Source organism: Medicago truncatula, chromosome 8 (genome assembly GCF_003473485.1).
Source record: "Medicago truncatula cultivar Jemalong A17 chromosome 8, MtrunA17r5.0-ANR, whole genome shotgun sequence".
Classification (NCBI taxonomy): Eukaryota; Viridiplantae; Streptophyta; class Magnoliopsida; order Fabales; family Fabaceae; genus Medicago; species Medicago truncatula.
Genome location: NC_053049.1, coordinates 2525500 through 2748134, shown reverse-complemented (window position 1 = coordinate 2748134; position 222635 = coordinate 2525500). Strand labels below are relative to the sequence as shown.

The window sequence follows — 222635 nt, the reverse complement described above, 5'->3', positions numbered from 1 at the left end:
TTTCACTGGGGAGGAGAAGATGATGATGAGAACCCACACCCTTTAAACCTAGTAAAAACCTTGCGAGAAAGACGAGAAGGTAGAAAAAGAGGAAACATTGTCTAGGAGAAAGGAAAATAGCAAAATATGGAACGAATATATAGGCGATGAGGGTGATTGGCGGCGGCGAAGTTGCGAGTCTTGTTCAGATTGGGCGGAGGTTTCAGATTCGACAGTTGTCGGATTCAATGACAGAAGTGGCCATGGGCAAGGGCAGATGAAATTGCAGTTGTGAAGCCCCGATACTTCAAAATGGATGACGTACCGTATCCCCTGCGTATCCTGCACCGATACCTGCCCGATACTTCCCGATACGTATCCGGAGAGTATCCAAATATGAAATTTTATTTTTTAAAAAATGATTATCCGATACGTCTCGATACGCACGGATACTTGTGTTCTTTATATTATTTTGATTTTTGTTTTTTTTTTTTTTTTGTAAAAAATAAGAATAAAAATATTATATTACTATAATATATATACATTTCCTTTATCTTATTTTGGTGCTAGTACGACCCACACCACACCACACTTTGGCCACCGTCGAGAAATTATGGTGTAAAGCTTCTTGTGCAACCTTGTTCTTCCTCATGTTGTGAGAGAAATTGGGGTACTTTCTCTTTTATCCATTCTTTGAAAAGAAACAAAATGGATCGAAAAAGGGTAGAAGATTTGGTTTATGTGCATACTAATCTTCGAATCTTGTCAAGGAAAGAAGATGGATATAAGAAAGGACAATCGAGAATGTGGGACATTGGTGGAGATCCGCATGAACCGCTTGATGGTGTTGGAATTGAGTTAGCAGAGTTGTCTTTAGATGAGTGTAGGGCTTTACTTCTTGATGTTTCCTTGAATCCTAATGTTTCAGATAGCTGGGTGTGGCTTCCGGACCCCTCTGGTGGATACACAGTTCGAGGTGCATATAGTTTGTTAATCTCTCAGGTTCCTCCGGTCGCCGACTATGATTTGGATTTGGTGTGGCACAAACAGGTTCCCTTAAAGGTTTCCGTTTTTGCGTGGAGGCTCATCCGTGATCGTTTACCAACAAGGACAAATTTGATTGCTAGACGGGTGTTGTCGCCTGATATGTCTTCGTGTGTTGCTGATTGTGGTCATCCTGAATCGGCTCGACATCTATTTTTATTGTGTGATACTTTTGGTTCTCTGTGGCATTTGGTGCGTGACTGGATCGGTTGCTTTGGGGTGGACACAGATAATATTTCAGATCATTTTTTACAGTTCACTCATTTGATAGGTGGTGGTGTTGCTGGACGTTCTTTTATGCAACTTATATGGCTTCTTTGTGCCTGGGTTGTTTGGAATGAACGTAATAATCAGATGTTTAATCATGTTGTTACCCCATACCTTGTTTACTAGATAAGATTAAGCTGCTATCTCTAGGTTGGTTGAAAGCTAAAAAAGCTACCTTTGTTTTTGGGACTCAGCAGTGGTGGTCAAACCCTCTTGTTTGTTTGGGTATTGGCTAATGTTTTTCTATTGTTTTGGTTTGTAACCGTTGTAACTCTTGATTTTTGTGGTAGTCTCTAAGGCACATCTTGTGCGTTGGGAACTACCCTTATTCGTATATAATTCCATTTTGGCTTGTTAAAAAAAATATATATTTGCATATTAAAAAAATGGTTATAATTATATTGTACATTTAATTATATAATTTTTTTATTAATGTATCCCAGCCGTATCGTATCTTGATTTTTGAAATTTTTCCGTATCGACGTATCGGTGCAGTATCGTATCCGTATCTGGGCTTCACAGAATTGCAGTGAGGGGAGTGAAGGCGTTTGCGTTTCTGTTTATCTTTTTTTCAGCTCTTTTGGATTTACATGTTTTTTGTGTTAAAAAAAAGAAGCCTTACTTGCAGTTTTAATTCCCTTATTTTCACCATTTTGCAGAATTGATTCCTCTATACTTTCCACTTCTTTTATTGGACTAACGTTTGAAAACTATGAACAATACTTTTTTTTAATGATTTTGATTAAAATTAAAAATATAAATGTTCGTTGTTTTCAAATTATAACAAACCAATTATTTTCAAATTAGAAGATCGAGTGCGACGGACTCATAAAAGATATGGTGTGATTTTGTTATCCAGCACATAAAAATGTTTTGTGCACAATCTATTTGGGTTGTGCACCATAGACATCGTGATGCAACAAATCACAATATAAGAAGACAAAAATACGCTATTGGAATTGATGATAGTTTACTGTGTCAACAAGTAAGTTATCATTTTGTTAGATTTATTTAAGATTTAATTTGAATATTTTTTCTTTTGTATTTTTTTTTTTTGCAGGGATAGATTTTGAAGCATTTGCCAAGTCAGTACCCAAAGAAACATAACAGGAGTTGGAAGCCGGAGAGATCATGCGCGGGGAGATGGCTTACTACCAGAGGGCATATAGTTGTGCACCATTACCGCTCACGGCTGGATCGCTTAGAGGTGTATGACATGAAGTGGTCTACATATGATGATCACCGAGCGGTGCACCCTTTTCAGCTTATTAACACTTACTCGGGATGGCTGATACGCGGGAAGGGATGGTGTGCCGTCATTTACCTTGGCTTAAAGAGACAGTTTGGGTTTGTACAGGACATCCCCATACATCCGTTAGATGTCCCTGAGATTCCTAAGGAGATGCTGGCTACTGTGTTGAAAGACCCCCGTCTGTGGTTCTATAGCGATTAAGGAGAAAGGTGTGAGAGAGCATGGGACCATACGCATGGCTTCAAATTTTCCCACATGATGAAGGATCTCCTCCCAGGTCGGCAACGGGAGCATCCTATAGAGGAGGAGCATGTCAGAGAGATGTCGGACACATTGACGATCATCAGTGAGATGTTCAGATGTCGGATGGAGCGTTGGCCATGAGCGACCAACTGAGTAGAGAGGAGTTACTGCAGGTCTTAACCCAGATTAATAATACTAGTCGCCTTGCCCTTATGTATCAGATTGCCATGCAGCGCAGGGGGCATGAGCATCGTAGACATCAGGGTTGATCATTAGGCTTTTTAATGTACATTTTGACTTTGACGGTGGTGATGTATTATTATGACATGATTTGTACCTTGTGATATTTCTACGACATTTTCGTACCTTATATTATTTCTTGCGTTTTATTTTTATCATGTTAAAATTAATTTTACTTTTTATATGTTTTTAGAATTGATGAATTTGAAATTGGATGAAAATGAGTGAAAAACATGTGTTCAAAATATTATGTATAAACATGATCAAATGTGGGGGAAACGGGAAGGAAAAAGCTGTTGTGGAGTGCAGCAACAGATAACTACCGCCGGCTGCAGTGGTAGTTAACTACCGCTCGCTTCAGCAGTAGTTAACTGTTGCCTTTCAACATGCAATTCAATAGTAGGACCAGTGACAACTTTTTTAATCTGACCATAGTATTTCGGCATTCCATCCTCATCACTGTAAAATGCCCATATTTGGCCAACCTGGAACTTATCAAGGGACCTCCCAGTTTCAAAGTTGAAGAATTGAGCATCTGGAATTTCAAAAGCTTCTGGGGTTGAAGCTGACGCATGGCAGTCATCCATATCATCAAGAGAATCCTTTACCTCAGTCAAATTGCTTGTTTCAACTTTGACCTTGAGAATGGATACAATATCTTCAGCTGACATCGAGGGTTTTGATCTTTTTGAAGTCCTTGCATTCTTGCTGCCACATGAACTATGCCCAGTCTTCACATCCAAATTTTGAGTAACAGCAATCTCTTCAAGATTCATTGGTAAAGATGCAGGATCAAATTCTGAATATCCTAAATGAACACCTACTCCTTCCTGACCAGTCATTTTGAAAGATGGAATTTGAAATGGCTGGTTATCTTCTTTCATAATTTGAATGAAGATGCTTACAATACCTTTCAACTTACCTAAGTATGCAACATATACACCCTCACCTTCAACATAATCTGACAAGATTTCAACAAACTCGTATTCATACTGCCTATGAGATTCCACATCCTTGTACCATGTGATATCCCAGTTTTTGAAAAGAGCCCAAGTTTCTCCTTTTCTAGGATACACTTGAAAAGTATCGCGGCCATTCCTTTTGAACATAACCGGATGAGAAAACGTCAGATGATCTTCGATGGTTTCAGTGTTACAAAGTTTAAATTTGCCACAAGCAACAGGCAATTCCTCATCTACCCATTTGATTTCATCATTGTCATCTGGATGTGGTTCAAGCCATGTTGCCTGCAACTGAAATCCAGGAGAAAGCCCTTTTCTAATTAACGCATAGTATCTAGGCATGCCATCTATTGAATCATAGATAGCCCAAATCTGCCCAGGTGCAAAACATTCTTTTTTTCTGTCCTTGTCAAATCACTGAACTCTGCATCAGGATAAACATAAGCATTCGGACAATTTGATGTCTTGGAGGTTGAACCTGGAGAAGAATGCTCTATAGTTTTATCCATCTGCTTTGACCCTTTCGCAGCTTCTTTTCCGCCTCCCCTTGTCTTTTCCGCCTGTTTCTGTTTTAACTTTTCAAGTTCATCTTTTGGATCAGCTGCTAAACCATTCTAATCATTTGTTTTAGCAGTCTCCCCGTGACTTTGACAATCACCATAATGTGATCCATTCTCCTGACCTGTTTTTGAAGGTTGTAATAAGTCATTGTCAGTGCCATTCATGTTAACACTGTAGGAAACATTATGCTTCTGTCGCACAGATCTACGTGGCTGCTCAGTTGAATGGTCTCCTACACCTAGAAAACCATTCTTACCAGCAACTATTTCATCTTCAGAATCACTGCTGCTTGTAGAATCAGAGCTTTGACTAAATTCTTCCACTTGATTCCTCTTTCTCTTCACATCTGACTTTCTAGAGACACCAACAGGGACTTTTTTCTTGAAAGGCTTTGTATTGGACTTCTCAGCGTGCGAGTTACCTTGAGATCCAACATTCACCTTGGAAGCTTGCTGACTTGGGTTAGTTGTTGGTGATGTACCATGCATATCCAGAATACATGCAACGAAGAGCCCATGGCATTGTTGACAGCGAAGAGATTTATTCAAAATTTCTCTGTAGTACTCATACTTCACGGAACAAAATGGGCAGGCAGTCCAGAAAGTACGGTGCACACCGTTCTGCTGCTGCTGGGTATTCGAGTTTGTAAAACTGGGCCTGACATTGTTTTTCATTGCAGAATTGAAATTTGTAGGAACCTTCGGTTGATTAGAACGCGGCGGCATAGCAGTTTTGTTCACATTAAGCTTCATGTCATACCTAGTTCGTTTTTCTCTGTCTGAAAGCAGTCTTTGAGCTTCTCCAATCAGCTTAAATGCAGCTTCTGTACCAGCAAACTTCTTTTTATCGGGATGAAGTTGAAGAGCAAACTTTCGGAACTGCTTCTTAATCATTGCATCACCAGCTGTGCATTATAGATGAAGAACTCCATACCAATTGATCTCATCACCAAATATTTTCTGCTCAGCAGAGCAGTGCAAGTCACAAACAACAAGCATTTGAGCTATATTTTCCAAAACAGGATACAGAGACTGAGCCTTAAGAGCAAACTTACGTGCCCCCACAAAATCCCTGTTTTCTATCTTCTTTTCCGCGATTTCCTTGGCCCTTAAGGCCTCTTCTTTGTTGCAGTCCATCAATGATCCAAATCTTAAAACCGTAAAGTGAGGGATGTAGCCAAGTGCACTGCCAAAAAAATATAAATTTAATTTGACTGCTCCGAGAACAACTTAACCAAATTAAAAAGCAGAGTGAACATACCTTGCGATACCCCACCTCCACCAGTCTCCCAAAAGATATACAGCCTTCAAATTTACATCCGCCCTGCATTGGTCAATTCAAATCTTGAAATAATGTGTGCACCGTTGAAAAACTTTTGATATTAAACATAATTCCAATCATAAAACATTGTATCAGCATAGATGGATTGGACACTTGAATCCATCCAAAAAAGAATAGTACAATCAATAATAGAAGCCTCTGACACAAATTGTAAGCGACCCCATCTGTCGTGTGTGTGTTAACTTGTTAGACTCAAACCAAGCAAAATGAGTACAAAAAGTGAAAATAAGGATCCCTTTTCTTTTTGAAAACCTTGCACACATGAATGAAACCAGAAAGCATATCTGCCAAACAGTCTCCTTAGACAAAATCCAGTTCCAAAATTTGTCACGGAAATTTAAAAAAATTACAAAACTGAATCTGGGTAATCATTTCCCAATACAATCCCAACCCTTATACACAATAACCTTAAACAAGAAACTCAAAGGAACGTTCACTCTTTTCAGTCTTCAAACTTCAGCATACAACTTTGGAACAAAAAAAAAACACTTAAAACCACAGCTACGAATCACAGGCAAAGGACAACTAGGAAGCCAATGCCAAATCCTTCTAGAAACAGAATAATACAATATGTATTATTCCTTCATGCCAAAAACAATAAACATGCTCATAGTTATGGTAACAAACAAACACAAATTTCCAACACATAAGTTCAGGCAAACTCTGAATTTCAACCCTATTCCCTTCTTCACTCATTTCCTACAATTAAATAGCCCTTGAAATTCCATCGTTCCCAACTCCTAACTAGCATTTCATCTTTTCTCTATCATTTAATGCACCATCCCTAACTAGAGTTTCATCAAAGACATATTTTCGCAGAGTAAACAGACCCTAAATAAAAAAACATATTCTAGAAAATAAAAAAAAAAAGTTTTCTCAAAGTAATCAAACCCTAAATTTTCCAGCTCCCCTCCTCCGCAATTCATTCCTTTACTTTCAAGCAGCACATAAACCACCAAATTCAATTATTCGAAACAGCCCAACACCCAACGCATGTTAGAAAAAATGCTTTAATCGAACAACAAAAACCGCCACTAAAAAACCCTAATCCAACTACTACATCAAAAGCAGTCAAACAAACCAAGACCATTTTAAAAAACAATCAAACAAATAAAAACCATTTTACAATCCAAATCACATCATCATTCCCTGCTTTTGATAGTATTTAGTCAATGGAAACATTTGAACCTTAAGCCATATGTTGTAACTGGAACAACACGATGGAAAGTATGACTTTCATTGACTAACTTAAAGCTTTGTACTGACTTTTGGGATTAATCGATCTTCATCTTATTTTTGCACATGAACTGACATAAAAATATTTATCTGATTTTTATATATTTAAATGATTTCTAACTGACGATTTTGATTTAAAATGTATCTGACTAGTTGGAAATTTATGATCAGAAATAAAGAATATAAGAAAACTTCAAGAACCATGTATGCACTATAATTTCTCCTTAATAATTAATGATGACGAGTTACTCACTTGTTAATGTAGGCTTGTAATTCTCAGCTATCTCCTTTTCCCATGGTATTCTAGATGCTGTTTCATTGATCTCTGTAAAAAAGTAGACATTAAACGGAGTTTATTAAATGAACCATATAAATGGAAATGGAAATCTAAACAGTTTTGATACTTGTTAATGTAGTGGTTTCAGAATGCCTTGGCTTATCGATTGTTGTCTCTGAGCTGCTTCCACATACGGCACATTTTTAAATTTTTCAGCAGGGCATTTTTAACTAAAAGAATACTTTCATGATGGTATTTCATAACCCCATTAGTTGCTTTCTCAGCATTATGGACATGTACAAAAGAAATATTTATTAAACATAGTGTATATAATTGTGTAAATAATTCATCAGTTGTTTTTCGTGAAAAAGATGCATCCGGTGTAATTTGTAACATTTCTACACTGTGGACCAACTCATCAATTTTTAAATGTTGCTCTTCCACGGAAACGGTCCAGTAAAGGGACCGTGTGATGGAAACCGACGGGCAAGGCTCTATACTTGTCAAACCTTGACATAATCAGCACTGAAAAAATTTTGTATAGCTATGAAATTTTTTGGGTTCAGCAGAGCAATTATTGCGTATAAACTAAAACAAAGGGGTATGAACTTTGATATTAATAAAAGGAAAAAGGTGAAAAAGTCCAGTTTAGGACAGTGTCGTGAAGCCTTGCTAGATAAACTAAAGATCAGGGTTAGAATGGTTGAAGAAAGATCAGTGCTGATTATGTCAAGGTTTGGCAAGTATAGAGCCTTGCCCGTCGGTTTCCATCGCACGGTCCCTTTTCTGGACCGTGTTGTCAAGACCATTTCTGTGGAAGAGCAACATTTAAAAACTAATGAGTTGGTGCACAGTGTAGAAATGTTACAAATTACACTGGATACATCTTTTTTCACTAAAGGGAACTTATGAGTTATTTACACAATTATTTTTGTATATACACTATATGTTTAATAAATATTTCCTTTATACAGATCCATCCTTAATGCTGAGAAAGCAACTAATGGGTTAGGGACTACCATCATGAAAGTGTTCTTTTGGTTAAAAATACACTGGCCGAAAAATTTAAAAATTTATAAATGGTCTCAACTTGGTGCAGACGATTTATGATCAAGATATTCTCCTCCTCAAACAGTAAAGCCTATTTACAAACAGAAAACAACAAAATAAACATACCAAATCAAGGAAGCTTAACTTGGAACAAAAATTTCGTGTAAGTTTTATATAGATGGGATTGGTCCATAACTTACTTCATCGGGTGAGTTATCTACGGCACTCTCAAATGGCTTATTAAACCCTTGAGAGAAGTTCTCCAATGAATTGAATATGCAAGGCAACAAGAAGTTAAGCTCTCCATCATATTCATAGCAAGATGCTCTAAATTTTCTGAAACAAAGCTTCACCCTACATCTAAAGCATACAAGCTTAAAGACAAAAAAAAAATATTAAAACATATTAAAAGGGGACTTGCAGATGAACAGGATAAACCACAAGCCAGTTCAATTTTAATTATATGTTTGATAAATCACTATCGTGGTAACCAAGACTTGGTTTGGTTGGGAGCCTCTGGTGGGTTTGGAAAACGAACCTTAAGTTTGATTTTCTTTTTGTGTGAAATTTGAAGTTAATTACTTGAGTTTAAAGATAAAAAGGAAGAGAAATTTATCTACATGAACACACTGCCACCGCAAAACTGCCTGTATCCATTCCCTAAAGAATTTAGATTAAATGTTGTTAAAATTAAATGGCTGTACAGGCTTAATTGGTAATTCTTAGTATCGCTATTTTGATAAGTTTTTTCTCAACTTAACAGATGGTTAACAGGGTTAAGTTGAGGGGAGGTTATGTATTTTTTGAAACTAGAGGGGAGATATGTGACATTTAACAAAACCTCAGGGGAGGTCAATGTAATTCTCCCTAGTTTTTATAATAAGAGATACTAATACTAATAGTTGTTTGGTAATTTGCTTCTTTACTTATCTGCACTGCCCTATTTGGGCATACCACTGTTGTAATGAATCCCAATTTTTGCACGTGCTCAATCACATTCTTATACTTTTTATCCTCGCCAATGAAAACAAGATGATGATCATTTTGAACCACAAGTTTATCTATGACTTTTGATGTTGCCCAATACTTCAAGATTTTCCATGGTGCACCAACTTTTCTCTCTCCCCACAGTACCTTGTATTGCCAGAGAATAATTGCTTTCATTATGTCGTAATCAGTTTCATCCTTACCATGCGGTGTAGGAACATAATTGATGCCATGAGCCATTTCATGTGTCATTCTATCTGTATTTGAGTATAACGTAATTGAGAGATCCTCCTCTTCTATTGACTCTATGATCTTATTATTTGTCTGAACTTTTTCCAATCTCTTCTTAAACTGATCTAGACCAAACCCCATACCAAGGGATAAATTTTCAAAATCCCAGATTACATTAATTTGTGGGATTTTCTGATTTTTGTATTTCGAATGGGAGTTTAGTAAAAGAAATGTGAACAAGTAGCTCATTTGTTTTTGTTATATCCCTCTTTTTGCTATCAATCAGCTGGACCACAACAGATCTCAGTATTATATCAACAATATCTTCCATAAGTTCCAAATATTTGTACAACGAATCTGATGTAATCCTGAAAACAATAAATTGTATTCAACTACGTTACTAAAATTTAATATATGGACGGTGTAATAGTGTTGTTAAATAGTGGCTTTAGCGGCGCTATGCCGCTATTCCGTAAATTCTGCTACGGAATAGCGGCATAGCGCCGCTAAAGCCACTATTTAACAACACTATTACACCGTCCATATATTAAATTTTAGTAACGTAGTTGAATACAATTTATTGTTTTCAGGATTACATCAGATTCGTTGTACAAATATTTGGAACTTATGGAAGATATTGTTGATATAATACTGAGATCTGTTGTGGTCCAGCTGGTTGATAGCAAAAAGAGGGATATAACAAAAACAAATGAGCTACTTGTTCACATTTCTTTTACTAAACTCCCATTCGAAATACAAAAATCAGAAAATCCCACAAATTAATGTATTCTGGGATTTTGAAAATTTATCCCTTGGTATGGGGTTTGGTCTAGATCAGTTTAAGAAGAGATTGGAAAAAGTTCAGACAAATAATAAGATCATAGAGTCAATAGAAGAGGAGGATCTCTCAATTACGTTATACTCAAATACAGATAGAATGACACATGAAATGGCTCATGGCATCAATTATGTTCCTACACCGCATGGTAAGGATGAAACTGATTACGACATAATGAAAGCAATTATTCTCTGGCAATACAAGGTACTGTGGGGAGAGAGAAAAGTTGGTGCACCATGGAAAATCTTGAAGTATTGGGCAACATCAAAAGTCATAGATAAACTTGTGGTTCAAAATGATCATCATCTTGTTTTCATTGGCGAGGATAAAAAGTATAAGAATGTGATTGAGCACGTGCAAAAATTGGGATTCATTACAACAGTGGTATGCCCAAATAGGGCAGTGCAGATAAGTAAAGAAGCAAATTACCAAATTAATTGGAAATTGATGTCCGCAAAAGAAACGAATGAAGATGATATCATTGCAGTTAAAAATGTCTTTCCTGAGGTTAGTCCAAATTATAAACAAAAATATGTTTCCAGAATTTTATTGTTATTTATATTATTAATTATTATTGAATTTTAGGAGACTCCTAGAAGATCATCAGCAGCTTTAAAGAAAAAAGCTTCCAACTCCAAGGATGAAGAAAAGGAGACAAAGGATGATAAGGATTTAGAGTCGGATAAGTAAAGAAGCAAATTACCAAATTAATTGGAAATTGATGTCCGCAAAAGAAACGAATGAAGATGATATCATTGCAGTTAAAAATGTCTTTCCTGAGGTTAGTCCAAATTATAAACAAAAATATGTTTCCAGAATTTTATTGTTATTTATATTATTAATTATTATTGAATTTTAGGAGACTCCTAGAAGATCATCAGCAGCTTTAAAGAAAAAAGCTTCCAACTCCAAGGATGAAGAAAAGGAGACAAAGGATGATAAGGATTTAGAGTCGGATAAGTAAAGAAGCAAATTACCAAATTAATTGGAAATTGATGTCCGCAAAAGAAACGAATGAAGATGATATCATTGCAGTTAAAAATGTCTTTCCTGAGGTTAGTCCAAATTATAAACAAAAATATGTTTCCAGAATTTTATTGTTATTTATATTATTAATTATTATTGAATTTTAGGAGACTCCTCGAAGATCATCAGCAGCTTCAAAGAAAAAAGCTTCCAACTCCAAGGATGAAGAAAAGGAGACAAAGGATGATAAGGATTTAGAGTCGGATAAGTAAAGAAGCAAATTACCAAATTAATTGGAAATTGATGTCCGCAAAAGAAACGAATGAAGATGATATCATTGCAGTTAAAAATGTCTTTCCTGAGGTTAGTCCAAATTATAAACAAAAATATGTTTCCAGAATTTTATTGTTATTTATATTATTAATTATTATTGAATTTTAGGAGACTCCTCGAAGATCATCAGCAGCTTCAAAGAAAAAAGCTTCCAACTCCAAGGATGAAGAAAAGGAGACAAAGGATGATAAGGATTTAGAGCCGGATAAGTAGGTTCAACCAGCAGAGGAGACTATGGACAGAATTTTTATTTTTCTTTAGCAGGTACAAAGTCTACAAAAAAAAATTGTAATATTTTAGAGGATGGTGTTCTAAAATTTTATCAGTTTCATCACTGGCTCATTGCATCAGTAATTTGGTGTATCTTAACAATCTGAATTGGTTGCTCGTGCAATAAAGAACATGTGTCCTGAATTTATTAGGTTCAGAAGGGATACATATCCTAGTATCTGAGAACTATCCATTTGTCTGTAGAAGATTCTTGCTCAATATTTGTGTACTTTTACTAGTAAAAAATACAAAAATATTCCTGTACTTTTTCTGTTTTGATGAATTTTATACTTTTAAACAAAAAAAAAAAAAACAACCCAATCCTGGGGTCCCAAATTACTTACTGTACTTGAAGTTTTGGTCCCTTTAATCATGATTGCAGCATCGTCAGCTATACACTCCTCAACAACCTCATCTGCAGTTCCAAGAAATGACGGTTCAAAAGTTTCCTCCCCTTCCATATCAGCAAATGTTGAGACCTACATCAAGCAATCACAAATTAAAATGAACACAAATCCCTTAGCCAAATCGGCCTGGTAAGACAGAGAACGAGTTCTCATGAGTTTTTTACATCTCCCTTGATAGACATCAAATATCTATGTTTTTCATTACTCATTTTAGACTTGAAAGTAAAAGCTACAGTGATCCGAATTCAGGCTTAAAAAAAGAATTCAAGAAGTGTCGATCTTTTCAAAAGACTACCATTTTATGTAGGAAGAATTCAGCATCAATATCTACTTAATGCATGGAAACAAAGACATGGTTTGCAGTTCTAGTCCACAACATAGCCAATATTTTATTCAACTGCAGAAGAAAAGGGGAGGAACGGAAAACAGTGCATTTTCAAAAGTGCATGGTGATAGACATTCTGATTTACTGCCAAACTTACTAGATTATCTCACAGTTTCAATAAATAGATTTAAATTAAACAAAGGCATACCAATGTTTCACCGGTTGCTTTGGCAACATGACGCATATCTTCTTTTCGCACACGTCTCACAGCAATTGCACCAGCCTCAACAAATTACTGAAACCAGGATTAAATAGTGAGGCATAAACACTTAGTTAAATGAGTTGTCCTTTATATAAGTCGTCAGAAACAGAACAGGTAATATAAAAAAGGACATAACCCCCATCAATATGACCCATGACATCTTATTAATGCAGGAAGAAGAAAATCATAAGTACATGCTTACAGATCCATAGATCTCAGAGTATAGTGTGAATTGAATATTGAGGTTCTTATCATCAGAATTGGTTAGTAATTTTATAGGAAGTGATAAGGTTGGTTAGTAATTTTCAGATATCAAGATGAGTGGGGCCTATATAGCACAAGAACAAAAAAAAAGGCTAAGCAGCCAAGATACTATACAAAAATACTGCCTGAAATATTGCAATTAAATCCCCATGTTTAAAGAGAAAAATCGTTAGAAAAAGTACTAGTGGAAAATAGCAACAAACCTTAAGTGCCATGTCATCAATTCCTTTAGTAGTCAGAACAACATTGGCTCCAGCTTTCAGTAATTTCTCAATGCGTTCCTTAGTCATATCAGCCTCTCTGAAAGAGGAAAAAAGTGATGATTTGTTAAAAACATATTACATACATGTTGCTTAATCCTGCAAAACGACAATGGTGAAGAACTGCCCCAAATCGAGCACGATCAAATTTCCACAATGATTAATCATAATATTTCCAGCTTATAGATTAATACTTTGAATAATCTACGTGCTTTATCATCAGACTGATACTGTTGAATACTTTTACATGCTATATAATAAATTTATTCTTGCTATATCAAAGGAAAGATAGTGGAACTAGGAAGGTAATACATAGAACGGTAGAAGCTAGACAGACTACCTTTGGCGAATTTTCTCGAGTTCCCTGGGATCAGAAACTAATACTTGAACACCCAATTGCATTTTTGTCTTCTGAAGATTGAAATCAAGACAAGCAATTTTAGCAGGGGATACCCTAAGAGGCATTCCTTGGGCAGCACGTCCAGTATTAAGAGCATAACCATTCATCAAAAAGCTGTCTAGCACTTTCACAATGTGCCTTGAATATATTGATTCCCTGGAACCCGAATCAAAATGAAACAGAATTAAATTCATTCAAAGTATGTTAAACCACATAAGCAAAATAGCTGCACATTACAGATGTTCAACATATCAAAATTGACATCTTTCATCCAGAAGCAGAGCAGAGCCTCGTGAGAATGTATCAGACAAATTCTACTACCAACCTTGATTGGGTATCTGACTTCACCCTGTGCATTGGTCATCTTTACAGCTTGCACTGCTTCTACAACCTGCATGAATTTCATACCCACAAGTAAATTTAACAACTGAAACGAATATCAAGTGCCTAAACCTACAGCCAGAAAACTCAATCAAAAACAGAAGTTAGCATCTTGTTCATAATCAATTAATAATCAATCAATACATTCAGAACAACTTATGAGAATCAGAACTGCTTTTAATAATTACATTTCCCGTGATTACAAAAGTTACACTGTCCAGTCAGTGAAATCAATAGATCAAAGGTTTTATTATCCAATGACCCTCTCCACAACAAATGTTTCAGGGTCATCCTAACATCGACATCATTGGGATTGATTTTTAAAACTTTAAGGAAAAAGGATAAAGCTTTTATTGCAGTTTCATGTGAAAGCAATCGTACTATTAGGACAGGAGGATGCCTAAGGGGGGTAAGGAAATGATGGCAGTAGGTTAGATCAAATGGATACAAGGTGTCGGTTAAATAAATAAAGGGACCATTCTGTAAATTTGTAAAATTTGGTGAATGAAGAAATCATTTTTTAGGGGAGACTTTAGGAGGAGAGACCTCTCTACTAATCTCAATGAATCATTCCATAAAACTATTCCATCAATTTCTTTGGGTTACCTAACGTACCACAAAGCCAATTATCAGCGATGTGCAACAGTATATATTCAAATCAATCATAGAACGTTGATACGTTCATGCCATTAAATGCAAAATTTGAACTACAATAGCAAAGAGTTGATAACTTCATGCCATTTAGTATGATTTAAAAAATATCTAGAATAGTATGAAACCCAATTAATAGTTGGTATAATCATTTCTATATCTCTCAGAACATTGCTGACTGATACAATCAACCAATTGAATGCACAACTAGAGTAGAAACCGTGAGTAGACCAGCGATATACTTGAATTTCTTTCCTCTCAAGCAGAAAGTGGAAAACCTACGAAAGCTATTCGATAATTATGATAATTATAACTGTGATGGGGAAAAGTAAATGCTATATAAGCATGGTCAATATCAAGTTTTCAACTTATAGTCCAAGTAAAATTTGAGAGACGAAACATAATGATGTATATAAGCTTAAACAATTGGATGTGAACAAACTAGTATTTACAAAATATGGTTGCTTTGCAACAATTTAAAGTGATGTAAACGCCCAACATACAATATAAATAAATAAATAATGTCAAGGTACCAAATTGGCAAAGAAGTCACTGTCACCGGCTATCACCTTTGAGGACATGCTGGTCTTGGCACAGTTAATTAATGAATCTTTTTTCCAAGCTTCACAACCTACAAGTGAAGAGAACAATCTGACTAAGCAACACAAAATACAACAGCTTCTAAATGCATTAACTTTCAGACAAAAGTCACAAAACAATGAAACCATTGAATGCTTTCCAGGAAATAAGACAGGGAACAGTGGCCAAGTTATGCAAGCTTTCATTAATCTTATTTATTATTTACTTAATCAATTAATTAATCAATTGAATACATATACAGTCCCCAAGGTGTAGCTCAAGTAGTTAATTTGGGACATCTGAAGGATTTGGGAAGTAAGTCCAGGGTTCAAACCTTCGATACTAACATAACATGCTACAAAATTCAATTGGTGTATAAAAAAAATTGAAGTGAATACATATGCTATGAATATTACATTAAAAACTTCCGTTTTGTTTACGATTGTGATTTAAACATGAAAACAGGAATATTAAGCATATCAAAACAAAATCAGGATGTTCCTAGTAATAGGAAAAATTAATCAAAAAATTATACTCAAAATGTGTAGAGCTACAACATAAAGTTGCTCTGGACATAAATGACTCCATAAAACGCGAGAAAAGTGAGAAAAGAACACGCCTAACAAATGTATAGGAAAATGGTATACTTGAGAAATCTTACCTTGACGGCAAGCTTTTCGTCTCCGTATTTACAGGCTTCTCGCATAGCAAGCTATTCAGAACAATCAACACAGATTAGTTAAAAAAAAAAATTAAAAAAAAACAAGGTTCGATGAATCTTGGAAAAGATGACAAATAAAATTGAAAAGGTAAATAAAAACTTACTCTGTATCCGCTGATAATCGAGGTTGGATGAATCTTATTCCTAACAAGATCATTTGCTCTCTACTCAAACACAATAAAAAAACACATGTTACATAAGAGAAAAATAAAATAAATAAATGCATGAAATGGATAGAAGAAAAAAAAAACATAAAAAAGTGGAAATTTACTTTGAGAAGCTCTGCAGCTACAACAACTCCAACTTCTCTATCCTGAAGTTCAGCAAGTTCAACCAAAACCTAAAATAGAAAAAACCAAAATCTGAATAATTAAACCCTCATTTGAATGATTGAAATGGCGACGAAGGATCGGGATTAGGTTAACCTTAGCAGCGGGATGCTGACATCACCGATATCATCAACAAGCATCTGAGAAACAAAAACGGAAATGAAGTGAAAAAATGAATGAAAATGAGAAAGAAGTTGAGAATCGATGGATCTTGTACCTTGTCGAGACCAACGGGACCGAGTGAGGTTTTCACGATGTTTGCGGCTTGACATGCTACAACTGCATTTGTTCATTCACAAAGAAAGCGTATGTTAGAAAAACGGTTACGTATACCGTTTTGAGTGCGGACGTCTTGGCCGGATTGGCGTTCGCCGGATATGTCAGGAGAAACCGCATCTACACTTGAATTGTGGCCTCTTCCAGCTTGATGCAGATGAAGAACTAGATTTGGAACCAAAGGAGAACGACGAACTGGGTTTTCTATATTCCATGATTTTGCGATGCCAACCAAAAACGATGAAATCAAACGGTTTAAATTCAGGAGAAACCGGTTCAAAAGGAAGAAGAAAGCAGATAAGAGGAATAAGGAAGAAGGAAGCGGAAAAGAGGAAGAAGGAAGAAGATTGATGGAAGAAGATCGAAGGAATGAGTAATGAAGATTGATGCAAGTTAGGGATTTCAGATTTTTATCCCTTTTTGCAACGGTCACATAGGCCTCACTCACGTGCCTCCTTTTCTAAAAATGTGAAAATTCCTTTTTTTTATTTTTTTAAATTGACTTACACGTGGCGCATAAAAACAGACACATCACCGGATGTCAAGGGCGACCAATAAATCAGAAAGGGGGAAAACTATAGGGGATAAAATCGAACGTTTTAAACTATGGGGTGCAAAATCGCACAATTGGCAAACTATAGGGAGGAAAATTACAATTAAGCCTAAAAAAAATGTTAAATATATTTTTTATTCATATAAATATTTTCATTTTTCATTTTAATCCTTTTAAAAAACATTCAACTTTGAGTTCTCCAAAAATTTCAATTTTCCCTTTTGATCTCTCCTTTTGAATAAATTCATACCTTAAAATAAAATTTTAATATTGTAAGAATTTATCCTAAAAAAATTATATTATTTTAGCAAAACATAAATTAAATACGACCATCGATCAAATTAAATATTAAGATAAGGCAATCAAATTAATTATCACATTAATCTTGATTGATTTATTATTTACAACCCTTAAATTTGTCATTTTGAGATCAATTTAAGACACTTAAATCTAATAAAGCAATTGGAGAAGGCTATAAAAGGAGTTAATAAAGCAAGGGCTGAGGTGATAGGCGATGAGAGATGCAATTGACGATGCTTGGAAGGTTAATCATATAAGTTGTGTAGCAGCGTATGAGATGACTGAATGGCCTTGAAGACACACTACACGCGTGTGATTTTTGTGGGCATGTTATTTGCGAGGCATTCTTTATTGTTTGTGTTGGGATACATAGCATTATTCAAAAAGTATGATTATTAAATAGCGGATAGTTGATAAGTTACTTGATAGCTTATAGCTGATGATTGATATCTGATAGCTTATAGCTCTTAGCTGATGATTGATGATTTATAGCTGTTAAACTAATTGAAGTGTTTGGTAAAATTAGCGATTCAATTAGTTGATATGTGTGAAATGACATAAAAAGACATTATTAATTTATAACAAAATTAGCATCCATTAAAATTTAAGTATTTAAAATTTGCTAATTTGAATTATTAATTTAATATATATTTATTTTATATTTTAGTATTTATTTTCATTTTAGTATACTTTGTAAAATAATAAATATAATGATAAAATATAACAAAAAAAGTAAATTATATAGACGTAAAAAATAACAATAAAACTATTTGTAAAAAAATAACAATTAAACTAGACGTGAGTCTTTCTGAAAAGAAAAAAAAACTAGATGCAAGTAAGTTTAATATAATGGGCATAGTTTATGTGCAAAGAATTTAACCAGAAAAAAAAAATTTACATCCTTTGAAAAAAATTAACGTATTTATATACAATTAAATGTCATTAGAAAAATGTAAAATGAAATGTAACAGTAAAAACAATTTTTTTTTTTAAATGAAAGAAAGATCTTTCATTTGTGAGCATTTAAAATATATATTTTATTTAAAACTATAGGGGTAGAATTGGTTTTTAGAGAAAATAGCAAGGGTAAAGATGGAGGAAAAAATAATAAGCTATAAGCTCAAACGCTACTTGAAATAACTTTTGAAAAATAGCTTATAAGCTCGTGAAATAAGCTATAAGCTCGTGGTAAGAGATCATTGCCAAACAGAACTTTTTTGTCAAACGAACTTATAAGTTATAAGCTCATTTAGTGTGCTTACCAAACAGACCCTAATAGAGGCTAAAAATGTGTAACCAATTTTTTATTTTTTTTTACAAACCAAAATAAAATTGTTGTTGTCAACTTGTCATAATCATAATTTCATAACCATCACTTTTATAAAAAAGAGAAAACATATTTTAGTGACTCACAATTTTCTCAATTTAGTTTATGATGATGAAAAATAGGGTTACACCAACAAGTGTTTTAATGTCTTGAATGTACAATTTCTAAGATAAAATTAAAAATTGTTGTTCTTATTAAGGATTCAAAAATAGAAATAAATTGATAAATTTTATACAAAAAAGTTACTTTTTATTGTTTCAATGTGCACAATTTTGAAAATAAAATTTTCACTTTAAACTTCTAAACAAATATCTTAAGGTCATTCGTTAACATTTCTGTAAAAAATAATACTAAAACTAATGATTGACATTCCATACTAAAAATAAATTAGTCTTTGTATTATAATGAATGACTAATTTATCTTTAGATTAAAAATGTCAGGTGTACTTTTTTTTTTCAGAGATGAAATTGAATTGTAAGAAAATAATGAAGGAGGAATTTTCCTTTGCATGTACATATTCCTACCAGATTCTGAATCTTTACCATGGTATCTCTTTGCAGGCATGTCATTGGTTGCAATTCCATGGCTATCTTGGTTTCTCATCTTGATATATAGATGCATTAGACCTATTAATGTTCAATTTGATGAACATCATACAAACAATTATGGTAATACTGGTGCAATTTGGACACCAAAATCTCCACAAACAGCTGCTACTGCTGTTAGAAGCCCTCGTGGTACAAAATCCCCTTCTCATTCCCCTGTTGGTGGTGGCGGTGAGGAGTGTCGGGTTCAATTTGGCACAGTTGTGGAGATGGGAGATGAATTTGGTGGCGGCAGCGAGGAATAACACCACCATAATGAAGATTTTGTTGAGCATATGAGTCCAAAAAAGAACAAGACATACCACAAACATTGATAACGGTTGAACACTAGTCTAGATAAAGTGAAATTCCGTTGTAAATGTCTTAATGGATTGAATGCACATGGTGATATGTATATGATATTGGAGTCTAATACACACAAGTGATGATGATGTACATTAGTTGAATTGATGCATAGATGCTACATATTCAGGGCAAGTAGTAATTTTCACCATGGTCATATTGTAAGAGTTAGTTTTTATTTTTCTTTTATAGGCAAATGTTGGTAGTAAATTTTGTTAGGAGGAGGAAAAAAAATTAACCATAGAGATCGAACTTTGAACCTTTTTCATACCATTCGGCTACACGTTTGGAGACTATTGTAGGAGTTAGTCGGGCTTGTGTACACGAGACAACATAATTAGATAATAGTGTTGAGATAAATTAGATGAGTGATTAAATGAGGCATCATATTGTAGAAAAAGAGCAAAGTTGAAAAGGGAAGAATCCACACCAACACAATGATATTTATGTCCTTGAGTAGTGAGTGATTCTAAATAAAATTGAAAAGGAAAATTAAGGATTTAGATTCTCCATGATATTGAGTTATATGTACTGATTGAATGATATGTGGTGTAAATGATAACTACGTGAGAAATGTAATAGAAAAAAGTTTTAAATATGATTTTAGTCTCCACATATATTATTTTATGTTATTAGTCTCTGTTAACATTTGTTTGCATACTAATTAAGGTGTGACTCTCTCAACAACCCAAATGCCAAATGATGGCAATAATGATGCGTTGTTGAATAAAAAGAGCATATAGTTTGAATCAATTTTCAGGGATGAAATTAGCAAGACCAAGCTCACTCGCAAATATCAATACTTATCCTCAAATGTTTTTATTAGAGTTTCTGGGAAGTAAAAATTACAATAAACAGTGATTCTTTCGTTCATTTTAAGCTTTTTTACTGATTTTTTGCAATTATCTATTATCCTCAACTAAATGTGAAAAAATTATCTTTAAATTTGTTTATGCAAAAAAAAAACAGATTCATTGGTTAAATTATGATCCTTTGGTACCGTGTAGAAATATGAATCGTGATCCTATATGAAAGGTGAGTTTAGCACTCAAATCCTTAGCACTTGTGAGTTCTGTCATTCCTGCTTAGTGGAATAGAGACCATTCATGCGAAATAAAGAATTCAAAAATTCATTGTACATGATTACTTTTGGAGGAGTTGTACATTGATTACTTAAAAAACAAAACTAACACAGAAATTTATTTCTCTAACCATTTGCCAACAAGTATTGCTAACAGTTCAGTGTAACAATAGTTGAGACATTCTCAATGTGCAGTGACTATGTAATTCAAGTTCTAGCTGAGCAAAACCTGTAAATTTAGTACAAACAAAATTACAGTGTGTGATAATTCTAGCACATTGTTACCAAAAACAGCCGCCGAATCCAACGCCCCACTGAAAATTAATCTGATATAGACTGTCCCAGCTCCACAAGGATCCAGCCGTAATCAAACATCTTCACCACTACATTACAGATATATACAAAACCAGTTAGTCGCTAATTAGATGAATCAATCTCCAAAACAATCATCCCAACCATGCTAAAATATTAGAAATTGAAAATGTTATTTTATGCGCAACAAGAATCCAAATGTATACAAAAAATAGATACATACATACATACCTACTATCCATGTGAGGAGTGTAAGTAACACAATGGACAACCTATATCCAGATTTGTTAACCAAAATAAAGGAATCTCTACACAGATACTGCACAATTCTAAACCATTGAAACCAGTCTGAATAAATCTGAACCATGGGTGAAAGGCTTCTTCTAAGTTATAACAAAGGCTGAAACCATGGACTTGTAAAAAAAAAAAAAACAGAAAAGGCAGTCCTAACTTCTAGCTAGACCGATTCATTCAATAAATCACCAACAACAAAAATTAAACAAGCTTGACATATTCAACAACAAAGGCATATTTAGCTGAATAAATTACTGGCTGTAATAATTATTATCATGGAGTATGATCATGGAAACAAAATGTTCCTTGGAGACACTGGAGAGGAAGGTAACTGTCACATGTTTCACATGCCACTACCTTCATCTTCGTCAACAATATCAAACAAAATACCCTATGTTTCTATGTTTCACATGCCACTAACTATTCCATACCATTATTTTAGATTGGTAGACTATGAATATATATAGTTTCCATACAAATATAATTTACTTGGTGACAATGAAGTTCTCCGTGTTAATCTAACTATTTGCCATAACTAACTATTGCCCATAACTATCATCATATACTTAAGCAGTTGATGCATTGACTATGAAAGAACTTGAGTAATTATAACTTGGTTATTATCCTTTTTCAAAAACAAAAAAAAAAACTTAGCTATTATCCTAGCATTTAGTCAGATATCAAATTCAATTATAACTGATATTCATGCAGAATTTGTTACATATAATCAAATCTCAGCAATAAAGGAAACAATACTAATGCATAAGCATACATTTCTTCCAAGTTTCCCTTTACTGTTGAGTCTAACTTTTGCAACATTGGGTTCTAAACCAATGGGCAGAAGCAACTGATAATTTGGGAGGACGATTTTATCATCCCACCCAACCTGCCATTAGTTGTCAAGAAGCACAACTTTATCACTGCCTAGCTTTGACCAGACAATATAGCTCCATATGCTTATATCTTGTCACAACTAATAAACAAGGAAACTATATACTACAAATAAGGACTACTACATTCAGTAAGTCATGGACACAAAAACAAGTGAGAAATTGAAAACCCACAAGAGATAAAGATTTTGACTTGTGCCGATAATTGAATATCAAATTTAAAATTGTTGAAAATGAGTTATGGGGACTGAGGTTCAAACTCTCAAAACATGTACATGAGTGGAGTCAATAACCCAAGATAGAATTCATTTAAGTGGATCTATAAAACAAACAAAAGGAAGAAACTATGTATAGGTTTTAACAAGAAAACTGGAAAAATAGTAATTTGCAACCCCCTATCAATTTGGTGTTTGGATAAGAACCGCTAGATAAACCAGATAAACTTTGATTTACATATATGTGAATAAAACTTACTAAAAAAGAGTCTAAAAAAACATATAGCTAGTTAACATATATCAAGGTATTCTATTCCAGCAAGCATACGAAGACTTTGCAAGCAAGTTTAACAGGTTTTAAGGCTAGAAATACAATGTTTTGATTCAAAAAGTACTCCTTGTAAGTGTTTTTTCTAACTTGTTCTACAGCTGAAACTTCACACACAGGCACTTGAAGAGAAAATGAAAATTATACCTTCCATTGGATTTCTTATTTACTTAGTAGAGCTATGTTTGACTGAGTTTATCAATCAATCTTCGAAACTGAATATAAGCAGTGGCAATTTCACCTACTAAATATCAGAGCACAAAACCAATACACAAAAATACCAGTAATTGAGAAATTAGAGGTAACCTCATCAATGACCTTCACTAAGTAGTTAATAAAGCTTCAAGGCTTTGATCTCAGCACAAACAGAATCAACCAACAAAAATTCAAAAAGAAATTATAGAACATGTTGAAATTTCCAGAACAGTGTTCAATATAGCAATGCTACAACATACAACTTGATAGTGTTTGAAGAAATAGTGCTACAACTAAGACAAATCATTTTAAATCCCTCAAAAGTATTTTACCTTTTTACAATCTCCAACTCAAACACACTCTAAGAGAATGTATCCTCTCAATCTCCCTCGGCGATTGTCTCCCCTTCCTCCATATTGCTGAACTCTAAGAAATGGGTTGGCCTATGATCTTCATGGTAATATTCCCTAGGGGTCCCAAGCTTCACTCCATACTTCATGCCTGATGCGTGCCTCACTCCCATAAAGTTGTAATTCCATGGACCATTATCAGGAATCTAGGAAATTGTGACAAAAAAAAAAAAAAAACATTTGAAACATTCAGTAAAATAATAATGACAATAATAACAAGACTGTAATTGCATTAAGAAATATAACCATTATTTGATAATACGATAAATTTAATATAATTATATTTCTGTCATTCAATCATATGCGAAGAAATAAAACATAAAATAAAAAATATGCGAAGAAATAATAGTAGGAAAACTTCAGGAAGCAGTAAAGCTTACCATGTAGAAACCAATGAAGCGATCACTGAGGAGCATCTGAACCTTCTCATAATGAGTGGGAAGATAACCATGTGGGTTGCTTCCTGTATCCTTGTTAATACGTCCCCATTCATAACCAGATGGAGTTAGTTTATATGCAGTTAAAGAACAAGAACCCGGAGTAAAACTGCAAGTCAAGATAATACACTTCTCCCCATCCCATTGTTTATTGTTCTCTAGGACCTTAGCATGTGAAGTGAGATCCTGCAATGATAATTTCTCAGGTTAGACAATGTTACCACTATTCATTAATATATTTCCTTGAAAAAAGGCAACAAAAAAAAAAGTTGCAATTGAAACTAAAGTAATCCAACCTGAGGCGACAACTGCGGAACTTCATTTGGTTGAGTATGCATCCATCCCAAAGGCTCCAAATCATTCAAGAAATCATGTTCTGGCAGATCTGATGGGAGATGGACTTGTTGATGAGTCCCCCACTGTGGTGGCATCACAATGCACCGGATTTCCTTAACCTGAGGATTGTCAGGAGGACTTATACCATACAAATACCCAGAAATCTGTGTTCGAAGATCTGCTATGCATATAAACTTTTTCAAAATGTTCTTTGGCATGATATAAGTATAGCCCGTTTCCTGCACCGCAAAATTCAAAGTTAAAACATGATAGGAGTTGTGACTTAATGAGTATAAAAACAATTAACAAGATTTAAAGAAATGAAGAAACCTTTATGTCCTCCGAATTCACATATATATGGTTTACTCGAAGGTATAAATTTGTGGCTGATATTGCTCTGACACGCCAATCAGTCTTCGAACCAAAAGCAGCTTGCTCATAGGGACTAGTGGTGGTTACAATCAGTCCTTCACCGTGAACATTTGTAGTCTGTATTGTTACAGCTGTCACCTGATTTGCTTCGCGTGCCTGTTTTTCAAACGACAACCTATATCCAGATTTGTTAACCAAAATAAAGGAATCTCTTCACAGATACTGCACAACTAAACCATTGAAACCAGTCTGAATAAATCTGAACCATGGGCGAAAGGCTTCTTCTAACGGATCCAGTACCTGACAAAGATCCATGACAACACTCTCATGGATCTTCTGCCACAAGTGAGCTCTGAATAGCTGAATAAGAGATATCTTCAAAGTTGGAATTTTCCCATGCATGAAAATACCGGTCAGATCTAGCTGCACCTGGAAACCAACATAAACATTGGCTCGGTTAATGGTTGGTGACCACCAAAGCGTAAATCTACAGTTGAGTATCTGGTTGAGACCAGATCTTTGTGCATTGGTGAGCTTCTTATACTTCATAGATTCCTCAAAACCTGATGCTTTTTCCCAGAAGAGACCTTCCCAAGTTGGAAAATATGTTCCTTTGAATAAAGTGTGTTCAAGAATTCCTTCAATTCCTCCAAGAGCTTGAATAACATCAGTTCGGTAATTATTCAAGTTCCACAACTTCCCATCGTGCCTCTGGTGTGTCCACCAGAAGGGATTTTGTTTTAAAACTTGATACTGCTTGAAGTCTAAACGTACCCTCCATCCTTTATCATAAGCCAAAGTGTGTCTATCCTTCTGAAACAAAGTGTTAATACGTGGAATCCCTTGGTCCCATGAGTCTTCCAAATCCTCAAGGGTCAAGCGCCTATTCTTGTGACATCAACACAAAATCTTTCCACGCCATCTCATAGGTCATTTTTGTCCTGCATTGTCAATCGCTGTTAGGATCATGAAGATCGGAGAAAAAGTCATTTTAACTGTTAAGCCACAATGTAAGTAGTCTAGAAATTAACTAAACAAGTTTTGCAAAAGAAGCATCACTACTCTTTGAGAACGGAACATAACTAGAAATCCTCGTATTCTGTTATCGATGGATTTGGTGACAAGGGCAGGCCAGCTCACCATGATGAAGCTTCAGTTCCACCTAACGCAACATTGCAGATCACTCTCGGGTTAGTTTCTTGGAACAAAGCAACTTTTCATAAGCAGCTCCTCAAGGAAGGAGAAGGAGCTGACCGTCCAAATGAGGGAGCTCTTGTGAAATGTAAATCATCATTCATCATTGATTGATTGCTAATATATTATGAAATGATGGCTCTTTTTTTTAATGGATTTAGTGCATCGTTTCTGATGTGTTGTCTCCTCATTTTGCATTTTTGTAGTAAAACTAATTGGTAAGCTGCAAGATGGCACTGTACTTTTGAACAAGGGCTATAGTGATGGTGATGATGATGAACTGGATCTGTTTGAATTTAAAACAGACGAGGGTAATTTTAATTTTCCCATTGTTTCACCTTCTCACCATAATTTGTTTTTACATCAACTAAAGTGACTGTTTGTTGTATTGAACAGAGCAAGTGATTGATGTGCTTAATATAGCTGTAATGACCATGAAGAAGGGTGAGGTAGCTTTGTTGACTATTGCGCCACAATATGTTTTTGGTTCATCAGAGTCTCGGCTGGAATTGGCAGTGGTTCCTCCGAATTCAACCTTGTATTATCAGGTTGAGCTAGTATCATTTGTAAAGGTAACTAAATAACTTGGTGATAATTTGCCATTTTGCATTGAGATATATTCCGATGTTGCTTCTTAAAATTCCATTATTGAAAAGGAACACTAGCGGTTGTTGTTTAACAAAGCAGGGAACTGCCTTTTATGTTTTATACTACTTCTTCCTGCTATTTCCATGTTTCGTGCTTTTGTTTCATTCTTCTACCATTTTAAATTTCTATGTTCATAATTTATTATCAGTATCGATTGTCATACCTAAATTGAATTTCTTGACATAAATATGATTGTTGTTGGTTGCCATCTTCCTGGTTTAGCAAGGAAGTGTTGTTATAGTTAATTTGCAAAGCTGTTTTTCTTGGCACAATAAAGAAGCAAATGCTTAACTGTGTTTTCAGGGCTCTTGTGGTTAAGGGGTTCCTTAGAAATAATGTAGTATTGGTTAGCAGTGTTAAACTTTACACTTTTCAATAAATAAATAAAAGTGTTTTTAGGACAACGGTTAGCACTATTTAAGTAAGAACGATGTATTTTTTTTCCTTGACTTCTGTCTCTCAAATAATTATTGGTTGGATACCATTGCAACTTTCTTTATGCATTTATACCTTGGTTCATTGTTTGCTTTAGGCTAAGGAGGTATCGGACATGAACACTGAAGAGAAGATAGAAGCTGCTCTTGAGAAGCGACAAGAAGGCCTAGCATTAGTTTATGCTGCTGAATATGCAAGAGCTTCTAAGAGATTTCAGAAGGTAACCAGGTTACATTAATATATTTCACCATCATCCACTACAATGTGATAGGGCACTTAAGCCTATGGTCCACGTGGTGAGCTAAGCATTAGGACAAATCTGCATAAGCCCAACATCTAGGAGTGCATGAGGGGAAGGAAGGTGGGGCTAGTGAGATGATAAGTTAGTTAGCAACTCCGACACTAACATCTGACACAACACCGACACTAACACGTCAACACCACTAATGTAAAAAACATAGGACACCGACACTCCTACCTGTATACTAATTTATCTATGAAAGATCTAAATTGAGAATCACATATGTATCTAACTTTTATTTCATTAAAAAAAAGGTCTATAACAAGTTACAATAGTATTTGGCCTTTATTTATCCATCTACTATCGGAAAATTTAAACACGTTGTAATCAACTTTATAGCCCTTCGTTGATCAAGATTTTCCGCACGTCTTTAACTCTTGAATATACTATGTGTGTAAGCATAGAAAAAAATCAGACATTTGTTTGAGTTGTCTGACATGCCTCATGGAGTATAAGTTTTATATAGGTGTTGGGCACCTGTCCAAGGAGTGTCAAAATAAAGGAGAAAAACATTTATTTAGTACACTTGTCAGACACTGCGACACGCGTAATCCTGTAGGTGACTTGTGCACCAATCTCATGTGAGTACGGAGATAAAAGAGAGGGGATGGGTAGTGGAGAAGGCATTCTGAAGTATTATTAGAGTTGGTTACTAGAGTTTCTCTTTAGTTATGAGCATAGTGCTCTCTTTAGGAGTCTTTGACTCTGGTTTATCTATTTCATTCTGTTATTCCACCCTTGTAGAGCCTCTACACTCATATTTATCATTTGATAGTAATATACAAAATTACCTTGTTCATTCTGCGGGTTCTATCCGGTATCTTTTCTGAAACTGAAACCGTAATGCAGGCTCTGAACTTTATAAAGTATGATACTTCCTTTCCCGATGAGGATAGGGAAATTGTTGGCTTGAGGCATTCTTGTAATCTGGGCAATGCATGCTGCTTGATGAAATTGAAAGATTATGAACGGGTGATGACACTAGGTCATATATCACTTTTGTTATAGTTTTTATGTAATTTTGGTTGAGTTCGGGTGATTTTGCATGAGATAGAAGCTTCAAATGACACATTTGATGTTGGCAAACAAATAAGAAATCGTGCTCCGATTTTACAGCAAATTTGAGACATTTTGTCTCGTAAAAAATCGTGCTCCGATGGAACCAAATCGGGCTACGATTTGGCAGACGCTCCAGCCAGGATATGACTTTAATGAAGCCATCGTGCTCCGATTTACAGCATCGGAGTACGATTTTGGCGTATCTGAGAATATTCCTATAAAAGGGAATTTGTTTTCTGAGCCAAGGGTTCGGAATTTTGGAGAAAGAAACAGACTTTTGGAGCAGGAGATCTGGAGAGAAGGTGGGAGACCATCAAAACTCATATCCGGTTACCAATTTCATATAATGAATCCTTCTTCTACATTAGTTATTTGTGCTTTAGCCATGAGTAGCTAGATCTTTTGTGATTAGGTCAAGAGATAATTTTGTTCTAGCTCATGTTTATGTAACCTGTAACTCTAAATCTTTATGAATGCCATTCTAGTTTATTCAGTATAAATTGTTCTTAATGCTTTTATGATTCTGACCCAATATAATTGATTCAAGAGTTATTATGCCTGCTGACACCAACGTGTAACTCTGACATATCTATACTGTTCAATCTAACGGACAATCTAGGGATGGAGCGTTGTTAGGTTGTGATACTTAAATTAACGGACTTAAAACCTTTTATGATTATAGGTTCACCTAAGGGATTAGGGAATTATAATCAGAAAAGAGGGCTTAGGATCAAGGGATTGACCTAAACTATTTTGTTAATTTGTCGTTAACTTTATAGCATTCGTAAACTTAAGAAACAGGTTGCTAATGAGTGATGAACATATTAATTGATTGACCTAGTCATCTCTCCATACTATTTCTTAAACCAATTTTTCCTTAACCATTTTATTTACATTTGTAACTCAAACCAAATTGCCTCAGTGCAACCCCCATTTTACATACATCCTTAATAATAATGACATTACCGAGTAGAAGTTGAAACAGTCCCTGTGGATACGAATCTTATAAATGTTATTACTTCGATATAAGTTAGTACACTTGCTAATTTTCTATCAACGGGCAAATAAATATTTTAAGGCATGGCTGCTGTCTCCCATCTTATAGAAAATCACATCTTTTGTTTAATAATAATAATAATCAGTAACTTTGTTTTACACGACGAACAAGCAGGATCTCAACTTAAAGCGCATAGACACTAAAACGTTGGCTGCGAACCGGAAACTTGCATGCAGAAGGAAACTCTCCAAGAATTGTCCTGGCATTTGCATATGATGTCAAGTTGAAGTCAAAAAATGGATGGTTTATTTAGATTGTCTCCATATCTAATCTTGTACATTTATTGAGCATGCAGAAATTCGGGCCAAAGATGGTACATATGCTGTGAATTGTGTGTTGATGTTTCTAGAGTAACTTAGACGTGTGAGTTTATAGTATTTTCTAATTGACATGTAATATTCAAGTGTTCAATTTAATTTCTAGATATTACTCTTGAAAACTTATGTATTGACAATGTAAAAAACTTATTTAAATAAATTTATGCACGTTTAATTACATATTACTCTCTTCTTCCCTAATCGTGATAAACTTACGTGGAGGGTAGTGGGATCAAATATAATGTATGTATGTGCACAAGTTGGCAGGGAGTGTTGATAGTCTTTGATTTCCCTTACAATTAGCAATATGAATATTGATCCTTAAAACTGAGGTATTTGGGTTCTAAAATGTAAATAAGTTAGCATTATAAATTTGCTGAGAGGGTTTCTCTCAATCGATAATTCTTTGATTTAGTTAGACTACGCAATGTATCTAGGACATTATTTATTTACATGATATTGATCTCAACACAACATACTGCATTCAAATGTTTGGAAACAAATATAAGAAAATGCGACATGTGTTAGAGCCATGGGTGCAAGCACAGAACATAAAAGGTGTTTCTCGAGATCCCTAATTATCAAGCGTGACTTGATATTCCGCTGTTTGGATTGAGCATAAACACTCGTGAGACTGTTTTCGAAAATTTAGGAAAATAACTTATAGCATGTTCATAAAATGTTTTCAGCTTATTTTTATAAGCCATTGAAGATAATATATATTTATAAGCTAAATTAAAACTTAGCTCTAGAATCCAATAATGAATGGATTAACATTCTGGTTCTCAATAATGAAGGATTGAACAATTTAATTATTTAATTTATTAATAATAGACTCATCACTTAAATTCAAAATCGTCAATCAAATTTTGTCACATTCGTAATTTTTGTCTCTATTTTTAAATCCACGATCTTGGTCTCTCAAGTTTTCAAAATAACATTTTTTTTCGACCTATATATATATTTAGAGGTGATTTTTTATGATGTGACAAATGAATTACTACTTATATCACAAGTGTGTTGATGAGATGAGAATGAGTACTAAAGTGACAATCAACCTATATAATATCTTGTATCAAATTTAATTGCCTTTGTAATATAGATTAACGTCCATTTTAATGAAGTGAAAATTAGTTTTATTTCCTATAAGCAAAAATTTAGAGACAAACTTGGTTTTAGAAAATATTTTTAAAAGCTAGATTAAATATTAGTTCATGCTAGCTAGTAGCTAATACTATACTCTTATTTCGCTGACAAATAATTCTATTAATCACTTTTAGGAGTCTTGGGAAGCTGACATACATAGATAAATTTCATGAATACGGGTTAACATTCAAGAAGCATTATGAAGAAGGGAAATTACCAAACTACGTGGTGATAGAACAAAGATTTTTCGACTTGTTATCAAAGACAAAGAAACACAAATTATTACCAATTTACCATACATTCTCTTGGTTGGATGAAATGATGAATCAAAATAAAAACAATACTAATGAAACAAGTATGGATTATATATTTGTAAGGTACATTGAAGAGTTTACCTCAAACATATATAGATGGATCCAAATCATCATGCTTCCTTGTGTCTCCTTTGCATCCCTGTCATATTCAAGAGCTCTTTAACTAGAAAGTATATTGAGAATGAATGACATAAAAATGAGCCACAAAGATTTTTCTTCCTTGGTGTTACCACAAAAGCAATTAAGGGCCTTTTTGTTTTAATATCAATATATTCTCTGTTCTTACTTGGAATCACAAAAATGTTATCTTATTTTTGTATTTATAGATGGGAGAAAAAAAAAATGAAACAAACAGAATTTTTTTCCTTAAACCGAACAACTCCGAGATTTTCACTTTGTCTGCTAACTAAAGAGTAGATGTCATGATATACCTGCAGTTTCTCTTCATCTTGTTCATCAAACAGTGCCTTGGCTTTCTCGAGATCCCTAAGTATCAAATGCGACTTAATATTGCACTGAAGCAGTGATGCTACAACTAGCTGCCCTGAATATTATTAAGTCAAGTCAATTAATTTACAAACTCCCCAAATCAAAACTATTGGCATGGATTATGTATGCACTTCTACATTTTACAGTTGTTTTCTGAATGCATAAAATAACTTTACAAAGGAATTCCTTATTCCACAATGACAATTTGACATATTACCAACAAGGTTGTTAATACTATTCATCAACAATATTAGGTTGACTCTATGTCACATAATAGCTAGTATAATTCACATGTCCTTGTGCTGAGGAAATAGCTTATTCATAAGCACTTATCATGATAAGCACTTATGCTATAAGCTGCAAAATAAGTTGTTTATACAAACATGGTTGTTGTTGTAGTATCCTAACATGGCTTAAATTTCTGATACCTATATCAATCCTCAAATATTTTATGAGATTTCTCTAAAATCTTGACCAGGATTCCTAGAGTTAAAAATCCCATGGGTCACTGCAGTAAGCTAATCCAAGCCATTGGATACAAATCAGACGGCTCGTAAATCGGTCTCAACCATTCGATTTTAATCAACAGATGAGATCATAAATGTATCTGATGTGAAACATTAACGTCAGCCAGTTTAGATTGACTTATTTAAGATATTTTTGTATTGGATCTGAATTACTTACTTCCAAATTTCTCACATATTAGTTGTGAACTGTTTATATAAATAGAGAGTTGCATACAAGTATTCTGAAATTTCGAATCCATTTAGAAATTTAAGAGTCTTCTTAAGAGTCTCAAACCCTAGACCCTCAAACCCTAAAATGCAAACAGCAGAAAACGAAAGACGAGCATTTCTCAGGGGCAACTTTTCTCTTGGAAAACTTGAACAGTTTCATCTCCGAAAAGCACTAGTCAATTATTTTGTTGGACCTGATTTAAAGAGAATAACATGTACAATTTATTGTGTTTGTTATTTATTATTATTTATAGCTAGTTTTACATAACACAATCACAACTTAAATTATTTACGCACACACAAATAAATTAGTGACATCATTCAATATTATAAAATCAATTTCTCTTAAAAGAAGCATTGGAGTGAGTTTGCTCAATTTTTACCTGATATTGCATTTGTGAGAGAGAAACCCTTTTTAATTTGGGTTTGTATGGTACCGCACAAGCAACAATAAAAATGAAAAAGTGTTTATAAGAACATCTCGGTTTTAAGGAAGAAAATATAACACTAAGGACGGATTTAAGCCCATTTAAGTTTGTCAACAACACAACAACTTTTCACTTGGAAAATTTGAACAGTTTCATCTCCGAAAGAAATAAAGGAGATCATTTGTTAATTCACCTGGTTGGCCATGGAAATTATAATTTTGTTGAAGAAAATAACGAAATGGTCAATTATTTTGTTGGACCTAATTTAAATAGAATAACATGTAGCACTTATTGTGTTTCTTTTAGCTAGTTTTTACATAACACAATCAAAACTTAAATTATTTAGGCGCACATAAATAAATTAGTGACATCATTCAATATTATAAAACTATTTTCTCTTAAAAGAACCATTTGAGTGAGTTTGCCCAAATTTTACATGATATTACATTTGTGAGAGAAACCTTTTTCAATGTCTTTCTCTCTTTTTTATGTGTTATATTTAACTATGTTTGGGTTTATAAGATTTGTTTGTGATTGATCATATAATTATTTAGTGATTTGTTTGTGTTAAAGTTTTTGTATGTTGTCTGTTGGCCATTGTTCTTATGTTTGGAATCGTAGGATTTGTTGTGTATAGATATGAGTTAAGATCCTCTCTATTTAAACTCTTTTTCATTTTTTCCATTTGTAGAGATAAATACATGTCAATCTTAAAAATAATAAATGAAAGTGGTACTCATGTTGAGGTCATTTTTTGTTGTTTGTGTGTAGCTTATGTTTTAAAGTTACTTCGATAAATTGAAAAACAAAAGGTGATTGTTTTTGCTATAAAACAAATGTTGAATTCAACAATTTTATTGACATACTATCCGAAGGAGTTTTCTTGACAATAATTGCTGATTTTTGTTATTCTTGAGGAATTGTAAGAGGCTTGAATTGCTGGTTCAATGAGAACTTTACCGAAGAGAAGTATAAAGACTGTCCTTCCGCTTGAATATTATAAAGCATTGCGACATTGCAATGCAGCGAAAACAGAAAAAAGAACTACAGTAAAAACCAGTCATCTTCATGCATAGTGCACTACCTTTTGAAGTTGGTTATACTGGTTTGCTATAAATAATAAGAGGAGCAGAGTCTATGTGTATGTTTACTAATGCCATTATAGACGTTGTTGAAGAGTTCGGTGATAATGTCTTGGATTACGATCTGGTTAATAGATGTTGTAATCTCTACAATTCATTGTTTTTGGGCGAAGTAAGCAGACATTGAAAAAACCTCTCTCCCCCTCTCTCAAACCATAGACCCTCAAACCCTAATACGCAAACAACAGAAAGCGAAAAACAAGCATTTCTGGAGGTTATTCGTACACTTTAAATGGTATTGAATAATTATATGGAACAACATAACCAGCAGTAAACATGAAAAAATGTTTATTAAAATATTTTTGTTTTAAGGAAGAAAATATAACATTCAGGTTGAATTTAAGCCCATTTGAGTTCGTCAACAACAAAACAACTTTTCTCTTGGAAAACTTGAACGAAAATTATGATTTTGATAAAGAAAAGAACGAAACAATTAATTATTTTGTTGGACCTGATTTAAATAGAATAACATATACAATTTATTGTGTTTTTTTATTTTATTTTATTTATAGGTAGCTTTACATAACACAATCACAACTTATATTATTTAGGCGCGCTCAAATAAATTAGTGACATCACTAACTATTATAAAACCAATTTCTCTTAAAAGAAGCATGAATGAGTTTGCTCAAATTTTACCTTATACTGCATTTGTGAGGAAAAACCTTCTTTAATTTGGGTATGTCTTTCTCTATTTTTTTTATGTGTTATAGTTGGCTATGTTTAGTTTTTTAAGATTTGTTTGTGGTTGATTATATAATTATTTAGTGATTTGTTTTTGTTATAGGTTCTGTATGTTGTTGGTTGGCTATTGTTCTATATATATATATATATATATATATATATATATATCAAACTCTAAACCCTCAAACCCTAATATGCAAACAGCTTAAAGCGAAAATAAGCATTTCTCGGGGGTTATTCTTACCCTATAGATGGTGTTGAACAATTGTACGGTACCGCATAAGCAACAATAAACATGAAAAAGTGTTTATAAGAACATCTCGGTTTTAAGGAAGAAAATATAACACTAAGGATGGATTTAAGCCCATTTAAGTTTGTCAACAACACAACAACTTTTCTCTTGGAAAATTTGAACAGTTTCATCTCCGAAAGAAATAAAGGAGATCATTTGTTAATTCACCTGGTTGGCCATGGAAATTATGATCTTGTTGAAGAAAAGAACGAAATGGTCAATTATTTTGTTGGACCAAATTAAATAGAATAACATGTACCACTTATTGTGTTTCTTTTTTATAATTTATAGCTAATTTTTACATAGGAAAAAGCTAAAGTTCACGACAAAAAATTCGTCACTATTGCACGAATGAGTTATATGTTGTTGTTTCAGTTCTCTTTCAATTATGATTTTAGTCCAAATGATTTGTACAATCTAGCATATGTTTATTTATGAGAAAACACATTTTACTCCACATCACTGTAGCTTTGTAAGATATTGATCTTCATTGATTGTCAAACGGTGAAACATGTGTTGTAGCTCACAGGCATAGATATATATTACCGTTTGTCTCATTTAGATGTTTTATAATAACTAGGATTATGTTTTATTATAAAATATTAGAATGTAGCAACCATTAAAAGAGAAATCCAGTTGTAGTTGAACGTATCGTGCAAATTCGTGTGTCGAGAGCTGTCGTACCGTATAGCAAGTCTCTTTTACATAATACAATCACAACTTAAATTATTTAGGCACACACAAATAAATTAGTGACATCATTCAATATTATAAAACTATTTTCTCTTAAAAGAAGCATTTGAGTGAGTTTGCCCAAATTTTACATGATATTACATTTGTGAGAGAAACCTTTTTCAATGTCTTTCTCTCTTTTTTATGTGTTATATTTAACCATGTTTGAGTTTATAAGATTTGTTTGTGGTTGATCATATAATTATTTAGTGATTTGTTTGTGTTATAGTTTGTGTATGTTGTTGGTTGGCTATTATTCTTATGTTTGGAATCATAGGATTGGTTGTGTATAGATATGAGTTAAGATCTTCTCCATTTAAACTCTTTTTCATTTTTTCCTTTTGTAGAGATAAATACATAAAAATCTTAAAAATAATTAATGATAGTAAGACTCAGTTTTTTCATTTAAACTATTTAGTGATTGACTTGGTAGCAAGTAAGTGTTGAGGTCATTGTTTATTGTTTATGTGTGGCTTATGTTTTAAAGTTACTTCGATAAGTTGAAAAACTAAAGCTGGTTGTTTTTGCTATGAAACAGATGTTGAATTCAACCATTTTATTGACATACTACTCGAAGGAGTTTCCTTGACAATAATTGTTGATTTTATTCATTCTGGAGGAATTGTAAAAGGCTTGAATAAGTGGTTCAATGAGGACTTTACCTAGGAGAAGTACGAAGACTGCCCATCACACTTGAATATTATAAGGCAATGCAACATTGCCATGCAACAGAATTGAAAACGGGAACCACAGTTAAAACCAGTTATATTCATGCATAGTGCACAACCTTTTGAAGTTGGTTGTACTAGTTTGCTGCAAACAAAAAGAGGAGCAGAGTCTATGTATGTGTTTACTAATGTTATCATAGACATTGTCGAAGAGTCTAGTGACAATGTCACGTATTACAATCTGGTTAATTGATAAAGACATCGCGTCTATATTTCATCTTTATAGTGAGTTAAGTGGTGTAGCTTAACTTTTAGACTTCTAAGAGTAAGCATATAATTTCCTTTTTTTTTGCAATTTGGTTCATCATCATCTGTTGCATCCTCAAATGGTGCAAATATCTATTTTGTGATGTAACTTTGATCCAAAAAATTTATAGTTTTCAATTTGGATGTATAGTTTAGGCTTAAATATGAAAATAGTCCCCGCAAATATCTGACATTTTGGTTTTAGTCGCTGTAAAAATATTTTTTTGATTTTAGTCCCTGCAAATATAAAAAATTGGTTTTGGTTCTTGGTATTTTGTTTTAGTCCTTGTAATATGCATAATATTTGATTTTAGTCCCTCAAAATGAGGATTAAAATGAATATTATAGGGACCAATTTCAGTACGAAATGATTTTACAATGATTAAAACAAAATACCGAGGACCAAAACCAAATATTTTATATTTACAGAGACTAAAACCAAAAAAATATTTTTATAGAAACTAAAACCAAAACATCAGATATTTGCAGAGACCATTTCCATATTTAAGCCTATAGTTTATTTGGGTTGTATTTTGGATGCATTATGGATGATGCAATGCAACAATATCATCTTATCCATTATCTTTCATACTCAGTTATTTCTTGTTCTCTCTTGGCATTTTAACGAATGATTGTTTTTCGAACATGGGCTATCTAGCCATCTATAATACCTTGCAAATAATGTTTATCATCTATTCGAAAAAGTCATTGTGATATTTAATATGTGTTGTGTTTATAAATAATTTAATTTATAAATTTATCCATTACGTTTCACCAAGATCGAAAACTTATTGTCAGTAGATGATTTAATATCTCATACCAGAGCAAGTCTTACTTAGACATAAATACAAATGAAAAATATTTGAGCAAGTCTTACTTAAAAAACAACTAAATATATGTTCAATGTAGAAATGTAAATGACTAGTTTAGGTATTTTTTTTATCAAACACAAAATTGGATCATCTTCACTCTTTTTTGTAATAAGGATGAACAAATTGGTATTAAACCATCTATTAACAAATTGAGATCTTTGTATAGAGTTTGGATTGTATAGATTAATATGAACGGATAAATACTTACTTGGTCACAAACATAAATAAAATATGGTTAGACACACATATAAATTGAAAAAATTAAAGAAGAAAGTAATTGAATGATGTGACTAAATTCTTTCTCATATATTTTTCTTCATTCATGTGAATCTATTCAAATATTTAAATATTATTCATTTGTATCTGTGTCTAAGTAAGTCCGAACCTTTTTAACGAATCATATCCTTAGAATGAAAATGTCAATGACTAAGGTCAAATTCAGTTTTTACTCTTATAAATAAAAACGACATGTGAGTTTCTTTTTACGATGTCAACATTTTATAATAATAATGAAAATAAAAAAGACAAGAAAAAAACATGTGGTGCTTAATTAAGGTTGGAGTTGAAGTACTGTGTAGTGTGTACTATGTAAAGTAAGTTAGTAACTGACTAACTGTGTCGTGAATCTGTGTGTGTTGAATAATGGCTTCTTCTACTTTCCTTCAATTTCACTCTCTTACTTCTTCTTCTTCTTCTAATCCTCAACTTTTCAGTTTCATCAAACTACCTAATAACTACCCAATCACCCTTTCTTCTAAACGGAGTTCCACTTATAAACGCGTTTACGCAAAAGCTGTTTCTACTGACTCACAGAAACCTCTCGTTGACAATAACCAAAACACTCCCTCATCATCATCCTCCAAACTGGTACTTGTTCTTGGTGGTTCAGGCGGTGTTGGTAACCATTCATTCATTCTTCTTCCTTCTCTTTCATTTGGAATTAGTTTCATTTTGAACTTGCTTTAGGCCCGTCCTGTTTGGATAAACAACTTAATTAGTGTTTCTATAACAGAAGATAAACTAAAGTTATATTGTTTTCGTATGAGTAATAATTTGTTTTCATAAGTTATCTTCAAGAGTTTATAAAAATAAGCTTGAACCATCTTATTTGTATCCAATGGCTTGAATTGGCATACTGCAGTGACCGTTGGGATTTTATACTCTAGGAAATCCTGGTCAAGATTTTAGTGAAATCTCGATAAATATTTGAGGATTGAAATAGGTATCAAAGATTTAAGCCATGTTTGGATAAACTGCTTATTTTGCAGCTTATAGCATAAGTGCTTATCATGATAAGTGCTTATGAATAAGCTATTTCAATAACTGTTTTTGTATAAATCTATAAGTTGTTTTCATAAGTTACCCTAAAGAGCTTACGGAATAAGGTGAAAGAGCTCATAAACATGTGATAAGTTGTTTTCATAAGTTATGCCAAACAGTATCACAAGTATCTGTGTCAGTGGATAAGCTCTAATAAGCGAATTTATGGAGGCCTTTAATGGTTGCTGACATTTTTACTATTATAAATATACTTTGGTGTGCTGTTTATTATGTTGACTCTATGTTAGATCAGTTAGTAGTTAGTTGCTAGCAATCTGTTACAGTTGGTTAGAATTCTGTTTCAGTTTGTTTATTTTAGTTCTCCTTTTGATCTTGTAAATAAGACGTGTTTCACTCAATATTCAATAACTCCGTCGATAAGGACATGTGAGTTATACTAGCTTATGCGACATAGAGTCAACCTAATATTGTTGATAAATAGTATTAACAACCTTCTTGTTGGTAATATGTCATATTGTCATTGTGGAATGAGGAATTCCTTTGTGATGTTATTTTATGTATTCAGAAAACAACTGTAAAAATTTGGAAGTCCATACATAATCCATCCCAATAGTTTTGATTCGGGGAGTTTGTAAATCAGTTGACTTAACTTGATATTCAGGGCAGCTAGTTGTAGCATCACTGCTTCAGCGGAATATTAAGTCGCGCTTGATACTTAGGGATCTTGAGAAAGCCAAGGCACTGTTTGGTGAACAAGATGAAGAAAAACTGCAGGTATATCACGACATCTACACTTTAGTTAGCAGACAAAGTGAAAAATCTAGGACTTGATCGGTTTAGGGAAAAAATTTATGTTTCTGTTTCGTTTTTTTTCACCTATAAATACAAAAATCAGATGACAGTTTTGTGATTCCAAGTATGAACATTAACAAAAATGCCCTTAATTGCCTTTGTGGTACCACCAAGGAAGAAAAATCTTCGTGGCTCATTTTTATGTCATTCATTCTCAATATATTTTCTAGTTAAAGAGCTCTTGAATATGACAGGTATTCAAAGGAGACACAAGGAAGCATGATGATTTGGATCCATCTATGTTTGAGGTAAACTCTTCAATTCAATGTGCCTTACAAATACATGATCGATACTTTTTTTTTTGGTAGATATACATAATCGATACTTGTTTCATTAATATTGTTTTTATTTTGATTCATCGTTTTCTCCAGCCAAGAGAATGTATGGTAAATTGGTAATAATTTGTGTTTCTTTCTCTTTGGTTTTCGTTGTAGGGAGTCACTCATGTGATTTGCTGCACAGGAACAACAGCTTTTCCTTCAAGGCGGTGGGATGATGAAAATACACCAGAAAGAGTTGGTAAGAATCACATTCTGTATATATATATATTGCAGCATTCAGTTTCATATCTAAATTGAAATGTAAAGTTAGTTAGGTGAAGATTCATGCGTGGTAAATTCCTTAACTGTCAACTTTTCAAGCACGTCTCAATATTTTGATTTCAACTATTTTTATTTATTTGAAGATTGGGTGGGAGTGAAGAATCTAGTATCTGTGTTGCCTTCCTCAGTGAAAAGAGTTATTCTTGTATCATCAATAGGTGTGACTAAGTGTAACGAATTGCCATGGAGGTAAGCAAAGTGAAAAAAACTATGTAAAATATGTTGATAGATGGACTTCTCTCAGAAACTTGTTAATGTTCATTTTTCACGTAGCATTATGAACCTATTTGGTGTCTTGAAGTATAAGAAGATGGGGGAGGAATTTCTTCAGAATTCTGGCTTTCCATATACTATAATTAGGTAAGATGAAAATGTTGTAGATATTATAACATTGATAACCAAAATGTTGAATGTTCCCGAAATCTCCTCATATCGTGTATTTAAATGCATTTTAGACCTGGAAGATTGACAGATGGACCATACACATCTTATGATCTCAATACATTACTCAAAGCAACAGCTGGGCAACGACGAGCAGTCCTTATAGGTCAAGGTATGTCAATAATGTTCATCACATAATTTTATATGATACTTTATACCTTTTCCAAAAGTGTTTTTGCTTAAAGCGTTAGAAATTTTGTGATGGCTTTCAGGAGATAAACTAGTGGGCGAAGCCAGTAGAATTGTGGTTGCTGAAGCTTGCGTACAGGCACTAGACCTAGAAGCCACTGAAAACCAAATATACGAAGTTAACTCTGTTGAGGTAAACTTTTGTTGGTAATTTTGTTTTTAGGTATATATAATGATAAATGGATGATGGACGTGTTATGTATCTGTGATCCAAAGCCCCATTGTAGAATCAAAACCGTAAATTTCTTAACTATTTGTTACTGTTAAATTATGATTCCTATTTAGTGTAATAATCAAATGCTGGAAAATATTTTAAGATTTCTTTATTATTGATGCTGAAATGCATATGTTTCAGGGTGAAGGTCCTGGAAATGATGCTCAGAAGTGGCAAGAATTATTCGAGGCCGGGCGCTCTAGCTGACTAGACTTGTAATCAAAACTTGTATACAAATAAAAGCAATTTATATGCATCATATAGGGACTTCAGCTTTACAATTACTGTATATATACTTCTTCATTCATTATTGGAAGGTGAATATAAACTTTCTTATTCAGGATAGCCTCATCGACAATATTGGCAATTATACACACAGAAGCACTTGTTTCATAAATAAATTATGTGCAAAGTTAACTATTCACCGATCACGTGTTATACAAGACAACATCTTGTGAAAGAAATTTTTGGAATTGGGTAGTTTACTGCATGTATTAGCACAATCAACAATATCACATCCATCAGCTCCATTTTGCTTGGCTTTCTCACACTCATTCAAAAATGTATTGAATGCATCCTCGGCATATTTAACTGCGTCCGAAACACACATGTTCTCGATCAACTTGTCAGGATATATACTCTTTTTATGATCCCCATTAAGAGTAGCTGCCATTAGTACCAATTCTTCCTGAAATTCACTCAACTTGGCTTCTTCTTTAGCAGCAGCCTCTCGCAGCTTAATCGGTTCGGGCAGTTTTTCTGCACAATGAACACTTAAATAGTCAAGAAACACGATTGATGGTCGAATTTGTTATTCACGTACATGTAATATCAATAATTGATTAATGATAGACATTATAATCACTGAAAACTGAATTGATCGACATTATTCAACACTCTAAAGTAAGTTGTTAACTTTAGAGGAGTCTGATTCAACATGAATTTAGGCAACATTCTTTATTCTAAGCTCATCAAAACAACACACATATTTTAGATAATTTCTTATGCATTAGAAGAAAGAAAGGTAAAGAGCATAAAGAACAAATATTGATATTTTACCTGGACAATCAGTTCGTGGACTGCTTAAAGTTAGAAGTCCCTCAAATGTTCCAGCCCATGCATCCCTCTTTGTCAGAAATTCAGGGAGATTGAATATCTTCTTCACAGTTGCTGGTATAGATGAATGCTCATACTGTGATGTTGGAAATGGTCCAGAAGGTTCATGCAACACTGTATAATGTAACCATGTTATGATTAATTTGTGTAATAATAATGAGTGTAAGAACTATTTTTGTTTGCATGCATATGCATCTTATTCTTACCTTTTCCTGGCTCAATCCATGGAGAAATAAAGATGGTTGGAACCCTAACACCAAGCCTATCAAACTTAAACTTGAATGGTTCAGGACCAACAATGTCATCTGGACTAGGAACTCCGTCCACCGGTGTTGGCACGTGATCGTAAAATCCTCCATGTTCGTCGTATGTAATCACAAACAACATTTCATTCCATTGTGGACTGCCTCTTAATGCTTCATACACTTCTTTTATTAATTTTTGTCCTTCTCCTACATCGTGAGATGGATGATCGTCATTCCCAGGTATTGATAACATGTCGAAAAATCTTTGTTCTATCACCACGTAGTTTGGTAATTTCAGCTTCCTAAGACTCCTGAAAGTGATAAATAAAATTGTGAGCGAAATAAGAGTAAATAACAATACATGTTTGATCCCAAAATTAAATGTTTAGAATTTAGGCACATAAGCAAAAAGATACAAAGAGCACTTATCTTCAAAATGTCAAACCAAATTTATTTTTATTATTAGAAAAAATGTATCTTTGCATGTGCACGTAACCCTATATGTCTCTTCTAGTATATGTTTAACTAGCTCTTGCACTCATATTAGTATAAACTTTTCTTATAAAATAAAAAATAAAAAATTTCATTTTCGTTGATGTATATCATCACAGGGACACCTAAATTTGATATACAAAATATTTGAGAACCGATTCTCATCTCATCAACTCACTTGTGACATAGGTACTTCACTTGCCACTTCATCAAAAATCACCTCCAAATATATAGTTGGGAAAAATGTAAGAAAATTTTAAAAGTTAGAGACCAAAATCGTGAATTTAAAAATAGAGGGATAGAAATCATGAATTAGACTAAATTGATCGACCTTTTTCAATTTAGTGGATGAGTTCATTATTCATAAATTTAAAGGTTAAATATGTTTTTGGTCTCTATAAATATACCTTCTTTTTGTTTTAATCTCTCCAAAATTTTCCTTCAACTTTTAGTTCCCAATAAAATTTTCAATCACTACTTTTGGTCTCTATTTTTAATTAAATTATTCAGAATTGTGTAAAATATTCTAAAAAAAATAAAATTAGAACTTAAAAAAATCACAAATTAAATATGAATTTTTAACCTCAAAAAATATAAAAATTCATGTTTTGTTAAAAAATTCTAATTTTTTTTGGAGACATTCTTATAATATTATGAATTTTTCTGCAAAATTTTATTCAAAAATATGAATTCTACATATGAGTTTACTTTAAAGGAGGGACCATAACTGAAGATGGAAAATTTTTGAGGGACTAAAAGTTGAAGAAATTTTTTAAAGGGACTAAAACGAAAACTTGATATATTTATAGGGACCAAAAACATATTTAACCCTAAATTTAAATTTAAATAATTAAATTGTTCAATCATTCATTATTGAAAACCAGAATGGTCATTCATTCACTCAATATTGAATTATTGAGTAAAATTTTAAGAGTTTTTCTAATTACACCCTGTATAATCCTAGTTACACTTTAGAATGACAAAATTACTTTGGCATAGAATTTAATTTTCAAAAAGCCTCTTCTTCTTTCTTGGTTACACCCCAAAACTCATCTTCTGTCTTTCCTTCTTCAAGCAGATTTATCTCTTCTATGCAAGATTTCAAAGAAAATTCGAAGCAAATAAGGTTAACAAGTTGTGTTCTTCGATCGATTGTGTTTTTCTTGTCATGGGTTCCCTAATTCTAAGCTTTTTCTGGGTTTAATTCGTGTTTTTCTTATTTTCTGGATTCTACTGTAATTTAATCTTAAACTCAGTTTAAGTAGGTCATGTAAACTGAGTTTAAGTGTACATACTTAAACTCAGTTTAAGTAGGTTTGTTTAAACTTAATTTAAGTAGGTCATGTAAACTGAGTTTAAGTGTACATATTTAAACTAAATTTAACTAGGTCATGTAAACTTAGTTTAAGTAGGTCATGTAAACCGAGATTAAGTGTACATATTAAACGTTTAAGTAGGTCATGTAAACTCAGTTTAAGTAGGTTATGAAAACTAAGTTTACATGAACCTGCTTAAACTTAATTTAAGTTAACCACAACATGTAAATTGAAACTGTCGTACAAGGCAGTTGAACAAAAGAAGAAAAAATTGAAACTAGCATTATTAAAAAAGAAGTAGAAATTCACTTTCTTATGCAATCGAGTATGGATGAAAAATATTTTGATTGTTTGTGGGTGAAAGAGAATGAAAATGAATGAAATCAAGATTTTAAGAGAATTTATATAAAAGGACAATTTTGGTATCATAAAAAACTTTTAAAAATATTTGAGTGTAACCAAAAATATATGGGGTGTAAATAGAAAAATTCAAATTTTAATTGAGCCTATAAATATACTCCCTCCATTTTTAAATATAAGCAATTTTTTTTTTAGGTTCATTCATTTAATGATGTATGTGGTTTATATTATGAACCACATACATCATTAAATGAATGAACTTAAAAAGTCAATTTTACTTATATTTAAAAACGGAGAGAGTATGCTTCAAGGAATTGAAAACATTTCTTTACAAGTTCAATGAAGTGAAAACATAAATATTACGAAGACAATATATATACCAATTGCGTCTTCGGGAAAACCAAGAAGGAAACCTAATAAATATAGGGTTAAATATGTTTTTGGTCCCTATAAAATTTGAAGCTTTTAAGTTTAGTCCTTACTTAATTTTAATAGTCTTTTTAGTCCCTACAAAAAAAAGTTACTTATAATTTTAGTCTCTGCTAAGACAATGTTTGTTTAATTATCCTCAAACTCTTAATTTTTTGAAGATTTTTTTGACACAAGTTTAGAACACTATGAAATGTTAAAGATAAAAGTAACAAAATCTGAATATAGAAATCAAATTTTGCGATGATTTTTTGTGGATGAACTTTTAGTAATGTTTTTAACACGTCTGCAAAAAATTGTTCAAAACTTAAAAGAGGTATCAAAATGACCAACGTTTTGATGGGATAGCTATGAATTAGTGCTAGAATTTGAAGTCATTTTCTTGAAAATTTCCTTTTGTTTTTGTGTGGATTTTGTTGATAATTCTCAAATGGGAATACCAATCCAAGAAAGTGAGACATATATATATATACTACACTCAAATCATGTGGTGAAGTTATATTCTTGGTGCAGTAACTTAGGAAGGCATAAAGAATATACTATAATGCACTATTTGACATATTAACTTCTTTATTAGATTAGATATTATTTATATATAATAATTTTATGTAAATTACAAAAAAATTAAGTGAAAAATAGACTCAACTCAAGTATCTAAATAAAATTAAAATCCTCCGCATCATGGCCGGTTCTACCGCCTGTCGACCCCGGGCACTCGCTCGGGCTCAATCAATACCTGCTTTATATATGGTGGTACCCAGTAGCTCATTAACTCGCTTAAAAAAAATAAAATTGGGCGAATTCATAAATTTCTCATTTGATAATGTTGATATTATTCGAACATTCACCGCAAAGAGGTATCGGCATGGGCATTTATCTAATTTTATTTAGCACACTATGGATATGTTATATGTCATGTCTCTTATTTCAAATTGTACTTTTATTGATAAAATGACAAACCTATTTTATTTTGATTTATGACTATTTATATATTATGTTCTATGTAAATTTGTGGTTAAAATTTTGCCCGAGTTCTATAAGATTTATGGCTCAGGCCACCGCTCCGCATACAATTAATATAGATAAGCATGTGTTCCTTTAACTTGTCGTCGTGATGGAAAATGGATAAGAAATGTAACAGAAAAGGAAGAAAAATATATATTGAAATGTAACAAAGGTGCATGTTAGCTGGCAATTTTATCATACGACAACGATCATGTTTACGCTATTGAATTTTCTTTCAACAATTAATGGACCATATCATCACTAACCAACAATAATATAATAACCCAACGAATATAGGTGAGTTTTGTCAACAGTCAATACTATGATACTAAAAAAATTAATGCATTCTTAGTTCCTCTTTGAGCATAAACTAGTAAAAAGCCTTTATCATGGTTCAGAAAATCTTTACCCAAAATCATCTAAGTCAGCACAACCTATACTGCCTCTACATCAATGACCAGAGCAGTCTCTCTCGGTAGACCCGAATTTGTGTAAATAAGAGTAGTCTTTCTGCATACTCTTTCAATTTTCTCATTTTGGTATTTTGCTTGAATTTTTTATTTAGTAATCTTCTTTCTAAATTATTATATTTTGTTTTTGAGAGATTAATAATATATTATTATTTTTATTTTACATAAATTACTATTTTATTATTTACAAAGAAAAAATATTAATTAAGAAAAACAGAATCCGATAAGTTCCTTAAAAAAACACAACATAACATAGGGTCTGTTTTTTATCTTATAGTTTATAGCTTATGTGTATAAGCTCATTTTAGTTTTAATTTTTTTTATAAAGGTAAAAGAAAGCAATAAAGGCAGGAGAGGGCCTGAACCCTATAAAGAAAGAGGTTAGGTTACATAAAAAAAGCAAGCCAAGTCTATTCCTAAGAAGCAAAGAAACTACAATCATCTAACTAAAACTTTGCTACCTGAAACAGTGAATAAGAAAACATGATGAAAACTTATGCTCATTTGAATAGTTATAGTTAACCTTACAAGAAATTTGGCAAATTCATGATGAAAACTTAACCTCAATAAACACTACAGCTATTTTTGAAAGGTATAAAAAAAATAAAAAATAAAAACTGTTTGGTTATACCAGTTCTGTTTAGGACCTACACATAAATAAAAATTATGTACACACAGAATCAAATAAATCATATAAGCAAAATTAAATTTCTCTATTTTTGGAAATTCCAGTCAATAAAAAACAATGTTCATTAAGAGGTTACATTAACTTGGACATCACAATTTCAAAGACATTTTTCATGCACTGCTTACCAGCGGAAAAAGAAGCGGAGGTGACTGAAGTTATTAAAGTTCCATATTCAATAGTCCATATATTAGGCAGGTAGCTGGTTAGATGGTATATTGATTTCTGCAACGTTAGTGTACACTTTTGAATACATTTTTTCAGATTTTAGGCTAGTCTTCACTTGTAATATATAGTCTGTTTTAGGCTTTTAGGAGGATAGAAAGTGGGAACTTCTTGTTTTTGTATTAGCAGTAGCCACTGAATTTAATGAAATATATTGCATTTTTCAAATTTAATTTCAGTGTGTTTTATTTGCAATAGTACGTAATAATTGCTACTAAAGCTAATATTATTAAAATAATCTATAGATTACATAAAAATCAAATGATTTTTACATGCAATAGGTTAATCTATAGAAAGTTTCCTCAAGCAATTTGCATAGTTTAATGAATACCCTATAGATTTGCTACCAAATTTCTTCAACGTCAACCTAACTTTGTTGTAAGGAAAGGTGCAATTCTTACTATGGACTAACTACAAAGTAACTAGGACTTTATTGTAGTGAAACATGCGTTTTTTGCGGCAATTTAATGGCATATACATGCAATGACGGAGCTAGGATTATTACAAAGTCTAGGCAATAAAAACTTGCAACACATTTAAAGGTGTTTACATAAGAAATTGCAAGCAAATTTGCAAATAATAAAAAAATTTGCCCAATTTATAAGGGGTTATATAAGAAATTTAGAGGAATTTACATAAAAAATTGCAAAAAATTCAGGTCGGAGCCCGGGCGGTGAAACCGCCACGATATACATGAATGTTTTTTTTTAAACAAGTAATGAGTTTAAGTGTTTAATGAGCTCCACCAATGAACGAATCGTTCAGAAAAACCGTGTTCAAGTTCAAGGTGAACAATTTTTGACACTTTACTTACCACCTCCTAGGCCGAACTTTGGACGATAACATTTTTAAAGCAAGTTTCATATATGCCATGTGACACAACATAATTTGAACATAAACTATATATATATATATATATATATATATATATATATATATATATATATATATATATATATATATTTATGGGGTTTGCTAGGATACACCCACTAATTTTTATTAAAGTGTGTTTTAGCAAAGATATAACTAAAAAGTTGTTAAATACATCTTAAGGTGAATGTTGCTAAAACACACATTCTAAAAAATAATTGGGTGTATGTTAGCAACTCCTATAGACATTTGCTAGGATACATCCACTTATTTTTTAGAAAGTGTGTTTTAGCAAGTTATAACTAAAAAGTAGTTAAATACACCTTAAGGTATAGCTTGCTAAAACACTTCCACATTAAAACTAGTGGGTGTGTTCTAGCAAATCCATATATATATATATATATATATTCATTCACAATAATTACAAATAGTCATTACTATCATAATGAAATGATGGAAACTTTCACTTTTGGTATATACGGGAGCATGATTCGTTTGCATTGCTACTTGCACGTTAGGATGTCACACGAGTATTATTTTGAGTATTGACAAAACTCAGCTATACATGCATTCGTTGCATTGTTGGTAAGTGATGATATGATCTATTAATTGCGGAAAGAAAATTCAATAGCGTGAAGATGGTCGTTGTCGTGTATGATAATATCATTGTAAACATGCTAAGGAAAGAATACGTTGCATGTGCATGTAAACTAAAACTAAGTTATTGTGTGCATGAATTAAAATTTATATTAATGATGCCTTTAATTTAATATTTTCTTAATTTAGTTTTTTGATTGACGGTAATTAATGAACACTCTTTTAGGTATGAAGTTGGCTCATTTTAAGGGAAACAGTTTATTTAAAAGAAAAATGAAGAGTGAAAAAACCAGTTTATGTAATTTGTCTTCGTTTATGTGTTACTCTCTAACACTTTGTTTGTAGAGTAGAAATAGAGAAGAGAGAGTTAAGGAAGAGAGAGAGAGAGTGAAGTTCTCCTGGTTGGTAGTGAAGAGAAATAGGAGAGAGACTAAAAATATGTGGACCCCACACAAAACCCTTTCTCTCCAAAGTTAAGAAGAAAGTGAAGGAGATTAGTGATATTTTTGTGTATTCCTTTTATGCCTTAGTCCAATTTAGTTAATTTTGTGTCTCTTATGATGTTAGTTTTTTTTTTCTTTTCCCCACCGTCAACTTTATATAATTTGAAAGTGAATTTAGGAGAAGCTATTATTTTTTTGTATCAAGGACAAGCTATTTTTTGTATACGTAATTTTTTTTTTGTTGTACTTTTTATAACACGGTATTTTGCGATTTGCCAAATGTATGTTCCTGCTGATTTTTAAAAAATTTATCAATTATGTTGAATTAAAATAAGTAATTGAAATAATTAATTAATTAATTAAATGAATTTAAATAAAAGAATTAAATTAATTTGGTTGAAAATGTTATATGATGTAGGGGTATTGTAGTACTTTTCAAAATAAACAATATTTCTCTCTTCCCTAATTCTTTTCCCTTTCTCTTGTAACAAAGAACCCCTCAAATCTACTCTATTTCTTACACACTTCTCTCTTCTCTCAATCTCTCTCTCACCTATTTCTCTCTTCAGAACTTCTCTCTAAAACCAAACACACCATAAAGGTTCGTGATATGAGGACCTATATAAATGGTAATAAAAAATGATTTTTATTTTATTTTTAAGTGAACATATAATACTTGTAAAAATATGGCTTAGTGATTATTTATTACGAGTTTAATAACTATGAACCAACAATAAAGTCAATCATAAGGCTAGTGAAGTCTTTGTTTTAAGCCTCCATAGCTAACTTATTTTATAGCCTCTAAGACTAATATATTTGTGGTCTCACGAATTCGATTTCCTACACAAATGTTCCACAATCGGTTCCCATACTAGCACATATTTAGTGCACTCATTATAATTAATTTATACCAAAAAAACACAAATGTTTCACAAATTAATCATATGACATGGTTGTATACACAGTGTTGCACGAACTTATGCATGAGAATATTTTTAATTATATGTTTGTTATTTTGTTGAACTTAATTCCTATTACTTTAAAAATCAGTTCATGCTAGCTAATACTATCTATGTTATTTTTAATATATGTTTCTAAAAGCTGCTAGACTAATTTGTTAATGCTAGCTAATACTATTATTAGTTTGATGTACTCTTATTTCGCTAACATAATTTTAAATTACTAAATTCTATAAACTTAAAAAATAATTGATAAACTTTTTATCATGAATTAAGAATGTATTTTATGTCATTTTACAAAACACTTTAATTAATTTATCTACCGTAAATCATCCATCAATCATAAACTATCAACTTATAATAAATTATGTTATCAACAATAAATAATAAGCTATTATCCAGTTTGTTAGTTATCTCGTTAGTTTTATATCTAATTTGATTTTAAGATGATTCTCTTTTAATTTTGATTTTTAGTAAAGATCTCAACAAATACTTTTGGAGTATTTTGGTTCTAAAACTTCTTTTCTTTTCTTTTTTGTACAAAAATTATTTTTTGGGATGCATATGTTTTTTGTCACTATAAAATGGAACCTTTTAAGTTTAGTTCATACTTAATTTTAATAGTTTTTTAGTCCCTATAAAAAAATTTCATACTCAGTTTTAGTCCTTTCTAAATCCAAATTTGTTTATTTATGTTTAAACTTTTAATTTTTTTTTTTGTAGAAGTGTTAAGAAAATTACTAAAAATTCCTCCACAAAAAATTAGTTCAAAATTTGATTTCTACATTTAAATTTTTATTACTTTAATCTTGAAGTTAATTTTATCTCATGTTAAAAAAAGTATAAATTTTAGTAAATAAACCTTTTATAATTTTCTAATAGTTGAGGGATAATTAAACGAATTTAGTTTTAACAAGATAAAATTACATGTAATTTCTTTTTGTAAGAATTAAAAAGTCTAGACTAAAATTAGAATCCCCAATTTTATAGGGATAAGAAAATATATAACCATTTGTTTTCCTAATTCTTTGGACGTGACAACAAGTCCGAGAAAATCAACATTTTGCCCTAACCTACTGACAGTACTAGAACTACTGCTACTTTACTTCCTCAAAACAAAAACCTTGATTGGAGCTATGAAGAGCATTTCCGAGCTCTTTGTTAGCTAGGCTTTCTATTTGGTAGGAGAAATCAACATTTAGAGCAACACTACCAACACCCATTTTCACCCTTCACGGTAAATCATCATCATCTTCCTCTTTTTCTTTTTTCCTTTGATTGATTTTGGACTGATTAGTATATTTTATTTCCATACTTTTCATTTTCAAAAACAGCAAATTCTCACTCAAATCCACCGTGCAAGAAAATTCCCTTTTGCTGATGACTCTTCATCTTCAAGGGTGAGTTTTCTTCCTTCCATAATTTCTTAGTTTAAATTATTTCTAGTACAAAATCCTTCACCCACATTTTACAAAAGACTCTAACTTATTTCTGAAAATCACTCATTATTGACATCATAAATTAAGTTTTATTGTTTAAAATTCAGTTTGGACTCACTTCTAACCTCTTTGTGTATTCTGTTATGTGTTGTTGTTGCTGGAAATCCCCTGTCCTACTTGTGCCGGCTGTAACAATGATTTGGACTATGTCAGTTTGTTTGCGCATTGGAGCTTTCAACCTTCTGTAGTTTCTGCGTGTATCGGTAAATATTAAGGTGGGGGATGATGTTGCATTTGGTGTAGATTTGGCATTCATTTATTGATTGTAATTGTGCTTTTTTATTTATATGTCTCTCAACTGTGAATTTTGAATCTCTAGATTTTCGTATTGCTTGTAATTGTACAGTAGGAACTAGGAAGTTGCTTTGAGGATAGCCTTTTTTTTTTTTTAGCTCTTATCATTTGAATCTTCCTTGAGAAACTGTTTTTCAAATATTGTTGTGATTGTTGGAGTTTCCTTTGTTTGAGAATATTGGCTAGATATCAATGAAGACATCAAATTATGCAAACATAGTTATGTCGTATAAAATTATGGCTATGTAGTAAATTTTGGTTATGGATATTAGTGGGTAGAAACACAGATTATTTTCTTTATTAAATTAAAATATATATTTTAAAGTCTGTTAAATTCATAGCCGATTTTAAAATAAGTTTTTAGCGCCAACATATTCCAAACGCTAAGTAGTGTCTACTTTTAGATGATGCACTTTAAATAGGCCTTTAGCTTCAATTTTAGTGTCCACTTTTGTAAATGCTATTTTGGGGTTTTGCTAGAGGGACTCCGACTGTCAAGTTGATTGTGGATGGGGTGAAGTTTTCCTCTTGGAAATGGTTCCACGATAAGAGTTCTGCTAGCCTCTGCTCCTTGTACAAGTGGGAGGCGCGGTCAACATGTCATGTGCTAGTATCGGTAGGGTGTGGTGTTGTGGGTGTGGAGCGGTGGTTGACTGGTTGCCCCCTGCTCAGCTTTGCCTGGCAGCTTGCTTTCTATTCTCGCATTCTTTTGAAGGATAGGGTGGTTTTTGTTTTTTGGGGGCCTTCCTTATGGTGACCTTTTGGTGTTACTTGTGTATGTTTTGTTTTTGCGCTTTGTGTGTTGTCCTATTTCTTGGATCCCTTGCACTTCTGATGTTGGGTAGTTGTTGTGTTTTTGTGATGCACTTATACTTTTGGGGTTAAATTCCCAGGTTTTCATATTTATATACTATATATTTTGCCATTCAAGAAAAGGGCCAGTAGGAAGCTAGTTTTTAGCTTCAAGGATGCTATGTTGACGCTAAAAGCTGTTGGCATCTTGATTTTTTTGCCTTAAAGCATCATATTTTCTGCTGACGCGCTAAAACTCATTTTTCTTGTAGTGTAAACAGCAGAAACACTATCATGGCCGTTGAATATTTAAAATCTTATGATTATACGAAGGAGGAAAAGGTTAGTGCCGCATCCAACAACATCTATCCAATCGCTAAAGATTGCATTGGAGTTCGAATTGTTGTGGCTGGAGACAAGGATACGGGAAAATCCTCCCTCATCTATGCCCTAGGCATGACCGAGGTCGATGTCGGGGATGAGGACTACGATGAGGTCTACGATACAAATTTCTTGAGCGTCCCATCCTTATTACAACCCTCGAAGTTACTGATCAACTTTTTTCCTGATCTGGTGCAAGCCACCATTGTCGACACCTCTTCGAGGTATAAAATTTGAAGTTCTTATAATGGAAAACGAAATGCGTTTTGAATTTATTCTTTATAACATTTTTACTCTATATTGACTTTAGTCAGAAAGAATCTACCGTTGATTCCGAACTAAAGAATGCTGATGCTATAATACTCACTTTTGATTGTGCTCGACCTCAAACTCTTCAAAATCTGAAACAATATTGGTTGAATCGTGTCAGCAACTTGGAATTGAAGGTTCTAATATCAATTTTTGTCTTTTTTTTCCGCAACTCCAGTTCCTTTTTCCGTTTGTTTTTTTAAAACACTCTCAATTGTGTAAAATCATCTATTTACAGACAATTGCTGTTCCATTGATACTCGTTGGATGTAAAAGTGATCTGGCGTGTAATCTTTCTACGGTCAAATCAGATGTAGAAAAAGTAATGAAAGATTTCCCCAGGTTCGAAAAGTACCAACTGTGTTCAGCATTTCTGCGGGACAATGTAACGACTCCTTTCGAAATCTAATTCTAATTAGTTCAAAGTGACACAATTATATCTGGATAATATAATTTCCCTTTTTTGCAGATCGATGCAGGTTTTTATGATGCTCATAGAGCTGTTCTCTTTCCAGAATTTCCTTTATTTCTTCGGAAGTCAAACTATGTAGCTCCAACGCCTCAATTGACCGAAGCTTTGAGGGCCATTTTTAAAAAGTGTGACGGTAATGAGGAGGGATACCTTAGCTCAGATGAATTGAATGATTTACAGGTTTTAGTTTTTTAACATTGGCCACTTGTTTATTATCCAAGTATTATAGCATGGTGCATTTTAGCTTTATTATATAAGCTTATTAAAAAAAAAAATTATGACAGGTTAATTGTTTCATGGCTCCTTTGCTCGAAGAGGAAAGGAAGGAACTTGGAACTATAACTGAAAACGAATTTATAACTCTTATTTGCAATCAATTTGGTCGTCCTGAGATAATATGGACTTTACTTCGAAAGTATGGATATGATGATGGTCTTGCATTGCCTCCTGAAAACTTGCACTTTATAGATTCAAAGATTTCCAATGTCGGTCATGGCAGCGCCATGGCGAATTTTCGAGGCAGAATTTTGGCTTTCCGCCGTGGCCAATTTATTGAAGGATGGCGGCACGATGACGCCATACTCGGATATGGCGGCACGATTTGTTGGCCGGTATGGCAGGTTTTTGGCTCTCCACCATGGTCCACCATCTACCATCGACAATGCTTGGAGCATGCTCCGGATCAGGTACGGTTTATGTTCACTTGATCTTGTTAGTAGTTACATTCTTAAGTTATCTTGCTAGGTTCCTATCACTGTAACTTTGAAGGTTTTATTGTTTTCATAATCATTGTTTACTACTGTGTATTGGACTACAACTGGTTGTAATCCTTATACTTTTGCAAATTATCAATATATCATTATCTATACAGATTTCTAAAAGATCTATAACCTTGTACTTATTAGAGTTTCCCTAATTAATATATGAATATAAATCTAAATAGCTTTACATTTTCATCAAACATACACTTTTTTGAATGTAACCTTAACTGATTGGTTTGCCCCTTGCCTGAGTATATGTTCGTTTCTAATTTAAGCTGAGTGAGAAACCATTATGCTAGTAGTTTTTCTTAATACATAATCAGTAATCAAATCAAAGTCATAGAAAATACGCATTTCAGCATTATTTTACATGTAAACAGTAAACTAGCTATCCAATGTTCTGCATCCACTTCATGCCTCCTGAAACATGGTCACTGTGACTTGCGGTTTTTGTGAGTGAATGCTAAGTGCATCTTGAGACTTAGGTGCCCCTTGTGGTAGGGTGTGATCTATGATTCAACTTTTAATTATTTAAATTTTATGTTTAAGAAACGACATAATACTGATTGTTACAAACTGAAATGTTATAGCATTCCATTTGGTTGGAAACTGCACTGTTTTTATATTTCTTATACAATATTTTTTTTGTATTTTTTAGGATCATGACTGGGCGCCGACAGCCTTCAGAAGGCTGTTGTCAGCAAAACTGATCAAGGTATTTTGCAATATGTTTCATTATGTCATAACTCATCCATCTGATTTAAACATGCAATAAATTTGTCACAGATGCTTTTGTTTGTATTTTTGTTCAACCGTGGTGCACTACTCTTAACAACTGTATGCGTTATTGTAGGAACATGAGGATTGAATGAGATTGAAACATTTATAGTATAGGCTTACCTGTCTTTACTTCTCTTATCTTTTGGAAGGGGGTTATCCTCTACAGTACTGTTTCACAGTGGATAGCTGCAACTGCAATTTTGTTTTGATAATAAAATTTGAAGTTTTTTTTCTCTAGCAAATCAGATTTTAACTATATGATCTTACTGATTTGTTTTTTCTGATCTCAACTCTAGTGCATTTGAGTTTATTTCTATGTTCAAAACCTGACTTGAACTTGTTGCTAGACATGTGACTGATGATTGTCTGAACTCTGCTGCAGTTTAAAGATATTACATCTCCGGTTGTCGAGACACATGTATCCCCAGCACCAACTGCAAATCCTGGGATCAAAAGAGAAATTCCGGAAGATCAACGGCGTGGACTCTTCAAGTGGATCTTGGAAGAGAAGAGGAAGATCAAACCGAAAGATGCAAAGGAGAAACAGAAAATTGATGAAGAGAAAGCTCTACTTAAAAATCTTATTCGGTCTAAGTCAATCCCGCATATCTAACGATGATGGTTATCTTATCTTTGTCCAAATAAGAAAAAATCAAGAAAGTTTTTGAATTGGAATATACTTGAGTTGATTCCAAATAGTTCTCTTTTTTTTGGTTCCATGATTTGATTGATGAAGTTTAGATTGTACATTTGTTTAGATTTGAGTTGAGGATTCTCTAATGTGATAATTTTTCAGATGCAAAATTTGGGATTGGCTCCTTGGTTCTTTCTTACTAGATAGGCTATTTTGTTTTATGAATAAAGCTAGATTTGAGTTTAGAGCCATGATCACGTGAGAAGTGAATAGGTCGGTTTAAATATTTTACTTTGTAATTAAAAATTCTACAACCACAATGAACTTTGATGCTGTGGTGTTTGGAAGAACTTATTTGGACCTATCTTGAAATAGTTTATGAAAATATAATACCGCATGACCATGAGTAGTTTACAGATAATTTTCTAAAGTTTTTCCAAATAACCTGTTGTAACAAACTGCTTTCAATTATGCAATGTTTACTTTCATATTCTATTCGATTGTAGATATAGTTTATACATAAGGCAGTCACATGAAACAGGTAGGCAGTTTTTATCTTGTATTCCAGCAACTTTGGTAGAAGGATCTTTGTCAATATATATGGAAGATGTGCTACAAATTAGGAGGGTCTTTGTCAATATATAAATATGTGCTACAAATTATAAATGTAGTCCCAAAAATACATGTAAAATACTGGACTATATTATCCATCAAGAGGTCAAAAAATCGACTCTTTGCAACGACAACCTTTTTCAAGTTGCTCAATTAAAGCGGCGTACTTTCGTTGTTGAATTCAATCTCAATATCTTTATATATCTGATTGATTTTGTTTGTAGCCGATGTCAATTCTCATATTTTTCTATCCCTTTCTCATATGTAACAGAATTATTTAATTCTTCAAACATTGTTGATCGAGACTTTGGGGTTGAGCTTGAGACGTTTTGTGGTTTTGAATGATCTTGTCTACAGTCAATTTGATGTCCTAATTGAGAAGATAAACTGAAGATTATGTTTCAGTGCTGGATGTCTTGAACTCCATAACTTTGACGACCTACGAGACGGTGGTACTATACCTTTGATCAATGTTCAACCAACTTGATTCGTCATCCAAGTGAAGGATCGTTATAGTGAGTAGATTGTATATCCAAAACATTCTCCTCCGTTGTTTAAAAAGTTGAACCGAGTTATGTTCCCGGAGCATATGAGATCAGACTTTGTAATGGGGAGTCTTGATGTTCCTTATGCACGTGATCTCTTGAACTTTAGATACGGTTCAGTCAAGTGGTTAAGTTAGGATGATGTACATTAAGGTTTTCCGGTATTCGTTATTTTGAAAATCATCATCTATATCAGACAAATATTATTGTGCATCTATGGTGTTCTAACCATTTGATATTTTTGTATTTCCTCCATCGCACGCAGACACTAACTTATGTTGACATGTATATATACCTACTATATTCGAGACCGGAGGAAGTACATATGCACACATGTGTACCATCATCCCATTGCTCCATGAGAAATTCTTGTGTAGGAACGAACCTAACATATCATTCTTACAAACAACAAATTAAAACATGACACGTCATTGTTTTTTTTAAAAATAATTAGGAAATAATTTAAGAAATGAAAAATAATTGCTCCTCCTCTCTCTCAACCATTATTTGCGGTTAGTATTCACCACCACCAATCATGGTTAAAAGAAAAAAAAAACGACGTGTCATGATTTAATTTGTTGTTTGTAAGAATGATAGTTAGGTTCGTTCCTACACAAGAATTTCTCTTGCTCCATAATCAGTTGCGTATAAATAGAACTTGAAGGGATACACCACTCACCTTTCATATGGCTTTTACGCCAATGTTTTCCTAGAATCAACATTTATTCCATCTAATTTGTAAATAAGTTATATTGTTCATTGTAAAAGCTATCAATTGGTTATTGGATTTGTTGGTGTCGTGGTATGCTAATTTGATTTGAATCTTAAACTATGAAGCCTGGATACTTTAAAATGGTGTCGTACCCGTGTCGGATACTCTGGATACCGTATCCCAGAAGTATTGGAATTAATTATTTTAATTTAAAATATATATTTTATAGGATACTTATAAGATACTCGACGGATACACACAAATACTTACTTCACAAAGACGTATTTGAAAAAAATGAAGTGTATAAAAATGAGATTGTGTTGTGAAAATTTAAGATACGAATCACTATAATTATTTTTCGATTAACAAATTAAATATTATAATTTTGGTGGATGAAAGTAACGAGAGAGGGGAGATTTAATCAATCAACATTAAACAAACTTTGTTTTGAGTTCTTTTATTGATATATTTGTTGATATCCTAACATATGAATGAAAATAGAATATGATTTATACAAAAACTTTACATTTTTTATTTTGATCATATGTATTTTATTTTATTTTGTAAATTGTGATTTTTATGATTATATAGTATGAGTAATCAATGTTTTTTTTTTTTTAAGTATTTTACACACATATAAATTTTAATATAAATATTTTGTTAACACATCTTAGCCGTATCGTATCCTAAATTTTAAAAATTTCGCGTATCCGCGTATCCGTATCATTTCGTACCCGTATCGCACTAAGTATCCGGGCTTCATAGATCTTGAAAGTCCCTTAGCAATCAAATATGGTCATAGATTGATCGTTTTTTTAAATGAGAATTATGTCTTATGTTTTAGCAACGTTCAATGCTGTTTTTTTATTCATTTATGAATGCGAAAAAAAAATCATATTAAAAGACACATGAAGGATAGTTGAAGCTTTGGTGCCAAGCAAGAATGTGTATTCTGTGGTTCTAATTCCAAACTAAACAAACTATCATTAACCTTGAAAATAGTATCCAGCCATTCCAAGCTATTTATTTGTGCCTAGAAAACCTCCTTTCAGTTCTAATTCTTTCAACAGATCCGCATAATAATTGTGATTTGAACAAGTGACTTAAGCCATATAAGAAAAGGTACTAATTGTGTAAATTACTCATTTTATTTTAAAATGAATGTCGTTTTAGCCAATTGCATACAAATTAAGTAATTGAATGAAATAATCATTAGACATAACACTTTTACTAAACTGCCCAAGAAAAAGAAAAACTTAAATTGCATTGAAAATTGTGCGAGAGAAAAGTTAGGAGAAAAAAATTAAAGTTGTATTGGAAATGTAAAGCAACATTCATTGGCTAAAGTGACACACATTATGAAACGGAGGGAGTAAATGATTCTAGCCTTGAAAAACGGCGAAGCTAGCAACATTTTCATGAGATGGCCACATATAAAGAATTTTTTTTTAAACTAATCTAACCCAGTAGGCAAAAAAAATCACAATAACTATGACTTATATAAAATGTTCTTCATAAAATATAAACTTGACTAAACATGAACGGATTATACCAAAAAAATGCGGCAACAACAAATTGTACCAAAAAAACCACAGTAGAATAGCGGATTATACCAAAAAAACTACAACAAAAGAAATAAAAATTAATAGTAGCTATTTATGAAAATTGAACTCGGTGGCTCTTCAAAGACTCAAATTCATCCATAATTGCATCTGAGTTAAACTGACTTGCAATGTCTTTTTCAATGTAAATAACCAAGCTATTTGAAAGAAAATCATCACTCATTTTGTTTCTTTGTTTTGTCTTGAGATTTTTCATTGATGAGAAAGCTCTCTCTGTTGTCGGTGTGAAGACTCGGTTCTAAGAATATGTTGGCATGGCTCGTGTTTAAGATGGGCACGACGAATTTCATCTCTTTGATTTACAAGAAAGTCCCAATCAACAATCGCAATCCTGGATCTGCTTAAATTTGAGAACGACTAATTTCTTCATGATGAAGTCTTTGTCGTTTTGGCTCAGATTGTTCTTTTTTTTGAGGTGATATATTGAGATCGAATGCTTCAATTGGAGAGGAACTGCTTGCAGCATTTGTATCGATTCTTTAAAGAAGTTGTCAATAGTTTCTAACGCAAAACATAAAAAAATTAGTTTCAAATTAAATGAGATTATTATGAATTGAAATCAAACCTATGTAAATTAAGATCAATTGAATCTAATTATGTTGCTTGTTGCTAGCTGTTACCGTTAGGTCACCATGTTGTCACCGACTTTTTGTTTGTTTGTGGCTCTTCTCTTGTTATTATTCACAGTTGTAATTGTGTTGTGTTGTGTTTGTGAAAAGTAAAAAAAAAAAAAAAATATCTTGTTTTATTAAGGTTAAAATATGGTTTTGATCCCTGCAAATATGTCTCGTTTTGGTTTTAGTCTCTTTAATTTTTATTTTATTTTTGTAGTTTTTGGTCCTTGAAGGACTATTTCCAAAAACAAAATATTTTGCAGGGACCTTTTTAAAAATCAAAATATTTTGCAGGGACTATTTATCTATAAAATGGGTTTAGTCATCATGTGCCACGTATACAAATCATCACAAAAGTGGGGTCATGGATCAAAACCAAAATGAGGTATATTTGCAGGGATCAAAAAATACAAAAGAAAAAAAAAGTTACAAGAACTAATTCCAAAACGAAGCATATTTACAGAGACCAAAACCATATTTTAGTCTTTTATTAATTGTGTGGTGGGCGTGAGTGTAGGCCTACCTACGATTGAATTATTTTATTTGTTAAATAAAGCAAAAGATTGTTATTATTTATTATTTATCTCTTTTGGGTGTTATTCTTGTTGGAACAAAATGTGTTTAACAATAAACTTTAAAGAGTTTTGATGATAACAAGGTATTAAAAATTGACAATTGGAATTGCTAATATTTGTTCAAGTGTACATGACCATAGACAAAAATTTACATCTTAAATAGGTTATGAATGAATAAAAAAGAGCAAAGAAATCAACAAAAGGAAGCTTAAAGCATCTGAAGAGAAGTGTTCATGAAGACATAGCGCTCCTGAAGTGATGACGTCATCAGAAGCTGAAGCTCATCAGAAGCAGCCTCATCAGAAGCTACATTTCACTAGAAGCTGGAGTTCGTCAGAAGTCACATAACTTAAAGCTTAAGAGTTGTCTTTTAGACCAAATTTCATCTAAGATTGACATAAGACTGTGGAATTATGCAACGGTCATTTTAAAGTGATTTGAAGGCATTTGGTTGCTAAGATACAAAGAGCGTTGACATAGTACTTTGTACGAACTGTACAACCACCTCTCCACTACTCTGTTTTTATCTCTGCTACAAGACAAGATATACAACTCTGAAATACAACCTTGCTTGCATATAATGTTCCCTCTCAATAGGAATGGATTTGAAATTGATCCTTCATAGGACAATACCTTAATCAGGCAATGGATCATTGGTGAAAGATCAAGCTTCAACAATGACTCTTTTTGGATGTGCTGGCATTTACAACGTTCATTTCACACCTCTATATAAAGGAGTGAATACTTGAAGAACAACAAGGCTCTACAACATTTTGAAAGCGCTAAAACTCTGTCAAAATTGTTCCACATCCAAAGTTCACTTAGAATTTCTGTTTTCAAGTTCATATCTTAGAAATTCCTAAGTCTTAAAGAGTCTGTATCGGATTTGTATTGTGAACACCACTAATTGTATATCAAGTGTTCAACCTCAAACATATTTCTTTGTAATTCTGTTTGATTATAACTCTCTTGCAGTTGTGCTTGAGCAGTTTGAAGTCTCTTGCTAGTTTTAGCAGTGAGCAATTGTAATCAAATATTACTTTTAGTGAACTCTCCTTGGGACTTATTGGCTCATAAAAATATTTTTTTTTTGGGAGCAATGGCTATCTCCCCCTTATACCAGCAACCGCCTTGAAAATAGTTGCCAGTTTTTCTATTGTTATGATTGTAACCTAATACATTCTCCGGTCACTAATATAAACAAAAATCTACTTTGTACATACATTTAATAAATGATATATATGACATATAATAAAATCTACATACATCATGTATTTAAAAAATGGATTTTTGCTTATATTAGTAATCGGAGGGTGTAGTTTTTTGTTGTCAAGCTGTAAACAAATATCATCAATGGGGGCTCTTCATTTTTTTTCAGAATGAAGAGTTTAAATGAGATGTTAAACTTAGGTCATTGAAACCGTTAATGCATGCACAAGTTTTAGCCATTGCTCTGCGCCATTGATGATTTATTGAGCATTAATTGTGACTGTTTGTTTTCTACGTGCAGGTAAACTAGATTGTGAACATCAGAACATGTTTCGATTTACCATTAATTCTGCCAGTTTCCATGCATTAACAGTTGAGAGGTTAATCTTAGGGTATTGACATAAGCTAATAAGTGGTAGAAATATATTGTTATATCAAGAGTTACATCAAAAAATGGTATGATAATTTTCTTAATTGATGAAGATGGTGATTGCATCAATACGACTTTAAATGTAGTGTACAATTTTTTTTTTCTTTCCAAAATGTGTAAATATGAAATATGAAATCAAATAATATTTGTTTGTTACTATGTCATCCAAGTTTTTAGAATAGCATGTAATATATAATATTGCATTTAAGTAATTATTTCAATGTATATGATCCGTGCAGAAGCAGGGACGAATCCAGAAATTTTAATGAGCGGGGTCAATGTCATTCACCATTCACCGTCACAAAATGTCAACCCCTAACTTCATTAAAAGCCAAATAACATTGAATGTTGCGGTCAATTGAATATGATATTCTCTCTTGATCAAGTTAGATTGCTTGTTATATAACAACTTGAAAATTGTTTTTTTGACATTGAATACTTCTTATTGACACAAGTAAATGACCAAATTACCCCAGCGGTAGTTAACTGCCTCTGGGATATGCGCCGACAGTTAACTGCCGTTGGCTTCGTTGCTTTTTATTATGATTTTAAGCGTTTCGGTAGAAAAATCAAAATAAATCGAAAGTTATTCAGAATTCTACAAAACTTTATAGACACCTCTATAAAAATACATATAGATGATGTGAAAAGTTTCGTAACAAAAAAAATAACATCTCCCACAAAAAATTTAAATTTTTCGACAAGGGACGGATTAAATATGAATTTTTAACGCGCCTAAAATTTAAGACACGAAAACATCAACCTAAAAATTGTATTTTGAGATTTATCCCTTGCATGTCATAAAAAAAAAAAAATCCCTTGCAATTTGCAAAATGCCTAACAAAATTATGAGATAGATCGAAAAGGGTGTGACACTTTGAATAGAGTTGGAACGTTTATTTTTTGTTTGATACGATAATGAGGTGTATTATGTAAGAAGTTTAGATTTTAGTGTGTAGCTTTTTCAACTCCCTACCTGAAAAGATTTACATGTTACCATTTCCGCTCATCATAATTTTTAAACAATTAATTTGTTCAACATATACGTGTCTGTTTGCAGTAAGTTTTATAGTTTCTCCTTATTGTGATGAATAAACTAATGTGGGGTCAATAAGATTATAATAGTGGGTTTATATGCATAAATATACATAATTGTGGGTTAAAAAAATAACAATGATGTGGGGTCAACAGCCCCCAGTTGCACCTATGTGCATCCGTGCGTGTGCAGAAGCACGGGTAGACGCTCAAGTTTGGATTTACATCTTCCATAAGGAAAATATTGGAGCCTAATCTTGATTCCTAAGCATAGATTTACCTTCATTCAATATTGCTGTTGAGAAAGACCAAATTTGGACATACTTAGTTGTTTATAATTAAACTTGGACTTAAATCTTACGTAAGACCAAAATTGGAGATATTTAGCTTTTACGAATTTAGACTGAATCTTCATAAAGAACAACCATGGAGCCTAAGTTTAAGCATAGTTCTAGCTAGTTTCAATATATTTGTGTATTTGCAGTGAGTACAATATTAATAATTAGGGTTTAGTCTGTTTAGATCATGCCTTGATACAGGGCGGGCCCTAGACATAGGTCGGGAGTGCGATGGCCTAGGGCCCATGTAGGTAGGGGCCCCAAAATAAATATATTTGTGGGGCGTGTATATAGCAAGAAATGGATTTTCAGAGGTTTATATAGTAAAATTTACCAACAGGCCCGCAACATTGCCATTAAAGACTGGGCTGAAGTCTGTTATTGTTTTGGCCCTTTTGATGCAATTTTCTATATATACCCCATATAAAACAAAGCTTTCTATTTACACCCACCCAAATAAAAAATTGGACCCCTTGTTCCTAATAATGTGCCAAGAAATTTTTTATATTTTTTTAGGCCCTTTGTTCATAATAATGTGTCTTACTAATATTAAAAATATTTGTGATAATTATTATCCAGAAAATTGTGAGAATCTTCACAACGAAACAAATTATATTTTAGTTGAAAATGGACCTACTAGAGAAATTTCAGTATACTTTGCAAGAGCAATTGTTGTCTAATTCTATGGTATTTTGTTTAGTTTTGGTTTCTATGGAGCATTTGATTTATTTGAAGATGTTACCCAAAAAAACTTTTATCTTGTAGTGAAAAGCGAAAAAAAAAAAAAAACGAAATGAAGCGCTAATAAAATCATAACAAAAAACTAAAAAAGTTTTCGATGTAATTTGTAAGGGACGCTTTTCTCAAACTATGCCTAAGACCCCTAAAATGTTAGGAGCGGCCCTGCCTTGAGATTGATTTTAAGATGGGTATTTATAGCTTTCTTGGAATTATGATTTTATGACTTGAATTCTGCTCTTTACTCAACAGAAGTACTGTTTTTGTACAAAACCCGGCAGTCCATATTCACCGCACCATTTTTCTTTCCCTCCACCTCTAAAACCCAAAAAGTACAATTTTTTGGGTCAAAATCTTCATTTGAAATCATTGCAAATCGTTAGGAAGCAAGTTCTTACGCTCGTCAAACATCAAAGAACAGGTAATGTATCATCAAAACTCATCCGTTTTTGCTAGTTTTTCTGCCTGGTTCGTCATTTTTTTGAGGTAGATGATAGGGCTTAGCGTGAGTTAACTCACGCAGTTGTGTAGGCTGCGTGACTTAACTCACGTAGGAAATTAACACTGGCGTGGCTTAAGTCACGCAGAAGTGATGCCCAGTTTTTGAATATTTGCGCCATTTTTCTTCCTTTCTTAGCTTGCTGCACAATTTATTTATTTATTTTTTTCCTTGTTATTTTTTTTATTCAATATAGACATAGGGTGATATGGTTGAAAATGTGGCGGATGATGACGTTGAACCGAAACCGGCCAAAATTGAAGCTTCCAACGTAGACGTAGATTCTGGCGTAGCATCCGACAATGTCAAAACAACCCTAGATGTGAAGTTTAAAGTCAAAATTCCCTTTCAAACTCACGTTGGCCACATTGAAGAAAAACCTAAACTTGTACCTACCGGTCACTTTGAAGAAAAACCTAAACCTAAATCGGTACCCACCGATGTTCGTGGTATTATTCTAAACCGTTTTCTTTTGACCAAGTTATTTAGCTACACACTAATTAAAATTAATCGTGGCCTATTTACTTGGTAGAGTTTGTTGGTCACACCTAATTAATATGCTATACAGGACGAAAAGGACGAAAAACAAAATTATATGGGAGATGAGTTTTCCTGAAAAAGGACGAAAAACAAAATTATCTTCTACAATTTGTTATGTTTCTTACAAAAATAGTGATATAGTACTATAATAAAAGGGGTGAAACAAGTTATTAAATTAAGTTCCCATGGGTATTCAAAAGTTGTTTATGAAACCTTGTTAATTTCCGTGTGATGCTAGCAAGAAGTGACTGTTGTATCATGAATAATATTACTGCATGAGTAATCTATTTGGGGTAACGAAATACTCTTTAAGTCCAATGTATTTTGCAAAATCAATAAGTTCTTCTATTCTTCATTTTTATCTTATTATGAGTCAATTAATTTGTGATAATTTCTCTTTGATTTATTTATTAATGATAATTTTATGTCATATTTTTCCAAACAATGTGAGGAAAGATTTGAACTTAATTTATTTATATATTTGAACTAATCTTTTATTTATATTCATTCATAATTGGAAGTCATCCCTAAAAAAAAAACTACGAAGAATGTGGTAAAATAAAAATGATTGAAATACATATAAGCTTACAATCTACAGACTGCACTCCAGTTACTATTATAAATAAAATTTTACATTTTAAATTCATTCAATTAATAATGTATATGATCTTTATTATAGACCACATATATCATTTAATAAATGAATCCAAAATGTAAAATTTTGCTTATAATAATGACTGAAGGATGTATAATGTTATCTTTGATCAAAGTTGATCCGTCCATATCAAATGAATAATATGTATGCAAACCACATAATAATACTCCCTCCGTCCCTAAATAAATGACCCAGTTGACTCTGACATACATACCAATGCATATGTTTTATCTTTGATATCTTCAATTCTCTACTAAAAAAAATTATAAAAATTTAATATTTTAAAAATACTCATCGAGACGAATCCAACAACATCTTACATGATATTATTTTTCTTTGTGAATTAGTAGAAAAGTATGGTCAAAGTATATCAAGTCAATGATGCATATTGTCAACTAGGTCATTTATTAAGGGACGGAGGGAGTATGTATTTTTTTTAAAAGATATATATATATGGGAAATGTTAACCAGTGCCCCCGGGACACTGGTTAAGGATATGAAAAAGGAAATTATATAATAGTTAATGCATTGAAATTGTGTAATTAACCTATAATAAAGTCAAAAGCAGTTTCCTTTTATGGTAATAATTCCCTTTTATGGTATGCTTAACCAGTGCCCCGGAGGCACCGGTTAGCCGGACCCTATATATATATATATATATATATATATATATACACACACACGTGAGGTTGCGTGCTGGAGTGAATCCTTCCTACAGAAAATAGGTGTGTCTGTTTGGATGTGGACTTGTGGTTCCTTGCAGTCTCTTTAATTTTTGAAGCACACTAATGAAAAAAGGGTAAGGGTAAAAGTAAATGAGAAAAAATATTAAATTAGATGAAGCTAAATATGGAAATATTAATTGCTATGAATTTTGAATTAAAGATTCTTTAGCATGTATGGTCGTGTCTTGCGCGCAGAGAGACAGTAATGACTGAAAACTAGTGAGTAGTTGTGTTGTGGCAGATTATGATATATGCATGCTTTATATTTTTTTAATGGAAAAGGAAAACACACATATGCAAAGCAAGAAAGGCAAGTTAAAGACCAGCTGTCACGTCTCGGTAAAAATAATTGAAAGGGTGGTACAAAATTCTCTCCCCTTTTTTTAGTTGATTCTCTATTTTTTACATTAATAATTTTTTTAATTTCTTTTTATCAATTTTAAAATATATCATTAAGACATGTATTCCTTTAACTTGCCGTGATAAAATGGATAAGAAATGCACCAGAAAAGAAAGAAAATCATATTGAAATGTAACAAGGCAACATGTTAGCTGGAACCATAATATTTTGTTTCTGAACAAATAAATTTGGAACCTTAACATGTTTTTATAATTGAGTCGAGTCCTTTCTATTTATGTTTGTTTTACTTCTTTCGTTTACAGAGAAAAAGATACACTATTTTACAAATAAAAATAAATAAAGATATACAATTTTAAAAAACATAAAAAAAAATTAATGATAATGAAACTCACTTAAAAAATATCCTTTTTTTTTGTATCCATTTCTAAATGACATCTTCTTTCATTTATTTTCATACGAAAATGATCATACTCACGCTATTGTATTCTATTTCTACAATTAATGGATCATATCACTAACCAACACTAATATAACAACAATGTTCTTTAAAAAATGAGTAATTAATATAACAATGCAATGAATACATTTATTTTCCTTTTGAAGTGGTGAGATACAACGAATATGCATACCTATATATATATATATATATATATATATATATATTATTTAGAAATGTTAAATTAAATAATTAAGAAAGTATTTTCTGAATCTACAAGTTTTGCTAAAATATTCTAGAAAGTATTTTGGTGCATAATATAAAATATTTTTGTATATCTTAGTACTCAATTTGAGATATTTTTGCATTCCATGCAAGTATTATGAAATTTCAAATCCATTTGTTCTCTTCCTTTAGAATTAAGAGTCTTCTTAAGACCATAATCCTTTTGAAATTAAAAATAATCTCAAGGGCATAGTCTCATCAATGATTTATGTCCCTTCTAAATAAAAACTAAAATGATTGAAGGAGACCCAAAACATGGATAAGTTCATAGTTTTAAAAATCGGACCAGTGGTCGACTCGATGAGAGTACTGGGTCATTGAGTCATTGGTCGAACCGCATGATTAAACCAAGTTAAATCGGATGACTCGATCATATGACCAAATATCTGTAATACATTTGTCTTTATGATAAACTTAATTGAATCAGAAGACTCGATCTTGTTCATACACAATTTTATGACGATTCAAAATACCCAATCAGTCAATATTATTTAAGCGAAATAATTTTAACATACTTTTATAATTCAAATTAAAGATAAATATATAATTGCCTTAAGTGCAGATACTTGCCTTATTTATAATTGTTTAAAATTCATTATACAATATTAATTCTTTAAACTCATTAGCATTTTCCAAAACATATTCATTAACCTCATACTCCATCCGTTTCATAATGAGTGTCATTTTAGCTAAAAAATTTGTTTCAAAATAAATGTCACTTTACATTTTCAATACAATTTTAATTTTTTCTCCCTCCCAACTTTACCCTCCAACTTTTCTCTTGCACAATTTTCAATTCAACTTTAAGTTTGTCTTTTTCTTAGACAGTTTAATAAAAGTGTTATGTATAATGATTATTTCATTTCATTCCAAAATTTGTGTGCAATTAGTTAAAGCGACACTTATTTTGAAACGGATAGAGTATAAAATATCTTTGGAACGACACAATATCTTTAGTAGCTACCGATTGAGCTACAATTATGGGACACTACAATGTGTATCTTTAATTTATGTTTATAGTAAAAATAGGCTTAATAGCAGTTTTGATCCCCTATGTTTACAGAAGTTGCAATTTTGGCCCCCTAACTAAAATAATTCGATTTTGGCCCCCTATGTTTTGACTCCTTTGCACCTTTGACCAAGTCAATGCTGATATGGCGCCACATGTGTAATTTTATTTATTTTTTATTTATATTTTTTTAATTAATTTTTTTTTAAAAAAAGTATTTTTTTTAATTTTTAATTAAAAAATAAAAAAACGTATTTTTTTAATAATTAAAAAAATAACACACGTGCACGTCAGCATTGACTTGGTCAAAATTGATCTAGGGGGCGAAAAGTGCAAAGAGGACAAAACATATGGGGTCAAAATTGAATTATTTTAGTTATGGGTCCAAAATCGCAACTTCTTAATACATAGGGGGTCAAAACTGCTATTAAACCTAAAAAAAAAAAAAAAAAAAGAGTCATCGGTTGAATTTAAATATTTTTTTTCATGTGACTTTGTATGGTAATGAATGAGTAACTTATAAAGCACTAAATTTTTTGGTGAGTTTTACAATTATACATGGACGTTAAGAAATATCTTACAAAGAAATATATATATATATATATATATATATTTTACTAAATACTATGTTTGGCATCTGTTTAAAATATGTGCAGATTATAATTGCATAGTTGTAAAACTCTTTATTGGACCAATTTGAGTAAAATAAACTACACATGCATGTGATCCATTCAATTTTCTCATGATAGTTGGGGAACGTATTATTAATTTGAATGTTGGAATTTAGCTTTAGGCCAATCAAACAGTTAGAATTTTCTTTGATTGATCTAATGAAATCAGATAGAACATACGCTATATACACTAGAAGATAAAGGAAAATAAACGTGGGGTGCAATACATTAATTAAAAGAAGATGAAATGTTTACTTTGTAATTCAGAATTGTCTGTCTAATTTGCAGTCTAATTTGCATATAAAGACGCACGATGGTCCATCATAGAACTCCCATTATCTTTTTTTTTTTTTTTTTTAAGGAAATAGAACTCCCATTATCAATCCTCACCCTTTACTAACATGTCATCATCATATTTCATGTGATTGCCCATTTTAAAAACGTTACTATAATCTAGAATGGATGAAAAGAAAGAAAGAAAAATTTAAGCATGACACATTAAGTTGGTTTAGACATATTAAAAATTTAAGAAAAACGTTACCAAATTAAATTGACGTGCATTTAATATTTTATTTTTTTATTTTTATAGTATGGGATAAGTGGAGTATTTTGTCCCCGTGAGTATATTTTAGTTGGGAGAGACATTCATTATTATATGCAGGGATCGAGGTTGGTTTAGACATATCATTTAAAGGTGAATTATAAGTTATAACCACTAGGCTATTTGGAACAAAAAAATTGGAGTATTTTGAAGAGTTTTTTTTAGGAAGAGTCTATGAAGTGCGCTAATTATGTTTTCATGAGGTAGATCATTAATAAACAATTCTGATAAATTCCTTATAAAAAATCTTGTGGAAAGTAGTTGAATGAATTTTTATGAATAAAATAAGTTGTCTAACAAGAAAATATATGAATTTTCTTTAGCCAATGAAATATTTAAGACATCTTTTTTTCTTTTTCACATTCTCTTTGTAATTGAATGCGATTAGATCAGTTTTTTTTATGAAAGAAGTTAATATTCTACCAACTCGAAGGACGTTTTAGGTATTATTAATTAGTACTTCTTTTAATACACAAGGCTGGCACACCAATATTATAAAGCCTAAACTATAGAACTACCCTACACACTCCTTCAGCTCCAACTTCATCTTCTTTCTCTCTAACCCAAACCAAGACTATACCTCCTCTTCAAATTTATTTGCTTTCAGCACTTGTAATCACACACTGCCATTGAATTAAAACACTATTTTCATACCATCAAGCCCTAGATCCTCAAACCCTAAAATGGAAACAACAGAAGAAGGCGGACCCTCAAATCCTATGCAAACAACAGAAGGCGAAATACGGAGGCGCAAATACAGAAGGCGAAATCCTATGCATTCCTTGGTGGTTTTTCTTACCCTAAAGATCGTCATAGACAGTTGTACGGAGGCGCAAATGTAGCAATAAACATGAAAAAATGTTTATTAGAACATCTCGGTTTTAAGGAAGAAAATATAACACTAAGGACAAATTTAAGCCTATTTAACTTGGTTGACAACAAAACAAGTGTTCTCTTAAATAATTTGTGCAGTTTCATCACCCAAAGCAAGAAAAGAGATTGTTTGTTAATTCTTTTGGCTGGCCACGGAGGTTATCATCTTGATGAACAAAAAAAGGAAATGGTCCATTATTTTCTTGGACCTGATAAACAAGTAATAAGAGGTACAGTACAATTTACTGTATTTTTATTTTATTTTATTATTTATAGCTAGTTTTACATAACAGTCACAACACACATGATTAAATTAGTCACATTAAGTTGTACCAAAAAAAAAAAAAAATTAGTCACATTATTCAATATTATAAAACCATTTTCTCTTAAAAAAGCATTTGAGTGAGTTTGCCTAAATTTTTATTTGATGTTTCATTTGTGAGAGAGAAACCTTTTTAAAAATCTGGGTTTGTCTTTCTCTTTTTTTATGTGTTATAGTTGGCTATGTTTGGGTTTATAAGATTTGTTTGTGGTTGATCGTATAATTATTTGGGTGGCTATTGTTTTTATGTTTGGAACAGTAGGATTTGTTGTGTAAAGATACAAGTTAAAATCTTATACATTTAAACTCTTTTTCATTTGTTGAGATAATTACATAAAAATCTTAAAAATTATTAATGATAGTGAGGCTTATTTTTCAATTTAAACTATTAAGTAATTGACTTGGTAGCATTAGCAAGTAAGTGTTGTTCATTGTCGGTGTGTGTGGCTTATGTTTTAGAGTTAATTTTTTTTTTGGTCAGGTAGCCTAGTGGCTAGAAATTCACTTTTAAAGTGAATAAGTGGGGTGTCCGGGGTTCGAACCCCGGCCCCTGCATATAATAATGCATTGTCCCTGCCAACTGAGCTATGCTCACGGGGACTGTTTTAGAGTTAATTCTATAAGTTGAAAAACTAAAGCTGATTGTTTTTGCTTGTTTTTGCTTTGAAGTAGAAGATGATTTCAACCATTTTATTGAGTTATTACCCGAAGAAGTTTCCTTGACAATAATTGCTGATTTTTGTTATTATGGAGGAATTGTAAGAGGTTATAAAAGGTGGTTTATGGAGGACTTAACCGAAGAGAAGTATAAAGACTGTCCTTCCCGCTTGAATATTTTAAATCACTGCGACACTGTTATGCAATTGAAACAGGCACAATGGTTAAAACGAGTCATCTTCATGCGACACTGCTATGCATGAAGATGACTCGTTTTAACCGTTGTGCTCGTTTCGGTTGCATAACAGTGTTGCAGTGATTTAAAATATTCAAGCGGGAAGGACAGTCTTTATACTTCTATTCGATTAAGTCCTCCATAAACCACCTTTTATAGCCTCTTACAATTCCTCCAGAATAACAAAAATCAGCAATTATTGTCGAGGAAACTTCTTCGGGTAATAACTCAATAAAATGGTTGAAGTTATCTTCTACTTCAAAGCAAAAAAACAAAAAGAGGAAGAGAGACTATGTGTGTGTTTACTGATGCCATCATAAAAGTTGTTGAAGGGTCCGATGGCAATGTCTCTGATTACGATATGATTAAACGATGCCGTGTAATGTGCTCCTCTCGCGACAAGTTCCTGGACTTAGCTCCAGTCTTAGTCCCCACACTTCATTGTTTTTGGGCGGAGTAGGGATGCTTTGAAAAAAAACCTCTCTCTCTTTCACTCTCTCTCTATATATTATCCTCCTTGGCCATGTAGGGCAAGTTTTCACACGAAGGGCAAGAGGGATTTATTTATCATGAAAGTTGAAGGTTCGTCCTATGTTGCATCCCCAAATGGTGCAAATCTATTTTGTGATGTGTTCTGGATACAAAAAAATTTATGGTTTTCAATTTGGATGTATAGTTTATTTGGGGAGTATTTTGGATGTATTATGGATGATGCAATAATATCATCTTAATTAATGATTGTTTTTCAAACATGGGCTATTTAGCCATCTATAATACCTTGCAACTAATGTTTATCATCTACTCCTTTGTTCTCTTTGGTTCCATTGAAAGGGTGAAATTAACATTTATCATTTTTCCTATTTATTCGATTTGGTTTGTTTCAATTTCTCCACCGAATGCTAATGAAGAGTGCATTTGTTTTGTTTAAATGTGTTTTCTTTCTAATTATACAAACACCTTTTATGTTGTGTTTGCACTCATGGCTCTTACATTTGTTTCCAAACATTTGCCGGTTTTTATTCTCAATGGAATCTTAAAAATTGAATAATATCATGTATTGCAAATAATGTCCTAGATACATTGCGTAGTCTAACCAAATCAAATTTATAATGCTAACTTATTTACATTTTAGAACCCAAATACCTGAGTTTTAAGGATGAATATTCATAATTATAATATGATTCTATTGAGAATTGTAAGGGATATCAAAGACTATCAACATTATATACGTGAAGATTATCCGACAATTAACTGACTTGAAGTAGTGGATAGTAATTTACTAAGCCAACCTACTAAGTTATCTTCATATCTATATATAGAGTTTTGAAAACCTGTCCTGTTTTCATAATATCTGGCACTTCTCTTTACATATACTTTTACGATTGAAATCCCTCTTAATTTGAGTACTTTAGAAAAATTTCTGATGAATTTGCCGTTACTTCTGTTATCCCAAAATCCGTAAAAAAAATTAACAGGACAGGATTTTGATCCCACTGGAAGAAGAGAGTAATATCTAATTAAACGTGGCATAAATTTGTGTAAATAAGTTTTACATTGTCAATACATATAAATTAAATTGAACACTGAATATTACATGTCCATTAGAAAATACTATAAACTCACAAGTCCAAGTTACTCTAGAAACATCAACACATTTGCGTCAAGAAAAAAAGAAACATCAACACACAATTCACAGCATATGTACCATCTTTGGCCCGAATTTCTGCATGCTCAATAAATGTACAAGGTTAGATATGGAGACAATCTAAATAAACCATCCATTTTTTGACTTCAACTTCACATCACATTCAAATAATAATTATTGGCGTCTTTCCGCCTGCATCGAAGTCTATGGTTCGCAGACAACGTTTCAGTGTCTATGCGCTTTAAGTTGAAATCATGCAAGCGATCCTGCAAGTACGTCGTGTAAAACAAAGTTACTTATTATTATTATTATTATTATTATTATTAAACAAGAGGTGTGATTTTCTATAAGATGGGAGACAGCAGACATACCTTAAAATATTTATTTGCCCGTTCATAATCTTTCAATTTCATCAAGCAGCATGCATTGCCCAGATTACAAGAATGCCTCAAGCCAACAATTTCCCTATCCTCATCGGGAAAGGAAGTATCATACTTTATAAACTTCAGAGCCTGCATTACAGTTTCAGTTTCAGAAAAGATAGCTGATAGAACCCGCAGAATGAACAAGGTAATTTTGTATATTACCATCAAATGATAAATATGAATGTAGAGGCTCTAAAGGGTGGAATAACAGAATGAAAGAGATAAACCAGAGTCACTATGCTCCTAACTAGAGAGAAACTCTAGTAACCAAATCTAATAATACATCAGAATGCCTTCTCCACTACCCATCCCCTCTCGTGTCGTGGTGTCCGACACGTGTCAGACAAGTGTACTAAATAAATGGTTTTCTCCTTTATTTTGACACTCCTTGGACTGGTGTCCAAAACCTATTAAAACTTATACTCCCTCCGTCCAATTATAAATGAGCTTTTTGTTCATTTCACAACTATTAAGAAAAAGTGAATAAGTGAAAGAAAGAGAAAAATGGTTTTGAGTGTTTTGTCATTTACTGATGCATTCTTACTTATCATAAATGCAAAGTAGAATATATTGAATTGGGAGTAATGAAAGTAATATTAATTAGAGTTATAATTGGTAAAAAAATAATTAATATTGTATTGAAAAGTGAAATGAGTCAAGTTTTTTTGAACAATATTTTTTTGCAAATGGCTCACTTATTATGGGACGGAGGGAGTATAGGCATGTCAGACAACTCAAACAAATGTATGATTTTTTTCTATGCTTCCACACATAGTATATTCAAGAGTTGAAGACGTGAGGAAAATGTTGATCAACAACAACCAAGCCATCCTTATCCCACTAAGTGGGGTCGTCTACATGAATCAAATTACGCCATACTGTTCTATCAAAAACCAAATTTGAGTTCAACTAATTGACCTCTAAATCCTTTCTAATGGTTTCTCTAATAGTTTTCTTAGGTCTTCCTCTACCTCTTTTAACATGACTCTCCTCCATTTGATTTACTCTTCTTACAATGGCATCTACAGTCTCTCTACATGCCCAAACCATCTAAGCCTATTTTCTACCAACTTTTCTACTATAGGCGCTACCCCCACTCTCTCTCTAATGGTGTCATTCCTAATCCTATCATGTCTATAGTCTTACCACTCATCCAGCGCAACATCCTCATCTTTGCTACACTTACTTGATTCTCGTGTTGACTCTTAACCACCCAAGACTCGGTACCATATAACAACGTCGGTCTAACTGTTGTCCAATATAACTTTCCTTTCAACTTAAGTGGTACTTTCTTATCGCACAGAACACCGAAGGCTCTTCTCCATAAAGTTGATTACAACGTATTTAAATTTTTCGATAGTAGATGGATAAATAAAGGCCAAATACTATTGTAACTTGTTATAGACCTTTTTTTTTTAATGAAATAAATTGCTCAAGTTAGATGCATATGTGATTCTCAATTAAGATCTTTCATAAATAAATTAGTATAGAAGTAGCAGTGTGGGTGTCCTATGTTTTTTTTATTACATTAGCGGCGTCGGCGTATCAGTGTCGGTGTTTTATCAGATATCCGTGTCGGAGTCGCTAACTAACTTACTATCTCACTAGCCCCACCTTCCTTCCCCTCATGCAGTTCTAGATGTTGGGCTTATGCAGATTTGTCCTAATGCTTAGCTCACCACGTGGACCATAGGCTTAAGTGCCCTATCACATTGTAGTGGATGATGGTGAAATATATTAATGTAACATGGTTACCTTCTGATATCTTTTAGAAGCTCTTGCATATTCAGCAGCATAAACGAATGCTTCGGCTTCTTGTCGCTTCTTAAGAGCAGCTTCTATCTTCTCTTCAGTGTTCATGTCTGATACCTCCTTAGCCTATAGCAAACAATGAACCAAGGTATAAATGCATAAAGAAAGTTGCAATCGTATCCAACCAATAATTATATGAGAGACAGAAGTCAAGGAAAAAAATACATCGTTCTTACTTAAATAGTGCTAACCGTTGTCCTAAAAACACTTTTATTTATTTATTGAAAAGTGTAAAGTTTAACACTGCAAACCAATGCTACATTATTTCTAAGGAAACTTAACCATAAGAGCCTTGTAAACACAGTTAAGCATTTGGGTTTTTCTTTTTTTTTGGGACCGGAGTTCAAACCCCGGTCACGGCATCCGGCCTAGCAATTTGGGCATTCTTGCTAAACCAGGAAGATGGCAACCAAATAACAATCATATTTATGTCAAGAAATTCAATTTAGGTTTGACAATAGATACTGATTACAAATAATGAACACAGAAATGAAAAACGGTACAAAAATGAAAAGAAAAAATACCAGACTTGGCAAATGAAGTAAGTAGAATAAAAATAAAAGGCAGATCCCTGATTTGTTAAACACCAGCTGCTAGTGTTCCTTTTCAATAATAGAATTTTAAAAAACAACAATGAAGTATGTCACAATGCACAATTGCTAATTATCATCAAGTTATTTATTTACCTTTACGAACGATACTAGCTCAACCTCATAATACACGGTTGAATTAGGAGGAACCACTGCCAATTCCTGCTGAGACTCTGATGAACCAAAAGCATATTCAGGTGTAATAGTCAACAAAGCTACCTCACCCTTCTTCATGGTCAGTACAGCTTTATCAAGCCCATCAATCACTTGCTCTGCTCAATACAAAAAGCATTCACTTTAGTTGATATAAAAACAAATTATGGTGAGAGGGTGAAACATGGAAAAATTAAAATTACCCTCATCTGTTTTAAATTCAAACAGCTCCACTTCATCACCATCACTATAGCCCTTCTTAAAAAATACAGTGCCATCTTGCAGCTTACCAATTAGTTTCACTACAAAAATGCAAAATGAGGATATATCACATCAGAACCGATGCACTAAATCCATTTAAAAAGAACAGCCATCATATCATAATATATTAGCATGAATCAATGATTTACATTTCACAAGAGCTCCCTCATTTGGACAGTCGTCCCCTTCTCCTTCCTTGAGGACCATCTTACGAAAAGGTCCTTCCTTAGGTCCTTCCTTCCAAGAAACAAACTCGAGAATAATCTGCAATGTTGCGTTAGGTGGAACTGAACCTTCATCATGGTGAGCTGGCTTGCCCTTGTCACCAAATCCATCTATAACAGAATATGAAGATTACTAGTTATATTCCATTCTCAAAGAGTAGTGATGTTTGCTTTGCAAAACTTGTTTAGTTATTTTCTAGACTACTTACATTGTGGCTTAACAGTTAAAATGACTTTTTCTCCGATCTTCATAGTCTTAACAGCGATTGATAATGCAGGACAAAAATGACCTATGAGATGGCGTAAAAGAAAGTAAGATCGAACCGGAAAAGGAATGTATAATAAAAGTTGTAGGACTAACTGACCATCGTTGAGTGTGAACTCCACTCCATAATCATCAGATTTTTTAACAAGAGTTCCATCATCAAGACGTGCTTCGTACTTAACTGCAAAGCAATAACAACAATTAAGATCCAGAAAATAAAAAATGAAATATGATCATGAATGTATATATTTATACCTAAAACATAATCATAATCATCAAAATGTTGACATTTGTCATCCCCGGGCTTGAGTGTCTTCTTCACCAAACCTCCATCCTTACAAATATCCTCCGGCTCCGTCAACACAAGAAAAGAAATATCATAAGAAGTCCTTCCGATCATCTCATTGTATTTGCGAATTGGATTAGTGTATTCAACATTCTTACTGAATCTGTTGAGTGGAATGATATATCTAGCTGGCCAAATGAATGGTAACAATATCAATCTCAACAATTCAATAAAAACCTTAATCTAATTAATTGTATTTGAGAATAGAATAGTATTACCATCAAATTCATTGTTAGCGCCGACGCCATACATTTCCAAATCAATCTTCTTTTACAACGACGAGAGAGAACTAGGGTTTCCTTCGGGGATTATTCGAGAACAGGAAAGAAGAATATGAACAAACTAACTAACAAATATTGCTCTTTAGCCCCCCCCCCCAACCCCCCCCCCCCCCCCCCCCGACCCACTAAATGTCCGTCCTTCTCATCAATATCTTAACAATATCCTATCTGAGAATACCAGGACAATCCTTCAAATCAATTGAAGGACAAGTTTATTTTATTTTTTTGTTTTTGCAAAAGTGATGCAAGAGCATCACAAATATTTATTGAAAGAAAAATAAAAAAATAGTACATTGAAGAAAAGGGGACTAGGCCAAAACCTTTTCAAAAAGTGACAAAACGGAAAATAGACAATCCCAACCTATTTCTAATGTACTCCGGTCTAACTAAATTTTGAAGACATCATTCCAAACTTTAGTAGCAAAAAGAGACAAAGAAAGACCTATGTTAGCCAAACTATCTGCACAAGAATTTCCTTCTCTAAAAATATAAGTAACTAGGAAATTCATAGAATGAGTTAAAGCGAAGCGGTTAAGCCACCTATTCCTTAAGGACCACGGTACTAGAGATGTATTGGAGAAAGCAAGTTCAACCAGTTTAGAATTAGTTTCCAACCAAAAGCAGCTCCAACCTTTGGAGTTAGCCATTTCTAAAGCAAACATGGCAGCTGAAAGCTCAGCCATAAGCGCAGATGACAAGTACATCCTAACATCTCAAAGCTAAATATATAAAATAACATAATATGAGTTTAATGGTGGTGGGTCTACAATTTAATTTTTCTTTGCATATACTTACACCTTGGGAGTATTCTTGGCGTTTTTTTTTTTTTTTTTTTTTCAAGTAGTCTAGTGGTTGGAGCTCACACAATTAAATTGTGGAGAAGTGGAGTGTCCGGGGTTCGAACCCCGGCCCCTGCATATAATATGCAATATCCCTATCAACTGAGCTAAGCTCACGGGGATTCTTGGCGGTTCTTTCTATTACGACATAACAATTTCTTTTAAATTGGCACCGGAGAGAACCGAACCTGAGATCTAGAGGAGGAACATACTCTCAGATCTCAAGTCAAAACCATTAGGCCAACTCAAGTGGATTAGCAAGCTTTTATTATAACTAGACTCTAACCCGTGTTATGCGCTGGTTTTGTAGAGTTTCATATATAAGTATTAAAGTGGCATATTATTACTTTTAGAGTTACAATTAAGCTCGTAGAAACAATCAAACTAAATGATGATTGAGAGTGATCGACATACACAATATCAAAAAAGCAAATTAAAAACATTTAGCTTGCATCAATAAAAATGAATATGGAATCAAAGTTGTAAATTAAATTTAGTGGAAGTAATCAAAGGTGGAATCAACAAAATAAAAATGATAAACCATAGAGAACACTATTCCCTCCCTAGTCATAAGTTTAACCACCAATGACCTTTTTACCCCTTTAGGTTCAAATGAAAAAAGAGTTTGATTCAGGAGAAAAAGCACAAAACTATACTTCGAAACTGCACTAAATTTCCCATACACTTCTTATGACTCGTTAGTATTTGTTTACCAAAGATGCAAATCAGCAGAAAAAGCACAAAACTCTAGTAGTATGTAGCATACCGATGAAGGGACAAAATGTGTTGCAAGACCACAAGCAAGCATTTCTGCACCATCCAACCTAGCACCTGTAAGACCAACATATTCTCCTGCAATTTGTTTTCCAAAAGGAAAGAAAAAAGAGGAGACGGGGATGTTATTGTGCTTATCTTATTAGACGTTTGCAAATGCTGAAAATTTGTATCATAATCAAAAGTATTCCAAGGAGGTATTTGATTTTGATATAGATAATCCAACCATGCAAGAGAAAGTAAACATTCATATAAAAAAATCAAGAATCTCAGCCTCTCCCCTTTCACCCCTAGGTATATTCTGTGTGTGTGTGTAAATTGGAAGATGCTAATTGACTGACAAAATCAGCAACCACCAAAAGTATGTAGGAGACACCAGTCGCCTAAAACGATGGAAAGATTGGAAAATTGAGTAATCTTCTTATCAAGTAACCCAGTTATAATCAATCAAACTCATAGAGATCTAAGATACAACATTCATACCAAAGAATCTCTTAGTTTATCTCCTAGGATCGGTTTTTAATCCTAGAGTATCTTAAATTATCTCTTAGAATTAGTTTATATATTATTTAGTTATTATTGTGACTTGTTTCTAGATTTTCCTATTTATAAAGGATTAGGAATGTATCTCTATAGATAGGGATTATCATTAAATCCTTTCTATCAAGTTACTATTAAACCATTATTGATCATGTTTTAACTCCAAGAATTTGGTTTAGTGGCAAAAAGACAGGCTTTGGTCCCGGGTTTGAGCTTCGCTAGTCCCCTTGGAGGGAGGTAAATGTAAATCCCTTTCTAAACACTCTTTGAGCCTTTGCTGCATATAATGTATGTGTACCAGCTTGGGTGGGGGTGGGGGGAAGTGTTGATAGTCTTTGATATTGTTTGATATCACTTGCAATTAGCAATAGAATCTTATTATATTTGGGATGAATATATATACACAAAGGAATTGGGTTCTGAAATGTGAACAAGTCAGCATTATAAATTTGCGGAGAGGGTATCTATGTGGGTAGATAAGCTCTAATAAGCTAATTCATAGAAGCCTTTAGTGGTTGCTAGCTTTTTTACTATTATAAAAATACTTTGGTGGGTGTTTATTATGTTGTCTTTATGTTAGGTCAGTTATATCAGTTAGTAGTTAGTTGCTGGCAATCTGTTACAGTTGGTTAGATTTCTGTTTCAGTTTTTTGTTTTAGTTCAACTTTTTGATCTTGTAAATAAGACGTGTTTCACTCATTATTCAATAATTCCATTGAGATCAATGACAAATGTTTCTCTCATTTTCTCTCATCTTTTACTCTCATATGGTATCAAAGTCTAGTTACCATCCAAGGACATGTGAGTTATGTGACATAGAGTCAACCTAATATTGTTGATGAATAGTATTAACAACCTTGTTGGTAATATGTCATATTGTCAGTATGGAATAAGGAATTCCTCTGCAATGTTATTTTACGCATTCAGAAAACAATCGTAAAAATGTGGAAGTGCATACATAATCCATCCCAATAGTTTTGATTCGTGGAGTTTGTAAATCAATTGACTTGACTTGATATTCAGGGCAGCTAGTTGTAGCATCACAGCTAGTTGATAAATGGACTTCTCTCATAGACTTGTTAATCTTCATTTTTCACGCAGCATTATGAACCTATTCGGTGTCTTGAAGTATAAGAAGATGGGGGAGGAATTTCTTCAGAATTCTGGCTTTCCATATACTATAATTAAGTGAGCTAAAAATGTTGGAGATATTAACCAAAATGTTGAATGTTCTCGAAATCTCCTCATATGGTGTATTTAAATGGATTTTAGACCTGGAAGGTTGACAGATGGACCATACACATCTTATGATCTCAATACATTACTCAAAGCAACAGCTGGCCAACGACGAGCTGTCCTTATAGGTCAAGGTATGTCAATAATGTTCATTACATAATTTTATATGATAGTTTATTACCTTTTCCAAAAGTATTTTTGCTTAAAGTGTTAGAAATTTTGTGACGGCTTTCAGGAGATAAACTAGTGGGTGAAGCCAGTAGAATTGTGGTTGCTGAAGCTTGCGTACAGGCATTAGACCTAGAAGTCACTGAAAACCAAATATATGAAGTTAACTCTGTTGAGGTAAACCTTCAGTGGTAATTATATTTGTAGGTATATATAATGATGCGTGGATGTGTTATGTATATGCGATCCAAAGCCCCATTATAGAATCAAAACCGTAAATTTCCTAACTATTTGTTACTGTTAAAACTTTGATTCATATTTAGTGTAAGAATCAAATGCAGGAAAATATTTGTAAGATTTGTTTATTGTTGATGCTGAAATATGCATGTTTCAGGGTGAAGGTCCTGGAAATGATGCTCAGAAGTGGCAAGAATTATTCGAGGCCGCGCGCTCTAGCTGACTAGACTTGTAATTAAAACTTGTATACAAATAAAAGTAATTTATATGCATCATACAGGGAGTTCAGCTTTACAATTATTGTATATATACTTCTTCATTCATTATTGGAAGGTGAATATAAACTTCATATTCAGGATAGCTTCATTGGCAGTATTGCCAATTATACACACAGAAGCACTTGCTTCATAAATAAATTATATGCAAAGTTAATTATTCACCGATCACAGGTTATACAAGACAACATCTTGTGAAAGAAATTTTCGGAATTGCGACGTGTACTGCATGTATTGGCACAATCAACAATATCACATCCATCAGCTCCATTTTGCTTTGCTTTCTCACACTCATTCAAGAATGTATTGAATGCAACCTCGACATATTTAACTGCGTCCAAAACACACATGTTCTCGATCAACTTGTTGGGATATATACTCTTTCTATGATCCCCATTAAGAGTAGCTGCCATTAGTACCAATTCTTCCTGAAATTCACTCAACTTGGCTTCTTCTTTAGCAGCGGCCTCTCGCAGCTTAATCGGTTCGGGCAGTTTTTCTGCACAATGAATACTTAAATAGTCAAGAAACACGATTGATGGTCGAATTTGTTATTCATGTACATGTAATATCAATAATTGATTAATGATAGATATTATAATGATTGAAAACAGAATTGATCGACATTATTCAACACTCTAAAGTAAGTTGTTTACTTTAGAGGAGTCTGATCCAACATTAATTTAGGGAACATTCTTTATCCTAAGCTCATCAAAACAACACACATATTTAATATAACTTCTTATGCATTAGAAGAAAGAAAGGTGAAGAGCATAAAGAACAAATATTGATATTTTACCTGGACAATCAGTTCGTGGACTGCTTAAAGTTAGAAGTCCCTCAAATGTTCCAGCCCATGCATCCCTCTTTGTCAGAAATTCAGGGAGATTGAATATCTTCTTCACAGTTGCAGGTATAGATGAATGCTCATATTGTGAAGTTGGAAATGGTCCAGAAGGTTCATGCAACACTGTATAATGTAACCATGTTATGATTAATTTTTGTAATGTTTAATGAGTGTAAGAACTATTTTTGTTTGCATGCATATGCATCTTATTCTTACCTTTTCCTGGCTCAATCCATGGAGAAATAAAGATGGTTGGAACCCTAACACCAAGCCTATCAAACTTAAACTTGAATGGCTCAGGACCAACAATGTCATCTGGACTAGGAATTCCGTCCACCGGCGTTGGCACGTGATCGTAAAATCCTCCGTGTTCGTCGTAAGTAATCACAAACAACATTTCATTCCATTGTGGACTGCCTCTTAATGCTTCATACACTTCTTTTACAAATTTTTGTCCTTCTCCTACATCGTGAGATGGATGATCATCATTTCCAGGTATTGATAACAAGTCGAAAAATCTTTGTTCTATCACCACGTAGTTTGGTAATTTCCCTTCTTCACAATGCTTCTTGAATGTTAACCCGTATTCATGAAATTTTTCTATGTATTTCAGCTTTCTAAGACTCCTGAAAGTGATTAATAGAATTATTAGGGAAAGTAATCAATGATTATTCATGACTAGTACAGCTCAACAAACCATGAAATTGTAACAATAAGCAAGGAAATAAATGAAGCAAAACAGAAAAATGGGGAAATGTGCGTTAGTCGTTAGATATTAAGGTACAAAAACGGAAATGAACAAACCTGTAGAAAAGGGTGGATGGTGGTTGTTGATAATAGATCCCAAAATTGAAACCATTTTCGTCCAAAGAATCAAATATGGTCTTTTGAGGTAACCCTCCAATGAGCTTATTTGTGTCATTGCTAGTTAAGCCATGCGACGTGGCAGAATGCACGTAGAGCCGGTTCGGTTGGGTTGATGCTGGAACCGAAGCGAACCAACGATCACAAACCGCAAACTCTTTAACTAACTCCTTGTAAATCGGTACCAAATCCGGTTTAAACCCATTCATAACCGCCTCTGTCATTGTCACTGTCGCGTTTTTTGGTATCTCTTGCCTCACTGCATTTTGAACGAAGCCATCCATCATTGGAGGCAACTTTTTTGCTGCTGAGGCTTCGCTCCATGGTTCTCCAAAAATTTGCTCGTAAATATCTTGGATGGAATGACCCGGGTCTGGGTCAACATAGATTGACTGGTCACTGAATAGAACTCGGTTCGAGTTGGAATCAGATGTGGAGATTGAGTTTGACTCTGTACCGATAACACCGTTGATTTTCGGGTTGAGGGACTTCATCCAACCCAACATGTGGTCAAAAGAACGGTTCTCTTGAACCAAAATGACCACTGTTTTGATGGGGTAGCTATGAATAGTAGTGCTAGAATTTGTAGTCATTTTTTCTGAAAGTTTCCTTTTTTGTGTGGATTTTGTTGATAATTCTCAAATGGAAATACCGATCCGAGAAAGTGAGACATATATATACTACACTCAAATCATGTGGTGAAGTTATATTCTTGGTTAAGCAACTTAGGAAGGCATAAAGAATATACTATAATGCACTATTTGACATATTAACTTTTTATTAGATTAGATATTATCTATATAATCTCCGTGAGCTTAGCTCAGTTGGTAGGGATATTGCATATTATATGCAGGAGCCGGGGTTCGAACCCCGGACACTCCACTTCTCCACAATTAAATTGTGTGAGCTCTAGCCACTAGGCTACTTGACCAAAAAAAAAAAAAAGATATTATCTATATATACTAATTTTAGATAAATTACAAAAAAAAAAAAAAAAGTAAAAAATAGACTCAGCATACAATTTGTTAAATAATGAAAATATATCATAAATAAGCATGTGTTCCTTTAACTTGTCGTGATGGCAAATGGATAAGAAATGTAACAGAAAAGGAAGAAAAATATATTGAAATGTGACAGGTGCATGTTAGCTAGCATATGGGGAACCTTAACATGTTCACAATGATATTATTGTACGACAACGATCATTTGAATTCTCTTTCTACAATGAATGGATCATATCACTAACCAATGATGATATAATAATGCAATGAATACATATACAGTTCAATTTTTTCAATACTCAATTCTTTGATGCTAAGTTATACTTTTATGAATTATGACATCCAAACATGCAAGTAACAATATGCAAACGAATCATGCTCCCGTAGATACCAAACGTGAAAGTTTCCATCATTTCGTTATGGAGCAATTCTTGTGTGGTCACAACCACAAATATTATTGGTACAAACAGAAATATGTATAAAAAAAAATTCAATTTATTGTTACTATTATTGCAAACATTGGTTAATATGTATTGTTGTGTGTCTTAATGATTTGGATTTGTGTTTTTGTCTATCTTAGAATTTCTCTTTGATTATGATGATAGTAGGAACTATTCGATAGGGTCCACTTTGGTCTATTTTACAAATTTGTCTTTTAAGAAAGAGGGTTACTGTATTTTTCAATATAGTATTTAATGCTGATTGAAGAAAAAGATAGAAAATAAATAGAGATATGTTGGTAAAAAATTAATTAATGTACTTGGAAATAACAAATAGGTCTTGTAATAAGAGACAAATTTTTTTCTCAAAAGGATCTTATAATTGAGGACGGAGGTAGTATTATTATTTTTTTATTAAAGAAATTATTACTTTTCTTTTATTATCAACTCATTTATTCTGACTATTTATTGTTGATATCAATTCTACGGTGAGCGGTCACAATTCACAAAGCTATATTCGACCTTCAAGAATCCATTTGCATATAGACTTTCAAGCTTAAAATTTATGTTTTTATTTTCTTATGGCCTCTCAATCTTCATAAATCTATAGTCTTTCATCTTTGTTTGCACATAATTATTAGATTTGAAACTTGAAATCCAAATCCATATGCAAATGGACTAAAAGGACAAAAATAAAATGAAAAAAGATAAATGATCAAATTTTTACCTGAAATTAAGTTAACGGATTAAAAGTGTAATTTTACCTGTATTTTTTATATTTGCTACAACAACGTTTCTTGGCTTTAAATCCTACGTTTTGTATACATAAACTTTATTATACCCTATGTTACAACTTACATTAAATTTCTTGTCAAAAAAAAACTTACGTTAAATTTAAAAATAAATTAGTCGTGTCTTTCACAAGGCAAACCAAGATGCTTCCTAGTCCAAATACAAACTTGCACATCCAAAATATTTGCAATTGAATTTTGAATTTTACTCTCCTCCACTTTTCGCTCGCACCCTACAACCATACTAAAAATGCTCCTGTGTTAGCTAACTCACGCAAGTTTTAAATAATCAAGCTGGGATTGCTGTGGCGATCATAGGTGCATAAAGCAAAAGAACAAACTAACATATTATAATTCATACTATAATGTTGTTGTGGTGCTCTGTTATGATTAAGTTTCAACTTTTACTAGTCTTGCTCTCACGTTTTCTATGCAAGAAGATGGATTCTTCCATACATGTGGCTTTCAATTATAGCTTTGCATGCCAGCTCTTTTGATTCATTGGCTTTGCATTTAATATTCATTGGCATGGTATTTAATATTCATTAAATGGTTTCTCCACTGCAAAGCCATGAATGCAAGAAACATGTGCCTAAGATGACAACAACAATTCCAACTTGATTGTTTTAAACCGGCGTGAGTTAACTCACGCGGGTTATAACACCTGCATGTGTTAACTCATACAGTGTGACTTAAGTCAGTCACGTAGGAACTTTTTCGTCATGGCTGCAGGGCACGAGCGAAAAGTGCAGGGAGAAGAGCAGAATTCTTGAATTTTTTTGTTTGATTATTCAAATTTCTAATGATATAAATTTCATATTTCTGCAACTTAATCGCCTTAGACATTGACATAATTATTGAAAATAATTTTCAAAGCTGTAACGTTTTCTTTACGAAAGGAAAACACGAATGGATGTAATTTCACCAACATATCTCACTGAGACCACATCAGTGGATGTTAATTTTACCAAACGAAAACACGAATGGAACATATTCAATACAGTTTTACTTCAATCTATATCAACATATAATTTTCTCATTATTCTCTTATTAGTTATTATCAACTAATTTTTGTTGACAGGATTATTATCAACTAATTTAATCTGACTATTGTTGATATCGATTATATAAGATCAACTTGTATAGTGGCAATTCACAAAGCTACACTCAACCTTCAATAATCAATTTAATGTTGTGATTCCTTAGGTTCTACACTTTTGGTTCAACTGATGAGATTGTTGATGCCTTAAAGCTTTGAAATAGCATGTGGAGGCAAGTTGTTGAACCTCTTGGGGAACTCCAAATCTTTCCATCCTTCAGCATCAAGCTTAGAGAAGTAACGATCAACATCACTATCCTTAACAAGCTCCAATTTGGAAGGTTCCCACTAATAAAGACATAATCAATATGAGAACCAAAATAAATACAATTCCAATAATACAAATAACTAAATTACTAACTAATTGATGTCTTTAGTTATGGCTTCTCACCTTTGGTTTCCTGTCTTTATCTATTAGTATAGCTCTACAACCCTGCAGTAGGACATAACCATTGAATATGGCATTAAATCAAAATAATCTAAAATAGAAACATGGGTATGAATCGTCAGAAAACCTCAAAGAAATCCTTGCTATGGTGTCCTTGTAGGATATGACAAACAATTCTATACTCGTAAACAAGGCATTGACCAACACCTAAGAGCCTGCCTTCTCTAATCTGAAAAGGTAAATAAAAAAGATGAAGCGAACATTATAATAATAGTAAGAAAAATTGAAAATAGGAAAATGATTGGAGATTTTAATATAAACACATATTAAAGATGTTAAAAGAAAATGAAAGTAAGAAAAAAAATTAATGGCTTAAGAGGCAAATGGATACAATATTACAATTACAAAATATCTAAATTTGGCATTGAAATAAGCCAACAAACCTACGTGGTTGTTAAAACTGACAATAAAAAGGAGTATACTAGTTTCTTGTAATCAAATTGTAACATTTAATACTTTATGGACACATACCAATCTAAGAAAAACTTTAAGGCTTGTCGGAGATGCTTTCTTCAAGGTTTCAACAGTTGCAGATATCCAACTATCTGCCTTACTCATAGCTTCAGTCTCCTAATATTGCGTGATAAAATTATGGTTGTTAAATGTCAAAAATGCATCACTGATAATGCTTTAGAATATATTAAGTAAGATATTTTTAATAGCATAAATAACTCGACATAACTTACAAGAGAATATAATATATCTTCCACTGTTTTCCTAGAGAAACACTTATTGATTATATCCATCCTGCAATGAGCAATCACAATAAGCAAATAGAAAGAAGAAAGATACCTGACTAAGCCAATGTGATATGTTTCAATTGTTTAAAAATAATTAAAAAAAACAAACACCAGACATGCTCCAAGTTCTCAGAAACGTACAGAGCTCACACTGTCCCAGGACAGATATATGTTTATAACATGTAATTTGACAGACGGTTATCCTAGGACCCAAGGGAATTTAACAGACAGTATATGTTTATGACAGATATATATAGAAATACACACCAACCTGTGATAAACACTATCCTTTTTTAGGGAAGGCTGCTCTGAGTACTTGTCAATAATTGCAGATACTATGGCTGGATCACTAGTTTCCACCTTGCATAATGATTCTTCCAATGACGATAATTTCTGTGCATACATTGCAAAAGGCAATAAAACAGGGACACATATTATAAACCCCAAACCAAAGAGTTTTAACATCATATAAATACCATAGTCCTTAAGAAAAAAAAATTGTGCAGCATAAACTCCCGACGTAATAAAGTTCCACAGGAAGATCCATTGAAACTGTTGAAAGTAAGGCAATTAAATTTGGACAAAGCCATCTTGTTTAAAATGAATCACTATGTACCTAGCTTGAAAAAGTTTTAAGGTTGGATAGAGCTTGAATCTCCATGGCTTAAAATGCATACAGTTACACCACTTAAGCATTCAAAACAGGTTTCTCAAACTACTTTCTTTTATTGCTTACAATGAAACTAATTAAACAACATCATCTCTAATTATTGAATATTTATCCCTAGATATTTCATGATAAACTTTTAAATTCCACGCCTGAAAACCATTGGTTAACAATGGTACTTCGAAACTGCACTAAATTTCCCATGAATGTACACTTCTTATGACTCGACTGGAGTTAGTATTTGTTTACCAAAGATGCAAATCAGCAGAAAAAGCACAAAACTATAGTAGTATGTAGCATACCGATGAAGGGACAAAATGTGTTGCAAGACCACAAGCAAGCATTTCTGCACCATCCAACCTAGCACCTGTAAGACCAACATATTCTCCTGCAATTTGTTTTCCAAAAGGAAAGAAAAAAGAGGAGACGGGGATGTTATTGTGCTTATCTTATTAGACGTTTGCAAATGCTGAAAATTTGTATCATAATCAAAAGTATTCCATGGAAGTATTTGATTTTGATATACATAATCCAACCATGCAAGAGAAAGTAAACAATCATGAAAAAATCAAGAATCTCAGCCAATCCCCTTCCACCCCCAGGTATATTCTGTGTGTGCACATGGGTGTGTGTGTGTGTGTTTGTAAATTGGAAGATGCTAATTGACTGACATAATCAGCAACCACCAAAAGTATGCAGGAGACATCAGTCGCCAAAAACGATGAAAAGATTGGAAAATTGAGTAATCTTCTTATCAAGTAACCCAATTATAATTAATCAAATTCATAGAGATCTAAGATACAACATTCATACCAAAAAATCCAGCTAGTCTAGACAAATAATATGAGGCGCCTACATCAGGAAATAACCCCAAAGCTGTTTCGGGCATAGCAAATACCTGCAAATGGTCCACAAGTACAACAATAAAAGTTAAGTAAATGAAAATTTGGATGCTAAATAGATAGGGAAGGTATATCTGTATCATTTCAAACCAACATTTCTTTCCTATCACTGTTTTTTTTTTTTTTTTTGGATAGAAAACAAATTTCCTACAACAGTGGAGAAGAAAAATCTTAAGAAATAATACTGTTGGAATCTCTATGAAATATCTAATAGCTTTGACATTATGTTATGGCATCTTAGTTTATCTCCTAGGATCGGTTTTTAATCCTAGAGTATCATAAATTATCTCTTAGAATTAGTTTATATATTATTTAGTTATTATAAAGGATTAGGAATATATCTAGACAATCTTTACATAATATTGATCTCAACAAAACTTACTGTTTTCTCGGTAACGACACGAAATCTTCCATGCATAGAAGCACCAGCGCCACCTCCCATGACGATTCCATTAAGAATTGAAACCTGCAAATGTTCGGAAACAAATGTAAGAAAATGCAACATGTGTTAGAGACATGTGCAAACACAAAAGAGAAAAAGTGTTTGTACAATTAGAAAGAGTTACCTGAGGCTTACTGTATGTTGCCATCAAATAATTCATTTTATATTCAGTATCAAAAAATATTGCACCAAACCTCCAATCACCTATACCATATGAAAACAAATAATTAATTTTACATTTCAGTAAAATACTACATCTGAAAACTCATACATTTAATTTTATATTCTCCTCCCATAAGGAGTTTAGAAGCAGCGTGACATTTCATACTGAAATAGCTACCCTCTTAAATTAAGATTGCAATAATTGTCCCAATTACTTGGAGCCTGGAGGGTACTGCTCAATTTATCCCAAAATACATTGTAAGGGGAGTTAACCTCAAGTTGCAGGCTTGGGAAACTGACCACCAAAACAGAAATAAAAGTAACCAGGGTAGACAGATGGGATCGCTAGCAAGGTGAATAGAGGCAAGGTGTGCCTTCACATGCTACCACAAGGCACATTACTCTGATATGCAAGCAAAACTCAATAGAGATGGACCTATGGTGGTCGGTTGGATGAAGGGTGGCAATTTGTCGAGTGAGGTTATCGGATGAAGTCATGGCGGCATCAGAGGGTGACAAATGGTTTGGTGTTCAGATACTAACATGAATGTAATGAAGGCATCAAGCCATCAACATAGTATTGAGGTTCTCCACAACAGAGGTAGTTGAGCCGCAGCTGGTGTGGGTTGCCTAAGGTTTTTGTAAAAGCATGGTTTTCGGTCTTCCATATCAAGAGCACACATACCAACTTGAAATAAAAAGACTTGGAGAAAAAACTAAAAATTATAGATGATAGTTCCAAACATGGTCGTTTTTCATTATAAATCTAACTACTTTTACCTTGCCTAAAACATAACCCCTTATGTATGGTTACTGATGATCCTAATAACTGAATCATTTAATAAAATAACAATGAGTGATGGTTACAATAGCTCGGGAATAGCAATGTAAAATCAATAAAAGAAAATAACATGAAATCATATTATAAAAGTCTAGTACAAAATACAATACTCACAAGAATGCAATTAATATTATGGTTATATTATACTTGTTTTGATGAATTGAAAATAAAGGACAAACAAACCTCCTCTTGCGTCATTAGCAACAGCTGCAACATCACCACCAGCACAAAATGCCCTTCCATTTCCCTGATAAATGTAACCTAAAGTAAGAAAATACATATTCTCTTCAAAGATGAGAAGGCATGTTGCAAAGGATGTGAAAATGTGCACTTTGGTTTGAGTCTATAATTTATTCAGAATTTCTAATGAGAAACATACATGCATATGACATATCTATTTTATTTTGCTCAGAATTACCCTTTTCTTAACATAGAATGTACATCGGTCTAATTTTACGGTATGAACGCTTTATAATGATACAAACTTTGCAATTGCCTTCCATCTGAAAGTTTAGATAGAGAGAAAAAAGTACATATACATATATCATATACAGATACATAATGTAGCCAGAATTCATACTGAGATGAAATGATTTTTTGCAAAAAGAGAACAAATGAGTCCCTCAATATTTGTTAGGTTACTACTAATTGGTTTTAATGGCAGGTGTAAATCAGTCCCTCAGGGATGTCACATTTTAATCTAATAGCGCGCGCACACACATGTGTGTGTTTTATCTATAAAAGAGGGTCAAAGAACATTTGATTACTTTCAGACACCAATTACATTTTTTTCAACTAATACAACAGTTTATTCATTCTTATTCCAATTGTTATTCTCTCTCTTCCATAGAACAATAGCAAAATGCAAAAAATTAAATGGAAAGTGCTCGGTAAATGGAAATTACCTTTAGGACAATCAATTTAACATCAGGATTTCCCTCATCATCGTGAAATATTTCTAGTAGCTTAGATACCTATAACAGGAAGACAGGAGAAGAATACCAAGATAAGTAAGAGAATAGAAAATGGAATCAGAACTTCACAAATAGAAGAATAATTTTTTGAAAGAGCTCAAACAGGTATATGGAAGAGGTTAGGGTCAGTTTGCTTTGCGGAAAATCTCTTTCATTTCCAGTACAAATATTTAAAAATAAGAAAACAACGAAAACAAGATGACATTTTTGTCATTATTGGTGAAAACCAAAAGGAAATAAAAATACTTATACAAACCAAATGCACTCTTCAGTGGCATTTGGCAGTGAAATGAGAAGAGGCCATTCTCTTGAACTCTGTCGAACAACACTACCTCAGAATTTGAAAAATTCATTTCAGATCACAAACATTATTTGTTTATGATGTTGATCCAAAATAATATAGATGGCTAGACAGCACATGTTACAAGACAATAATTAAAGGCTAAGAGGGTACAGGAAAAACAATTCCAAAAATAAGCCCCAACACATCTTCATGTGGTTTTGTATATGCAATTACTATAGAAATAAGTGGGAAGATATCCATCATATTACAATGAAATTCAGAATCAATTCCAAGCCATTTTGGAAGCTACACATGGGAGCTTCAACTTAGCATCGATTTTGACGCTAGAATCAATTTCTGATGTAGGAAGCCAAACATCTTTACATCCTGTCAAACTACGATTGGCCATGGCAAACTCAAGTTTGAGCCCTCCAACCATGGAACCAAACACGAAAGCTAAATGTTCCCGTACGTGTGTTTGGTTATGCAGCGACAAAAATTGATTTTATGTGAACTGATTCTAGCTAAAAGTGAGTTGAAGATAAAGTGATTTATTTTTGGATAAATTTATGCAAAAGTGAGTTGAACAATAGATTTGAGCCTATGTTTGGAGGAGTAAAAATTGATTCTGAAGATGTAAAATTGATGTTGACATGTTTGGCTACTCACTCTCGAGTAGAACTAATTTTGTCACCAGAATTAATTTGAAGATGAAGCTAGGATTCATAGCTTTTGAGTCTAAACATAATTTATAAGTGGATGTATCCAAACATGCATAATTTTACATTCAACTCACTTTTAAGTAAAATCAATTTATTCAAAATCAATTCTAGTCACCAGAGACAACCAAGTATACACCGTGTGAAAAAATCAATTCTAGAATAAAAAATTTGAAATTCTAGCTTCAAGTTAGAATCAGTTCTACAGGATACAAACTAAATATGTCAATTTTAACTAACGGAATCAAAGGTACAGTTTTGTATCATATGTTACTACTCAAAAGTAGAAAAATTGAAGAAATAAAGCAATGCATGAAATGAATTATGAAATAGTACCATATAAAAAGAGAGAGCATTCAATTGTTTGGGCCTGTTCAATGTCAAAACTCTCGCAGATGATTTACGTTCCACAAGAACCTGTGCACAATACGAAAAAAGTAGTTAGAATCAGTTTGAAGGTAAGAAAACGATTTGAATTGAAAAATACTCGGAGGAGGAGTGAAAGTGATATCGATTGAGATTAAGAAGATAAAAGAGAATTGAAGTGTAATTAATAACGCAAAATTGAGAATAGAGAAAACCTGATCTTTATCCAGTTTGGCGGGGGATGCCATGGTCGTTGGTGAAGAAGACTGAGGGAGAGGAAGGACCCAAAATGGGGATGGGTGATGTATTAAAATATTAATGGATTTTGATAAAAATAAAAAAAAGTTAATAATGATTAATAAATTGTTATAAAGTTCGTCAGGATAATGTATATTATATATAAGGTCGGGTTCAAACCTCGACCACCACAAAAAAAATAAAAATCATAAATTAATTTTTTTTTAAGAAAAAATCACACATTAACATTTTTTTATTTACAATATTCGTAAATTAACCACACACTTTATATTATCTCATGATTCTAGAATAGACTAATGATGATTTATGATATGACACTAGATAAATGATTTATTATATGAGTAAAGTAATGATAGTTGTATAAGTAATAATTTTAAAATAATCTTTTTCTTTCCTTTTCAAAAATTGTATGAAATTTGTAGGAAGAAATAAACTTTTAGTGGTAAAATATCTTACATAATCCTATCATATGAAATTCCCTATAATTCTATGAATGTGTAATATAAAAGTCATTTTTGTTTATTGTTTAATATACTATGACATGATGTGCTATATTAGAATAACATCGTGTATTTAACTGAGCTTTGACCCTTTTTTTTTAATAAAAACAACAATGTGTATCTACTAATTTTACGTTGATTTAAATAAAACTAGACCTATATATGTTCTTTCTATATTGTCAAGTCTTTTCACATTTCTGTCTCTCAAAAAAAAAAATCTTTTCACATTTCCTGGATTCACTTATAAGACTTTTTTATGTGGGGGTGTAGTTAGTATTGTGTGGTAACAAACAGCAACTAAAAGAGTGTTAATTAATTGGGCTGGACTCAAAGCCCGGTCAAGTTTTTGCCACGTAACACATTGTGCGCTTGTGTGTGCTACCTCTCTTTTCTTCATCTCAGAGTTTCGTTTCGTGCTCCTCTCTGTGGATTCTCCTCAGATCAACCTTCTTCAGGTATCTATCTGAAGAAACTCAAATCGATTTGAAAAATAATACCAAGCATTTAAAAAATTAGGGTTCCATGTAATAATATTCTCGAATCCTTTCTTCAAATTATCGATTCAATTCAAACTGAATCAAACAAACTTCTTTCTTCATTTTTGCAGAAATGGCCGCATTCTTAGCTCGGAAATCTCTTCTTGCTCTTCGTACCCGCCAGCTTGTAAGATTCATCTTATTATTTTTTACTCTATTTTATTTATGTAGCAGAGATGATGATATTGCATTGGATGTGTCGCAAGACTCAGCATAATAGGATTAGAAATTGCAACATCAGAGAGAGAGAGAGAGAGAGAGAGAGAGAGAGAGAGCTGGGGGTAGCACCTATCGTAGAAATGATGGTAGAAACTCGGCTTAGGTGGTTTGGGCATGTTGAGAGAAGACCCGTAGATTCTCTAGTAAGGGGAGGCAGATGTAGACCTAGGAAAACTATAAGAAAAACGATTAAGAACGATCTAGATATTAATGATTTGGATAGAGATATGATATTTGAGACAGCATTCGATAGTGGGATAAGGCTTCATTGTTGTTGCTGCTGCTGTTGTAACTGGAAATGAAAGAAGCACTGAAAAACTCTTATCTTAATTAATGAGTTGTGATTTACTATATTGTATTTACTCTTTCGTGTATTTCGATATATGAATTTTCTATCTTTTTACTATACACTATTGATTGTTATTTGTGATATTCTTAATAATTTTATTGGTATAAGATTAAGAGGTTCTTGTAAATATATAGAGGTTTTGTGTATAGGATGAAAAGAAATGTTTAGTTTAATACTGTTCCTTATTGTTGTTATGCTTGTTTAGGCTGTCGCAGGTCAAGGGCTGCACAACACTCAAAATTATGGCATGCGATTGAGTTCACACCTCTACTCTACCAAATTAGGTCTGTCGTTTCTCTTACAGTTTTTTGTCTGCATAATAATTATAGAATAGTTAGCAAACAAAATGATTGTTTTCTAGTTTCTGCACCAAATCATTCACAACATTTACAATGAGGATGATGTTTCTTTTTTGGTTCTGTCATGTTGTACAATCATTGAGCTACCAAGAATATGATAATGGAGTGGGTTTGGAAGCAAGGTTTGAAGAAAACAAAAATTTCCTAGACATTTCAGTTAGTTTAGCTGTAGAAAATGAGAGGAAAGCGCACAGGTTCTAACACCACAATGTGCTCCACTCACTTTCCCCATTACTATGTGAATGGTCAGCCGAACTTGTGTGTATCCCGCTGGGTTCACCACAGCTCCCCAAAATACCATCAGTAAAAAACATCTAATTAATTGAGTCGATGGAATAACTTGTCAAACATTTGTATAGCTTTATCATTTGTGACTGTCAATTGACATATCACCGGATCTCCATATACTTTTCTCGTGCTTGCAATTTATCATGTATGCCCCCGTGATAAATATCTTTTTTTTTTTTTTTTATATATTCAAACCGCAGAGGACGAAGAAAGGGAGAAACTTGCAAAGGAAATTTCAAAGGATTGGAGTACAGGTATTTATTTAGGAGCCTTTCATTTTCAATCTGATTTTTCCTCTTTTATATAACGTAATTAAATCACTGTGGATGCTTTGGATGCCAGTTTTTGAACGTAGCATCAACACACTTTTTCTCACTGAGCTTGTTCGAGGTCTAATGCTGACGCTGAAATACTTCTTCGATAAAAATGTTACCGTAAGTGTCTTTTATAACTGTTTGCTGGTCAAGAGCTATGCAACCTATACTTAAGTGCATGACTTCGTTAATGCAGATCAATTATCCATTTGAGAAAGGCCCATTGAGTCCTCGTTTCCGTGGTGAACATGCACTCAGAAGATATCCAACAGGAGAGGAACGCTGCATTGCTTGCAAACTTTGTGAAGCTGTAAGGATTTAGCTGTTTATCCAATATTTTAAGTTTAACAATTGTATTAGAGAGCATGCATGCTACCAAATGGCACAGCATTTTCCTGCTGCTTCAATGTTTTTTAGATACTGATTGCATGTAGATGTTCATGTTAACAAATGTAGCCTGTAGTTGGTTAATGTAGAATCAAATGCACAGGTGTTTTTTATAGAACAAGACATAAAGCTTTGGTAGGTTTATGAATCTGTGAATTAGAAATCTGTCTAATTAAGATATTCCAAATAAGGTTGTCAAAAACTCTCATTCTCAAAGGTTGTAATTGGTATATTTTTTCCTGTACAGTTATAATCGTGGTAACCAAAATCAAGATTTTACACATAATTGGTAAAGGGAAAGTAAAATCGTAAATCGTATAATCATAACATTAATTAAAAGATTATGCAAGATTCATAAATCTAAAAAATATGCATACAAAATAGCATAAGTAGGAGAAAGAAGATGGAAAAACAGATGAAAATGGAAGTACGAATGTCACAGGAAAATATGGGAGCAGGAGAAAGGATCACAGGAAATTACGGAAGTAGGGGAAAGAAAAACAGTCAAGACAGGTGTAGTGGAGAAGTTACTTGTCTCTGCCACTCTTAGAGCGAAATGGAAGTGGAGGGGAAAGAAAATATGGGAGCAGGAGAAAGGATCACAGGAAATTACGGAAGTAGGGGAAAGAAAAACAGTCAAGACAGGTGTAGTGGAGAAGTTACTTGTCTCTGCCACTCTTAGAGCGAAATGGAAGTGGAGGGGAAAGAAACGGTGAGTTGAGAGTTCTTTGGAAATAGGTGTGTCACTGTTACCTACTGCATAGTTAATGAACGCTGCACGTGGCCACTTAAAAAATCCAATTCCCAGTGAAACGGGCCATCTTCTAACCCGAGTCCCCAAAACTCATCTTTTAACCTGCGCCTATGAAACGGGTCTTCTTTGACCCACGATTGAAACAAATCCCCAACCCTAGAGGGCAACGTCGCAAGTTCCACTGTTGCAACCAGAATCGATTGGACAAACATAGATGTTACGATTTTACGATTAACATGTGTGATTATACACGATTGCAAAGAAATAAGATTCTGGGTGCGCTCATAATCGTTGAGTGGTTTCTTAATCGTAAAATCATACGTTTTTACGACTCAACATGATTCTGACTACCATGGTTATAATAGCAGTCTGTTTTGATATGGACTTTGAAATCTTTTCTTTATAACTGGCACCATTGCATTGTTATCCCTCTGGTGTAGCAAAGTAGGACAAACAAGCAGATCTAGTAAAGATAATGATATTAGGTGTCTCGATAAAAATTCAGTCTCAAAATATAGGCTGTGAGTGAGCCTATGTATCTGTCCTGAAATATTGAAATCTAGTTAGGCTGTGTTTGGTAACACAAAAAAGCTAGCTTATAGCTTGTTGGACTAGCTTATAAGCTTGTTGGATGAAAACGTGACGTGCTTGGTAACAAGCTTTTCTCACGAGCTTATAACTTTTTTTGAGAAGCTATTTCAAGTAGCTTTTTAGCTTATAGCTGATAGCTTTTTACATTTTCTTCCAATAATAACCTTATTATTTTATTTTTATTACTTTTTTACCCTTATGTAAACAAAGCAACCGTCCCACTCACTCACCACTCACTCACGTTTTACCAACCCTTAGGTCACAATTAATTTAATGAAACATCTCATACCACTCACTCACGGTACAGCTTGAATTGTATATATACATATATAGCTGGTAAATGAGAGGGTGAGTGTTGAATAATTGAGGTTACATGCCATAACAAAAGTGTGTATACCACTCACACTCACTCACGTTTTACCAACCCTTAGGTCACAATTAATTTAATGAAACATCTCATACCACTCACTCACGGTACAGCTTGAATTGTATATATACATATATAGCTGGTAAATGAGAGGGTGAGTGTTGAATAATTGAGGTTACATGCCATAACAAAAGTGTGTATACCAATGTTTTAAGGATATTTAAATGATATTTTATGTGTTATGCTGAACATGAACTAATTGTCACTTTAATCCTTGTATAGAGTTGCAGGTTGAAATGAATAAATCTTAATCTTAAGTATATAATAAAACAGTAGACTAGTGTGTTTTCACATTAGTTCTTTAAATCTTTGTCATTAACATAGTTTTTCAAACATTGAAGTGCTCCATGTTAGTGGTGTAGCTTTTGGTCTGCGGTTCCTGCAGTACTGCTGGTTGCTATAGCAGGTGCAGCTGCTGTGCTGCATACCGGCGGCTCATGGTGTTATTTAGGAGTTTTTGGCTGCCTTTTAGTGCTTGTAATTTCTGCTGTGTTTTTGTTTTTGTTTCTTTTTAGACAAAAAAATGTGTTTTTGTCTAGAAGTTTACATCCAATGGGCATAAAAAATCCAGGTGTTTTTAAGGAAGTAAATTTCTGAAATGAATGTGGGTTACAAAAAACAAACCATCAATTTTTTCCTTTTAAATCAATCTCTTGAAGATACACAAACTCTAGTATAGTTCTTTAGATTTGTGAAATGATAATTTAGTCACTTAAATTAACTTATATGATCGAATTTATTCCTTTTCAAATTTAGCATTATAGTATGTTCATTTTGATGTATGAAGAAGGGAGTAAAGACGATACGTGACTTTCATAGGTTTTGATCAATATTTATTTTCCAAGGTTATATTTTTTTTTTACATAATTTTTATTTTTTTTAAAATTAAATTGTCATGTACTTTTAGGTCATTTTATATTTATAACAGCTAGTTTTACCAAACACATTATTTTTAATAAGCGAGCTTTTCAGCTATCAGCTAGCTTATAGCTGCTTTTTACCAAACAGAGCCTTAATGCAAGTGAATGCCAATTTTATATTGAAACTCTATTTAGCAGCATTTTCATGTTGCTATATTGTTTTGTATATAGTAAATGTATGTAGATGTTAACAAATGTAGCTTATATTTCCTTCAAAAAAAAAAAAATGTAGCTTGTATTATGTTAATGTAGAAACAAACATACAGGTGTTTTTAAAATACAATCTGTCCTGAAATATTGAAATCTAGTTAATGCAAGTGAATACCAATTTTATATTCAAACTCTCTATTTAGATTGCTTCATTGTTTTGTATATAGTGAATGTATGTAGATGTTAACAAATGTAGCTTGTATTATGTTAATGTAGAAACAAGCATACAGGTGTTTTGAAAATACAAGATAAATCTTTAGTAGATTTATGAAACTGTGACATATCTTTAGTTGACCCAGATGTTGGAAAATGTGCTTGCAATCCCTAAAAATTAGAAACTGTCTAATTTATATATCCCTAATAAGGTTGTAAAACTCTCAATTTTGGAGGTTGTAATTGGTATACTTTCCTGTACAACTATAATAGCAGTTTGTTTTAATATGAACTTTGATTCTTTATAACTGGAACTGCCGCAGCATTATACCTCTAGTGTAGCCACGTAGGAAAAACAATCGGATCTAGTAAAGAGTAGGGTTAAACAAAGCTATTAGGTATGCGTCTTTGTATAACTATCCAGTCTCAAAATATAGGTTGTGCGCCCAGGTATCTGTCCTGAAATATCGAAATCTAGTTGATACAAGTGATAGCCTATTTATATTCAAACTCACAATATACCAGCATTTTCCTGTTGCTTCAATGTTTTGTATATACTGATTGTATGTAGATGTTAACATATGTAGCTTGTAGTTGATTAATGTAGATTCAAATGTACATGTGTTTTTAAAGTACAAGATATAAAGCTTTGGTAGGTTTATGAATCTGTGACATATCTTTAGTTGAACCAGACGCAGGAAATTGTGCTTGCAATCCTTAAGAATTAAAAACTTGTCTAATTTAGATATCCCAAATAAGGTTGTCAAACTCTCTCATCTTTGAAGGTTGTAATTGGTGTATTTGTATACAACTATAATGAGTTGGTTTTGATATGGACTTTGAAATCTTTTCTTTATAACTGGTACTACTGATCTTTTCTTTAAAATTATAACTGGTACTACTGCAACACTATCCATTTGGTGTAGCCACATAGGACAAACAAGCAGATAGTAAAGAGTAGTGATAAACAAAGGTATTAGGTGTGTGTCTCTAGATAACAATTCAGTCTCAAAACATAGGCTGTGGTGTAGCCGCACAGGACAAACAAGCTGAACTTGTAAAGAAGAGTAAGGATGAACATAGATATTAGGCATGTGTCACTGGATAACAATTCTGTCTCAAAATATAGGCTGTGAGCTCATGTATCTTTCCTGAAATATTGAAATGTAGTTGCTGTGAGCTCATGTATCTTTCCTGAAATATTGAAATGTAGTTAATACAGGTGATGCCAATTTTATATCCGAACTCTCAATTTACCAGAAATTAAACCATTAATAAATACCCTTACCAATAACTATGACAAATGACCAAATATATTATACATATCCATTATTCCAATATTTCCTTTCCATGTTTTATTTTCACTTCTCCATAATTGTGTTATTTCTCACCCTCCTTGCAGTAGAACCACCTGCGGTATCATTATTGATTAGTCCAAATAATTTTTTCGTGTTCAGATATGTCCTGCTCAAGCAATAACAATCGAGGCTGAGGAGCGTGAAGATGGCAGCCGTAGGACAACTCGGTCAGTTACCTACCTTTTGTGTCTTCCCTTCTTCCCTGCATTACTCAATTCTGCTCTAATTTGTCAAATCTTGCAGGTATGATATTGACATGACCAAGTGCATCTATTGTGGATTTTGTCAAGAGGCATGCCCAGTTGATGCCATTGTTGAAGGGCCAAACTTTGAATTTTCTACAGAGACTCATGAGGTTCCTTTTCATTTCCATTATATTGAACTCTATTAGTGTCTTTAATGCTATAGCCATAATTGTTTATATCTTTTTTTGGTAATTGATTTTAAGTAACTAGGACTTTCTACCCGCGCTATCGCGCGGGTCTATTGTAAATCATTGATCAATGTGCAATTATTCTAATCAACTCAATCAATTTGAGAAATATATCATTATAGATCTATAATGTACCATTAAAATGTTGGTATGAATATTTATATAAGAAGGTTAGAAAGTTTATAAATAAACTAAAGTGCATTATGAAAAATCTCTTTATAAAAGGGGAGAAGGAAGGAGAGGTGGTGGCGGCGCTACCGCTGTTAACAGGGACAGTGGTGGTAGGGGTAGAACAGGGGTTATGAGAAAAGAAAGAAATAAAAAGTTATGTTTTGAGAGATATGATCATGTGGAGCAAGATATCTTATTGGTTTATTTTGCTGATGTTGCTTGCAAACCCTCTAAACCTGATTGGCTACTTGTATGGAGTATCACATGGCCTTGCATTTTGGCTCCAAAGAAGGGGCAATTTCAGTAAATAAACCAAAGTAGTTCTAGGGTTTTGCTAGGGTTTGCTGGCAAAATTTCCTTACATTTGTATATAAGATTGTTTCTTTGATTCTTTGTTTATTACTGATTATATGTTTTAAACGTTATAGGAGCTTTTATACGACAAAGAGAAGCTGCTTGAAAATGGTGATAGATGGGAAACTGAAATTGCAGAGAACCTGAGATCTGAAAGCCTTTATCGCTGATAATCTCGTTGGAACCCTGCTTATTCTGTCTTATTATGCACTGATAAATAAAATGATCAGTGAATGATCTTGAAAATTTGTATGGATTGTTCCTCACTTTTTATTTTTTGGTGGGCCATTGTTGTAATTCTCGCATGTATGCAATTGTGATTTCTTTTTTGCTCTTGAAATCTTTGAACAAATGAGTAAATAATTGTAAGAATTCAACAAATAAATGTCGTTACCTTGTAGCAAACTTGTGGCCTTGAACTATATAGCTTGTATAATGGAAATACACTCGCTTTGATGGTGACCCTGATACATGCCTTTATAATTTCTAGTAATCTTGTATGATATCAGAAAGCTTTTTAATTTATGTCGTGTCAAAGCCTTTCAATTTATTTGCCACACATTTGCTTGTATATAAAACACTTGAGGGTGTTATGAATTATTATCATTACTTAATGAAAAATAACGGCAAAGGTGAAATCCTAGGAAAGGTATCATGTTCATGAACACCGAAAAGAAAAGCAAAGGAACGGTTGGTGGTGCTTGAATTTGGTTAAGATTATGTGGGTGGTTGTTACGGTGGATGGGAATGAAAATGGTTCCGTATAATGGCAGGAAATATTTTTATGGATGATGAACATGCCTTCTAAGATTCATGAGAAGTTTGAAAATTCCTATGGAATTATAGCAGTAGCAACGAAGTTGTGGAACACAAGGATGATGGTGGTTTTCATTTTTTATTTATTTATTAAAAATGCTTTTAAAATAAGTAGAATGTTAACGAGTGCCCAAAGGTATTGGTTAAGTATCTAAAACAAGCAAGTTTTCATGGAAAAAAAAATTGTGCAATCATTATTTAATTAAAACTAACATTTTATATTTCCAAGACAAAATTTTTATTTGTAGAATCCTTAACCAATATCCTGAGAATACTGATTAGCAAGACCCTTAAAATAATAATAAAGTTAATGACCTATATCAAATTTATTGGTTATTTTTAAAGAGGATGTGATATGCATGACCCTATGCAAGAATTTCTCCGCGTAGACAAGCAAACAACTCACACCGACGACTTCAGGTCTTTCAAGTTTCAAGTCCTAATTGAGGTTAAAACGTCATTATTATTTTTAGAGTAGTGATATTTGTAGAACCATTTGCGACAACTATTGTGACAACTTTCTCTTTGTTTCTTCTTATTGGTCAAAAACAATAGAGAGAGAGAGAGAGAGAGAGAGAGAGAAAAGGAAGAGATGATAAAAACATAATGTGAGTATGAGAGAGAATTGTCAAAAAGTTATCATAAAACGGTTGTACAAATATCATTTCTCTTATTTTTATGACTTTTTTACTATTGGTCGAGGATAATAGTCTATGCGTCCTATTTTAATCGACCTACTTCGAAAATGTGCACTATTTACATAACATGTTTTGACCATATTTTTCTATTAACATACAAAGACAAATGGTTTTCATAAAAAAAACAAGTATTTATTGCGAAAAATTAAATTTCAATCTTTTGTAAATTAAATTGAAACAATTTTTAATATATACTACCTGTCCCAAAATATAAGAACATTTTGACAAAATTCCGGGAGTAAAGAAAATTGATATTTGTATTAAAGATCTTTGTAATCACTATTGTTTTTACAATATTATTATTTAAGAGATAATTATTTTATGTTTTCAACATGTTATTTATTTTTGATTGAAGAAAAAAACATAATAAATATGGGTATGTAGCTCAAGAAATGATTAATTTAGTTGAAAATAACAATAAGGTCTTATTAGGAAAAGAAGGATCGTGGAAATAAATTGACGCCTCTACTTTTCTAAAGTTATAAAGAAAGGTCACCGAAAGGTCACCCAATTAGGGTTTTTTCCAACTTGTGCAAGATTCCACAGCTTAAGCTCCAATAAATGCACTATTTGTTTTGTTTTTCTAAATCCTACTCCATCTGTCTCACAATAATTGTCTTTTTACCCATATTTCTTTTTCTCGAAATAATTGTCACTTTAGAATACTAATACAACATTTATTACTTTTTTCCAATATAATACCCTTATTTATTGAACTTAATCCAACTTAACTACTCATCCTCCACTAACTACAAATAATAAGGATGTTTTAATAAATGATACTAATTTTACCATCAAAATCAACACAATTAATTATTTCCTTAATAACCGTGCATCAACCTCAAACAACTACTATTTAGAGACGGGGGGAGTATTAATTAGCCTTTTTCTTGAAAATTGGTTTTTTTTCATCTCTCTTCTATTAACTGCTATAATTTCGGTGCACTAAGAAATACAGAGAAAGTCAACATTCAAATTCCACAGACACACTAAACTGAACATTTTATTCTTCTGTCACGCCACTTTCTTCTTCAACTTTGAAAAAGTCTGATAAGATATGGCAAAACGAAAGGAACCAAACCATTTGAAATCGTATGATTGTATATGAATTCTGCTCTTCCCCCCAGCACAAAACACTCGCGCCCAACATGATTTCCAAATATACCCATGCGTGAGTTTAGTCACAAACCACTGAACCTCTGCACGAGTTAACGCACGCAAGTTGGCCAGTGGTCAAAACTGAAGAACAAACGTTTTTTGGACGGTGGTCAATGCTTTTTATTGGTTTTTACACTTTTTTTTTTTTTTTTTTTTTTAAGTTTTTCTCACGTTTTTGCATCCCATTAAGTGCTATGCTACCTTAAACCACCTATAAATACCCTCACAAACTTCCTCTTTCCTCATATTATCTCCTCCCACTCGCTCCCCCTCTTTCTCTTCTTCGTTTTTGCTTCTATAGTCTCTAGGCTCTTTACACCCCTTTAGGTAAATAGCAGTAGTTTTTGGGGGAAGTAGTGGTCCGTCGGGTTGGGAAAAGGGCATCATTCCTTGAGGGAAAATTAGGTTTGCTTCCTTTTACTTCCAAAATATTTTTACCGTGGGTAAATAGAATCATCATGGGGGTATAAAAAGGAACCAAACTTAAATTTACCTCAAGGGATCTTGATGTCTTTTTCTCCAACAGGACATATCACAAGTTAGAAAAATCCTTAATAATTAAAAAGTAGCGCATTTATTGGATCACAAGTTTAAAAAACCCAATTATTAAAATAACTACTTTTATGACATTTGGTTTTTTGTGTGTTTATTAATCGCTCCGTTTCAAAATACATATCCAATTTTTGCAATGTGCACTATTTACTTGACTTACTTTGACCATACTTTTTAACTAATGTATAAATATAAATATTAGCATGTAAGATGTTGTTTGATTTGTCTCGAAAAATATTTTCAAAATATTAAATTTTTATAATTTTTTACTTTAGATAATTAAATATATTAACGGTTAAAATTGTGCATTGACATGTGTGAAATGGCTGATTTGGACATGTATTTTGAAACGGAGGAAGTATTAAATGAAGGAAATCTTAATAATTTAAAGTTTTGGTTAGAAAGTAAAAAAAATCAACAAAAAATTATTTTAACAATGAAGGTCACTTGAACAATTTTTTTTTTTTTAAACAAATGTCATTTTATTTTTAAATATATATTTTCTCAATTAAGATTTTTTTTACAAACTCAAACAAGATCTATAAATAATTTTAATTTTTTTTTTTTTTTTAGAGAAAACTAATAAGTGCCCCTATATTAGTTAATGGCGCTCGAACCACTATATAAAAAAAAACACATTTTGAAAGACATTGGATAAAATATTATTTAAAGAATTTTCTTAGGAAAATTTTAAAAAAAATATAGGAAAAAAAAATGATCCAACCCTTTATTCATTTGTCTCAACTATATAGTAAGTAGTGGTGGTGAATGGTGAAAGCTGACGCAAACATATCGACGAAAACATACATAGATAGATCCTCATCCAAATTCCAAAACCCCAATTTTGCAATTGAAGAGAATCGATTATTAGTGTGTGTGAAGAAAATGGAAGTGGGTGTAGGTTTTGATGAGAACGATTACTTGTCATGTTGTGGAAGCACCAAATTCGCCAAGGAAATGGCTGCTGCCTCTCCTTTCCCTTCCTACCACCGTGCTCTCACCGTTGCTAAACACATTTGGTTCAACATAGTTGATGTCAATGGTTGGCTTCAAGCTTTCTCTGCCCATCCTTCCATTGGTCAACCTCGTCCTCCTTCTCATGCTTCTGCAACAAGTGCTGAGTTCAGTTTTCATTCTCTAACTCAAACTCTCCTTTTTCATCTGGGTCTCTTTCTTTTTTGCTTATTAATGTGAAAAATTGTTACTTTAGTGTGAAGGTCGTGTTTTTCTTATGTGGGTCTCTCTCATTTATGTTTATTGATGTGAAAAATTGTGACTTTAATGCTAAGGTTGTGTTTTTCTTATCTGGGTCTCTTTCCTTTTTGTATATTGATATGAAAAATTGTGTCTTTCGTGTAAAGGTTGTGTTTTTCTCATGTTGGTGTTTGTCATTTTGGATATTCGTTTGGGATTGTATGACAAATTATGACTTTAGTGTAAATGTTGTGTTTTTCGCATGTGGGTATTTGTTAATTTGTGTCTTCTTTTGGAATTTTAGGGTAGTGATAGTAATTGAAGTGAAAATTTTGAATGTGGATTATTGTTGTTTGTGGCTTCTTCACTTTTGTGGTGTTTGATAGTGTCTCATTTGGAATTTCTTTTATAGTGTTGCTAATGGAATTTGTATGTTTAGTCATTCTTCTAAGTGTATGTTTGATATCAAAAATGATTCTAGAGACATAATTGATTTTGACATGTTTGATTCAATTGGAATTGGTTTTGCATCTAGAGTTGAGTGTATGTTAGCTTGGGCGTACCCAACTAATTAAACGTACATTTACTTTGAAGCTCTTGTTAGTAGCTTTGTTACATTCCTGCGATTAGAGCATCCTATATGCGGTTCAAGACATACAACGGTTTTAATTTGAAGTTAAGATTTGTAGCTTTTGGCTCCAAATGTGATTTTTACTTTCGAATTTATGGTTCAACTCACTTTTACGTGAATGTATCCAAATATAAATCACTTTATATTCAACTTACTTTTAACTAATATCAAGTTTAGGAAATCAACTTTTGTCACTGCAGAACCAAACATGCACGGACTCTATTATTGTTTTTAGCCATATGGGTTACTTTCTTCTCTTTGCATTAATAGAAAAACTTGGCATCATTAACATGTAGAAGAAACTCATTTTGGCAGGTGGAGTATAGGAGAACAATCAACTGCTTTAGCAACTTCTACTGCTTCTAGTTTACAGGTTTGCTTGCTTTCAGCTGCTATTGAAAATGCTACCAATAATCTAGTGCTGTTTCGTGTACTAAAGAACGTATGAAAACTGATTGTTCTCTTGCTCTGCTATCAGCATACTTAAGACTATTTGTGTATGAGTACTGATTTTAAAAAAACACCTTCTTTCAGAGAGTTATAGTTTCTTACAAAGTATCTTATGGTTTCAACTTTTGCATCCTTTATTGGCTTGACCTGCATCATGGTTCGTTATTGATTTTATTATTACGGTGGAAAAGTCATTTGTTCATCAGCAAAATTGGATTTGGGACCGGGAAACAAACATTCAGTTTTTGTAGGTTTAATATAACCGGTATGTTAATAGTTCATATATTATGATGATAATTAGTATTCTAATTGTGGTCTGTTTGACTTTTGTAGGAACTAGCTGAATGGAATGCTCGGTATATGCAAAAGTTTGGGTTTGTATTTCTTGTATGTGCATCTGGGAGAAGTACTGAATCGCTACTTGCTGAACTAAAGGTAAAATATGAATTTAAGGTCTAGTGTTGAGTGTTATATTAAATTTAAATTCATTTGTTCACTGTGCAGAGACGCTATGCAAACAAACCGATTGTTGAATTTGAGATTGCAGCTCAGGAGCAAATGAAAATTACAGAACTTCGCCTTGGAAAGCTCTTTACAAGTAAAAAAAACATATCTTCTACAACTGATACTAATTCCATTGCTGTTGCTCAAAGTCAAAGGGCAGAAGGTACTTCCATATACTTTATTGTGTTTTATGTTTGGTTATTTTATAAGCATATTTCCAAATTTGGATTTGATTCCAATTGATAGCTTCATGTTCTAATTGTTTCAATGACTGCGACAACCCGTGCACTATTGAATTCGGTTAAGGAAATGATTCCATCCACTCATAATATACCATGATGACTTTATATATTAATTATTAAACCTATGATATATCATTTTCCGTTTATAATCAACCATCACTGAGTCACAACTTTTTGTCTAGAAGTAGCAGGATCATAGTTTGGAGTTTTATGTCCATTTATTCTGTATATTAAAAGTTGTGAGTTCTAAGATAGTCAAGTCTAAGATTCAAGTAATTTAATGTTAACAAACACGTCAGAAAGAATTGTATGATCTTCACATGCCACTATCTGTATAAATAAAATAGATTATAGAAAAGGCAAACTGAGTAAATCCAATTGCATGATGTTTAATTAAATCAACTAGAACATGAGAATATCCATTTGTAAATGTATCAACTAATGATGTTGTAAATTTAGCATTTCTATTTCTTACATAATATTTATCTTGAAAAAGCATAAGGTGTTTGGTTTGGTTGATATAGTTAAAGTTACTGGCATCATTTTGAGATTTTACCATTTTGAGTAGTCAGGCTTTTTCTTTTTTCTTTGGTTACATTTACTTTTATTTGATATTCTATTATTTGGAACTACTTTTCCTTGTGATCGTGTCTTTTTTCCCCATAACTTGCTAATTGTGCATATATGAGAAAACATAACTATGGTATATGAAATTTTCTGTCTGATGATAACATTTGTATGTAAAACAATTCATGAATCTTCACCAAATAACTTAAGCATTTGGATTCCTTATTTAAAATTGTATTAGAGCCTCTGCATGTTGTCATGTCTTGGATCTTGCTTGAGTAGTCATGTTGGATAAAAATCCATTCCGAAGGCTTTACCGAAGAACTTATCTTCTGACAAAACTGGTAACTGACGAGAATAAAGACGCACGTTAACTTGTGGGATAACAGATAGTACTTTTGATAAACTTAATTAAAGTTGCCACAATGTTATTTCTGAAATTCAGGTTTCTAGAAACTCTGAAGTGAGCATTGTGTTCTTCTCAGGGAGAGGTTCAAACGAACTTCTAAACACATGCTAAACTTGTTAAAGGAAGGTAGAATAGAAACCAAAGTAAATAGATCTTTTAAGTTTTAAGAAAACATTTTGATCTCTTAAATTTGGATCATTTGGACCTCCATAAAATGTAAGCATTGGTTTATGTTATTCCAATGCAGCACTTCTGATTTCTGAAGCCTTCCGTGGATCTGCATTCTGCAATGGTGGCATTGTATATACTTATTGCTTACTATCCCAAGATTGTGATATTTGTCCTATTTCTGACTGATTATAGAAGTACATATTATTGAAAACCCTTCAACTTTTTGGCTGGACACAAATGCTAGGTCTAGGATGATCAACGAAGTAACTTAGAATGATTTCGTACTTTTCATTTTATCATCTACCTCTTTTCTTAAGAAAATCTCTTTCATGTATGTCCCAGGACTCAAATATAAGCAAAAATAATTAAATGCACATTGATTAACGATAGTAGTTAACTCCAATTAATTTTCTTGATTCAAAGGGTATTTCAGGAATTAGAATAATTAAGATGTTAAGATTGGTTAGAATTTGCTTATATTTTGTACCATTCGACATGTCTATCTTTTGTTTGTATTTAAGTTTGAATGTGCAGCTCATGAACTCCTACTTTTGCATCATTATTGTTTTTGGTGATATCATGATAATTTCTTAATACTTGTTTTATTAATTTTTCGAATGCTAGAAGTTCGTGTAAGCATTATTGGTGGTCATGTGACTGCTGCTGCTTCAAACACTTTAACAGGAAAATCAATCCAAAATACATCTAGAACCCGCCCAGCTATTACCACTCACGTGTTGGATGTTTCGCGGGGATATCCAGCTCCTGGAATTGAGGTACTTTTGGAGGTGTGGAGGGGAAGTCAAGCTGGACCGACATTTGGGATTACAGATGGTGGCGGTTGGGTGGTTCTAGGGTCTTCGACAACTGACTCCGACGGTCGTAGCGGTCAACTGATGGACATAGTTGATGATGTGGATCCAGGGATATACAGGTTAACCTTCAACACTGGGAAGTACAATCCAACTGGTTTCTTTCCATATGCAACTATTGTGTTTGAAATCCTAGAGTCGCAGAAAAGGGAACATTTTCATGTTCCTCTGTTGCTTTCACCATTTTCATTCAGCACTTACCGTGGAAGCTAGAAGAAATATGGGAATTGTTGCCCTATCAATGCATTCATTACATGCATTGAATATCTAGAAGTTTTCATGAAAGTGGATTAGTATTTGTGGTGTTTTGCTTAATGTAATGCCCATACTGTATAGGATAATAATTGAGTCTTGAAATGTTTTTAATATAAGCAAGGGTCTATGATTTATAATTTTATATATTACTTGAATCAATTTAAATTTGTTTTAAAAAATATATATAATTTTAATTTGAAAGTTGAAACCAATGAAACGTGCAACATCCTTATTAGGTAACAAATTCCCAATTGGGTAAAACGTACAAGATTCCTCATTATGTTTTAAGCACACAAGTTTCATATAATTGGTGAGCTACCATTAGCTGAACCAACAAAGATATTTAATTTGTTAAGAAACTTCTACCTAGTGCTAACTAAAATTCCTATACAACATGTGTTTATCAACCATTCAAAATAATGGTAATTCTTTCCCAAACCAAATATTTTTGCAATAAGAAATGACAGGAGGGAAAGAAGAAAAGAAAGATGAGAAGGGAAAAGATAGTAAAAATGAAGAAAAGAAGAAAGATGATATTGAATTGATCACTGCTATTTACAAATTAAATTTGCATTGTCAAGAATGTGGGAACAAGATCAAGAAACATCTCTTAACTACTCAAGGTATGAACTTATTTAATCATTTCCATATGCTTTTATGGATTTCTTTAAAATCATGATTTACTCACAAATGATAGAATTTTTTTGTTTTAATTTTTATGTGTCATTGTATTTTTTTTTCTTTCTTTATAGGGGTACAGGCTGTAGAAATGAATATTGAGAAAGGAGAAATTAAGGCAAAAGGGAAATTGGACCCTTTGAAAATCTTGAAGCTTATAGAGAAGAAGAGCAATAATAAAGTTGAATTAATATCACCAAAAGTGAAGCCTAAGGAGATTATTATTACGGATAAAAAGCCAAAGGAAACTAAGGATGTAAGTATATATATTTTGTTTATGATTTGAGTGTGATTTTGGGGTGAAGGTCACTTTTAAACATGCATTTTTAGATGATATATTTTGTAATGTAAGATTTTTAACACGCCTCTTAACACTTAAAACTTAAAATTTAATGTGATTCGAGCGACTTAATATGGGTGATCCAACTCATTATATTATAATTTGAGTTGGTCATAATTCATTCTAACAAAATCGAGTTGTAAGTTTGGAAATGTCACCCTTATTTTATTATTATTTTGTGATTTTTCATAAGTTATTTTTTTTTTTTTTTTATCAAAAGTAATCATATTCGAGTGTTTTGGACACTACAAATGAATATCTCTTTTTTATTTTATTTTAAATTTGATAAGATATAAGATATAGTAGTAATAATTTATGGACATAAAATAAGTTGAGTAAAAAAATAGTTTTAATTAATTTTGGTATTTATGTATTCATGACAACAATTTTTATGTCTGATTTGAAGCCAATTGTCCGAACTATCACGGTGAAGGTTCACATGCATTGTGACAAATGTGAGGCTGACCTAAAACGTAGATTAATCAAGCACAAAGGTAACTCAAATCAAAGTAATATGATTTATATAATATTGAAATCTTATATTCCATGTTAATTAAGTTTGCTGTGATTAAATTTGACCAAATATATACAGGGATTTTCAATGTTAAAACCGACAAGAAAGCTCAAAGTCTAATAGTTGAAGGGACCATTGAAGTGGAGAAATTGACATCATTTTTGAAAAAAAGAGTGCATAAAAATGCAGAGGTAATTTCCATAAAAGAACATAAAAGGGAAGAAAAGAAAGAGAAGGGCAAAGAAGAAGAAGAAAAGAAAGAGAAAGGCAAAGAAGAAGAAAAGAAAGACAAGGGCAAAGTAATAGAAATTCATCATGGAGGAGGAGATACACGAGATGAGATTAAAATAAAGGACAATAATAATGTTCCTTATATTATTCACTATGTTTATGCACCACAACTTTTCAGTGATGAGAATCCTAATTCCTGTTCTATTTCCTAGTTTTGGAGTTTAAGTAAACAATAAATAAATTAGTCAGACATTTAAGTATTCTAGATGCTTGCATTGCATATAATTTCAAATATATGATAACTATAACAATTTTTATGTTCATGTTAATGCCAAAAATTTGATGTTGAAAATCTGTAAGTATATTAATTTTATCTACGTTTTCATTATTGTACTTACGAGTGATGTTTGATATATTGAAGCTAACTCCAATGAAAGCAACTCTTTTCACTTTTATTTTTGCTCTTCACACACGACAAAAATATCAAAATACACTCAACCGTAGTTAACTGTTAGTCGCTTCTAAATATCATTTGTCGAGCGATAGTAAACTACCGTGAAGATATTTTGGTATTTTTGCAGTGTATATGATCAAAAATGAAAGTGAGAAAAGCAATTTTCAACTCCAGTTTGTCAAATCCAATTCCTGAAGGCCTATACTTACTTTGTTCCCAAGTGGAAAAAGAAAGGGTAAGAAAATTTCTTTTTCCACCGTCCTTCCATCTCATATGTCTTCCGAAATTTTAAAGATAGTCATCGGATTTTGTAATTCAAAATGAGGTTTTTCCTATTTTTAGAGTGCAAAAAAATTAGCTACAGTCGTTTTAGTGACAATTCAACGTGACAAACTTTTCCCCCTACCAATTGGGATTATAAAATTCAAAAGATAAGTACTTCATATAGATCAAACTCTGAACTTAACATTCCTTATGTCAAAATCAATTAATTTTCACCTGATTTTTTAACACAAGAGGGGGTTCGAACCATGTATAGAGGGTGTTGAGATTATAAAATCCGACTTCATATTTTACAATACCAACGCCTATACATGTTTCGAACCCCTCCCACTTATTAAAAAAAATCATTAAAAGAATGTGAAATTTAATTATTTGTTGGTCTCGTGTGCTTCTAACTTTGCTAGTGACCTATTTTTACCCCTTTATTACTATTTTTTAAAACTGCACTTTTTCGAATTTGTCAATCTAAACACAAAAAAGATACCGTTCTTTCTAGCGTTTGGATTGAAGAATCCATAAAATAAAAATTGTACTTTTCCCTCTCAAATTAACAAATTTGGAGAAGAAGCTCTCACTTTAATTGATATGGTATTTTCAGCCTTCCCCCATTATTTAGACAATTTGGATTTTCCTAAAATGAGTTAGTGCCTAGTTGGATATGCCGAACACTATCAACTTCATTAGTGAAAGTGACTTAGTAAAAAATGTCATATACTTGGAATGAAGGGAATATTATTTAGCCTAAGATGATTCATACTAGAAACACACTCCAATAATAGTAGTGTAGAGTATGAACAATTAATTAAGTTAACAAAACTATTTGTAAGTTTACGACTTTGGGGTATTTGGATTAAATAGGCCATCTATACTTTTCAAATTTCAACTCATAAATAAATGTTTTACTATAAGAGTAGACTAAGGAATTCATCTAGTCTAAATTATTCATACTTGCCCGGGTTACGCGGTTTCATATAAAAAAAAAAGTGATTTTGTTATACAATAGTTTAAATTATTATTTAAAAAACTAGAAGTTATTTTGTGTATGTCTATCATAACGAAAATGTTTTTTTATTTTTTTTTATTTTTTTTATGAAAAAAATTAATTATAAAAAATGATTTTGTTTCCATAAGCTACTCAAAAAGCTTTTCATATAAAGCAATTTTAATATTAGTTTTTCCTCAAAAGTTTCTATCCTCATTTTTTTTAAACCGGTAAGAAACTGAGGAAAACTTCTGACAGTGACTGTTTTTTAAATAAATATGTTTTTTCACAAAAAAAAAATGTAACAAAAAGGCTCTACTGATCTTAAATGAAAGTATGGAAACTTTTTATTTTTTTTATTTTTATAAAATCTTAGCGCGTAAGATTTTGAACTTATAGTAAAAATTTGTCTTTGTATAAAAAATAAATTAATGGATTTTGTCTTTATTTGAGTTGTATCAATTAATGTAAGTAAGTACTATATCAAGAAATTTTTTCCTCAAAAAAACTTTTTTGACTACAAAATGGACCAATCACTTGTATTATATAAAGTTAGATTAATTGGACGAACAATACAACATTAGAACAAGAAATAGTGCAGTAGTTGTTGTTTTTTATGTCCCATGTTGCAGTTGTAACATAAAACACAACAAAGAGTAACACAACTGCAACATGGGTCATGGTGGAGGAGAAGCTGAAGAAGGAAGAGATTTGCAATTTACACCTACATGGGTTGTTGCTCTTGTTTGCACTGTCATCGTCGCTGTTTCATTCGCGGTGGAACGTTCTCTTCATTATCTTGGCAAGGTTCTTAAGAAGAAAAATCAGAAACCACTCTTTGAAGCCTTACAAAAAATCAAAGAAGGTTTTTCCTTGTTTTCTTTGTTACTGTTATAATTATGATATAATGATTTTGAAAATTTGGATATGTTTGGTTTTATGAGTTTGATGATTTTTATTTATTTTTGTTATGCAGAGTTGATGATTTTGGGTTTTATTTCACTGTTTCTAACGGTAACACAAAATGGGATGATAAAAATTTGTGTTCCGGTAGAATGGACTATTCATATGCTTCCTTGTAGTATTAATGGGGACGATGAAGTCAAAGAAACAAAATTACCATCCAAGTCACATTTTCAGACTTTTTTCTCTTCCAAGGATGTTTTTGGCACTGCTAAGCGCCTTCTAGGTGACGATCACGATCATTCGTCCAAAGATGAAGAAATTGGATACTGTACTGCCAAGGTATTGAAATTACATGTTATGGTCCTTTACATTTTGTTCAAGGTTTTAAATTACGATTGCAGTCTTATCATGTTTATTCTCTTGATGTTATTTAGAGAATTTTGATTTGGTGAATTAATCATCTTTTCCACTTTAATCATATTTTGTATTATTATGATGTTATTTTCAGGGAAAGGTGCCTCTATTATCTGTGGAAGCATTGCATAAACTGCATATCTTTATTTTTGTTCTAGCTGTTGTTCATGTGACTTCATGTGTTTTGACTATTGTTTTTGGAGGATTAAATGTGAGTATCTAATTCATATGCTTTTTACTAAACAAATTGTGTTTGTTAAAAGATCTTCGTTTTTAATTAGTATTGTCGTTGTTAATAGATTCGTCGGTGGAAGCGCTGGGAAGACTCAATTGTTGCAGATGAAAACAATCAATCACAAAGTAAATTAACAAATTTGATCAGTTATGGTGTAATCTTAATATTTTTCTGTTTTCATTGAACTTTATAACATGCATACTGGTCTAATGCAGCCCCCGAACGGACGGATACGGTGACTCATGTTCATCAACACGCTTTTATCAAGGATCATTTTACTGGTTTTGGCAAAGATTCTGCCATAATGGGGTGGTTGGTAGGTTAATTATATGTAGATACTTGTATTTTACTGGTTTTAGTACAATGTTTTCATTGACATCATTGTTATTCCTTCTAACTTTTTCGTTTTTTTTCATCAGAAATCATTTTTCAAGCAATTTTATGGATCTGTGACAAAGTTGGACTATGTGACATTAAGGCTTGGTTTCATTAAGGTAAGATTTTAGTGTGCATATCTTGCCATTATTATATATGATTGAATCATATTATTAATTCTGTTTATTGTTTTAGACTCATTGTAGGGGAAATCCGAAGTTTAATTTTCACAAGTACATGAACCGTGCGCTTGAAGATGATTTCAAGAAAGTTGTCGGTATTAGGTATGCGCTTCTATCAAGTTTCTATATTTACTACAATCTTCATCAGTAATTTATTGGCCAAATTTTCTTTGTTCAGCCTATAGTGTAAAGTTATGTATTCTTTGTTGTCATTAATTCACCATTTTATTTTAATGGTTGCAGTTGGTATCTTTGGATCTTTGTGGTCATATTTTTGTTGCTTAATGTCAATGGTATGCTTCCAGACTTGGTACTTTTGTTCTTTGTCTCAACTCAATTACCTATATTTTCTACCTTAAGACATATGATTATTATTGTAGATAACATTGTTTTACAAACCAAAGCGACCGGTTCAACCGGTTGAATTGGCTTAATCCTGGTTATAGTAGAGTCTCGTTGAACTGGTCCGAGTCGTAGTTTGTTTGATCTCCGTTCTGATTGATTTTTTAAACATTGAGAGATAATATATCTTGTAATTAAGCACTAGTGTGATGAGTTATTTACAAACCTATATGAACAATAGAAGTCACAATTATGCAATTTTCCAATCAAAATTAAGATTTCTGTTCATGGTTTCAGGTTGGCACACATATTTTTGGATTGCTTTCATTCCTGTCATTGTAAGTGTCTTCATAACTTTCTTCTGACTATTTTCTATTAAAATATATGCATAGACACATTTATTTTACTTTACTTGATAACAACTTTCCAAACCATTTATCTTATAATTTTTTCTATCTCTTATTTGCATTCTTAAGCTTCTTCTTGCTGTGGGAACAAAGCTTGAACATGTAATAATTCAATTAGCACATGAAGTAGCTGAAAAGCATTCAGCCATACAAGGTGAATTAATTGTTCAACCATCCGATGATCACTTCTGGTTTCATCGTCCTCGCATTGTCCTCTTCTTGATTCATTTGATCCTTTTCCAAAATTCTTTTGAGATAGCATTCTTTTTTTGGATATGGGTAAGCATATTAATCAGTCTCAAGTTATGACATTCTTTACTATACTTTTATTTTCTTCATTTTTCTCTCTTCATTAACCTTACCTGCTTGTGCATCTCAGATACAATATGGCTTTAACTCATGTATAATGGGACAAGTCAAGTTCATTTATCCAAGGCTTGTTATGGGGTAACTGCAATACTAAATTAATATATATTGTGCATTTTAAGTCTCAATATTTTTTACCTCTTTCTTACACTTTTTTCTTTAATATTGTAGGGTATTTATTCAAGTGCTATGTAGTTATAGTACCCTACCATTGTATGCAATTGTTACACAGGTGAGTTTGAGTCGTTTTCCACAAACAAAATAAATTTTAATATTATGAACTTTAAGTTGAGAACTTTTGACATTGATAATTTTTTACACAATGTAGATGGGAACTCACTTTAAGAGATCCATATTCGACGATCAAGTACAAACACGACTTATTGGTTGGGCACAAAAGGCAAAGAAGAAAGGATTAAGAGGTGATAGCAACCATTCTGTCCAGGGAAGTTCTCATAATGGTGGAAGTACTAACATTCAGCTAGGGTCGATGTTCAGAAGAGGACCTGCCCCAGAAAACAATGCCTTTGTCCCTAAAAATGATGAGTCTGTTTGAACATGTAGTCATGTAACAAAAATGTTTATAGGGAAAAGATTAAATGATGGGGACATATCAAGAAAACAAATTTTGTTTGAATCAATAGAGTTATATGCAATTGTCAGCTCTCAATTATAAGTAAAATATATGAGGGTGCTCACATCTCACTAACTTTGATAAAGAAATTTAATTCATTTTCATGCTAACATCTCTGAGTTTATCATCACTTAAGGTGTACATATGTAAGACAAGGTGGACCATAAAAGCACTTTCTCACAAAAGAAAAACATGCCAAAACAAATAAAAACGAAATATACACGTCGAGCATATATCACTGATATATCATATATCATCTTCAAATACGTAGTGTTTAAAAAGTGAAGGGTCGCAATCGCATAACAAAACAGAAAGCCAAAAAAGCTACAAATGATTGATAAAGCCTCGACTTCTCAAAGAAAGAAAGTTGTATACCAAGGAAGGACTTCTCAACATCAACACCACCCTTGTTGAGGAGGTATTTCAATTCAGTAAACCGGGCATCCTTGAAACTATCCATTGTAGATGGAAACTACCATATTGTCATTATGCAATGGAAAAGCCGAATTTAACAAAAGACTAAACTTTTTCGCATGGAAACAAGCCTTTTGGGAAAATTCCATGGTTTGAAGAGTCAAAATGATAGTTTTTAATTCATATCAGAATTTCTTAGTGTTCATAGAATCAACGAGGTTTGAGATATTACACTGGATGACCAACCTCCCATCCTTCTTCATAGTCGATGCTAGTTGTTGCTATCACCTTTTCATAGTTGGTGCGAACACTAGTTGATGCCAAATAAATAACCACCTTAAGTCTATGTAATTAAACTATGTGTGTAAACCTTATTAAAGTACCAAAGATTATGAACAAAGAGAGTATTAGTTATATCATGAAATGCTTAATAAAAACATGTTATCAAATGGAAAATGCTTAATTTCGCGAAGGGACACTTCACAATTATTTAATGAATGATACGACCCTCTCTTGGACACTTTAACTCATTCATCTCTCGCTTCAAACCATGAGTTTAGTGTCTCAGATGTTATTTCTCGCCCTCTATAAGTCTATACGTCCATGAGACCGCAACTGCAACTCATCGTCAATGATTCCATCACATGCTTATGGCCTGCAAAACTGGTCTCACCTCTAGTGGAATCTGAAGCTTCTACTGATGCTTATAAATACCAAGTTGCATATAACTATGTTAAACCGATGATATAACATCACATGCTTGCTAATGAAGCAAGTTATGACAGTGGTGTACCTTTATAGCGTTGATGTAATTTATTTATTTTTTGGATAAGGTTGGAGTTCGCTCCAGAAATCAAACTCGGGTTCTCCATAAAACGATTGGGTTCTCCATAAAACGATTCGTACTAGGAGAGCTCGTTAAACACCCGAGTCCAATCACTTAGTTATGTTAGTTATCCCTCTTTGCTAAGACTTGAACTTTAAACGTCTCATTCTTTAACCCTTAGTTCAAACTAGTTGAGCTACCAAACTCTACTAAAGACGATGTAATTTGATTCCTCATCTTATTTTGGGACCAACTTATTCATTAAATTACCTCACAAATTTCATAAATAGTGTTACCAAAATAAAAGTGAATGAAATCCGTACATGCTCAATGAGATTTTTTTCTCCCAAAAATTACGAATAAAACATCCGCTGCGTGTAAAGTTATATGAATATTTGTTACCAAGTTATAATTTAAAGTTTAAAAAATATTCCTTAAAAAAAGTAAAGAACTAAAAAATATATACACACACGCAGTCGGATCGAGAAATTTAATAAGTGGGGTCAAGTTATATCATAAAAATTTATATAAAATTTTATACATGCGTAAGCGTGCGAAAATTATACAAGTTATATTTATATTTACCCTAAAATGTTGATATGTTTAAAATATTTGTCCATTTTTAACATAGTATAAAAAATATAACCATAATTTTTTCACCACCAACGTAGCGTCAGTCACAACCTTTTTCAACAAATATAAGAATAATTTATATTATAATAATAGTTTTATGGTCTTGCCAACGATATGCTCTAAGATAATTGGTTAAAGAATTCATAAAAGAAAATTTTATCTAAAAAATAAGCGTTATTTGTATCGATATAATAATTATAACAACTTTTTATAAAAAAAAAATAAAATTACTTCTTTTGATTTATTAACTAGTGCTCTTAGAACACTCAATGAAATCCTTCTTAGTTTTGTAATTTTTTGTAGTGTAATAAATTATAAAAGAGGGGCCAAACTAGATATATATCTAATTTTGGGTTAAATAAAATACAATACACAGGTGGAGGCAAGTGGGGTCGCTTGACCCCATTGCCCCCACATTGTATCCATGCCTGCACTCATGCATAAAAAGTAGATTTTTTTGGACACATTCATGATTAGGGGTCATGATTTCGACAAGTATCGAAAATGCAGCAAAGTTAAATCTTTTTGAATAGAATTTTGCCACTTATTTGTCAAAAAAAAAAAAAAAAAAAAAGAAATTTGCCACTTATTGTGGCTATTCACCTAGCAAAAATAGGGAGCGGTTATGGTGCATAAGAAAATCCTTATGCACCGTGCATGAATCCCAACATAATTGCTTCCTACACCCCCAAACGAAATCAAACAAAACGAACCAAACGCGGAAACAAACTGAATCATCACCGTCGTTCATCATCATCACCACTGGAATCTTCAATCTCATCATCAACACAGTCGTTCATCATCATCACTGTCATCATCACCGTACCGGAATGCCATAACCATTTTGCTGTGGTAATGGTTTCTGTGAGTTGTACTCCAAACCCATTTTGCTGTGGAAATGGTTTCCAGAATCTTCAATCTCATCATCAACACCGTTGTTCATCATCATCACCGTACCGGAATGCTAAAACCATTTTGCTGTGGAAATGGTTTCCAGAATCTTCAATCTCATCATCAACACCGTCGTTCATCATCATCACTGTACCGGAATGTCAAAACCATTTTGATGTGGAAAACCATTAGATGTACTTAATGGTTTGCAGCAGTTGTACTCCAAAACCATTAGATGTACTTAATGGTTTCCAGCAGTTTTCCAGCCATAAATCCCTCTAACATCACAAAGATTTCGAATCTAGTAAGAACTTCAGATCTGAAACCGTGGACATCATAAACACTAAACCACATAAAATCACATAAACATCATCTATCACTCTCGAATTCATCAATAAATCCAGAATCGGTTTAGAAGAGGTAGAGGGAGAGTTCATACAACCTACCACAACAAGATTCGAACCGGATCGGAACAACACTTCAACACAACAACAAATCCGAACCGGATCGGAGAAGAAGACCAAAATGTGAAACGGATCTGTGAAGAACAGGAGGTAGTTTCATTTTCTCTTTTTGTTTCGTTTTTTTACTCGTAGCTACGCACGTGTGAGTTGTTTTTGAGAAATCTAAGGCGATATTTGGAATCAACACAAAAAAGGATGTCTAAAACCATGAAAACTTTTTGATTTGGACGGAGTTTTGAACTCCGGCGCGGTGGTTCCACCACCGGCCACCGCGCTGGAATCAACGTGTGGCCGGAAGAGATGAAGACTCATCTGAATTGTAGAGAGAGTGAGGGAGAGCATTATGTTTTAGTGAGAGAAATGTTTAAAGTAAATGAAGTTTGATTTGGTGTAGTTTGAGAAGTCTATGATTATTACACGAGAGGAAATTGTCAGAATCAAATTGGATTTTGACTCTAATTTCAAAATTTGTAATGAAGAAATCGAATTTAATGCCTAATAAAAAAAATGATAAAGAGTGTTTACGATTAGGTGCTTGTTAGTAAAAATTTATAAGGAGTGATGTGTTAGTATAAAATTATAAATCATGTTTAGGCGTCGGGATGGAGGAGTTAGATATTTGTCTATCACAAATTATAAAGGGTGACGTGCACACGTGAGATCCATTTAATCGTCCAGAGCCTCATTGTAGACATTAAAACTATAATTAAATCAAATTAAAATTAATAATACTTTATAATCTTGTGATTACAATATGTAATTATACATTATACTGAGTCTATTGTGCAGAGTTGTGCTATATAAAAAGGCAAATTCTATGGTACACCCAATATATTTGAGTGTACCTGTACATCCACTCTTTAAATTAATGGTTAAATGAGTTGTTTTTGAAGAAAAATATTATTTTCTATCATTTATATTTATAATAACTAAATCTTATTCATCAAAAGTGTTAACGAAATAAATTTTTTTTTTTTTTTGAATTTTTAGCACTCAATATTGATTATATTTTACGATAATATGTAAAAAAATTACTATAATTCTTATAAACAATGAAATGATGTTTTTTCTTATGAAATGATGTTCTATAAAATATAAATATTGATAAATAGTTATTTATTTTGTAAAAAATGATCGTTAATTTATAAAATTATGCAAAAAGAGTACCGGTACACCTCATTTTGTGAGTTTACCGTAGAAGTTCCCATATAAGAAACGTAAATTGCGTAGCTGAAATGATTAACATAATTTGTGATGGTCTCAATAAAAGCATTGATGATCAAAAGTAATTAAAATTAATAATGAATAAAAAAAATGGAAATATTATAATTAGTGCATTATTCGTCAAAAAAATAAAAAAAATAGTGCATGATTGATTTTCTTTGAGGATTATTAGTGCATGATTGATGATTATAGTTCTAAATCTAAACTTTCTATTCTTCTGAAAACAGAAACACAAGAATATTGGTGTATGATTGATACGCTATCTGTAACATTATTATCCTACGCGTAACAAATTAAAGTCACAGGTTATAGTTGCAACATTATATATAACACATAACAAAAGAGTAGCCAAGTAAGTTAATATTGTTCAAATCAAACACTGTTTAACACAGTTACAACATGGGTCATGGTGGAGGACAAGTTGAAGAAGGACCCGATTTGCAATATGCTCCTACATGGATTGTTGCCCTTGTTTGCAGCGTCATCGGTCGCAGTTTCATTCGCCGCTGAATGTTCTCTTCATTGTCTTGGCAACTTTCTTAAGAAGAAAAACCAAAAACCACTTTATCAAGCCCTACAGAAAATTAAAGAAGGTTATTTATAATAATGACCTAATTATTTTGAAAATTTGGTTATGTTTAGTTTTATGATTTTTAATTATTTTTTGGTTTTTATGATTTTTATTTTATTATGCAGAGTTGATGCTGTTGGGATTCATTTCTCTATTTCTGACTATAACACAAAATGGGATAACAAAAATTTGTGTTCCTGATGAGTGGACTTATCATATGCTTCCTTGTAGTCTTGAGGAGATAGAAGAAGAAGAGATGAAAAAAAATTCACATTTTCAGACTTTTTTCTCTTCGGATCTTGTTTCTGGCACTGCTCGGCGCCTTCTTGGTGGCGGTGGCGGTGGTGATGATCCATTCGGATTCACGGATGAAAAAGTTGGATACTGCACTGCCAAGGTATTGAAATTATGTCTATTAGCCCTGACCTTGTAATTTCAAGGGACAAAGTCATATACCATTCTTAATTTGTTTAGACAATTTTGATTTGATGATTTAATCATTTTATTCACTTTAATCATATTTTGTATGATTATGTTATTTTCAGGGAAAAGTACCTCTATTATCTGTGGAAGCATTGCATAAACTGCATATCTTTATTTTTGTCCTAGCTATTGTTCATGTGACTTCTTGTGTTTTGACTATTATTTTTGGAGGACTAAATGTGAGTATCTAATCTAATCATATACTTTTTATTATAACAAATTGTGTTCGTGAAAAACTCTTCTTTATTAATAAGTATCATTGTCGTTAATAGATTCGTCGATGGAAGCCCTGGGAAAATTCTATTGTTGCAGATGAAAACCATGAATCACAACATGGTAAACAAATTTGATCGGTTATGGTGTAATATCTTGATATTTTCTGTCTTCATTAAACTTTATATTATCCATACCGGTCTAATGCAGCACCCGAATGGACGGATACGGTGACTCATGTTCATCAGCATTCTTTTATAAAGAATCGTTTTACTGGTTTTGGCAAAAATTATGCTATAATGGGATGGGTGGTAGGTTGATTATATGTAGTTGATTATACTTTTCTGGTTTTACCATATTGTCTTTGACTATTAATATTGTAGTTGATTATGCCTTGTAATTTTTCATTTATATTTCAGAAATCATTTTTCAAGCAATTTTATGGATCAGTGACAAAGTTGGATTATGTGACATTAAGGCGTGGTTTCATTATGGTAAGATATGTATGTTATGTATTTGCAATTATATATATGATTGAACCATATTATTAATTTTGTTTTTCTATTTTAGACTCATTGTAGGGGAAATCCAAAGTTTAATTTTCACAAGTACATGATCCGTGCACTTGAAGATGACTTCCAAAACGTTGTTGGTATTAGGTATGTGGATATGCAAAGTTTCTATAACTATCAAAATCTTCATCAATCATAAGCAATAATAAGTAGGCCAAATTTTCTTTGTGCAACTTATATTGTAATGTTGTTGATTCTCTCTTGTCACTAACTCACCATTTTATTTTAATGGTTGCAGTTGGTATCTTTGGATCTTTGTGGTCATATTTATGTTGCTTAATATCAATGGTATGATACAAAGACTTGGAACAATAGAAGTCACAATTATGTCATTGTCCAACAATCAAAATTAAGATTTATGTTTATTGTTTCAGGTTGGCACACATACTTTTGGGTTGCTTTCATTCCTGTCATTGTAAGTGTCTTCATACTTTTGGGTTGCTTTAAATAGAATAGGTCATAGATCTTTGTCGAACCACCTGAACTATTATAATCTATGTGCATGCATATAAATGTAAATTTTTGTTAATTTGCATTTTTCAGCTACTACTTGCTGTGGGAACAAAGCTTGAACATGTAATAATTCAATTAGCACATGAAGTGGCTGAGAAGCATTCAGCCATACAAGGCAAATTAGTTGTTCAACCATCAGATGATCACTTCTGGTTTCATCGTCCTCGCATCGTCCTCTTCTTGATTCATTTGATCCTTTTCCAAAATTCTTTTGAGATAGCATTCTTTTTCTGGATACTGGTAAAACATATTTGTCTCAAACTCAATTTATGGCATTCTTTGATATGCTTTATTTTCCTCATTTTTTTTCTTTCTCTTCATTATTTTAATGATTATAACCTTACAAGATCGTGTATCTCAGGTAACATTTGGCTTTAATTCATGTATGATGGGAAAACTTCATTACACTATTCCAAGGCTCGTTATTGGGTAACAACAATATACTCTCTTTTTTTTATTATTCAAAAAAAAAAACAATATACTTTTTTTTTTTAATATATATTGTGACTTCTCAATATTTTGTGCATTTTGAATCTCAATTTTTCTACTCTTTATCCTTTTTTTTCTTTCTTTTTCTTACACCTTTTATTTTTTTATTAATGCTGTAGGTTATTGATTCAGGTCATATGTAGTTATAGTACCCTACCACTCTATGCAATTGTCACACAGGTGAGTTTCGGTTATTTTTTCTTAAACCTTTCTCTTCATTTTATTTACATTTGTATTTTGTTTTCAAGGATTTGTTTGAGAGTGAGAAAAAACAATTCCGAAAATTTTATGATTTTCCATTTCTTAATATGAAAATATAGTATCTCAATTTTATAATTTTAGAAAATTTTCCCACTACTACTTTTAGCTTATTTTTTATGTGTTGAATAATGCACTATCTTACAACTTTATTTTTATTTGTTAACTCATTATTCAACTTGACATATCAATGAAAATAAGTTCCAAATTCAATGGTGATTAAAACTTTGAAATTTCAAAACTTGGAGTGTAATTGTGATTTAGAAATGGAATAACTAAATTAAGTAATACCAGCGACACTTATTTTAACATATTTTTTCTAACGCACTCTTATTTGGTGAAATTCATGTGGATCTCACCACTCTATGTGAAACCCATTCCATTTGTTTCAAAAAAATATGTGGAACTCATTCCTAAAGTGGTGAGACCAACGTCCATTTTATCGGATAAAAGAGTAAATATTAAAAAAAGTGTGTTAAAATGAGCCTTGCTAACATTACTCTAAACTAAAATAATGAATCGGCAAGAATAGATGTATCAAAAGTGTATTTGAGTACAAAATTAATACAAAAAAAATCGTCATTGACATTGATAATTTTTTACACAATGTAGATGGGAACTTACTATAAGAAAGCCATATTTGATGAGCAAATACAAACATGTCTTCTTGGTTGGGCACAAAAGGCAAAGAAGAAAGGATTAAGAGGTAATAATAACCAATCTGGTGAAGGAAGTACTCACAGTGGTGCAAGCAGTAACATTCAGTTAGGATCTGTGTTTAGAAGGGCACCTGCTCCAGAAGACAACACCATTGTCCCTAAAGATCAACAGTCTGTATGAACATGTAACATTTTATTTATAATTAACATATATTATAAATGGATTATTTTACTTTGGTATCAAATGAGCAATGGCACATTATATATATATATATATATATATATATATATATATATATATATATATATATATATATATATATATGCAATTTAGATGGTAGAAGACCCACGTGATATTTGATACGTTGGAACACGAGTTCAAACCCTTTTTTTTTAAACAACACGAGTTCAAACTTCACATGTTTATTTTCTCTACATTTAATATGTGTAAGTTCCACCCATTAATTCTATACTAAAAATCCCGTAGATCACCAAAAATCCCCAACTTAGGATTTAAAGGATTTTTTTGCGAAACTAGAGCATTGCTGAAGACAATAAGTTGGGGATTTTTTTTCTGGGTTCGGTAAATTTAGGGTCTTGAAATTTGGAGATTTTGATTTTTTTTGTTTAGAAGATGGAAGTGAAGACATCCAAGCAACTTAGATGTGTATTTGGGTGCACAAATTTTTTTCATGTGTTCACGATTTCCTTTATCTATTTTCATGTTTTTAATAAAAAAAATGAACAAAATGATTAATTATACACATTTTAATATATAAAGGACCTGAGCAAGAAAAAAAAGATCAATGATGTATGTGTTACAACTAATAACAAAAAACAAATTAAGATTTTTGCCTAGTTTTAAATACTATCTTGAGGTCTAAAACAACCGATGATTGCGCCAGGGAGGCCTTTATCACCCTATATGTTATTATTTGTGCTGAAGGTTTGTAAGTAGTTTATTCACAAAGATAAAATTTGTAGGAATGATATTTTTTGCAGGAAAACTTTTATAATTTTCTAAATATATATATGCATAAACACATTTAAAAATACATGTTGACTTTTTTTTGGGAAACATGTTGACTTAATAGTATGATTAAAACCGCATGTATGAAAATTTTATAAGGACGCAAACGTGTCCTTTTATGTGGAAGAAAAGCGAAGGTTGGTAATTTTGCAGAGACGAAAATTATATTTAACCATTATTTTTATCTATTGGGTGACACATTTTATAAAATTTTCCAATCATTTTATAAGTTCAACTAGGCACATATTGCAATTTCTAATTAAGAATTTATAAACTTTAAAAGAAAATATTCACACGGTTCTTACAATAGTTATGGAAAAGTTGTAGTGTTTCTAGCCTTTTTGTGTCACGTGGCTCGTTACGAACTCAAGTTTCGATTGCCTCAGAGAATATAGAGTGATTTTTTTTTTGGTGTAAACCGGGTATCCTCCGCGCGCAACTGCGGAGACTAATCCCTCGAGCATTGTGGGACCCAAATGGACGACATGCTCTCCCTAAGAGTTTTAACACTGCTGCATGCCCAAGGCTGGATTCGAACCCAGGACCTTGGTTAAGCTAGAAGAGACCCGTTCCATCTCATCTAAATGCTCTTGGGTAAATACAGAGTGATTATGAGAGTGTGGGGGCTATACTCTTAAGAATAAATGGATTAACAAAAGGAATTAAGATTAATAGTAGAATCAAGCATTTTTTTTTTTTTTGAGAGAAGCATAAAATTATTATTAGTGCATGATTGATTATATATAACATAATTTATCCTACACGTAACAAAGTTGCAAGTTGGAATTAAAATAAACTCGATTAATCACGGGGATTAGTAGTGTTTTGACTATTGTTGCAAATGAAAAAAAAAAAAAAAAACATGATAAGCTCCACACGCCTGATACAGGTGAGGCATATGGACCTCATAGTGTTAATGAGTCTGTCCAAAGAAAGGTCCATTAGGAGACATCTAGATAGCAAAGAAAGGCTCATGAACTAAACATGATTTTGGAGTAATGCATTTCAATCACAAAATACATGCACAAACCACTAATATATATTTTGCAAATAATACAAAGACTTATTCTTCATGTATTAAATATGACTTTTTAAGTTATATATTTCTCTTTCAAAAAAAAAAAAAAAAGTCATGTATTTCAATCACAAACAACAATACCAACTATAAACAACGACACCAACTATATACATGAACCATCAATATATCTTTCAAAAAAATACATATTTTCCTCATTCTTTATTTATTAAATAAGTCTATTTGAATCATGAATGTCGTGTGAGAATAAATATTATATACGATAGAAATACAATGAAATTTTCAACTTTAACCCTTATTAAATTTATGTATTATGTTTTTCTATCGAATGACTAAATTAATTTTCTAAAATGACCACATAATATTTAGTAATGTTCTACTCCCTCCGTTTTTTTTTAAGTGTTTTTTTAGGGTGAATTTTTCGTTCCTATTTAACTGTTGTTTTTGTATTTTAAGGGTATGATTTGTCAATTATTTTTATATTTTTCAATAAAACTAATTAATGCTATATATTTGAAAAATTAAAGTTTGTTTTTTTAAACAAAGTATGATTGTTTTGTTTAAAAAAAAATATTTCTAGTTATCTTTAAATTTAAACAAAATTCATAGTAGTTCCATGAAGAGTTTATATTCTATAAATAACATGAGTATAGTACTTGTTAAAAATTTCAAGAGATATGCATAATATTTATAAAATTGAAAATTGTTTGTTATGAGAGAAAGATAAAACACGCCAAAAAATAGAAATTTATTAGAGAAAGAGACTACTAACTAACAATTGTTTGTTACATATTAAATTTATTGGAAAGATAAAATGTGTGCAAAAAAAAAAAAAAGAAATTATTAGTGGATTAAAATGAGGGTATAATAGAAAAAAAGTGTACAGAATTTTGTGTTAAAATTCTAAAACGACTCTTCAAAAAGAACGGAGGGAGTATTATTTTATAAAAAAAAAAATTACAAATTATATCATTTACCATTTTAAAATTAGACAGGAAATGCCAATAAAGTTAATTATTTATTTGTTCTGTCATTTTTTTCATCTATTCTTTTATATTTTTTCTTCTTTTTCACAAATGTGTAAAATAAAAGACATTTTTGCAAATTCACAAGTACAAAAAATTGTATATTGATAATTATTTGACATATAATATTAAAAAAAAAAATACATCTAAATATTTATACTATAGCTATGTATTATTAAACAAAAATTTGTGCCCTTTATAAATGAGGCCATGGACGGTCGCTTATTCAAACTGTCCCTATTTATATGGTTCATTTTTACTTATCATCGGTCGACTCTGGTCTACTCCTTGCAAAATTCCACCTACATTAATAAACTTTTTTTATATATATAAAAATGTATCATTGATAAATCTAAAGGTTATGTTTGAATTGATGGAATGAAATAAAGTGATAAGGAGTGGTGTGAAGTTAGGTTCCAATGTCTGAATTTTTAAAAAATGGATAAAATAACATTGAACATGATGGAATCCATTACATCACATATCACCATCTTTCTTTATTTTCCATTCCCCAGCTTGGGAGGTATGCAATAAAATGGAACAAAGTATGTATATTAGTCCCATAGGTAACTATTAAAACTTGTTTTGGTGAAATAAGATCTAATCATTCATTGACACTACTATTTTAACCACAAAAACAAATGAATTATGATCCATACTAGAAACTGGTTAACGAAGTTATAGAAACAAAAAGTTTATTAGTTTTCTATATAGGAGGTGAAGATCCCATTGTGAGTGGGGTTGTATATGTTAACACAATACTTTAGTTATGTATTTTAATTGTGTTGAAGTTTTTAGTACGGCGAAATTTTTGTAAAGTATACTGGTATTTTATAACAAAAATCATAGTTCATTGGTAAAGTTTGAAATTCTGTTACTAAATCGTCTCTCACTTTTATATAACAAAATGATCACTATTGATCAGCTATCCAAACTCCATTAACCCAAATTTCACTCAAACCTCTGGAATGAACATGTAACTTCAGGTACAAACAGACTCTGTTTCAGCTCATGATCTCCGCTATTTTTCAACTGCTTATTTTATTCGATGAAATCTTAGATATGAGATTCAAACATTTGTTTTACCCACAAGCTTAAAGAAAATCATATACTAATTCATCTCATTCCAAGAAAGAACTAACACTTTCCCTGTTTGTTCGGTTGAAATTATTTTCCCTTGTTGTTAAAAATAATAAAATAATAATGTGTTGTTTTATATTTTTGTTTTTATTTATTATTACGCGCTTTTTTTTTAGTGTGTTGTTCTACAATTTCGTTGATCTCTTCCAATAGCGTGGTTCAATTCGCCCTCTACGATCTCACTGTGCTTTAAAATAAGACAACAAAGTTGATTGTGACAACGAAGTTTATTCTGTCTGTCTATGACCTCGTTGTCGAGAATTGGTTGGAGCAGTTCATGCAGGGTCGTTTTAGACAATCCTTAGGTCTTACTGCAATTTTAAAAATTGGTTTCTCTAATAAAAAAATATTCAAAAAAAATCATTTTTTAATATAAATTTTAATTTATGTTTTTTAGAGGTTGAATTGAGGAGAATTGGACCTTAAATCCATAACAATTAAGACCCGAAATCCAAAATCCCTCTCACGTCGGAAAAAGAAAGAAAAAGAAAATTACACAGTAAAACGTAATTCTTTAGTGTTAGAGTAACACTAAAGAAGTCACAAGTGTAACAATTCTAAAAAATAACTACGCTAAAAGTATATACTCTATCTTTTAAGGCCTCATATATATATATATATATTAAATTGGACCCCAACATTTGAAGGTCCCGAGCCACGGGCTTGGATGCTCTTACTTTAGGTTGGCCCTGTGCTCACGGAGGCAAGGAGTTTGGGTATGCTTCACTTAACATTTAGTCCATTTAGTATTTGAATGCAAGAAATGGGGCAAAAAAGAATAATTAAGGGTTGAGATTAAAAAATGGAAACTAATGGTTTTTTAATTAAAAAAGGAATTTCTCTTCTCTCATTCACCTTTTCTCTGCATTATTGACGATCTCAATCTTCTTCTCCCCCTCTGCTTTCATCGCCGCCCACCACCACCCCCACCCCCACCCCCACCGTCTCCGTTGCCGCCCTCTCCCAAATCTCTTCTCTCAAATTGGCGTTTCTCATATCTTGTTGAAGCTTCTGCATTTTTATTCTGCTTTTGATTTAATTGAATGTTGACAAACCCTGACCCTTTTGTTTAATTGAAATGAATCTTATTTCATTCATGTTATTGACAATCCATGAGATTGGCAAATTAATCAGGTTGCAGAGAAAGAGAGGAACGGGAACCAACATCTTTCCTCTATTTCCTTTTTTTTTTAATTAAAAAACCATTAGTTTCCATTTTTTTATCTCAAACCCTTACTTATTTTTTTATCACATGTCTTGCATCCAAATACTAAATGGAGTAAGTGTTAAATGGAGCATACCCGGACTCGGAGGCAAGAGGAGCAAAGATTTTAGGGGGAGATGAAATGATTAAAAAAAGTTTAATGTTAGTTAATTGTTGAGGGTTAGGAATAAAGATGGAGAAAGGTTTGTTAATGTTATTAATAAGTTGGATTAAGAAAATTGGTTGGAGCCTGGAGGTGTGTTTTATTGTGGTCCACTAATTTTACAATTTTGCTGGAATATGTGAAATTTGGCGAGGCAATAACACCCGCTAATGTTTATAGTTTGAGTGTGGTGATGGTGTATGAATTTATAGTGGACATATATGGCTATAGACTTTAGGCCAGAAGTAGTTTTAGTAAAAAAAGTTCATGGAATTTGAGATAGATATAGGACTAAATGGAGAGTACATTTACAAAGTATTGACGAGATTTATTTGCATGCTCTATTTCAGGCCAAAATTAATACCAAACTAATAAGACTAATCGACAAACTAATCATGGGGGAGAAAGTGGAGAGCTTGAAAGAGTGAAGACAATGAAAAATTCATAAATGAAGAATTCATGACCCCACTAGCGTTAAGACCAACATTGCTCTCCGCTCTTTATAACATATTTTTTTTGGTTTAAAAGTATAAATTATGAACAATATTTTTTATAACATTTTAATTTTAATTTTTTTTTTAGATATAGTTGTTTGTGATTTTCAAATTTTAACAAATCATATTTATATTTTTTATGACCATATATCAAATACCATTTAAATTCTTATCCCTCCATCCCTATAACTCTTTTTTACTTTTCATTGGTCGATTCTTTACAAAATTTCATATACATTAATAAACTTTTTATAAAAATGTATAAAAGATAACCTAAAGTTTAGTTTGAATTGTAATGGAATGAAGGGATATGGAATGGTGTGAAGTTAGGTTTCATAGTTTAAATTTCGAAAAATTAGATGGATCAATGTGAAATATAATGGAATCCATTCTCATACCACCATCATTATATGTTTTGTATTCCCCTCAATTTGGAAAGATTGCAATTAACTGAAACTACTTTATTCAATCACTACTACTCATCACATTTAACGTTGTCAAAAGAAACACCGTCAAAAAAGAAAACAGATACTAATAGAGAGATCTAACTGAAAAAACGTTTGATAAATGCGGAAACTATTTCGAGTTATTAATAGAATTAGGGAGGATTGATACTACCAAGTTCAAATTAAATAGATGGGAATAAATAAGTAAACAAACATTTGATAGAAATTTACTGTTCCAACAAATTTGGTAAAAAAAAGTTGATGTAAATAAATTGAGAGGGTGAGTTTACTTCCACTTCCTCCACTACTTAGTTATACAGTTTAGTTTAGTTTCACAGCAACTGAGTTTGAGAGAAAATCTAAAGAGAATGCCTTCAATTGTTATCAGCAATGAGACGCCATCGGTTATCACCAACGACGTTGAAGAGATAGAGCCACAGCCAACCAATTACATCAATCTCCACGTCAAAGACACAGTTCGTTTTCGTTTCATTCCTTCTTTTCTCTAGGGTTTTATTTTATTTAATAATTCACATTCTTATAATCTTTTTGTAGGATGATATTAAGCTTTATTTTAGGCTTAAGAAAACTACTCAAATGAGAAAGCTCATGGATTCGATTGTTATCAGCAATGAGACGCCATCGGTTATCACCAACGACGTTGAAGAGATAGAGCCACAGCCAACCAATTACATCAATCTCCACGTCAAAGACACAGTTCGTTTTCGTTTCATTCCTTCTTTTCTCTAGGGTTTTATTTTATTTAATAATTCACATTCTTATAATCTTTTTGTAGGATGATATTAAGCTTTATTTTAGGCTTAAGAAAACTACTCAAATGAGAAAGCTCATGGATTCTTACTGTGATCGAAACGCTCTTGATTTCTACTTGATGGTTTTTCTCTTTAATGGCCGTCGCATATATCCACACCAGACACCATACGAGGTACGTACATGGTCAATTTAGTCATTTTATTAAATCTAGCGAAGGGACTGGACTGGGTTGATTGATGTTTTTATTAGGGACTCATTTGCTATTTTGGAAATTTGAGAAGTTAAAAACACTCTTGTTTATGTAAATTTTGGAGACTAAAATAGACAAAATTTATAGGAATTAAGCTGATATTTATGAAGACTAATAATATATCATGTTTAACTTGTATTATTAATCTACATAGTTGAGATTTGTCTTGAAAATATATATTTTGATGCAGCTGGACTTGGAAGATGATGATGCAATAGATGCTGTCTTGCATCAGCAGTGGAGAAGAGAACCCATCAACATCAAGGTCAAAGGCCAGGTTTGCCCATTCCTTCCACTTTTTAGGGTTTGGGGTCCAATGTTGATTTTTTTTTTTTTTTTGAGGGGGCTATTATTTTTTTTATTGCCAACCGTTTTTATAAGTGCAAAGTATCTACTGACATTGTCGATATATATCTAATTTTCATCAAATAATGTGAATTTGGTTAGCGACCTTTAATGGTGCTCTTTTTGTCTATCCACGTTATTTCATCCACAACACTCAAATTTATTTTGGTCTTTAATCCTCGAGTTCCCAGAGGAAGAAGGCACCCTAGTAATCTGAAATTTAATAAGAGATAGGTTAAGTTTGACTATGATTGTTCTAGCTTGGACTCAAACAATTCATCCTTTACTGAAACTCATTAACCACTTGAACTCAACCACATGGTTCATAACTCTCAAATTGGAGTACTTACCTGAGACGAAATCCACTTGGACTTGGTTAATGTTGGTTGAAGAGGTTTCCTATATGGTTTCTTTTGAATTTGTATTCATGGGTTTGGATAAAATTTAGAATGTATCCCTTTAAAAAAAAATGATATTTTTCATGAATTTATTTTTTGAACTTAATTTTGCTTCACAAAAACATCATTTTATTCTAGGGCTTGACCCTTTCTTTATATTTTGTAATGATATAGCTGCTGCTATGGATTTTGTTTTCATCATCATGAAAAGTGGAAATGGATGATTTCATCTTCTAGAATGATCTACAAGTTGTTTGTCATTGGCATTTTTCTATTTCCATGTCTTTCTTTTTTTATTGAAATTTAAACTTGTGCGATAGGCTGTGTTTATACAAACATCAAATTATTTGATGTTTTAGGATTGATGGACTAATTTAGGTATGAATGAGTTTCAAAATGCTGTTTCCTTCGTTCATGCTATTTTTATTTTCTGTCAAAAAGAGAATTAAGTTGTTTAAAGAGACAATTTTAGTTCCTTCTCGGAATGTTGGTTTTATGAAAGGGGAAAACAATTTTATCTGAATTTGAATTTTCCATCCAGATTTTACTTTGTTATTAAGAAGCCAATGAAAATGTTATTGATAGAATTTATCATTAGAGGAAGTTAAATAGTTTAAATTTAAATTCTTGACATGGTTATAGTTTATAGCCTTATTAGTATTACAAGTCACTATCATAGCTTTTGAAACCTGAATTTTAACATGAGAGGTATTTCACTAATTTGGAAATTTTGGATATGTAGGATGGGTTTCAAGCTAGCTTCAGGATCCGAAAAAGCGCTGCATTGAAAAAGCTTATGGATCAATATTGTTATCAATATTGTTTGGATGTTAACGGAGTTGGTTTGTTGTTCAACGGTTATCTCGTCCAACCAGAGCAGACTCCTTTTGAGGTTTGTGTTTACTAACATCTCTTCATTATTATCTCATTTAAATATTAGCTATATTCTTATAATAATTAATGATCGTCTCATTGTCACAATTCTTGGTTTTCTTCTCCAAATTATATTTGCTGCAGTTGGGAATTGAGGATGGCGATGAAATGCTTGCCATGCTGCATTTGAGAACAGGACATGCTAGGTGTTTATGATGAAATGCTTCCCATGCTTTTGAAGGAATTAGTTTTATTTTGGGCTAGGCTAATTAATGCATAAAATTAAGGACTATCAGATTTCTATATGCATTATTTATGGATTATTATCAGATTGCTAGTAGAATTTATCCTTAGTTAATAGTAGGTATAGATTAGGGTGGATTAACAGAAGTAAGATTCTAAAATTTTCAAAAGATGTTGAATGGAGAGTCTAAAAGATCAAGAAGCGCAAGGATTAATGGTGACAGCCCTTCCATATTCCTTCCTGTTTTCATGAGCATGTCCCTATGTGTTTGTGTTTCTATATCGGTGTGAGAGTTCTAACACATTCACTTCTCTCACGCAACAGTTTGCTTTGTTCCTTACAATCGAGCTTCCAACTTGATGGTGAGTGAACTGAACTCATGGCTTCTTCCACGCAAGCATGGAGGAGTTAGCTCAATGTTTCCTCTTCGTCTTCCTCCCTTACCAATAGGTTAATGTCTCACACTTCCTCTACCACTTTGTTTTTTGTGCTTTTCACTCCAATGAAACATTGATAGGTTAACGCCTCACACTTCCTCTCTTAAAATGATAGACTCGAGTCATTGGAGGACGATCTCAATGAGATGGCGGAATGGGCGTCCTTCTTAGCCATAAAATTAGCACATAAATTCTACTCTTTTAGAATGTGAACTAAATTGATAGTATTATGGTGCAAGGCATATGAGATTTGTAGTAACACAAAGTCATACACATGCAAACTTGTATTATTGAAATACGGTATACCGCTTTCAAACAATCACTCTCGTAAATGAAGTTTATATAGTCGAGATCATAACAAACTGCAATCTCAAATTGAATAGCACGAAGTTCCGCTAAAATTGCATCACCATCATTTTAACTAAGTGGGTAAACCCCCTATCCCGTTCCCATCATAGCTGCAAACACTATGGGGGTGTTTGTTTCAAGGTTAAGAATGACATTCCCAGGAATACATGGCTAGGGAATGATTATACCCATGTTTGTTATGAGGTTGAGAAAAAAATATTCCTGGGTATAAAGGTTCCTGGGAATTGAGTAACTTCCCATAACTTCCATTATTCGCATGTAAAGAGATGGGAATGTGCATTCCCATGATATTATGCATAGATTTTAAAAAAAAAAATTGTAACTTCCAATTTTTCCAGGAATGTCAAGTTATTTGCCAAACACTTTTTTTAACAAATACCCAAGAATCAAATTTTCATATTTTCATTCCCGGGTATGTTATTCCTGGGAATAGTTTGTGTTTCCCAAAAACAAACGCCCCCTATATATTTGGTTGCATAACACTATTTAATTATAAAAATCTATAATTAAAAAAATCAAATATTTATTTGGCCTAATATTCATGTTTTATTAATGCGTTTTCTTTAATGTTGGACAACTTTAATTTTTAAAATACCTATAACCACAAACTTGCTTTTGGGTTCTCCCGAAAACAACATAGTGGAGTACTTGTTAAAGAAAGTAACCCATCTTTCATCGAAGTCATTGAAATTTTTTATAGAAAAATGATAACTACTATGAGACATTAATTAAGAAAATAAATACATAGTATGAATATCTAGGAACTTGTGTGTATCTAAAGTCTTAAAAACGTAAAAAAAAAAAAAAAAAATGTTTTCAATATAAATATGTTTATTTTTTTTTCTTAAATGAACGTGTAAAATTTTATTATGATCAATGTAACAAAGTAGTTACATAATGATCCTTTATGTAGTTCCTCCTATTCATTCTAATCATAGTCAAGCAACTAACAATTCTGTTTGACAATAACCACTTATAGTTTTGCCACACTATTAACTTGTTTTTCGAAGAAAATTGAATCTAATTGTCTCAATGTGTTTGCTTATTTTACATGAGACTGGATTTTTGGCTAGGTTTATTGGGCTTAATTGTGATGATAAGAAGGAGAAGTGCCTTTGTTAGGGGTTTTGGGAGGTATAATGGTTTTTCAGAGGGATTTAATGTGAGTGGCAGTCTTTAGGTGTTTGGATTTTGTTTCTAAGGTCATTTGCGATGGTGTTCGAGGTTGTCTCATGTTTTGGTATTTGGTGGTTTAACTAGGTTTTGGGGTTTGTTTTGGGTTTGAATGTTTGTTTTTTGAGAAATGATTATGACAACTCTATCTCTCATAGTCACATAATGTCTTTATTATCCTTTCATTTTTTTTTTCTCTCTATTGTTTTTTATCAATAAAAAAAGAGAAAAAAAATTGTCACAAATGATTGTACAAATATCACTAATCTTGTTTTTTTATTAGTGTTGGTGGTAGCCTTCGATTGACTCGTGTCTTTTTTTTATGTTTATGATGTATGATGTTTGAATTTTAGTTTGTGTTTTCTTCCCATATGGCCCTTTTTTTTTTTTTGGTAGATAGACGAAATGGCAAAGCTATTATAAACTCACACACACAAGTGGGGTACCGGGGTTCGAACCCCGGTCATGGCATCCGGCCTAACAATTTCGGCATTTTGCCAGTTGAGCTAGGACTTCTGGATCCTATATGGCCCTTTTTACTATGTAGTTTTTTTTTTTTATCTTGGCGGTCTCTAATCTTCTTGGATAGAGATTTGATTTTTAATAAATTTTATATTTAAAAAAATGTAATAAATTTCACTGGCTTGCTAACTTCAATTTTTATTTCCATCAGCATTGAACCAAGGAATCTTGTGTATTCACATCACATGATGACAAATGCAACAATCGGTTTCTTTGAACACAAAGACATTGGTGCTCCTAGAAACCTGACAAAATATCTAGTGGTACCCACTTTCAATACATCTTATCTGTACACTAGAACCTCGTAATATTCTTGAATCATATTGTTGTCCTTTGTTTTGCTTGATTTGGAAACAAAATTTCATACATCAGAGTTCCCTTCAAGAATCTCATATAGTATCGTAGATTCGTATACTTGTTACTCCATACGTTTTAAAATGATGAGGAGTGTTATTTGAACAACCAATTCGGTTAACAATTTTTGTGACAATCATAATTTATAAAGAAAAAGTAGGTATTTGCACGGAAACCAAAATAATAGAGAGATAAAGTAAAAATAATGTGAGTATGAGAGAAAAAGTTGTCACAAAAGTTATCGTTAAATAGATGTTCAAATATCATTTCTCAAATTATATACTATTCCCAAATATTTGCTTTTACTTAAGTAGAAAACAAATAAACAGATAATAAATATAATTTTGCAAAATGATTATTGTCTTTTTAATATGTGAGTAAAAACTTTAAACAAGATTTATTTAAAATGGAGAAAATACTTTCACTATCCCAAATTAAGTGACTTTGTTGATTGTTCTATATATGTCAATACATATTTTTAATCTATAATATCTTTAATTATGTTATAACAAAATTTATAATATTTGATATTTTAAAAATATTTGTCGAAACAAATTCAACATCTTATACGATATATTTTATCTTTATACAATACAATAATAGGAAAATATAATAAAAATTTATAGTTGCCTCTAAAATTTTCACATAAATGGTTATTCGATAACACTATGATAAAAAATAAACAAAATAAGTCTTTGGACATGGCATAAGGTTGGATACGAGTTGGCGCCTCCATGTAAGCAGTTAACGGCTCTTTTTGGTAAGCTTTTAGCGTATAGTTTATAAGTTTGTTTGACAAAAATAATCCTGTTTGATAACGGTCTTTTCACCACGAACTTATAACTTATTAATTTTACAAGTTTATTACTTATTTTTCAGACGTTATTTCAAGTGGTGTTTGAACTTATATCTTATCATCTTTTATTCCATTTTTACCCTTATTATTTAACCAAAATCCCATTTTATCCTTTACAATAATTATTTCTGAAACGAATGTATATATATATATATATGAACGGAGGCATGCAGCCACTCTACCTACCTATACATGAACAATTCCATTTTATTTAGGGAATTTCTTCGGTACATCCGCAAATTAAGGTGTACCTGTACTCCTACTTCAAAAATATTTAAATTAACTATTATTTTTAAGAGGTATTTGTTGATATTTATATTTTAGAAAATATCATTTCACAAGAAAAAATATCATTTTATTGTTTATAAAAATTATACTAATTTTTTTTTACTTTTTATTGTAAAAAATAATCAAAATTCTCTATTATGAGTACTAAAAATTCAGAAAAATAAAATTTTATTTCGTCGACATTTTTGGTAAATAAGATTTAATTATTGTAATTATAGATGATAGAAAATAATTTTTCTCTTCAAAAAATAACACTTTTAACTATTAAATTTAAGGGTTTGGTGTACTGGTACACTTAAATATGTTGGGTGTACCATAAAATTTGTCTTTTACTTATCCTTCTAACCGTAGATGAACCATTGTGTTTTATTTATCCCTACGATATGTTCCAATTGATTTTATAATAGCACCGATTTTTTCCCCTTTAAAAGATAATAATTATACTAATATAACCATTTATTAATAAATTTTGAATTATTTTTCTATTAAAAAAAGTTCACTATTATTTATTTTTTAAAACTACATATCAAAGATTATTATTATGTGTTGAGTATATTTTATTGCTACGTTTAATTATTTATAAATTATGGACACTGGAAATTGAAAATGAAAATAAAATAACTTTCTAGGTTATAAAATTAATTTAATAATAATAATAATAATATATACAAGATGTATCAAATTAATAAAATTAAATTTCTAAATTTTAAATATTTAAATATTAATTGATAAATTTTTTAGTGTGTATTAAGAATGTCCTTTTATATCATTTTACATTTATTAGTTAGTTGAAACGCTAATTTTATAAAACAGTTCAATTAACTTATCAGCTATTAGTCATCAATTATAAACTAGCTTATCAATTATCCGTTATAAGTTATAAACTAGCTTATCAGTTATCCGCTATTTTTACGTAACATGGCGAATGTCTAACTTCATACAAACTGAATGAGAAATTTTGCTTTTTGCAAGCTTCGGCAAGTAAATATCACGCCTCTATTAATTAGATATTTTCTCTAATGATAATAATAAAAGAGAAATGTTCTTTAAGATGCAAATTAGCATGGCCCATAAAAGAAAGAGAAATGATATTTGAACAACCACTTTTTGACAACTTTTGTAACAACTTTCTCTCTCATATTCACATTATCTTTTTACTTTCTCTCTCAACTGCTTTGATTTTTGTGCCACTATCTAAATTTATTTGTATAATTTAGTTATTCAAAAGGTTGTCACAAGAAATTGTTGTTCAAATATCATTGCTACGTCTGCATGCATTCTTAGTTTTTCTTTGAGTATAAACAAAATCTTTGAACAAAATCTCATCTGGGGTCTAAACCAGGCGGTACCACCTACTACCTATACACCAATGACCAGCAAAGGTTGTGGGTAATGAAAATTACTCTCTATAATTGTGGCAGTTACTTTTATTTTTAGAGATGAAAATGATTATTATCGATATTAAATTAAATTCTTTATTTATATGCCTTTGAAAATAGTAGATTTAACAATTCCTTGATAATTGATAATTATTTCATTTGTTTGAAAAACGTGTGAATACATAAATTTTGAATAGTTTCTTTGATAAGTAATGTCAAATGTCATGTCTTAGGTTAAAAATAGCTTTTCATACAACTTATAACGTGTGAATACATCAAGCTACTTATTTCTCACTTCCAAGTTCCACTACAACTTTCAATTTCACAGCGTTAGTGTTTTGTGAATTCATCGGAGAATTGAAGACACCGTCAACTAATCATGGAACCAACTAATCACATCAAACTCATCGTTCATTCCATCTCTCTATATAAATAATAAATGTTGTTATGAACTCTTCTACAAGAGTAGAGATATTTGCTAATCTTTTGATTTGGTTTTTGCATTGTAGGACGGGATTAAAGTTTATGTTAATATTAGAAGAAATTCTCGAATGCAAAAGCTCATGAATGCTTACTGTGGTCAAAACTCTCTTGATTTCAACTCAATGGCTTTTCTCTCTAATGGCCATCGTATATTGCCACACCAGACACCAGAGGAGGTTTGTCTTTCCCTAAGTTATTGTTATTGTTAGGGTTAAATATGTTTGTAATGAGTATTAATCAAAACTGATACACTATTTTATAAAGAATAATAATATATTTACACTCTACAATACTGTTGAGTTTTGGCTTCAAAATATATATTTTGATGCAGCTGGACTTGGAAGATGAGGATGAAATAGATGCTGTCCTGTATCAGCAGTGGACTGAACGCATCAACATCAATGTCAAAGGCCAGGTTCGTCCATTTTTTAGGGTTTTGGGTCCAATGTTGATTTTTTTTTCTTTTTTAATAAGCATTCAATTTAGTTTGTTAACCATGGCTCTCTCAACAATTTGATCTCTAAATTATTAAAATAAATTAAAAGGTTCTTAAATTTAACTTATACAATTCTACCCGTCAATTTAGTCCTTTAATATAGACCAAATCGATAGATGAAAATATGATTTAAAAACCTTTTAGTTGGTTATATAATAGTTTATGCATCAAATAGAAAGGAAAGAAATAATTTATGGACTAAATTGACTGTTTATTTTCTTTATTTTTTCCGAGGTTGACATGATTTTTTTATTGATTATCATTGTTTATAAGTGTGAAGTATCTCTGGACATTATCAATAACTAATTTTCATTAAATAATGTGAATGTGGTTGGCGACCTGTAATGTAGTCTTTGGTCTATCCATGTGACAAGGGGCGGTTTCACCGCCCGGCGACCCCGGGCGGACGCCCGGGCTCGATCGATAATTTTTACACATTAAATCCAATCCAAAAGCCCATTAACACACTTATAAAAAGAAATTTTTTGGCAATTTGAAAACTCTCATACGCAAATAGGTCTCAAAATTTTATTTAGCACACTATTGATGGATTCATCTCTCTTATTTTAACGAGTTAATTGCTCATATTGACCCTGTAATATACATTATGTCTGAAAAATGACCCTGTAAAATACAAAACATATATTCTAGCATTGTAACTTGAATTTCTTCTTATTTTTGACCACCCTATAATATACGTCTGGTCTAAAAATGAGACCTACAGGTTGAATTTTTTCACTATTTTTTTCATACATGTTTAGCATGTTAAAATATAGCTTTACACAAAAAAAAATTAAATTTCTTCGACCAGGGATAAATTAATTATGATTTTTTGTTCCATCATAATTATGAATTTCTTAAACAATTTATAATTAATTTGTATCTCGTTTAAAAACTATAAAATTTCACTGTGAAGGTTCTTATCATGTTCTAGTCATGCCTATAAAATTAGGGAACTAAATTTAACTTGTGAGTATACACTTACGCAGAACAAAATTTCAATTTTGAACGTTTTGGTTGAAAAATCAAAATAAATTTAAACGACTTCGAAATGCTATGAAACTTTAGAGATCCTTTTTATGTATTTTTATAGATGTCTTGCAAATAATGAGCTCAAAATTCGATTTATAGGTCGAGATTTCTGTTGATTTGTTTTTGGCTAAAATATGGTTTTGGTCCCTGCAAATATGCCTCGTTTTGGTTTTAGTCCCTGCAAAAAAAATTTGTTGTTTTTGGTCCCTGCAAATATGTCTCATTTTGGTTTTGGTCCCTGACTCCACTTTTGTGATAATTTGCACACGTGTCACATGATGACTTAACCATTTATTAGAGAAATAGTCCCTGCAAAATCTTTTGATTTTGAAAAAGGTCCCTGCAAAATATTTTGTTTTTTGGAAATAGTCCCTGCAGGGACTATTTCCAAAAACAAAATATTTTGCAGGGACCAAAAACAACAAAAAAAATTTGCAGGGACTAAAACCAAAACGAGACATATTTGCAGGGACCAAAATCATATTTTAGCCTTTGTTTTTTGAGCTTTTGACACTTTAAAAATTCATAATTAATTGTCGTTTGTCGAAAATTTATAATTTTTTGTGTGTAAAGCCAGATTTTAACGTTCTCAACTCGCCTCTAAGAAATCATGAAAAAATTCAATCTCTCGGTTGCTTTTTTGGATTTCGCGTATATTACAGGATTATAAATAATAAAAATCTCGAATTACGTGATCATAATACATGTTATTTAATTACAGGGTCAATTTCAATTAATAACCGTATTTTAAATTGTACTTTTGTCGCTCAATGTTTTTTGTTAGTTACTATGATAATTTTGGAAACTTTAACACAGACCGACGTATTATAATTTGGGTGTTTTGGATATTTATGATGGGTTTAAAGCTTCCTACAGCATCCAAAAAAGCTCTCCATTGAAAAAGATTATGGATCGATATTGTTATAATATTGTTTTGATGTTAGTGGAGTTGGTTTTTTTGTTTAATGGCGTTCACATGAGAATGATGAGAATAAATTCTAACCATTAGATTAAAATTAAGGATGAGATTAAAGCACAATTAACTAAGTGTCAATCATGTGAAAACTCTCTCACTCTTTTCATGCTTATGCATTTCGTCTCCTTCAAATCTTCCTTACCCTTCACCATCTCTTCAACGCTTTGATTTTTGATTTTTCTGATTCAATTTTCTTCAACATCTTAACCCTTCTTCATCATAATCTTCCTTACCCTTCAACAATTTCTTTATTCTGAGTTTCATGAAAAAAATTGGTTATCAAATTGGGGAAAATTAGGGGAGTCAACAACTTCTTTTCTTTCTCCTTCTAAAGATTTGAGTTTATCAAATTTGTTCTCCGTCATAGGCAATTAACGATCACCAACATTAGAAAAATCTATCAAATAAAAAAGACCAAGTTTCACGTTTTTTATTTTATTGTTTTAATGCTAAAAACCAAATACAGAGAAAGAAGAAGTATATGTGCACTTGAAAAAATTATAACAAAAATCTTGAAAAACCCATTTTCCATCTGCGATTAATTAATTTTCCATCATTGATTGGTTCTATGTCATTATTTTTTTGGTTAATTTTACATATTGGATTCAAAATTTGCAAAAATACAAAGAAAACCCAATTTCATGTAATCGATTTGAACCAACACAGTGAAAGAAAATTCAATTCGACATAGAGAGAATGGAGGGAGTAGTTGGAATCTGGAAGGAAGAAACAACAGAGAGAGCAAAGGGATTTGGAATTGGGGAGGAAGAAAAGATATTAAAGCATACGCGACCTTTTTAATTTGGTGTTCTAATCTAAGCCATACATTTCAATCTAATGGTTGATATTAATTCTTATCATTCTCATATAAGATATCCATTCTCACATGATATGTTCCCTATATATATATATACAGTGTTATATGTTATGAACTTAACCAAAACTATAACAAGGTATTTTGTAAAATATAGAATAATATAGATAATGAATAAAGAGAGAAGAGAGAACACGATAATATTGCATTATGTTCAAAAGATGTTATATTGACAAGGCTACATACATGACTCATTTGTAACTCACAAATATTGAAACTTACAAGAATATCAACACCCTAATATAGAGTCAATTTAACAAAGAACAAACGCATGAATAAAATTGTCACTGAGGCTAAAAAAAATTGGCTAAGTAAATTATACTAAAAATAACAAATGAACCATCCTCAATAATTTGTCAATATCAAAACAAAACTAGCATTAAGCTTCTTCAATTGTAAAAGTTATGTATTTTTTTAAAAATTATGAACTAAACTGGTATGACTATAGCCGTACCATGCATTTATGACACAATAGATGTACAATTTAATGATTTTAGTAAAACAATAATTTTTCCGGTGAAAAATAATTCCTTTGTTTAAAGTCAAATACGATTTGAGTTAGACGAGTCATACTTTTTTAAGTAAAGTTTAAGATCGATAATGTGTGTGGTCATTATTTCAATTGTTAAGAAACTATGCATATATGAAGAGTTTCTTTGGTGAGTGACGTTTATGGTAGGCAAAGTGTCTAAATTTTCTATGCTGGGCAAATGATCATTATAACCATTTACATAAAGTTAAAAATTGAATGGTTCAGATTTTTCACAGACAAATAGTTCTATTATAGGTTTTGTACCACTTGTATACTAGTTATTTTTCTAAAATCAGATCATCTTCAAAATAATTAATAAGTTTTTTATAGAATGTTTAGGATATTCAAAACTGTATTTGAACATTAATTTTTTGTTAATTAACACCAAATTGACATCGAGAAGAATCGAATCAGAGATCTTGAAGAAGAACAAACTATAATATCTCAAGCCAACATCACCGGACCAACCCAAGTATGGATTAATTAACCCCAAATTAAAAGACATAAAAACTCAAACATGCATCTTCTCTAGTGACCCCTCTACTTCCTGCCCGGTATGACGCTGCAAAGGGCCACAAAATTTTTCAGTTTGCTCCATGACTAAGAGCATCTCTGATGAAAAATTAACTAAATAGGTCTCACCAATATTTAAACATCATTGCATTCAACAATAATTTTTACTTTATTTCAAATAGAGTAACTACGTATTAAGTATGATTTGTTACATGCATGCACAACTAATACAGATGTTGCACCATACACCATATTTATGAGCCCTTGGAATGAAAGATTCCATAAACGTGGGTCCTAGCACAAACATTACTTAGTTCCCAAGTTTTATGCATGCTAGTGTTGCAGTTTCTCACAGTACATATTGCAAAATGCAAAGTTTAGGCGGTTTGATAAAAGTGAAGCATAAAAATGAACGTATCTCGAGGCACACTTGAAAAGGAAAGTGTTTTCAGTTTCAAAACTAAAAGACATATATAACCTTATAAGCTTTTCATTTTACTATATATAATAAGATTAACAACAGTTTCTTTCACATACTGATAACAATTAAGAAGACATGAAACCAATCAAAGAGGGTACATGTATCAGACTCAAGCTTAATGGCCAGGTTCATTACTTCTTTCCTTTGGTTACTGGTTTTGGCTTTGATAAAGGTTTATTTAATGTTTTATTTTTTTAAAATTAAATTATTAAATGTTTATACAAATGAGTTATGAATATGTTCGAACTGTTGAAAAATCATCTGTAGTGTTATTCTTTTAATTTTTAAAATAAAATATAAATTTAACTCTTTAAAAATCCTCCCAACAAACATACCTTCTGGTTTTCCTTCATGGGATAAGGATTGGTTAAAATTTAAACCTTAATTTGTTGTCTTACCTGGTGTAAGGTCCGCTCAATTTTGTTTCTTTGTCCAAAGTAGGTTGGTTTTTATTTTATTTTATTTTATTGAATTTGTATTTACTTTTTATCCAAAATCAGGTAACTTATGTAGGAAGCTTCAAAGCTCTTTATTAGTATCTATCTTTGGGAGGCTTTGTTACTTTCATCTAGTGATAAAAATATAGATTTTAGATCTGAAGGTTCTGGGTTTGAGTCTCGTTAATGTCCTTGAAGGGAAGTAAATATAAATATTTTGTAAGTGTTCTCTAAATCATAAGTGGTCAATCGTTGACCCGTAGTTAAATTCATCAGAAATTCTAACAACGGTTGACGATACTATTCCATTGATGTTAGTTCAATATTTACTACTAAGACAATGACTTAGTTGACTAGTACTTAAAAACCCATGATCCTTCTCATATTTACGACTAAGATGACGACTTAATTGATGTTTGTTCAATACGAGTTACATATTTATTTTCCACATTTTTGATCAAACCAATATCATTTAAGTGACTATTTGAATTGTAAAAATGAGGAGGACCAGACCACTAATATCTACTACAAAGGGACGATGTATGTCGTCATTGGAGTCTTAAACATTTTTAAGTACTAGTCCACGATAGATCATTTATGAAGATGGTCCATATTAGAATTTATCTAACAACTAAATTATTATGAAGAGATAGTATATTTCTAATGTGTGGTCTTTGGACGGTGTAGGATGGGAATGTGACTTTGGTTTGTATAGACAGGAGTACTCAATTGAAAAAGCTAGTGAAGGATTATTGTGATCAGCACTCTGTGGAAGATCCTACTTCTATTACTTTCTGGTTTGATGGGAATGGTCTCCAGGGAGACCATTGTCCAGATGAGGTTTGTGTTTTTATCGACATCTTCTGTTCATTGTTTGGCTTCAATTGATCCAAATAGTTATTGGTTTTTATGACTTTCTAATAATATATTTGGCTTCAGATGCACATGGATGATGAAATGGATACCATCTCTTATGATCAGAGTGCACACATTAAGCTCAACCTGGACCTCAATATCAAGGACAAGGTTTGTTCTTTCCTTAATTTTTTAGCTGCAAAAGCACTTTCACATACATCGGACACAACACAAACTCTGACACCTTTAATAACTTGAGAAAATAACATAATTGAATGTAAGCACATGTGTGTTTCAGACACTCCCTTCAACTTCAATCAAAAGTGTAAGTGCTACGTAGGTTTTTAGCGTTTTGCTCTGCTACATTGCTTACCGTTGAACAATAAGTGTTTTTGAATTTGTGTTTGACCCCTGAATTTACAGAGTAACATTGGTTGGATTTGCCTTAGATTAATAATCATTCTATTATTATTTAAACAGAAATTACTGCTATTCATAGTGAATCGAATGAATTTCCTAACCAGGATTTTACCTTGTTATCAAATATCAAGAGGCCATTGAAAGTGTCATTGATGGTTTTGTCACAAGTTGAAGCTAAATACTTTACATTATTGGTTATAACTCATTATGTTAAATAGTGGCTATAGTGGTACTTGCATAATAAAATTTGAACAAATCGCTATTGATCTATGTTCCATAATTTACAACATTGTTATAGCTTACAATCTACTAGGCTTTGTTACAAAACCTGAAGTTAACATGAGAGGTATATGATAGTTTGGTGATTTTGGTTGACGTAGGATGGGATTGAGGTTTACTTTAACATCAGTAGAAGCACTCCATTGAAAAAACTTATGGATTTTTATGGTTATCGACATTGTTTGGATATTAATGGAGTTGCCTTTCTATTTAATGGTCGTCTCGTCACAGCTGAGCAGACTCCTGATGAGGTTTGTGTTTTTGAATATTTGTTCATTGTTTCACTTTAATATTAACTGCTAGTAATAGTCATATTCTTTTTTGTAGTTGTTTACATTCTTGGTTTATGACTTGAAAATATTTTTTTGTAGTTGCAAATGATGGATGGAGATGAAATAGATGTTGTTTTCTTTGATCAAATTGCACGCATGAAATTGAAGGTCAAGTGTCAGGTTCGGTCACAATATTAATTTCTTTAGTTTTTCTCTTATATCGGTTCATGTTCGACATGTAGTCGATTATTAATATTAAGACTATGTGTTTCATCTTTCGGTTTTGGTGGGAAACTAAACCGGACTGAACTAGTTCACAGTTCGGTTCTTTTCGTCGTGGTTTGATTTAGCAGTTGAGTTTAGTTTTTAGTTTTTGTTTTTTGAATAGTTCTATTTGAGAGATATGATAAACTCGATGAACTCTAGAAATAGGAGGCAAGTTAAACTCACAAACCTGTGGACTAATAAATTCTATCAGCTAAGGATTGATTTTCCAGATTGTACTTTTATGTCTTCATAGCTTTGATTTAGTAAAATGAAATCAAAATAGGACAGAGATATATGCTGATTTGTGGTTTTTGGATGTTGTAGGATGGGAATGAAATTTTCTTTTCAATTAACAAAAGCACTCATCTGAAAAAGCTCATGAATGCTTACTGTAATCATCACTCAGTGGATTTCAATTCGATTGGTTTTATGTTTAATGAGCATCACGTACAGGCAGAGCAGTCTCCAAATGAGGTCCGTGCTAGACTACATGTTCATTGTTTACTTCTGTGCTGTTAAATGTCGGCTAGAGGCATTATAATGTAGCAAAATTTAAACAAATGAATATTGTTATGTGATACACTCTATTTAGTACAAAATATTGTCGAATAGTGGCTATTGCGATGCTATAGCACTTTTGCGTTGCAGAATTTGATCAAATCGCTATTTTCAGCAATCCGTGGTGGACAACATTTGGTTTACTTCAAGACTAGTTATAATCTTGTTTATATTATTGGGTTATGACTTGAAAATACATTTTGCTGCAGATGCAAATGGTGGATGGAGATGAAATAGATGCTATCTTCTATGATCAGAGCAGGCGCATCAATCTCAAGGTCAAGGGTCAGGTTAGTCCTTTCCTTCAATTTTTTTAGTTTTGTTCTTAAGTTGGTTCATGTTATTTGCATGCCTGGTTCATGATGTGGTTGCGAACACTACACAACTGTAATATTTCGGCCACCTCGTGTGATGTGGTCAGCAATTTGAAACCCTGATGAGTGGTATATGCTAATTTGGGTATGGTGGGATTTTGATAATGTAGGTTGGGTTCGAAGCTTCATTCGGCATCAATAGAAGCACTCGATTGAAAAAGCTTATGGATGTGTATTGTTGTCGATATTGCTTTGATTTCGACGGAGTTGCTTTTCTGTTCAATGGGTGTCTAGTCGAGTCAGAACAAACTCCAGATGAGGTATGTGTTTAGTGTTTACCAATATATGTTGATTATTGCATGAGTTAATTTTATGTTAAAATTCTTTGTTAGTTGACTGCTTGAATTGAAATTATATTTGATGCAGCTGGGAATGGAAAATGGGGATGAAATGCTTGCAATGCTTCAGTTGATATGTGTTTAGACTTTAGTGTCATTGTAAGTGGAATTGGTTTTTTTATTGGGATATAGATTAATCAATGTCTCTAATATTATCTACTTATATATTATACAGCGTTATGACTGGACTTTGATAACAATGTAAATCATGGATCAACTGTTATCGTATTTCTTTATGCCATAATGTATTATTTATGTATTTATTTGATCACATGAACGTATTTATACATGCACTATAAACCACGAACACCGGTCACGAAACTGACATAGATACAACACATACACATATGTAGTCAAAGTAATCGATACTAATTTAGGTAAATATAAGTGATCGAAAGTAATTACACATGTTAGTATCCTACAATCATATGATTTGTAGGTAACTAAACATTAGTGTTTAATATTTACAATATTACTTTATTCAATTTAAATAAATAATAATTTCAAAAAAATTTGTAGGGGATAAATGTCTAATATTATTTATACTAATATACATTTTTTAATCCGTAACTATATTTTATCACTTAAAACATAGAGTAAGAACTTTCTATTTTTTCTTTCAAAAACAAAACTTTATTTTGATCTTATGTAATATTTCGCAATTTCGCTTCCTTAAAACAACATAGATTTAATTGCAATTCATATCCTGCTAATTTTTTCTATAAAGAATTTTGGTCTTGTTAACTTTACGATTTTTGTTCCTTTATTTATTTATTTTAATATTTGTCTAGAGGTGAAATGACAATCTACCAAAAACATCCACACAACTGTGATGTCTTAGTTTTGAATTTGAGTGAGTGTTCTATCTAACAAATTTTATCCATCCAAAAAGTTATCCTTCAATCAGATATGATTCATCTTAGATGGTGTGGCCTGAGGTTAGATCTCAAGTCATTCCTTTTAGCAAAGGAATACTGGAGATAGACGGAACATACATTGGCAGGAATATTTTAAGCTTTCATGAAATACATTGGGATGTCTACGTGGATGTCATGTCCCAAATTTCATATTTTTAGAAACTTCGAATCAGTTAAATTCCTTTTATTAATTTATGTAATTGCTGAAAATGATAACTACTTATTTCATTAAATGTGCCTATCACCTGCTCATTGAAGATTGGTTCGAGGAACCATTACATCTTCAGGAATCATGGTTTGATTTGGAACAAAGTTGTTCTTTTAAAGGTATCTGTAGAACGCGCCCTCGTTTCATGGGATTAATTCAAAATAAGCTTCCTACAAAGTCCAATTTGATTTGTCGTGGCACCATCAATTCAGAGCCAAATCTTTGTTTCCAAGGTTGTAGGTTAGACCAATAATGGTATGGTCCGATTGTAACAATAGGTTGTTCAATCACAAAGAAATGTGAAAGATAGGGATGAAATGCAAGCTACAACTAATAAGTGTTCAGATTTTAATAACACGTAAGTGGAATTAGTTTTTTGTTGGGATATATTGTAATCAATGTCTCTAGTATTATCTACTTATATAAAGGTTGAACTTTGATAGGAATGTAATTATTAGATCAATTGTTATCATATTTCTTTAAGAATGAAGTGTTTGCAATGCTTCAACTGATATGTTTTTAGACTTTAGTACCGTTGTAAGTGGAATTAATTTTTTGTTGGGATATAGGCTAATCAATGTCTCTAGTATTATCTACTTATAGTACTGATATATTATACAGACTGTTTTGATAAAAATGTAATTATTGGATCAATTGTTATCATATTTCTTTATGCCATAATATATTAGTTATGTATTTATTTGGTACAATGAACGTATGGTATACATGCACTAGAACACCGATCACAAAACTGACATGGATACAACACATACAAATATTTAGTAATCGTAATTGATACTAATTTAAATTAATACAAATGATTAAATATAATTATACATGTTAGTATCCTATGATGAATATGACTTATAGATAACTCTAAACATTAGTATTTAATATTTAAAACATGACTTGATCAATTTATAAAATAACAATGTCTAATTTTGTTTTCGATGAATAATGTCAAATATTAAACCATTACACATTTTTGAATTCATAACCATATTTTTTATTATAAAACATAGAGTGTGAATTTTTTATTTTGATCTCGTGTAATGTTTTCACAATTTTGCTTTAGTCATTTCCTTAAAACAATTTTGCTTCATTTGGCATCAATAAAAGCACTCGATTGAAAAAATTTATGGATGTGTATTGTTGTCGATATGGTTTTGATTTCGACTCAGTTACTTTTCTGTTCAATGGGCGTCTAGTCAAGTTAGAGAAGACTCCAAATGACATGTGTTTGGTGTTTACCAACATATGTTGATTATTTCATGAGTTGATTTTATGTTAAAATTCTTTGTTTGTTAGTTTACTGCTTGAATTGAAATTATATTTGACGCAGCTGAAAATGGAAAATCACCAAGTTATGATAATTTTTACCGCCAATTCGGATGCAACCGCAAACTGGTTGGGCCGAATTCTTCTAGATCACGAAGAGAAGATCACAGGGTTCACAATCTTAAGATTGCAATATCTTAAGCAGGCTTCTATAATTGTTTTGTCCTACTGCAACAATGTTTTAATCTATAAAATAAAGGAGGTTGTGCAAAGAAACTCAGTACTGCATCAATTCCATGACTTGCTCAACAATGCTAAAGTTAAGTTGGTTGGTACATATATAGTGCGTAACAGAGCCGCGCTCACTCAACTCGGTTTCCAAGTTGGCAGATGTGAGTTTCTAAACATAGCTCACAATTTAACATTTGTGAGACAAGCATTCAATCATGTTAGTTTAACACCCCGATTTCCCAACTCGTTATTTTTTTGCATAAAATCAGAGTAATCAACTTAAACAGGATGTCACACTATTTTAAAAGATAAATAGAGTAGAATTACTATTTATTTAAATATTTTTCATCAATAATTCAAATTACATCGTAGCAGAAAAACATTTTATTATTCAACAAAATGGCACTACGGCCTGAACATAAACAATTTAAAATCCCGTTTCAAATGGTTCATCAACATAGTTCATAATAATTAGTAACATAAAGGAAACAATGCAAAGATCCTCATCCCATTACGTATCAGAGCGACCCTAAGACGACGATGAGAGAGTCAACTCACATCAACAACTAATCATGGTTATCTGCACGTTACCCATGTAAAGGCAACATTCAAACAGAAGGGTGAGATTTCATATTCAATAATAATAAGCATATAATTCTTAAATGAATTCAACAACACATAACAACATCTATTCATCATTGGTAAAACTAATAAACAACAATTTAAGTAAGAGAATTTATCAACATAAACAACAACAATTAAACAATGTTAATGCTTCACATAATTCCAACTATAAATCATCAATTAACTTCAAATCATCATTAACAATGCTTCACATAAACAACATAAACAACAACAATAAATAATATTGATACTTCACATAGTTTCTCATTAACAAGTCATTAGTAATTGACAACTTAACAACAACGACAATGCGACAACAACGACATCAACTCGACAATGCAACAACAACGACATCATCTCGACAATGCAACTACAACAACTTAATCATGCATGTGGTACCAACCAGGGCATCAAGCCCCCAACATTTATATTTCTACACCAAATAACATAATATTTCTACACCAAATAATGTAATATAATATGCTACTAAAAACACCAACATATAAAACAAAAATAACACACATCACAATAAATTAAACAAATTACTCTAACGGACTCTAAATTTAATAAAATAATTAAATAAATAAAATAGGGTGTTACAGTTAGCATGTTTGAAATCCTTGCAGAACGTCTCGACGTCATGTGTGATGAAGCTGTGCTCCCCAGACATCCTAATCGACTTCAGGTGGAGGCCCTAGACGATCATGAACGGATTTTTCTGTCTCTTTATTCTTTTGTATTAGAGGATATTTACCTTAGACTTACTAAGAGAAGTGCTCAAATCTATGTTTTAACCGACTCACAGAACCATTTTCTCATCAAAATGGGTATGATGCATCTGCATCACTGTGTGATTGCTAGAGTCGTCAACGACGATAATGTGTGGGAGACAGAAAATTGGGTACGTATTGTTCTCTACTACAATCGTTGAAGTTCTGATTGGATTCTTCATGGGTCGTATGAGTATTGCTGTTGTTGGAAGACATCATCATCATCCTGATGTGTTGTTATTCTATTCTCATCACAGTTGTCTAATCGTGAAGATTGGTGCTCTCCGAGATAAAAAAACTTTTAGATGTGATATCTCCTTTACTATAGGAACACCGAGTTGTATTGATCGGCGACAAAGTACCAAGCCATAGGTCGGTTTTAAGTTATGTATCATGTCTAATACCGATGGGTTATGGAACTAAAAATACAGCAGATCAGCTTATTGGTGAATGACGTAAAGGTCTAGGTTATGAAGGAAATATAATCTCTAGATTGAGTTTGGAAAATTGCAATGCTTCAGCTGATATGTGTTTAGACTTTAATACCACTGTAAGTGGAATTAATTTTTTGTTGGGATATATGCTAATCATTGTCTCTAGTATTATTTACTTATATAAAGGTTGGACTTTGATAGGAATGTAATTATTGGATCAATTGTTATCATTTTCTTTACGAAGAAAATATTTGCAATGCTTCAACTGGTATGTGTTTAGACTTTAGTACCGTTGTAAGTGGAATTAATTTTTTGTTGGGATATAGGCTAATCAATGTCTCTAGTATTATCTACTTATAGTACTGATATATTATACATGTTGTTTTGATAGAAATGTAATTATTGGATCAATTGTTATCATATTTCTTTATGCCATAATATATTAGTTATGTATTTATTTGGTACCATGAACGTATGGTATACATGCACTAGAACACCGGTCACAAAACTGACATGGATAAAACACATACAAATATTTAGTAATCGTAATTGATACTAATTTAAATTAATACAAATGATTAAATATAATTATACATGTTAGTATCCTATGATGAATATGACTTGTAGATAACTCTAAACATTAGTATATAATATTTAAAACATGACTTGATCAATTTATAAAATAACAATGTCTAATGTTGTTTTAGGAAAATAATGTCTAATATTATCCTAATACACATTTTTGGATGAATATATTGTGAGATTAATAAGACTCATTTTAGAGTTTGTGATGGATGATATTGATATTTAAATAATATAGCTGAGTTGTTTAAATGATCAAAAAAATAAGAAATAATAAAAATATTAGACGGAGTCTAATACTATCATCAAATAAAGTGTCAAGGACAAATATGTTCTTAGTCTCTTGAGGTTCTTCGATTTGATTGTTCCATTTATTTTAATGTGACTCTTATATCTATTCTTTGCACATCTTGTGCTAAAATAGTTTTTTTAATATTTCTTTGGCTTTTGAAGAAAACAAATTATGAAAGTAAAAGATACATTACCTTTTATCTTCTTTGTAAATTTGAGTTTGTTTTACCTTAACTCCTACAAAACTAGCTATAGAAATAAGTTAATAATCACTAAAGTATTGCACAGTCATTACACTATGGGAAGAGAACTTGATTTCTATTTCAACTCTGATTCACTCTACTAACCTTAGCATTTGTACTTTTATATTAAGGAGTGGTGATAAAATATAAATTTTCTTGTTAATAAATTGGCTTTTTTTTAAAAGGAATGTATCCTTTATCGGAAGTCAACAACTAGTCACCCAAAGTAAAGATATTTGTATAAGGTACTTACATCTCTAAACACGTACTATTTCATAGACATTACAATATTTGTCATCAAACATTTAACCATATATAAGGGTCCTATATTTAATTAAAGGACTCAATTCTTCAACATTATGTAAACTTTTTACATCATAAAAAACATTATGTAAACTCGCACTTGCACACTAGATTTTGTTTATCGTATTTACAACAACAATACGAATGTGAGGCCCTAAGTTTTATAATAGATTATACAAAAGAATAAAGAGCAAAACTAAGAGCAATGTTCCCAAGCCAAATCCAGATTCATCATAATCATGGCTGGAGACATTGACATAACGTTTTGTACCATAAGATGACTTGCTAAACAAGGGAAATGAATAAGGGAAGTAAATAAGCACAAATACTAATAGAACAAGAAGCACAAGGATTAATGTTGTGAAACTTTTCTCTTCAGCTTCAGAAGCCATTTGATAGAAAGATAATGACATGTCAAAAAGGGATAGCATACTGGACCCATATATTAGAATTCCCAAAACTAGCAAGATTAGAGAAGGCACCAATGGTGATGGCCCTTCCATGTTACTATGATTACAATGTTGAAAGAAGCAATGCAATTTATAAGGGACTTGAATTAAATTATGATGTGTTTGATTGTTGTATATATAGTGGAATGATTTATATTAAATTTATTTATTTGGTGGCACATATCTAATTGGTTGAACTATCTCAACGCCCCTTGCAGTAACCACCCTTTTCTTAGAGAAAAAACTCATAATTTTCTCTTGACTCATAATAGAATATTGTTAACATAAATATGAAATCATCTAAAGTTGTCGAAAGTTACCAACATTAAGTTGATCCAAATAGGACTTGACTCAGATCTCTTAAACAAAGTCTCAAGTTCGAGTCTTGTGGATGAAAAAAACATGATTGAAAAGAAAGACTCAACTAAAAGTGGTCAGTCAAATTTTTTAACATAAATTGATCGTTAACTAAAAATTGGTTGATACTTGGTGACAACTAAAGTACCATGGAAGAATGGTGGATAATTTACCCCAACCAATACACATTAGCCACATAAGCACATTTTTAAGTGGTATCCATGAACTATCTTGACCCTACCAACAAATTGCTCATTTTCATTGGTTGGTGGGTAAATTACCCACCATTCTTCAAAGGTAATCTAGAAAAAAACCTTGATACTTTACACCAATAACATAGTTATAAAAAAATAAAAATATTATTGTTCATGTTGAATGCCGACTAATTATGTTTCATTCGACACATCTAATTTTTTTCATGTAAAATTAGTCGGTATCCCCACCTAAGAGTAACAAACGACTAATCATTTGAAGAATTGTGAACTTACCTCTATAAATAGTAGTGATACTCTTTCATATACCTTGGTCAAAGATCGAATCTCTAATCTCATGCTTAAAAGAATGTTTTACTAAAATCTTTAGAGTATTCTAAGCAGTTCAGTGTAAATTTTTCTTTTGTCCACACCCAAAAGAAAAAGTTGGCTAGGCAAAAAAATTGTTGGAAAGGGCTAACTAACATAGGAACGTCAACTGATAATTGTGGTAGATAGTTGAGACTTGAGAGAATGAGTTAGATAAGCTAGTCAACTAATGAGAGTGAATGATTCCTATCAACTAATGAACTTAGATATTAAATGTATTTAAATATATACTTGATCTAGTCGTACAAGAATCCTAGCACTCAAACGAAAAGACAAGCACTCAAATGAATCAATTGATGCATAAGTTGAATACTTGAATCAATACATTAATTTAATCTATTTTGGCCTAAAGTTTTAATTGCTATGTTTTTTTTTTTACTTTCTGGATTCCTGAATGTAGGTAGAGACTAAATTGATCACACAGTATGTTGTAGTTATAACAACATTCCTTTCTTGACAAAAGTAACTTAGGGAACTAAAAAACACTTTTAAATACCAAAGGTCTAAAACTAAACATCAAGAAGAAGAAAAATCTTTCTTTTCCAAACAAACACTTGTTTTTGATGCCAAGAGAAAGAGTACCCGGTGATAAATCGCATTTCATCGAGGTATATCGTTCATCGAGATAAATCTTTCTTTTCCTGTAACATGGAAGTATCATGGCACCCTGAAAGGTAATGAAAATTATCCGTTTTTAAGTTCAACATCAATCTATTTCATTGCAATTTTTGAAATATATTTACTTAGTTACAAACACAAATAAAAAAGTGATTAGACACAACCACATAAATTGAAAAAATTAAAAAAAAAAATAATTAAATGATGTGACTAAATCTTTCCTCATTTATGTTAGCGTGTTCAAGCAATTTTCATTTGTCTTTATGCCTGTGTAAAACTTGCTCTGCAACCGTATTTCCCTTCCATATTTATACTATTTTATTCCCCGAAAGGCGAAGAAAATTACTCCATGCTATAACTCCCTCAGACAAGATATTTATAGTTCATTATTTATATCTACCAAACAAGAGTAGTTTTCATTATTATCGTTTCCTACTTTTCCTTTACTCATGCTGTAACTTTTTAATGCAATGTGTAGATAGAGAGTTGTTGTTCCCACATTTCATTTGGCTATGGCACACGAGTAAGTTACATTTTTGCCCCCTCGACAGTTAACTGCCGAAGAAATCTCAAACCTGTTTTTTTTTTTTTGACAAAAACCATAAATTGTAATTAATAATATTTATTGATTTTGAATGTTTCCATCATTATTTTGTACGTTTCAAACAATTGCAGTATTATATATATATATATATATATATATATATATATATATATATATATAAGAATATCATTTAAATCTTGACAAAAAAATAAAGAGCATTTAAGTCCTCAAAAAATATTTCAATAAATGTAAAAATTAAGCATTTAATATTGTTTTGCAAATTACTTAAATAAAAAAAAAATCTTTGTGCACAATTATTTTAATGTAGAAAATATAACAACATATTATACCTTAAAAAAATCGTTGCGCACAATTATTTTAACGATTTTTTATTATTATTTTTATTTAAGTAATGTGCAAAACAATATTCAAATGCTTAATTTTTACACTGATTTAAATGCTATTCTTATTAAGATATATACGCATAAGTATAATACTGCAATTGTTTGAAACGTACCAAAATAATGATTGAAACATTCAAAATCAATAAATATTATTAATGACAATTTATAATTTTTGTCAAAAAAAAAAAAAAACAGGCTTGAGGTTTCCTCGGCAGTTAACTGCCGAAATTTCCAGTTTTCCTCGGCAGTTAACTGCCGAAATTTTCCTCGGTAGTTAACTGCAGCCGGTTCCATAATTCAGCAATTAACTGCCGAGGAGCATTTGGATAAATTACTAGTGTCTCTCATCCAATGATAATGTGTCAACAACAATTCTCGTGTAGATATGCAACAACTCACAGCGACGACTTGAGATCTTTCAAGTCAAGGTTAAAACATCATTACTATTTATATGATTGTTTACTCTTGGTTGAGGTTGAGGATAATATTGGTTTTTTCTTATGTACACAAGACAAGATATAATATCTTGACTACATGCTGCTGAGGATAAAACTAGATTTTCACTAGATATTTTCCAAGAGTTAATTACATTTGTGTCCCTTCCCTTGGTCCTTATTTTCTTGTATTGATAGTGATACTACTTTTCCTACCTTCATTCACAGCCACTCTCAAACTCTGCAAACTTCTCAATCTTCTAACTGCGTTGTGTGAAGCATGGCTGAACAAATTCCATACGGTGTTGCTACAAGTCTCTTTAACAGGTGATTTCATTTTTAATACTTTGTTTTTTCAGTTAAATTAGTTAAACAAACGAATATATATCAGACAAGCTTGTTTGCTAAATATTTTCTGTTCGCAGGTTGGCTTCTGCGGCCTTTCGTGAACTTGGACGGATTTATGGTGTTATGGATGAATTGGAAATACTCAAGAACACAGTTGAATCCATCAAAGCTGTCCTCCTTGATGCTGAAGACAAACAAGAGCAAAGTCATGCTGTACAAAACTGGGTTAGAAGGCTCAAAGATGTGCTTCTTCCTGCTGATGATTTGATAGATGAGTTTCTTATTGAAGATATGATACATAAAAGGGATAAAGCTCATAACAACAAAGTGACTCAGGTATTTCATTCCTTATCCATAAGCAGAGCTGCTTTTCGCCGTAAAATGGCTCATGAGATTGAAAAAATACAAAAAAGTGTTAATGATGTTGTGAAAGATATGTCTGTGTTGAATCTTAACTCCAATGTTGTGGTGGTTAAGAAAACTAATGATGTAAGGAGGGAAAGTAGTTCTTTTGTGTTAGAATCAGAGATTATTGGAAGAGAAGATGATAAAAAGAAGATTATAAGCTTGTTGAGGCAATCACATGAAAATCAGAATGTCTCCTTGGTTGCTATTGTTGGTATTGGTGGTTTGGGAAAGACAGCTCTTGCTCAATTGGTATACAATGATGATCAAGTGCAAAATTTGTTTGAAAAGAGTATGTGGGTATGTGTCTCGGATAACTTTGATGTCAAAACTATTCTGAAGAACATGGTTGCGTTGTTAACCAAAGACAATATTGCAGATAAGAATTTAGAAGAGTTGCAGAATATGCTTCGAGCCAATTTGACTGGTACGAGATACTTGTTAGTCTTGGATGACATTTGGAACGAGAGTTATGAAAAGTGGGATGAATTGAGGACTTATTTGATGTGTGGTGCTCAAGGCAGTAAGGTTGTAGTGACAACTCGTAGTAAAATTGTGGCACAAACAATGGGTGTAAGTGACCCCTATGTTTTGAGTGGTTTAACTCCAGAAGAATCTTGGGGTTTGTTAAAGAATATTACCTTTCCGGATGATGCCATTGGAGTGAACCAAACTCTTGAACCAATTGGAAAGAAGATAGCAGAAAAGTGCAAAGGAGTTCCATTAGCAATTAGATCACTGGGAGGCATATTACGAAGTAAAAGGGAAGAAAGGGAGTGGATCGATGTCTTACAAGGTGACTTTTGGAAATTGTGCGAGGATAAAGATAGCATCATGCCGGTCCTAAAATTGAGTTACAATAACTTGTCGCCTCAACAAAGACAATGTTTTGCTTATTGCTCTATATTTCCTCAAGATTGGAAATTGAAGAAGGATGAGTTAATTCAAATGTGGATAGCACAAGGATATCTTGGATGTTCAGTTGAAGAGCAATGCATGGAAGATGTTGGTAATCAATTTGTAAATATTTTCTTGATGAATTCATTCTTCCAAGATGCAGAATTGAATGACGATGGTGATGTATCTGGTTTTAAAATGCATGATTTAATGCACGATCTTGCAACACAAGTAGCTGGCAATGATTGTTGTTACTTGGATAGTAGGGCAAAAAGATGTCTAGGAAGACCTGTGCATATATTAGTGGAATCTGATGCCTTTTGTATGTTGGAATCGTTGGATTCAAGTAGGCTGCGAACTTTGATTGTGTTGGAATCCAATCGGAATGAATTGGATGAAGAGGAATTTTCAGTCATTTCCAATTTCAAATACTTACGCGTCTTGAAGCTGAGGTTGCTGGGTAGTCATAAAATGCTAGTTGGTTCCATTGAAAAATTGAAGCATTTAAGGCATCTTGACTTGACACATTGTGATGGACTAAAAATTCATCCCAAATCTACGAGCAATCTTGTTTGTTTACAAACAATAAAATTGTTAATGTGTGTTGGACTTTCTCGAAAAGTTCTTTCAAAATTAATCAATTTGAGACACCTTGTGATAAAAGGATCTATGACCTTCAAAGATGAGACACCGTCTAGATTTAAAAAATTGAGCATACAACAATATAAGGGTCTGACTTTGTCCAATTGGACTTCTCCACTCACAAATATAAATGAAATATATCTTGATGGTTGCTTAAATTTACGATATCTCTCACCCTTGGAACACCTTCCATTCCTTAAGTCACTAGAGTTACGTTATCTTCTTCAATTGGAGTACATATATTACGAAGATCCTATTCTTCATGAATCATTCTTCCCATCTTTGGAGATCCTACAACTTATTGCTTGTTCCAAGCTAAAGGGATGGAGGAGGATGAGAGATGATTTGAATGATATTAACTCTTCACATCATCTCTTGTTGCCTCACTTTCCTTCTCTTTCTAAATTGACAATTTGGTCTTGCGAGAGGTTGACTTTCATGCCTACTTTTCCAAACATTAAGAAGAGATTAGAATTGGGACTTGTCAATGCGGAGATAATGGAAGCAACACTAAATATAGCAGAGTCACAATATTCGATTGGCTTCCCTCCTCTTTCCATGCTCAAATCCTTGAAAATTAATGCTACCATTATGGGTATCGAAAAAGCTCCGAAGGATTGGTTTAAAAATCTTACTTCTCTTGAGAATCTTCACTTTTACTTTCTTATGAGTAAAAACTTACAAGTAATTGAAATGTGGTTTAAAGATAACCTCAATTGTCTTCCTTCTCTCCGAACAATCAACTTTGAGGGTATTGTTGGTGACGTTGTAAAGGCATTACCAGATTGGATATGCAACATCTCATCACTTCAGCATCTTAAGGTGAAGGAATGCAGAGATTTGGTAGATCTGCCTGACGGAATGCCACGCCTTACAAAATTACATACCTTAGAAATCATTGGATGTCCACTCTTAATTGACGAATGTCAGAGAGAAGCAAGTGTAACTTGCTCTAAAATTGCTCACATCCCAAACATCATCACAAGGGGTGATTAGAAAGGTACCGACTATTATGTTTGGTCTTTGTTGTTTAGTTTTAGGATTTAGGGAAGATTTGTGAAGATGGCTGCTCTAGATATTCAAGTTTTTTATTTTTATGAATGATTATTAGTGAATTTCTTTAGCTTATTTTGTTAATGTTATTTTGTATTTGCTCTAGATATTCAAGATTTTTATTTTCTGAATGATTATTAGTTAATTTTCTTTTCTTGTTATTGTGTTATTTTATACTTGCTCATAAACAAGAGACTGATTGATCAAGGGTCCTCTTTGTTAAGAGTTCTCTTTTCTTTGTTGTTTTTACCGTTGTTTGTTATGTACTCTTTTTTTTATGAAAAAGTTTTTAACGAGGCAGATTATAAATGTTCGTTTGGTTATTTTAATTTGTGTTTTGGTCTAGTCCCCAGGTACTTTTGTATCTTTATTTAATAATACTTACAGAGTACTAAAAATTATATATGATAGCCAAAAAGTGTCACCATAGTTACTGATATGTTCGGTGACAATTGAGGAATGTGAATGGTTGTTTACGGTGCGAAATGTGGTAAAAGTGAAATGTATCTTGAGGGTGACTTTGAATCACCCTTATATAAGCGCAAAGAATGCCAACGGATCCCGTAAAATACGGCGCCATCTTAAGAGGCCATTGGTGATTGATATGCCACAAGTATACACCTATATCAATTTAGTATAAAAGGTTTGTCGAATTCACAAATACCAAATGCAATTACCGCTATATGTCGTTCCTATGTTTAGCTAAGGCTACTCAAATGAAAATAATGGGATTAATTCAATGTTAATAACGAGAAACGAAAACGTTGATTTCCATCTACCTATGTTACTCATGCAAATTATTCATAACAGTGTTTATTCATAACGAAAAAATTATTTGGTGGAATACTAAATTAGAGATACCGTCCACTTTCCCGTGTAGGTTAGCGGGAAGTAATTGAAATGTGGTTTAAAAATGAGCTCAACTGTCTTCCTTCCATCCACAAAATGACGTTTACATGGTGTTCTCACCTAAAGGCATTACCAGATTGGATATGCAACATCTCATCACTTCAACGTATCGAGATGAAGTCTTGCTATAATTTGGCATTGCTGCCTGATGGAATGACACGTCTTACAAACTTACATACCTTAGAAATCAATAGTTGTCCACTCTTAATTGAGGAATGTCAGACAAAAACAAGTGCAACTTGGTCTAAAATTGATCACATCCCAAACATAGGCTCAAGCTACGGTACATGACCTCAATGGGTCTCCTACCGTAGGTGACTTGATTTTTTATTTTTTTTACAAAATTGATGTCAACCATTGGATGTGCTTGAAAACTTTTGAAGACCATAGTATTATCATACTCTTTAAACATTAGATTATTTTCACACCATGTTCCATCATCTTTCTCTTTCCCTCTCCATATCTCTTTACTCGCCCAACAACGCGATGCACCGCCGCCGGAAAATCACAACGACAATGCGGCGGAAAATCACAACAACAACGACGAATTTTGGAAATCTTAATCCAATCCATCCAACCCAAAGTTACAGAAAACAACATTCATTAAACTCAAATTTCATTTAATCTAATTCACCTGAAAACAAAATTGCAGAAAATATTGATTTCTCAATTATTCAATTCATTCAACCGAAAGTTCACATATTCATCACTAAACTCAAATGAAAGTGATTAAATCTGTCGCCAGAACAAATGTTACACAACAAAACAATCAAAATCGGAATGGAAAATCTCACAGAACTCAGATCTGGAGATGGATGGTGTTTAAGTTCAGATGTGAACACAAGCTGGTCAATGGAAAATTACGAATGAAAATAGAATAAAAAGAACAAAAAAAGACGTGTTGGTGTTGAAAAAAAAACGACGATTTGCTGTTGAAGATCGATGAAGGAGAATTTATTGTGTTGGAGGTATAGTAATCAACAGAAAATGCAGCAACAACAATGGAGTTGCTAAAGTACACGTCTCTCTCTTAGATCAACCAAATGAAAAAAAAAATCTAGTGTAGAGGGATTATGGTAAGATCAGTGTTCTTCGTCAATCTAACCGCAACACATGTCATTTTTGTTACAAAAAAAAAAAAAAATCAATCTTTTTTAATGTCTCCTACCGTGGGAGACCTATTCAAGTCTCCTGCCATAAACGGCACCCAAACATAATCATAATAAGTGATTGATATGATTAGAAAGGTACTGACTCTTATTTTTGGACTCTTTGTTTAGGAAAGTAAAATGCATTCCATTATTTTTTATTGAAACGCTTTTTAATTTTTTGTTGCTGTACTAATTTATATTAGGATTTTTTTTTTTTTACTTTTGGCCAAAGAAAAGGGAAAGAATCATATTCATGCATCGCGACTAATTCTGATACCAAAGACTTTTTAATATTTCTGAATTTCCATAGTTTTACCACTTATTTAAGAACTTTGGTTGTTCATTCTTTGATAAAATTGTAAAAATTTACTATAAATACTCTGATTAATATACTCCGTAGATTTAAAAAGTGCAATATTGTTACTCTGATATGCAATATCATACTCATTTAATGTGTGCTTTTGTTAATCTAGCTTGCTCAATAAAAGAAATGGAGGACTGGAAAAGATTTGTGAAGATGGCTGCTCTAGATATTCAAGTTTTTTATTTTCTGCATGATTATTAGTTAATTTTCTTTTCTTGTTTTTGTGTTATTTTGTACTTGCTCATAAACAAGCGACCTATTGATCAAGGGTTCTCTTTGTTAAGAGTTCTCTTTTCTTTGTTGTTTTTATTGTTGTTTGTTCTGCTGAAATGGTTTTTAACGAGGCAGATTATAAGTATTCGTTTGGTTATTTTGTTTTGTGTTTTGGTCTAGTCCCCAAGTACTTTTGTATCTTTACTTTCTTTTTATTTAATAATATTTATAAAGTACTACAAATTATATATGATAGCTAAAAAGTGTCTCGCCATAGTTACTGATATGTTCGGTGACGATTGAATCACCTTTATATAAGCGCAGAGAACAATAACGGATCCCGTGAAATGCAGCGCCGTCTTAGGAGGCCGTCGGTGATTGATAGGCCGCAAGTATATAGCTATATCAATATAGTATAAAAGGTTTGTCGAAGTCCTTGTGTGCATGATATGGAGAATATGAGGGTTATGGATTTAATGGATTCAGTGGCAGCAAGATGGAATTGGGAGGTCATCAACACAGTTTTCAATGAAAGAGACCGGGGTGAAATTCGTAAAATATTACCATCATGACAGGAGGAGGCGGAGGATAAGCTTATATGGAAATTTAATAGCAAGGGATATGTTATACGGTAAAGTCAGTCTATCGTTATACTATGGAAACTCTTGTTATTTTATGCTATTTATTTTAGTGTGTTCAATTAAAATATTTTTTAATATTTTAAAATCTAATTAAGTAATTAATAAAAGGTTTAAATGTGTCATTGATCCCTGCACTTTCATCAGATTTTGGCATTGGTCCCTGCACTTTTTTTTGTTTGACATTGGTCCATACACTTTGTAAAAATATTGGTATTGGTCCCTCTGGTAAAAAAAAACACAAAACCAACGGAGTGTCACGTGGCTCAATCATTTCACGCCACGTGACACCAATATCAATATTTTTACAAAGTGATGGATATTTTTACAAAGTGCAGGGACCAATACCAATAGTTTTGTGTTTTTTTTTAATAGAAAGTTAACAGAGGGACCAATACCAATATTTTTACAAAGTGCATGGACCAATTCCAAACAAAAAAAGTATAGGGACCAATACCAAAATCTGATGAAAGTGCAAGGACTAAAGACATATTTAAACCTTAATAAAAATAGATAACTATTAGGGGGGGTGTATTGGATCATGATTGTAAAGGATTTTAAAAGATTTTTTTATCATGAAAAAGTCTTGTGGTATTCAATCAAGACTCTTTCCAAATTAAAAAAAGTCTTGTGTTATTCAATCAAGATTCTTTGTCATTTAAAAAAAGTCTTGTGGTATTCAATCAAGACTCTTAATCACTTAAAAAAAGTCTAGTGGTATTCAAAATCATTCAAATTTCGAATGATTGTTTAATAAATCAAATTTTGATGGATTTTGTGGGATTTTCTAGTGATATTTTAGCATGAAAAAGTCTTTCATGAAAACATGAGATTTCTTAGGATTGTTTTTTTCTTTTAAGATTTTACTATCTCTCCCTTTCTCTCCTCCCTTCTCTCTGACTCTCTCTTTTCCTCTCCTCTCTCTCTCTCTCTCTCTCTCTCTCTCTCCCCTTCCTTCCCTCTCTCTCTCCCGTAAAAAACCTCTCTCTAGCTCTCCCGTAAAAAAATCTCTCTCTAGCTCTCTCCCGTAAAAAATCTCTATCTCTCTCTCTCTGATTCCTTCACTCTCTCTCTCTCTAGCTCTAGCTCTAGCTCTCCCGTAAAAAATAAAATAAAATAAATAAAAGAGTCTTTATTGAGATTTTGTGAAAGAGAGTGTGTTATGATATTTTTTTTCAATTATTTCTTAAAATTCATAAAATCTGTTGAAATATCTTAAAATCCATAAAATTATTTCAAATCCTTTAAAATCTTATGAATTAAATCCATTGAAAGAGAGTGTAATATAGACGCTGCTTTGTTTAGTGATCAACAATGTTTTAGAGTTGGAATGTGTATCCGGAATGCACAAGGCCATTTCTTTAAAGCTTTAACAAAATGGTTTGACTACTATCCTACTCCATTAGAAGCAGAGGCTTTGGGTTTAAAGGATACTATAGTTTGGCTTGGTGAATTAGGTTTGTCAATGGTGCAAATTGAGCTAGATTGTAAGCTAGTGGTGGACAGCATCATGGAAAATTCTAACAACCAATCTGACTTTGGCAATATAATATCCTCTTGTAGATCACTTTTAAATCAATTTAGAAACTTTAAGATAAGTTTTGTTAGGAGACAAGCAAATTATGTCGCTCATACTTTAACAAGAGCGTTAAAGTTGGACGCTTGTCACCATATCTATGATTTGATTCCATCTTATATTTCCTCTATTTTGATAAATGAAATGATATGAGTTACTTTCTGTCAAAAAAAATAAAAATCTCAACACTACGACCTTGACAATGAGTCCCTAAAAATACAACATAATAGTAAAAATCCTTTAACTAACCTTAGCATTTGTACTTATATTAAGGAGTGGTATTAAAATATAAACTTTACTTTTTTAAACTGAAGCCTGAAGGTATCCTTTATCGGAAGTCGACAATTAGTCTTTCAAAGTACATATATTTGTATAAGGTACTAACATCTCTTAACACATATTATTTCATACACATTACAATATCTGTCACCAAAACCTTTAACCATACACTTAATTAAGGATCGTATATTTATTAATGGATTCAATTATTCAGCATTATGTAAAAAAAATTACATTATAAAAAATATTATGTAAACTCACACTTCCACGTTATATTTTGTATATTTTATTTACAACAATATGAGAGGTACTATGTTTGAACCTTAAGTATGGTCTCTCATTTTATAACAGATTATACAAAAGAATGAAGAGTAAAACTAAGAGCAATGTTCCCAAGCCAAATCCAGATTCATCATAATCATGGCTGGAGATATTGGCATAACGTTTGGTACCATAAGATGACTTGCTAAACAAGGGAAATGAATAAGGGAAGTAAATTATCACAAATACTAATAAAACAAGAAGCACAAGGATTAATGTTGTGAAACTTTTTTCTTCAGCTTCAGAAGCCATTTGATAGAAAGATAATGACATATCAAAAAGGGAAAACATACTAGACCCATAGATTAGAATACCCAAAACTACCAAGATTAGAGAAGGCACCAATGGTGATGGCCCTTCCATCTTACTATGATGACAATGTTGAATTAAATTATGATGTGTTTGATTGTTGTAGATATAGTGGAATGATTTATATTAAATTTATTTATTTGGTGGCACCCATCTAATTGGTTGAACTATCCCAACGCCTCTTGCAGTAACTACCCTTTTCTTAGGGAAAAGAAACTCATACATAATTTTCTCTTGACACATAATAGAATATTGTTAACATAAATATAAAGTCATCTAAAGTTGTCTGAAGTTACCAACATTAAGTTGATCCGGATAGAACTTGACTTAGACCTCTTAAACAAAATCTCATGTTTGAGTCTTGTGAATGGAAAAAACACGATTGGAAAGAAAAATTCAACTAAAAGTAGTCAGTCATATATTTCGATGGGAATTGATAGTTAACTAAAAGTTAGTAGATACTTTACATCAATAACATAGTTATAAAAAATATTACCGCTTATGTCGTCGGATGCCAACTAATTATATTTCATTCGACACTTTAATTTTTTTCATGTAAAATTAGTCAGTATCCCCAACTAAGAGTAACAAACGACTAATCTTTTGAAGAATTGTGAACTTACCTCAACATATAGTAGTGATACTCTATTATACATGTTGGTCAAAAATTGAATCTCTAATCACATGCTTAAAAGAAGCTTTACTAAAACCTAGAGTATTCTAAGCAGTTCAGTGTAAATTTTCCTTTTGTCCACCCCAAAAGAAAAAGTTGGCTAGGAAAATTTTTGTTGAAAAGGGCTAACTAACATTGGAACATCAACTGATAATTGTGGTAGATAGTTGAGAGAATGAGTTAGGTGTGCTAGTCAACTAATGAGTGAAAAATTCCTATCAACTAATGAACTTAGATATTAAATGAATTAAAATATACTTGATCTAGTCGTACAAGAATCCTAGCACTCAAACGAAAAGATAAGCACTCAAATGAATCAATTGATGGATAAGTTGAATCAATACATTAATTTAGTCTATTTTGGCCTAAAGTTTTAATTGGTATGGGTTTTTTTCTTCTGGATTCCGGAATGTAGGTAGAGACTAAGTTGCTCACAAAGTATGTTGTAGTTATAACAACATTCCTTTCTTGACAAAAATAACTTAGGGAACTAAAATACACTTTTAAATACCAAAGTTCTAAAACTAAACATCAAGAAGAAGAAAAATCTCTCTTTTCCAACCAAACACTTGTTTTTCATGCCAAGAGAAAGAGTACCTGGTGATAAATCGCATTTCATAGAGATATATCATTCATCTTAATTCCTAACAACTTAAAGACTTTTTTTCCTTCATATTGTTAGTATAAAGGAGTGTTGTCAATCACAGATCGCAAAAAATAGCAGTTTGATCAAATTCCATTACGGAATAATGCTATAGCGCCGCTATAACGGCTATCGACAATAATTTGTACAAAATAGCATATTGCGGAACATTAGCGATTTGTTCATATTCCGCTACGCTATAGCAACACAGATATCAGGTCAATCAACCAATCAATACTGAAAAATATGGCAAGCAAGTACAAAATGCTCACAAATAATTAGGAAGTTCCAGAAAATTTTAAATTAAACCAAAAGAGAGTTTTGTCTTCAGCAAACTCTATAGAAACCACCTCCAAATTCAAATGTGGAGGCACTCATCGGCATGCAGCAAAGTATCTAGCCACAAACTTTTCCGCAGTTTAAATAGTCATCATATTCATACCTATGTATTACTAACAAACAAAGGTTCCATTTCCCTTTACTATCTCCAGCATAAATAGGAACACATCAAAATCTAGCCAGAAGCTCCCTCTTGTAATCTCTTCAATCACATTGCTTTCGGATTGTAGCGCAGATGCTGCTCATAGTAATCAATCAACTGAAATTTAAGGGAAAAAAACATCAGCTTCATGTAAAAAAAGAAAAAGAGCACAGAAACATCTTGATATAAGCCTATGAAGCCATGCAAAGTTAGAGATGGAGACTTACTAGGATCGGATGATATGTTTTGAGATGATTGTTATCGACCACAACTTCAGATCCATCAGACCTATAAAGTTTAAACCAGATTTATGTCAAGAAGCATCTTGTAAGATGATCAAATAATACAACTCATTTCGTGAAAGAGGTGCAATCAATACAAGTTTAGGTACAGAAGTGTGTAATAAAAATGAAATCTTACGCTTCCATAGAATTGAGTAAATTACTTGTATAACAAGTAAATAACGTTGCAATGTGAATTGATTGGTTTCATATATTAACAGAAGCATGATAAACTTTGACTTAAAGGATAATGATATCAAGGCATAAACATTAAAACTCATTTCGTGAGAGGTGCAATCAAAACAAGTCTAGGTACAAAACTATATGATAAAAATGAAATCTTACGCTTCCATAGAATCAAGGAAATTACTTGTATTACAAGTGAATAATGTTGCAATGTGAATTGATTGGTTTTATATATTAACAGAAGCATGGTAAACTTTGACTTAAATGATAATGATATCAAGGAATAATCATTAAAACTGAGGTCATAAACCAAATGTTCTCATTGTTGATGAAACCAAATCTCAGAGAAAATATTACCTTTTACAAGATGTGTAAAACGCTATTTATCTCTGCAAGGTTTTTATGAAAAAAAATGCAGCTGTGAAATTTCGTTCAAAGGTATATCAATTAAATTAAAGTTAAAGTTGAGTAGATTACCTTATAGCCTCAAAAGTCACCAAAACATCCTGTGTGGTGCTGGCTGCTGCAGGTGTATAGCCTACTGGCTTAATAATCTTGACAATATCGCCTGCGGGTTTAACAGATTCTGTCGCTGTATTACTACTAGCAGTCGCATTATCAGTAACGCCTGTTTGTGCTAGCTCAGCTGTATCAACCGGTGCCGAATTTGGAATTTGTGTATTACCAGGCTTATCAGCACATGAATCTATCTTGAACTTCTTAGCAAGAGATTTTCTCGGCCTGCCTCTTGGTCTTCCGGAGCCACTTTGAACTGGTTCTGTGCTAACCTCATTTCCTTCTGTGCTAACCACATTTCCTTCTGTGCTAACCACCATTGGTTGATCATTCATGCCAGTTTCTCCTGGAGGAACCATAGCTTCTTGAAACTGCATTGCGAGGTTGCCTGCACCATTTCCATTGGTAGTCGCATCTTCAGGTTTGTCAGCATCAATCCCATTAGATGTCGTAGCTTTAAGTTCACTAAGCTTAGGGTCATACTCCTTTTCCTCGTTATTTTGAGGAACCTCTTCTGGAGGATTTGCAGTCTTATTGTCATTAGCATGGTTTTCTTTAGTAAGACTGCTTCCCTCACCATTATTTTCAACTTCATCGGCAAACAGCACAGTCTGAGGAAATGCAGGAGTGTTGGGAATATAAGGAAGTTGTTCACTGAGAGAGGCAGGCGCTGAATGGTTGTTAGCAGCTGCCTGTGCATGGTTGTTGTTCGCGGTGCTAGTTTTTAAGCATCTAAGGCTGTAAGGAGTGGCGGAACGTTCCACCCTCTTCTTGACTTGAGTTTGAGGACCTGCATGCTTGCGTTTGCGCTTTTGCTGCTTTGGCTGCTTTGGTGTTTTACAGCTTCAAACCAACAAAAAAAAAACAAATATTTATAAGCAAACAAGTTAAAAAATAAAATAAAATAAAAATATCAGTCAATTTAGATTGACTTATTTGAACCTGGAATAAACACTTAATATTTATTTTTTTTGGAAAATAAACATGTATTATTTGACAAAGCTTATAGAAACAACTTATGACATATTCATGAGTTGTTTCCAGCTTATTATTATAAGCTCTCTATGACAACTTATAAAAACGGCTAATAACTTATATGAAAATAGTTTAACTTTATTTTATATTTTGTTGTAGAAATAACTTATATATAGACACGTATATGATAGGCGCTTAATTATGATGTTTGTCCAAACAGGGCCCAAGTTTATCCAGTTTCCGACAATCAAAGTCTTTGACCTATGCACGTACATAGTTCATTCATAATCATAGCAAACATAAATTGGAATGTATATTTTCTTAGGTGATACTGTTTGTAGAAATGGCTTATATATAAACGCGTATATGATATGCACTTAATTAAGATGTTTGACCAAACAGGGCCTCAGTTTATCTGGTTTCTGACAACCAAAGTCTTTGACTTATTCTTATACATAGTTCATTCACAATCATAGCAAACACAAATACAAAACATAAATTGAAATATGCATAGGTGACACTGTTTGGAAGAGCTTATGAAAGCATCTTATGATATGTATGTACATAAGTTGTTTTCCACTTATTTTTATAAAAGCTATCTAGGATTATCTATTAAAAATGTTGTATAGCTTATATGAAAACAGTTCGACTTTATTTTACTTTTTGCTATAGAAATAGCTTATGCATAAGCCCTTACACAATAAGCACTTATCTTATAAGTGCTTAATTATGTAGTTTATTCAAACATAGCCTACGTTTAACACATGATGTAAAATAAAATATGAACATTGTAGAAAAGAACAAGAGAATACCCCTTCTCAAAAGCTTCAATAATTTCAGGAACACCAACTAAATTATCTGGAGGCTCCCAAGTGTTTGCATGCTCACCCCAGCCCAACCTTCAATGATAAAACAAACAAAAAGATTAAATATCATTAAATAAAACACATTTTGCCCTGTAAAATTGCCACCAAAAAAGCAAAACAAAGTAAAAGGGGGCACTCACCATTTCACAAAGTACTCCAACTTACCCTGTAAATTTGCCACAAAAAAAAAAAAAAAAAAAAAACAGTCAGCTAAAAACAGAAATTGGACAAAAAAATTATCATATATCTTGTGTATTTAGTTCTTAGGTGACGAAAATTGATTTTGTAAAACCGATTTTACTTAAAAGTGAGTTGATATTAAAATGATTTAAGTTTCGATACATCAACGTAAATGTGAGTTGAGCAATAAATTCAAGCGTAAAATCAACGTTTTGAGTCAAAAGCTACACATTCTAACTTCAAGCTAGAATCAATTTTAGAGACATAATTGTTAGAACATAAACTAGTAAGAGAGAAGAATAAAGAAACACAAATCACAAATAATGGAACACGATTGTTTCTTTACATACTTCAGCCAAGTATGTCTACCTCTCCAACTATAAAGCAACCGTAGTGTCGTATATTAGGGTTTACAGTGTTACAAGGATATATATCATATTGCGGTTCAGATTACAACAATACTACCGCGAGGGCTATCGCCCCGCACCACTAGTCACCCCCAAAACAAACAGTTGGAGTTTAACACATGTTTGGGCCAAATGCAAGGTCAGGGACGGAGGGAGCTTCACTACACTAGTTCAGCTCCCACACCCCTTGATAACACCCAAACATGTCAAAATCAATTTTACAGTTCTTAAAATCAATTTTGCCCCATCAAAAATCAAAACCAAACATACACTAAACAAAACAAACATAAACAAAATAAAGAATTTTTTTTTACCTTGCGGTATCTCTTACGACGAATAGCTTCAATCTCATAGAAACCATCACCAAGAGAAGGAAGTCTTTCTTCAAGTTCAAGATCATCATCCCCATTTTCTTCATCAGAATTTTCCATCTGGGTATCCTCATTTTCCAACTGGGTATTCTCCTTTTCAGTAAAAAAACCATCTTTTCCACCATCACCACCACCATTTCCATGTCCACCTCCACTTCCTTCACCAACTTCAAAACCACCAGCAGGAACATCGTTTGGAGCTACCAAGGTTGTTGTCTTGTTCATCCCTTCTTCACCCTTCATTACCAGTACCAAAAAAAAAACAACAAAAAGACAAAAAAAAATCAACAGACAGACACAGTAACAACGTTAGAAAAAAAAAAAAAAAACATCATCGTATTCTCCGAGTAAGAACAAAAAAAAAACCAAAAAAAAAAAAAAAAAACTAACCAAGTGATTGTGTGTTTTGTTTTTGTTTGTGTAGTGAGTGAGAGTGAATGTGAAGCTGTAAATGAATGAAAGGAATCTATGGAAAAATCCATTGATGTGTGTTTATTTAACACTCTTTTCTTTCTTCTTTCATCAGTTTTTCTTTTCTCTCTCCTTTTTCTATTGGCTTTTCTTTTCCTTTTTTCCCACTTTTATTGCTATCTTTTTAGTACAACAAAACAAAATTTCTTATTTCGCTTTTATATGATTATGTTTTCAAAAATGTTTTTCACTTTGTTTTATCACTCAATTTAATTTGTAAGAATTGACTATATGTAAAGTTTTTTATGCATGGATAATGGATTCATGTGTAAAAAAATGGGTTAACATGTCTTTATCCTTGTAATATGGATCATTTTCAGCTTTTCCTTCTGTAAAATATTTTTATCTATTAGACCAAATAAAAACGATAATTTCTTTAAAAAAAAAAAATTGGTTTTTGTTTGGCCTACTAGGGGGTAAATCAAAACAAAAATATTTTACAGGGTGAATCAAAATAATTTTTTTTTTTTTTTGTCAGGTAGCCTAGTGGTCAGAAATTCACTTTTAAAGTGAATAAGTGGGGTGTCCGGGGTTCGAACCCCGGCCCCTGCATATAATAATGCATTGTCCCTGCCAACTGAGTTATGCTCACGGGGACATCAAAATAAAAAATTTATAGGGAAAAAACCAGAAATGATCTATATTACAAGGGGTAAAGACCTATTAACCTAAAAAAAAAAATACATTAATGATTCATACAAATTTATATATGTTATTTTGAATATTTATAAATTGAAAAGGCTCTAAAAGAAATCTTCATAAACTTCTAATTGATCAAAATTGATACTATAGCTAAGGTTATGACATAATTGATTCTATTGATAAGGTTCTGTAATAATTCCTTGAGCTTGAATTACAATTTTTAATACGATAAGAGATATGAAAAATGTGAGTTGTCAACAAAAAAAAACAATGACAAAAATGACTTACTTCTCGATATAATTCATTGTTCTCACCATGTCAAAGTTGTGATTCGATTTTGAAAATTGAGTTAGTGATTATTTGGAACCACGTTCAAAAGGCCGCACAATGCGCGATTATACCGAATCTTCAACAGAAAAGTTTATAACTTTCACGAGGACATCATCTTATGATGTGAGAATCACGCATCAAATGCATATCCAAACATACGGTTGGTAATTGAACCAAACATTGATGTTGTGACTATTTACTAAATGGAAAAGTTTTAGGTTTAACTTAAACCATCAAAACCACGAGGACTAAAAATGTAGACAAAAGCACAAAGTATTTGTACATTACGTCTCCTTGAACATAACTCAGTTGGTTTGTAAATTACGGTACGCAAGGGTTAGTGATTGAGCTCCCAATTTCTTACTTATTCACTTCAAGGGGCAAAAATTTAGCCACTAGACAACTTGACTGAAAAGAAATTTATACATTTCAAAAGTGACCTACTTCCAGACATAATACGTTCTTCTCACCATGTCAAAAGTTGTGATTTGGTTTTGAAAATTGTGTTAATGACTATTTGGAACCACGTTCAAAAGGCCGCATAATGCGCGACTATACCGAATCTTCAAAAGAAAAGTTTATAACTTTCACGAGGACATCACCTTAAGATGCGAGAATCGCGCATCAAATGCATATCCAAACACATGGTTGGTAATTGAACTAAACATTGATGTTGTGACTATTTACTAAATGGAAAAGTATTAGGTTTAACTTAAACCATCAAAACCACAAGAATTAAAAATGTAGACAAAAGCACAAAGTTTTTATACATTATGTCTCCTTGAGCATAATTCAGTTGGTTTGTACATACGGTACGAAAGGGTTGGGGTTTGAGCTCCTAATTTTTGACTTAATCACTTCAAAGGGAAAAAATTTAGCCACTTGGAAACTTGACAAAAAAAATCTTTATACATTTCAAAAGTGACCTACTTCCAGACATAATTCGTTCTTCTCACCATGTCAAAAGTTGTGATTCGGTTTTGAAAATTGTGTTAATGACTATTTGGAACCACATTCAAAAGGCCGCATAATGCGCGACTATACCGAATCTTCAAAAGAAAAGTTGATAACTTTCACGAGGACATCACCTTAAGATGCGAGAATCGCGCATCAAATGCATATCCAAACACACGGTTGGTAATTGAACCAAACATTGTGACTATTTACTAAATGGAAAAATATTAGGTTTAACTTAAACCATCAAAACACGAGGACTAAAAATGTAGACAAAAGCACAAAGTATTTATACATTTACATCTCTTTGAGCATAACTCAGTTGGTTTGTACATTACGGTACGAAAGGGTTGGGGTTTGAGCTCCTAATTTTCGACTTATTCACTTCAAAGGGAAAAGTTTTAGGCAGTAGGCAACTTGACTAAAAAAATATTTATACATTCAAAAGTAACCTACTTCGAGGCATAATTGGTTGTTTTCACCATGTCAAAATTTGTGATTCGGTTTTGAAAATTGTGTTAATGACTATTTGAAACCACGTTCAAAAGGCCGCATAATGCACGATTATACCGAATCTTACAAAGAAATGTTTATAACTTTCATGAGGACATCACCTAAAGATGTGAGAATCGCACATCAAATGCATATCCAAACACATGGTGTGTAATTGAACCAAACATTGATGTTATGACTATTTACTAAATGGAAAAGTATTAGGTTTAACTTAAACCATCAAAACCACGAGGACTAAAAATGTAGACAAAAGTACAGAGTATTTAGACATTTCGTCTCCTTGAGGATAAATTAGTTGGATTGTACATTACGGTACACAAAGGTTGGGGTTTGAGCTCCTAATTATCGACTTATTCACTTAAAAGGGAAAAATTTTAGCCACTAAGCAACCTAATTAAAAAAATTCTTTATACATTTCAAATTGAACTAAATTGATTGTTGCTTGAATCACAATTTTTAACACGGTAAGAGTTATGGAAAATGTGAGTTGTCAACAAAATTAATGACAAAAGTGAGATACTTCTTGACATAATCCATTGTTCTTACCATGTCAAAAATTGTGATTCAACTTTGGAAATTGTGTTATTGACTCTTTGGAACCACGTCCAAAAGGTCGCATAATGCGCGATTACGGTGAATCTACAAAAGATAGGCTCATAAAAGTTCACGATGACAACACCTTAGGACGTGAGAATCGGATATCAAACACATATCCAACCATACAATTAGTAATTGAACCAAACATTGATGGTGTGATTGTATACTTATTAAAAGTAGGCTTTTATATGTGTTCCGTATTTCTTAATCCTGGCATTCCGCCCTCCCAAAATTTAATCATTTAAAATTTGGTTACTCCCCCCACTTAATCACTGTCACGTCACTAGATTAGATGACGTGGTACATTGACTCAACAAAGTTTGGCATGAAGTGACAAAAATCCATTGACCATTTTTTAAACGACCCATATTTGCAGGGACTAAACACATATAAAAGCCTTAAAAGTATTAAACTTAACTTAAACAATCAAAACAATGAGGATTAAAAAAAGTAGACAAAACACAAAATAAAACATATTAAATAACAAGATAAAAATAAATTTCACCACAAAAGAAAAAAGAATAATTTTTACCCTGTGGACCTTGTGTTTGTTGAGAATGAGATTGTGTCCCAATCCAAGATTTGCAACATCAACCAGCAAATCCATGTTTGTCTTGTTCTTTCCTTCATCCTTCATTGTAATGCCAAAATAAACAAAATAAGAAGAGTAATATTAGTTAGAGAGAGATGCACAAAGTCACATTGTCAATCTATTTATTCTATTTATCTATTTTATTTATAAAAAAATTGCTAATAATATGCGAAAAAATTTCATACTATTATTTTTCTCACGTTTGTGATTTTTTTTTTTTTCATAAGCAAGAAGAAATGACAAGCATCAAGAGGAAACATTGATATCTCGATAAGGTTGGCATCCCGAAAAACCTCCATCATATGCCGTCAAACTATACTAATAAGAAACTTTACCTGGATGACCCTCTCATAATGCATAGATCCTTCTTCATATGTCTCCTGTTCATCTAGATTTTTTACGCCTGAATTCTCAACTTCATCTTTGTGCAATTGAGGATTCTCTGTTGCAACAAAAGAGTCGCCATTTTTGTGACCATCTTCATTCATTCTACCATCACCGATGGTAGAAACATAGCACAGCGTCTCCAAAGCTGTCTCCCACTTCTGCCCACCCTTCATGGCAGTGTTGAAAATAAAAAATGAAATGGTGCACCTGCTCTGAGTTGAGTTATAAATGATAACTGAAACGATGCGTCTCCTTGCATTGAGTCATGACTTTATGTAAAATTAATTACGCTATTTTAATTATTTACTTTTTGTGTCACCTTTTTATTATTTTCCTTTCATTTATTTTAAAAAAAAAAAAAATTATGAATTTTCTTCTTTTCGGGTTTTTTCTTTTTGGGTTTTCCTTCCCCGCACCGCCAATGGTTTTTCAGAATGACGCTTTATTTATTTATTTATTTATTGTGTTTATCTACATGCAAATTTTTTATTCAACGCAACTAATTACAATGTATCCTTTAAGAAAAACAATTATAAATTCAAACTTGTTTGAATGCATGAATAATAATAAAAATAAAATATAAATATAAAATTTGTGTGTGTTCTTTTCCTTTTAAAAAGATATCACATCTTTCTAATGTAATTTTTTTTATTATGCTCATTTTAATTATAAATATAATTCTTTTGGTCAACAAATCTAATTTTTATTAATATATATTTAAAAAATATGAATAAAATTAATATATATACTATATATAATATATAAAGAAAACTACCCCTTTCAGCTTTTTTGGGTTGGTTTTTTATTTCCAAAAATACCCTCAATTTTCAATACAAATAACACATTGTAACAAATAGATAAGAACAAATTTAAATATTAAAAAAAAATATCAAACCTGATATGAATATATATATGTCTGTATTTTTTTCCTTTATCATTTAAAAAATGTAACAAACTATATGAATATATTTATACTTACTTTTTTATTATTCCAATTATACCCTTAAACAACTTTTTTTTATAATAAAGATTGTTGTTGGTGTCATTCAAAATAATAATTTAGATTATACTTTTTTGTTGTATTATTGGTGCCATTAAAATAGATAATCATGGTTCGTTTGGTTTGTTATAACTTGAAAGCAACAAACATTTATATTTTTAGTTTTAATCAAAAGCAAAATTTCATAAAAAAAAATATCATTCATAGTTTTCAAACGTTATCGTTAGTCAATATAATAATATATTGATAAAAAAAATTTCCCTAAATTTATTTTATTCCTGATAATTTTCTCTGAATTTAATAATTTAATAAAAATAGAAAATAAAAAATACTCAAATTATATTTTTAAAATTGAGACAATTCATAAATTCATTAATGCTCACATGTCACGGTATTGACTAATGAAAAGATTGGGACTTATCTTTAAAAGAAATAGAAAAGATGAAATTATTATTACTAACGATGATATTGATAATCATTTTACAACTATTCTTAAGCAAGGCTTGCATTTCTGTTGTTAAAGTTATAAATTCAAACTTTTACCACACTTACATTTTATGGGTGGACAGAAGGGAATCAATGTCATTGTATGTCTGTTTTTTAGTGTGTGTTTTGTTATGTGTGTAAATTGTATAATATATATTGAAATTTAATTGGTTTAATTCAATTATATCATACTATTTTTTTTTTAAGAAGCTAAATTAGCTCATCCAAATTGGCATTGGAGAGAATCGATTATGAGACCTTGAGAAGGAGTGTATACTTTATTATTATTATTATTATTATTATTATTATATTAAATAGAAATCGTCCATTTAAGTTTGAGTGTTTTTGTTTTTCGTCCATTTTTTTTCTTCCTAAATATATGCATTTGGTCCCTACAAATATAGCTTGTTTGACTTTTGATCCTTGAAAAAAAATAAATTAAAAAAGGTCCTTGCAAAACAAAACAATCAATAACATGACTCAACAAAATATAAATTATGGAACCTCGTTAGACAACTTGCAGACAAGTTCTTGTCAAATTTACTAGCAAGGTCACAAATTGAGATACGCTTGTTTTGCTTTGACAAATTGAAAGCTTTGTTGAGGCAAAATCCTTAATTAATTTTAAAGACAATAAACTTTGATGATTAAGGAATTAATGGACTTTGATTAATTTCTTGGTATTTAACTTGTGCTCTTGAGTGTTTTTACTAAGACAGGAACAAAGTTTAAATTATACCAAGATTCAAGAAATCAAAGGACATTTGATTTTATGAACTAACTTTGAGTTCAGAAAGTTAGTTCAGAATGTTGCTCAGTGAATTGATCAGAATGTTTCAAGCAGAGTTCAGAAGGTTGGTCTTATACAAGCCAAGAAACTCAAGAACATTATAAAAAACATGCAAGTCACACGTGACATGAATAAGTATCCAGAAAAGTACAATTGCATGGATCAATCAAGCAATAGAGGTATTTACAAAGTTAATGTCAAAGAGGATATTCAATGTTCATTTTAGACTATGAACATTGAAGTACTAGGAATATTCCAATGAGAATATCATCCTAGATATTACAATCACTGCACTTCAGTTATATTTTCACTATTAGGATTGATTACACCAAATACAAGTCTTACAAATCATCCTAAGTGAAACAAATGAAACATTCTGATGGTCAGAATATTCAGCTATGCACATGCTTTATACTATGAACAATACAATAGGTGAAAAGTTAAAAAGCAAAGAAAAAGTGAAGATCTTGTCCTAATTAATCAGAGATGGACACGCATGAGATTTGGTACTGTACAATACCATGCAAATCTCCCAAAAGCATGGACCTGAAGATGCAGAACCACTATTCTCTATCCTGCACACAATCCAATGCATATTTGGAAAAAGTTTATGCAGCAACTTTCTAATGTTTGTGCAAAAGACACAACACATGAATAATGCCCAGAAAATCATGAGGCACGCATTGGATAAACCCAGAAACTCATCATACACTCATAAATGATGAACCCAACTGATTGTCATGATGAACATCAACATTCTGATGAAGAACATAACAACATTCTGATGTTCAGAATGTTCACGCAGATTTTCAAGTAAAAGTCAGTGGGGCCCAGGACACATGGCATAACACCATTGGTCACCCTCTAACGGCTACAAGAGCCCAAGAACTCTATAAATAGAAGTGAAAGGCTCAACATTACTTGCACCATTGCAAAGCATACAAGAAAACATCTGAAAAGTGTTTGAAGCTTTAGCATATGAATTGATCATCACTAAGATTTCCAACTGTATCTTTAAGTGTAAATCAATTCTCTCTTATATTGTTAAAGATAATTTCTCCCTTCATTCTTCTCTTGTCTCATTTCAATCATTCAAACTCCATACAAATTGTAATCAAAATCTCATCTAGCTTTAGGGGTACTAAAGTGTTAGTTTGAGCAAAGTTTGTAAAAGTCTAAGTGGGTAACTGAGCAAGAAGGTGCAAGTATGCTGAGGATTAGAGAATACATGTGTTGTAATTGTTCAGGTGAACAAAGATTGTAAGGTGCAAGATTTGAGAGGTTATCTCAAGCATAATAGTGGAAACTTTCACAAGATTGTGAGAAGTGGACTAGCCCACATTGGGCGAGCCACTATAAATCTTTGTGTGTTCTTTCTCTCTTCACTATACTCTTTAATTTCAGTATACACTTAATAGACAAGGTTAATTTTAAAGGGTCACAATTCAACCCCCCCCCCCCCCCCCCTCCTGACTATTTTATCTAATTCAAACTCTTGTTCGATAACGTATTTCAAAGGACCATGTTTACCCTCAGCAGGCTCTTGAAAAACTTGATGATCAACTCCTAATTTAAACTTTGGAAAACTAGAGTTTGAAGGGGGATATAAGCATGAAATGTAATCACCAAAGAACAAAGATTGAAAAGAAACAAGTTTGCAAGCGACAAAACTGTGAAAATAGGGTTCCGGCATCCACAGAAATTGAGAAAACTCTCTGAAATTTTATTGAAAGAATAAAAACTCTTCTTTGGCTACAATTGAAGTGTTTAAATACTAAGGAAATCCTAATGGGCCAAAAATCTAAAACAGAAATTATTAAAATTAGGCTGAAATAAAAATACTAAAGAAACCCTCCTACATGAGTCTCCTCCACCTATGAAGAACTCGATCACGAGTTCTCATTCTAATAGAGTTTCCCATGCATGTTGACTCCTCCAATGAACATGAGATCACCCTCATGGATCCCATTGGGTGAAATGAAAAGATGGTTTAGTTCGAAAATATAGTAGTTGCCTTTATCCCATTGAAGAGATATAGTTGCATGTTGAATACTTTCTAGATCCATCATTTTAGCCTCGACTATAATCGTGGTTCTAGATGACCAATCTGTGAGTGGTTTTGTAAAGTAACATAATCGTATGGTTGGTCGATATCTGTAGCAACACGTCGATCCAGTGGTTTCTTCGGCATCTGCGGCGGCGGTTGAAGATCTGGTGGTTTCAGTGGCGGAGATGGCACCGATGGAAAAACATAGATTGACAATGACTGTTGTTTGACGGTATTCTCTATAACCTGTATAGAATCAGGCATCAATTGAGGTACACAATCACTATGATGTCGTTGATCATTTCATGCACACTAGGAAAGTGAATCATGGCAATATTGTTTACAAAAAACATTTGCACCTGAACTCAAGTATAAGTTTATGTGCTCTTGAGAAACCAATTCAACACCATTTTTATCCACTTATATTGTTGCAGGATTTTCAACTCATGTTGTCCTTTCTTGATGAACCATTAGATTCCTCCAACAAAGACAAAAGTTCTTCTCCAATGTTACTAGGACCATCATTCCTATCAAATTTTAATATAACTTTCTTTGACTCAGTTAGTGATGGCCCAACTGCATCAGTAGATTGATCATTTCTTGGTTGATTGGATACATTTGATCATTGACGTGATTAGCTAAATATTCATCGACAACTGTTGGATGACTACAACTTTGGGTACTCGCGTCATTCTTGAGGTCAAAATCCTTCTTATCAACTGTTATAAACACCTCTGGAAGTGGTTGTTGAGGATTCAATTTCTTCAGTTTACTACAAGCTTCACCAAGACTGTTTCTCCCATGTTACTTTGAGGTTGTTAACGCCGCCACCTGTGTAGTTAGAGCATTGACGGTTGTGGTAAAATGCCTTCAAGCTCTGCTTTCGTCACCAGTTGATCTTCCATGGTTGATCACGTTATGAAAAGAACAGGAGAAACCTGCTCTGATACCACCTGATGCAGTCGGAAGCGAAGACTAGCGAGCGCTAAACCTAGATAGAAAAAGAACAAGTTTGCAAGCGACAAACTTGTGAAAATAGGGTTCTAGAATCCACAAGAAATTGAGAAAACTCTTTGAAATATTATTGAATGAATAAAAACTGCATCTTTGCCCACCAGTGAAGTGTTTAAAATACTAAGGAAACCCTAATGAGACGAAAATCCAAAACATAAAATATTAAAATTAGGTTGAAAAGGAAACCCTCCTACATAAAAAAGAACCATGCTTTTTGTGAAAATCATGGGAATTTTACAGTTTTATGATCTATGTATGAATTTTTAGCAGAAATGGAGGATATGGGTATTGAAAATGGTGAAGGTGTGCGGCTAAGATGAAAATGGAAGAAGAAAGACCGGAAGAGATTGAAAAACCCAAGGTTTTTAAATTTGAATTTTCTGTCTTCTCGTTTTTTTGGTTTTGGTTCCTTTATGAATTTCGTTTTTTTTGTTTTTGGTCCCTCTCACTATGTGACTAATCATCCACTTTGTCAAATCAGCGTCGTCAACCACTGTCATGTCATCCTTCATTTGCCATATACGCATTTTTGTAACGGATGAAGACGGAAAGGACAAAAAGCAAAACGTTTTTAACTTACCTGGTTTGTTTTAAAATAAAACAAAAAATACATGGGCAAAAACTAAAAACATGTGAACTTACATGGACGATTTAACTATTTAAGCCTATATAAAGCAAAAATTAGAGTGCAAAGACCAGCACTCTAATCAATATTATTAAAATAGAAGAGCATAAGGAATACAAATACAACTTGGAGGACTAGGTCAATATCCAATGTAACAAAGAGAAATAAGAACAATAAACAACCTCGTTAAGAACCCTATTAGGAAGACTCAAAGACATAATAAAACGATGGTGAAGGAAAAAGGAGTGTAGTGCAAGGAACACTCAATAAAATTTAAATAAAAAGGAAGCTCATTCCTATCACCAAAATAGTCATGCCTACAATGAGGAACATTTTCCAATCAAATTGAAATGCATAATTGACTAATTTATCAACCAATTGTTTCCCTCTCTATAAATGTGAAAAACTCTGAAACAAAGATTCTAATAAAATTAAAGTAATTTGACCATCTATTCTGAAGTTGCCAAAACACCTACGGATAATTTGACACATAGGTTATTTTTCTTAAAGGTGGTCGATCCTTATATGCCCAGAAAGTAAAAGTTAATGCACCCGCTAAAGGTTACCGGCTCGTAGATCATTTTTCTATAAGGCGGTCGATCTCCATATGCTTTAAAGATTGAAAATTTAAATGCTCGAATGAACTTAAAAACTTAAATCAGGTTTCATAGTTTGTACTTTAATTGGTATTTTAATCTACTATACTATATAGAAAAATTAATGTTTGTATTTTTGACAATTTTGCCCTTATTAGGGGTATTATGGTAAATTATTTATTGGAGCTGCCTTTGCATATATATGTTTTGTTGATAGAGAAAAGAAAAAAGAAAAAAAAACAGAACCAGACAGAGAGGGTCGAGGGAGAGGAGAAGAAGGAAAAGAAGGGAAGCCGATGGAGAAAGGAAAGAAGAGGAAACAGTGGGTAACCAAGAGGAATAAGGAAAATTGGAGAAGAAGGCAAGCTTGAGAGAGTTCATTCATCCACTACCACAAATCTCTCCTCACATCATTATCATCATCTTCAACTTCAATTTCCAATTTTAAGGTGGGTTTCCCTTTTCCTTTCCCTCATGCATGTAGAAATTTGATGAATTTAGAGTTAGGTTTTCATTTGGGGGAAAAGGGAATTTTAAGGTTTTATGAAATTGAGTAATAAGAATAGTGAAGTTTTTTTTTTTGTTATTCATTCAATTGTATCTACAGTATCAATTCTTGCTATATAGTGGGAATGTATAATTGGCTTATGATGAATTTTCAAGGTGATTTCTTTAGTTTTTCATGAATCTAAAATTGAAGTCTTTAGAAGCAATAAGCTGTCAATTAAGTTGTTTTGCAGAAGCTTAAGTTGGAATATGATGTATATTAAGATTTTTTAAGCTACTATGTTGCAGTTTTAGAGACCTAAAGCAATGAATATGATGTGTACCACTAAATTCATTAAGTTGAAATTGTGATTTATTTTACACAAATGAGTTTTTATTCAATTGTAAAAATAAAAACTTGATGGTAGGATATGAAACTTTACACGGGAACTCCTCAGGTCTGTTGCCGAAGTTCATGCTCTACATCAAATAGGTATTTTCTATAAAGGTTATGATTATGCAACTAGCAAAATTTATAGGGTTCTACATTCTGTGAAAACATATTTGTCATCTACATGTCTACTACTCATATTGCCGTAACAAAAATAGGCTTGACAACAAATATGTTAATTTCATATTTGGTTTATTCTTTCCTATATTTTAGCTTTTATGATGTATCATTTTTTAAAACGGTTTTTGAAGAATTAGCAATTGATAGCAGAATTGAGGTTCTTAAATGTCTAATATTTTCCAGAAATTTAACCAATTGCTCGCCTTAAAAAAAAAAGTCCCAGTATTATCTCCAACACATGGCCAATAAAGAAAGTCTTTCTATGCTATTACCTTTCTATGTCTCCCTTGTGTGAATTCAATTATGTCCTTTGATTTGGTGGATTTCATTTCTTGGTTTGTGACTATGGTTTCTATAGTTATCTTTTTTTGGTAGGTATTTCTTTTTCAGAATTTGAGGGAGGGGAGTGGAACCTCAAATCATGTGCAAAATGAGAAGGAGAAATTTGAAGAGGTAATTCTTATGGTTGCTGCATTAATAGTTATTTTCTGTTATTTTAAAGGTTTAAGAAACCGTTATAATATGATATTTATAACTTGACGTGTTCTTGACAGGAAGCATAGAGTGAATAGATCCATTAAGGTGCCTGCTATCAGCAACAAGCTTGCGGATATCCCTCCTGATTTTTAAGTTTATAGCTGCAGATCACAATTTGAGATTAATTTATGCAACTTGATATGGCAAGTTTAAGTTTTTATCCGCACAAAGCCTTTGATTATGTGTTTGAGTTTTTGCCTTGTGATCATAAATAATTATTATGTTGTGTAGTCATTAGTGTCATATTCTGAAGTTTGCATTAGGATATCTCATCTATTATTTTCCTGATTTCTTTGCATCTTTTTTTACAGGTTGTGAGACTGCCAATTCGCAAAATTAGACAACGAAGAATGAAAATTGCTGAACTAGAACAAGTTAGCTCAAGACCTGATGTTGTTGAGGTAGGAGTGTTTTATATTGCAAAATTAGTTTCAAATTGTTGGGTATCCCCTTCTTTTAAGGCCGTTATGCAAATGATATTTCATAATTTCATTTTCAGGTTTGGAAAGGATTATTAATGAAAAAAAGTGTCCATTGATGTTGTTTATTGAATCTGTCGTGTCCATTGAATACGTTACCATCTATTGCAGAAAAAGGATTACTGAAAGTTTGGGTCAAAGCTATATTTTGGAGAGTTGAGTAGAGAAATTGAAGTTTTGCAGAAGGCAGAAACTATGAGCTGGAGATAAGCTTAATCTGATTCAGAAGGTTATAGTAAGTTCTCTATTAAACTTGAATTTGATTAGATAGAGAAGGATTTGTTAGTTGGTTATGGTGTAATTTTAAGAAATGTTGGTTAAAATTTGTATAGACCTACTGTCAGAAAAACGGTCATAAATACTTGTGCTGGCATCATTTTTGAGTGAAAATTGAACCATTGGAAAATAGACAAAATTTAACACGAAATAGGCTCTGGAAGAACTTAATTTTGTTATTCTATGACTGAGAAAATTGAGTTAGAAGTTTGAACTTCCGAAGTAAAAATCTGAACTGTTGTTGTTGGAATGTTCTGTCATATCTCTCTGTTCATGCACCAGTTTGAAATGTGACTTATACCATTAGAAAGAAGACAGAAATTAACTTGAAATAGGCTTTGGAATTGCTTAATTCAATTATGTTATGATGGAGAAAACTGAGTTACAAGTTTCAGTTGTTGAATAAAAAATCTGCTCTAATGTGGTTGGAATGTTCATGTTAAAATATTCGGTTCACCGCCTGGATTGAAATTACAAGGACTGAAGCATATGTCTGAAGCTATGGTTTTAAGAGCAAGAGAGGAGAAGAGGGCTGAAGGGATAGCAATGGCAACAGCTTTGAATTGGAGCATAATCTATTGAGAGTGTTTAGAGTAAGTCATGGTGAGTTCATAGCTCTTTCGTTTTTTGTTGTTGGTTGGTGATTTTGATGTTTTAATTTCGTGATTTTAGGGTTTTTGCATGTTTCTGTTACATCTGATTTCAATATTCAATGAGAAAAAAAAAAAAGATACATTTAGATTTGATATTAAATGTAAATGTACCAACTGCACCCGAAATTTTACTTCAGTATTACAATCTACACAATGTAAATGTACCTGTAGCTTGGCTTTTACATTTATGCAGAATATTAATAATGTATGTGATTTCAAACCATGCCCTTATTGATAGCTATAAACGACTTGGCTCTGTTGTGAATTAACTTTTCCAGATTTCTTATGGTTTTTAAATGAAGATACTAACAACACCAAAAAATGTAAGACTAAGTGATTATTGCTATAATTCATATCATCTTATTGTATATTCTTTTCAATGTATATTCATTATGGTGCCTATGAATTGATTACAGGGAAATAATGATGATGATGCATGGTTTGTTGAAATTTCTTTTATGGCTCGTGTTTTTTCCTACATAATCATATTATTATTTTATGAAAACTTTGTTTCCTATGTTACATTTTTTTTTTATATCTATGTGACTTTTACCTTTTTCATTTTGAAGGACTTTTCATGACTGTGATTTTTATGATATTGAAATTGCCTTGGAGCTGATTATGGCGAAATTCACAATGTCGTTGAAGCGCAAGAAGTAACTGAAACCAAAGCATTATAAAGAGAGGCCACAGTTAGTATGACCAGCTATGCGAGTTCAGATGCAGCTGTTCCACTTGCAACCATGGGACAATTTTCAATGTGAGTTAGGCGGCTGAAAGCTATATATTATGTGCATAAAAGGCATTTTCTGTCAAATTTGAGGGAAAATTTAACACTGAAAATCTGAAAAATAAAAGACTTCATGCTTAAAAATATATAGTATTGTGTGTACAGTAGGTAGATAGATATACACGTATATATTTAGGTAGGAATGCTATTGCAGAAAAATGCCATTGAACAGAGTTTGAAATTCAGTGGTTATGTATTTTGCAGGTAACAGTGCAGTGCCTTACACCAAGAAAAAAACCCAGGTTTGTATCGAAGGGTGATCCTTTATATAATAATTATAATGTCTATTATAATAGTGATCTCTTGCAAATTTTCAGGGATCAAGAATCAAGGGAAACAAATCTCATTTAAAGGCTATGAGTGAAAATAATCACGAAATTACTGTCAAGTCAGATAGGTCTGATTGTTCATGTGTACAGAGTGTTGAATCTTTGGTGATGTGGACTCTACCTTATGACCTGAAGAAGTTGAAACCATGGTAAAACTGCAAAGGTGATATTTATGAGTTTAAATGTGGTTGTAAAATGTCTTGCTTTGGCTATCTCATCCTTCATTTTCCTGATTTCCTTACATCATTTTTGCAGGCTGCGAGATTATATGAGTGGGTTGTGTTATGAGGGCTACTTACATATCCAGGTCAGCTTCTATTATTTTTTGGTTTATTTCGTTGCATTTTGTTTCTTTGTAGATGATCTTATGTGTGCCTCTTTAATGATTTTAATGGTGTTTTTTTACAATACTATATAACTTCATTTTACCAGCTCATTCTGTTTACAATATGTTGGTTCTTTTGTTTAGAGTCAAGCACAAGATTCATTGTTTTGTTCCATAAAAATAGTATTCTTTTATTGTTGTGTGCAGAATATCCAATTTTTGTATATTTTCACATTACACACTCATCTGTCTATGCTCTGTGTTTCCACCATCTCAGCTTATTTTATTTTTTTCAGCACATCATGGAAGAAGAACATGAGCACATTAGTAAAAGAATTCTCTGGCGGCCAAAAATGGTATCACCGATGGAGCTAGATGAACTAAGAGCAATTTTCCTTTAGAATTTTGACATTCATGGTGAGGCCCAGCGAAAACTGTACTTACTTTGTTGTAGTTCCAAAGGCATCTTATTGTTCTCATCTATTTTTTATGGTGTTTCTTATTTCTAATTAAATTTTAACGGAACCACATGCAAGCCGAGGATGGTGCTAAAGAAGAGATGCATAAGTCTGTCGAAAAAGAAGAAAACAAAACTGCTGAAGATGCACAACAACCGCCCCTTCTTCAATCTGAAAATGAAAGTGTTTTGCAAAGAGATAGGACTTCAAAGCAAAATGATAGGAGCAATGCCACAGGATATCTAGCAATTGTACCGACGAGAAAACAAGGAGCCTTTGATTTTCTGAGGAAGCTGTTTTTAAGAAGAAAGAAAGGGAGGAGTATAGGAATAAGATAGTAACAAAAACATGATTGAGAATGGAAATAAAGTTAAGCTCGGCAGCTAATATTCTTTCTATCATGTTGCTATTACATCGTGTATAATACCATCTAACGAATATATCCAAGACTTATTTTTTGAAAATCATAGCCTCTTATTATGTCTGTATAGGTACCTATAGCAGATAAAGATACCTTGCATGACAGGCAAGAAAATTGTTTAAAGGATGGGAACCATTGTAACGAAGTTAATAAATGGATTTGGCTCATATTTAAAATTCATTGCCCCACTTATATTTTTTTTTGAAGTTATAGAACTCAAATGAGTTATAATGGTGAGATGATCAGCATAATCAACTCTTATTGGATTCAAACATGACGATCCACATACTCTCCCTCATTCTCAAAGAAACCCAATCACATCCCTACTTAAATACACTTTGATTTGATCCAAGGACAGGTATTCCAAAACACATATTTGTCTAACTTATGAAAACTCCACATCTTATGAACAATAATTCCAAACTCATAGCCATGATTCTGGAAAATTTGAAGCATTTGATTTCAAAATACTTATTCATTATAGAATAATTTTAACTTCCTTGGTATTACACCAACATAAATTGTCATCCACAACTACATCATTACCCAGTAACAGTGGAAAAGAGATTGAAAATAGATAAAGGTTGGGTCATTTGGTTGAGGGCTGCTGCTGGTCTGTAATTGCAGCACCTGTTTTCTGCTACTGGGTGTTTTGTTTTGGCTGATGCGCTGCATCAGTAAGGCCTGCAGCGTTTTTTTGCTTCTGCTGGGCTGGTGTTACTTGGGTGCTTCTGCTGGGCTGATTACAGTCACATAATTCTCACAATACGTGTATTTATGAAGGACAACAATTTACCAAAATTTGCACATTTCTCCTTCACAATTAAATTTTTGAAAAATACATTATTCAACCCGTGCGAAGCATGTGACCTTCGTTCTCAAATTTATGAAGAACGACAATATTCCGTAATTTGAACATCTTTCCTTTAGAGCAAATTTTTAAAAAAATACGTAATTCAACCCGTGCGAAGCACGGGTTTGTAACTAGTTTTTTTAAAATAATTCTCTACTCATGGACTTACATTTAAACTTTGAGAAGGTATTCTTGATTTATAGTTTGCTTTCACAAGAGAAATAGTAAAAATGTAGGTTTGTAGCCAATCCTATTGTAGGACTTGATCTTTGTGGAAAATTGTGTGGAACTAAGTCCCGTTATATATAAATCACCTTGTGAGATGAGTGTCCAAATTCTTGAGAACTTATAACTTAGGAAGTATAAGATTCCAACTTAAAAAACTTAGGTTGTCAAAGACTAGGAGCGACGATTTTTTGTTTTCTTTAGTTTGTTTTTTTTTTTGGTTTGTCGGCTTAGGTTATGTTCTCCAAAAAATTGATAAGAATTACATTGATCAATAACGATACAAAAATCAAAATTGCTAACACAAAAAAGTATAAATTTGTGATCAAACTCACAACATTCAAGTTTATAGCAAAAAAACGTTCTAAAAAAAAAGTTTATAGCAAAAAACTACTGTCTACAAACGTGACAAGATAAAAGTGTCTGAAATACACATGTCTTCAGATTTATAATATTGAAGACGTCAAAGTCATTGCTTGAATTTGTAATGGACACAACAATTAAAATGCCTCAATTTGAACCAAACGAACACCACATCATGACAAAAAATCAAACAACATTCCACCAAAACAGCTTGTATTTAAACAATGAAAACCACATAGAAAACACAAGATTATACTATCCCTCATAAAAAATTAAAAATAAAAAAAAATCCACCGAGAAGATTATACTGTATGCATTCAAATTGTTTTAGTTGATAAAGAGACCTATTTAATTTGATGATCAAAATTACGTCTCAAAAATTAAATCTTCTAAAAAAATTCATATAATTGTCGCTATCAAATAAATCATTTAAATAAGTCAATAAGTCGTAACATATCTGTAAGAGTTAAATTTATAAATGGTCCCTATAAATATCAAGCATTTTGGCTTTAGAATCTTTTGTTTTGGTCTTTAGTGATTTAATTTAGACCTCGTAAAATTTATTCATATTAAAATTGATCTTTATAATATTCAGTTTAGTCTTTATCTTGATGAACTAAAATCATATACTCTACATATTATAAGGACCAAATCCTATATAAATCAATTTTGTAAGGACTAAAACAAAACCACGAGGACCAAAACCAAAAGGTTAAATATTTGCAAAAACTAAAATTAAAAAAATATTTTTAGATCGATTAAAACGCTAGACATTTGCAAAGATCATTTACATATTTAAACCTAATTATGTAAATTGAGTCCATATATATACTATAAGATTAAGAAGGGTCATGCTAATATGTGCATTCACCACACAAGTACAAATAATTTACTTGATACAATCTAATTAATACAATGTTACAAGTGTGTTCCCTCATTAAAATTACAATGTTACAAGTGTGTCAACACCAAAACTGTAATTAATACAATGTTACAATGTAATTTCAGGTAAGCTAAGCTGAATACGGAGCACTCACTTAATTAACTTAGCTTTCCCTAATTTACTTAATAAAACAACGTTACAGTGTAGTTTCAGGTAGGAAAAAATGTTACACATTGTCATTGCTATCTTTACCTCACATTTTCTTAGCTTCTATATGCTAAATTATTTTTACACCTGTTCTATAAACAAGTGGAATTCCAAATATTCCACAACACCAACAAAAAAACCAATAATCAAATGATACTGTAACTTTTGCTTCATCTGTTTTGTACGTTTTTTTTCATATAAAAAATTCAGGATTGACCGTGGCAACCCGTCGTCATGCTCTCCCTTTCCTTTTGTCATCCAACACCTGTGTCTCCCCAAAAAAGGAATGTTTTGTTAAAGAAGAAACTTATAGTAAACTATTATGCAGAATTTGTTTAAAAATACTTTGTAAAGAGCATGTAGAAAAACTAGATAGTTAAATGTGCAGTTACCAACAAGTGTAAACGGAAAACAAGCAAAACTACAACAAAAAAAATAAGAGGTAGCAGAAATTTGGTTATTGAAGGTCGCAGAAAATGATGCCGCAATTTAGTCAACGGCAAGAACAAAGACATCGTGCAAAAAGAAACACATGTTCTTAAAAGTTTGAATTTTATCACGGTGCCAAAATTTTGTGTGAAATATTTAAATGAAATGGCTAGTTTCTTTAATATAACAATAACTACAATTCATTTTAGGGATGGCAACTTCATTGCATCATCATAACTATCATCTACAATATTAGGATTACAATAATTTTGTCATTGTCACTGATATACAAGTAATTGTTGGCTAAAGATAGAATTACCTTACTCTGGAAGAGTCGCATGGTTAACACAAGTGTGTCTCGCGTTCTGCAATGAAACGGGGAATGAACATTGTTAGTCATGTATTTAAAATGGATAAACATTCAAACTTACATTTAAAATGGAGTTTTAGATCAAATTGTGTAAGCAGCTAATTCAATATTACAATCACTGAACAGAATGAATATATCAGAGAGCAAAAGCAAATTACAAGAATAAAAAGTTCAAAATATTTCCTACAAAGCTGAGTTCCTAATGCACCATAAAAAAAAAAAGGGGCAGCCGGTGCACTAAAACATCCGCATACGCAGGGTCCGAGAAGGGGTCCCAAATTAATTTAATGTGTTAATTCCAACTACCTATATTTCCGGTTCTACTTTAAAGATGAAACATATTTCAACAGAGACTAATTCCAATGGTATGTGAATTAAAACACTAAAATTATTAAAATATCGATTCAAAATGAATAAAAAGAATACAAACATTACTGCATTAGCATTTATTCACCATGGACTTGAAACACAATAAATGTAATTACCGGACGCTAAATGTGCTTAGAGGATGAGAAGATCCATCCGAGCATGTTAACACAAATTGTGACGAGAGACCACATGGAACTTTAATCTGCAGATAATCCATAGAAGGAGGTGGAACATATTAAACAAGAAACAACGACTAGCTTACGTTCAACTCAGAAAAATGTATTATTATATCAATATGATAGAATGCACAAAATGAAAATTCTACATACATGTTTATGTCAAACTATTGCACAATAAAAAACTTAAAATCTATGGAATGTTTCAAGAGTTTTACACCCAAGGTAGTGCCTATAACTTTAACAACAGAAATTTGAATTACATACCGATAAGTCCTTTGAGAATTTCTCAGAAACTACCGCAGCTTCAGTACCACTTATCTTAATTTGGTATCCAGATCGTCTTAAGAATAGAGTTGCTTGTTCCCAATTTTCAGCAGAATCCATCTATCAAAAATAACCGCAAAATGTGACGAATGCAAATTAAGATGAATAAGGAGCAGAGTATATCCTGTATCTTTTAGAAATGATATTGAACGGAATTAGACTATGAGAGGGAAGCGAGGTCAAGATTTTGTAGAATGTAATTTAATGCACTGAGTGTTAAAAAATAATTATGGTATCATCTAATGAAGTATTATCACACTATTTCATGAGTTTAATAATACATTAAAAAAATTAAACTTTGTGAATCTGTATTCTGTTCACTATTCCGGGGTGCATCTGGAGAGGAATGCTTGGATTTTACAAGGGGTTTTGTCTTACAAAACTTTGTGTAAGAAGATTGGCTTCTCATTTGTGTTCAATTCACGCCTTCGTGATCTCTTTGGGAGCTCTAATTCCAACTATGAATAACAATTTTTAAGATTCCTCCATGCATCAAAGTATAGATATTTACATTGCATGGACTAATGCACATAAATTCTAATAATTGCTAGCCTAAGATGTGTAGGGAACAATACCTGTCCTAATAACAGGAATTGTGGAAACAAATCAGTACCAAAAAAAAACCTAACAAAAACAAAGAGCTAATCACTCAACACAAGATATTATATCTATTGAATATTCAAAAATTTGCATTATATCAACAATGACTTCATCAGTTAGTTTCACGAGATACACTTTAACACTCAGAAACTCCTTTTTCAATGTATTTGGTAATAAAAGTTACAAATGTACTATATGTTTCACTTTTTCAACGGATATTTTTCGCTTCTTAATTCCTTAACTAGTACACTTAAGGGACCCATATATTAAACATGATCTGAGAACTAAAAGGATTTTCCAACAAAAAGAAGACCTACCAGAAGTAGAACACTGAAGATTGCTTCTCCTTTAGACAAGTATGTGTCAATCTCATGCTGCATTTCTGGGTCTATAAAGTTGGCACACAGAAGACTGTGATGAGAGAGTATCGAAGGAGGAAAAAAATTTATAATGAAAGAGATAAATAATGAAACTAACATGTGCGAATATAAGCAATAGATTGCCTAAGTTGTTCAAGCAAAAATGCCTTTAGAAAAATTCACATGGTTGCAATTCCCGTGTAAGTCTAACATGTCATGTGAAAAGAAAAATAATTTGAAGAAGAAATTTCTGGTTACAAAATACTCTAAAAGATTTCATAATATCTAATGCCATTACACGCGCACACACTCTAAAATTCACATGGTGTGTGTGTGTAGTTTGGATATGGCCAGTTTATTAAGAAACATATTTTTGGTTTTTATGATTCAGCAGAAAGTTAACTTACCACATTTTATTTTGTGCTGGTCATTCGCAAAAAGCCTCACTAGCTCCCCCTGACAAAGATAACAGAATCGACAAAAAAAATTCTGAGTGATATTCTTATGACGTCTAGGACAGAAATTGACACGTAACGATAAATGAGAAGGCAATATGAGGATGTCTATTATTGAGATAACTCTTAAACTGAGAATGAACTATTAGTTAAATATAAATTGTTTCCTTCGTTAATACTTTAGCACAGAAGATGAAATCACTTCAAAATCAATTCCATATTTAAATTTTGCAGCCCTATAAAAAGAGCCTCATCCCACTAGCTAGGATATTACGTAATTTTTTCATTGCCGTTTATATAATTTGAGCGAGTAATGATCCACATATTGGTAACCGGAGTCGGCCATACTGTTACAACTATTCGTTAGTTCAAATGCTAGTTAATTAGGATTCTGAAATAAAAAACAAATTTTGATGTATATTCTATTTTCACTCTGTTAATTTGTAGAATATTTCCTCACTTTTAACTTCACTTTCTTTCTGTTTCTCATACATCACCGAGACACCGAGTTATATTATGCTGTCAAAGACGAGTAACCATTATACAAGTGGTAAAATTAATACAAACACACATATTGAACTTTCATTGCTGACATTTTCAATTTGATTAAAAATATCACAAATTAAAATAATAAATTTCTCATCCATAGATTGAGCCATAATTCATATAATGTATAGAGTAAATATGTCAGACCACGATATGTATAACTAATTTATTTTCAAACCTGACGGCCTTTATCGTCCATTGGAATACACTCAACTGCTATCAGTTTATCGACATCATCGGCTGTAACTACATACTCTGGATTTGTGGCTCCTGATCCAAGAAAAAAGTACTTAAAAAAATTGTATTTAACTTCTATCATGCCACTCCATTCAAAAAACAATAATTTTTTTTCTTAAAACTAAAATAAATAAAAGAGAAGTAAAAAAGTTCAACCACCTTCAATGTACTGCCTAGTGCCATCCTGAAGATGCCGAACCCACTGACACGAACCCAAGAATTATAATGATATCAGTAATAGAAGAGAAGGAAATTAATATGGATGAGAAGTTAAATACAAATGGGAAGAAGTTTACCTGAAACATACAAAGAGAAGTTCGACGGACAGGATATCCACATCCCAGAAGTTTTTCTCCAGGAATAGCATCACCGCAGATTTGAAAATTCTCAATGCCAGGGCCATCTAGAAAGATTTGACTTGTTAGTATAAAATAATATACCATCTATAATTGTGAAAAACACAAATTACCCTCAGAAACAGAGGAAGCAGTCTCATCATGCTCATGTGAAGGTTGATACAAGTTGATATTGCCATTTACAAATTGTCTTTCACCAGTTCTCTCTTGCATGCCAATTTGATCAATTAAACCATGTTGGAAGGAAGATAGGTCTCTGCGCAAGTTCTTCCGTGGATAAGTACATATATAACAAAATGGCTAATCTCTGTAATCAGCAATACAAAGTATTCCTTACCTTAACAATATTCATAAATTAACTTTTTCTGACACTATTTATAAAATATTTAACTTTCATTTTTTAGTATATTATTAATCCTAATTAAAATTCACATAGTCCAAATCGAATAAATTGTAAACAACTTTGTTTAGTATTAATCTTTCCATCAATCATAAGGCTAATCCATTTAACTTTTGTCGAGACATTATGAATCTTAGCAATACCAACCTATCAGCAGCATTAGAAATCTCCTGATAGTTGACCCTTTTGAATGCTCCGTTTACATCACCACTAACACCTGGGTTCATATATCCTGTCATATTGCTCATTGGTTGGTGATTTTGTTCATTGCCAATAGGATTTTGCTGGGGAATGTTATGCTGAAACTGAAATGTAAAGTGAAATTGTAATTAATGATAATGAGAGCAAATCAACGATGATAAACACAACTAATATGAGGACAAAGCACACAAGAAGATACATGCCAACAGTACCATACCATGAATTCATTATGAATGTGATTTGTCAAATTGGCGGAACCAGGACTTTCGACAACATGGTTACCATTATCTGCATGACTTTCTTGCCCAGAAGTTAACTCTCCAATTCTATCCTGTCCAAAAAAGTAATCACTGATCTTTAGCAACAATCAATTAACCATTAACTTCAAGAATGACCTGTCAAATAGAGAAAATATAGTACAAGACTACAAGATCAACAAGACAAATATATAATGTCAAAGTCATGTTAAGAAGCCACCAGAGAGAAGGTAATACAGCCAGAAATTCATTTATTTGTGCAAAGAGTCCGAAATTCATGAAGCAGGAAACATATAATCAAAAACTTAGACAATATCTATGTATAGCATTAGTTTGTTTACTATGAACATGCAGTTTTATATTACCTTCACTCAAATTTTGAACACCAAAAATTTCACACAGAAAGATTTAGCAGATATAATGACACCAATTATGCAGCAGTCTCAGAAGTGTTCGAAACTTACATGTGAATTCCGAATCCTCCATTGTATTTGATCATGTAAATGCTGAACAAAGACCATACAAAATGTCAGAATATCTAAAATTTATTTAGAGGAAGAGAATCATGTATTATAGATAAGATAAAATATATGAAAGTAGCGATACTTGTGTTACCTTATTTTCACAGACCCTGTCTTGTTAGTAACCAGGTCTCATTCTAAGAGATTTTATCTTATTTTTAGGAAGTTTTTGCACCCTTATTTAGTTAGGATTAAAAGTCTATATTAGTATAATTAGGGTTACCGAGTTAGTACATTGTATCACACGACAATCCAAAACATCAATTTAACATAATATTAGTCTGAGTCTATATTATCCTTTTCTCCTTTACCTAAACCTAAAATTAAAACATGATAATGCGGTACCATCCTCCATGACCTCCGCCATCACTACTCTACTGTCAAGTTCCGTCAAATACGGAACTCTTACCTTAATTTGATGTGTGTGCGAGTGTGAGTTCCGTCAAAATCTCAGGGAATGCCCTGTCTATCATTTATCAAGTACTGCATTTTCATACCTTTACATAGTTGGATACTGAAGAGGCATTCATAACACGAGGCCACAAACCATATTCTGCCAGCAATCCTAGCATAGATGACATGAAGATATATCGCTCGTCCTCTGCAACCTAGATTAATGATATATATCAATAGCAGCAACCAGAAGTACATGAGGAGATTCCGCACAACATATACACATAGAGGATTTTGATGAATCTGCTATTAAAACCGCGATGCTATCCTAGTTTCACTCTTAGGGAAATAGCAGCTGATATCCCAGTTTCTACTAGATGATATAGCAGGAGTAATGGAAAAATGAAAATTTTAGGATTTTTTTTTTTTTAAATAAGGGTTAATAGTGCTTTTCACCCCTGTAATATATGCCATTTCCGGTTTTCGCCCCTATAAAATTTTCGGTTTGATTTGCACCCTCGTAAAATTTTTATTTTCCGGAAAACACCCCTAATAGGCCATTTTCAAGAAATTTTGGTTTTTGAAAGGCCTATTAAGGGTGTTTTCCGGAAAATAAAATTTTTACAAGGGTGCAAAACAAACCGAAAATTTTATAGGGGCGAAAACCGGAAATGGCATATATTACAGGGGTGAAAAGCACTATTAACCCTTAAAATAATAAAGCTGAAGAATCTGCATGTGCACCAAACATGACCTATAGTACAAATAGAAAAACTGAAGAGTTAATGAGTATTAATCCTATATTCACCGTGATACGTAAACCTTTCAATATGGAAGCTACCATTTTCGATCATTCCCTTTTTTATTTATATGCAGCATGCCTTTTTTCTATATAATTGACTTATTTTAATTTTCAACTGCTATGCGGCTTCCGCAATTTGCCCGCAGCTCTATTTTCTAGTTTACATAGTGGATATTTGGTGTTTCACTATTTCCCGCAATACGCTAATGATAACACCGGCATATACTTACACACATAGATGTGAATATGTGTGTGCGCGCGCGCGCGTGTGTGTATTTATGTTGTATGTGTGTACACGCATTCATTAACGTGTTAAAAATAAATGCATTAAATATCGACAACCAGTGTGAAACCTTGTCAAAATGGATCAGTTTAGATTAAAAAAATGAAACTACTAGGTCATTGCCTGCAAGCAAGGCACTTTATGTTTCAAGTACGCTGTAAAGTGAGTATGAGTTGATGCATTGACGCTCAAGTGTCATTGAAAAATAAGTAAGGGTCCTCATATCATCATGAATGAGTAACTAAAGAAATTGGTTCACAAATTTAATACCCGTAATAGAAATAAAATGTTGATGTCATCATGAAACTAGACTCACTTTCAAATCATGGGCAAGTTTTAAATTTTCTTCTAGATAACCTTTCCTTCGAGCCAGATCGTTAGAGGCAGATGTGATGGCTTCATTTTGCTTGTCATCGATTGCCTAATAAAAATATGGCATATAACTTTTAGGATTGAAGTTATATTCGTAAGATGTTATAAGTTAAGCACAACTTACAAAAGACATTGACTAACCATTCTTAGTTCCGAAAATTCCCTCTCTAGTTTGCATTTCTCATTCACTAGCTGCAACTCCTGCAACCGTTAAATTAAGTCGATTACCTAAAATGTCATTGAAGTAGATATAACTTAATGCTTGTGTGCATTTCATACCTTCATACAAGAAACAGCAATCTGTTCACGAAGGGAGAGGATCTCCTCTTCTTGCCCCCTTGCTTGTGAAAAAAGTTCCTGCAAATAAATTTATAATCTGAATGGATTATTTGATGTTTTTTGCATCTTCTAAGGAAATATTACATGAGAGAATACATTGTTGCATTATCTCGAAAAAATTGAGGGGTAAGAATGTGCTACATAAAAAACACTATTATATTTTATTACCATAGTGTCTAGGTCCTGAGCGTGATTAAGTGCATCATTGCTTTTGAAATTGCTTTGAGCCAGTTGTTTTTCAAGATTGTGCCTGCAACACAAGCAGCATCAACCCTTGTAAGGACTACTTTGGCTAGTCATTACACTCGAAATACATTCCAATCCATAAAACCAAGGCAACAGTTAACATTACGAAAAAGCACAAATTCATTTCACATGTATTACCTGCCTAGAAATTCTGAGCCTTGACCCTGAATCTCATCGTTGTTAAGCCCGCGCGAAGGGCTTTTAACAGAAGACATGGAATGGCTTGCACAAGGTCCTATTCAAAACAACCTGTAATTGAATCATGGTTGATTCTTTCCAATAAATTTATGCATTTTGTCTCGTTCCCCTTATTCTGTTCCAAATCAAGGTTCCCGTATGAGCTGATTCTTACCAGGTAATGCTTCAAGAAGAAACAGATACCAAGGAGTTAACAATAACAACTTATCCAAGGACCAAAAGAAATTTCTTAATTAAAAATATGCTACTTAGATATAACATCTCAAGAACACCCTGAGATTTTGAGTGTATTGTGTACGGTATGAACTTGCCGCACTACTTTTTTATAATTCAATCATGCTAGCACGCATGCGCGCACACAGAATTTTAAATTTTTAGTTGATTCTTAGATTAGTATCACATAATATTTGGTAATGGATAATTAAAGATATTAAAAGTCAAAATTGTGCATTGACATATGTGTTACCATCAACGAGGTCACTCATTGTGGGACGGAGAGGATAATAAATAATAAAACTATGATATCAACAACATGTTAAAACTCTTAGGAAGAGTTTGCCGCCTATTTGAATCCTGGCTCTACATATTAGTCTCCACTGTAACGCGAAGATGATAAGCAGTTTACCAAAAACAACTATGGGCCTGTTTGGATTGAGCTTATGAAAAAGAGCTTATGAAAATAAATAAGCTTTTATGTTAATTCATAAGATCCTACTAATGAAAAATGTATATTCATAAGTTGTTTTTTCATAAACTACCTTAACAAACTTATAAATAATACATTAGAGCTTATTTATTTGCATAAGCTATAAAATAAACCAATCCAAATGGACCCTATGACATCCACCTGAACTTGCAGAGAAGTCAAATTTGAATCCATTTCACCACACTAAATAGACAATTCTGAAGCAGTATGCAAATAAATAAATCCAACACAATAGCACCTTATTCCAATTCCAAAAGGTTAAGAACTCTATAATGCTACACAAAACATAACAATGAAAAAAAAAACAAATTTTGAGACAGCCCATGAATCACAGAACAACAAAATATCATGAAAACCAAATTATTAATATAAAACCAAACAAAAAAAAAACATAATTAGAAGCAGGACTCACCGAAAACAAGTACGACGTTGGCAAAAAAAAAAACACCTTGTTGGGCCAAAAAGAAACAGGATCGAAAGAGAAACACACGGAGAAAGAGGAAAAACTGAGATGTGTTAGTTGTAATGTAATGGGGGCAGAGAAAGAAATGAAGAAGAAGAGTCAAAGGAGAAATTTGGAAAAAATGGACATTTTCAGACAGAAAGAGAGAGGAAAACAAAGAACATAATCATTAATGATACTATAACTAATAATCATGATTTTATTGTACTGGTACACTATTCATTACTATCTATAGTAATTAACTTTAAACTTATTAAGTTTGAAGTAAAAAACTTTAAATTTATTAAGAAAATTAGTTAGTTAAAACATTATTAATTGTTTTAATCTTATATTATAAATTGTTTCGATCATTTTACGAATTAAAAAATATAATTAATTTTATATGTTAAAAAGAAATTATGATTTATTTTACCAAATTATTCTTTATAAATATTCACGTTGTATCCGGTATTTGTAGCATATCAAAATTAGTTATAAAAAAATTGAATACTTTATATTGCTGTATCTATTAAATTACTTTTTTTCTTCTTTTTTGCTAATGTTGATATTTTTCTATCTATATAAATAAATTTCTCCCACACATGTTTTATGTATCTTCTTTTCTTTCTATCTTAATTATTCGTGATTTTGTATACTTATTTTCTGAATATATTTTGATTTGTGATGTAATATATTACATTATGAAGAAAAATGTTTTCTTATATATTAGCAAAATAAAGATGTTTTCTACTATATACTTTCATTTGTGTACTTATAAAAGGTGCTTCCTTGTATCATTTTAATGTACCAGTACTCGTACTTTAGTGTTTTTAATAATAATCACGTATCTTCCTTAAAAAAAAAAAAAAAATCATGTATCTTGCACCGGTATCTAGTACCGATATCGTGCATGTATATGTGCACCATTGCTTGTCATATGGAAATGGTTTTGGAGTTGTAAAAAACAACACATTTTTTAATTTCAACCATCGGATCATTTTATACTATTATAAGATATTGGTTTGACAATATTATAATTTATGTCGTCCAATAAAGATTCAATGACTACGGCAAAAAACTGTGTGCAACTTTGTTGTTTACAAAGTAACAAATCATAGTCCCTTAACAAGTGCTCTTAGAGATCGTCTAAGGAGTTAAAAAAAAGTAATTTTGTATAAAAATTTGTATACTTATGACTAAGTCAAATGCTTGACTTGTATTTCTAAGAATAATTTCTTTTATGGATTTCTTAAGCAATGTTTTTAGAACATATGTTAACATAACCCATAAAATAATCACACCCTTAAAAATATATATTAAACGTTGATGGATATTGATCCAGACGATGGGGGGTTGATTCATACCCCACAAGGTGATCGGGTCAGCCATCTCTTAGTATGATTCATATAATAAAAGATTCATTGAAGTTGATGGAGATTGATTTGGTTGATGGGAGTTGATTCATACCCCCATAAAGGTGATCAGTCGAGCACCAAGACTCGGTTCACCTAAACTAAAAAATTTCATATAAAAGAAGAGAAATGATATTTATACAATCAATTTATAACAACTTTTATGACAATTTTATTTCTCATATTCACATTATGTTTTTACTTTTATTACTTTGATTTTCACGTCAATAACCACTTTTCTTTTAAAAACATAGGGTTGTTACATAAGTTGTCAAATAAATAGTTGTTCAATTTTTTTTTTTTTTTTTGAAAAAGCTAAAATGATATATATTCACACTAAACACAACGCCTCTTTAGCACAAGGAGTGCCAGAGAAGCGCTCAAGAAACAAACAATCTGTCAAAGTACAAAAACAGGCATTAGTCGATACCCAAACAAAATAACGGGTTCGACCGTCACTGCTGACAACAAAAAAACAAAAGCGGTATTATTAGCACGCAACCACCAATACAAGTGGAACTTAACCTTTTCCACTAGCTCCTCTACAGGAGTAATAATATTACTAAAAATTCTATTATTATGCTCTTTCCAGATAAGCCAAACACATAGAAGGCAAATAAGTTGAAGGAAGGAGCGTCTTGTGAGGTTGCTAAAAAATATAACTTATATCTAAAAGCTCCTCTAAAAAAAATCTACGAATGAAGCTGTGTTTTTGAAATTTTAATATCTACTATCACAGTGAATATATTACAATAATATCAATATGAATTTTTATGTTCAAAATCAATTTTCCCTCAAAAAAAAAAATTGTTATCGATCGAAAGTGCAAAATTGTTACGTATGTGTTCAATCAAATTATGTTATAATACCACCTTGCTATTAAAAAAAGTTATATTAATATTGCATATAAATTAAATATTATTGTAATGTACATGGAAATGGAAAGTCTCGTTGCGAAAAACGGTGGAAAGAGACGTAGGAAAATGAGAACTTCTACGGTACACCTCATAAATTGAGATGTATCGATACTCGTATTTCATAAATTTATATTAACGATCATTTTTGAAATAAGTAGTTATTTGTCAATAATATTTTAGAAAACATCATCTCATAAAAAAAAACATTATTTCATTGTTTATAAAAATTATATTAAATTTTTAACATCTTCTCATAAAAAATAATCAATATTCTTCATTATGAGCAGTAAAAATTCAAAAAAAATTAAATTTTATTTCAACAACGCTTTTGGTAAATAAAATTTAATTATTATAATTGTCAATGATAGAAAATAATTCATTTTTCTTAAAAATAAAAAACAACTAATTTAATCATTAATTTAATGCTTTGGTGTACCAGTACACTCAAAATGTTAGATGTACCATAGAATTTGCCTAGGAAAATATCTATTTCCAATTGCAAGCATAATTTACACGTTGGGTCAGTCACCTGCTCTAATAACCCTACCTTCTACACGATAGTATTTTTTTTTTTTCAGTCTTCGTCATATTTTCTCATGAAATCCAAATCAAACCCAGTGAAAAAACACGTTGATTTAGTTCAATTCAATCAAATCAATATTTCCGAAAAAGAAAAATTAAATATATTTTACAAAATAAAATTAATTTTTTTTGAACATTTTTATATTTACACATAAACATACAAGTCATCGTGAACTTAGCTCAGTTGATAAAGACAATGCGTAATATATGTAAAGTCCAGGCCACCAACAAAAATAAAATTAAACATACAAACACAACATATTTGTTTAAAACACTACTAGTATACAACAACCACCCCAATACAATACAAGACAAAATCAAAACACCAGCCTAAACAATCTGAACAAATACCCAACTAAACAAGCAATCCAGACCTACCAATAGAACATGCAAAGGGTGATGCCTAGAAAGAAAGAGCCAAACCGAAACACAACTGCCCTAACAAAGATGCAGACAAGGATATGCAGAAGAAAAAAACACCACTGATATGCAGAATAGGACACCTACAAGGAGTCATATAACTGCAATCGATCTTAACCGCAAACTGATTTCAACCTCTTCGAGACACACCGACAGACTAAAAACTCCAAAGATGCCAGGATAAAAGAATAGAACTACATTCTAATCAATCAAACAGTAGACCAAAAATATAGATTAATCATCTCATCGGAGGGTACTCTTCAATACCTCCTCACAGGCGCATGAAAACAGTTCTCTTTTCCCGTCCGGATTGGTAAATCCGGAGGGGCCGTGATTTTTAAAAAATTGAGTGGGGGATAAAAGTAACTCTCCATGTTATATTGTCTTTATATGGAACATAGCCCTTCCTATGGCTACCTCTTGCAAGCTAATTTTCCTGATACCAACTATCGTCAAAAAAAAAAAAAAAAAACTTAGCCCTAAAGCTTACACATAAGAAAGCCATAACAAAACCCCTGCACATCCAGTAAAAGGAAAACGATCATGTATGTATTGCACTGATTACTGACCACGTCAAATTTGAAAATCTCGAAACAAAACTTGGGCAAAATAGACAGATAAAGTAGTAGTTTCAAATAGTGTTGGCCACATGCACAAAACTAACAGGATAGGAAGCAAGATATTAGACAAGGAGCGTATTCACCTATGGTAAAAAATCGAGTAAAGGAGGATAGTATTACTATGAGCTAATTCAATCATTTCATTTTATCAACTGGAAAAATTAAAGCTGGCAATTGATACGGGAAAAAAAAATGAAAATCGTACAATAGAGCATTTAATGAACAGAAGTGGAAAATGGCATCTTTCTTAGTACCATGCAAATGTTAAAGATTGGGCCTACAATGCAAACAGCATCATATTCATCACATCACAGCTTGAACATAATATATTGAAAACTTCAATATAACTCGAACGAAATATTTTATGCATTTTCTTAGAATTTGGGCCAGTAAAGTTTAACTAAAAATATCCCGCATTGACTATCATTCAGTCTAGGTTTGGTGCTCAAGACTCCACTCTTCTAGTGAATTTTACTGCAAGTCCCATTTTTAGTTTCCTTCCAATTCTCTCAAATCCTTATCTTAAGAGCTACATGATTCTTAAGGCCGTTTAGTAGTCTTGTGATCCTTCTGAATTCAGATCTTTTAATTTGGATAGCAGCACTTAACAGGATTAATAGTAATAACAAACTGCAGAATTGCAATTCTGGCACAGGGCTGGGTAAGAAACAGACAACCATTTACTTTTGTAGTCAAGCGGCTATTTTCATATGGAGAAGTGTGTCTATAGTTCAAAAGAGTATTAGGTGTGTATTGTTAGTTTTGGAAAAGACACTAATGATAGTTTCAAATGTTTCAATAATAAGAGTCGGTGCATCAGTGGCAGAAAGCTAAAAATCCACCATGAAACACCAAGGCGCCCCATCCTTAACAAGTTGGCCAGGGTGGTTGTCAAAACATCCACCACTGCAATCCGCCATGGAAGATATTTGACTACACACATAGAAGTAAGGAAATAAAACTTTTTTGACAGCATATACTTTATAATGCTCTGGTGTGTTTAGTCAGAGAATAAAATTTCTACATTTTCAATGGCATCACTTTTCATTTACATATTTCTATGACTTAAGTCCAGTGAGCATATGTTGATGCAACAAGAGATGGCAGACAGAAGTAATGGAAGTGGAATGAAAAAGAGGTGATCAGGGTTTAGCAACCTCATATCTGAAATTACAATATTAAGGCTAAAAGATGCTAAATACAAATCCCTAGGACGATTTATTTTAAGGTTATTACAGTAGTTAATTAGCATAGTACTAAATACCCCTATCATTCAAGTGCAAGTTACGTCAAATTTATTGCATAAAAACAATTTAAAATCAAAATAAAACATGTGAAAATTCAGAAGGAAAAAACATAAAAAGAGAATAATAAACAAACTGCTCCTGCATCAAGGGTATTCACCTAGTTATAACACATTGTGTTACTAGTCTATTTTGCTGTATATATAAATACATAAGCAGCACCAACATTGGGTACAAATTCCCAAATTTCACTCGTATACTTTATATTATGGAGCATTGGAATGAAAATTAACTATGTTTGGTGCTGTGCGTGCTTCTAGTATTATAGAAGTGTGCTTATTAATAATCATAGAAACTTAAATAGATTGTTTCAGTTGTAAGTTTTCCTTATTCATTGTTTTCATTTAAGCATATAAGAGGTGTCTTATATTATTCTCCGACGGTATTTGCTGCTCTATTATCTGTGAATTTGTCTTCTGGGAACAATAAGCTTTAAAGTTTAAATTAAGTGGTTATGAAACCAATGCAACCAGAAGATGTAGAATGGCCTACACAAGGGCCAATGTCTACGTCCTGTCCCTCAATCTCTAAATATATTCACATCCAAAACAAAAGTTAACATTACGAAAAGGTGCGACTTCATTTGGCCTGTATTATCTGTCTATAATTCACAACATTTTGGATATTGAAACAAAACGCAAGAAACTACAATATCACGAGCCAACAAATCAAGAGAAATAACTCATACAAAATCCCTAAGGAAATAGAGTACCTGAGAATTAAGATGTTACTTCATATACCCAGCACAGAATTCAGCGTCTTTTACTAAGGGATTTATTATGTAACTCTAGCAATCGTTCAAGAGTTTCTAAAGACCATGTCTCCTCATTTTGGGCATAGACCTTTTGATTTAGAGAGTCGATTATTATGCTGACATTGCCAAACCCATATATTTGATGACCGTTGTGCGTTCTACCAGATTTAGGTTTGAACAGTAAACCATTATCCCGAGCATAAGCCTCAATAAGATCTTTCACGCTCATTTCATTCACACCATCTGCGCCACCAGCCATGCTTGCAGCAGCTTGTTGTTGAGCAGAGGCTGCTGCTTTCTGCTGAGTCTCAAATTTCCTTTGCTCACTTACCCTGATATAGCTTATCTTCTCCTTCAAACCAGGTTGCACAACCTCCATACCTTCAACGGCCTGGTTCATCATATCAAGACCACAGTTGAGCTTGTATCGAATACTTTCATTTGCCAAAAGTTCTTTCGGAATAAGTTCTTTCCAGCCCAAATACCATTTTGTAACTTCATCAAAGTTAGGATTTGAGCACAACCAACGATACAAAACCGTAAGCCACTTGGCAAAGAAGATCTCCATCGTGTCAACCATCAGATGAATTGGAATAGCAGAAGCCCAGTTCATAACCCAATAAAATTGATCAAGATTCTGACTTGCCGGATTCACTTGGAAGTCATCTTGCAAGACAGCCTTCAGCTTTGGTACGATAAAACGGTGCATAAGTTGTTGCCAGCTATCAGAATCAAATACAGTCTTCCAAGGGGACAATATAGCATATGCAGAACCATCACTTGGGTGCCATGCACCAAGAACAGTACTCAATTTGAAACGAATTGTCTGGTAGATAACCTCCAGCTTGTGCCCTAGCAGGGGTAGCCATGGATGCACCCATGTGTGGATAGGAATGGTCTCAAGATGTGGTTCCCAAGTACCTACTGCACTTGATAGTTTTGGCATGACTATGTTGTCTAATATAGTAGCAAGAACTGAAGAAGGAAGCAATTTTTCCCACGACTCCAAAAACCGTAGCATTGGTTCAGGATCCCGTGCATGCCAGGTATTGATACCAGATATTCTAACAGCTGGCAATACAACCTCTGAAACCAATTGAGTATAAGGTGATGACATGTCCCATATATCAAAACAATCATCTCCTTGAAGCAATGCCTTCCACCGTGATACCAACTCCAAACCATGAGATGGATTTCGAAGAGGATCCCATCCTTGGAACATTCTGATAAACAAAGGCAAAGCATATGAGCAAGCAATGCATGACAAATTACACAGCTTATAATCCTCAGCATATCTTTTGTGCATGTCCATAAAGCATTGAGCAAGGGAATCCAATGTTAATGTTCCTAAGGTGTTCTCTTCTCCAACGCTGTCCAGCACACTCATTATCTTTTCATAATTATCGAGCTGCATCTTTTGAAACGCTGCCTCAGCTTCCAACTTCTCCTTTTCTTTTTTCAAGCTAAGTGCTATATCCCTCTCTTTCCTCAAATCTTTATCAATTTCTTGGATGTAAGCTTCAGCAATCTGAACTATTAGTCCTACGTTATGCTGAAGCTCAGGCATTGGGACATCATTTTCCTTTGCTTTCTCCTCGGCATTCAAATCAGACAAATTTGTTAAAACTCGTACCTGCGGCCCCCTCATATCATAAATCTTCTGAACAACCTCTGATTCTTCTTCTTGCTTGCTAGCCAACAACTCCTCAGCAGTTACATACTTTTCCTCTTCTTTATTCTTCTTCTTCGGCCGCTTTAACCACGAACGTGTTCTTCCAACTGTAGGCTGCACAACTCCCGGTTCAGTCTTCTTCTCCGTCTGCAAAGCAGGCAACGGCATTGTGGTTCCCTTCGATTCGTTAAATCCAAGACCAGAATTTTTAGCCCTCAACTTCGCTTCAATAGGATTTAAAATACCCTGCTCATTCTTCCCAAGACCACCCCCTTTATAACCCATCTTCTCAAGCAGCTTCATTCCAATTCCCTTTGTATGACTCTCGAATTTCCCAACATCCACAGACCCCTCCTGACCTAAACCCATCCCCGGCTTCTTCCCCTTCTTCTTCTTCTTCTCCTCCAATCTCTCCTTCTCCCTCTTCATGGCTCCCTCCTTAATCTTCTTCCCAAACGCAGTAGGCAAAAATTTATCATCCCGATTATCATTCTCATCAGATTCATCATCATTCCTATCTGAACCATTCACACCACGACCAGAATTAAATCCTAGACCAGACCCCGATACACTAGCCGACCCAAAACCTAACCCAAAACCAGGCCTATCTTCACCATCATCCTGCTCTTTCAAATCCTCATCAACATTATCCTTATCCGGCATAAAATTTCCAGTTGAAATGAAATTCACTGGTTTAGTGAGATCCTGTTTCCTTCCAAAATCTTTTCTTCGCTTTTTACTAGAATACCCATCATCATCGTCATCTTCGGAATCACCAAAAACTCCATATAGAACATCGTCTTTGGTTTGAGTTCGAGCTTTCTCTCGGCGCTTTCGAAAGTAGAATTCACCATTAACCCATTGACCACCTTCGAAATCTTTCTCCGTTCCGAAATTCTCCATCTCTTGATCCTCATCCATATCCATCTTCTAACAACTAGAACAATAAACCTATAATTAAAATTAAAACAACGAATTATTAATAAAAGTAACGAACTTGTTTACGTAAATTAAAAAACCCTCACTTGTTGGATAGAAAAAATTGGGGGTAAAAATTAGGAAGGTTTGTTTAATTAGGGAAAATTGATGAAGAGAATGAATATTGAAAGTGTGTAGAGATAGTTGGGAGAGTTGTTACCTGAAAAAGGCAACGACGGTGGACAGTGCGGCGGAGGAATTCGTGGATTAGGGCAGAAACGCAACCGGAGATAGGAAAACGGCGTCGCTTTTGTCTGGGGAAGAAGTTTTGTTGCTATGAAAAATTCGATTTACGGCAGAAAGTATATTTAATCGTAAGACTTTCAATTTTTGTTTTTTGAGGGAAAATTCCAATTTATGTTATAGATAGATTTTTTTTGGTTTAATATGTTTCTGATCCCTATAATTATGTCATTTTTTCGTTTTAATTCTTTTAAAAATTTTCTTCAATATTTAGTTTCTATAAAATTTTCAATCATTACTTTTGATCTTTATTTTTAATTTAATTTTTGTAATTTTTAATAAAATTGTGCATAAATGTGTAAAATATTCTAAAAAAAATTAGAATTTTTAACAAAACACAAATTAAATATGAATTTTTAACCGTAAAAAATATAAAAATTCATATTAAATTCAGGTTTTTTATAAAATTCTAAACTTTTTTTGGAGTGATTCTTATAACATGTTGAATTTTTCTGGAAAATTTTATTAAAAAATATGAATTCTACATATGAGTTTACTTTAAACTAGGGACCAAAAGTAAATATTGAAAATTTTATAGGGACTAAAAGTTGAAGGAAAATTTTAGAGGGACTAAAACGAAAAAGTTGACATATTTATAAGGACCAAAAACATATTTAATCCTTTTTTTTTTACGGTTGTTATAGATTTATTTAAAGGTGAATTTTTCTTTTCATATGATTATTTACTAAACTGTCCATGATTTTTTCACCTCCTTAATTTTTTTTTTTTAGAGTTTGTTACTGCTATTATAAAAAAAAAAAAAGATTAAGTGGTTAGACTTTTTTTAAGGAAGATTAAATAATTAGACTTGGCTAATTCGTCAATGATAAATTTTAAAGAATTTGAATTCGATTCTTTGATCGAATAATTTTTATCACAATTACTATTTTTTGATCGGAACTCTGCATTGCAAAACCTCTTTCCCTTATCAATAGGAGGTTTAACATAGAAAAAAAAGTTTTTAATTAAAAATCAATCATAAAAAAAAAAGCATTTAAAAAAATGTTCATAAGTTTTTGTCCTTATTTAAAAATATTTGTGATAGTGTGTTATCTTTTTTGTTGTAATTGTTTAGCAAATAGATTTTAAAGAAAATTTGATTTAAATAGTTTCTAGTAATAACTCATTTAATATATTTCATCTTTTTGGTACTTTTTTTAAAATAAAATAAAATTTTAAAATATACTTAAACTTATTTGAATGATCTCACATAAAAAAATTATTTTTCAGATACAACTTTTAAAAAAACGATTTTATAACGTTAAATCTCTAAAATTGAATATATAAGTTTTTTGACAAGATTACTTATAGTTTATAATTATAACATAGAGAACGGCTACCGTCAAACCCTCTGTCACACCCTTACTAACACACGCCCCAAAATCATGCCACGTCTCCTCGTTTTGAAAACCCTCTACCGGATGACTGGTTCTTCAAGTTTCAATTTTTAAACTTTTTTTTATTACTGGAATCCAAAACATTGTGTGACCTTTCTTCTTCTAACATATTGCGAGTTATGCTGGCGACTTTTCTATTCCACCACACTTTTCTAGTGATGGTTATGGTTGTGAAGGAAAACAGATTTATCCACTTGGTGGCTAACGAAGTGAGATTAACAAAAAAAAAAAAAAGATGTTGAAGACAAAATCTACTGTTTGTGTACCAGTTTCAAACTATGGCAGTTGGCGGTAGAGTGAGATGGTGAGCGGCGGCCGGTGAGTGGTGGCTTACCGGTGCGACAGAGACATGGTTGGGGGGTTGGAGATTGCCGATATAAGTTTTCACAATTTGTTGTTTGTGTGTGGGTTTCATTATAAGCTCTTGATTTTATATTTTCAAATTAAGGCATAAACACTCTAATGTTTTTATGACACTAGAAAACACTCGTTATTATAAGTTCTAAATCTGCAGAATTTAATGTGAATATTAAATTAAAAGAATAAATTAGATTGAAAAAAACCACTTTCATGTATAAATCTACCATGCCAAGGGAAAAGTGTGAGGTTTGTGGGAAAAATGGTGGATGTTGAACGATCGGTGAATAGCTTCAAACTCGCAAGTGGAGGTTTATATTTAAGAGTTGGAAAGATTGACAGGAAAATAATGTTTTGCAAATGGGTTTCTTGTTTCTTAACCAAAAGAGCCGGTTGCAAGTATCATGTCTTAAAAATAGGGTGACGTAGCTAGCTTGTAGAGCATGTGTTAAGAGGCATGTGTCAAAGAGTTTGACAGTAGCATTCCTCATATGACTTTTAAATAACTTATATTATTTTTAAAAAAAATCATAAGAATCATTTTAAGAAATACAAAGATTTATTTTTTTAATATATGACAAACGGGTCCTAAAAATTACAATCTGTTAATTTATTTTGAAGAGGTAAACTTCACATTCTTTTTTTAAACTTCACAAAGTTGGTGATGCTGAAAAATGAAATGAAAGTCTTGTGAAGAAAGTGCTAGTGACATGACGAAGATAGTAAGAAAGTAGTTGAAGGCTTCAGATGCAAATGGAAGACTAAGCTTGAGAGCTCCACTATCAAGCAATATGACTTTCAATATTAGTTTCATTGTGTTAAATCATTAGGAGGCCAAATGGTGAAGATGCAAGAAAGTGTTTATTCATAAACTTCAATGAAAGTCTAGGGATGTACACTTCACTCACTCCCACACAATTTAATTTAAACTATAACCGGGCAATATCACACAAATTTCTTGAGTAAATAGTCAATTTTTCCTCTGAAATTGTAAGTTTCATCAATTACCTCCTTGAAATTAACAAAACTTCAATTATCCCCTTGAAATTTCACAACGTTAGTCAGTTTACCCCCTCCGTCAAATTTTTTTGTTAGTGAACATAACGTTTTGCAAATACCCCATAAAGTTTTGCACTTATGTGCAAAATGCCCCCCAAACTTAAAAATTTATATTATTTTTTTCTTAAAAACAAACAATTAATAGTTAAATATTAAAGCTAACTATTAATTTTGGAGTTTGGAAAAACTACATACATATATACATCAAAATAGGGAAAAATGTGTATTTTTAAAGTGACAATAATGATTATTTCTAATAGACAAATTATTATTTTTAGAGGTTTATAAACAAATTAATAATCAGATTTAAATTTATATTTTCTCCTTCACCATCTTAGTCTTTTAACTCCTCCAACTCCTTCAACAATTTGCTCAAACCATTTAAATTACACAACCCCCAATATTAATCCACAAATCATCCCATTATTGTCACTTTAAAAAATACATATTTTTCCCCATTTTGGAGCCTATTTTGATGTATATATGCATGTAGTTTTCCCAAATTCCAAAATTAATAGTTAGTTTTAATATTTAACTATTAATTGTTTGTTTTTAAGAAAAAAGTAATATAAATTTTTAAGTCTGGGGGGCATTTTGCACATAAGTGCAAAACTTCAGGGGGGTATTTGCAAAATGTCATGTTCACTAACAGAAAAATTTGACGGAGGGGTAAATTGACCAACGTTGTGAAATTTTAGGGGGGTAATTGAAGTTTTGTTAATTTCAGGAAGATAATTGATGAAACTTACAATTTCAAGAAGGAAATTGACTATTTACTCCAAGTTTCTTATAGATATCGTTATTATGTTAAGTGTAAGTATTACGAAATTAATCAGCGTAAGTAGTACAAGACATATTTTTCACCAAACAACTAGGCATTTTCAACGCAATTGAATGGGATGATTATGAGTATGCCAAGATTAGCTTCTAATTCAAACTGGATTTGGTTTTCTGGTTCAAGATTAGTTTTATGTATCTGTTTGGGTCGAGCTTATAAAAAAGAGTTTATGTAAATACTTAAGTTTTTATGTTAGTTTATAAGATTTTACTAACGAAAATTGTATATTCATACATAAGTTGTTTTCAATAAACTATCTTAATAAGCTTAAAAAGAAAACATTATAATGCTTATTTATTTGCATAAGTTATAAAATAAGCCAACCTAAACGGACCCTTAGTAATAAATAAGACAATCCAAACAGACCCTTAATAGCAAATTATTGTTTAGTGTTGTTTCATGTATTACTAACGAATATCTGTCAGGTGTTTATTTTCTTTGTATTTACTAGTGACAAATATTCTTCCCGTGATTTTTTTATCTATCAAAGGAAAATATTTTCCTCGTACTTTTCTGCGTATATTTGTCTCATGCCTTTTTTTAATATTTTTTAACAGTAATTTTTTTTTGACAAAAATAAAAATGACATTCATTCATTCATTTAAATCGAGAGATTACATCATTCAACACCGCTAAAAACGTAAATGATGAATTTGCGAACAAACTCACAGCATCCAAGTTAATAGCATATAACAGCATAATGCCTACAAAAATATATGATGAAATTAAAGTGACCGGAATATCCATTGCCTCCGGATCTGCGACGTTGACACCCAAATCTTTGATTGAACAATCGATCTTTCAATATGAATCAAATGAACACCGCACGAAGACGGGAAATCAAACAACGCTGCACAAGACGACGAACAACAAATCACCACACTTAGATGATGAAATTACAAAGAAAAAAAATCTAGATCTATGTGAAAATCACTTATTTAGATTGAAATAAAGAGAAAAAGATGAAGATGGGTGATTGCAGGTCAAGAATTGACCCAAAACCACCGCTCAATGAAGAAATTGTAAGAGAAAAACTAGTGAGATTTTAATATACTGTACTTAATTTTGCCGTCTTGTTAATCTTTATACACATCTCTTAGAGAAATTTTAATATATTGTACTTAATTTTGCCGTCTTGTTTTTTTCATAGGGTATTGCGAGGGGTACACCCTTGTCAAACACCAATTTTTTACTTTATTTTTAAATTCTACTACGTTTTGCCAATTACATCCAAGGAATTTACTCCTCGCAAACACTTTTGTTTCTTCTAGGGGCCTCACAAGAATCCGCGCAAAAATAATAAATTTCTTATAGCAATATTGAATATTAGTTTGTGGACCCTCTAAGAATAAACAAAGTTACTCATTCTCATTGATTATTGAGGAAATTATCCACAATTCTTAAAAGAGTGCATAAATAATTTGTTTTGCACGAGAAATACTTGGTTGGTTGGGTACACGCTCACATAAATGGTAAAATTTAAAAGAAAAATATTTTAATCACATCACTTAATATCATTTTTCTTTTAAATCATGTGTATGTACTCAAATATATTTTATTTGGGTTTGTGTCTATACATGCTCCGTTTTGCACTTAATCAGATATACAAGTCAAAAAAAAATTCCTAGGCAAAGTCAAGGTTATTTTTATTAATGTTTACACAATTTACTAAAATAACAGTCAAAGTTTTTTTTACCAAAAATATAAGTCAATGTTTTTTAAAAGGGTATAAGTCAATGTTATAATCATGGTAAAAAATATTACGCCTTTATTTTGTCAAAAGAACTATTTCACCTTTATTTTTCACGCAAGAGATATTGTTAAAAAAATAAAAATAAAAAATCATACAAAGACACACAATGGTTGCAATTGTGGGACCGGTTAATTTATAGTGACTTTTTTTTGAACAAAATTTATAGTGTAAAGGAAAATGATTGCTCTTAAAAAATTAAAAGAAAATAATAAAAAAGGAGTCCCTTGGTGCCCAAGCATGCGTGCTTATCACGTATAAAATATAAAAGGAAAATAACAAAAAAAAAAAGAGTAAATGTTTTTGTTTTTAAGTTTGCCCGTTACATGTTTAAAAAAAACAGTTATTTATTTAGTTTAGTATATATTTTTTAAACAACTATAATATTTTGTACACTATATGATGAATATTATATTTTTTTATTATGAATCAAGAATCTTTGTGATCAAACTACACATACTTAGTTCTTGAAGTCAATATGATCGTTGCATTTCATTTAGAGGCTCTTGGGTTATTTGAACATTATATTTAGATAATAAAATTTTAAAAATAAAAAAATAACTCAGAGTGGTAAAAAAAAATATATTCAACTCAAAAAACTTAAAATATACATTAAGAGAAATCATATTGAAAAAATACAATTTAAGATTTTTTTTTTTCAGCAATTCAACATACAAAAAAATATCCTTAAAAAAAAAACATAAAAATTTATACTGATCTCCTCGAACGTTCTAAAAAGAAAAATATCTGTATAAGATTTCTGTTACGATACAAGCAAAGATATTTGAACAAAGTTTCATTTACCAAAAACATAATTAAGGAAATAGATTTTTTCAAAAATATTAATACAAATTTTAATCAACGGAATCCGAAACAAGTAAAAGATGTCGCTAAAAAATGTGTTGACCTGTTACAAATTTTCAAAGTCTAATAAATTTTCCTTAAAACTTGGGATTCTTGAATATCTCTCTCTACACATACACACTCCTCATTCTCATTCTCATTCTCTCTCTCTCTCTATAGTTGTGATAACCATCATGGAGGAAAAAATCATAGAACACAAAAGTGTTACAACAAAGCTTGTAAAGTCTAGTTTCATGTCTTCTCTGCCAAAAAGTGTTACAATCTCATTTACTGATAACTATGCCACTGACTCTTCAACTGAAGATGAAGAACAACATGTGATAACAACAAGGAAAATAGTGAACGAGGTAAGATTTCAACAATGTTCCACTCTTTCTAACAAGAACAACAAAAAAAGACAAGAAGAGACAAAAAACAAGAATGCTGTTGTTGTTTGTTTGGAACAAAACAATGAGAACCCTAGACAAATAAATGATGTTGTTCATCAAAAGTTTCGCGGCGTTCGACGACGACGATGGGGGAGATTTGCTGCTGAGATTCGTGATCCAAGGCTTGGTAGGAGAAGGTGGTTAGGGACATATGATACCGCTGAAGAAGCTGCTTTGGTTTATGATAGAGCTGCAATTGATTGTAGAGGTGCTGATGCTGTTACAAATATCATCAAACCACCACAGAAGAAAAGATCAGTGAAAGATGAATTTGTTTGTGACAGAAATGGATATTTTGGTGATAATGTGTCTGTTGAGGATTGTAATGGTAGTTCATCTTATTCTCAAGAATCTGTGAGTGAAATTTGGAGTGAAAGGATGAATGATCAAGAATGGATAAAAGAGATAACTGGAGAGGAATATTTGGATGATGGTTTTACATTTGTTGATGAATCATATGGTTCTTGTTCTTATTATGAACCTGTTCTTCCTACAATGGTTTCTAATGAGAGTGATTGCATTGTTGATACTATTCCTTTTCATCTTGAGGAGGATTTTGAATCATGTGAATGGGAGGTTAATAATTACTTCAATGAATCTTTGGAGTTTTGAAGAAATCATTCATCATCAAGTGAATGAGTGAGTTAGATGCTAACTAACTGGGTAGTGGACTTCTCAAATGGAATTGTAGGTGAGTTTCTTTTGAGTCTAATGAGAAATGTGAATGTACGGTTTTTCTTTTCTTTTCTTTTCTTTTTTATGAACAAATTTTATGTTTAATTGTTCCTTTGTAGTTCTACTTTGAAGGAATTAATTAGTGACTTTGTTAATATTTAATGTTCTTAGCGATTGTTTGATGTGATGTTTGTGCATCAGACATTGAGACTTTTTTATTTAATTGAAAAAATTGGTAGCATTTTGACATTTTTTATCTTGGGATGCAATGTGTGTTGTCTAATGGAAAGCAAATGATAGCCTTTTCATCGGTGCTTGAATAAGCCAAACAGTTTTTCATCATACATGAGACTGTTTTGGTGTTACTATTCAGCTAAGCTATGGTAATTGTTAACAAGGTCACTTTCTCAAGTACATCGCTTGGGTGGTTGGTGTGCTTAAGCTATTCTTGAGTTTAAGCCCCTTTTTCTCAAACAATTCCTTTTCTTCTTAGACAAGCTTGGAGTGTAGTTAGAGAACAACAAGCATACAAAATGTGTGAATATTTCGTCAGTCTAGTCAAATTTTGATCTTTTTTGACAAACACTTTTGATTGAAGGCATGTTCCGGTATCTAACACATGTCATGTCTTACACAGACACCACATCGACACTTGTGATTACATTAATTATGTCATTTTCTAAAAAATTTATCAGGGTCGATGTATCCGTGTTAGTGTCATGTTTGTTGAGTGTCTGTGTCTGTGTATGAGCTTCATTGATCTCGGTAGTTAAATCAAGTTGTGACTTGGATCCAACAATCGACATTTAGTTGTATTGACTAGTTAACAACAATGGATTGAAATCTTGATCGTTAAATCAAGTTGCAACTTGGATCCAACATTCGAGATTTAGTTGTATTGACGAGACGACGACAGCAAATTTAAAGTAGAGAAACTATATATTTTTTAAAATTCTAACCCTTCGTCTTTTATAAAGGCTTTTATAATTCAGAGTTCGTACAAAAGTAAACATCGTCCGACTTAAGATTGTTTTAGTCAAAATTTCGACAAGGATTGAATGAACCATTTCGAATTTCATTACAAATCACTTGGTTAATTAGAGAAACCAATCTGACCTCATAAATTAAACAGAAATTTATGATGTATTATTAATAAATCAATTGGATCCCTAAATCATATGGAAAAGTCCTTAACTAGGAAATTTTTGAAAAAACACAAGGCTGCTAGGACCCCTTAAATTGTGACCTGATCTGCTTGGATCATCCACTTGTTCTGTCCTAGACACTACTCACTAGAAACTTCTCACACAACAAAATAGACACTAGAAACCATAAAATCTTCGGACAAAATAAACTTGGGAAGGGTGAACCATAAGGTAGGATCCTAAAGGCTAAAAGTAGGATTGTCTTTTTTTTGTTTTTTTAAAGTTTCAAAAAGAATGCATGCAGGTTGAACCTTCTGTGGACACAGAGAAAGTGAGAGGCATTCCAAGGTTTGGTCAACATCCTAACAAAAATTGGATTGGTGATAAAAAAAAAATTAACAAAGTATCATGATCAGAAAACTTGCATGCATTTGTTTTAACATTTAAAAAGATGTTTAAAGTAACAAAACCAAGTTGATAATACAAGCATGCTATTGGTCCTTTTTGTGAACAACTTTTTTATTTAGTAGTTACAAAACAATATATATATATAGATTCAGAAGTATTGCAGAATCATCAATTGGGTGAAACTTCTGATGCTTTTGCTCAAGTGAGAAAAATCCAACAATACTGAGCAATAAAGAGGAAAATGTTTTTGTCTTATGTAGCATTTGCTTGTAGGCAATGTTTTAAAATTATGTGGTCCATGAGGCTATGACATCAGTATTTCAGAGATCTATCATAAAATTATAATGTGTATCAGGGGTGGTATAAGTTTTGTTCATGATTTTTTCCATTACCAAAAGATAGCAAGTAGCAATAGTCAACTACAACATATAACTTCGTTAGGAAGGATATACTGATTAGTAAATTATAACCAAGTTTTCTGGAAAAAAATATTCAATTGTTTTTAAAGGTTCTAAATTTTTGAGTTTATTTTAGAATTTGGGTTGAGCATAACTTGCTTTTAAAGTGAAGGAAGTCTCTCTCCCTTTAAACATATTTTCATGTCATATTCATTTAATGTGAGACTTTTATATGTAACACACAACCCATCCGAGTTTTGACATCGAATGTCCCAAGAGAATTTAGAATATGATAGCATCTTAGAATTTGTATTGCACATAACTCAATCATACATTCATACAAGACTCTTAACATTTTAAAGATCCTTATACACTTAATGAATTTTGAATTTCCAAAATGTAACTAAAAATGCACTAAAGCGCTTGTCTATCTAGTCAACTTCAACTTGCATGCCTCCATTTAAAAAAAAAAAATCCAAATAGGTTAATGGTTTAACAAGTATTGTTGTTTTATTTTCTTAAGACAATTTTATTTTATTTCTTAAACAATATTTTTAGGACACTTGTTAGCAAGACTATTTTTAAAAGCTGATCTTTCCGGTAACAACTTTGTATTGCATGAATTTAGGAGCATTTGGGCCAAACATTATTTTAGATGGAAAAGCCTGACAATTTTCAAGAAGTTTAAGTTTTTGTTAGAGATTAATACATAATGAGTTGGAAATTGTGAGGGATTATGTGAATTTTTGTTTCTTTCTACACCTAAAAATATCATAATTTGTTAGTAAAAAATGACTTATGACCAAATTTACGATCAACTAACTAGAACGTATGCTTAGTCAATTTAAAAACAATGGAAGTTGGCAATAACCAAATCTTTCCCAGTTACAAGGGTGACTCAAGGTAGTCATAGATATGTTGGAAGTGAGTTAAACTCAAACCAATCTATGGTTTTTGTTTTTTATTGATTCAAAATTTTTTCTTGAATTTTTTTTATCAAACGGATAAGTTACACTTACACTCAAAAAAGTTTATCAAAATAAATCCACGTATAATGTATCTAAAAGCAACGTAATAAAAAAAACCACTCTTATTTTATTTCTTGAAATGATCCATGCTA

General features: G+C 32.2%; 26 protein-coding genes, 1 long non-coding RNA gene and 2 pseudogenes across 40 annotated transcripts; 16 read left to right on the top strand and 13 right to left on the bottom strand.

The window, feature by feature from the left end:
* Positions 1 to 3246: 3246 nt before the first annotated feature.
* LOC112417179 (uncharacterized) lies at positions 3247 to 4401 on the bottom strand (the record flags this gene model as incomplete). The annotated part of the gene is made up of 1 exon (XM_024772378.2): positions 3247 to 4401. A coding segment is annotated over one exon (1035 nt), but the record flags the coding sequence as incomplete, so codon positions are not given.
* Positions 4389 to 5707, bottom strand: LOC11420683 (chaperone protein DnaJ). Its single transcript, XM_024771803.2, has 2 exons — positions 5574 to 5707; positions 4389 to 5503 (listed from the first exon to the last, which is right to left on the bottom strand). Exon 2 carries the CDS (start codon positions 5439 to 5441, stop codon positions 4602 to 4604), a length of 840 nt encoding a protein of 279 aa, XP_024627571.1. The 5' UTR covers positions 5442 to 5503; positions 5574 to 5707; the 3' UTR covers positions 4389 to 4601.
* A 14-nt stretch (positions 5708 to 5721) lies between these two features.
* On the bottom strand, positions 5722 to 17147 carry LOC25500256 (T-complex protein 1 subunit alpha-like; annotated as a pseudogene).
* Positions 17148 to 19546: 2399 nt separating this feature from the next.
* On the top strand, positions 19547 to 19963 carry LOC25500255 (uncharacterized). Its single transcript, XM_013588612.3, has 2 exons — positions 19547 to 19553; positions 19674 to 19963. The coding sequence occupies exons 1-2, from the start codon at positions 19547 to 19549 to the stop codon at positions 19961 to 19963; spliced, it is 297 nt and encodes a 98-aa protein (XP_013444066.2).
* A 1218-nt stretch (positions 19964 to 21181) lies between these two features.
* LOC25500254 (pre-mRNA-processing-splicing factor 8A) lies at positions 21182 to 25142 on the bottom strand. The gene is made up of 5 exons (XM_013588611.3): positions 24889 to 25142; positions 24519 to 24797; positions 24166 to 24408; positions 23708 to 23931; positions 21182 to 21524 (listed from the first exon to the last, which is right to left on the bottom strand). The coding sequence occupies exons 2-4, from the start codon at positions 24774 to 24776 to the stop codon at positions 23755 to 23757; spliced, it is 678 nt and encodes a 225-aa protein (XP_013444065.3). The 5' UTR covers positions 24777 to 24797; positions 24889 to 25142; the 3' UTR covers positions 21182 to 21524; positions 23708 to 23754.
* A 1-nt stretch (position 25143) lies between these two features.
* On the bottom strand, positions 25144 to 25864 carry LOC120577398 (pre-mRNA-processing-splicing factor 8A-like). The gene is made up of 2 exons (XM_039828708.1): positions 25850 to 25864; positions 25144 to 25818 (listed from the first exon to the last, which is right to left on the bottom strand). Exons 1-2 carry the CDS (start codon positions 25862 to 25864, stop codon positions 25144 to 25146), a joined length of 690 nt encoding a protein of 229 aa, XP_039684642.1.
* Positions 25865 to 25867: 3 nt separating this feature from the next.
* Positions 25868 to 29672, top strand: LOC11428595 (peptidyl-prolyl cis-trans isomerase FKBP62; the record flags this gene model as incomplete). The annotated part of the gene is made up of 7 exons (XM_039828707.1): positions 25868 to 25940; positions 26039 to 26212; positions 26331 to 26435; positions 26521 to 26696; positions 27305 to 27427; positions 28358 to 28480; positions 29628 to 29672. Coding segments are annotated over 7 exons (819 nt in total), but the record flags the coding sequence as incomplete, so codon positions are not given.
* Positions 29673 to 38339: 8667 nt separating this feature from the next.
* LOC25500251 (uncharacterized protein At2g37660, chloroplastic) lies at positions 38340 to 41700 on the top strand. The gene is made up of 9 exons (XM_013588608.3): positions 38340 to 38649; positions 39694 to 39806; positions 40079 to 40132; positions 40319 to 40403; positions 40570 to 40675; positions 40760 to 40846; positions 40942 to 41039; positions 41140 to 41249; positions 41472 to 41700. Exons 1-9 carry the CDS (start codon positions 38394 to 38396, stop codon positions 41535 to 41537), a joined length of 975 nt encoding a protein of 324 aa, XP_013444062.1. The 5' UTR covers positions 38340 to 38393; the 3' UTR covers positions 41538 to 41700.
* A 20-nt stretch (positions 41701 to 41720) lies between these two features.
* Positions 41721 to 43075, bottom strand: LOC25500250 (non-specific phospholipase C4). The gene is made up of 3 exons (XM_013588607.3): positions 42653 to 43075; positions 42390 to 42560; positions 41721 to 42089 (listed from the first exon to the last, which is right to left on the bottom strand). The coding sequence occupies exons 1-3, from the start codon at positions 42942 to 42944 to the stop codon at positions 41752 to 41754; spliced, it is 801 nt and encodes a 266-aa protein (XP_013444061.1). The 5' UTR covers positions 42945 to 43075; the 3' UTR covers positions 41721 to 41751.
* Positions 43076 to 51589: 8514 nt separating this feature from the next.
* LOC25500249 (mitochondrial Rho GTPase 1) lies at positions 51590 to 56666 on the top strand. 2 transcript variants are annotated; one of them, XM_013588606.3, is made up of 10 exons: positions 51590 to 51779; positions 51877 to 51942; positions 52195 to 52256; positions 53400 to 53732; positions 53819 to 53954; positions 54056 to 54202; positions 54287 to 54469; positions 54574 to 54975; positions 55709 to 55765; positions 56213 to 56666. In XM_013588606.3, exons 4-10 carry the CDS (start codon positions 53422 to 53424, stop codon positions 56441 to 56443), a joined length of 1467 nt encoding a protein of 488 aa, XP_013444060.1. In that variant the 5' UTR covers positions 51590 to 51779; positions 51877 to 51942; positions 52195 to 52256; positions 53400 to 53421; the 3' UTR covers positions 56444 to 56666. The 2 variants fall into 2 exon arrangements, with proteins under 2 accessions (XP_013444060.1, XP_039684519.1); XM_039828585.1 differs by lacking the exon at positions 51877 to 51942.
* Positions 56667 to 74270: 17604 nt separating this feature from the next.
* On the bottom strand, positions 74271 to 78852 carry LOC25500246 (peptidyl-prolyl cis-trans isomerase FKBP62). Of its 2 annotated transcripts, XM_013588600.3 has the most exons (10): positions 78703 to 78852; positions 78394 to 78612; positions 78239 to 78319; positions 78083 to 78163; positions 77799 to 77984; positions 77592 to 77690; positions 77332 to 77507; positions 76589 to 76711; positions 74780 to 74920; positions 74271 to 74674 (listed from the first exon to the last, which is right to left on the bottom strand). In XM_013588600.3, exons 1-10 carry the CDS (start codon positions 78734 to 78736, stop codon positions 74561 to 74563), a joined length of 1254 nt encoding a protein of 417 aa, XP_013444054.1. In that variant the 5' UTR covers positions 78737 to 78852; the 3' UTR covers positions 74271 to 74560. The 2 variants fall into 2 exon arrangements, with proteins under 2 accessions (XP_013444054.1, XP_013444055.1); XM_013588601.3 differs by having other exon boundaries at positions 78083 to 78319.
* Positions 78853 to 81989: 3137 nt separating this feature from the next.
* LOC120577310 (uncharacterized protein At2g37660, chloroplastic-like) lies at positions 81990 to 82857 on the top strand. Its single transcript, XM_039828459.1, has 4 exons — positions 81990 to 82106; positions 82191 to 82288; positions 82390 to 82499; positions 82717 to 82857. The coding sequence occupies exons 1-4, from the start codon at positions 82024 to 82026 to the stop codon at positions 82780 to 82782; spliced, it is 357 nt and encodes a 118-aa protein (XP_039684393.1). The 5' UTR covers positions 81990 to 82023; the 3' UTR covers positions 82783 to 82857.
* LOC25500244 (non-specific phospholipase C4) lies at positions 82806 to 85227 on the bottom strand. Its single transcript, XM_013588597.3, has 4 exons — positions 84486 to 85227; positions 83898 to 84307; positions 83634 to 83804; positions 82806 to 83333 (listed from the first exon to the last, which is right to left on the bottom strand). The coding sequence occupies exons 1-4, from the start codon at positions 85136 to 85138 to the stop codon at positions 82996 to 82998; spliced, it is 1572 nt and encodes a 523-aa protein (XP_013444051.1). The 5' UTR covers positions 85139 to 85227; the 3' UTR covers positions 82806 to 82995.
* Positions 85228 to 87693: 2466 nt separating this feature from the next.
* LOC25500243 (3-hydroxyisobutyryl-CoA hydrolase 1) lies at positions 87694 to 94711 on the bottom strand. The gene is made up of 14 exons (XM_013588594.3): positions 94636 to 94711; positions 94391 to 94471; positions 92984 to 93052; positions 92262 to 92325; positions 91200 to 91279; positions 91016 to 91099; positions 90545 to 90629; positions 90034 to 90119; positions 89336 to 89457; positions 89011 to 89071; positions 88796 to 88894; positions 88392 to 88493; positions 88268 to 88309; positions 87694 to 88164 (listed from the first exon to the last, which is right to left on the bottom strand). Exons 1-14 carry the CDS (start codon positions 94666 to 94668, stop codon positions 88024 to 88026), a joined length of 1149 nt encoding a protein of 382 aa, XP_013444048.1. The 5' UTR covers positions 94669 to 94711; the 3' UTR covers positions 87694 to 88023.
* A 766-nt stretch (positions 94712 to 95477) lies between these two features.
* LOC25500242 (NADH dehydrogenase [ubiquinone] iron-sulfur protein 8, mitochondrial) lies at positions 95478 to 103469 on the top strand. Its single transcript, XM_024773820.2, has 9 exons — positions 95478 to 95633; positions 95786 to 95841; positions 96488 to 96566; positions 97130 to 97183; positions 97272 to 97363; positions 97440 to 97553; positions 102143 to 102210; positions 102287 to 102398; positions 103076 to 103469. The coding sequence occupies exons 2-9, from the start codon at positions 95788 to 95790 to the stop codon at positions 103169 to 103171; spliced, it is 669 nt and encodes a 222-aa protein (XP_024629588.1). The 5' UTR covers positions 95478 to 95633; positions 95786 to 95787; the 3' UTR covers positions 103172 to 103469.
* Positions 103470 to 106953: 3484 nt separating this feature from the next.
* LOC25500241 (uric acid degradation bifunctional protein TTL) lies at positions 106954 to 111664 on the top strand. Of its 3 annotated transcripts, none has more exons than XM_039828738.1 (5): positions 106954 to 107346; positions 108366 to 108423; positions 108834 to 108935; positions 109005 to 109167; positions 111078 to 111664. In XM_039828738.1, the coding sequence occupies exons 1-5, from the start codon at positions 106994 to 106996 to the stop codon at positions 111476 to 111478; spliced, it is 1077 nt and encodes a 358-aa protein (XP_039684672.1). In that variant the 5' UTR covers positions 106954 to 106993; the 3' UTR covers positions 111479 to 111664. The 3 variants fall into 3 exon arrangements, with proteins under 3 accessions (XP_039684672.1, XP_013444043.2, XP_013444044.2); XM_013588589.3 differs by having other exon boundaries at positions 106955 to 107346; positions 111021 to 111664; XM_013588590.3 differs by having other exon boundaries at positions 106955 to 107346; positions 111018 to 111664.
* Positions 111665 to 111839: 175 nt separating this feature from the next.
* On the top strand, positions 111840 to 113611 carry LOC25500240 (heavy metal-associated isoprenylated plant protein 4). Its single transcript, XM_013588588.3, has 4 exons — positions 111840 to 112143; positions 112273 to 112454; positions 112945 to 113032; positions 113131 to 113611. The coding sequence occupies exons 1-4, from the start codon at positions 111981 to 111983 to the stop codon at positions 113493 to 113495; spliced, it is 798 nt and encodes a 265-aa protein (XP_013444042.1). The 5' UTR covers positions 111840 to 111980; the 3' UTR covers positions 113496 to 113611.
* A 1929-nt stretch (positions 113612 to 115540) lies between these two features.
* On the top strand, positions 115541 to 118898 carry LOC25500239 (MLO-like protein 1). Its single transcript, XM_013588587.3, has 13 exons — positions 115541 to 115866; positions 115978 to 116246; positions 116416 to 116532; positions 116621 to 116681; positions 116772 to 116872; positions 116976 to 117050; positions 117127 to 117215; positions 117357 to 117406; positions 117753 to 117793; positions 117932 to 118141; positions 118242 to 118309; positions 118400 to 118460; positions 118557 to 118898. The coding sequence occupies exons 1-13, from the start codon at positions 115674 to 115676 to the stop codon at positions 118782 to 118784; spliced, it is 1563 nt and encodes a 520-aa protein (XP_013444041.1). The 5' UTR covers positions 115541 to 115673; the 3' UTR covers positions 118785 to 118898.
* A 4815-nt stretch (positions 118899 to 123713) lies between these two features.
* On the top strand, positions 123714 to 127253 carry LOC25500237 (MLO-like protein 1; annotated as a pseudogene).
* A 3445-nt stretch (positions 127254 to 130698) lies between these two features.
* LOC25500236 (small ubiquitin-related modifier 2) lies at positions 130699 to 144714 on the top strand. Its single transcript, XM_039828706.1, has 5 exons — positions 130699 to 130712; positions 131828 to 131849; positions 134407 to 134556; positions 142687 to 142770; positions 144700 to 144714. The coding sequence occupies exons 1-5, from the start codon at positions 130699 to 130701 to the stop codon at positions 144712 to 144714; spliced, it is 285 nt and encodes a 94-aa protein (XP_039684640.1).
* Positions 144715 to 147300: 2586 nt separating this feature from the next.
* LOC25500235 (NFATC2-interacting protein) lies at positions 147301 to 151293 on the top strand. Its single transcript, XM_013588583.3, has 9 exons — positions 147301 to 147385; positions 148384 to 148536; positions 148636 to 148722; positions 149352 to 149501; positions 149622 to 149702; positions 150114 to 150263; positions 150557 to 150637; positions 150832 to 150981; positions 151088 to 151293. The coding sequence occupies exons 1-9, from the start codon at positions 147335 to 147337 to the stop codon at positions 151142 to 151144; spliced, it is 960 nt and encodes a 319-aa protein (XP_013444037.1). The 5' UTR covers positions 147301 to 147334; the 3' UTR covers positions 151145 to 151293.
* A 9128-nt stretch (positions 151294 to 160421) lies between these two features.
* LOC25500232 (putative disease resistance protein RGA1) lies at positions 160422 to 163767 on the top strand. Its single transcript, XM_013588580.3, has 2 exons — positions 160422 to 160653; positions 160752 to 163767. Exons 1-2 carry the CDS (start codon positions 160607 to 160609, stop codon positions 163612 to 163614), a joined length of 2910 nt encoding a protein of 969 aa, XP_013444034.1. The 5' UTR covers positions 160422 to 160606; the 3' UTR covers positions 163615 to 163767.
* Positions 163768 to 170961: 7194 nt separating this feature from the next.
* LOC112417529 (chromo domain-containing protein LHP1) lies at positions 170962 to 175579 on the bottom strand. 2 transcript variants are annotated; one of them, XR_003008107.2, is made up of 8 exons: positions 175401 to 175579; positions 174954 to 175247; positions 174193 to 174218; positions 173999 to 174085; positions 172173 to 173054; positions 172053 to 172084; positions 171456 to 171516; positions 171289 to 171345 (listed from the first exon to the last, which is right to left on the bottom strand). XR_003008107.2 is itself a non-coding variant. In XM_024773727.1 (7 exons), the coding sequence occupies exons 2-7, from the start codon at positions 175233 to 175235 to the stop codon at positions 171295 to 171297; spliced, it is 1389 nt and encodes a 462-aa protein (XP_024629495.1). In that variant the 5' UTR covers positions 175236 to 175247; positions 175401 to 175579; the 3' UTR covers positions 170962 to 171294. The 2 variants fall into 2 exon arrangements, 1 of the variants encoding a protein (XP_024629495.1); XM_024773727.1 differs by lacking the exon at positions 172053 to 172084 and having other exon boundaries at positions 170962 to 171345.
* Positions 175580 to 178502: 2923 nt separating this feature from the next.
* On the bottom strand, positions 178503 to 179720 carry LOC120577397 (uncharacterized). Its single transcript, XM_039828705.1, has 3 exons — positions 179445 to 179720; positions 179050 to 179148; positions 178503 to 178559 (listed from the first exon to the last, which is right to left on the bottom strand). Exons 1-3 carry the CDS (start codon positions 179667 to 179669, stop codon positions 178503 to 178505), a joined length of 381 nt encoding a protein of 126 aa, XP_039684639.1. The 5' UTR covers positions 179670 to 179720.
* A 6556-nt stretch (positions 179721 to 186276) lies between these two features.
* Positions 186277 to 191559, top strand: LOC25500229 (uncharacterized). Of its 6 annotated transcripts, XR_005643549.1 has the most exons (10): positions 186277 to 186503; positions 186969 to 187033; positions 187470 to 187564; positions 187960 to 188049; positions 188239 to 189006; positions 189626 to 189816; positions 190051 to 190088; positions 190164 to 190324; positions 190431 to 190482; positions 190797 to 190839. XR_005643549.1 is itself a non-coding variant. In XM_039828946.1 (9 exons), the coding sequence occupies exons 4-8, from the start codon at positions 189765 to 189767 to the stop codon at positions 190899 to 190901; spliced, it is 408 nt and encodes a 135-aa protein (XP_039684880.1). In that variant the 5' UTR covers positions 186277 to 186503; positions 187960 to 188049; positions 188239 to 189006; positions 189626 to 189764; the 3' UTR covers positions 190902 to 190917; positions 191037 to 191559. The 6 variants fall into 6 exon arrangements, 2 of the variants coding, with proteins under 2 accessions (XP_039684880.1, XP_024629058.1); XR_005643550.1 differs by lacking the exon at positions 186969 to 187033 and having other exon boundaries at positions 187487 to 187564; XR_005643548.1 differs by lacking the exon at positions 186969 to 187033.
* A 2127-nt stretch (positions 191560 to 193686) lies between these two features.
* On the bottom strand, positions 193687 to 203486 carry LOC25500228 (uncharacterized). Of its 3 annotated transcripts, XM_013588575.3 has the most exons (20): positions 203265 to 203484; positions 202087 to 202309; positions 201871 to 201952; positions 201643 to 201720; positions 201505 to 201564; positions 201308 to 201412; positions 200011 to 200121; positions 199457 to 199498; positions 198953 to 199066; positions 198682 to 198839; positions 198248 to 198390; positions 198075 to 198181; positions 197938 to 197980; positions 197720 to 197811; positions 196948 to 196996; positions 196499 to 196569; positions 195522 to 195641; positions 195195 to 195280; positions 194659 to 194704; positions 193687 to 194175 (listed from the first exon to the last, which is right to left on the bottom strand). In XM_013588575.3, exons 2-20 carry the CDS (start codon positions 202161 to 202163, stop codon positions 194143 to 194145), a joined length of 1617 nt encoding a protein of 538 aa, XP_013444029.1. In that variant the 5' UTR covers positions 202164 to 202309; positions 203265 to 203484; the 3' UTR covers positions 193687 to 194142. The 3 variants fall into 3 exon arrangements, 2 of the variants coding, with proteins under 2 accessions (XP_013444029.1, XP_039685142.1); XR_005643557.1 differs by lacking the exons at positions 193687 to 194175; positions 194659 to 194704 and adding an exon at positions 196157 to 196161 and having other exon boundaries at positions 203265 to 203485; XM_039829208.1 differs by lacking the exons at positions 193687 to 194175; positions 194659 to 194704; positions 195195 to 195280; positions 195522 to 195641 and adding exons at positions 195975 to 196079; positions 196133 to 196161 and having other exon boundaries at positions 203265 to 203486.
* LOC120577596 (uncharacterized) lies at positions 195939 to 196261 on the top strand. The gene is made up of 2 exons (XR_005643558.1): positions 195939 to 196078; positions 196133 to 196261. It is a non-coding gene; the product is annotated as an uncharacterized lncRNA (long non-coding RNA).
* A 5577-nt stretch (positions 203487 to 209063) lies between the features above and the next one.
* LOC25500227 (septin and tuftelin-interacting protein 1 homolog 1) lies at positions 209064 to 212287 on the bottom strand. Of its 2 annotated transcripts, none has more exons than XM_013588574.3 (2): positions 212114 to 212287; positions 209064 to 211912 (listed from the first exon to the last, which is right to left on the bottom strand). In XM_013588574.3, exon 2 carries the CDS (start codon positions 211900 to 211902, stop codon positions 209302 to 209304), a length of 2601 nt encoding a protein of 866 aa, XP_013444028.1. In that variant the 5' UTR covers positions 211903 to 211912; positions 212114 to 212287; the 3' UTR covers positions 209064 to 209301. The 2 variants fall into 2 exon arrangements, with proteins under 2 accessions (XP_013444028.1, XP_024628206.1); XM_024772438.2 differs by having other exon boundaries at positions 209064 to 211926; positions 212114 to 212286.
* Positions 212288 to 218634: 6347 nt separating this feature from the next.
* On the top strand, positions 218635 to 219501 carry LOC25500226 (ethylene-responsive transcription factor CRF6). The gene has a single exon (XM_013588573.2). The coding sequence runs from the start codon at positions 218635 to 218637 to the stop codon at positions 219499 to 219501; it is 867 nt and encodes a 288-aa protein (XP_013444027.1).
* The last annotated feature ends 3134 nt before the right edge of the window (positions 219502 to 222635 follow it).

Coding starts and splice junctions, on each gene's coding strand:
- LOC25500228 (XM_013588575.3), bottom strand. CDS start 202,163: ATGTCTTCTGTTAAAAGCCCTTCGCGCGGGCTTAACAACGATGAGATT. Junction 201,721..201,870: donor CTCAGGACCTAGACACTATG/GTAATAAAATAT, acceptor ATTTATTTGCAG/GAACTTTTTTCACAAGCAAG. Junction 200,122..201,307: donor AACTTGCCCATGATTTGAAA/GTGAGTCTAGTT, acceptor TCATTAATCTAG/GTTGCAGAGGACGAGCGATA.
- LOC25500241 (XM_013588590.3), top strand. CDS start 106,994: ATGGTGAAAGCTGACGCAAACATATCGACGAAAACATACATAGATAGA. Junction 107,347..108,365: donor GCTTCTGCAACAAGTGCTGA/GTTCAGTTTTCA, acceptor TCATTTTGGCAG/GTGGAGTATAGGAGAACAAT. Junction 109,168..111,017: donor TCAAAGTCAAAGGGCAGAAG/GTACTTCCATAT, acceptor TTCGAATGCTAG/AAGTTCGTGTAAGCATTATT.
- LOC25500227 (XM_013588574.3), bottom strand. CDS start 211,902: ATGGATATGGATGAGGATCAAGAGATGGAGAATTTCGGAACGGAGAAA.
- LOC25500226 (XM_013588573.2), top strand. CDS start 218,635: ATGGAGGAAAAAATCATAGAACACAAAAGTGTTACAACAAAGCTTGTA.
- LOC25500250 (XM_013588607.3), bottom strand. CDS start 42,944: ATGTTATCAATACCTGGGAATGACGATCATCCATCTCACGATGTAGGA. Junction 42,561..42,652: donor ATGGATTGAGCCAGGAAAAG/GTAAGAATAAGA, acceptor TACATTATACAG/TGTTGCATGAACCTTCTGGA. Junction 42,090..42,389: donor TCCACGAACTGATTGTCCAG/GTAAAATATCAA, acceptor TTCATTGTGCAG/AAAAACTGCCCGAACCGATT.
- LOC120577397 (XM_039828705.1), bottom strand. CDS start 179,669: ATGAAGGGTGGGCAGAAGTGGGAGACAGCTTTGGAGACGCTGTGCTAT. Junction 179,149..179,444: donor ATTATGAGAGGGTCATCCAG/GTAAAGTTTCTT, acceptor ATTACAATGAAG/GATGAAGGAAAGAACAAGAC. Junction 178,560..179,049: donor ACAAACACAAGGTCCACAGG/GTAAAAATTATT, acceptor TATCTTTTGTAG/ATTCACCGTAATCGCGCATT.
- LOC25500249 (XM_039828585.1), top strand. CDS start 53,422: ATGGCCGTTGAATATTTAAAATCTTATGATTATACGAAGGAGGAAAAG. Junction 53,955..54,055: donor TCAGCAACTTGGAATTGAAG/GTTCTAATATCA, acceptor ATCTATTTACAG/ACAATTGCTGTTCCATTGAT. Junction 54,203..54,286: donor CAGCATTTCTGCGGGACAAT/GTAACGACTCCT, acceptor CCTTTTTTGCAG/ATCGATGCAGGTTTTTATGA.
- LOC25500240 (XM_013588588.3), top strand. CDS start 111,981: ATGACAGGAGGGAAAGAAGAAAAGAAAGATGAGAAGGGAAAAGATAGT. Junction 112,144..112,272: donor ACATCTCTTAACTACTCAAG/GTATGAACTTAT, acceptor CTTTCTTTATAG/GGGTACAGGCTGTAGAAATG. Junction 113,033..113,130: donor TAGATTAATCAAGCACAAAG/GTAACTCAAATC, acceptor AAATATATACAG/GGATTTTCAATGTTAAAACC.
- LOC25500246 (XM_013588601.3), bottom strand. CDS start 78,736: ATGTATGGCGTCGGCGCTAACAATGAATTTGATG. Junction 77,985..78,082: donor TTTAACTGTTAAGCCACAAT/GTAAGTAGTCTA, acceptor ATTCTGTTATAG/ATGGATTTGGTGACAAGGGC. Junction 77,691..77,798: donor TGAGGGAGCTCTTGTGAAAT/GTAAATCATTGA, acceptor GCATTTTTGTAG/TGAAACTAATTGGTAAGCTG.
- LOC11420683 (XM_024771803.2), bottom strand. CDS start 5,441: ATGATTAAGAAGCAGTTCCGAAAGTTTGCTCTTCAACTTCATCCCGAT.
- LOC25500242 (XM_024773820.2), top strand. CDS start 95,788: ATGGCCGCATTCTTAGCTCGGAAATCTCTTCTTGCTCTTCGTACCCGC. Junction 97,184..97,271: donor TTCAAAGGATTGGAGTACAG/GTATTTATTTAG, acceptor TTTGGATGCCAG/TTTTTGAACGTAGCATCAAC. Junction 97,554..102,142: donor CTTGCAAACTTTGTGAAGCT/GTAAGGATTTAG, acceptor TTTCGTGTTCAG/ATATGTCCTGCTCAAGCAAT.
- LOC120577310 (XM_039828459.1), top strand. CDS start 82,024: ATGAACCTATTCGGTGTCTTGAAGTATAAGAAGATGGGGGAGGAATTT. Junction 82,289..82,389: donor AGCTGTCCTTATAGGTCAAG/GTATGTCAATAA, acceptor GACGGCTTTCAG/GAGATAAACTAGTGGGTGAA. Junction 82,500..82,716: donor ATGAAGTTAACTCTGTTGAG/GTAAACCTTCAG, acceptor TGCATGTTTCAG/GGTGAAGGTCCTGGAAATGA.
- LOC112417529 (XM_024773727.1), bottom strand. CDS start 175,235: ATGAACAAGACAACAACCTTGGTAGCTCCAAACGATGTTCCTGCTGGT. Junction 174,086..174,192: donor TTGGAGTACTTTGTGAAATG/GTGAGTGCCCCC, acceptor TTATCATTGAAG/GTTGGGCTGGGGTGAGCATG. Junction 171,346..171,455: donor AAACATATCATCCGATCCTA/GTAAGTCTCCAT, acceptor CTTAAATTTCAG/TTGATTGATTACTATGAGCA.
- LOC25500229 (XM_039828946.1), top strand. CDS start 189,765: ATGCGAGTTCAGATGCAGCTGTTCCACTTGCAACCATGGGACAATTTT. Junction 190,089..190,163: donor ACACCAAGAAAAAAACCCAG/GTTTGTATCGAA, acceptor GCAAATTTTCAG/GGATCAAGAATCAAGGGAAA. Junction 190,483..190,796: donor AGGGCTACTTACATATCCAG/GTCAGCTTCTAT, acceptor TATTTTTTTCAG/CACATCATGGAAGAAGAACA.
- LOC25500239 (XM_013588587.3), top strand. CDS start 115,674: ATGGGTCATGGTGGAGGAGAAGCTGAAGAAGGAAGAGATTTGCAATTT. Junction 117,794..117,931: donor TTGCTTTCATTCCTGTCATT/GTAAGTGTCTTC, acceptor TGCATTCTTAAG/CTTCTTCTTGCTGTGGGAAC. Junction 118,461..118,556: donor TGTATGCAATTGTTACACAG/GTGAGTTTGAGT, acceptor TACACAATGTAG/ATGGGAACTCACTTTAAGAG.
- LOC25500244 (XM_013588597.3), bottom strand. CDS start 85,138: ATGACTACAAATTCTAGCACTACTATTCATAGCTACCCCATCAAAACA. Junction 84,308..84,485: donor CCATCCACCCTTTTCTACAG/GTTTGTTCATTT, acceptor AATCACTTTCAG/GAGTCTTAGAAAGCTGAAAT. Junction 83,334..83,633: donor TCCACGAACTGATTGTCCAG/GTAAAATATCAA, acceptor TTCATTGTGCAG/AAAAACTGCCCGAACCGATT.
- LOC25500232 (XM_013588580.3), top strand. CDS start 160,607: ATGGCTGAACAAATTCCATACGGTGTTGCTACAAGTCTCTTTAACAG. Junction 160,654..160,751: donor GCTACAAGTCTCTTTAACAG/GTGATTTCATTT, acceptor TTCTGTTCGCAG/GTTGGCTTCTGCGGCCTTTC.
- LOC25500235 (XM_013588583.3), top strand. CDS start 147,335: ATGAAACCAATCAAAGAGGGTACATGTATCAGACTCAAGCTTAATGGC. Junction 150,264..150,556: donor CAGAGCAGTCTCCAAATGAG/GTCCGTGCTAGA, acceptor ATTTTGCTGCAG/ATGCAAATGGTGGATGGAGA. Junction 150,638..150,831: donor ATCTCAAGGTCAAGGGTCAG/GTTAGTCCTTTC, acceptor TTGATAATGTAG/GTTGGGTTCGAAGCTTCATT.
- LOC25500243 (XM_013588594.3), bottom strand. CDS start 94,668: ATGGCATCCCCCGCCAAACTGGATAAAGATCAG. Junction 91,100..91,199: donor CAACATACAGTAAGCCTCAG/GTAACTCTTTCT, acceptor GAACATTTGCAG/GTTTCAATTCTTAATGGAAT. Junction 88,165..88,267: donor ATAAAGACAGGAAACCAAAG/GTGAGAAGCCAT, acceptor TGTCTTTATTAG/TGGGAACCTTCCAAATTGGA.
- LOC25500251 (XM_013588608.3), top strand. CDS start 38,394: ATGGCTTCTTCTACTTTCCTTCAATTTCACTCTCTTACTTCTTCTTCT. Junction 38,650..39,693: donor TGGTGGTTCAGGCGGTGTTG/GTAACCATTCAT, acceptor CTTGATATTCAG/GGCAGCTAGTTGTAGCATCA. Junction 41,040..41,139: donor AGCAGTCCTTATAGGTCAAG/GTATGTCAATAA, acceptor GATGGCTTTCAG/GAGATAAACTAGTGGGCGAA.
- LOC25500236 (XM_039828706.1), top strand. Junction 131,850..134,406: donor TAACACTAAAGAAGTCACAA/GTGTAACAATTC, acceptor ATCTTTTTGTAG/GATGATATTAAGCTTTATTT. Junction 134,557..142,686: donor CACACCAGACACCATACGAG/GTACGTACATGG, acceptor ATTTTGATGCAG/CTGGACTTGGAAGATGAGGA.
- LOC25500254 (XM_013588611.3), bottom strand. CDS start 24,776: ATGCCAAAGAACATTTTGAAAAAGTTTATATGCATAGCAGATCTTCGA. Junction 24,409..24,518: donor TTCCGCAGTTGTCGCCTCAG/GTTGGATTACTT, acceptor TTATCATTGCAG/GATCTCACTTCACATGCTAA. Junction 23,932..24,165: donor GCTTCATTGGTTTCTACATG/GTAAGCTTTACT, acceptor ACAATTTCCTAG/ATTCCTGATAATGGTCCATG.